Source organism: Schistocerca piceifrons, chromosome 9 (assembly GCF_021461385.2).
Source record: "Schistocerca piceifrons isolate TAMUIC-IGC-003096 chromosome 9, iqSchPice1.1, whole genome shotgun sequence".
Lineage (NCBI taxonomy): Eukaryota > Metazoa > Arthropoda > Insecta > Orthoptera > Acrididae > Schistocerca > Schistocerca piceifrons.
In genome coordinates this window covers 95,160,502-95,448,859 of record NC_060146.1, presented here as the reverse complement: position 1 = coordinate 95,448,859, position 288,358 = coordinate 95,160,502, and the positions used below count along the sequence as shown (strand labels likewise).

At 42.7% G+C, this 288,358-nt stretch overlaps 1 protein-coding gene and 2 non-coding genes across 3 annotated transcripts; all 3 read left to right on the top strand.

Moving 5' to 3' along the window:
• Positions 1 to 33,677: 33,677 nt before the first annotated feature.
• On the top strand, positions 33,678 to 33,751 carry Trnat-ugu. Its single transcript has one exon. It is a non-coding gene; the product is annotated as a tRNA-Thr (tRNA).
• A 65,958-nt stretch (positions 33,752 to 99,709) lies between these two features.
• LOC124716956 (BTB/POZ domain-containing protein 9) lies at positions 99,710 to 225,306 on the top strand. The gene is made up of 10 exons (XM_047243550.1): positions 99,710 to 99,859; positions 132,529 to 132,738; positions 142,513 to 142,642; positions 157,010 to 157,240; positions 160,747 to 161,020; positions 172,910 to 173,132; positions 190,621 to 190,850; positions 198,049 to 198,238; positions 208,552 to 208,738; positions 219,168 to 225,306. The coding sequence occupies exons 2-10, from the start codon at positions 132,554 to 132,556 to the stop codon at positions 219,735 to 219,737; spliced, it is 2,220 nt and encodes a 739-aa protein (XP_047099506.1). The 5' UTR covers positions 99,710 to 99,859; positions 132,529 to 132,553; the 3' UTR covers positions 219,738 to 225,306.
• On the top strand, positions 104,075 to 104,149 carry Trnas-cga. The gene has a single exon. It is a non-coding gene; the product is annotated as a tRNA-Ser (tRNA).
• Positions 225,307 to 288,358: the final 63,052 nt, after the last annotated feature.

Here is a 288,358-nt window from a genome sequence, read left to right as displayed (position 1 = left end):
GATAGAATACAGTAAGCTGTAGTAGGTATGGAGAGATGAAGAGGCTTGGCTCGACAGAAGAGCCTAGAGAGTTGCATGTCACCGATCTGGCAATTGAAAGCCTCAGCAAGAATAACAGGTCAAAGCCCAGTATTGTTTCTTCATCACAATACATCACACTGGCCACTCCAGAAAGAACAAACCAAATAATGCGTGGTATATGCACAAGTTATTCTCAACAAAAGCATTAAGATAAATGTTTTATACCATTGGTGTAGCCGCCTACTAAATTTCTTGTGCTGCAACGTACTTCACTTAGGGCTAATATCAAAATATATGTGTACAGAATACCATATTGCACCTGTGGTCTAGGGGTAGCGTCTTTGATTCATAACATCTTTGGTCCTGGGTTCCAATCCCACCCCTCCCTAAATTTTCATTAATAATCAGCAGTGGCAGCGGAGGACTTCTGGCATTAGAAGTCAACCTCATTCTGCGAACGGCCTTGTCAAAGAGGGTGGAGGAGTGGACAGAGGTTCAGGGAATTCTCCTGTCTGAGGGGTTGGAAACTGCCCCTAAAGGTTGAAGAAGCAGCAATGATCAACGGCATGAGGATGCAGGAGGCAATGGAAACCACTACATTAAAGACACATAATGTGTATCCACAGGACATGTGGCCCGTAATTGAAGAAGTGTCATGATGATCTCTCCATTGGCAAAAGATTCAAGAATGGTCCCCCATTCGGATCTCCGGCAGGTGACTGCCAAGGGAGAGGTTACCATGAGAAAAAGATTGAATAATCAACGAAAGGATAACGTTTTACAAGTTGGGGCGTGGAATATCAGAACTCTGAACGTGGACACTAGAAAATCTGAAAAGGAAAATGCAAAGGGTCAACTTAGTTATAGTAGGGGTCAGTGAAGTGAAGTGGAAAGAAGACGAGCATTTCTGGTCAGATGAGTATAGGGTAATATCAACAGCAGCAGAAAATGGTATAACGGGAGTAGGATACGTTATGATTAGGAAGGTAGGGCAGAGGGTGTGTTACTGTGAACAGTTCAGTGACAGTGTTGTTCTTATCAGAATCTACAGCAAATCAACACCAACAACGATATTTCAGGTATACATGCCGACGTCGTAAGCTGTAGATGAAGAGAGAGAGGAAGTGTATGAGGTTATTGAAAGGGTAATACAGTATGTAAAAGGGGATGAAAATCTAATAGTCATGGGGGACTGGAGTGCAGTTGTAGGGAAAGGAGTAGAAGAAAAGGTTACAGGAGAACATGGGCTTGGGACAAGGAATGAGAGAGAAGAAAGACTAATTGAGTTCTGTAAGAAGTTTCAGCTAGAATACTCTGTCCAAGAATCACAAGAGGAGGAGGTATACTTGAAAAAGGCTGGGTGAAACGGGAAGATTTCAGTTAGATTACATCATGGTCAGACAAAGATTCCGATATCAGATACTGGATTATAAGGTACACCCAGAAGCAGATATAGACTCAGATCACAATATAGTAGTTATGAAGAGTAGGCTGAAAATTAAGACATTAGTCAGGAGGAGTCAGTACGCAAAGAAGTGGGATAAGGAAGTGCTAAGGAATCACGAGATATGCTTGAAGTTCTCTGAGGCTATAGATACCGCAATAAAGAATAGCTCAGTAGACAGTACAGTTGAAGAGGAATGGACATCTCTAAAAAGAAGTTAGGAAGGAAAACATAGGTACAAAGAAGGTAACTGCGAAGAAACCATGAGTAACAGAAGAATACTTCAATTGTTTGATGAAAGGAGGAAGCACAAAAATGTTCTGGGAATCTCAGGAATAAAGGAATACAAGTCACTGAGGAATTATACAAATAGGAAGTGCAGGGAAGCTAAGACGAAATTACTACAGGAAAAAATGTGAAGACACTGAAAAAGAAATGATTGTCGGAAGGACAGACTCAGCATACAGCAATGTCAAAACAACCTTCGGTGACATTAATAGCAAGGGTGATAACATTAAGAGTGCAACGGGAATTCCACTGTAAAGTACAGAGGAGAGAGCAGATAGGTGGAAAGAATACATTGGAAGCCTCTATGAGAGGGAAGATTTGTCTGACGTGATAGAAGAAGAAACAGGAGGCGATTTAGATAGGGGATCCAGTATTAGAATCAGAATTTAAAAGAGCTTTGAAGGACTTAAGATCAATTAAGGCGGAAGGGATAGATAACATTCCAGCAGAATTTCTAAAATTATTTGGGGAAGTGGCAACAAAACCATTATTCACGTAGGTTTTTAGAATTTATGAGTCTGGCGACATGCCATCTGACTTTCGGAAAAGCATGATCCACACAATTCTGAAGACAGTTAGAGCTAACAGGTGCGAGAATTATCGTACAATCAGCTTAACAGTTCATGCATCAAAGTTGCTTACAAGAATAATATACAGTAGAATGGAAAAGAAAATTGAGGATACGCTATACGACGATCAGTTTGGCTTCAGCGAAGGTAAAGGCACGAGAGAGGCAATTCTGACGTTGCAGTAGATAATGGAAGCAAAACTGAAGGAAAATCAAGACACGTTCATCGGATATGTCATCCTGGGAAAAGCTTTAGAAATTGTAAAATGGTGCAAGATGTTCAAAATTCTGAGAAACGTAGGAGTAAGTTATAGGGAGAGATGGGTCATATCCAATATGAACATCATCCAAGAGGGAATAATAAGATTGGACGAACAAGAACGAAGTGCTCGTATTAAAAACGGTGTAAGACAAGGCTGTAGCCTCTTGCCACTGCTGTTCAATCTGTACATAGAGGAAGCAATGATGGAAATAAAAGAAATGTTCAGGAGTGGAATTAATATTCAAACTGAAAGGGTATCAGTGATATTCGCTGATGACATCGTTATCTGGAGTGAAAGTGAAGAATAATTATATGATCTGCTGAATGGAATGAACAGTGTAATGAGTACACGGTATGGACTGTTAGTAAATCGAAGGAAGATGAAGGTAATTAGAAGTAGCAGAAACGAGAACAGCGAGAAACTTAACATCAGGGTTGGTAGTCATGAAGTAGATGAAGTTAAGGACTTCTACTACCTAGGCAGTAAAACAAGCAATGACGGACGGAGCACGAAGGACATCAAAAGCAGACTATCAATGACTAAAAGAGCCTTCCTGGCCAAGAGAAGTCTACTAATGTGGCGTTCCAGTGTTTCTCTTCTCTAAGCGGCCACGTGTGTTGTGCGTCGGCCAGCGGAGTGGCGCGGCGCGGCGGGGCAAGGCCAGTGTCCTGGACTCGAACAACGGACTCCCGCTTGCTAGTCTTCGGCTGTCAGATCTTCATCCCCGCTGACAGGTGACTGCTGATCTGAGGACGTCTCCTTCCCGTCCTCACGAGTCACCCGGGTACATAAAAATCAGACTTCGAATACCTTTTAACTTCTGTCTTCTCGCGCCGAGACTGCTGCTTGCTATTCCATTACAGCGGCGGACTTGGTGCGTCTGTGTGTGATGTAGTCTCTTCTTGCATGACGGTCTTCAGCACCGAAACTGACTGAAAACTACTGCTACTCTTCTTGTTGGGCCCACTGCATCTCGCGTATCTATTCACTTCAGTTCACTGGAGGTGAACGACTTCATGGTCATTGCCTCTTCTGTCACGTTGAAAAGCTTCTCGAAGAATCTTCTTAACGTCGGTCATTGGCTCTTGGAATGTAGGCGAGGGCCTTTGATCACATATGACAACTGAGAAACACGTGAGCCGGTCATTGCCTCTTCTGTCACATTGAAAAGCTTCTTGAAGAGTCTTCTTAACGTCGGCCATTGGCTCTTTGAATGTAGGTGAGGGCCTTTGCTCACATGTGTCAACTGAGAAACACGTGAGCTGGTCGGGCGATGCCCTGACGGCTGAATCGGCAGTGTCCGCTTATGTGGAACTTGCTGACTTCACGGTCATTGTCTCTTCTGCTCTGCCTGCTGTTTGCCAGTATGTAACTCTCTAAACGAAACCAAGTTTTCATTTATTTTTTAATTTCTACTTCAGTTTGATTTCACTAATTTATTTACATATCTTAAGTACCACTCAACATTCCTCCACTCTTTGGAGGAATTCGCCCTTGAATTTACCACTCAACATTCCTCCACTCTTCACACGGCAAAAGCACTAACACAAGCAATGAAAATTCTCGACTTAGGCAATTACATATGCTTCACATTAAGTGTGTTGAAAATACTTTATCACTTTACTTAAGCACTGTATGCTCATGAATCACATAGTTCACACGTAAATGGTTATAATAAGTGTAACAAATCTTGATGACAATGAATAATCAAAAATAGATTTTTCACTTAGAAAATGACATAGCAACAACTGTTTAAGCTACCCTATATTAATGCAAGAAAACTATTCTACATTATTGTTTATTTTAACATGAGACTGTTTAGTAAAGACTGAAGTAGAATAAACAAAATTAATACACTAATGCTCAAAAGTAACCACTGAAGTACACCAGTTAAGAGTGTGGTATCCAGTTAAGAGGGATTTGATAAAATGGTATATTATTATTTGGCTTATTTTTTCGTCTTAAATAAAACAAAACTGTACAAAGCAGAAACACCAACACAAAGGTTCCAGATATACCCGTTCCTAGCATTATAATTTTAGTTTTGTGTTCACTTTTTAATTTTAAGACATGTTGCAGCATAACATTGGCATCAATTTTGCCTTGCTGTGAGTTTATGGAGATATCTAATGACTTCAGAAGGGAACTGTCAAGGGAGTCATTGAGGTGGGATAGGTTTAAGTAAGAAATGCTTCCATGGCGCTTTCTGAAAAAAAGCAAACAACATCGTTATGGACCTACCAACCTAGTAAAAACAAAAACAAAGAAAAGAAGGAATACATTGTTAACTACAAGATCTACATGTTTCTACGTTCAAATTTTTTTCGTAAAAATAAACCATTATCATTTATTAATTATTTACATTTGTATATTATCCACAGTCTACTATGATTCAGCTAGGACATTCGCACACTTGGTCACAGACTGTATGGTGCCATGTCTGTATGTTGTACTGGCGTGGCCACTCTTTTTCCTCTTCGGGAACTTCCTCCACCCTTCGGAAAAGCAGACACTATTGTTGAAGGAATTACATCTGGAGTGCCCTTAAAAGGTTTCAAACGACTTGCACGGACAATAGTAGTTCGGGTGGGCAGTTGCAGCTTAACGTTGACTGGTGATGTGATGTCAATAATTTGATAGGGAGCTCTGTAGTTTGTTACAAATTTATTCGTTTTTCCTTTCGCAATGTATGGGGTTGATAGCATCACCCATTGACCGATTTTGTAATTTGGATATTTAGCTTGTGCATTACCTAATCTTTCCTGTCGTTCCAAAGCCTTTGTATTACATTTTTGAACCTTTTTCCATACATCCTTCATCACTCTACAGAAATATTTTACTGTTTCTCCGACTTTTCCGTTTTTCTGCCTAATTACATGAAATGGGGACGGCATTTTTCTCCCATAGACCACTGTATAAGGTGACATGCCAGTTGCTTCATGTGTTTTGGCGTTGTATACTGACACGATTATTGGTAAATACGTATACCAATTAGAATGTTGTTCGTTAATATAATAACTAAGCATCTTGCCAATTGTCCGATGAACTCTTTCTGTGCGTCCGTTGCACTGAGGGTGTAACGGAGTTGTGCGTAATTTACGTATTTTTAGTAAGTGGCATAGTTGTTTCATTAATTCAGACATAAAATTAGATCCCTGATCTGTGATAATAGCTTCAGGTACGCCAAATTAAAGTATCCAGTTGTTAACTAAAGCTTGGCCAACTGTATTTCCTTGGTGATCTGGGAGACTCACCATAGCTAGATAGTGTGAAAAGTGATCTATAATCGTAAGAACATATTTATTACCAGCAGGTGTTTTATGAAATGGCCCGTATAGGTCCATTCCACAGATTTGAAATGGACATGAAGCCTCGGGGAGCGTCTGTAAGGGTTTTTTTAAACGAGAAAGTTCAGCTCGTTATGCGCACGCAATACAATTACGAATATACTGCGCAACATCCTGCTTTCTGGTTTGCCACCAAAATCGCTCAGCTACGCGTCTTTCGGTTGTCCGCTGTCCACCGTGTCCTGCAAGGATATGATCGTAGGCCTCTGCCATTATTTCTTGTCTAAGGTGTTGGGGAACAACAATTCGCGGTCCAAGTTTTGTTTTACGGCATAATACACCATCTTCAAAGCAAAATTGTTTTTGAGTTGTGTATTTTTTCCATTCTGTATCCTCATCTTGTGCCTTTCTCCAGTCCTCAGTATCTCGGCCTGTTGCTTCCAAAAGTGCTATTTTCCGACTTAGGCAATCTGCATTCGTGTGTTTTTTGCCTGGTTTATGGATAACTTCGAAATCCATTTCGGAAAGACATAGGGCCCTACGGGTAAGACGTCTAGATGGATCCTTTAACCCAAGCAACCATTTTAAAGCTGCGTGGTCTGTAATAACCTTGAATTTCCTACCATACAAGTAGCATTTAAAGTAATTGACGCCATAAACAACACTTAACAATTCTTTCTCCATTGTGGAATAATTTCTTTCTGTCGTTGTTAGTTGTCTCGAAGTGTAGGCTATGGGGTGTTCCACGTCATTAATATGCTGAATCAAAACAACTCCTACTGAATGACCACTTGCGTCACAGGATAAAATAAATTCTTTGTTATAATCTGGGTAGGCTAATATTGGACTGTGTGTTAACTTATCTTTAAGGGTTTGAAATGCTGATTCACAATCTTCAGACAAATGAAATTTTGCACCCTTTTTCAATAATTGGGTTAAGGGTCGGGCAATTTCAGCAACATTTTGAACATAATTTCGGTAATACGATGCAAGACCAATTAAACTTTGTACTTCCTTAACGCGTTGTGGTGTTGGGAAGTCCTTAACTGCCGAAATTAATCGAGGATCTGTTTTAATTCCTTTTTCACTAATGACATGCCCTAGGTATGTAACCTCTGTCAATGCAAAACTACATTTTTCCATATTTAATGTTAATTTAGCTTTTCTAAGTCTCTGAAAAACATTATGCAGACGCACAGCATGTTCATTAATGTCTTTGGAGAATACAATAATATCGTCTAGATATACACAACACTGCTGAGTTTTGAGTCCTCGCAATACTCCATCGAGTAGTCTTTGAAAAGTTGCTGGTGCATTTTTCAAACCGAAAGGCATTCTTTTAAATTGCCAGTGGCCTCCAGGGGTAGAAAATGCTGTTTTATGCCTATCTTCAGGTGCAACTTCCAATTGATGATATCCGCTACGTAAATCGATTGTTGAAAAGTATTTACAGTTACCCAAACTTTCAATAATATCTGTAATGTTTGGAAGAGGATAAATATCTGAGATAGTTTGTTTGTTAAGGTGTCTGTGGTCACAAGAAAATCTATATCGTTTCGTACCGTCGGGAGACTTCTTTGGAATAATTACAATATTTGAATTATAAGGCGAATCAGAATATTCTATAATTCCATCTTTTAGATGCTGTTCTAAAAATTCATCCAGTACTGGCTGTAAGTGATGCAGAACTCTATAAGGCTTCCTGTAAACTGGGGGGGGCTATTTCCTGTTGGGATCCTATGCTGTGTAATATCTGTTGCTGGCAGTGGACCTTCTGCATTAAGTAAATCTTGGAACTCAACTAAAACTGCTTCTATCGTGTCTCTATCATTTCCTTTCAAATGCTCAATCTTCTGGCGTAATGCGGTTTTATAGGCGTCTGGTTTCTGACCATCAGCAATATCTGACCAAATGAAATCTTCCTCTTCAAAAGTACTGACTGTAGCTACTAATATTCCCTTATGCAGCTCTTTGTCCTCCACTCCGAAATTGTCAATATGTACCGGTACTTTTCTTTCTCCCTCAACGTCTTGAACCCGTACAACACTTCTACGTACAAAACAATGTGATACATCTAATTCCTCATTTTCCTCTAGTGGCTCTATTAGACATATTGTATCTGTAGGTACCTCGGGGTCAACGGTCCAGAAAAGTTTTCCTGAGCCAAATGGTATCTTATCCCACGAGTCAACCTACAAGGACGTTGCACGTAGTGTAGTTGATTTCGCCTTCGGGTTGGGGAAATCTTGCGGCAGTGGGCCCTTCGCAGCGGTGTCACCTAGCTGAAACACTATTCCGCTAAGTTCTACAGTTTGCTGTCTGAGGTCGATTTTAGCGTGATGTTTATTCAGGAAATCCAGTCCTGGGATCGCGTCGTACCCGTCAGTTATCTTTGTTACCACTTCTACATCTTCCTGAAATTGTACACCGTGAGTATAGAAAATCAGTGATGTACATCCTAATGACTTCACTGTACCTCCTCCTACTCCACTCAATCTATACCTTGGAGGGTCATATTTCTTTTCTCCAATACATTTATTACTTACTATTGATACGTTTGCGCCTGTATCCACTAGTATACTTGCCTCTTTATCCTGCATGATAGCAGATAACCAGCATTCCGCCTTCACATTCACCTTAATGGCATGAAATTTTATTGGGAACGCTTGGCAGCGGCTCCGACATTTCCGTTTGAGTTTAACTGATTTCTATTTCCAAAAACTTTCTTAGAACTGCATTCCTTGAATATGTGACCTATTCTTTGACAATTAGTGTATTGAGGTTGTTTGCAGCTTTTTGCTATATGTCCCTGTCGATCGCACCTAAAACATCGTACTCCTGCTGAAATACATTTCGTATCTCCTTGTATCTGGTGGCAATGTCTATTTCTTCGAAAGCCGTCGCCACGGATACAGCTTCCGCTAAATTTTTAGGAAGCTCTACCCTGACACGACAGGACGTTTCAGGAGATAACCCACGTAAAAATTTATCCAGAGCTCTATCTTCTGCCTCTTGTAAAATAACTTTATTTGCTTCATCACTAGTTGTCAACTGATAGGTGTTAATATTAACTTTTCTAATCCTATCTACAAAGTTTCCTAACGACTCGTTTTGCCTCTGAGTGATAGTGTTTCATTTTTCCCTATAAAATCTACAGCAGTTCTGTTTATGAAAACGTTTAAGTAATCCTTTCTTCAATTCCTCAAATGTTGGAGCATTCCGTAATTCTTCATGGTATAATACGTGTGCTTTAGCCTCTCCTAGCAATCTTAACTTTGTCATTTGTAAGAGCTGTTCATTTGACCATTATCCTAACTTTGCAGCTGCTACTAAATCATCAAAAAAGGCTGTTATATCTTCGCCAGGTTTACCCGGAAAAGGAGTTACTAAGGCTGCTGCTGAGGAATCTAGGGTGGGAGGGATTGAACTGGTTTGCCTAACCTCACTTAACTGTTTAAATAATGCATTATTATCATTTTTAAGCTGTGCTATTTGATTATCTAAGCTCTGAATAGCTTCCTCAGTAGAAACCGCTTGTGGTGCTGACTCTAACTTTATACGATTTCGTGTCATCATTTTACAAACTATTAGTTACACAATCTTGAATGAAAAAGATGTTTAAATATTTTCGACAAACTCTTAAAATTATGAGGGAAAATACACTTCTAAATAAAGAAAATATTACGACTGATATGAAAACCTCTATCACTTCACACATTAAACAATACTAACTGTGGACCTTTAGTGACTGTCATTCACACCAGTCAGTGACTGTCATTGAACCAAGGGTTTTTCCTCTGACACCAAATGTAACACTTCTGATACCAAATGTAACTGGATTTTCTCTTTTGATGCTAGTCAATTGTCAGGATGAGCATTACTGCAAAGGGCATTTGATTCTAAAGCATTATGTCAGGGTGAAAATACTAAATAAATTAATTTTTCTCTCTTAACAACATGTGGGCAGGGTGGGTTCTTCCTTGGCTTGGGAATGAGGTAGAATGAAACAGCATTTTTACATAAGATAACATTTATTGGAAGTTTTGTACAACTGTTTGCGTACTGGATGTTCTGGCTCGAAGAGCGGCAGCTGTGTCGTTTGCGAAGCCTTCTGCTGCGGCAGCGGCGGTGTCTGATTACGCGTGGCTGTGTGTATCTCGTGTCGCCGTCTCGCCCAGTCGACTGGAGACTCGCCTCGTGAGGTGGCCCATTTAATTATTGAGAGCGAAGTCGGGCATCGGATGGTGATACCTTGGATGTGGCGTTCCAGTGTTTCTCTTCTCTAAGCGGCCACGTGTGTTGTGCGTCGGCCAGCGGAGTGGCGCGGCGCGGCGGGGGAAGGCCAGTGTCCTGGACTCGAACAACGGACTCCCGCTTGCTAGTCTTCGGCTGTCAGATCTTCATCCCCGCTGACAGGTGACTGCTGATCTGAGGCCGTCTCCTTCCTGTCCTCACGCGTCACCCGGGTACATAAAAATCAGACTTCGAATACCTTTTAACTTCTGTCTTCTCGCGCCGAGACTGCTGCTTGCTATTCCATTACAGTGGCGGACTTGGTGCGTCTGTGTGTGATGTAGTCTCTTCTTGCATGACGGTCTTCAGCACCGAAACTGACTGAAAACTACTGCTACTCTTCTTGTTGGGCCCACTGCGTCTCGCGTATCTATTCACTTCAGTTCACTGGAGGTGAACGACTTCACGGTCGTTGCCTCTTCTGTCACGTTGAAAAGCTTCTCAAAGAATCTTCTTAACGTCGGTCATTGGCTCTTGGAATGTAGGCGAGGGCCTTTGATCACATATGACAACTGAGAAACACGTGAGCCGGTCATTGCCTCTTCTGTCACATTGAAAAGCTTCTCGAAGAGTCTTCTTAACGTTGGTCATTGGCTCTTGGAATGTAGGCGAGGGCCTTTGCTCACATGTGTCAACTGAGAAACACGTGAGCTGGTCAGGCGATGTCCTGATGGCTGAATCGACAGTGTCCGCTTATGTGGAACGTGCTGACTTCACGGTCATTGTCTCTTCTGCTCTGCCCGCTGTTTGCCAGTATGTAACTCTCTAAACTAAACCAAGTTTTTCATTTATTTTCTAATTTCTACTTCAGTTTGATTTCACGAATTTATTCCCATATCTTAAGTACCACTCAACACTGGAGTACAGCATTGTATGATAGTGAGAAATAGACTGTAGGAAAACCGAAACAGGAGAGAATCAAAGCATTTGAGATGTGGTGCTACAGACGAATATTGAAAATTAGATGGGCTGATAAGGTAAGGAATGAGGAGGTTCTGCACAGAATCGGGGAGGAAAGAAACATGTGGGAAACACTGATAAGGGGAATGGACAGGATGAGAGGACATCTGTTAAGACATGAGGGAATGACGTCCATGGTACTAGAGGGAGCTTTAGAGTGCAAAAGCTATACAGGAAGACAGAGATTGGAATACATCCAGCAAATAATTGAGAACGTAGGTTGCAAGTGCTACTCTGAGATGAAGAGGTTAGCACAGGAGAGGAATTCACCACATCAAACGAATCTGATGACTGATGACCAAAATAAAAAAAAGAAGAAAACAGGATACCAGATGAACTTCATGGTTTGTTTGAAGAATTCCTAGCATATAGAACACTCATGTCCTAAAACGGGAGAAATCTTCATATGACAGTTCATAGGCAATTGGGCTACCAGTATACATGTAGTGTGTGGCTCTATTTTCTATCTACAATAACTGAATTGCAATTGAGTTTTAAGGACACCATTTTTATTTTGCCAGATATAAAATAAAAACCGAGTTTCATTAAAAAAATAAAAAAATTGTCATAAAAATATATATTTTAACAAAATATAAAAATAAATTAAGGATCAGAAAACTTGTATATTTTAACTGAGTATGAAAATGACCAAAAATTGGTTAATTAAAAGATTTTAACTTAACAAAAAAATATCTACACGAAAAAAATTAATTTTCTTGAAGTTAAATTTTAAAAATATAAATATGTTTTGCGTTTTCTTCTTTTTTTGCATTTCAATTTATTTGTCGTTTTTATTTTCTCATTTCAGTTATCTTCATTTTTTCATTTTTGTTTCATTATTTTGATTTATTATTTTTATTTTTTTGCAGCCCCATTGTCTCTGTACAGTATACTAAATTCCAAATCAATTTCAAGCGCACCATTTTTATTTCTCCAGAAGTAAAATAGAAAAAGAATTTCATGAACAAAAGCAAACAAAGCATCATAAAATTATAAATTGTAAGCAAATATAAAAATAATTAGAAACTTAGAAAAATTATAAATTTTAACCGAACAAAAATAATTTAACTGAACTGAAAACTGCACATGTGAAAAATTAATTTTTTTGAAATCAAATTTTAACACATCATATTTATTTGTTCCAATAATTTTCTCTTAATAAGTGGAAGTTTTCGAAATTAAGATTTGTGAAAATTATATGGTTGAGAAATAAACTGATAATTATATTTCCGAAAATAATTCAAAATATTGTTAGAGAACAACTCTGGCCCTTCTTTATGTGAACATTTTAAAAATATATAATAAAACTCAAATTCTTTGTGTAGGTGTAAATATGTTTCTAAATATTATAATAAAGAGCATTTAAAAGGAATTCCAATTGGAAAACATTCAAGACTATTATTACCACTGGAAAACATAAAAAAAATGTAGAGTCTTCTTAAGCTGATCTAAATTCAAAAAATGTAAAAATTGTCAAGAAATCAAAGATTTAAATCGGTTTTATAAGTATCAAACAACTAAAGAAAAATATTCAGATAAATGTAAAAAATGAATTCTAGAGTATAACAAAAAAGGAAAAATGTAATTCTATATAAATGGGCCTAATTAATTTTTTTTGGAAGGTTTAGGAAAATATAATGTAAAATATTTTTAAAAGTAAAATCAAAAAGTTATTTGATAAACGTATGAGAATGTTAATTATCATATACATACTTTATACTAAGAATAATGATAAAAAAGCCTCAAATGTTATTGGTGTTACAAGTTTAAAACAAGATAATGATGCCAGGGAATATAGATTTGGAATGAAAGAAATATAACTGTTTTATTTTTTACTGGAAAACATAAATATATTAGATCTGAATTTTATGAAAAATTAAAAGAGAAAATTCAATATTGTTTAATAAAGTAGTTCAAGAGTGCTCATATGATAATGTACCTGTTTTATTTTCTGAAATATATATTTTCTGGCCGTGAGGACTTTATGATTTTTTATTAATTTCAACAGATTAAGTTTGATGTTTAAAGCTTTGTATTAAATCCATATCTATGTATTATTCTTTACTCTTAAGTAAGCAGGCTTTATAATCTTATAAAAATATTTTATTTTTACAGCACATTTCTTTACTCTCTTGTATTTTTCTTGTCCTGATCATCAGCTTTATAAGCAAACATTTTTGCACTTAAACTACAAATTTTTTTGACATTTTTTTGTTTCCATTCATTTTTAATTTTTCCAAATGCATTCTTACTAAATTCAGGCAAATTATAAGTACCACATTGTGGGTAGTACTAGCATCAAAATAGTCAATCATTCATTTCATATCCTCATAAAAATCTTCAGTGTTTGTATTATAGCTATATCAATCAGTAACTTGATAACAAAGTTCAATTTTTTGTAACATATTGGTTTCATCACATTATAGTGAAAGTCATCCATATTTTTTCGATAAATAAGTAAATACTACTGTATTTTTAAAATTTTTGGCAGTTATTAATTTATATTTTTGACACTCTGAGAGTGATTTTATATCTAAATAGTATCGTTTTTCCAAATACACCATTATTCATCATTTTACAGAAATCATTTTCAAAATCATTTTTCTGCTTTCGTTCTCATTTCTGTGTTTAAATCTATATACATTTTTAACAATCAGATAGTTTAAAATTTGAATCTTTATGATTTGTTTAATATTCGTTTCTAGAGACAGATGCTATTCAAGATTACTCTAATGAACAATGTAATGATAATGATTAACTGTAGTAGTTTCTTTTTTTTCCATTTCCTGTCACTATTTTATTCTTTTGGCTGAAAATAAAGCTTCTTGGAAAGCCTGTAAATTTTTTGGATATTCTAAATCTGCTTCCAAAATACAACCACTTTTAGTACTCTTTGACATTTTCCTTCTTTTTACTGTAATAAAAAGCTTTGGTTCATCCCATTTAAATCCACAATATGTTAAATACTGCCTCATAGCATAACCATATAAATTATTTGCGTATGAACATGATAAATAATTCGATATCATATTTTAATTAATCTTTTTCATATATCAATTATTTGCCTTACCATAGCTTTGCAACATTGGGATGTACTATCTCTCATTTCTTTTTCAGTCATTAAAATCATTTCATAATCATGCAATAATTGAAGTGGTTTTAAGTTATTTTTAACATAGCATCAAAAGAAAAAGTAAATATTTATTGAAGTGTTACTAAAAATTTCGGCGATGTCAACTATTAATAAAATATCATTTTTAAATTATAAATCATATTATTCACCACAGTTTTTGATACAAAATTTTTCCCAAACTAACTGGGCATGTTTATAATCTTTTCCACTAATATCACATTCATTTAACTTAATATAAAATTCGTCTTTTGGTGGAAGTTGTGTTTCCTTAAATTTTTCCCAATTACCCATTTAATTATTAGGATAAACTACTTTTTTCGATACTAACTTTATTCGTTCTTCTGGAAAAAAATTATAATATTCATCAGGTAATTTTTTTTATTATAAGAAAGTATATCAAAGCTAAGAGTCATTTAATCTCATATTCCGACTATTTGTTCATTTTTAAACTAATACATTTAGTTTCATTCATCAGAATGAATTTAGTTCTTTTTCATCACAACGGAGTTCTAAAAATTAAAGCGAATCGTATCCTCATAAATTATGGAAATAAACTGGACCAAAACTAGAGTTTTTTTGTCCTAGATTACAATTATTACCATCATCAAAAAACGTTTTGCATCACTTCTGTTCAGAGAGTTCCAGAACCTATACAGAAAATTGGAATAGCTCAACATAAACATCATTTACACCCTTTTTACTGCTCATGGAAACCACACATTGCATGTTGTAAAACCATAAAGCGAGACCTTCAGAGGTGGTGGTCCAGATTGCTGTACACACTGGTACCCCTGCCCCAGTAGCATATCCTCTTACATTGATGCATGCCTGTATTCAGTTGGCATACTATCCATAGTTTCGTCAAGGCACTGTTTGTCCAAATTGTCCCACTCCTCATTGGCGATTTGGCGCAGATCCTTCAGAGTGGTTGGTGGGTCATGCCGTTCATAAACAGCCCTTTTCAATCTATCTCAGGCATGTTCCGTAGGGTTCATGTCTGGAGTACATGCTGGCCACTCTAGTCGAGCGATGTAGTTATACTGAAGGAAGTCGTTCAGAAGATGTGCACGATGGGGGCGCAAATTGTCATCTATCAGTATGAATGCCTCGCCAATTCACTGCCGATATGGTTACACTATCAGCCGGAGGATGTCAGTCACGTTACGACGCCTTTCATGAGCATCAGTGGCATATGTCGGCCCTACATAATGCAAGTCCAAAACAGCAGGGAATCTTGCTGCACTCGCAGGGAACCTCCACCTTGCTGCACTCGCTGGACAGTGTGTTTAAGGCGTTCAGCCTGACCTGATTGCCTGCAAACACGTCTCCAACGATTGTCTGGTTGAAGGCATATGCTACACTCATCAGCGAAGAGAACGTGATGCCAATCCAGAGTGGTCCATTCGGCATGTTGTTGGGCCATCTGTACCATGCTGCATAGTGTCGTTGTTGCAAAGATGGCACTCATCTTGTACGTCAGGAGTGAAGTTGCACATCATGCAGGCTATTGCACACAGTTTGAGTCGCAACACAACGTCCTGTGTCTGCACGAAAAGTGTTATTCAACATGGTGGTTTGCTGTCAGGGTTCCTCCGAGCCATAAACCGTAGGTAGCGGTCATCCACTGCAGTAGTAGCCCTTGGGCAGCCTGATTGAGGTATGTCATCGACAGTTACTGTCTCTCTGTATCTCCTCCATGTCCGAACAACATCACTTTGGTTCACTCCCAAACGCCTGGACGCTTGCCTTGTTGAGAGCCCTTCCTGGCACAAAGTAACAATGCAGACATGATCGAATCGCGGTAATGACTGTCTAGGCATGGTTGAACTATAGATAACACGAGCTGTGTACCTCCTTCCTGGTAGAATGACTGGAACTGATTGGCTGTCGGACCCCCTCCATGCACTGCTCATGCATGGTTGTTTACATCTTCAGGTGGGTTTAGTGACATCTCTGAACAGTCAAAGGGACTGTATCTGTGATACAATTTCCATAGTCAACATCTATCCTCAGGAGTTCTGGGAACTGGGGTGATGCAAAACTGTTTTTGATGTGTGTGTACAACTTATTTATGGTTTTCAAGTCAAATGATTATGATATCGACCTGATCCATTTTTTTTGTAATGTTTTTTCAAATAAAGAACAAATTGTAGATTTATTATGTCTAGAAAGGAAAGACCACAGGAACGAAGGAAAGGCAAAGAACACTAAAAGGAAAAAAAGAGGACAACAGAACACAGAGAGAGGCAAGAAACAGAAGAGAGTAAAACAAGGAAGCAGATTACAGTGGCTGGCTGACCACAAAAATAAAAAGGAAAAGCCAGCTACCCTGCAACACATTAAAACCTTCAACCAAAAGCACTGGGGTGGAGGACACAGGGGGACAAAGGATAGGTGCTAAAACTCAGATTGATTGATAAAACCTACCCTCACAGACGAAATGTAAAACAAAATCAACTGATGAGGTGTTGTCTGCTAAAATCAATGATAAGGAGTCTGGCAACCGAAGATGAAGTCGCAGGGCAGCCAAAGAAGGGCATAGCAGAAGAATATGGGCCACTGTCAACCGGGCGCCACACCGACGCTGAGGTGGGTGTTCACGGTGCAGGAGGTAGCTGTGGGTTGCCCATGCATGGCCAATGTGGAGCCTGCAGAGAACTGCAGAGTCCCTGCGAGACGCCCTCATTGAAGACTTCCACACATTCGCTGTCCCCTTAATGGCTTGCAGTTCGTTGTGCGTACTGAGATTTTGCCATTCTGTCTCTCAAAGCTGAAAAACCTTGTGGCGTAATAACAAATGCAGGTCAGTTGTGGGGATGCCAATCTCCAGAAGTGGTTTCCACGTAGCCTGTTTGGCTAGCCTGTCAGCAAGTTCATTTCCTAGGATTCTGACATGACCAGGGGTCCAGACGAACACCGCTGAACAACTGGACCACTCCAGGGCATAGATGGACTCCTGGATGGGTGCTACCAAAGAATGGCAAGGGTAGCACTGGTCGATAGTTTTCAGGCTGCTCAAGGATTCAGTACATTTAAAAAAAAAGAAAAGAAAAAAGAGAAGACCCCAGGGCATGAACGAAGATACTGAAGTGCATTAGAGATGGCCACCAGCTCAGCAGTGAATACACTGCGCCCATCGGGTAAGGAATGCTGTTCAATATGGTCACTGTGCATGTAGGCAAAGCCGACGCGACCATCAGCCATCGAACCGTTGGTGTAAGCCATCGAACCGTTGGTGTAAACTACTTCATAGCCTCAGAACACATCAAGAATCGAGAGGAAGTGACAGCAGAGAGCCGCAGGGTTAACGGAGTCCTTAGGGCCATGTGAAAGGTCCAGACGAAGCTGTGGCTGAGGCGTACACCATGGAGATCTACGTGAACGGACCGCAAGTAGAGGTGGTAAAAGAAGGACTCCAGTTCGGAGAGAAGAGACCACATGCAAACCACAATTGTTAGCCCTGAACTGGGCCACCGATGCGGGAGATGGACCACCGTGAGTGGGAAAAGAAGATGGTAATTCGGATGCTCAGGGGAACTAACTACAAATGTGTGCAACATAACTGGTGAGCAGTTGCGCACGTCTGATCTGCAATGGAGGGACCCCAGCCTGCCTGGACGCTGGTCACGGGACTCATCCTAAAAGCTCCTGTCGCTAGTCTAACCCCACAGTGTTGCACAGGTCGAGTAAATTCAATGCTGAAGGCACTGCCGAACCATAAACCACACTCCCATAGTCAATTCGGGATTATACAAGGGCTCTGTAGGGCTGCAGCAGCTTAGAGTGTTCTGCACCCCACTTGGTGTTGCTCAGGCAGTCGAAGGCATTGAGGTGCTGCCAGCACCTCTGCTTAAGCTGATGAAGATGAGGTACCCAAGTCAATCGAGCATTGAAAACCAGTCCTAGGAATCGATATGTCTCCACCACAGTGAGTGGATCGTTATTAAGGTAAAGTGCTGGTTCCAGATGAATGGTACGACACCAACAGAAGTGCATGCATGACACACGACTTTGCGGCTGAAAACTTGAAGCTGTGGGCAGAGCCCATGACTCTGCCTTGTGGATAGCTCCCTGTAGGCGCCGCTCAGCAACACCAGTACTGGAGCAGCAGTATGAAATGCAGAAGTCGTCTGCATACAGAGAAGGTGAGACGGAGGGCCCGACAGCTGCTGCTAGACCGTTAATGGCCACTAAAAATAGAGACACACTTAATACAAAGCCCTGCATGACTTCGTTCTCCTGGATGTGGATAGAACTATGGGGGCCACCAACTTGGACATGGAGACTAAGGAGCAAAAGGAAGTTTTGGATAAAAATCGGAAGCAGGCCCATGGAGATCCCACTCATACAATGTGGCAAGGAACGATGTTGCCAGGTTGTGTTGTATGCTTTACATAAGTCAAAAAAGACAGCAACTAGGTGCAGGCATCTGGAAAAGGCTGTTCAGATGGCAGACTCAATGGACACAAGATTATCAGTGATAGAGTGATCCTGGTGGAAGCCGCCCTGACATGGAGCCAGCAGGCCACGTGACTTCAGGACCTAACCCAACTTCCGACATACCATACATTCCTACAGCTTACAAAGAACGTTAGTGAGGCTGATGGGTCGATAGCTATCCACATCAAGCGGGTTTTTACCGGGTTTGAGCACCAGAATGATGGTGCTCTCCCACCATTGCGATGGAAGGATGCCAGATCCGGTTGAAGATGACGAGGAGGTGACGCTTGTAGTCAGATGAGATCTGGCTGTCGGGTTCCCGGGTTCGATTCCCGGCGGGGTCAGGGATTTTCTCTGCCTCGTGATGGCTGGGTGTTGTGTGATGTTCTTAGGTTAGTTAGGTTTAAGTAGTTCTAAGTTCTAGGGGACTGATGACCATAGATGTTAAGTCCCATAGTGCTCAGAGCCATTTGAACATTAGATCTGGCTGTGGATCCGATCAGGTGCAGGAGCTGTGTCGGGGCAATGTGCAAGGGCACTGAGGAGCTCCCACTCTGTAAATGGGGCATTATAGGATTCACTGCGGCATGTAGTGAGTGAGAGAATGTCCCCTTCCAGCTGCTGTTTCAGAGTGCAAAAGGCTGGGGGGTAATTCTCCGATGCAGAGACTCGGGCAAAGTGCTCAAGCAAAGTGCTCGAGCAAAGTGCTCGTTTGATCTTTGTCCAGACTTAGGAAGGTGACGTATGGCACCCAATGGTCAAGACATCTCTCTCCTAACACTCCTGCTTCCATCATTTGATAAGGTAGCGAACATGGGCACACAGCCTTTTAAAGGCTATGAGGTGCTGCTTATGCCGCTGTAGAGCTCTCCGATGCTCCGTAATTGTTTCAGTGACTTCCGCCACCCACCAAGTGACTGCCTTACACCTTGGGCACACTAAAGAGCGAGGGATCGTGTTTTCTGCCGCAGAAACAATTGTTGTAGTCACCTGCTCAACCATCACATCGATTTTACCATGTAGGGGAGATTCAATGGTGGCAGCAGAAGTGAAAGTTTCCCAGTCTGCCTTGTTTAAAGCCCACCTGGGCAGGTGTCCGTGGGCCTGTCGCTGGGGCAGTGACAGGAAGATGGGGAAGTGGTCACTACCACACAAGTCGTCATGTGCTTTCCAGTGGGTAGAGGGGAGAAGTCCTGGGCTACAGATTGATAGATCAATGGCCGAGAAACTACCATGAGCCACACTGACATGTGTGGCGACCCCAGTGTTCAAAAGGCAGAGATCGAAATGTGACAGTAAAGTTTCGACATCTCTACCTCAGCCAGTAAGCACGGTAACACCCCAAAAGGGGTTATGGGCATTAAAATCTCCCAAAAGTAGGAAAGGTTTATGGAGTTGACCAATCAGTGCAGCTAATACATTCAGGGGTACTGCACCAACTGGAGGAAGATATACATTGCAGACAGTTATTTCCTGTATCGTGCTTATTCTGACAGCCACAGCTTCAAGTGGAGTTTGAAGGGGCACATTTCACTACAGACTGAGTTTAGGACATATACGCAAACTCCTCCTGACACTCGATTATAGTCACTACGGTTCCTTTAATATCCCTTATAGCGACAGAGGGCAGGGACTGCATTGCCAGAAACCAGGTTTCCTGGAGGGTAATGCAGATAGCAGGTGTAAAGCTTAATAGTAGCTGTAACTCAGCCAGGCAGTGGATAAAACTGCCACAATTCCACTGGAGGATGACTGGGAAGGCGTGGAACATTCAATGAGGCAGTTTATGCCTGTGTCCCCTGCTGCCACCGACTTTTTGCCTGAGCAGTCTATATCCATTTCGTCTGAGGGGCTGGCGAGATCTAGGTCCTCAGTGGATGCCAAAATCTCCACCCCATCCTCAGACGCAAAGCTTGTAGGTAGCGGTGATATGGGTGCCACAGCAATTTCCTTGGTCTTAAGGGTTTTCTTTCTGGGTTTCTCTTGCTGCTCCTTGGGTTTCCCTGGCTGGGGAGGACTTCACTAGCTCATTCTCTGGGACTGAGGATGAGCGTTTATCCCTACGACCAGCTGCTTTTGGGCTCTTCAGCCACTGGTGGGTGTCATGTTTCCCACTAGCAGAAACATGGGAAGGGAGTGACGCAAGGGACCCCTTCCTAGAGAGAGAAGCTGAAGAAGACTTATGCTTCTCTGGCTTAGAAGTGGGGAGGGTTGTCCCCGATGACTGAGGAAGGGGGGGGGCGGGGGGGCGGAGGGGGGAGGGTGTTGCTCCCAAAGTAGGTGGTGCAGGAAGAAGAGGGAGGGAAATGCCCCCCACCATCAAGGGGGCAAGTGTAGTCTTCCGGCTCTGAGAGGTGACTTGGGTTGCCAAACTGGTGGTGCCAAAACTGTTGTAGTGGCGGTGTAAGACGATGTCATTTGCACAGGATGCAGGCGTTCAAATTTTCTCTTAGCCTCAGTGTAGGTCAGTCAGTCCAGGGTCTTACTCCATGATTTTCCTTTCTTTCTGGAGAATCCTGCACTCTGGCTAGCACAAAGAATGGTGCTCTCCTCAGTAATTCAGATTTTACGTAACATTCACATAATTTGATATTATTAATAATATAGACATCAATCAGTTCTACTATGAAACTCATTAATGCAGTAGAAGAGTTGGTCACACATAAATCGTTTAGGCTCCTCTTAAATATAACTTAATTAGTCATTATTTTTATGGCTACTGGCAAACTTACTGAAAATGTGTGTCCTAAATCATAGATACCTTTCTTGACCCAATTGAATGGCTTTAATTATGTATAAAAATTATTCTTATTTCTAGTATTGATTCATGAGGCAAGCTGTTTGTTTCAAAAAGAGATTTATTCAACACAAATTTCATTAATAAATAATTATATTGGGAAGCAGTAATTAGTATCCACAGTTCATTGAAGAGGCCTCTGTAAGTTGTTCTTGAGATCACATGACAAATAATTCATATTATCCACTTTTTGTCCCTGAAAAATTTAGTTTCACTCACTTGTGCGACCAGTTCTAGAATATTCCTCAAGTGTGTGGGACCTGTACCAAATTGGATTAACAGGGTGTATAGAATGTATACAGAGAAGGGCAGCACAAATGGTAACAGGTTTGTTTAATACAGTGGATAGTGTAAGAGAGATACTGAAGGAACTGAACTGGAAGACTCTTGGAGATGGACATAAACTGTCCCGAGAAAGTCTATTAACAAGGTTTCAAGAACTGCCTTTAAATGAGGACTCTAGAAATATACAATAACCCCTATTATTGCTCATATTAGGATTGTGATCATAAGATTAGTAGTGCCTGGATTTTAATGACAAGTCATATTTTTTTCTGAACTATAGGGTGAATTTTAGAACAATTTATATACAAATCTAGGCATTTTAGTGTCAAAAAATGTATTTTGATTGTGCATATAAAGTCATGTTTTAACAAATTTTAGTAATAGGTCATATTTCCATCAACTTTTGCCAAAAATATATATACTGTTTTTCTCGTATCTTACGGGACACACGAAAAAGAAAATGAATATGTTGCTCATGAGACAATATTTAACGTGCTATTATGAAAGATAAACAGATAAATTAGTACACAGCTTTATTTCTCAGGACCGTAGCAGAAAATTGGTGTACCACAACAGTCATTTCGTGAACATAAAACAGAATGAATATAAAGCAGAGTCGACAATACGCTCTCAGAGCCAACAAAGGCAGCTTCTGCCGTAATAATCAATGCAGTTGCACAGGTGTTCCCAGTAACCAGTTTGAATACAGCCTTTGCCTTGTTCAACATGCCTAAATCAAAGTGCTCCAACAGCATGAAGTTGCGAGGATATGTTCAAGAATTTGGAGAGAAGTTCTTTAGTACTGAAGGGAAAATATTATTTTGTAAACTGTGTGAAGTTAAAGTTAGTACAGACAAGTGCTATAATGTGCAACAACACTGTAATACCACTAAACACAGCAGCTGTGTGAAACGAAGTGCTGAAAATAACAGCAGGCAAATGCTGTTATTTGAACAGACTGGTCAATCATTAACCATGCAATCATTCTGCAAGGATTTGTGAGAGATGGTGTCCTGCAACATCTCATTGGAAAAGCTGAAGAATCCATGCTTCAGACGGTCCTTGGAGAAGTACACAGCACATCCAGTTCCAAATGAATCTATACTGAGAAAGAACTATTTATCTGTATGCTACAATGATGTGCTCAACAAAATACAAATTACTATTGCTGAGAAAAAGATCTGGCTGTTGATAGATGAAGCTACAGATAATAATGGGCAATATATTGTAAATGTCGTTGTTGGTGTTCCAAAAGCTGATGGCCCTGGAGATATGTTTCTAGTAACGTGTGAAGCTCTTGAGTGTGTGGTTTGAGGTTTTTGGGCGCTAAACACTGTGAAGCTCTTGATAGAGTAAACAATTTGACGATTGCTATTTTGTTTGACGACTCTCTGAAGCTACTGTGGCCAGGTGGTGTGAAAAGAGACAACATTTTGCTGCTTGTAACAGATGGTGCTTCATATATGGCTGAAGCAGCCAAAGGGCTTCAGATTCTCTACCCCAGTATGGTGCACACCACTTGTCTTGCACATGCGTTGCACAGAGTTGACGAAGAGGTGCAATCAAATTACCCTGACGTGGACAAATTAATTTCCTGTGGCAAGAAAATCTATATGAAGGCTCCGCTACGGGTGCAGAAATTCAAGGAACAAGCACCTCCACGGCCGTTCCCACCTAAACCTATTCTTAGACGATGGGGTTCTTGGCTTAATGCTGCTGAGTGTTACTGCACCAACTACACCCAAATAAAGATACTCTTCTGTGAGCTTTATAGCAATGAATCAATTGCTATAAAAAATGTGAAAGAAGTTTTTACTGATATATTGTCTCGAAACTTGGTATACATCAACGCCAATTTTTCAGTGAGATCAAAAGCCATCAAACGACTGGAAGCTGTTGGCACTCAGCTATGTGAGGCCCTGAGTATTGTGCAACATGTGCAGAGTGAGTTGGGTCGAGCAAGTGGTCATGTGGCTGACAAAGTGAAAACCAAATTGCAAAGCATTCTCCAATGGAATCCTGAATTTTCTACACTGTGCAAAATTAGTGACAGTATTTCAGGGAATGCCACAACATTTGAAGATACTGAAACAAAGCTGAACTCCAGTGACCTGGCTGCCTTCAAATAAGCTCCAGTGATGTCTTGTGAAGTGGAGAGGAGCTTTTCCAGGTCCAAAACTATCCTCAGCAACAACGGTAGATCTTTGACAATGGAAAACCTTAAAATGCACCTTGTGATCCATTGCAACTTTGCAGATACTGAAGATTGACGTATGGTATTAAATAAGGTGAAACGCATTAAATACTATGTAGAAATAAAAACATTGTTTTACTGTTTCAATAGATGACCTTTTCACTGTACTTTGTGTTTAGAAAATAAAACATTCAGACATTCAAAAAATAGGTGCGAATTAGCCACAAACCCTACAGTAAGAAAGAACTATACTTACAATATTTTGAGAAGTGAATTTTGTTTTACTCTATGGTGAATAAAAAATTAAATAACAAACAAGAATGCTTTAAATAAACTTCTATTAAATCATATTTTATTTTTTAAGGTCATATTTATGTAAGTTTTAGGTCATAAATGCTTGCGTATTTCACTGTTTTTAGGTAATTAAAATCTGGGCTCTAAAGATTAGAATAATTATAGCATGCACAGAGGTATTCAAACATTCATTCTTCCTATGCTCCATATGTGAATGGAACAAGAAGAAATGCTAATAACTGGTAGGACAATGTGATCCAATATGTCAGGGATAATACAATCTTCTGGTCACGGTAATGATTAGGCAAACTGTAATTCAATGAAAGATGGAAACTATGAGCAGACCGTCTTAACATTGGAGTCATCTGGCTGCAGTTGTTGGTCCAAAGAGAATCTGGCAAAAGGTGCACCAGAGTTTGTTGACTTCAGAGTGTCCACTCTGTAATGAGCTTCTGACCTCAGAAAAATAGGCCCAGTGTCAACATCTGGGAGGAGTAGTGGCCAAGTACTGCCTGCTGTAACTTGGTGGACATAACTTTTTGTTGAGAAAGGTTTCACATTTTGCCAAGACTCCAACCGCCATAACATTGTTGTTTATCACTTTGACTCCTTGAGGAAGAAAGAAGCTGTTGGAATTATCTGAATTTAATGGTTGCTACTGTATTGAACAAATAATTAAATTCTCTCAAAACAATTGCTTCTGAAAACAGAAACCAGTCTACTCTTTCTCAGGAGGTCAGGAACATGTTGGGCCTGGAATCTGGAATATTTATTCTGGAATAATTCTTTGGGATCTCTTTCTTACAAGGAGAGGTGCCCAATGGTGGGACTGACATCTTGAAACCATTTATACAGTGATGTAGGTTAAGGTATAAGGTTCACACCCTACAGCTATTCACGGTGGTGGGCCATAATTTCCGAGCAATCGATGGAAAAAAATTTCAAAATGCAACTCATCCTCTTCTCTGGGTCATCAGTCACATTGATCTCTAAAAGCTTCTTCTTCAAAGACTATAGCGGGTTACAGGAATTTATTGAGCTACCTCTCTATTCTTGAAATAATTTGTGTACTTGTGGAACACTTCCAAATCATTCATGGTATATTTTCAACTCTCAACACAAAGCAACATTTATGCTTTTTCACATAAGTATGTAAACTTGTCAAGCCAACTGGTGTCTTTAAATGTCAGACTCGATAAAACACAAGTTCAATATCATAGGTCTTAACAATCCAATAATTTATGGACACTACATGCCCACTGCCTCAAGCAGAGCTAAGACATGAAGTAAGTTAAAAGTATATAGTCAGTGTTTTCTTCTCTTTTTCTACAATAATCACTTTCACTAATGCATCAAAGAATACTACATAATTATTCCTTGAGTTTTCATCACATCTTCTGTGGCACTGGTGGCAAACACTTGTTGTCATCAGTGACTCGCCCCTCTCACAGTCTTCTAATAACAAATTTTTGACCTGCACACAGAAACAGGTAGATCGGTAGAGACGTTCTCACTCTCCCGCACTAATACCTAAAATATCGGGTGTTTGAGACAGAGGAAGGCCGAGTGTTTCTAGAACTTACACTGAAATTCTTGAGGCACTACATATCCCTCCCCTTGGCTCGAACACGCGATATTGTATACATATTCATGTTGTTGTTGTGGTCTTCAGTCCTGAGACTAGTTTGATGCAGCTCTCCATGCTACTCTATCCTGTGCAAGCTTCTTCATCTCCCAGTACTTACTGCAACCTACATCCTTCTGAATCTGCTTAATGTATTCATCTCTTGGTCTCCCTCTACGATTTTTACCCTTCACGCTGCCCTCCAATGCTAAATTTGTGATCCCTTGATGCCTCAAAACATGTCCTACCAACCGGTCCTTTCTTTTAGTCAAGTTGTGCCACAAACTCCTCTTCTCCCCAATTCTATTCAATACCTCCTCATTAGTTATGTGATCTACCCATCTAATCTTCAGCATTCTTCTGTAGCACCACATTTGGAAAGCTTCTATTCTCTTCTTGTCCAAACTATTTATCGTCCATGTTTCACTTCCATACATGGCTACACTCCATACAAATACTTTCAGAAATGACTTCCTAACACTTAAATCTATACTCGATGTTAACTAATTTCTCTTCTTCAGAAACGATTTCCTTGCCATTACCAGTCTACATTTTATATCCTCTCTACTTCGACCATCATCAGTTATTTCACTCCCTAAATAGCAAAACTCTTTTACTACTTTAAGTGTCTCATTTCCTAATCTAATTCCCTCAGCATCACCCGATTTAATTCGACTACATTCCATTATCCTTGTTTTGCTTTTGTTGATGTTCATCTTATATCCTCCTTTCAAGACACTGTCCATTCCGTTCAACTGCTCTTCCAAGTCCTTTGCTGTCTCTGACAGAATTACAATGTTATCGGCGAACCTCAGAGTTTTTATTTCTTCCCCATGAATTTTAATACCTACTCTGATTTTTTCTTTTGTTTCCTTTACTGCTTGCTCAATATACAGATTGAATAACATCGGGGAGAGGCTACAACCCTGTCTCACTCCCTTCCCAACCACTGCTTCCCTTTCATGCCCCTCGACTCTTATAACTGCCATCTGCTTTCTGTACAAATTGTAAATAGCCTTACGCTCCCTGTATTTTACCCCTGCCACCTTCAGAATTTGAAAGAGAGTATTCCAGTCAACATTGTCAAAAGCTTTCTCTAAGTCTACAAATGCTAGAAACATAGGTTTGCCTTTTCTTAATCTTTCTTCTACTTTAAGTCGTAAGGTAAGTATTGTCTCACGTGTTCCAACATTTCTACGGAATCCAAACTGATCTTCCCCGAGGTCCACTTCTACCAGTTTTTCCATTTGTCTGTAAAGAATTCGCATTAGTATTTTGCAGCTGTGACTTATTAAACTGATAGTTCGGTAATTTTCACATCTGTCAACACCTGCTTTCTTTGGGATTGGAATTATTATATTCTTCTTGAAGTCTGAGGGTATTTCACCTGTCTCATACATCTCACTCACCAGATGGTAGAGTTTTGTTATGACTGGCTCTCCCAAGGCCGTCAGTTCTAATGGAATGTTGTCTACTCCCAGCGTCTTGTTTCGACTCAGGTCTTTCAGTGCTCTGTCAAACTCTTCACACAGTATCTTATCTCCCATTTTGTCTTCATCTACATCCTCTTCCATTTCCATAATATTGTCCTCAAGTACATCGCCCTTGTATAAACCCACTATATACTCCTTCCACCTCTCCGTCTTCCCTTCTTTGCTTAGAACTGGGTTTCCATCTGAGCTCTTGATATTCATACAAGTGGTTCTCTTCTGTCCAAAGGTCTCTCTGATTTTCCTGTAGGCAGTATCTATCTTACCCCTAGTGAGATAAGCCTCTACATCCTTACATTTGTCCTCTAGCCATCCCTGCTTAGCCGTTTTGCACTTCCTGTCGATCTCATTTTTGAGACGTTTGTATTCCTTTTTGCCTGCTTCATTTACTGCATTTTTATATTTTCTCCTTTCATCGATTAAATTCAACATTTCTTCTGTTACCCAAGGATTTCTATTAGCCCTCGTCTTTTTACCTACTTGATCGTCTGCTGCCTTCACTACTTCATCCCTCAGAGCTACCCATTCTTCTTCTACTGTATTTCTTTCCCCCATTCTTGTCAATCGTTCCCTAATGCTCTCCCTGAAGCTCTCTACAACCTCTGGTTCTTTCAGTTTATCCAGGTCCCATCTCCTTAAATTAGCACCTTTTTGTAGTTTCTTCAGTTTTAATCTACAGTTCACAACCAATAGATTGTGGTCAGAGTCCACATCTGCCCCTGGAAATGTCTTACAATTTAAAACCTGATTCCTAAATCTCTGTCTAACCATTATATAATCTATCTGATACCTTTTGGTATCTCCAGGATTCTTCCATGTATACAACCGTCTTTTATGATTCTTGAACCAAGTATTAGCTATGATTAAGTTATGCTCTGTGCAAAATTCTACCAGACGGCTTCCTCTTTCATTTCTTCCCCCCAATCCATATTCGCCTACTACGCTTCCTTCTCTCCCTTTTCCTACTGACGAATTCCAGTCACCCATGACTATTAAATTTTCGTCTCCCTTCACTACCTGAATAATTTCTTTTATCTCATCATACATTTCATCAATTTCTTCATCATCTGCAGAGCTAGTTGGCATATAATCTTGTACTACTGTAGTAGGCGTGGGCTTCGTGTCTATCTTGGCCACATTAATGCATTCACTATGCTGTTTGTAGTAGCTCACCCGCACTCCTATTTTTTTATTCATTATTAAAACTACTCCTGCATTACCCCTATTTGATTTTGTATTTATAACCCTGTATTCACCTGACCAAAAGTCTTGTTCCTCCTGCCACCGAACTTCACTAATTCCCACTATATCTAACTTTAACCTATCCATTTCCCTTTTTAAATTTTCTAACCTACCTGCCCGATTAAGGGAGCTGACATTCCACGCTCCGATCTGTAGAACACCAGTTTTCTTTCTCCTGATAACGACGTCCTCTTGAGTAGTCCCCGCCCGGAGATCCGAATGGGGGACTATTTTACCTCCGGAATATTTTACCCAAGAGGACGCCATCATCATTTAATCATACAGTAAAGCTGCATGCCCTCAGGAAAAATTACAGCTGTAGTTTCCCCTTGCTTTCAGCCGTTCGCAGTACCAGCACAGCAAGGCCGTTTTGGTTAATGTTACAAGGCCAGATCAGTCAATCATCCAGACTGTTGCCCCTGCAACTACTGAAAAGGCTGCTGCCCCTCTTCAGGAACCACATGTTTGTCTGGCCTCTCAACAGATACCCTTTCATTGTGGTTGCACCTACGGTACGGCCATCTGTATCGCTGAGGCATGCAAGCCTCCCCATCAATGGCAAGGTCCATGGTTCATGGGGGGGGGGACGTATTCATTATGTATAATAATATCACATTAGATCATTCTTTATCTTTTAAGAGAACATCTCTTTCTACTAATAACCATGCATATTTTACTACAATTATAAAACGTGAACCTTTCAATCCATGTTGGAGTTAGCTCTTTTCAATCTCCAATAATTCGTGAGGACCAAAATTTTTGTTTTCTATTCCTCTTCCAATTGTAAATTCCAGGGGATCCTGAGTCATAAGTAATCTATTGTTTGTTCCTATTTTTTGTACTACCTCTTCTAAGTAAGTACTTATTCATCACATATTGTAATTTGGAGAAACTCTGGGTAAAATAAAAGTGTTATCTTCTTGGACATGTGTAACCTGAAATGTAATAAGGCTATTGATGCATAGAATTCAAACTTACCAGACTATTTCCTTTAAATGTGTGACTTCTATCACGATACTACCCTTTTTACCTTTAGGAACAGTACCTGTATCTTACATGGGTTGATCCTAGGAGTACACTTTCCCCTTCCGTTTTGGTAGGTATACCCCTTTCTTTTTTCCATCCTCCTATGGTAGAGTTCAATCCCCTTCTTGGTGCCCCTGTCTGCACAGTACAGGTCAGCCTTTCATAGGTCTGCCTATCTGCCTTTTATATCCCATAAAAGCTGGTTGCGCTCCCCCACATCCTTCCCGAGTAGGCCTCATGGTTCACTGCCCTAGTATAGTTCTTTACGTACACTATGATTAAATAGTCCCTGGTAAAATAACAAATCTACTTTACACCTCAATTCTACTTTCTAATACTTCATCTAATACCCTAGAGTCCTCTTTCACTCCTCACTTCTACCATATAAGCAGATATTATGCCTACACAAATTGATCAAGTCTCACTACTCTATAACTTGTAGTCCCGTTTTTTCAAAAATGACTATCATGATTAACTCAAATTTAGCTTATCACTGTTTTATAATTATTATACCCTTTCTCCAGCTCCTGTCTCTCTATTTATTTATTTATTTCATGTTCCATAGATCCAGTTAGTGAGTCAATCACAATGATATGGAACGTGTCAAATTGTAAGGGTTTCAATTTAAACTTACTATAAATACAAGGGCAATTCAATGCCAAATTGTACATAGTTTAAGTAAGATATACTATAAATACAGTAATAGACATAATGTCAGCTAGATAACATAACAACCATTTAACAGAAAAAGGAGTTTCAAATAAAGGTTATAAATAAGAGCACAAAGTTAAATCAGATATTAGGCCTTCAAGAGTAAATACTGGTACAGCCAATCTGTTGTTACAAAAAGTGTGATAATGCTCAAATGCTCAATAAAATCAATTGAACTAATTCTAGACACAATAAGTTTAGTGATGGTGTAGATTTTCTTTCAAATATTCATCCACAGTGTAAAAAGATTTCTCTGTCAGGTAATCTTTTAGAACTTGTTTAAATTTTGGCAGTTCTGTGTGGACACATTTTATATATAGTGGGAGAGCATTGAACAGCTTAATGCTGGAGTAGTAAACTCCTCTTTGTACCAAAGTGAGACGTTTCATTTCAACACGTAGATTGTTTTTGTTTCTGGTGTTATAGCAATGGAATTTACTGTTGTCTTGGTAGATAGAAAAATTTTTGCACACAAAGGTCAGCAAGGAAAAAATATGCTATGAGGCAGTTGTTAGGATTCCTGTCTTTCGAAACAAGTGCCTGCAAGAGTGTCTTTGATGGACCCCACAAATTATTCTGATTGCTTTTTTTTTTGGATGGTGAAAACTTTTTTTGCAAGTGGTTGGTTCCACCAGAATATGATAGCATACGACATCAATGAGTGGAAGCAGCCAAAGTAGGCAACCTTAATGGTGTCAACTTCAGACACTGAAGAAATTACCCATAATGCAAATGTTGCCAAGCTAAGTTTTTTACATAAATGAAGAATGTGAACTGACCAATTACATTTGCTGTCTATATAAGCACCCAGGAATTTTGTATCTTCAACTTTCTGTATTGGTTGATCTCTACATTTTATGTTAATTTCATTGAGATTACTTTGTGATGTATGGAACCTTATATAATGAGTTTTATTTGCATTGAGCGAGAGACCATTTGAGGAGAACCAATTTAAGATGTCATTAAAAACAGTATTTGTAGTTTAATCGAGATTGTGATCTATCAAATCGTCAGTTAGAATTGTGGTATCATCAGCAAACGGGGTAAATTTGCTGTTTGTCCCAGAACAAAGAGGAAGATCATTAATGAAGATTGGAATAGCAGTGGGCCCAAAACGGAGCCTTGAGGCACACAGCACATTATCATGCCTCACTCAGACGAGGCAGGTTCTCCAGAGGAGCCATTTAGTATTACAGTCTGCTTCTGATCCTTTGATATGATTGTAGCCACACGCCAACAGTACCACCTAAACCATAGTTTTCTGCCGTTTTCAAAAGAATTTGGTGGTTTACACAGTCAAAGGCTTTCGTAAGATCACAAAAAATACCCACTGGAGACTTTTTTGTTAATGGCTCCCAAAACTTGGTTCCTGAAAGAGAATATTGCCTGTTCAGTACAAAGACCAGCACGAAAACCAAACTGATTTTGCTTCAGATACTGTGGAAGTTGAGATGATCTACAATCCTCCTGTGCATGAGTTTTTCAAGAATTTACGAGAAGGTAGTTAATAGTGATACTGGGAGATAGTTTGTAACACTGATTTTATCGCCTTTTTTAAAGAGAGGAATAACTACAGCCAATTTTAGTCTGTCAGGGACAATCCTTTCTTTTAGGGGTGTATTGTATATGTTGCATTAGACGGGACTAACAAATTTATAACAGTGTTTCAGTATTTTACTAGAAATATTGTCCACACCAGCAGAATTTTTATTTTTTAATGATCTATTTACTCTTATGACTTTGCTTACAGTAACTGGAGGTAAAGATAGCTGTGGGATTCTGTTGCTAATAGCTCTCTGTAGGAGGGACTATGATTCTTCCATAGAATCATTATAGCCTGTCTTCTCTGCTGCTCTCAAAAAGTGGTTATCAAATATTTCTGTAACCAACTCAGGTTTCTTTATGATACTGTCCCCTGTTTTAATCTCTGCCTGAGACATTTTCCCTGTTTTCTTACCAGTTTCCCTCTTTATTACATTCCACACCATTTTAATTTTATTTTCTGAGCTTTCAATTTCCTATTTTATGCAGGGGTAAAATACAGGGAGCAAAAGGCTATTTACAATTTGTACTGAAACCAGATGGAAGCTATAAGAGTTGAGGGACATGAAAGGGAAGCAGTGGTTGGGAAGGGAGTGGGACAGGGTTGTAGCCTCTCCCCAATGTTATTCAATCTGTATATTGAGCAAGCAGTGAAGGAAACAAAAGAAAAATTCGGAGTAGGTATTAAAATCCATGGAGAAGAAATAAAAACTTTGAGTGAAATGATAATTAAATGGACACCCTAGCTGCAAACAGGCGTTGATGTACTTCATTGGGGACATGTTGAAAATGTGTGCCCCGACCGGGACTCGAACCCGGGATCTCCTGCTTACATGGCAGACGCTCTGTCCATCTGATCCACCGCGGGCACAGAGGATAGTGCGTCTGCAGGGACTTATCCCTTGCACGCTCCCCGTAAGATACACATTCCCAACATGTCCACATCACTACATTCGTAGTGCGCCTAATAGATGTTTGCCCATCATGCTCATTACTCATGGCAGATTAATCTACCAAGTCCCGTATGAGTTCGGGCATACCGGGTGCGTTCGCACAAGAAGGTCAATGGCCGGGAAGCCATATTTTAACTATATATGACGGTAGTATCTGTTCCCGAAAGAACAGTTACCGCAGATGACCATGCAGCTTTGCTAGAAATGAAATGATAATTAAATGGACACCCTAGCTGCAAACAGGCGTTGATGTACTTCATTGGGGACATGTTGAAAATGTGTGCCCCGATCGGGACTCGAACCCGGGATCTCCTACTTACATGGCGGACGCTCTATCCATCTGAGCCACCACGGGCACAGAGGATAGTGCATCTGCAGGGACTTATCCCTTGCACGCTCCCTGTAAGATACACATTCCCAACATGTCCACACCACTACATTCGTAGTGCGCCTAATAGATGTTTTCAACATGTCCCCAATGAAGTACATCAATGCCTGTTTGCAGCTAGGGTGTCCATTTAATTATCATTTCATTTCTAGCAAAGCTGCATGGTCATCCACGGTAACTGTTATTTCGGGAACAGATACTACCGTCATATATAGTTAAAATATGGCTTCCCGGCCATTGACCTTCTTGTGCGAACGCACATGCTATGCCTGAACTTGTACGGGACTTGGTAGATTAATCTGCCATGAGTAATGAGTATGATGGGCAAACATCTATTAGGCGCACTACGAATGTAGTGGTGTGGACATGTTGGGAATGTGGATCTCACAGGGAGCATGCAAGGGATAAGTCCCTGCAGACGCACTGTCCTCTGTGCCGCGGTGGCTCAGATGGATAGAGCGTCTGCCATGTAAGCAGGAGATCCCGGGTTCGAGTCCCGGTCGGGGCACACATTTTCAACATGTCCCCAATGAAGTACATCAACGCCTGTTTGCAGCTAGGGTGTCCATTTAATTATCATTTCATTTCTAGCAAAGCTGCATGGTCCTCCACGGTAACTGTTCTTTCGGGAACAGATACTACCTTCATATATAGTTAAAAACTTTGAGGTTCGCCAATGACATTGTAATACTGTCAGAAACAGCAAAGGATTTGGAAAAGCAGTTCAACGGAATGGATAATGTCTTGAAAGGAGGATATAAGATGAGCATTGACAAAAGCAAAACAAGGATAATGGAATGTAGTCGAATTAAGTCAGGTGATGCTGAGGGAATCAGATTAGGAAATGAGACAATTAAAGTAGTAAAAGAGTTTTGCTATTTGGGGAGCAAAGTAACTGATGATGGTCGAAGTAGAGAGGATATAAAATGTAGACTGGTAATGGCAAGGAAAGCGTTTCTGAAGAAGAGAAATATTTTAACATCGAGTATAAATTTAAGTGTCAGGAAGTCTTTTCTGAAAGTATTTGTATGGAGTGTAGCCATGTATAGAAGTGAAACATGGACGATAAATAGTTTGGACAAGAAGAGAATAGAAGCTTTCCAAATGTGGTGCTACAGAAGAATGCTGAAGATTAGATGGGTAGATCACATAACTAATGAGAAGATATTGAATACAACTGAGGAGAAGAGGAGTTTGTGGCACAACTTGACAAGAAGAAGGGACCGGTTAGTAGGACATAATTCTGAGCCATCAAGGAATCACAAATTTAGCATTGGAGGGCAGCGTGGAGGGTAAAAATTGTAGAGGGAGACCAAGAGGTGCGTACACTAAGCAGATTCAGAAGGATGTAGGTTGCAGTAGGTACTGGGAGATGAAGAAACTTGCACAGGATAGAGTAGCACAGAGAGCTGCATCAAACCAGTCTCAGGACTGAAGACCACAACAACAACAACAACAACTTTTATATTTATTTATAACCTTCTTGAGAATGCTACAGTAAAGTTTGTAGTGCTGTCGTTTCTTTGGTCCATTACAAGTCCTGAGAGAACTGTATAACATCCTCTTTGTTCTATAAGATGTTATTATCCCTGTAGTGATCCAAGACTTCTTGACGTTGCTTATAAGACTATTTCTAACTACTTTTTTGGGAACTCAAACAAAGACATGAATTCATTTATAAATGAATTGTACTTTTTGTTTACATCTGTTTCCCTATAAACTCGGCTCCAAAATGCATGAGTTGATTGTTACCCTTCTGTCTTTATATACATGTATGTACATATAAGAAGTGCCGAAGAAAAAAAAAATTGAACAATGTAGAACAGTCACATATCAAATCATATAATGTGTGACTCTACCCAGATGTACATATATCCTTATTCCCCTACATCCCTTGGCAGTTCTGACATCAATTCAGGTTTCTAATTCGTAATTCTCCTGTTTGTGTTTAAGTATATCTTTGTGTGTATGTAGATGTATGTTAGCATATCCTGATTCTTTAGCCTACTTATGTGAAATAAGTTGAAGGTTCTTTGTTACCATGGAAAAAGAGGACTTCTATGATAGAAGCATATGAACATGGAAAGAAAAGAAAGGTAAGTACTCAGATGAGAAGTAAAAAAGGAAAAAGTAGAACTGGTTGCTAACATCAAAGAAGTGAAAGAAGATAGCCCCAATGACAGGAAAACACTTCCCACCCCCCTTCCCTAGGATCCCTACATCAGCAGTACTTGAGTTAGAAGCTGGAGGAGGTATTGTGTTAAATGTCTCCTACAGAATGGACATTCTCACCTTCACCTTACTATAGCATATTGGCTGTTTAGTTAACCACATTAGTATCTTTTGCACACATACAATACTCTATTCAGTTTATGTCATCTCAATATCACTCTGTTTAATTAGTACCCGCATATTATACTTTCCACCAATATAATATTCTATTTGTTTCATTTCTTTTCTAGAGATCACTGTTTATCTGTGATCCTCTTTAGCCAGTATATCTTTTAGTCATATTCTGGTTTCATATACACTAAACCTATAGGATAGTTTAAGAATTCAAGAATAGATTACAGAATAGTTCAAGATTTGAAGGGAATTTGGTACAGGAAAAATAGTACAGAAGAAATACTGAAAACAACTAGAGATCTGACAGTCATCACTCCTCCCATTAACACAGAATGTTAACATCCCTGGGAGACAAATATGACTCCACCCAGATCCCATGGATCTGACATTAGCCTCACTTGAGCAAATGCAGACCAGTACTTCATATTAAATTTTGTGTGAAGGTCTCCCCACAGCAAAACAATTACCACTTTACTAGGAAGCACAACATTAAGTAAAGTTATTTTATTTTCTACTTTGTCATGGACAAGTTTGAATTCTTCGCACAAGTCATCCATAACCTTGCTAGCATCATTAAGTTCAGAAAAAGCAACCATCAAAATGTTTCTGGAGATTATACTCTCAGTAACTCCTCGATCTTTAATTAGTTCAAATGGTTCCGCCAAACTACTTACATTTATAATGCCAAAGTTGTCTATTTCTCCTTTAAAACTTTGTCCTATATTATCTACTCGCAAACTAACAACGCGTGTAGTAACACCTGGGATTTTTGATTGAATAATCAACAGTACTTCCTTAGGTCGATCTGTGCTTTCTTTCAAAGTATTTATTTCCTGTCTTACATAATTAAGTTTAACATTACATACATTTTCACAAAATTTTAATTTTTCACTAAATTCAGATTCTACATTATTACATTTATCTTCAATATCGATTCTAGTTTTTTAGCTAAATTCTGAAATTGCTCATCCTGTCTCTGGTTAAATTCAGTAAATAGTTGATTAACATGAGTATTCGAAGAACTAGACTCAAATTCAGTTTTTAATAAAACTATATTTGCTGCTTGACTGTTCAAGGTTTCCTTTTGATTACTTAGAATTTCACTCTGAGCATCTAATCTTTCACCTAGAGTGGCTGAATCAGCCTTCTGGTCATCCAACTTAGCACTTTGGTCATCTAATCTAGCATTTAGTTCTTGTCTTAAAGTGGTTGAATTTGCACTCTGTGCATCTAATTTTTCACTTAAAGTTGCAATTTGGGCATTTTGAGCTTCGATTAAATTCACTACTTCAGACCAATCTGACATTTCCCAAGTCACTTTAATGGCCATAGTTGGTTCTGAAGTTTGTTGCTGTTCTTGATCCATAATTTTATTGATCTTAGACCTAATAATCATCTAGAAGAAAATTCACCACTGAGCACAGTAAATACACTAACAGTTTATCATTCAACCGTCTCCTCAACTTTACCAAATAATTACTGGTTTTTGCTCACCCATCGTAGAGTTCTAGCTGCGTTGGTGAGCAGATGTGTAATCAGCACCAGTGAACAGCAGTGGCATCAGCAGCATCAAATGTTGCTTTCAGCATCGGCGGCGGCGAGCGGACACGGAGTCAGCATTGGTGAGCAGCAACTGGTGCAGTGGCTGGTTACTGCATCGGCGTCGGCGCAATGTACGTGTGTGAAAACTGCTTACTCTCCACACCCAACCTTCTTAGTCGAAAAGTTGACGTCTTCTCTTCTGTCACTTTGGATGCCACAATCTAATGTTTTTTGTGACGGAAAATAATATATTCTTATTTCTGTAAACTATTGATCACATATATGAACTTTAGTGTCAACGTACTCATTGATTAACGATGTACTAGAATTGCTATGCAGAACAAAATTCTCTTCTTAGAGATATAAATATCTTCATTGCCTAACTCGTATCTCAAGGTTTAGAAATATTTAAGTACATTGAGACATAATAGTTGGTTCGAAAACCATATGAAATTATGAACATGGATCTTGACTTCTTCGAGTCCAAGACATGAAGTGAGTTAAAAGTATATAGTCAATTGTTTTCTTATCTTTTTCTACAATAATCACTTTCACTAACACATCAAAGAATATTCCATAATTATTCCTTGAGTTCTCATCATGTCTTCTGTGGCAATGGCAGCAAACACTTGTCATCATCAGTGACTCGCCCCTCTTACAGTCTTCTAATAACAAACTTCTGACCTGCACATAGAAACAGGTGGATCAGTAGAAATGTTCTCTCTCTCTCTCACTTGTACCTAAAATATCGGGTGTTTGAGACGGTGGAAGGCCGAGTGTTTCTAGAATTTATACCGAAATTCTTGAGGCACTACACATTATTGTGAGATCCTTGCAAATGAGAGATTTTGAGTTTGAATCTTGTCATGTGCTTTGAATTTTTGTATGTTTTTAATCTATATTGAAATGACTGACCATTATTTTTATTCAGTTAACTGGTTTACATGTAATTTTTTTATTTATAGTCCTTTGTTATATCATTTTAATCAGTATATTAACTGTTTCAATTGCTGTCGTTTCTTCTTCCTATCATTCCTTTTCCAATTGGAACCTCTGTGAATGTGATTTTAATAATCATTATTTAATGATTTCAATTTATTTCTTTCTCTTTTATCATATTCTATTTCTGTTCATGTTATTGCATCCATTATGTTTATTCCTCATTTTATGAATCTTGTTTTACATAGGCTATGATCCCTTCTTTTGTTTTAATCTTCATCTGCATTACTTGTTTATGTGACAATTTTCATTAAAAATAATGGACAGCTAGTAATGAGAAAAACATTTTTGGCACCACTGCACAGTCCATACAATAGATTCATCTTTTGTTTTTAACCAATAAATCAGCAGTTTTAAATGTGTAAATTTTATGACAGATAAATAAAAATAATGAAATTTACATGCAGAAGGATTCCAAGTGGAAAAAGAATGATAGGAAGAAGAAATGAGAGCAACTGACACAGTTAACATGTTGATTAAAATGATGTGACAAAGGAATAGAAGCAAAAAAACTGCATTTAAACCAGTTAATTGAATAAAAATAATGCTTAAAGAAATTTCAAAAAAGATTTAAATACAAGAGATTTCAATGAAGCTGGTAAGATTTGAACCCACAACCTTTTTCATACGACATCCTCATGATAATCACTATACTATGAAAATACTTTGATTAACGTAACAATTTTTAAAGTCGTAGAACATCACACCAAATTCCAAAATATTTTTTTGTCCATTTCTTGCAAACAAGAGACTGCGGGCTGTGATACTTTGAACCTTAATCTACATCACTGCATAGACTGTTTCAAGAAGTCAAACCCTCTCCTCATTAGGCATAATTATACATAATGACACATGGAGTGCCTGAATAATAGGATCATCATGTTACAGAGGAACGTGACTCACCTCCCCATCATCATTGCTCCCTGTGTGCCCCTCATTGTCCTCATACTCTGTTTTGACAATATTGAATGTACTGGACATAAGATGGTCTTCTGAAGATGGACATCCCTGAAACAGTTACAAGAAAATAACCTTTAAGGTGAGGCATGGAGAGCAACAAAATTTCAAGCAAAATCACAGAGAAATGATCAATCCACTTCCCTGGATTTCCATGCCTAACAAATGCCTCTGAATGAAATGATTAGAGTTATGAAGGTGGCACTATACAGGCATCAGGTAGCAAATTTATACTGTACTGGCAACTAATCTTCAGGGATGTAGTTCATATATGTCAGAGTCCTGCGTATTTGGAGAAAATCCATGCTGTAAAATATATAACTATTGCAACACAATCATAAATGCCCAATTAATGCATTAGGTTACTGTAATAATAAATGTAACTTAAGTAAATGTAACTCATGTAAAACAGCAATCCAACAAAGGAATACCACCTTTAAAGATGTTGCATTTATATGCACTATACTTCAGAAACAAACTCTACATATTGCAAATATTCATAAAGGAACAGTAACCACAATTTTTAGTATTAACTCAGATGAAAGTCCAGGGAAATAATATATTACCAATTAGAAGGCTACTTATTAGCAAATAGTTCTTGCAGCCAATGCCATGAAAGCAATGGTGTGACAGTTTATGCCAAAAAACATGTAGCAGTTAAAAAAAATTCTCCTCTTTAACACAATGCCACAGAGGCAGGATTTGAAATAAGTGTTGTGCTCCACAGTGATGACCTTAAGTTAATGAAGCATAAAGTGTCCGAGGCATATCACCCACCAAATGATGACGTCATGTGGTTTATGGATACATTTACCAGTGTAGCTGGTCTGACTGGCCTTAATAATTTTACTACATTTGATGATTTTAGTACAGATGCAAGTTCACAACCTTTCAGATATAGTAAGCTCAGACACTACATGAACAGACACACTACAAACTGTAGTTTACATTATCTCTAATGTTTTTGCTGATTGTAGCATAATCTATTTTAGTGTTTGTGTTCATGTTGTGTCTGAGCTTACTATATTTAAAAGGTTTTGAACTTACATCTGTATTAAAATCATCAAATTTAGTAAAATTATTAAGGCCATTCAGACCAACTGCACTGGTAAATGTATCAATAAACCACATGACATCATCATTTGGTGGGTGATATGCCTCAGACACTTTATGCTTCACTAACTTAGATTTTCATTATTCTGGTCACTTTTGTCAGGCGATAGAGCATCTCAATTCACCTGTGCCAGAATTAACAAAAGTTGTAATGCAAAATAGAATGCTCAAACATTATCCTTAAATACAAACTAGCAGAGAAGAAATGTAATTCTTTATACAAGGTGAAAAGGTCTGATGACAAATGGAATGAGTTCTACTCGTCTTTGCTAAAGCATGGTTCTGCTGCTGCCCTGTTAGAAATGTAGTAGGTAGTTAAACATTGCCAAAATTGAAGTAATTCTCAACAAACTCCTACCACATCAAATTAGGCACATGTAGAGTGTACATGACCTACACTGGTTTATAAAACTACTACTCTGTAGGTTTTAAAGAAAAATACAAGAAGTCTATCATTTTAATGGATCCATGCAATGAAACTGGAAGTAATAAATAAATTACTGTCAGTCCAGAAAATCCAGCACATAATGTTGCTATCAGTGGTTTGACACTGATTCACATGGATGTCAACATAATGCCAGGTCACAGCATATGGTGGTTGTTCACACCAGATCACATTGCTCAGACACAAAGGATAAATGGATACAGCAGTGGAAGACACAGCCATGGTGTGCTGACAGATTTATTTGGTGTGCGTGGATGACGACGAAGAATGCTGTGGATCACTGGTCGCCACCCCCCCCCCCCCCCCCCTGCTGCTTCAGAAGGCCTCTCACAGTCAATATCAGTGTCAGTCACAAGACTTTTCAGAATTGAAGGTTTTTTTCCTTCTCACTGGAAGTTTCCAACTTCCTTTGATTGGACAGGAAGTGCAAGAAGTCAAAATACATGCACTGCCTTCCATTTTAAACAGAAGTTTTTCATACATTTCAATACAAATATCTTAAGATCTTTTTGTTTTTTTAGTATCAACATGTAACCAACTATGACTTTTATTAGTATATTATATGGGTATACTTTTAATGAAGAAGGAAATAAATTTGTATATTTTGATATTACAAATTTTCATTTCAGAGTATTGACTGAGTACACAATTAACACTTTTGGTTGAAAATTTAAATATGTTGTTTCATCTTGAATTTATTGACATTTGTATTCTTGTTCAACAAAACTGCAGCACCTGTTCAGTACTCCTTTATTAGTACAACTGGCTTTGCAACACTAGTGTCAGGTACAACTGAATAGCAAAAAATAAAAAACAGATTGTAGTAAAAATTAAAACTTTTTACAAGAGTTCCAGTGAAACCAATGAGTAACTTCAATGATAGTTAGATATGAAATACCCGAAATAGATAGTCCTCATGAGAATCTGATAGGCAGTACACAGAATACTCAAATTCAAATCATTACCAGCGAAACCTAGAGTATTATGTATGTAAATATTGACTGCTATATGAAAAATTCTGTAGTACACAGCTGTGAAACTAGAAACCACTACAATCTGCATCTAAAGAGGAAAAATAAAGTTAAAACTCAGCAGAGCTTGTTGTACAATTCCATTAAATTATATAATAAATTACCCCAAAATATAAAAAAAATATTGACACAATTGGACAGTTCAAAACAAAACTAAAAAAATTTTGATTAAATAAAAGTTATTACACAGTAATGGACTATCTGAATTAAAACATGTAGTGTAATTAAAATAGCCTGCATTGTAATACATGAAGAAATAATCATAATATGAAATCCAGAATTGCACAGTACTATAAGAAAATTACATAAGGATATAAAACTCTACCATCTGGTGAGCAAGATGTATGAGACAGGTGAAATACCCTCAGACTTCAAGAAGAATATAATAATTCCAATCCCAAAGAAAGCAGGTGTTGACAGATGTGAAAATTACCGAACTATCAGTTTAATAAGTCACAGCTGCAAAATACTGGCGTTAATTCTTTACAGACAAATGGAAAAACTAGTAGAAGCCGACCTCAGGGAAGATCAGTTTGGATTCCGTAGAAATATCAGAACATGTGAGGCAATACTGACCCTACGACTTATCTTAGAAGCTAGATTAAGGAAAGGCAAACCTACGTTTCTAGCATTTGTAGACTTAGAGAAAGCTTTTGACAATGTTGAGTGGAATACTCTCTTTCAAATTCTGAACATGGCAGGGGTAAAATACAGGGAGTAAAAGGCTATTTACAATTTGTATAGAAACCAAATGGCAGTTATAAGAGTTGAGGGGCATGAAAGGGAAGCAGTGGTTGGGAAGGGAGTGAGACAGGGTTGTAGCCTCTCCCCGATGTTATTCAATCTCTATATTGAGCAAGCAGTGACGGAAACAAAAGAAAAATTCAGAGTAGGTATTAAAATCCATGGAGAAGAGATAAAAACTTTGAGGTTCACCAATGACATTGTAATTCTGTCAGAGACAGCAAAGGACTTGGAAGAGCAGTTGAACGGAATGAACAGTGTCTTGAAAGGAGGATATAAGATGAACATCAACAAAAGCAAAACAAGGATAATGGAATGTAGTCAAATTAAATCGGGTGATGCTGAGGGAATTAGATTAGGAAATGAGGCACTTAAAGTAGTAAAGGAGTTTTGCTATTTGGGGAGCAAAAAACTGATGATGGTCGAAGTATAGAGGATATAAAATGTAGACTGGCAATGGCAAGGAAATCGTTTCTGAAGAGAAATTTGTTAACATCGAGTATAGATTTAAGTTTCAGGAAGTCGTTTCTGAAAATATTTGTATGGAGTGTAGCCATGTATGGAAGTGAAACATGAATGATAAATAGTTTAGTCAAGAAGAGATAGAAGCTTTCAAAATGTGCTACAGAAGAATGCTGAAGATTAGATCAGTAGATCACATAACTAATGAGGAGGTATTGAATAGGATTGGGGAGAAGAGAAGTTTGTGGCACAACTTGACTAGAAAAAGGGATCGATTGGTAGGACATGTTTTGAGGCATCAAGGGATCACCAATTTAGTATTAGAGGGCAGCGTGGAGGGTAAAAATCGTAGAGGGAGACCAAGAGATGAATATACTAAGCAGATTCAGAAGGATGTAGGTTGCAGTAAGTACTGGGAGATGAAGAAGCTTGCACAGGATAGAGTAGCATGGAGAGCTGCATCAAACCAGTCTCAGGACTGAAGACCACAACAACAACAACATAAAACTAATGTAAGATACCTCAAAAATGTGTGTAAATACTAATTTTATGTGTATAAATTGTAGGTATGTTGTATTGTATATGATTTTGCTGACGAAATCCACACAATGTAAATTGTTACATGGATTAATAAAGAAATCAATCAATCAAATAATTTGACATCTCCACCACCATCATGTTGCATTAAAACATCTTTGAACGGAACAGTAGTCAAAATAGGAATGACATAACAAAAGAGATGGCCATGGTAAATGCCTCAAGTTCTAAAAAGGAACATGGACAATAATAAAATAAAAATGTATCAACCAGATCAACGACTGGACAAAACTCAAGAAAATCTATTGTATCATGCTTACCCAGAGGACAGTAACCATACTATCATGTGGGCCTTTGAAATGTACAAAACAAAGAAGTTCTAAAATCATATAAACTGTAATTAAATACTGAAACCCATACTGAAAATAAGATGGGAGGAAGTCAAAATGAGTGGCTAGAGAAACAAATAGAATGATAAAAGTCCTGGGTCTTATTGAAGCACCCAACATATCACAGTAAGAGCCAGCACAGGTTATGATATGTCAGGCACATACGGTTACCCTACCCCTCATTTGTTTCCCCTTGTGACTCATTTTGTCTTCCGTCCATCTTATTTTCATCATGGGTTCCAGTATTTCAGTGCAGTTTATATGATTTTAGAACTTTTAGAACTTAGTACCATGCATTTCAAGGCCCTGATTGATGATATGGTTATTGTCCTATGGTTATTGTCTTTAGTTTTATCCGGTCCTTGATCCAGTTGATACATTTTATTTTATGTTTTTCTGTGTTCATTTTTAGAGCTGACACATTTACCACAGCCATCTCCTTCATTCTGCCACCCTTATTTCAACTACAGTTCCTTTCAGGACATTTTAATACAACATGGCAGAGTGATGGGGGTGTCAAATAATCTCTATGTTTCAATGTTAACGACTTGAATGTAAGTATTCTGCTAACTGCCTACTCAATTCTCATGAGGGTTATTGTTCATTTTGAGTTTTTCGTCTCTAATCATCATTGAAGTTTTATATTTATTTCGCTGGACCTCTTGTCAAAAAGTTTTCAAGTTTTCCTCCAGTCTCTGTTATTTTCTATTCAGATAGACCTGATAATGCAACTTAAGTGCTGCAAAACTGGTTGTACAAATAAAGGATTATTCAACAGCTGCTGCAGTTGTGTTTAACAATAATGCATTCTTACAGGTGTGGTTGCCTACAATACAAAGTGTGTTGCTATTCAAATTTGTGTAACTTACATTCCATAATAATAAGTAATGGGTGATGGGTACTTCACTGTTTTTATGCACTGTTTTGTGTTGTTTAAAACAGGTCAGTTGTTATTAAACAGAGCTTGGATAATTTTATGTAATGTATACTGGTAATAACTGTATACAGGAGAGCAATTAACAAACCATGATAGAAGTTCACTTGCCTGCTAATTTATTTATTTACCTATGTTTATTCATCAGAATGTTATCTCACAATGATATACAATTTTCCCAGGTAATACAATGCCAAGCAATAAGATATAATACACAGCATACCTGTAACAGGCTTTAACAGGATTGGACAGGTGCCATACAGGGATACAACTGGTATTCAGCCATGGCCTACATTAAGGAACCATTACTGCATATGCCTTAGTGATACAGGAAAACCCACATCAGGATGGCCAGACAGAGCAGCTCCATCCTCCCGAATACAAGGTCAGTGTTCTAACAGCTGCACTGCCTCACTCGGTAATTCTCTATTGTGTAATGTTCCTTCATTTACACACACATTGTTTCAGGTAACCTGCGATATAAAACAGTTTCCTCTTTCAGAGCTCACACACTGAGTACACACACTGATGACTCCTTCACCGACACTCTTGGTCGCTATAATCTTGTACTATCCATTCTATTCAACTGTTCTTCTAAGTCTTTTGGATCTCTGGCTGAATTACAATGTCATCAGTAAACCTCAAACTTTTTGATTCTTCTTCCTGACCTTAAATTCCCTTCAAACATTTCTCCCTGGTTTCCTTCACTGCTTGCTCAATGTACAGATTAACTAATATCTGGTATGGGCTACAATCCTGCCTTCTGTTTTTCTTTTATGTCCTTCCACTATTCTGTCTGCAATCTGGTTTCTGTATAAGTTGTAAATAACCTTCCACTCCCTGTATTTTACCTCTGCTACTTCAAAATTTCACAGAAAATGTAAAAATCTTTCTCCAAATCTACAAATGTTATAAAAAATTGTTTGCATTTCTTTATCCTGTCTTCTAAGATCAGTCATAGTATGGGTACTGTCTCGACTGCTCCTATATTTCTCCAACACATGAACTGATCTTCTCCGATGTTGGCTTCTACCAGTTTTTCACAGTTTTTCCATTATTCTGTAAATAATTTTCGACAGTATTTTTCAAGCATGATTTGATAAACTGATAGTGTGATAATATTCACACTTGTCAGCATCTGCCTTTTTGGAAATTGGAATTGATGCCTTCTTCCTGAAATCTCAAAGTATTTCACGCATCTCATATCTCTCATACCTGGTGGAATACTTTCTCAAGGATCTCAGAAATTCTAAGCAAATGTTGTTTACTCCAGGGGCCTTTTTTCTACTTGCATCTTTTAATACCATATCAAATTGTTCTTACAATATCATATCTACATCTACATCATGTCTTCCAGCTCATCTTTGTTTACTTCCTCTTCCCTTTGTATAATATTCCCTTTCGTGTTCATTTCCCTTGTATAGCCCTCTTTGTACTGTTCCCACCTTACAGTTTTCCGTTCATTGCTTAGTACTGGTTTGCCATCTGACTTCTTTGTCTTCATACAGCTGTTCCTCTTTTTCCAAAAGTTTTCCTTAATTTTCTTGTAGGTGTCATCTACCTTTCCCCTAGCCATGCATTATAAATAAAACACTATTTTCAAAGAAAATGCTCCTCTATGCGAAATGTTAAGTATACCATGAGATACAATGAAACTCTATTTCACTTTTTCATCAAACAAGTGTGATCATTTTTACTTTTGGCAATTTTATTTTGCTGACAGATTCGACAAATTTCTGAAATTTGCTCAGTACCTTTCAATTTATCAGCTTTATAGTTAGGATGTAGATTATTACAAAGGCACTGCATGTAAGGGTAAAATTCTGGACCAATCATTTGCTCATCCACAGTTAAATTGTACCTTCAACTATTTAACTATCCAACATAAAATGAATAATAATCTTTTTTCTTCTTCTCCTTCTCCCCATGTCCCATGTCAGCACAGGGTCGACATTGTCATGAATGGATTTGGCATGGTTAGCTTAAGAGGTGCCAGATATCCTCCCAATCACTACTCTGTTACCCGTTGGGAAAGAATGTATGTACCCCAACTATTTGTGTGTGAAGTTATTCACATAAAAGACATTGAAAGTTATCTAAATTTTTGTGAATCATCTACATGAGGCCAGTCTTGTGTACCAGCCTAGTATTAACCTGGTGTGATTTGGAAAACTACTTAGAAACTGCATCCAGGCTGGCCAGTGCACTGAACTGCATTGTTAATCCGAGGCCAGTGCACCTCCCCATCCCGAAAGTGGCACATTAACACACACAGTTATCTGGGTGATAACCATGACACAACTGCCTTCTTAGCTCTTTGTTAATAAGCTACCTGTGTCTTTTGAACATTGGTTTGATCTCTTGCATCAAACATTAAGTTAACTAGTTTATGCAATGAGAAAAATGTCACATATTTTAAAGTAATCAAAATCCACTATATGGTGAAGTAGCAACTACCCTTTTCATGACATTGTTGCATTCCATCCTGGATTTTCCATTGTTTAATTTTGCCTGACGGCTTTTCTTCCATTCTGTAATTCAGTGCTGTTTTCTTTTGTTACTACTTGCTAAAGCATCACTACAGTCAGTGTTCATCCTTCTTTCTCTTCTTTCCTTTGTTTCATTTTTATCCTTAAAAACTCCAATGAATGCTCTACTTAGAAGCCACACTGTATCAACCATCTTGGTTGTGCACAACAGATGGCTACAAGACCACACTGATTGTTGGTGCAGCACCTCATGTCCCACATTACCCCCACCAATATCATTGATCCTATACCTTCAAATTGATCATTCTCCGTGCATCACTGTCATGTATTCTCATGTGATTATTTCCCGCATCTTTCCTCTGCCACACAAACTCTTACCTAATTCTCCCAACCCCTCCCCACCCCACCCCCACTCCTCCTCCTCCTCTACTCCAGTTCGCACTTGTAGTGTTGGCAGAAGAGCCAACACTGTTTTTCTAGAGGAGGCCGAAATGCACACGTTTAATTACATGCTGACTGGCGTGAGGTCTGGAACAGGACAATATCTTGAGAATTGCAAATAAAGTAAGTAGTTGATATAATACTTCACTTTAATCCACAATTGTAGAACATCGCTCTTGATGATACATGCTTCACATAATAAATATCAATTGAATACGGCGCCTTGCTAGGTCGTAGCAAATGGAGCTGAAGGCTATGCTAACTATCGTCTCGGCAAATGAGAGCGTATTTGTCAGTGAACCATTGCTATGAACGTCGGCTGTACAACTGGGGCGAGTGCCAGGACGTCTCTCTAGACCTGCCGTGTGGTGGCGCTCGGTCTGCAATTACTGACAGTGGCGACACGCGGGTCCGGCGTATACTAATGGGCCGCGGCCGATTTAAAGGCTACCACCTAGCAAGTGTGGTGTCTGGCGGTGACACCACATTCCTCCCCTGCAAATCGGCGTACGGTTGTGTTATAAGGCTTCCGCCCGCCATGGGGAGGACCCCATGTTGACGTATGCGACGAGGTGGGGAGCCTAACAACAGGCGAGGCTGTGCCACCCGCACCCTGCCATTCGGTCTGAGGGGAGCTAGGAAACGCCTGAAAACCTAGTCCAGGGTGCACGCCAACATGTGGTGTATGCGCCCGTAAAGAGACAGGAGGGGCCAAAGATTCGACCTCCATCGCGTCGGGGTACCCGACGGGCGAAGACAACATCTGGTCCGGAGCGGGCAAGAGTTCCATGCCGGAGGACAGCTGGTCATGGGAAGCGATCGGCGGCGCGTGACCCAGGGAGGCTTTTGGCGGCTGCAGCGAAGTGTCCATTACGGGCGTCACCGGCGGGAGAACAGGCGGCGGCGGCGGCGGCGGCGACGCGTCGCCACGGGGCAAAATGGAAGGCAGCGTCGGTAACACCTGGGGATGAGGCGAGCCAGTAGATGGGTCCCCAGGGCACTGACCGGACGGCACCGTCGCTGAAAGCAGACGGGGAGTGGCAGAACCCGTGTGATGACAGAGGCGCAGCTGATTGAGATGCCGACGCACCGCACCAGTGACCCCCAAAACCAGATACATAGCGCAGCCGAGGCAGCGAAGAATGCGCCCTGCGAGCCAACGCCGTGAACCTCGATAGTGGCGATAGTATACAACATCGCCTGGAACAAAAGCAGGTGTCTGCCGCTGCACAGGAACCTGATGCGGCGGATGCAGCAAAGACATCAAGGTTCGATGAGGACGACCGTGGAGCAACTCAGCCAGCGAGCGACCATCTCGGGGCTGAGAGCGATACGAGGACAAAAAGAGCAATAACGCGTCCTCCCGAGAATGCGACTCTTTCAACTTCAACATCTGTGACTTGAAAGTCCGGACCAAACGTTGAGTGGCACCGTTTGACTGAGGCGAAAACGGCGCGGATGTCAGATGTTGAATACCATTGGCCTGGCAGAATGACTGAAATTCTGCGGACATGAATTGTGGGCCATTGTCGGAAACAATAGTCTGTGGAAGACCTTCAATGCAAAAGATAGCGGATAACGCTTGGATGGTGGCTGATGACGTCGTGGAAGACATCCTGACAACAAAAGGAAAATTACTGAATGAATCGACAACAACCAACAATCGAGCATTCCAGAATGGACCAGCAAAATCGATGTGTAAGCGTTGTCAAGGGGAAGTGGCTTTCGGCCATGCAAAGAATTTCCCCGGTGGTGCGGATTGTTGTTCAGCACACACCATGCAAGAAGAGCACATTTTCGTAATCGCAGCATCGATTCCGAACCAAGTACAGTGCTGACGAGCAAGTTGTTTCGTGCGCACTATACCCCAATGTCCTTGGTGGATAAGCCGTAAGTCAGAGGACTGTAACGAACGTGGGACCACGACCCTAGACTGATCATTATCAGAACGCAACAGCAAAACACCACGTCGAACAAAAAGTCTCTCCTTGTGAGCAAAAAATTGGCGAACCAACGGATCCTGGATCCGTGATTTCGACAAGGGCCATTGTGTAGCAACAAAACGCAAAACGGTAGCAAGGACAGGGTCAGCAGCTGTGGCTGTAGCTACACGACGAAAATCAATCGTAAACAATTCGACCACGTCATCGGTTTCCGCATCAATGAACATGCAAGCAAGTTCGGAAGAATCGAATGCTCTATCCTCAGCAACAGGCAAACGGGACAACGTATCGGCGTTTCCATGCTTAGCAGTGGACCGATACAAGATATCGTAGTGGTACTGCGAGAGGAAAATATACCAGCGAATGAATTTCTGCGCTGTACGTGGAGGTACAGGCTTGTTTGGATGAAAAAGCGACGTCAAAGGTTTGTGGTCGGTGATGATGGTAAAGTGACGACCATACAAGAAATCATGGAACTTAGTAACACCAAATACGAGAGCCAAAGCTTCTTTCTCTATCTGTGAATAATTTCTTTGTGCAGACGAGAGCAATTTGGACGCAAAGGCAATAGGGCGATCATGCGAACCATCTTTGTGCGCAAGCACAGTACCGATCCCGAAATCCGATGCATCTACCATCAACAAAAGGGGTTTCTGGGGATCGAATGGCGTCAGGCAAGTACTAGAAAGCAACGCCGATTTCAACTGGCGAAAGGCGCGTTCGCATTCCGTCGTCCAGATGAACGGAACATCTTTACGGCGTAAGCGATGAAGCGGAGCTGAAATGGAAGAGGCATTGCGCACATAGCGATGATAGTAATTTATTTTACCCAGCACACTCTGTAGCTGCTTCAAATTCTGCGGCGAAGGCAAGTCTTATATGCCACGGAGGTGCTCTGGACTAGGATGTATGCCTTGGGCATTGATTACATGTCCCAGATATGGTAAATCACGAGCAAAAAACACACATTTGTCTTTCCGCAAGCGAAGACCATTTTGTCGCAAGACCTGAAATAATTTCCTGAGATTAGCTAAATGTTCTTCTTCCGTCTTTCCGGAGATCACAATATCGTCCAGATAGTTTGCTGCAGTAGGGACCGAGGCACAAACAGTTTGCAGATATTGCTGAAACAATGCAGGGGCGGATGCACACCCGAATGGCAGTCTTTTGAATCAATACAAACCAAGATGCGTGTTAACCACCAAAACTCGCTGGGATTCTTCGTCCACCGGTATTTGCAATTACGCATCTGCTAGGTCCAACTTTGAAAAATATTTACCCGGGCACAGTTTGTCAAAAAGATCTTCCGGGCGGGGTAAAGGAAAAGTTGCAATCACTAGTTGTGGATTCACCGTAGTCTTGAAGTCCACACACAGTCTCAATTTTCCGGAAGGTTTCGGCAAAATTACTAAGGGTGATGCCCAGAGAGAAGCCTGCACACGTTCAATCACACCTTGTGATTCCAAATCGTGTAATGTTCTTGCGACCTCATCACGCAATGCGTGGGGAACATTGTGCGCTCTGAAAAATTTCGCTTGCGCGTTTACTTTCAGTTCCAAATGTGCTTTGCACGCGTGGGTTCGAATCCCATCCTCGTCGCCAATTTGTAGTGTTGGCAGAAGAGCCAACACTGTTTTTCTAGAGGAGGCCGAAATGCACGCGTTTAATTACACGCTGACTGGCGTGAGGTCTGGAACAGGACAATATCTTGAGAACTGCAAATAAAGTAAGTAGTTGATATAATACTTCACTTTAATCCACAATTGTAGAACATCGCTCTTGATGATACATGCTTCACATAATAAATATCAATTGAATACGGCGCCTTGCTAGGTCGTAGTAAATGTAGCTGAAGGCTATGCTAACTATCGTCTCGGCAAATGAGAGCGTATTTGTCAGTGAACCATTGCTATGAACGTCGGCTGTACAACCTGCCATGTGGTGGCGCTCGGTCTGCAATTACTGACAGTGGCGACACGCGGGTCCGGCGTATACTAATGGACTGCGGCCGATTTAAAGGCTACCACCTAGCAAGTGTGGTGTCTGGCGGTGACACCACAGCACCTACTAACTTCACCTAATCTGGTCATATCTGCCGTATCCCTTCTTCACACTTATGCACCTACAGACCACTAATCCACATTACAATCCATTTATTTTTTTTCTTTGATCTCATTGTGAAACAGTTGGTTTTCACCTCTACTGTCAGCGTAGTCCCCCAAATTTAATCTTATTTCCCGTTATTTCATCCATTTCATCCTTTTTGTGATTTTTACCATGTGTTTGGGTGTATTTTGCAAATTTTTTTGGCATAATTCCACATTATTTATGTATTTTTATGTGTTTTTCCCATCACCATGGATCCTTTCTCCTTCCGTCTGTGTCAGTACAGATAAGCTTTCTTATCCCTAGACAGAATACAGTCCCGTACACTGTTCTTGGGTTGTTGCTTTGCTCATGGAATCCCCCAAAATGACCTTACCATCAAATTACCCATCTCTAGTTGCTACCCTTCCTTCCACAATGACCTCCATCTGTTCAGATTCTGCCAATCCTTACCTCTCACCAACACAGTCCGGCAAAACCATATCAATCAGGCCCAAATATCCTTGCAGTACCTCCTCTCCATCCACAAAATTCTCCTGCTATGCAATCCCAAACTACTGGATTGCATAACACACATCTAAAGTCTTGCCCTATAGGAACTAGAGCAACATGCACAACACCACCTCAAAAAACCCTCAAACCTGTTCATTTCCGACTCCTGCCTTGGACTACCACTATCCACCACCTATACAACAACCTACAACCATCCCACATATCCCCTCAGAGCTGACAAATCCTGCAGATGTATCAGTCCCTTCCAAAGGCCTCACCTTTTGCCCTAATTCCAAATACAATCATGCACAACTTGTTACAGACCTACTCTCCTTCTCCCAGTCCCTACAGTGGAAAAACTTTTTCAACACCAACACTACCAATCAGTCTCAACTAAATACCAACATTGAACCCTGCCTGACTCAGTTCACTCCTCCATACAACCATGATCCACCCCACTGCACTCAAATCACTTCCTGTAAAATTTCCAAAATATCTTAACCTCGAACCTTGCTTTGCCATCATTCCCCAAATCCATCAACATGCACACTAACCTTACATCTGCACAAAAAACCACACTCCAGCACCTATAAAATGATCCCAACTTTATAATCCTACCTACTGATAAGAGTTCCATCAATGTTGTCTCAAACTGCAAGGATTACCTGGATGAAGGACTCCACCAGCTGTCAGATTCATCCCCCTGCCAACCCTGCCAGTGACCCCATTCCAGAAATCCAGCAGGATTTCCAGTCTCTCCTCAAATCCTTAGGCCCATCCCAGAACCTCTCCGCAGAGTCGATCTCTCCCCTCACCCCTGCCACTCCCTGCACTCTTACCTTCGACATGCTTCCTAAAGTCCATAAACCCAATCGCCCAGGATGCCCTATTGTGGATGGTTACTATGCCCCCGCTGAGAGAATCTCTGTTCTCTTAGACCAACACCAGCCTATTACTCACATCCTACCCTCCTATGCAAAAGATACCAACCATTTCCTTCACTGACTCTCCGCAGTTCCTGTTCCTTTACCACATGGTGCCCAGCTTGTCACTGCTGCATCTTTACACTAACATCCCTAATGCCTATAGCCTTCCCGCTGGTGAACACAACCCTTCCCAATGCCCGACAGATTCCAAACCGACAAGCCCCTTCCTAGTCGCCTTGGCCAACTATATTCTCACCCACAATTACTTCTCCTTTGAAGGCATTACCTACAAACAAATCTAGGGTAGAGCTATGGGCAACCATATGATACCATCCTATGCCAACCTATTCATTGGCCATCCTTCCTAAACACCCAGAATTCCAAACCCTTCACCTGGTCCAGATTCACCAATGACATCTTCGTGATCTAGATCAAGGATGAGGACCTCCTATCCACATTCCTCCAGAAGCTCAACACCTTCTCCCCATTCACTCCACCGGGTCCTACTCTACCTCAAAGATGGCTACATAACTACCTTTGTTCATATCAAACCTATCAACCACCAGCAACACCTCCACTGTGACACCTGCCACCCATTCCATGTTAGGAATTATCTTCCACACAACCTAGCCACCCATGGCTGTCACATCTGTAGTGACAAGCAGTTCCTTTCAAAATATACCGAGGATCTTTTTGAGGCCTTTACAGACTGTAATTACCCTCCAAACATTGTACAAAAACAGATCTTCCGTGCCTTCCCTATCTAGTCACCCACCACCACCACCACCACCACCAAAGTCCCACCACCCAGCCACAGAGGAGCATTCCCCTTGTTACTCAGTACCACCTAGGAATACTACTTATCATTGTATCCTGAAATGATGAATGTCCTTCCCACTATCCTTCCCAACCCTCCTACAGTGGTATTCTGCTGCCCACCAAACCTACACAATATCCTCGTCCTTCCCTACACAACCCCTCCTGGCAACCCTTGCCTCATAGGTCATATCCCTGTAATAGACATACATACAAGACATGTCCCATACATTCACCATCACCTGCTCCAGTTAGGTCATGAACATCACCTATCCCATCAAAGGCAGGGCTACGTGTGAAATCAGTCATATGGTCTACAAGTTAAGCTGCAACCACTGTGTTGGGTTCTATGAAGGCAAGACAACCGACAAGCTTTCCGACCATGTGAATGGCCACCGACACACTGTGGCCGAGAAACAACTGGATAACTCAGTTGCTGAGCATGCTTCCCAACATATTCTTCATTTCAATGACTGTTTCACAGCCATCTGGATCCTTCTCACCAACACCAGCTTTTCTGAACTGCACAGGTGGGTCTCCCTGCAAGATATCCTAAGTGCCCATAACCCTCCTGTCCTCACCCTTCATTATTCACTGTCCTTATCCATCTAGCCCCTTCTTTATTCCCATTTCAGCACTCGACAGCCCTCTGTTCTATCAATGCACCCAGTCTTCTTACTTCTCCTTTTCCACTGCCCCTGCTGTCTCAGCACCCCAACCCTCCCTCCCCCCTCTGTCTAACCTCCTGACTACAGCTAGCTGCCCTACGCTCTCTCAACCTCATAACCTCATAACCTCATCTCTGCACGCTCCCACTAGCAGCACTTTACCACCCCCCACCCCTACCCTGCTATCCCCCCCTCCCCCTTCCCACCCTTCTTATCATGATCCGGTTACCCCTGCTGCTTGCAGTCTCACTTTAAGCTACCAGAGACTATGGTCATATCTGTAACATCACAAAATGTGCTTATCACCTGGCATGGCACCACAAAAAAGATGCAGACATCAGTCCCTATATGACACAGGGATCAAACTTCTTAGCATACTTTGAAACAATCTAAAAGGAAGATGCTTTGAGGGAGCAACTTACTAATAAGTAAGCTTTATCTTTGCTCCATATTATCTGTAGAGAACTGAGATAGACTGTATTTTTGCGATTATTTCCAGCAAGTTATGACAAGATTTGCAACATAAGTTCAAAATCCTAAGCATACCATTCACTTTTCTGTGAAGTATAGATAAATTATCATTCCATCCCATGCAGTGTTAATATTCCCAATAACACAAGATGAATACAAAGATGCACTCACCTCTTTATCGACGCTTAGTGGATCCTGTGCATCATTCCGATCGTCGGGCACCTCCCACTCCTGAACATCCTGAAATGGAGTGTACTGAGTTACTATTGTGCAAGTTACAATGTGCATTAAGTGATGTTAAGATCATGACCCAACTTTATGTTCTTTCAACATTATGTAGCAAATGATATATGAAGCATCTGCTTTATGTAATTTGATGCCAATTGCAATTAATAATTTTTTTGGGTACGTATGGGGGCTACCATTTGTAAGTTTTTGTGTTAGGGTCCCAAATGAACACAAAGAAAATAAAAAGCAGGCACTGCAGCATAAAAAGGGAAAAGGTTGTTGCATTAAGCACAGACCTATGATTATGTGATAAAGTATTTAGAGATGATTATCAGTTAACATGGAATTACATACAGATACTGGCAAGAGGAATGCCTTCAGCATTTCATGTTCTTAGGGTTCTATAATGTCCAGCCACACTGATGTTATCAGCTGTAAAAAGTACAGACCAATATGAGACATGCAGAAAGACTGCCAATCACATTCTGGAAGCCACCAATAGAGGTGTGAAGCCATACGGACTCCAATTCCATGGCTAGCTGTGATGGGTTTCTCGGTTGAGAATCCACAGCACAAACAGCCCGAATGAGGTAGTTCCACAGATTCTCGACTGGGTTTAAGTCTGGGGAGTTTATAGAGACAACAGGAGTACTGTCTTCAAACCACACATGTACACTGTAATCTGTGTGACACAATACACTATCCTGCCGGTAGGTGCCATTGTGACGAGAAAATCTAATTGCGTGTATGTATGGATACGGTTCCCCAAGGTAGGTGCGTACGTGTGTCGATCCACTGTGGTTTCCAGAAAGATGAGATCACACAGAGAATGTCACAAAAACATTCCCTGGGCCACAATGCTCCCTTCTCCTCCCTGGACCCTTCCAATGATTGTTGCAGGGTGTTTGTTCTCAGACTTTTCACACCATAAGTGCCAACAACTGACAATCCAATGGAGTATAAAATGTGATTCATCTGAAAAGGTCACCTTTCAACACTCTGTAGACATCCAGCTTAGGTACTGGCACATAAATTTCAGCCTTCGTCGCCAATGAACGGCAGTTGGCACGGGTTCATGAACTATGCACTTGCTGCAGAGGCCCTTATGCGATAACGTTTGTTGGATGGTCATTGAGGAGATGCTCTTAATAGTCCTTTGGTTCATCTGGGTAGTCTGTTACTCAATAGTTGCACATCTATTTGCCAGTACACATCTCAACAGCTCGCATTCATCAGTCATCTATGGTGCACAGTGCATCATAGCTGCCTTGGCACTGGGTTTGGACATTTATCATGCATGAAGTACTTTAACATTTCACTCTTCATAGAGGGATGCTGGATTGTGTTTTCCGTATGAACTAAAGGGAGAATATGGAGAGATTCAGGGGGGCACATTAGGATGTGTACGAACCTCTGATTAGTTTCCAGAGAGATTCGAAGGATGTATTGACCATTAACTGACTGACACTGACGGATTGATTGATTAGGGTTATGACACTAAATGGTGAGACCAGCAATCTCACGATTCCAAAGTTAATTGCAGAAGCGGGGGGGCCTACTAAAAGCACACAGATCCAGTCAGAGGAGCCAAACTATAAAATGAGGAAATTAAAACACACCATAGAAGGCATAAAAGGGTGGGCCAGATCTAAAAACTGTAAAAACAGAGGGATAAAAGAGCAGTATTTGCACAGGGGAGTGGTCGTCAGTCCCAGACCAAGAAAAGGAGGGAGACACCGACTGCAGCCACCTTGCTACAGGGGTAAAGTAAAACCTTATACCTGAAAATAAAAACCACTTTCACATAGGAAACTGAGGACCAATTCGGCCATCCATGAATTGTCTGCTAATATGAAAAACAAGGAATCCAGAAGGCTAAACTTAGTATGAAGGGCCAAAAAATGGGGACATTACACAAAGATATGGGATACTGTCAGTTTGGCTCCACAGACACATTGTGGGGTGGCTCATTATGCAAGAGAAAACAATGGGCGAGCCTGGTATGAGCCACACACAGACAGCACAGGACAGTGGACTCCTTTCGAGAGGAGTGGAAGGAAGGACATCAAACTGCTGTAGTCTCCTCGATTGTGCAGAGTTTATAGCTGAGAGCAGTACTGCACCAGATATTTCACTTTTGGGCAGAGAGAGATTCGATGTGCATCAATGTATCTGCACCAGGAAGCATGAAGGGGAATTGTGGTACATATCTGACTCCTTAGGCAAATGGTCAGCCAGTTCATTCCTTGGAATGCTGACATGACTTGGAACCAAGAGAAAGATAACTGAGCAGGCAGGATGGCAGGTCATGGATAGCAGGGACCAAAAGATGATGAGAGTAGCATATGTCTGTGAGCTGCTCATTGAGTCGGTGCATACTAAAACACTGTGGAAGGACACCTGAGCAACAAAATGCAGGACCCTGTTAATGGTCAGCATCCCTGCTGTGAACACAATACATGATCCCAGCAGTAAATAGTATTCCACGCCAGTGTGAGACATGCAAGCATATCCCACCTTATCTATTGTCTTAAGACCATCAGTGTAGAAGATGGTAGCATGCTGGAACTCTGCAAGGATGGAGTTTACAAGGTGCCAGAAGACCATAGGGCTGACAGAGCTTAGGACCCTGGAACAGACCGGTCCTAATCTGTGGACTAGGCACCATCCAAGGGGAGGCGGTGTGGAAGGAGTGGAGATTGAAATCCTGACATGAGGAAGTGAGATGCATTCCAACTGGCAAAGCCACTGTTTTAAAAGAGGACAGGGAACACAGTTTGGACAAGGAATCGATGAATGGTGATTGCATGAGTAACCAGGAGTTGGCTCCATCATATTTGTAGAGACAGAAACCCCACTTCTGCGAGGAGAATATCAACACGACTAGTGCGAATGGCACCAATAGCCACAGACGCATCCCACAATGATGAACAGGGTCAAGTAGTTTCAGAGTGGAAAGAGCCACTGAGCTATAAAACTGACTACCATAATCTAGTCTAGACAAAATCAGAGCATGGTGGAGAAAAGTAGAACGGTCTGCATCCCACAACGTTTGAGCTAGGAGGTGGAGATCATTTTTCTGCATGCATGTAGCCTTCTGGTGGTGAAAATGTGGCAGCCATGTCAGTTTATCAAAATAAGGCCAAGAAATGGGACCGTGCCTCAAAATCTGATGGTGCCCTGCATCACGATTATGATGATGTCGGTTTGTGGAGGCACTCAACATCGAGGTCATCAGCACCCATACAATTTTGCAATCTTTCCTGTTCCAACTTGCCTCTTCCTGAATTATGATGAAGACAAAACGAACACCCAGTCCCCGGGTGGAGAAAATCCCCAATCTGGCCAGTAATCAAATCCAGGACCCTGTGATCCAGAAGTAAAAATGCTAGCAACAAGACCACAAGCTGCAGGTGGTGCCCTGGAGCCAGCGAGATGATACCAAGTGGTTGCTGCACCAGATGCAAATATCATGAGCATACAATGCCGGAGTAACCAGAGGCCCAACAGAGATTAAAAGCCCACTGATGGCTATGAGAAAGAGTGTGACAACACAGAGGATACCATTCTCCTGAACCTGAGGGGTACTGGGTGAAGTCCCAACTCTAACCCGGAAGAGTTGACTGGTGGAATAAAAACTCGTGGATAAAAATTGGAGCAGGGCCATGAAAGCCCCAGTCATGGAGGATAATTAAAATGTGATGGCACCAAGCTGTGCCGTATGCCTTATGTAGGCCAAAGAAGACTGTAACAAGGTATCGGTGGTTAGTAAAAGCCTGTCAGATTGCTGTTTCCAATCTGAGTAAATGGTCAGTTGTAAATCATCCTTCACAAAAGCCAGTATGATACAGGAATGAAATACCCTGAGATTCAAGCACTCACCATAATCAGAAGCTAACCATCCTTTCTAGCACTTTATGAAGTACTTTCATCAGGCTAATCTGGCGGTAGCTGTCAATAGACATTGGGTTTTTTCTGGGCTTAAGGATGGGGATAACTTTACTGTCTTGCTATTGTGAGGGGAAGACACTTGTGAGCCAAATACAGTTGAAGACCCTGAATGGATGTTGCCTCTTGGTAACATCCAAGAGTTGGATCATCTGGTTGTGGATGAATGCAGGCCTGAGGCTGTGGCATGTGAAGAGGTAACAGCCTGCAAAAATTCCCATTCAGTGAAGGGTTCATTATAGGGTTCAGCTTGGTGGAGGTGGAAAATAAGAGGATGCAGCTGCTGTCACGAGGTATTTTGCAAGGACCAATGGACCAGTCCGCAGAGCACCCTGGGCAGTTGATTGTCACTGCAGCCCAGAAGGCTACAGAGCTCGGACCAAATCTGCAATGAAGAGGAATACGTTCACAGGGAGGAAACGTAGCACTCCCAACATTCCATTTTACTCTGCTTAATAAGGTAGCATGGAGACGCTTAAAAGTGATAAGGTTGGTCTGTGAAGGATATCATTTAAATCGCTGCACTACCCATCGGTGGTCCCAGATAGTGACTGCTATGTCTTTGGTCCATCACAGCATCAGTCAACAATGAGAGGGACCTGTGGATACAGGGATAGAAGTGCCAGCAGCATGAAGAATACTGAAGGGAGTCCAAGGGGCATGGAGCAAGTTCATAGTTCTGGAGTTACCAATGGGTGTCTATAGTGTGAATAGTGATGCAGGGGAAAACTGTGTTTCATAGTATAATTCCACCTAGTGCAAACTGCGGTGATCAAAGTAGCACTGTATGACAGAGATCAAATGAATGAGGCAGTATAGTTGTAAGGCACTGACATATATGCAAGGATGTATTCTGCTCTATCTGGTCATACTGATTTAGATTGTCTCAGGTTTTCCTAAATCATTTCAAGCAACAGGCCTTGGCCAACAACCTGCCCTATTCTCAAACAACATACTTACATATTCTGTCTGTCTATATTCAAGCTCTGTTTTCATTGCATTATGATGACAAATACTATAGCATTGCGAGATGATTTCAGGATGACTAAATAAATGAAGGTAAAATAATCATCTGTGCTCTAACTGAATGCCAAACTGCAGCTGTCTGAGCATGCTCACCAAAGATACTTTTACTTTGTGACCACTACACTGTTGTTAGGCAACAAAGGGTCACACAAATGCAAAATAAAACACTTTCTAATTCTGCAGCTACATGTACCTACTACATTAGATGTTACTGTTATATGGAGATGAGCAAAACTGAATGTTTTCAAAAAACAGTGATAGTTCAGTTGCATCATTTGAAAACTACATTATGACTCTGATATTAACAGGCTGAACACCAAAATGATTCTACTTCATTTTCACTTGTGCTTTACTCATTCACTCCATTTTCATGTAACATTAGAGTGAGAAGCAGCAAAAATCAATAAATTTGGTGCATTTGCCAAATTTTGAAGTGTGTAATTTGCAAAGCCAAGTGCTCCAAACAAAGTAGATGCCTCATGAATAAAGATAAAATTGGTAGCTCAGACGTGCCAGTACCGATGATGAAATTAAAAAATCGAGAGTACCAATGGGTGTGAGTGGAGTGTCAATGGTAGGGCTAGGCACCTTGTACGGGAGGAGACAAGGATTAACAGAAGAGTTTGAGGTGCTGTCTTCCACTGAAATTGAACACAAGCTAGAGAGATTTACTGCCCCTCGGGGAACCTGCTGTGAAGAAGTAAAGAGGAAGGAAATGCAAAATGGCATGGGACTATAAATCTTCCTGAGTTCAAACATATGGCAAATAATGACATCCTTTAGAGAAATGGCAGCAATGAGGCCTCATTCAACATGCTAAGCAGACTATTCTGGCAGCCATCGAGGGGATGGGATGCAAACAACTGCAGACTATGGCAGACATTATAAAAAAATTGTCTGCACTCCAAAGTCAAACTTTGATCTTGTGTGACAGTCAGAGAAGGTTGACAAGACCATCCCTGCACATACAATTTTAATGAACGTCATAATCTGCACATCTCACAATTTGCAGCAATGGCCCCAGGACTGATTGTTGCCCTTGGTTCTGCTAGCTGAAAGGTATGCTTCAAAAGAAGCTTTCAAGATTCTGTGACAAGTTAGGCTTCAACTTCCAAGACTTGCACCATAGGGTTGATAATTGTAGGGCCCTCCTTATTAATCAGGGGTGCATTGTATGAGGGTCATCCACAAAGTATGTTCCATTTCTATACCTGTCCGTGGCAGTGCTACGATCGCAGTTCTGAGCATGCACGGCAGTTACTCTGACTCAAAGAGAAGACATGTACACCATTTTAAGATCACTGCCACCGACGTGTTCTTTGTAGTGCTTCTTTGTAATGTCAACCGTAATTGGAAATGCCGCCATGTGTGAAATCAGATCTGTGATTCGTTTTCTAACTGCAAAGAAAGTTAAACCAAAGGAAATTCATCAGCGAATCTGCAAGGTTTACGGACAAAATGCTATGAGTGTTTCAATGGTTAGAAGATGGGTCAGACTGGTCAATGAAGGATGCGATCAAGTGCATGGCAAAGAACGAAGTGGTTCCAGATGAACTCGAGGCAAGTTTGGTTATCCTCCGTACAGCCCAGACCTCACTCCCAGCAACTTTCATCTCTTGTTACATCTGAAATCTGTCATCGGTGGTCAACACTTCAATGATGATGACAAGCTGAAAGTACTCATTACCACACAGTTGAATACACAGGCGGCAGCCTTCTATGAAGAAGGCATATAAAACCTGTGCCAAGCTATGACAAGTGCCTACAAAATTTCTGAAGCTATGTAGAAAAGTAATTTAACAGTTGTAGATATTTGTACAATAAATACTTTTTCTGTATCTGTACACATTTGTTTTATATAGCCAAACGGGACTTACTTTGTGGACATACCTCATAATGGAGTCTGCTAGCCACGTAGCTGACTGTGGGGTGAACACAAGTGTTTTTCAGATTAGACAACTCTCCAAGTATAGATAACAATATCAGTATGAGACCCAGAAGTATCGGTGTAAGGCCAACGGACATGTCACCTACAGGCAAGAGTATTAAAATCCTAGTGATTAATTGTTGAGGCAACAAAGTTCCACAGTTTGAAGTGCTTCTGAAAAATAGTGCAGATCACATAATATTAGGTGCAGGAAGCTGGTTAAAACTCAAAACTGATAGCAATGAGATATTTGGGGAAAATTTAAGTGCGTATCGTAAGGATAGACTAGAGAGAAATGAAGGTGGTGTATTTGTCTCAGAAGGCAAGAAATTCAAATCCACCATGATAGACACTGAAGCTACAGGTGAGATCATTTGGGCAAGACTGAATATCAACCGTCAGATGCACCCTGAGATGTAATTGAAAACATCTGATAATACTCCACTTCACAGTACATATGTCCCCTAACCATGCTGTTAGTACCAGAGAAGACTATTTACTCAGCAATAAATTGGAGCAATTACAGTTTTGTGAGAGGCAGATGCAATAATTTGTCCTGCAAAACATTATTAAATGCCTTCTCTGCAAACTATGTGGACCTAGAACAGATAGTGCAGAAGACCACTTGTGATGAGGATATATTGGATCTATCAGCAACAAACAGACCTGGCCTCTTTGATGATGGCCACATAGAAACTTGTGTCACTAACCACTAAGCAGTTGTACCAGGTAATACAAGTACCAGAAAGAATTTGTGTTCAGCACGCTAGATAAAGCATCCCTGATGACCTATCGGGGAATTAGAAATATTAGATGTTGACTGGAGAATGCAGAACAACTGTGGCTCAAGTTTGAAATAATAGTTGACCATGGACTGGGTAGATGATATGCACTGAGTAGAATAGTTCATAATCCAAGGGACCCGCCATACCATACAGCTGCTGTAAAGCAACTTCTACAGAAACAGACTTCTGCATAATATGTGTAATACACAATGTAAGGCTATAGATAGAGAGATGTTGAATTAAATGAGTTTAGCTGTCAATATATTAATGTGTGAAGTCTTCAGTGAGTATTGGGGCAGAATGGTATTGACAGATCCCAGAAAAAAAAAAAAAAAAAAAAAAAAAAAAAAAAAAAAAAAAAAAAAAAAAAAAAATCCAGATCCTACGTAAAGGTTGTCGGTTGTAAAACAGTGTCCACACACATGTACAAACATGAACTAAAATTGAGGGTAAAAATAAACGCAGAAATATTGGACTCCATTTTCAAATGTTTCTTTACAAACTCAGGTTGTCAATGTAAGAGTGCACCGTAGCATGTAACCACAAGAATACATTTTCATGGTAATTATTGAATGATCATTTCACTATTTACTACAATAGAAAATATTTTGTAGTCAGTTATTTTAGTCCATAAAATGAAGTCAGTGTACAAAGCATGTTTCAAAAATGGATACATATTTTTGAAGAAATCTTGCATCTAAAATCATTAAAAAATCACCTAAGAGCATTGGCAGAGAAAGAAAAATTTTCCTTCCTCCAGAAAAAAATTCAGGATTAACAACACTCTGGGGTCCTATCACATTCCATACTGAATTTGCAGCTGAGATATACCATAGATACCTTAAACCAACAGTGGTGAGTGTTTGGAAAAAAGTACAGATCACAACACATCAACAAGAAGGATAGTAGAAATGATCAGAAAACCACAGTCCAGTATCATTGTCATTCATTTGGTGTAGAACCTTAGAATATATTCCAAGCTCAAACTTAATGAGATATCTTGAACAGAATGACCACCTCATTTCCAACCAGGGTAATGTTGAAAACTTAGATCACGTGAAACTCAACATGTTTCTCACACATGACAGCCTGACAGTCATGCATCAAAGTAGTCCATAGATGGTAGTAATGTCACACTTTCTGCAGATGATGCCGTTATCTATAACAAATCAGTGTCTGAAATAAGCTGCACAAATATTCCGTCAGATCTTGATATGATTTCAAAGTAGTGTAAAGGTTCACAACTTGCTGAAATGTTCAGAAATATAAAATTGTGCTCATCACAAAATGGAAACATGTAGTATCCCACAACTACAACATAAATGAATCCAGTCATGGATACATATGGGGGTGTGCTGGGCACGCGTTCCCCCCTTGCAGGGCCACCCGCATTGCGCCTGCGCCACCCCCACCAGTCAGCACGCACGCTATTCATTCATTTCTTTCATTAGTCAACTCAACTGAACAGAGTTATCAAGTAGTTTTACTTTCCTATGTAGCACGCGCATCCACATCATCATTATTTCATACGTTTCTGTCTAGTACATATATTCTGTTGTGTAAGCATTGTCTGTTTGTCCTAGATCTTGCTATCCTACTTTGCACAAACTGTTCAAAATATTTGCTTGTCTACCTGGATCTATTGCTACAGTAGAAAGAAGTTTTTCAACATTGCAGCATCCAAAGACATCGCCGAGGTCGACAATGAAGGAGGATCGACTTATGGCTTAGCTCTGTTGAACACTTACTCTGACACTGATTGTCCTATTGACGATGTAATTAACCAATTTGCAAGGAAGACTAGGTGCATAGAATTCATCATTTAAGGAAGAGAACCACAATTTTAACTTTTTTATATCAAAAGCTGGCATTGTCTTCTATATGTGTACAATCAGTTTAAATGAAACTTTCTTAAACTTTGCATGTGACTTTATTATTTTTTTATTATGGTAAAAGTAAAGGTAGCTCAAGATATCTTCAGTGCCCCCTCTTTGAGGTTTATCTGTATCCACCATTGAATGAGTCACAGTTGGAGTGGGTCATTGATTACAAATACCTGGGTGTCACAATGTAGGGATATGAAATGGAATGATCACACAGGTTCAGTCTTAAGTAAAATAGGTGCCAGACTGTGATCCAATGCTAGAATACTAGAAGAATGCAGTAAGTCTACAAAGGATATTGCACAAAAAACATTTGTGTGCCACATCCTAGAACATTGTTCAAGTGTGTGGGACCCATACCAAATAGGACTATCAGAGGATATTGACAGTATACAAGTAGAGCAAATGGTCACAGATCTGTTTAACCAGTGAGAGAGTGTCATGGAAATGCTGAAAGAAATGAACTGGCATACGCCTGAAAATAGGTGCAAATTATCCAATGAAAGCCTACATATAATTCTAGTACTTACCGGAGATTCTTGCTTAACGCATACATACTCGATCTCTTGCTTCACAGATACAAGTGGATCAGTCTCCACCTGAATGAAAGGAAATGAGTTATTAGAAATGCAATGCAGAATAAACAAATCACAAATAAAGACCAGTCCACAGAATACAAATAATTACTTCACGGCAACTGAAAGTCTGTGCCAGATCGCGACTCAGACCTGTGATTCCTGCTTGTCACAAGGACCAAGATACACACAGATATAGGGAGAGACACAAAATGAATCAATTGTACTGAACTTAAGTAAACTATTTGATGGGGATATAATCAGTGCATAACATTGCAGGTTTGGCAATATCTCTCTACCATTTTCACTGGTATTAGCTCATCTCTTCATCACTGCAACCTGCCACATTTTTTGAATGAATAATTTATTTCTCTGTAACTAGAGACTGTGATGAACAAAAAGCATATAACAAAAAAAATTAATCCAAATACACATCAAAGTGAACATCAAGAACAACAATATTGCTGCACAGCAAACAAAGGACAAAATGTGGAATTTGTGCAATAAAGTCTCACTGGCATACAACGATGGGCCCAGGCATTAAAGCAGTTACAGAAAAATAAATCATTCATTCAACAACTGTGGCAAGTTGCAGTTTTTTCTTCAGTGATATTTATAAAAACAGTCCGGGTGTTCTCAAACCATAAAGGCTAAAATAATGTTATTTCACATCATTGCACCTTCATGGAGTTCGTCCTCATTCTTCCATTCATTTCTGTGTATTTAATTGATTACACCTAAGGAACATACATACAACTCCTGCAATATGAGAAATGTGCAGTAGTTGATTTAGTCAGTGTCATCTTGGCAAGCTGCTGGTTGATGACCTGGACTTAAATCACATGCAGTGTGCAGGAAAAGTCAGATTACAGAGATACAGCACAGCTGTACAAAAACGTAGGACTGGGGCACTCATGTAGGGGCACCACTGGAATTTTTGTCTCCTGTTCCACCACATTGTACTGTGATTGGAGGAATACTTGTGCCTGATCTGAACTCAATTGCAGTGTTCCCTCTCTTGCAGTCCTCTGGACATAACAACAAGCATCAACTTTTGACATGCTTTTCTGAAACTGTGTGTAAGTTCTCTTACATCCCCTACTGAGTTGGCACTCTGAGGAGAAATATCGTATTGGAGAGGAATTAATCAAGAATTTGATACTGCTTTCCCAACTCGCAGCCATCATCTTTCAACCTACCTTACACCAGAGCAGTATGTCACTGTATCTGCATATCAGCTTGCATCATCAAATCTCAACTGAACTGTCACATTTGATCCTAAGATAGATCTCAGGTTACACAACTGACCAGTCTGTCACCAGAACACACATTCTGAAAACTAATAAAGACAAATAAGGAATGTTGTCAGTGTTCTGTTGCATTATGTAATGGGATGAAGCCGACTCCCAGTACTGGTAGAATCAGCTGATCCATTCCACATTGTCTTTTGATACCTAAAAGAATTTTTCACCTTTGGGCAGTGTTATACTTGTGTGCAAATAATAAGGTAGGTGATGAGTTGATACACGGTGGCAAGCAGTAGTGAACCATGTGCCACTCCAGCCAGTACCATACACCAGGGTGATAACTGTCATGGGATACCTGCTATCATGTTGGGCCTCCTTTTGCCCAGCGTAGTGCAACAACAAGATATGGCATGGACTCAACTAGTCACTGGAAGAGCCCTACAGAAATACTGAGTCATGCTGCCTCCATAGGTGTCCATAATACTGAAAGTGTTGCTAGCACAGGAAGTCCATGAATGGCTGAAAATGGTCTCCAAGTAGCCAAACATTACGATTTCCAGTCAATGATCAGTTCAGTTGGACCAGAGGACTCAATCCTTCCACGTAAACACAGCCTGCACCTTTATGGAGCCACCACCAGCTTGCACAGTGTCTTGTTGACAAACTGGGTCCATGGCTTTGTGGGGTCTGTGCCACACTCAGTCCATACCGTCAGCTCAAACTAACTGAAATCAGGACTCATCTGACCATATCACAGTTTTCCAGTTGTCAATGGTCCAAGTGATGTGGTCACGAGCCCAAGAGAGGTACTGCAGATGATGTCGTGCAGTAAGCAACGCCACTTGTGTCAGTCATCTGCTGCCTTAGCCAATTATTGCTAAATTTCGCAACACTGGCCTAATGGATACATTCGTCACATGTCCCACATCAATATCTGCGATTGTTTCAAGCAGTGTTACTTGTCTGTTAGCACTGAGTGCACTACACAAACGCCACTGCTCTAGGTTATTAATTGAAGGCCGTTTGTCACTGCATAGTCTGTGATAAGAGGTAATGCCTGAAATTTGGTATTCATGGCACTCTGGTTGTGACGGACCTCAGAATATTGAAATCCCTAAGAATTTCCAAAATGGAATGTCCTACGCCTCTAGCTGCAACTACCATTCTGCATTCGTAGTCTGTTAATTTTAGTCGTGTAGCCAAAATCAAGTTGGAAACCTTTTTACATGAATCACCTGAGAACAAATGATAGCTCTGCCAATGCACTGCCCTTTTATACCTTGTGTACATAATACTACAACCATCTGTATATGTGCACATCACTATTCCGTGACTTTCGGCACCTCAATGTAATTCTACCAAGTCCCCCTCTAGGGGACACACAAAACATTTAGTGCAGATTTTTGTGTTAGTTTAAGGTGAAGGTGCTTCATTATGGGTGGCATTGAGCAAACAAACCCAGTTCTAAGCATAGAAGGGAAAGCAGAAAGGTGGAAGGAGTATATAGAGGGTCTATACAAGGGCAATGTAGTTGAGGACAATATTATGGAAATGGAAGAGGAGGTAGATGAAGATGAAATGGGAGATACAATACTGCATGAAGAGTTTGACAGAGCACTGAAAGACCTGAGTCGAAACAAGGCCCCGGGAGTAGACAACATTCCATTGGAACTACTGACAGCCTTGGGAGAGCCAGTCCTGACAAAACTCTACCATCTGGTGAGCAAGATGTATGAGACAGGCGAAATACCCTCAGACTTCAAGAAGAATATAATAATTCCAATCCCAAAAAAAGCAGGTGTTGACGGATGTGAAAATTACTGAACTATCAGTTTAATAAGTCACAGCTGCAAAATACTAACGCAAATTCTTTACAGATGAATGGAAAAACTGGTAGAAGCCGACCTCGGCGAAGATCAGTTTGGATTCCACAGAAATATTGGAACACGTGAGGCAATACGGAACCTATGACTTATCTTAGAAAATAGATTAAGGAAAGGCCAACCTATGTTTCCAGCATTTGTAGACTTAGAGAAAGGTTTTGACAATGTTGACTGGAATACTCTCTTCCAAATTCTAAAGATGGCAGGGGTAAAATACAGGGAGCAAAAGGCTACTTACAATTTGTACAGAAACCAGATGGCAGTTATAAGAGTCAAGGGGCATGAAAGGGAAGCAGCGGTTGGGAAGGGAGTGAGACAGGGTTGTAGCCTCTCCCCGATGTTATTCAATCTGTATATTGAGCAAGCAGTAAAGGAAACAAAAGAAAAATTTGGAGTAGGTATTAAAGTCCATGGAGAAGAAATAAAAACGTTGAGGCTCACCAATGACATTGTAATTCTGTCAGAGACAGCAAAGGACTTGGAAGAGCAGTTGAACGGAATGGACAGTGTCTTGAAAGGAGGATATAAGATGAACATCAACAAAAGCAAAATGAGGATAATGAAATGTAGTCGAATTAAGTCGGGTGATGCTGAGGGAATTAGATTAGGAAATGAGACACTTAAAGTAGTAAAGGAGTTTTGCTATTTGTGGAGCAAAATAACTGATGATGTTTGAAGTAGAGAGGATATAAAATGTAGACTGGCAATGGCAAGGAAAGCGTTTCTGAAGAAGAGAAATTTGTTAACATCGAGTATAGATTTAAGTGTCAGGAAGTCGTTTCTGAAAGTATTTGTATGGAGTGTAGCCATGTATGGAAGTGAAACATGGACGATAAATAGTTTGGAAAAGAAGAGAATAGAAGCTTTCGAAATGTGGCGCTACAGAAGAATGCTGAAGATCAGATGGGTAGATCACATAACTAATGAGGAGGTATTGAATAGGATTCGGGAGAAGAGAAGTTTGTGGCACAACTTGACTAGAAGAAGGTATCGGTTGGTAGGACATGTTCTGAGGCATCAAGGGATCACAAATTTAGCATTGGAGGGCAGAGTGGACGGTAAAAATCGTAGAGGGAGACCAAGAGATGAATATACTAAGCAGATTCAGCAGGATGTAGGTTGCAGTAAGTACTGGGAGATGAAGAAGCTTGCATAGGATAGAGTAGCATGGAGAGCTGCATCAAACCAGTCTCAAGACTGAATACAACAACAACAAGAAAACAAGACAACAAGAACAGCTTTCTAAGCATATATATTTTCCTAGGGAGAGTCAGAAGCAGGAACATGGCACAGACATTGGTGATGCTGCAAAGTTTTATCCCTCTTTTTCTACATAGAGTGTACAGGATGACAATTATTGATCCATATGAAAAAATAAAAATAAAATAGTTGCAACCTACAGTTTGCACACACTTTATTCAACACATAAATGTCACTACAGATATTCAGATTTTGGTTATGACATGTTTGATATGCCTGCCATCATTGGCGATGATGTGGCACAGATGAATAGCGACATTTTGCATGGTCCACTGACGTGTCGGAACATCGATGCTGTCGATGACCTCCTGAATGGCTGTTTTCAGCTCAGCAATGGTTTTTGAATAATTGCCATACACTTGTCTTTAATATAGCCCCACAAAAATGAGTCACATGTGTCCAGGTCTGGAGAATATGGCAGCCAATTGAGGCCCATGCCAGTGGGCTCTGGGTGCCCAGCGCTGGAATGCGGTCCCCGAAGTGCTCCTCCAGAACGTCAAACACACTCCTCCTTCGATGGCGTCGAGCTCCGTCTTGCCTGAACCACACCTTGTTAAAATCAGGATTACTTTGGATAATGGGGATGAAATCATCTTCCAAAACCTTCACATACTGTTCGGTGTTCACCGTGCCGTCAAGGACTATCGCACAGATTATTCCACGACTGCACATTGCACACCACACAGTCACTCGTTGAGGGTGAAAGACTTCTCTATCGTGAAATATGAATTCTCAGTCCCCCAAATGCGCCAATTTTGTTTATTGATGAACCCATCCAAATGAAAGTGGCTGACAACAACAAGGCACATAGTACTTCCTGTCATGCAGGCAACAGTCCAGTTTGAACGTTCTAATACAAACCGTTCAGAAGTTATGGCAATTTTATTTCATGTAGTTCAATAACTGTCACCCTGTATTACACAACTGCATTCTCCATCTCTCCCTACAAAGACAGCATAATGCAGCTGCCTTTTTACTTGCACACCACTCTAGTACTGAAACATATGCCATCACTATGACTGAAAATTTACAGCATCACTACAGGTAGCTCTTCACACCCATTTTGTAACAGTCATATGAGTCCACACACAACAGTATTTTACATCAAAATTATACTATTTTTAAACCCCACTTACACTTATGGTAGATAACAACAATTATCTGGAAAAGTTGAAAATATTCAAACCAGTAATACCAATCTTTTATTATCCATGATCAACTTCAAATAAGTCAACATTATCTTCGTGAAACTATACACACTATGGATGCAACAGAGCTAAATTAGGAGGTAACAATCACACAATTAAAGTTTCTGGAAAAAAGAAGACTTGCACAAATTATCTGTTTATAACTTTTAAAAAATGTTTTATCAGAAATTAATCATATGATTAATGATTACAAGATACAATGCAAATACACATACTGAAAACAACAAGAAATGGTGCCCATTTCTACTCTACATCGATACTCTGTAAGTGACTGTATGGTGCACGGCAGAGGGCACTGTGTGCCGCTACTAGTCATTCCCTCCCCTCTTCCACTCACAAATAGAGCGAAGGAGGAACAATAGTCTATACACCTCCATATGAACCATAATTTCTCGTATTTTCTTGGTCCTTACATACAATGTGTGTCAGCAGTAGGATCATTTGGCAGTCAGTTTCAAATGCCAGTTCTCTAAATTGTCTCAGCAGTGTTCCTCAAAGAGAACATCACCTTCCCTCCAGGAATTCCCATTTTAGCTCCCGAAGTATCTCCGTATCACTTAGGAGTTGTTCGAATCTACCGGTAACAAACCTAGCAGCCCGCCTCTGAATTGCTTCAATGTCCTCCTTCAATCCGACCTCATACGGATCCCAAACACTGGAGCAGTACTCAAGAACAGGTTGCACCAGCATCCTATATGTTGTTTCCTTCACAGATGAACCACTTTCATAAAATTCTCCCAATAAACTGCCTTCCCTACCACAGTTCTCCTGTGCTCATTCCATTTCATATTGCTTTGCAACTTTATGCCCAGATATTTAAATGACTTGACTGTGTCAAGCATGACACTACAAACATTACATGTTTGTTCTCCCTACTCATACTCAGTAATCAACATTTTCCACATTTGGAGACAACTGCCATTCAACACACTAACTAGACATTTTGTCTAAGTCATCTTATATCTTCCTACAGTCACTCAACTTAGACACCTTATTATATACCACAGCAACACCAGCAAACAACCGCAGATTGCTACTCACCCTGTCCATCAAATCATTTATGTATATAGAGATCAACAGCAGTCCCATCACACTTCCCTTGGGTCCTCCTAATGATACCCTCATCTCTGATGAACACTTGCCATCAAGGACAATGCACTGGGTTCTATTACTCAAAAGGTCTTCAAGCCACTCACATATCTGAACTCACTATGTATGCTCATAGCTTCGTTGACAGCCTGCAATGGAGCGCTAAGGTAAATGCTTTCTGAAAATCTAGAAATATGGACTCGACCTGTTGCTCTTCATCCTTAGTCCTCAGTATATTATGTGAGAAAAGGACAAGCTGAGTTTTGCAGGAGTGATGCTTTCTAAAACCACACAAACCATAGACGTAAGGTTCTCAGTCTCAAGAATGTTTATAATGATCAAACTGAAAATATGTTCAAGGATTCTGCGGCAACCAGAAGTTAGGGATATTGGTCTTTAATTTTGCAGTTCTGTTCTTCTACCATTCTTATACACTGGAGTTACTCGCACTTTTCTCCAATCGCTTGGGACTTCATGCTGGGCAAGATATTCATGATAAATGCTTACTAGGTAAGGGGATAATGCCTTAGAGTACTCTTTGCGAAACCGAAATGGAATTCCATTTGGACCTCATGATTTATTTACTTTCAAATCTTTCAGTTGTTTCTGTATACCAGGAATGCTTATTACTATGTCATCCACACAGAAGTCTATCTGATGGTCAAATGACGCTATGTTTGTGAGATTCTCCTGTGTGAAGGATTTCTTGAATATGAAAATTAAAACTTTGGCTTTCATTTTGCTATCTTCAACTACCACACCATACTGGTCAACGAGGGACTGAATGGAAGCCTTAAACTCGCTTAACAATTTTACACACAAGCAGAATTTTCTCAGGTTCTCTGCCAGATTTCTTGCTACGGTACGATGGTGACAGTAGTTGTATACTTCGCGCGTAGATCTATTCACAGATGCACAGAGCTCTACTGACCTTTACTTGTCATTATTTGTGCATTCTCTTTTGAACCAGGAGCACAAGAGCCTCTGTTTCCTCAGCATCTTCTGAATTTCGTTATTAAACCATGATGGGCCATTTTCATCTTTTATCCACTTCTTAGGCACATATATCTCCAGACCACAATTTACAATCTGCTTAAACGTTGCTCTTAATTCCACTACATCGATCTTGCTGGAACCAAGTCATGTCAATTCACAGTCTACATGAGATGCTAACAATTGCTTATCTGCTCTATCTAGCAGAAACACACTCCTAGCCTGATTTATTAGCTTTCATAACCACATTTACTGCAATGGCGTCATGATCACTAATATCCGTTTCTGTAATGATACTGACTGTAAGGTACAGCCTATTTGTAGCTACAAGGTCTAAGATATTTCCATTGCATGAGGTCTGCTCAAAGCAATCTTCAGACAACTGTGTTCCACAGTATTTCATATGACTGTCTGTCTGCTCCCCCCTACCCAGCAATCTCCAACTAGTATTGCATGATCTGAGTATTTACATGATACTCACCATCACCACAGACTACCTTTGAATGACGAACTGTCACGGCAGAGTCAGGTGGCTGGTAAAAACATCCAACAATTAACTTGGTTTCACATACACCTGTTATACATGACCAGATAACATTATTGTCACAGTCAACTTCTACCTCAATAGGAACAATATTGTCGCAGAAGAAGCCGAGTCATGGAGTAGTATAGGGGTTATGTTATTGGATTGTTGCATATTTCTATATTCTGTTTGAGTACATTCTAGAAATATCCACAAACGGCAAGAATCATTGTACTGGAATGTTCTGTAGCTATATATATACCATATGTGTACTGGCCGGAGGCAGTTCGCTCCGCGCTCTTGTATGTGCAAGTGCTGAATAAACCTTCATTAAGTGAAGTCAGTGTTTGTCATTCATCTATTTACACCTTCCTCTATGTGACATTATTCTGGTGGAGGAGGAAGATAAGGCTGCACATCTCATGAAGGGTATTGCTGAGGACATGTATCAAGCCCCACTCCTGAAGGAGGTTTCGACAGCAGATGACGTCATAAAATGGTGTCAGTATATAAAGTCAATGCATCAAAAAAGAATTACATGCAAGAAATTTGAATGTCTTCCAAACAATGTCTGTGATGGAGGAAGAAACTTATTTCACAAGTGTTCTTCGTCAGATAGCGAGAGAGGAAGTTCAGAAGGCACTTGGACTGCACAGCGAGCAAAAAACCGAGACGCTTCAAGAGGTCATAAGGAAGGAAGTGCAACAGATGTTGAACCCAATCTCTCATCCTTCATTTCCCTTTAAGATGGTTAAAAAGTCGAGACCCCAGCAAAGCTACGTTCCTACAATGCCACATGAGGAACCTGTATGGGCACCAAGGAAGGCTAACATCTGGAGGACCCAGGATAACCAACCAGTATGTTTCCACTGTGGATGACCAGGACATGTGGTGCACTATTGTCGAGAAAGGTGGCTGATATTTGATGACGCTCACGCCAGAAAACATAGACCAATCTTAAACGACGCCAACTCCGGGACAATGAAGATGAACAAGAAGATGTGGGTGCAGGACGAAGTAGGTCACCATCGCCGCAAGTGAGCCACTGTAGAGGACACTCCCCAACATGCCAATCAAGATCTCCATCGCTGTTTACAAGCTCCAGCCAATCACCTAGCCGCTGCAACCTGGAAAACTAATGGGTCCGACCTTCCTTGGTGGGGAGGCCGCCGAAGAGAAAAATCCTCTGCCATCGATCACTACAAAAATGATAGGAAACTACATCGATATCTCCATGGATGGCCAACCAGCCCAAGCTGTTGTGGACTCTGGAGCATCATATTCAGTCATTTCAGAGAAGTACCGGTGCCACTTGCAGAAAACCATATTTGTTGACAATAAATCATCTCTGCTGAAGGTGGCTAATGGGATGTGTCATTCATGTGAGTACAAGTGGCTATACACAGCCCTTAGAATTCATCATCTTACAAGGGTGTAGTCATGACGTCATTCTCGAATGGGACTTTTTGAAAGCTTCTCGAGCAGTTATAGATTGTGGTCACTCGAAGATTATGCTAGATGAGATGAGATACTGTGGACGGGAAGATGCGCATCCGAGTGTGTGGAGGCTGTGTGTGCTGGATGAAGTGATCGTTCCTGCAGTCAACACTAGAAAGGTAGCTGTCATGTGTCGGATCTCGTAGTGGAATGTAAGAGAAGCATACCACTGACAAATAACTTGGTCATCCCAGCCTATGTTGTCTCGTTTTGGAACAGATTTGGTAAATTATAATAATAATAATAATATATTTATTCAACATCAAATGGTACACTGCACATGTACAAAGAAACAGTAATGATTAAAGTTATTTGTACAATACACAAGACACATTCTTCTGAATACGTCAATAATTTGCAACAAAATTAAAATAAGATGTTTACTGATTTCTATTCACATAATTTCACAAATCATTTGTTGTTCTTCATATAAGTATGGTACTCTTCTAATGTGTAGAAAGGGTGTATTACTAAAAATTTCTTAAGCTGATGTTTCAGTTTAATTGTAGGAAGAGCCATGACTGCACTAGGCAGTGCATTGGCTAATTTTATACCTGCGTACTGAGGCCCCTTTACGTAAAGTGCTGTTCTGTGGCTGCCAATGTAAAACCTTTCTTTATTTCTAGTATTGTAGTGGTGGAAATCTGAATAAGTGTTTGGCTGCAGTCTTTTCACAAGCAATATGGCTTTTAGAATGTATGTGTTTATAACAGTTAACACCTCTATTTTTGGAAACAAGTTGCGACAAGATTCCCTATATTTTGCTCCACAGATTATTCTCACGCCCCTTTTTGAAGAATGAGTAGCTTATCTAGATTAGCTTTGGTTGTTGCCACCCAAATTTCAATACTGTAGCTCAGGTGGGAGGAGAAATGATCATGGTATGCAGTCTTTAGGACTACAGTGTCTCTACAAAACTTGCTAATAGTACTGATTGCAAATATATTTTTTGACAACTTAGTTGCTAGGGAGTCAAAATGTGTGTCACATTTCAGGTTGCTTTGGATTGTTATGCCAAGGAATTTTACACTAGACTCTTTCTTTACCAATTTGTTGCCAATGTATAATTTTATTTCATTATTCAAACTACTTTTGTTAAACTCCATCAAACATGTTTTACTGGTGCTTACATTTAAGTGGCTTTCATTAAAAAACTGAACAATTTCTTTTGAGACATTATTACACTCGGCCTCTAGTTCATTACATGATTCCTTTTTACACACAATGGACGTGTCATCAGCATACAGAACAATTTTGGACTTTATAGTACAGTATTGAATATCATTTACATAGATCAAGAGCAGAAGGGGGCCCAACACGGAGCCCTGGGGCACGCCATATTTTATGCAAGTGATCTCTGATTTGTAGACACCACTTTCCGTTTCAAGTAGAACAAACTGTTTTCTTTTGATCACATAACACTTTATTAGGTCATAAGCAGCGCCTCTAATGCTCATGTTCCATAGCTTGTCTAATAGGATGTCAACAATCACACAATCAAAGGCTTTTTCCAGGTCTAGGTATACACCTGCCACATGTTCCTTGCTTTCGATAATTGTGGATAGTTAACTGTCGCCGAGAACTGCAGATCCTTCTAAGACGCATGTGCATGGCAAACGCTGAGCCGTTAATTGCAGAACGGCTGATCATCATAGAAACCTCCCATGCCAAGTCTGTGGGCGAAATCAACGCTAGCACTACGAGTCGAGATCTTCTAGCTCAACTACCACCAGATCTCACTAAGCAACAACAGACAAAGCTACTTGCCATTCTTCAAGAGTTCTCTGAATGCTTCAATCCACAGGTGAAGAGCAAATTAGACAAATCGATGGTGAAGCACTGGATTAGCACTGGAGACCATAAACCAATAAGCCAGAGAGCATACCGTGTGTCAGCAACAGAACGTCGAATAAATCGTGATGCGGTAGAGAAAATGATGAAGAAAGACATCATTCAGCCTTCACAGAGCCCATGGTCGTCACCAGTGGTTCTCTTCAGGAAGCTTTTGTGTTGATTACTGGAAGCTTAACAAGATAACTAAAAAGGACGTTTACCCTCTTCCACGAACTGACGATACACTAGATTATCTGAAGGGGGACAAGTTTTTCTCAACCATGGACATGTACTCGGGATACTGGCAAATTGAAGTAGATGAGGCTGATCGTGAGAAAACTGCATTCATCACCCCTGAGGGCCTGTATAAGGCAATGTCGTTTGATTTGTGTAATGCACCAGCAACTTTTGAATGGATGATGGATAATCTTCTAAGTCATCTGAAGTGGACGATGTGTCTTTGTTATTTAGATGACATTATAGTGTTCTCAGAGACATTTGATGAACACACAAAAAGACTGAGGGCCGTTCTTAAGTGTCTCCAACAAGCCCAACTGAAACTTAATCCAAGAAAGTGTCTCTTTGGAGCAAAAGAAATCAGAATACTTGGGCACCTTGTGTCAAATGAAGGTGCGCAGCCAGACCCAGAAAAGGTGACAGCTATAACGGAATTTCATATTCCTAAAAGTATTGGAGATATGAGAAGCTTCCTCGGATTGTGTTCTTATTGCCTTCGTTGTTTCAAAGACTTTTTTTTTATCAAAGCCAGGCCACTCCAAGAGTTGTTAAAAGCCAATGCTACATTTATTTGGGGTGCGAAAAGCTCTGATGACTGACCATGTACTTGGTCCGATGATGAGAGAGCACCTATAGAACTACACACAGATGCCAGTGGGTATGGGGTCAGTGATGTTCTGGTGCAGATTTCGGATGGAAAGCAGAAGGTTATAGCCTATGCTTCTAGGACACTTACAAAAGACAAGAGAAACAGAAAGAGAATGTCTTGCTGTGATCTGGGCCATGTGCAGATTTTGACAGTATCTCTATGGAAGGCCATTCACAGTTGTTACAGACCATCATTCACTTTGTTGGTTGACAGGTCTTAAAGATCCAACAGGACGACTTGCCAGGTGAGCACTATGCCTTCAAGGATATGACATTACCGCAGTGTACAAAAGTGGAAGAAAACACCAAGATGCCAACTGTCTCTCAAGAAACCCTGTGTAAGACCATCAAGACTTTCATGAAGATAGTGACCGTCACTCTGCACTCCAGGATCTCTCTGCTGAGCAGAAGAAGGACGCCAATATATCTCAAGTTATGCTTGCCTTAAATCAGTCAGAGGGTGTGAAAGGGCAATTTAAGGTAGTTAATGGATTACTTTGCAAGAAAAACTTTGATGAATTTGGAAAGAGGTGGCTACCAGTGATACCTAAACACATGCGCCTAGATGTTCTACAGAAATTCCACGACACACCTGAGGCCTGACATTTAAGATTTATTAAGACACATGATAGGATCCACAAGAGATTTTTCTGGCCAGGTTTATTTAGGAGCGTCCGTCACTATGTGTCGCACTGTCGAGAGTGCCAGAGGAGAAAGGCAGTTCCTGAGAAACCACCTGGCCGACACTTACCAATTCCACCAGCCGAAACGCCTTTCCAGCGTGTTGAGATTGACCTCATCAGGCGATTTCCAATGTCTGCTAGTGGAAATAGATGGATTATTGTTTGCACTGATTATCTGACGCGCTATGCCATTACAAAAGCCGTGAAACCAGCTGAAGCATTCGAAGTAGCCAAATTCATTATGTTTTCTATATTACCTTTCTTAAGCAAAGGTACAACTCTTGCCTATTTAACTGCTCTGGAAATGTCCCTGATGTCAAGGATTCATTTATTTATATTTGTTTAAGGGGCCTTGTATAATCCCTATGCATTGTTTCAGTACACACATTGGTGCTTCATCTAAGCATACTGACTTTTTATTTTTTTAGTTTTTGAACAGTTTTATTGACTTCATTCTCTGTGGTTGGAAGTAACGTCATTGTATTTAGTTCAACATTATTTACAGGTGTTATATTTGTTTGGAGGACTTTTTTGCTGTAACCTCTGTGCAATACTTGAAAATGCTCGTTTACATAGTTTGCTAAGTGTTGTGGATCGTTTATTACCTTATCCCCCTCCCTCAGCAGTATGTTAGTCCGTGTTTGTTTGCCTCTCCACATTTCCTTTTTATAACATCCCAGACTTCTTTGCTTTTATTCTCTGCATTATATATTATTTTGTCATTAAATGACTTTTTTGCAGCAATCAGCACCTTCCTATAGATCTTTTTGTATCTATGGTAGAAATTTAAGAATTCTGGATCATTGCGAATCTTTTTCATGGAACTGAGGTGTTTGTGAAATGACATTGGCGCTCACCTATATCAGTTTGTACCTGGTATGTCCGAAATATATCCATACCGATTAAACAATCAACTACTAATTTCTCTACTAACAAAAAATTGCACGTACAGAAAACTGTCCTAATTGGATGGAATTTAAGGCTTGTATTTTGACTCCTTTAGCTACTCGACCGAATAGTAGCGGCTCCGGTCAAAGAAAACCATCACAACGACCAGGAGAGCAGTGTGCTGACCACACGCCCCTCCTATCCGCAACCTCAGCTGAGGATGACACGGCGGTCGGATGGTACCGGTGGGCCACTTGTGGCCTGAAGACGGAGTGCATTTTGACTCCTTTTGATTTCTGACCAGTGGCAGTTTGTACCTTGCAATTTCGCACTGGCAGTGTGGGTATACGCCCACGTTACTTCAGTTCTTGAAAGAATCCCTGTGACATCAAATTAGTCATAGCACCTGTGTCAAGCGCAATGGATACATCAAGGTCAAATATTTTGGCTTTAATAGTAGCTTGTACCTTGTCCTCTGTCAAGTTTTTCTGTGTATCCTCATTACTTTGGTATACCATTTTTCACATCACTACCTTGACCGTATCTCATAAAGCAAGTGTCGATCAAGCTCGTGCCCTCACTCTCCTCCCAGGTCACACAACGGGGGCCTACCATGACCGGTTCAAGTTTTGTGGCGTCGCGATGTCATCGGTCTCTGAGTTAGGCATAACATCCACTATGTGGACTGATAATACAGTAGAGTGTCGATTATCCGAATGTCAGTCAACCGAACGACCGCTTAACCGAACTGTGTACTCGCTCGCACCTGTTACTCTCCCACCCTACCGTCCATCATCCCCCTCACTCCCAAACCAAGCAATAGATTGCCACGAATGTGATGAAGAAGACGTTCATGAATGGATGAATATCGATGATGCAGATCCAGGACACCAAATCATGCAGGACAGCGAGATTGTAAACGTCGTCACTGATAAAGATGACGCCGCCAGCATCTCATCAATCAGTGCTCCAGAAACTGAAGATGATATACCGACAGCTTCTGAGGCGTTCACTTGTTTAGATACTGTCTTGCGATGGTTTGAAGCCCAAGATGAAAGTGACCAGTTTCAGATATCTGTAATGAAAAAAGTACGTGACTTAGCTGCTCGTAAGCGTGTAGGCTTGCTTAGACAGACCAAAATAAAGGATTTTTTACGCGTTAATTTTGTATACTGTGTGTATTGTTCATTCAAAATGCGTATGTAATATGTATATATTTTGTTTAATAAACTGTGCCACATACTGTATATTCCTACTAAAGTTGCCTTTGTATGTTACTTTGTAATACTAAAAGAGATGCCTGTTTTTATGAATAAATTTACTGTACAGTACTTCTTTTTGCCAAATAAACCAGTTTTCCGAACACCCATGTCCCCCAATTACTGTAATAATGTTAATGAGCCTATGGCATTGGTGGCCGGGAGACCCCTCGCGGGGTGATTACGCCAATTAATATCTTGTGAGGCTCTCGACTGAAATTCTCTTCGCCTTTGCGCGTTATTTGGCATATGTGCGTTACTTTGCTGGCCGAATTCCGCTGTCTATGGATTATTCGGCTCTCTGGTATTTTTTTGTGTTTATCAAGCGATCGGCTGGTTATTGCCGGTAGCCTGTGTCTGTACATATTGTACTTGCTGGCCATACGCTAATTGCCCGTTGTAGTTGTTTTTGTTAAATTTTGGCCCATTTCTGTTATATCCGCCCTTGAATTTACGGCGTTCTCCAGTGCCGTTGTGAATACCGCTACCGTTACCATAGGTCTGTGTGAGGTAAGGTTGCCATCGGTGTTGTACTACTAATCCGTTTTCACTTGTTGGTCCGTAAATTTCTGTGGCAGTATCTGCGTATTAACAGGCTTGGGTTGTACTGGTCTGTCTTCAGATATCAAATCTACTGAGTCCAGTACAGATAGAAAGTATTCTGTGTCGTATTCCGAAACGTTAATGAGTTTTTCCCTAAAGTGGGAAGGATGGCGGCTCTTTGCAATTTTCAGCACGTCTACTTGAGATGCCGAGCTCGTCCTGTATCTGGTTTTATTAAAATATTTTTCAAAATAGCCCCTTAAGCTTCCATGTCTGGTATCTAATGGGGCTGGGTTGAATACTTTACGTCTGAGCTTCTCTTGTGCGGCCTCAGACCAATGTTTACCCAGAAAAGCTCTCAAACTGTTCATACGAGTGGCAACGTTCCGCTATGTCCGTAGCCCATAACAGAACGTCACACAGTGTGTGTTTCCAAGAACGAATCTAATTTTCTGGGCTTTGGTCCAGGTACGAGGTAAAACATTTCGAAATGCTCTGATAAAAACAACGGGGTTTATTCTTTTCCCCTCGGAGGTAAATACCGGAAACTGTCGATGCCTTAGTAATCCTTCATCTCCAAGTAATGTTGAGAAACTCGCCGCGCTGTCAGTGACAGGGGTGTTTATGTCCGTTTATGGTGTAGCGCATGGAAACTGCGCGTGCTCGACACTTAGAGCTGCCGCAAGTGTTGCTGCATTCTGCAACATTCGCTATTTTCCTTCGACGGGGAACCCACGTATTGTGGGTAACCAGTGAAAGTATCTAACCTCTCTAAAAGCATGGGTTTGTTTTCTGTCAAATGTTTTGGAATGTCAGTAGTTTTCGCTGTAATGCCTCGTAACCTTTCCTCTGCTTCCTTTAAACCTGAATCTATTTTAACTGGAAATTGACTTTCTTTCTCTTTTAGACCTTCTTCTACAGTATCTACATAAATTTTGCTCTCTGACACTACCTTTTCAGCAAGGGTGCTGCCCTTACCCAGTATCCCAGCTTCAGCTTTCTCAGTTATTTCCTTTACATCTGCACATATCTTATGTGGTGTCACCGCCAGACACCACACTTGCTAGGTGGTAGCCTTTAAATCGGCCGCGGTCCATTAGTATACGTCGGACCCGCGTGTCGCCACTGTCAGTGATCGCAGACCGAGCGCCACCACACGGCAAGTCTAGAGAGACTTCCTAGCACTCGCCCCAGTTGTACAGCCGACTTTGCTAGGAAAGGTTCACTCACACCTACGCTCTCATTTGCCGAGACGACAGTTAGCATAGCCTTCAGCTACGTCATTTGCTACGACCTAGCAAGGCGCCGTATTCAATTGATATTTATTATGTGAAGCATGTATCATCAAGAGAGATGTTCCACAATTGTGGATTAAAGTTAAGTATTACATCATCTACGTACTTTATTTGCAATTCTCAAGATCTTGTCCTGTTTCAGACCTCACGCCAGTCAGCGTGTAATTAAACGCGTGCATTTCGGCCTCCTCTAGAAACACAGTGTTGGCTCTTCTGCCAACACTACAATTTTAGCTAGAAATTGACTTTCTTTCTCTTTTAGACCTTCTTCTACAGTATCTACATAAATTTTGCAGTCTGACCCTACCTTTTCAGCAAGGGTGCTGCCCTTATCCAGCATCCCAGCTTCAGCTTTTTCAGTTATTTCCTTTACATCATCACATATCTTATCTCTCTGTTTTTGCCAAATTTTGATTCTAAAGTTGACTGGCCTGTTCTCAGACTTAACTTCTGTACTTTTGTAGTTAAATTTTGGCACACGTTTTGCAGCTCGCTGACTGCGTCCATCACAATTTTTTTCGACCCATCCACTTGGGACTGCGTCTCCTGAATTTGAGACTGTGCTTCACTAAGATTTTCTAACTCTCCTGCAAGTTATTCCTGCTTATTGTCCAAGGATGATACTTTTTCAATATCATGAAAAGGAAAGTTGCTACTCACCATATAGTTCGTCAGATAATTCAGAGTGTATAGCTTTGCTTACCTCACTTAACTGTTGACTAATACTATTCTTCAAATCGCTAAATGAATAATTTTGCTGTGTAAGCTATTGTCCTATATTTTCCTGGTGTGTCATGTCCTTAAGTTATTGTGTTACACTTTCCTGAAATACCTGTTGTTTTGTGAACTGTTGTGTTATTTGTTGCATGAATTGTATCAAATTGTGTGTCTCAATAGTATTTACAGTGTTTTCACGAACTATTTCCTGTTCTTACGTTTGCTACGTCGTGAACATTTGTTCACATCGTTTAACAATATTCTGCTACAGTAGTCACAAAGGCGTCATGCATTGCTCCCTTGACAAGTGAACTTTTTTTTCACCATCTTCCTATCTATAGGCCTATGTTTTGTTTTACACCTATTATGCAGTAATCCCTGTTTTTTTACAGTGACTGTATGCGATGGTGGTTCCCTCAGATTATGAACTGTTCTACTGGGTACATATCTACCCAGTGCATGGTCAACTATTCTTTTAAATTGGAGCTAGAGTTCCTCTAAATGCTCCTGATCTATGCCGGAAGTTTCGTGATGAGGTATGACATCACTGAGTTTTTATCTAGATTACTGAAGATATACATGTTTGTGCTTGCTTTAGTTGCCCTTTGTACTTTTGTAATCATTGTTGCCACAGCCACATCATGGTCACTGATACCAGTTTCGATGTACACACCCTCAGAGAAGTCATATTTCCATCATGAGTTGGGTTTCTAACTATCTGTTCTAGGTAGTTTTCAGAGAAAGCATTTAGTAAAGTTTCACAGGATGTCTTATCACACCCACCACTATCAAAAGGGTCAAGCCATATGAACTGATCCCATGAGGGTTACTTGACCATTTTTAAATATTTAAATTTTTTATATGTGATTACCACATAACTAAGAAGTTTAAAACAGTTTTTAAATAAAATTTGCCTTACACCCTTCCTGAATGGCAGCCACATTTATTTGTAAGCACACGACGGTTATTCAATTTGGAGACAATTGTGTTAATTTGAATATCTCTGCACTGGGTTAAGTTACAACTGACATGACCGTTTTTAGAAAAGCCTCTTGTACAACATAGTTTATTACCCAAAATACCCTAAATTCAAAAATAACCAGTCAAAATGACCTCCAAAGTTTGGTACTGAAAATTTAGAAAACCTGCTTTTCAGACCCAAAAATACTAACCAAGGAGTGATTAATCAAAGTGTATTTTTTCCTCTAGTTAGATATCATAAATTACTAGCCTTATATAGAGTTAGAACATGGACAAATATTTCCTTAATTTGTTACAAATTTTTGAAATTTGAAAAATCTAAATTTTTTGTAAAGTTTGGTGCTAGTTATGGTGTTGCTGAATATAAAAATTCCATTTTTGCACATTTTCTACACCTATATGACAGCAAAGTACTGGAAAAATTTCAACATTGATATTTAGCTGTGAACAAAAAGATATGAGTTTTTGAAAATAACGAAGTAACTCACATTACACTGCAATTGATCTTATGGTTATTGCCTATTGGATTGGTTTATTGTTTCACAGTAATAAAATTTAGCTGTAACCTATATTTAGTTAATACTACAACCCTATATTTAGCTAGTAATATTTATCTTAATAATAAAATAATAAACAATAGGAACTTACACTTAATGATATGTTAAAAATTGACCTTTACATCTTGGCTTATTCTCAGTTAAGTAGCACTTTATTACAAGTTACAAACGATAAAAGTAAAATAAAAAGCATGTGAAGTATCTCTACTGTTGAGAAGGCTACAGTTTTTGCAGGAGTCCAGTCCTCAAGACAGGTGTGTACAGGAGATCAGTGGACAGAGTAACAAATCCCAGAGTCAGTGACAAGTCTGTACATGGACTGTGTATCCCCATTACATTTGCTGGTTGTGGTATATACTGAAGTACAATCACATTTTTGGAAAAAATGCTCTAATCTGCTCAAAGTTCTAAAGTGCATTCACAGTTTTGAAAAAAAAAATGCTCTGATCCACTCAAAATTCAAAAGAAGCCAGTTATTAAAGGTTTGAGGGAAATAAAACTAGAACATTTGTCCTTGTTAAGTGCGAGTGAATTAGGTTCCCAAGTGAATTTACTGACGTTCCTGGAAATTCCATGTGCTCAAACTGTTACTCAAAAATATTTATCATGAATCTTGGACCAGAATTATGTAGCCTTGTTAATGACATTTATACTCCTCATGAGGAAGCTATTAACAAATTAGATTTTGCTTGTTCTAATTTAGAGATATCTCTTGCTTTGAAAGTAAGAAAACTGAGTAGCAGAAAAAGAAAAGCAGGTGTCAAAAGCAAGAGTCAACGAATTTCAGACAAAATTAGTAAACACATAGAATCATGCTTTAATAATGCAGACACCAGCAGTATTTCTAAAAAGGAAGAAAACCTATCTGCCGAATCATCTGACGCTGAATATTTGAGCTTAATCGAGAAATTAAAATGTAAGTGTTCAGTGATACCTAAAGAAGAAAAGTTAAAATTTTAAGTTTGCTCTCAAGAGAAAAAATAGTTCATGAGTTCAATGTTTCTGGTTCTTTGATTGGACTAACTCAAAAATTAGTGAAAGAGCAAGGCATTCTACCCGTTTTAGGAAAGAGGAAAGGAGCAGGTATAAAAGAAACAACTGAAAAGATCCAGCAGTTTTTGAAGACGGTGAAAACAGTAGAATGTGCCCAGGTAGCAAAGACAGCCAAGAGTTGTTGTAAAAGGAGTCAAAGTAACAAAGCAGAAATGGGCTAGTGCTGTCAAATTTAAACGAAATTCATGTAGCTTTCAAACACGCTCATCCTGAATGCAAAAATGGAAGGTCAAAATCTTGCGACCTTCACCCTAGGTGGTGTATTTTGGCCAGCTCCTCAGGAACACACTCCATGTGTATTTAGTTATGTCATCAAAATGTCGAGCTGATGACTGTGCATGCAAGACTCAATGACGTTAACTTCTAAGAGTTACTAGATATAATGGCCTGTGACGCTAACAATTAATACTGCATGATGAGTTTGTGTGATAAATGCTCTGGTAAAGAAACCACTCCTGAATTGCTTAACGAATCTGAGGAGGAAATGCCTGACAGTATTACCTTCAGACAGTGTGTCACAACCGACAGAGCTGAAATGATAGCAGTGGTTAAATCTTAGGAAGAGTTCGTTAAATCTTTAGCTGATAACTTAGAAACTCTCAAAAGTCACCACTATGTCTCTAAAATCCAAAGCAAGGTTTTGAAGGACAAAAAAAGCACAATTTTATGAAACTGAACGCATAATCCTAGCTGATTTTGCAGGAAATGTTACCATTGGTTAATGACCAGGCAGCAGTGCATTAATTTGTTCTGTAGTTCAAAAATGAGAAAGATGAAGTTTGCAGTTCTTCAATCTGCATTCTACGTGACTACTTGGAGCACAACACTTCGGTTGTCCAGGTATTTCAAAGTATGTAACTGATTACATAAAGAAAAATTGCTCAAGGTTGAGAAGCTCATATACTTTTCAGATGGAACTCATAGTCAATATAAGAATTTTTCAAATCTTTGCAACCCTCTTGCCGTGGTAAAAATGCATGCAATGGAGTAGGAGGTATGACAAAATGGGAAGAGACTGAAGGCAGCCTACAATGAATGATCACAGACCAATTTCTTACAACAGAGGGAGAATGCCTTTTGCAAGGATAATATTAAAGGCATCACCTACCTTCTCATCAAGAAAGAAGAGGCAGATCTCAGCCTTCATAGCACAACAACACTTCAAACCACATATGAAAACTGTATAGCAACAAAACGAACAAGTAATCCCACAAATTCTTGGCACTGCAGAAGACTTAGTTTGATGCTATATAACATCAGAAATCGATATCTACTAGGATCACTGAGTCAGTAAAATTGTACACTGAAGTGCCAAAGAAACCAGTATAGGCATGCATATACATATACATATACATAAACAGGCAGAATACAGCGTTGTGGTCGGCAACGCCTATAAAAGACAACAAGTATCTGGCAAAGTTGTTAGAATGGTTACTGCTACTACAATGGCAGGTTATCAAGATTTAAGTCAGTCTGAACATGGTGTTATAGTCGGTAACGAGCGATGGGACAAAGTATCTCCGATGTAGCGATGAAGTGGGCATTTTACCGTACTACCATTTCACGAGTATACCGTGAATATCAGGACTCTGGTAAAACATAAAATCCCGACATCGCTGCGGCCGGAAAAAGATCCTGCAAGAACGGGACCAACGACAACTGAAGAGAATCGTTCAACATGATAAAAGTGCAACCCTTCTGAAAATTGCTGCGGGTTTCAATGCTGGGCCATCAACAAGTGTCAGCGTGCAAACCATGCAAAGAAACATCATCGATGTGGGCTTTAGAATCCGAAGGCCCACCCGTGTACCCTTCATGACTGCACAACAAAGCTTTACACCTCACCTGAGCCCGTCAACACCGATATTGGACTGTTGATGACTGGAAACATGTTGCCTGGCCGGACGAGTCTCGTTTCAAATTGAATTGAGTAGATGGACATGTACCAATATCGAGACAACCTTATGAATCGAGGGACCCTGCATGTCAGCAGAGGACTGTTCAAGCTGGTAGAGGTTCTGTAATGGTGTCAGGCGTGTGCAGTTGGAATGATATGGGACCCCAATACGTCTAGATGCGACTCTGATGGGTAACAGCAACCATACTATTTGATCATCTGCATCCATTCAATGCCCATTGTGCATTCCGACGGGCTTGGGCAATTCCAGCAGGACAATGCGTCAACCCGCACATCCAGAATTGCTACACAGTGGTTCCAGGAACACTCTTCTGAGTTTAAACACTTCCACTGCCCACTGAACTCCCCAGACATGAATATTATTGAGCATATCTGGGATGCCTTACAACATGCTGTTCAGAAGATATCTCCACTCCCTCATACTCTTACGAATTTATGGTCAGCGCTGCAGGATCCATGGTGTCAGTTCCTTCCAGCACTATTTCAGTCCATGCCACGTCGTGTTGCGCCACTTCTGCGTGCTTGCAGGCAGGTATACCAGTTTGGTTCTACAGTGTCTCTCTGTCTTTAATAACATTGAATGACATAGTGGCATATGTGTATGATGGACAATGGTGGCTGGTTCATTTGCAAGAATAAGTTTGGAAAACAATGATGTTTTTATGCATTTTTATAGCCCTGCTGGCCCAAGAATGTCATTCGAGAAATCTACTATTGACAAAGTCTAGATACCAATGAAAAACATATTAAGGAAGCTTTCAGTGCTTGAACTTACCGCAGCAACTGGGAGACCTTATTCTATATCACAGAAGCTGTCTGAAGACATAAGTGCTCTTAACAATCACCACTAGGAGGTAGGAAGCATCACGTCTTGAAAGTATGTTAACTGAAAATTCAAGCTAATATAAATGTTTAGTTCAGTAATTTTTCGAGTTTCTGCATATAATTCCGTACCTTAACTTCAATAATAATTGATTACAACCTGCCACACATGAATTAGACAACAGCAGTAAGATCAACTGTAGTGTAATGTGAATACTTCCTTATTTTCAAAAATTCAAGATCTTTATTTACATTCAAACATCAAAGTTGAAATGTGTACACTATATTGCTACCATACAGGTTTACAAAATGTGCAAAAATTAAATTTGTATATTCAGTCCCACCAGAGACAACTAGCCCCAAACTTTACAAAAACTAAAATTTTTAAAATTTCAAAATTTTTTAAAATATTAAGGAAACATTTGTCAGTGTTCTTGCTCTATATAAGGCTAGTAGTTTGTGAAATATAATCAGAGAAAAACAGCAAACTCTTACAAATCACTCCTTGGTTGTTATTTTTGGGTCTAAAAAGTGGATTTTCTAAATTTTCAGTACCATGCTTTGGAGATCATTTCAGCCGGTTATTTTTGAATTTAGGATATTTTGGGTAATAAACAATGTTGCAGAGGAGAGTTTCCTGAAAAATAATCATTGTCAATTGCAGTGTTGTAACTTAACACAGTGCAGAAATGTTCAGATGAACGCTAATGTCTCCAAATTGAAAAACCATCGTACACTTTCTCTGAAGTATTCGGTTACATCGGGAGATGAGGCTGGTGGGCAATAGAAGGACCGAACTATCATTTAACGCCCACCCCTGATACTGAGTCTTTTCCAAACAATCTCATACGCAGCTTCAATTTCTATCTCAGTGGATTCGAGTTTTTTGTCTACTGCAACAAATACACCACTTTCATTTCCTATTTGTCTGTCCTTAAGATATACACCTAAATTTTCCCAAAAAATCTCACTGTATCAATTTCAGGGTTCAACCAGAATTCTGTACCTATTATTACGTGAGCTTCACTGCTTTTCATGAGCGCTTCAAACTCTGGTACTTTGTTGTGAATGCTTCGGCAGCATACTATTAGGATTTTAATACTCTCTCCTGTGGGAGGCATTTATTTTGATCTCACATTGAAACTTAGTTGTTTCCTACAGCTATCGTTATCTGGAGTGGCTGGAGAAACACCAAATCTAAAAAAACTCTTGTGTGCACCCCGCACACAGTCAGCTACCTGAGTAGCGGCCTCTGATGTGTAGTGCACACCTGACCTATTTAGGTATATCGTACAGTTCTCAACACTGTTCGAAGTCTCTGGTTTAGTACTTCCACTGGACTCAGAACAAACGGGTCACAATCAGTTCTGGGAACAATGCTACAAATTGTGAGCTTCCTCGGAACCCCACAAGCAAGGCTGATCTTCTCAATCTCCTCTGCCAGTCGCTAGAATGATCCTAGAATGACTTCAGAGCCCAGACAACAGGCTTCATTTGTTCCAACGTGCGCCACAGTCTGCAGTTGATTACAACGTGTTTCCACAATGGCTGCCGCAATAGCCTCTTCAGCATGTTGAATGAGGCCCCCAGGCATACGCAATGATGCATCTGGTGTCCTTTCCTGTCCCTTGCTACCATTTCCAGTATGTATGAACTGCCAACGATTACCAGAATGAGATTTTCACTCTGCAGCGGAGTGTGCGCTGATATGAAACTTCCTGGCAGATTAAAACTATGTGCCCGACCGAGACTCGAACTCGGGACTTTGCCTTACGCGGGCAAGTGCTCTACCAACTGAGCTACCGAAGCACGACTCACGCCCTGTACTCACAGCCTTACTTCTACCAGTACCTCGTCTCCTACCTTCCAAACTTTACAGAAGCTCTCCTGCGAAACTTGCAGAACTAGCACTCCTGAAAGAAAGGATATTGCGGAGACATGGCTTAGCCACAGCCTGGGGGATGTTTCCAGAATGAGATTTTTCACTCTGCAGCGGAGTGTGCGCTGATATGAAACTTCCTGGCAGATTAAAACTGTGTGGCCGACCGAGACTCGAACTCGGGACCTTTGCCTTCCGCGGGCAAGTGCTCTACCAACTGAGCTACCGAAGCACGACTCACACCCGGTACTCACAGCCTTACTTCTACCAGTACCTCGTCTCCCGAGTTCGAGTCTCGGTCGGGCACACAGTTTTAATCTGCCAGGAAGTTTCAGGTTGCCAACGATTAGTTGAAGCCTACTTTTTGCATTTGCCGCCTCCTGATACAGAGCAAAACAGGTTTCCTGCCCCGTTAGCTGAGTGGTCAGCATGACGGAATGCCACGCCAAGGGGCCTGGTTCGATTCCTGGCTAGGGCAGGAGATTTTCTCCGCTCAGAGACTGGGTGTTGTGTTCTCTTCATCATCATTTCATTCCCATCTCCGACGCGCAAGCCGCCCAATGTGGCGTCGAATGCAATAAGTACTTGTCCTCGGCTGCCGAACTTCCCCGAATGGGGGACTCCTGGCCCACAGTGCCGTACGTTCATTTCCATTTCCACAGGTTTCCTCACAGCAGGTGAAGTGAGTCCCTGTGGGTCAGTTTCAGTAAAAGACAGCACCTCAAACTTGTTGATTAGGGGTATCAGTAGAGCACCCCGAGTCCTTCCTAATCCCTGTGCACCACGTACAGGACGCTTAGATCTACCACTGACGCGCCACTCGTAGTCAAGCGTAATGTCAAGTGTAATGTATTACAATGCAGTGAACAAAGGACTTTAAATCAAACCTGCTGATTATCTATCAATCTGTAGAGCTAAAAAGTTGCCAATTCCTTATGTGATTGAAGCAGAAACACAAAACCAGATTTCTGTAAAGACAACACAAAAAACTGTTATAAAATTTAGTAGCTTCCTAGAACGTTTGGCGTTAATTGTAGCTGTTAGCAAACTCGAAAACATAATTTAAAATAAATGCAGATAATATGTAGAACTACTCCTCTTAAGCGAAAACTAGATGTTAGAAAATCTGCTGGAGTAACTAAATCACACACACCGATTTCTTACAAATTGCTCTCAGATTATATAAAGGACAATGGTAGCTTCCGAAAATTTTCAAAAACGCGCGTTTATTTGCGTTGATATACAATGATACTCAGGGACGATGCATACTTTAGCTGAATTATGAACCACAAACGCTGATTTGCTACAAATTTACAGTACGTATTCAAAACACACGTATCACTAACTTACGAAAATTAGGTTTCTAAGCGTCAGAAAGTTCTGAAACTACCCTATTTCTCACGTAATTGTACAATGAAATTAGTGATAGATTGTTTTGAACGAGAATAGGTCTACTGTCTTTAAAAATTTTAAAAGAACACAATTTAGTTTACGTCTACAATTGACAATAACAGTTAATAACAATTCGTGGGGCTCGCGATTGTTCGAAATTTCACGATGTATCACATTTCATAGGGGTATTGCTACACTCAATGAAAGATTACGCAGAAGAAGCTACGCGAACAGTAAAATATGCGAATATAGAACTTTAAATCGACAGACGATCTTGTACAAGCGGTCTTACACAAGGGAAAACTCCTAAGCTGGCTGTCATTTATAAACAAACGTGCGTACAGCACGGATTTTTCACTTAGCTAATTCTGTGCACACTTCTACACTGGCGGGCCGAAGGCGAACACTACAGCGTAAGTTTATCTCGACCAGAAATCGCTAAAATGTGCAGCACCAACAAAGTACATCTTCTGCCTGTTGCAGTAACAACGCAATTTCCACGTAGTAACAATGTCGGAAGTTCGACATATCCACAAAAGGAGCAGAGTGAGACACAAAAATCCCACACACTATCAGTCCAATCCAGTTTTTTTCCTAAAATAATTGTGTAAATAGTTTGTAATTAATTAGGAAAGTATAACAAAACTAATAACAATATTCTGAATAATCATTATGGATTTAGAAAGGGGCGGAGATTTGTACACACTATTAACAAAATCATCACAGAAATAAGCAAATGCTTTTATAATCGCTGTGTATAGCCAGTATCTTTTGTGGTCTCCCTGAAGCATTTGGTACAGTGAACCACAAGCTAATGCTCCACAAAAAAACTATTTATGATTTCGAAGTAAAATCTTTGAGGTGGTACTCATCCTATCACAAAAACACAAAACAGATGGTTGCTTTGCAACAAAAAGATGAGAGAGCCTGTTATGGTTGGAAGGATATTGTATTAGGCATATTCCCGGAATCCATACTACGTCCGTTAGTGTTTCTGATACACCATATGTCATTGAAGATAATCTCAGCCAGTTCTGACAGACTCCACAGTTTCAGTTTGCTTTAAAAACAACGAATAACTACCCCGGAATACAAAACAAACTCTCCAAATACTTGTCATTATCCTGCTATTTACTAATATAATTATATCCCATTAATTTGAAAGAAATCAGCAAATATTGCACAAGAAAGCAGCGTCGTTGCAAAAACAATGAATTGTGTCAAGCACTAAAGGGGCTACTAGACTGTCAATAATACTGCTCAGTATTTAAGGATGAGCAATAACATTGAACGGTATGTGGGTTAGAGACATTGTTGCCGACACAGAAAAAATTATTCCGCTAAACTGAAGTTAAAATTCCACTAAATACTGATTATTGTTATTTACCCCCCCCCCCCCCTAAAAATGAAATTTGACTGCGTTGATAACTTACAAGGAAATTCTTTGTCATCGTCATGGCATATTATTATTATTATTACTACTAAAAGGAAGTTTACTAAGTTCATATTCCACTCAGCAGATTAATGTAGTTGAAGCCACAGTATTTCATTTTCCTCCTCGTCCTGCAGTAGGTTGTCTGCTGAAGTACTGAGACCGAGGTGAAGGTATTTCTGGGGCATTAGCTGTCATGGTGCCGATTTCTTGGAGAACATTCTCCGGCGGGTCGTAATCGTGACAGCGCTTACCAACACAAATAAGACCAGCTCTTATTGTAATTATGACATTCACCATAATACGTAGTTACTCTGTTCTGGAGAGACGTTATTATCAAATTTAGTTTGCTAAAGGTCCTTTCCACCTCTGCATTGGGCCACGCTAAAACCAAAAGCATAACAGCCAGATCTGAGAGTTATCGGGAAGGATTTAAGCCGCTGGCATCTCCGTATGACTCAATTTCATTCCAGGACGCTGCAGTATTGTTGATTTGTTTCCATTGGACTGTAGTCAGTTTGTACAACTGAAAATCAATTTTAGTTACTGTACTGTCTAACAAGCCTATTTTCTTAGCCAGTGATACTATTGGTTCTTTTATTACTCTCAAGTATTCTCTAGGAGCGGTTAACATTCTTTTTGCAACACTTTTGCATTTTGAGGCAAGAAGCGTTGCAGTTCTCTGCAAAAGAAACAAGAAAATGTTCACATCTTTTCCTTATGGCATTCTCAACCTCAGATGAAATTTCGTTGCAAGTATTCATATCCTGCAGTAAGATGTCGACTTCATGACCTTCCGGTAAGTATATTATCGGCGACTTATATTTGCGAACATCTGCTGTTAAAAGATCGCGTCTATACCCTGGTACAACAATTCTCCTTACGAGGCCACTGAATAGTAAAACAACATCGTTTAGGAGTCGTAATTGGCCTGCGGAATTTGACTGAAATTTCTTATTTACCAGCTGACATTCTTCCAAATATGGTTTCAGAAACGTAGGATAAGTTTTGTTTACATCACCACTGTACATATTACGGAGGACTTGGGCAGTATAGCACTTCTCACGCAACACTACTATCTCAGAGTGTGTTTTTAGTTCAAGCCACTGAGACAAAGCACGAGAAAGAGCCTCTAAAATAGACATCCAACGTGTACTGCACTTCTGAACTATTTTCAATGGATTAGCTCCGTCATTTACTGCACTGAATAACATTCTAAAATTAATTTGCGGATGAAGACTTGGAAAATCAAGAATACGTTTCTGACAACTAAAATTCCAAACTCTGGGCAAAGTTTCAGCTGCGGCAGAAGATACCGCTAGCTGCACGGAATGGCAGGCACGAGGAATTAAGACAAGATGAGGAACTTCTCTTTTCAAATTCTGATACACAATTACACACCATTTTTGATGCCTACCATAACTGCTGCATTGTCAGTACCCAAACCGCGCATTAAATGAATGTGCAAGCCGAACTCATTCAGCAAAGATTTCAAACCATTGGTTACTGCCACTGCGTTGCCTTACTCTACCGTTCCCAAGAATGTGGAAACAATGCGACCTTGAGCCTGGGGAAAGTATATCACCACGCAGTTAACAATGTACTGGCACTAATGTCTGTAGATTTACCCAGAAGTACACTGAAACATCCGTCTCCTATGTCCTTTCTCAGACTGGCCTTGAAATGTGGGTAAACATTGTTTCTAATCACACCACTCTACTTGCTTCTGTGCAAATGCATCTGAGAGCCATGGTGAGTTCCTATAAAACACCGTTTTGAAAGGCTGCAGAGGTGATCCACAGATCTTACTGCGGGATGGTCAGCCACAAATAAACATAACGCAGCTTCTGGTGTGTTGGCAAATGTGCCAACACCTTGTAGATAGAGGAGGCCGAAATCTAACGCAGACAGGCGTGAATTCTGGAACAGGATAAGTAGTGAATTCTAATAAGAAAAGTATGCAGCTCCTCGAATACTTAACTTTATTCTATCCTTGTGGTACATCGCTCTTGATAATACAAATAAGACTATCTTCAGATACGGTTAATGGCGCCTTGCTAGGTCGTAGCCATGGACTTAGCTGAAGGCTATTCTAACTGTCTCTCGGCAAATGAGAGAAGGCTTCGTCAGTGTAGTCGGTAGCAAAGTCGTCGTACAACTGGGGAGAGTGCTATTCCGTATCTCGAGACCTGCCTTGTGGTGGCGCTCGGTCTGCGATCACACAGTGGCGACACGCGGGTCCGACATGTACTAAATGGACCGCGGCCGATTTAAGCTACCACCTAGCAAGTGTGGTGTCTGGCGGTGACACCACATTCCTCCCCCGCAAATCGGCGAACGGTCGTGTTATAAGGCTTCCGCCCGCCGTGGGGAGGACCCCATGTTGACGTATGCGATGAGGTGGGGAGCCTAACAATAGGCGAGGCTGTGCCACCCGCACCCGGCCATTCGGTCCGAGGGGAGCTAGGAAACGCCTGAAAACCTAGTCCAGGGTGCACGTCAACATGCGGTGTATGCGCCCGTAATGAGACAGGAGGGGCCGTAGGGTCGACCTCCATTGCGTCGGGGTACCCGACGCGCGATGACGTCATGTGGTCCGGAGCGGGCAAGAGTTCCATGGCGGAGGACAGCTGGGCACGGGAAGCGATCGGCGGCGCGTGACCCAGGGAGGCGCTTGGCGGCTGCAGCGAAGCGTCGAATGCGGGCGGCGCCGGCGGGAGAACAGGCGGCGGCGGCGGCTGCGGCGGCGCGTCGCCATGGGGCAAAATGGAAGGCATCGTCGGTAACACCTGGGGATGAGGCGAGCCAGTAGGTGGGTCCCCAGGGCGCTGACCGGACGGCACCGTCGCTGAAAGCAGACGGGGAGCGGCAGAACCCGTGCGACGACAGAGGCGCAGCTGATTGAGATGCCGACGCACCTCACCAGAGGTCCCCAAAACCAAATACATCGCGCGGCCGAGGCAGCGAAGAATGCGCCCTGCGAGCCAACGCCGTGATCCTCAATAATTGCGATAAAATACAACGTCGCCTGGAGCAAAAGCAGGAGTCTGCCGCTGCACAGGAACCTGATGCGGCGGGTGCAGCAAAGACATCAAGGTTCGATGAGGACGACCATGGAGCAACTCAGCCGGCGAGCGACCATCTCGGGGCTGAGAGCGATACGATGACAAAAAGAGCAACAACGCGTCCTCCCGAGAATGCGACTCTTTCAACTTCAACATCTGTGACTTGAAAGTCCGGACCAATCGTTCAGCGGCACCGTTTGACTGAGGCGAAAACGGCGCGGATGGCAGATGTTGAATAGCATTGGCCTGGCAGAATGACTGAAATTCTGCTGACATGAATTGTGGGCCATTGTCGGAAACAATAGTCTGCGAAAGACCTTCAATGCAAAAGATAGCAGACAACGCTTGGATGGTGGCAGAGGACGTCGTGGAAGACATCCGGACAACAAAAGGAAAATTACTGAAGGCATCTACCAGAACCAACCATCGAGCATTCCAGAATGGACCAGCAAAATCGATGTGCAAGCGTTGCCAAGGGGAAGTGGCTTTTGGCCATGCAAAGACTTTCCGCGGTGGTGCGGATTGTTGTTCGGCACACGCCATGCAAGAAGAACACATATTCGTAATCGCAGCATCGATTCCAAACCAAGTACAGTGCTGCCGAGCAAGTTGTTTCGTTCGCACTATACCCCAATGTCCTTGGTGAAGAAGCCGTAAGACAGAGGACTGTAACGAACGTGGGACCACGACTCTGGACTGATCATTATCAGAACGCAACAACAAAACACCACGTCGTACAAAAAGTCTCTCCTTATGAGCAAAAAATCGGCGAACCAACGGATCCTCGATCCGAGACTTTGACAACGGCCATTGCATAGCAACAAAACGCATAACGGTAGCAAGGACCGGGTCAGCAGCTGTGGCTGTAGCTACATGAATGTCCATGGGCGAAGGTCTACGAGCCTGAGTGTCCTTGGTTCGATTCCGGCGCGAAACAAAGGGCCTGGAATGATTAAGAGTGTCTGATCTGAGCTTTTTCTGGCAAACACTTTGAACATGTCCTTTCTTATTACAGAAAAAGAAAATCGCTTGGCGTGACGGGCAATGTTCACGCGAATGTCTAGTAGCACACTGCGGGCATGATTTCACTGCATTTGTGTGCTGGCGCGGCACACCTGGTTTAGAGCGTGGTGGCAGCTGTGTGGACGTGTGTGAGGGCATTTTACCGGGCTGCGCAGCGCGCCCGGTAGGCCGGTTAACGTTACACACGGCCGGCGAAGTTGCAAATGAGTCCTGAGCAAAGTCAAGTGTGTCTTGTCTATCCAATATGTCTATCACTTGTTGAAGGGAGGGATTAACTAGTTTCAAAATCTGTTCCCGTATGCGAACATCAGAAACGTTCTGCGCAATTGCATCGCGTACCATTGTATCTGAATAAGGAAGGCCACAGTCACATTCAAACGCACAATCCCTAGTAAGGCCTTGCAAAGTTGCAACCCACTACCTATTAGTTTGACCGGCCGTACGTTTTGTACGAAAGAAAGTATACCTTTTTGCAACGACATTGACTGTTTCTTTGAAATAGGCGTCCAATGCCGACAAAATTTCTTCGTAGGACAGAGTTGCTACGTCGCATCGGGGAAACAATTTCACTATCACACGGTACGTTTGAACCCCTACACACGACAATAAATGAGGCTGCCGCTCGTTACCTTGAATTCTGTAGGCGGCGAGATGAAATCCAAACTGGCATGACCACTCAGTCCAGGTCTCTTGCACTGGATCGTAATGCCTAAAGGGCGGTGCAACTGCATGTTGTGGCTGCGGTGGCGGTGAAGCGGCGGCTGCCACATCGGTTTGAATGGCACGTTGACCCTGGACGTGCTGTCCAAGGGCAACCAATAACGCCTGCGTCTGCTGATTCTGCAAGCGATAAAATTCGGACAGTACATCTGGAGATTGTGGCGAAGCCATGACACAAGTAAATGTAAGCAATTAGAAAGAACACGTTTCCCTCGTTGCCAATGATGTGTTGGCAAATGTGCCAACACCTTGTAGATAGAGGAGGCCGAAATCTAATGCAGATGGGCGTGAATTCTGGAACAGGATAAGTAGTGAATTCTAATAAGAAAAGTATGCAGCTCCTCGAATACTTAACTTTATTCTATCCTTGTGGTACATCGCTCTTGATAATACAAATAAGACTATCTTCAGATACGGTTAATGGCGCCTTGCTAGGTCGTAGCCATGGACTTAGCTGAAGGCTATTCAAACTGTCTCTCGGCAAATGAGAGAAGGCTTCGTCAGTGTAGTCGCTAGCAAAGTCGTTGTACAACTGGGGCGAGTGCTATTCCGTATCTCGAGACCTGCCTTGTGGTGGCGCTCGGTCTGCGATCACACAGTGGCGACACGCGGGTCCGACATGTACTAAATGGACCTCGGCCGATTTAAGCTACCACCTAGCAAGTGTGGTGTCTGGCGGTGACACCACAGCTTCTGCAACAGAAACTTCATTGGACTGGCTAACTACCTGTGCATCTAGTTTCGACTGTCCCTGTGGAGAAACGGGTGCCGCGGCTTTTACAGGCTTTTTGAATGATTCAATAAATCCGACAGACGCGAATTTAAATTGCACTGGCAAAATCGACAACGCACGCTAGAAGGATCGGCGGGTATCTCAAGAAGCCAGTCTTTGAATTGTTTGTTGCTAAGCCACTCTTTTCTAAACTTTTGGGTGTATTTTTTGTCCTTTTGCTTCGACATTTTGGCGAGACAACCAATAAAAAAGTAAAAAAAAGTCACTGATTACAACGCGATTAACTGCACCATAAACATTAACTATTCAACACTATGCACTGCACCAACTTCGTTCCACGGTAACTTATAACTGCAATGCTAAAAGCAAATAACTAAGATTGGAAAGGATTGTTCTGTTGTGTTGAGGCAGGGGAAACACTAAATCGAAATTTGATTATTAAGAGTTAGCTGAAGCCATATTGTTGCCAGTTTATGATTTTTCACGGTAAATATAATTACAAATTGTATTATGGAAAGGCTGAATTAAACTGAAAAATATTGTTGCAGTCATCAATCCACAAATCTGTTAAAAAATCCGTTGACCGCTAAATGCAAAATTTCACCCATGGACAGTGCAAAATCTGTCAAATTTAGCGGAAATTTCGATAACTTGGCAACCCTGGTTAAAGAAGTTGTTTGTCGCTACAGAAGCTGAGAACTACATTCCAGAGGAATAAAAAACTGCGGTTATAAGCCACTTTCAGATCAATTATTACAAAATGTCAAAAAAGTATGCTACTAAAATTTGCTTAAGCGAAATGAATGCCTGTAACGAGTTTGAAGTTCCCGCCTCGCTGCAGAACTGCGCAACGGGTCGTTACGTTTCGAGAGCGAACAGTGGAACGCAGTAAACATGTCGGCAGTTGTTATGTGCAGCTTTTCGCCGAAGTGTTCCTAAATAAACTTAGTGTGTGAGTTCCAGTTGTTTTACATGCTGATGGGACTGTTTGCCGTTTATCATATTGAAATTACAGGTAAAATTTTACTTGAGCTGCCTATCGAGCATGTTTTCTTCCACAGCAGCCTTGAAATGCTTGGGTATTTAAGTATTAAATGGACGGTTTGGAATATTATTTGTTTTATATTGAGACGTCGATCTTGTGGAACAGAAAATACACGTGAAATGCGTATTTATAATAAGGGGTGATCGGCAGATAAATATTCTTGTAGCATAACCTATAAGACGCTATAATCCGTTCGTGTGTCTGTTTAACTGTCAGTACCTTGTGTTTTGCTTACGTAACGAGTATTTTTGGCATTTGTATGTAATAGTTTTTTTACAGTCGTAAATTTGAGTGTTATTACCACTCTCGACTTTGACACAAATCGGGAAGTGTGAGTACACGGAAATGACTAGAAGTAATTGGTAGACGTTATGAAAGCTTCCGATGTATGCTGTGTGTACAACGGGTCGGAATCAGTCGTGCTGTGCATAAAATAACATTTCTGTTGAAATAACTTCGTATTAATTACTGGATTTTACGAAGAAGAGAGTGACCCAGTGTTCTTTAACTAATCATTTGGTGGCGCGATTAGTTTTTTATGCATTACGACGTTTAGTGCCTGCCTTAATTCCATCGTATAGTGCCGGCATGTGTGCCTACAGGATTAAAAACTTTAAAACTACTTCAATTTATTATAGTACGTGTTCTTAACTGTTAAGAACAGGTAAGTTTGTAATTAGTTATGGCTCATATGTACCATACAGAGGATCAAGTTGTCATTTTGTACTAATATGCACAAACGAAGACCCGACTTGCCAGAACACCAGTTAGTAATTGCGAGAACACCCATTAGTAATAAATAACAAGCCGGCGTGGATTTAATGAGCACCATTTGCCATTACTATTATTATTATTATTATTATTTATTTTATGGCCTTCATTGGACCATTCTAGTCAAAAATACAAAGTTGTAAACAACTTCTTACACGGGGATACAATTTGGCTCAACAATAACATAATATGATATTTAGGTAATATTATTATTAGAGTCTATTCTTATATGAAAGGTGTTTTGCTCTTGTCTGCCCAATATTTCTTCAGTCTTTCAGATATTTTCTTTCTTTCTTCATCTGAGACCACTCTTCCTGTACTCCTTTTGTTGATTTTCATTTGTAGTCTGGTTTGCGGGTCTTGCAGTATTCTGGTTTTCTCTGTCTTGTTTTTTAGGTCATCTACTGTAAATTGGAGTTCTTTTATATCTTCCTTAATTTCTGTGATCCATTTGATGTCACTCTTGCTATTCCACAATTTTTGGATTATTTTTTTTTACTAATCCTGCTTTCTGGAGTTCTCATCAGATTTCCAAAGAATGAGATGCATTTCTTCCTGATCGTGCTCATGACTGATTCTATTTTCTTATATACTGTTTCATTTGATGCTAGTTTCAGCTGCATACGTTATTTCTGGTTGTGTAACTGTTTTATAGTGTTTCAATTTTGCATCTATGGATAGGCTTTTTTTGTTGTATGTAGTTTTGGTAATGTAATTTGCGTAATTCAGTTTTTTTATTACATTCTGCCATGATGGCTTCTCATTTAGATTGTATGTTATTATTTTGCCTAAATATTTAAATTTATCAACACTTTTGATTTCCTGTTCTCCTATTGTACTTTTGTTTGCAAGTGGTGGATCAGTTAGCATAATCTCCGTTTTTTTCAAATGATATTCTAAGGCCTATTTTCTCTGCTATTTCTTGTAGTTATTTCACTTGTTGCCTGGCTTCTTGAACGGTGTTGGCTAGGAGAGCAAGATCATCAGCGATTAATCCCAAGCAGTTTAAGCTAATATCATCTTTTGCACTTCCAATTCTTTCTCTCATTATGTTTTCCAGTGCACAGTTGAACAGTAATGGTGCTAGGTAGTCACCTTGTCTTCAGCCTGTTTTTGTGGGGAATGGTTCTGAAATTTCTCCTCTAAACTTCACTTTTGATTTGGTGTTGGTTAGAGTGAGTTGTATTATTTTAATTAGTTTTGGATGGAGTCCTAGAGTTCTTAAAATTTTTAATACTGAAGGTCTGTGGAGACACTAATATGCCTTCTCAAAATCTACAAATGTTATTCCCAGGGGTTTGTTCCGTTTCTTGTAGTATGCCATAATCAATTTTAAACTAATTATCTGCTCTGCATAGCTTCTCCATGATTTGAAACCTCCCTGATATTCCCCTAACTCTTGTTCTAATTGCTCCTCGATTCTTTCATATAGGATCTTGGCAAGAATTTTGTATGTGCAATCTAGGAGAGAGATTCCTCTGTACTTGTCTGGGTTGCTCTTACTCCCTTTTTGTGTAGTGGCTGGATGATAGCTTTGGTCCAATGTTCGGGGAATCGATCTGTTACCCAAATTTTTGTTAGAGCCATGTGTAAAGTGGTCTTGACTGTGTCACTTGCATATTTTCACATTTCAACAAAAATCTGATCTTCTCCACATGCCTTATAATTTTTTTGTTCTTGAAGAATTTTTTCTACTTCTTGGAAAGTTGGAGGGTCTAGTTTGTTAGGTTTGGTTTTTATTGGGGTATTTAAGTTGATTTGTAGTGGTTCTTTGAGTTCCTCGCAATTCAGAAATTTGTTAAATGCTTTTGCCATGATTTCTGCATTTTCCTTGTTACCGTGTGTCATTCTTCCATCTTCGTCTTTCAGTATTAGTGTAGGGGCCCCATATTGTTGTAGTTTCCCAAAGATTTTATAGTAGTTCCTGGAGTTGGTTTTATGATAATTATCTTCTAGAGAGTTTATAATATCTTTATGGAATCCTCTCTTGATTCTTCTAATATTTTATGTGAAATTTTTTCTTTCATTTTTTAGGTTAATGGCATTATCTTCAGTTTTGTGTGTTTGAAACTTTAACCTTGCTTGGTGTCTATCTTCATGGAATTTGTCACATTCTGATGTCCACCATGCATTTTTCCTTCGGGGGTTCAAGGGAGCTAGATTCTCCGCTTCTTTTTTAAGATTAGGCACTAGTTGTTCCAGATCATCTGTTAATTTGATGGTTTGTGTTATTTGTTGGTATTTATTATTTTTAATTAGCTGATGTGGGTCAAACCTCCTTTTTATTTTATTAGTTTTTCTGGTCCTCTTCTTTAACGGAGTGAATTAGATTTTAATTTTAACTATATAATGGTCTGAGCTTGTGTCTACTCCTCTCAGTACTTTAACATTGTGGATCTCCTTGTGAAAATTTTTGTCCGTACAGACATGGTCTAGCTGCTACTCCCCCTTCCTCCAGTCTGGATGTTTTCATGTTTTAAGTTTACTTGGCTTCCTTTTAAAGTATGTCGATTTAGATAAGGTTGTGTTCTCTGCAGAGTTCTACAAGTGTTTGACCGTTTTTGTTTGTAAATTTATGTGAATTCCATTTTCCAATTATATCTTTATATTTCCTTTCTTTTCCCAACTGAGCATTGAAATCTCCCAATAAGATTTTTACATTTTTTTTATTTAATCTGTTCACAGTTTGTTCTAGAAGGTCCCAAAATTTATCTACCTCTTCCTTTGTTTTTGTTAGACAATTTTTTTCATTTGTTGGGGCATGAGCATTCATTATTGTATAGATTTTATTCATTGTTTTAAAGCTTAGAGTCGCAATTCTTGGTGATACTGCTTGGAAATCCGTTACTGAATCTATTATTTTTATGTTTACTAAAAACCCTGTTCCAAACTGGGGACATTGTTTCATTGCCCTTGGTCCTGGTTTCCCATTATAAATTCTGCATCCTTGTGATTCGAATGGTTCCTCTGTGGTGTTTCTCATTTCTTGGATCCCTGTTATTAAATTTTTTTTGTTCATTTAGTTCATCTGTGAGCTCCTTGAGTTTTCCGGTCTGAAGTAGTGAGTTTATGTTGTAAGTTGCTATATAATTTATTTGCTCATGTTTAATCTGCTTTTTGTGTTTTAGTGTGCTTTTTGATGGTTGCAGACGCTCTGATTCATTGCTGTCTTCTAGTTGACTACCCACCGAATCCGATGTAGCCTTTTCCCGCCTTTTTGAGCAGGATGGTGGAATTTTTCCCTAAAAGACCTTTCCATTTTTGACTTTTGAAGGTTATCAACCTTAGTTGGAGGAAGCTCCGATTTACAACTACGATTGTTAACCGCAGAGGGTGTGTATGGTCCTCGAGAGCTATTTTATTTCAGAATGAGGTACTGGCAGATGTAAAGCTGTGAGTACCGGGCGTGAGTCGTGCTTCGGTAGCTCAGTTGGTAGAGCACTTGCCCGCGAAAGGCAAAGGTCCCGAGTTCGAGTCTCGGTCGGGCACACAGTTTTAATCTGCCAGGAAGTTTCTTATTTTATTTCACTCAAGTCCGCCGGTAAACCGGTGAGGACCTCTCTATCTGCCACCTGGGACGCGCCACATGGGAGTATCACCTCTCCTCCTATTATGTCAGCATTGATTAAGCCTATCTGGAAAATGCTCTCAGCTTAATAATTTTATGTTTTGAAATTCGTAGAGCCTGTACACAAGGAACATACATAAACTAACAGCACCATCTGCAACATGGTTTAGGTTCTAGGGCAGTGTTTGCAAGAGCCATTTTCTTCAGAATATTGCAAAACTTCTCAAATTCAGCAATACTTTGTCACGGTGTCACAATTTATGCACAGAACACATAAATAACAAAGGTAAATTACAAACAGAAATAAGTAGTCATGACACGATCTCTCTTCGCACTGGATGAAAAATTTTCATATCGTGTTTCCCCCATTTCCATACAAGAATTGGTTAGATAGTGAGTAAAAGACACTGGAAACTTGTAACAATATTCACTCCATTGTTTGATTTTTATCTTACATTCTATCCTGGATTTTCCATTGTTTGATGTTGCACGGGAAACATGATCATTTGCCAGTGCATTGTCTGTGTGCATGCCAGAAAATTAATAAATTATTAACTTTCTTACATATGTATTCACTATGTTACCAGCCTCTGAATTTATTAAAAGTAGCAAAAATTAGTAAATCCCCCCCTCCTCCCCCCCCCTTCAGCCTCCACCACACACACACACACACACACACACACACACACACACACTCACTCACTCACTATGTATCCTAGCTCTGACTTAATAATTGTTAACGCCACCCAGAAGAATATCCTACATTTAAGTTTATCTGAAACACTTAAGTTTGTCCTCATTTCAGTGAAGGAGCAAATTGCTCAGTAGCATGTACTTCAGCTTTTGAACCTTTATTCTGCCTACTGAAGAGAAAGCACAGTTGGTGCTGGTGGTTGTTTCCCTGGACAAAATCTGTAATGTATTGTCCTGTGTCATCCGAAAGCTTCTTTCCTTCTTTCCATGCTTTAACTTTTGGTTAAGTCAGTATCCCTTCATCCTTCAATTCATTGCTGCTTTTGAATTTCTTTCTGAAACATATAATTCTTTCATAGTTGTTTTTAATGTATCAGCTCTGAGGAATTGATGCCAGAATGCGTATTTCTTATTGATGATTGGATATATTTAACTTTTCCATCATTTCTCTGATCAGCTTCTTGTAATCTGATCAGCTTCTTGTAATCTGATCAGCTTCTTGTAATCTGATCAGCTTCTTGTAATCTGATCAGTTCATTGTTTTATTACTGTATGTTGTTCCAGTTCACTAGGGTAAAGTCCACCAATTGTTGCAGTTTTTTTAAGATCATCATCTTCTGCTTTGAATAGCCTTTTTTGTTTTTAACCAATTCATTGAAATTTTGGTGGTGATACTGTAACAGCTGATGAGGTTGCATTTACATCTTTGGAAATAAGAAATTTTGGGAGCTTGTTGTAATTTTGTTGTTTTTTTTCTTATTATAAGGATAAAAAGTACCAGTCTAAATTTAATTTCTTTCTATTGGCGATGACCAGTTTCTATAGTAATAACCATAATCACATCAGTTAATTTACTCAGATTAAAATTAATTTACACATACCACATAGAAGCCACTGCTCTGAGCCAGTATGTACTTGCTTGTCAGGGTAAATTTGTTGTGGTTTGATAATGGTTATAATTGAAATTGGTCTCTCCCAGCAGAAAGAGATATTTTAAAAACTAGTACTTCATTAAATTTATCTGAGTCAAAAGTATTGGTCTCTTCAGCTTTATGTTGTTGATATGGAATTAATTTATGTATAGTTTTCTATGTGGGATAGTCTTTCCTGCATGAAGAACACAGTTTTTGAGATTTTATATCGGACTTCATCTCAGTTTAGCTGATAAGCCATTATTAGGTAAGTCTGTAGATCAAGACCAGCACCAGTGACAGAGGTGTTTCTTTACAGCTCATAGGTTGGTAACATGTCAGTTTTGCATAGCTGGTGGGATGATATGTTACATAACCAATGAAGGGCAAGAAAATGAATTTCTAGTGCCGAAATAGAAATAGTGTCAGTTTCTCAGTTTTTTTACAAAATAGCAAAAAATTCTCTTCTTGACTGCTTTTTTGAGAAAATGTTATGAAGCATGAAGTTGTGGTTAGGTTGGGAGCTAATAGTGTAGCTTCAATTGCTGCAAGTGAAATGAGACACAAGAATTAAGAGATTGTGATTATGTTAGTGTGACAGTTTGGTTGTAAGTTGGCAGAGTCAACAAATGTTAAAGCTAAGAAACCTGGTTGTACCAAAATGATATGTAGCTTAGCCCGAGGCCTAGGTTACATTGAAATGACAGTTTTACTCACAATTAAATTAATAGTATTTGTAGTCTCATGTATTTGTTTCTTCTGAATATTTCACAGATTATGAGGCTGTTGCTTGGTTGAAAACTGATAGCATGTTGTAAGTTGCGGTAATAGGCTAATCTTTGTTGTCAAAATGTTTGCTTGTTTCTTCCGAATGTGTTAGAATTAGGGAGATGTGATATATAGGCATGAGAATGTGACAGTATCCCTTTGAAATGCCTTGCTTGCCCTCAGTTTTCTTATTGGTTGAGTAGTCCCAGTAACACACAAGCCTTCTTTCCTCCCCATTGTACCTTACGGCGAGTGACCACCACACTACTGCATGAAACGTGTAAATATGCCACTGGCCCTCATCCTGCCTTTTACCATAATTTCCAAATCAATTGAGGCTGGATGTTATATTGTGGGATTCATTTTGGCTGGGTTCGGTAAGTATCACCAATTTATTTCTACAAGGATCATTTTAAAATGATAAAGGATGAATTAGCTTATTGTGATATTCAGTCCAAAGACTGGTTTCATGCAACTCGCCACACACTATCCTGTGCAATCTGCTTCATCCCTGAATAATTACTGCAACCTACAGCCCTTTGGACCTGCGTTCTTTATTCGTGCCTATCCCTCCATAATTTTTTTACCTCCTATACATTTCTCTCCATCACTAAATTAATTCCTTGATGCCTTGGGATGTGTCCCATCAACCAATCCTTTCTTTAAACAAAATTGTGCAATACATTTCATTTTTCCTTAATTTGATTACATACGTCATTAATTATTTGATCTACCCATCAAGTCTTCAGTATTGTTTAGTAGTACGTATCAAAAGCTCCCATTTCTTTTTTTCTGAATTGTGTGTCGTCCATGTTTACGTTCTGTACAAGATTAAACTGCGTACAAATACCTTCAGAAAAGACTTTCAAATATGTTTACAAATTCCTTCTTTTCATGAATTCTTTTCTTCTGTTGTCAGTCTGCATTTTATGGTCTTACTACTTTGGCTGTATTTTATCCCTTCTACCTTCATAATTTCATTGTGTGTTTAATTCGGTGTAGTAAAATGCATTCTCTAAATTTGTGGGTCCTATGAACAAAGGTATGCCTTATAAGAATGCAGAGCGTCATGGGCGGTAATGTTGACTAAAAAGTTCTTGGATTCCCAGTCTCGTTAAGCAATTAGAATTGCATGAGCTTTCGGCCAAATACTCCTTGGCCATTGTTAAGTGGTACGACTGCAACTGGGCTGCTGGTAAGGCCCTTACACTAGCTGCCGGCTGTGACAACACTAGTGCCTCTCGCATCGCCATACACGGATATATGTTGACTCTGCATTCTATGGGCCAGCTTTAACTGCACGATTGCTGGATCCCACGCCGTGCTGAGCTGCAGGCCATTGTCTGTATGTGGGGTGTTATTGGTGACTTTATTTCAATAGCTTCTTTAATTATTCTATCCAAGAAGCCAGTTGTCCAAGCTTTAATGGAAGTTTTGGCAGATTTTATCTGATCACCGTTTTCTAAAGCGTGCTCAACTAAAGCAGATTTCTCAGGGTAGCGTAGGTGGTAAAACCTGTCGTGCTTCTTCCTCTGTTTTTCCACAGTGCGTACTGTCTTTCTGACATAAGACTGGCCACACTCGCAAGGTGCATTTTAGGCCCCAGGTGTTCAGAGACCTGCTGCATCTTTAACTGTGTGAGTAATTGACGAATTTTCGTCAGAGGCCTGAAGATTAATCTAATTTTGTGTCATTTCAGCAGCTGGATTACCTTGCCTGGAACAGATCCACAGAATGGCAAGAAAGCAAGTTTCTTTTCCTGCCCCTCATCAGTGGTCTTGTTGTGAGTCGCTTTATTTATTTGACAGACGTTACAGCCATTGTTCCTGAAGACCTTGTCCTCCTGCAGGTCCGGGGGTAAGAATAGGCATGCAGTATTCCTGCCTGTCATAAGAGGCGACTAAAAGGAGTCTCACCCCCCTGCGGGTCCGGGGATTAGAATAGGCCCGAGGTATTCCTGCCTGTCGTAAGAGGCGACTAAAAGGAGTCCCTCCCCCTCAAGGGGGTAGTTAGCGCCTGCGTCCGGAGATGGACGGTTCCACGACCTCTATTTGCGGTCATTTTGCTTTTTCCCTTCTCGTTTCTTCCTTCCTTTGGTTGGTTCCTTTCTTTGCTCTTCTCCACCTCACTGTCTTTCCCTTGTCTTCTTCTCCTTGCCTTCTCATTGCCTTCTTCTCCTTGCCTTCTCATTGCCTTCTTCTCCTTGCCTTCTCTGGTCTCCGCCTCGGCGTTTGAGACAGTCTGTCCTCTCTCTCCCTCTCTCTCTTCTTTTTCCTCTTCTTCCTTCCTCCCTGTGCGCGCCTGAAGGCCGTCCCACGCGTTCGCACGCGTAGCCGATGATGGGGTAACGCGTAATTCCCCGCCCTGGGTAGACATGTAAGGCACGCACGTACCCCCTGGTAAAGGCCAGGCCCAGGGAGGGGTGATTGCCTGAGCTGATACCTTCTGACCATGCCGATTGGTCCCTCCGTCTGTTACTCGGGAGGTGTGACCTGAGGTGTAAACATTCACCTAAGGCGGGAGTGCCCTCTGAGAGGGTCCCCACAAGGAAGGAGCGCGCCATCGGAGACGCTGGCAATCATGGGGGATTCCTCCGCAATGGATTTCACTCCATCTCTCTCGACTTCTGCCAAAAAACGGAAACTTGACCAGCCACCAGTGACAAAAGTGCTACCGCCTGCCCCACAGTTCCTCGTCGTTTCTCGATCTGACGACGGAAAGGATTTTTCCTCTGTCAACCCTTTCGTTATCCAGAAGGATGTAGATGCCATAGCCGGATCTGTCAAATCTTGTACCAGGTTGCGTAACGGTACCTTATTACTAGAAACTGAGAGCGCCTTTCAGGCACAAAAACTGCTTCGGGCCACACTCCTGTACACGTTCCCTGTCCGGGTGGAGGCTCACCGAACTTTGAATTTGTTTCGTGGTGTGGTCTATGCTAGATCCCTCGACGGATTGACTGACAAGGAGATTCAATCTTTCCTCGCTGAGCAGGGCGTGACGGCTGTCCATAGGGTCATGAAAAAGGTCAACAATGACCTTGTACCGACCCGGACACTTTTCTTGACCTTTGATAGTGTTAAGCTGCCATCGCGCATCAAGGCGGGCTACGAGGTTATTTCTGTTCGCCCCTATGTCCCGACACCTATGCGTTGCTACCAGTGTCAGCGTTTCAATCACACTCGACAGTCTTGTTCCAATGCGGCTAAATATGTCACTTGTGGCAGGGATGCCCATGAGGGTGACTGTCCACCTCCGTCTCCTCGTTGTGTGAACTGTCAGGGTGACCATGCCACATCCTCCCGCGACTGTCCTGTCTATAAGGAAGAACGCTGTATCCAAGAAATTCGGGTCAAAGAGAAAGTGTCCACCTCGGCTGCTCGCGAGCTATTGGCTAGTAGGAAGCCCACGCTGCTCCCAGCGGGGAAATACAGTACTGTCCTTGCCTCTCCTCGGACTACCAGGGAGGTGGCTACCCAGACATGCGATCTGACCTTCAGCACCACGGTCGTCCGTTCGGCCAGTGCTAAGATCGCGCGGTCGACGTCTCCTCTTCCTCCCATCACCCCACAGACACCAGCCCCTTCATCAGCTTCTGCTAAGACGAAGACCCAGAAGTCAGATGCACGGGCCTTCAAGAAGGAACCGTCCCGTGCAGACTTCCTACGTGCCTCGACCTCCCATCCTTCGACCGGTACTTCCACCAAACGACCTTCCAAGAAGGCTCATAAGAAGCACAGTTCTCCTTCTCCGCCACGGCGCATTTCTTCTCCTGCGCCACCCAGCGGTTGCCGCCCCAGGCCGTCATCCGTTTCGCCTGGCCGCACCGCTGGTAGCCGAACATCTGGCCGTTCACCGGCGGAGGAAGCTCCCCCTCCCAGCCATCTTACCAAGATGGCCAATGAACCTATAGACCCAATGGACGATGACTGTCCGCCTACTGATAACGGTGGCAGTGCTCGCTCGAAGCCAGGCCCTCAGCGGCCTTCGAGGTGACCCCTTCTTTCATCTTCCTTCTCTTCTTACGATGGCACTTATTCACTGGAATATTCGCAGCATTCGCTCCAACCGAGAGGACTTGAAGTTGCTGCTCCACTTGCACCGTCCGCTCGTCGTAGCCCTCCAGGAAACGAAGCTACGCCCATGCGATCAAATTGCCTTGGCACACTACACCTCTGTGCGTTTTGACCTACCGCCTGTGGTAGGTATTCCGGCTCATGGAGGGGTTATGTTGCTGGTCCGGGATGATATTTACTATGATCCCATCACATTGCACACCGGCCTGCAGGCAGTTGCCATCCGCATTACTCTCCCCACTTTTACATTTTCCATTTGTACCGTCTACACTCCATCGTCATCTGCCGTTACCAGGGCAGACATGATGCAGCTTATTGCTCAGCTACCTGCCCCATTTTTGTTATCTGGAGACTTAAATGCCCACCATCCCCTTTGGGGCTCTCCGGCATCCTGCCTGAGGGGCTCCCTGTTAGCAGACCTTTTCAACCAGCTCAATCTTGTCTGCCTCAATACTGGCGCCCCTACTTTTCTTTCGGACACATCTCACACCTATTCCCATTTAGACCTTTCTATATGTACTACCCAACTTGCACGCCGGTTTGAGTGGTATGCACTTTCTGATACATATTCGAGCGACCACTTCCCGTGTGTTATCCATCTCCTGCAGCATACCCCCTCCCCGTGCTCATCTAGTTGGAACATCTCCAAAGCAGACTGGGGGCTCTTCTCTTCCAGGGCGACCTTTCAGGATCAAACCATCACAAGCTGCGATCGTCAGGTCGCACGCCTCACGGAAGTCATTCTCACTGCTGCTGAATATTCCATCCCTCACCCTACTTCTCCACGTCGCGTACCGGTCCCCTGGTGGACCGCAGCATGTAGAGACGCTTTACGTGCTCGTCAACGTGCTTTACGCACCTTTAAACGCCACCCTACAGTGGCGAATTGTATCACTTATAAACGATTACGTGCACAGTGTCGTCGTATTATTAAAGAAAGCCAGCTGGGCTGCTTTCACAAGCACTTTCAACAGTTTTACTCCTTCTTCTGTTGTCTGGGGTAGCCTGCGCCGGCTATCTGGCACTAAGGTCCACTCACCAGTTTCTGGCTTGATGGTCGCGAATGACGTCCTTGTGGCCCCGGAGGATGTCTCCAATGCCTTCGGCCGCTTTTTTGCAGAGGTTTCGAGCTCTGCTCATTACCACCCTGCCTTCCTCCCCCGCATACAGGTAGAGGAGGCTAGGCCACCTAACTTCCGCTCCTTGAATCGTGAAAGTTATAATGCCCCAATCACCATGCGGGAACTCGAAAACGCACTTGCCCGGTCACGGTCCTCCGCTCCAGGGCCTGATTCTATTCACATTCAGATGCTGAAGAACCTTTCTCCTGCGGGTAAAGGTTTTCTTCTTCGTACCTACAATCGCATCTGGACTGAGGGACATGTTCCCGCATGCTGGCGCGAGTCTATTGTTGTCCCGATTCCTAAACCGGGGAAGGACAAGCACTTGCCTTCCAGTTATCGACCCATCTCGCTTACCAGCTGTGTCTGTAAAGTGATGGAGCGAATGGTTAACTCTCGTTTGGTTTGGCTGCTCGAGTCTCGACGCCTACTTACCAATGTACAATGTGGATTTCGTAGGCGCCGCTCTGCTGTTGACCATCTGGTTACCTTGTCGACCTTCATTATGAATAACTTCTTGCGGAAGCGCCTGACCGCGGCTGTGTTCTTCGATTTGGAGAAGGCTTACAACACCTGTTGGAGGGCGGGCATTCTCCGCACCATGCATACATGGGGTCTTCGCGGTCGCCTCCCTCTTTTTATTCGTTCCTTTTTAATGGATCGACAGTTCAGGGTTCGTGTGGGTTCTGTCCTGTCAGACACCTTTCACCAGGAGAATGGAGTGCCACAGGGCTCAGTTTTGAGCGTCGCTCTCTTCGCCATAGCGATCAATCCAATAATGGATTGCCTCCCAGCTGATGTATCAGGCTCCCTTTTCGTGGACGATTTTACCATCTATTGCAGCACGCAGAGTACACGTGTCCTGGAGCGCTGTCTTCAGTGTTCTCTTGACCGTCTTTACTCCTGGAGTGTCGCCAATGGCTTCAGTTTTTCTGCCGAGAAGACGGTCTGTATTAACTTCTGGCTCTACAAAGAGTTTCTCCCACCGTCCTTACGACTCGGTCCCGTTGCTCTCCCATTCGTGGAGACGACAAAATTTTTAGGTCTTACATTTGACAGGAAACTTAGCTGGTCTCCACATGTGTCATATTTGGCTGCCCGTTGTACCCGTTCTTTAAATGTCCTCTGTGTTCTCAGTGGTATGTCGTGGGGAGCGGATCGAACCGTCCTCTTCGTCTATATCGGTCGATCGTCCGCTCCAAGCTGGATTATGGGAGCTTCGTATACTCCTCTGCACGGCCATCCATCTTACGCCGCCTCAACTCCATACAACATCGGGGTTTACGACTTGCGATCGGAGTGTTTTATACTAGTCCCGTAGAGAGTCTTCATGCTGACGCTGGCGCATTGCCACTCACCTACCGGCGCGATATACTGCTTTGTCGATATGCCTGTCGGCTACTGTCAATGCCCGACCACCCGTCTTATCGTTCCTTTTTTGACGAGTCTCTCGACCGTCAATACGGGTTGTATGTCTCTGCCCTGCTACCCCCTGGAGTTCGCTTTCGTCGCCTCCTTCAACACCTTAATTTTTCACTCCCTGCAACCTTTCGAGTGGGCGAGAGCCACACCCCACCTTGGCCCCAGGCTCAGGTTCGCGTTCACCTTGACCTCAGCTCGCTCCCAAAAGAGGTTACCCCCGGGTCGGTCTACCACTCCCGTTTTGTCGAACTTCGTTCGAAGTTCATTAATGTGACCTTCATTTATACAGATGGCTCAAAGACCAATGACGGGGTCGGGTGTTCCTTTATTGTCGGGGCACAAAGTTTCAAATACCGGCTCCATGGCCATTGTTCGGCCTTCACAGCTGAGCTCTTTGCCCTCTACCAGGCTGTTCTTTACATCTGCCGCCACCGACATTCTGCTTATGTCATCTGCTCCGATTCCCTGAGCGCCATCCAGAGCTCAGTGATCCGTATCCAGTTCACCCTTTCGTGCACCAGATCCAACGCTCTCTTCAGCAGCTGGTGGACGTCGGTTCTCCGGTTAGCTTTATGTGGGTTCCTGGCCATGTCGGTATCCCTGGGAACAAAGCTGCAGATGCCGCGGCCAAGGCTGTGGTCCTCCAGCCTCGGACAGCTTCTTGTTGTGTCCCTTCGTCGGATTGTAGCAGGGTAATTTGTCAGCGCATTTTATCGCTGTGGCATGCCGATTGGGCTGCACTTACGGACAACAAGCTTCGGGCCTTGAAACCTCTTCCCGTGGCTTGGACGTCCTCCTCCCACCCTTCTCGGCAGGAGGAGGTCGTTTTGGCCCGGTTACGCATTGGACACTGCCGGTTCAGCCATCGCCATCTGCTGACGGCTCCGCCGGCGCCGTTCTGCCCATGTGGGCAATTGCTGATGGTCCGCCACATTTTAACGTCCTGTCCGGATTTTAACACGCTGCGTCTTGATCTTGGCCTGCCATGTACTCTAGATGCCATTTTAGCGGATGACCCACGAGCAGCTGCTCGCGTTCTTCGTTTTATCAATTTGACAAACCTCTCTAAGGACATTTGATTATGCTGTTTTTTTAATCCTATGCCTGTCAGTCTGTCTTTTATCGTGTTTTCCCTTTTAGTTGTTGTTTTAAACTTGTGCCTCGTGGTGCATTCTTAACGTAGTCTGGGCGCTAATGACCATTGAAATTGTGCGCCCTAAAACCACAAAAAAAAAAAAAGTATCAAACGTTTCGGCCTTTATGTGATGGTCCCTTGTTGGGTTTGACCTCCATCTTTCCAAATTCTTCCGCAGAGCAAGCCAATTGGGGAAGGGCGCCTTACATGGTGCATTTTGTCCGTCGGGCATTAAGACCTCTAGCCAGCTTTCTCATCATCGCATTGCCGTCCCACTCGTTCTCCATCTCTTGGGCGAGGATGTGTTCCTTGGTGCAATTTTCACGATGCATTGTAGTGTTGCATTTTGCGGAGACCACGACGGTAGCCAGTCCGTTGTGGTAGAGCTGCCATGTACCTGTTGGTTGTAGCCCCCTGACAACACAGGGATCGCTCTACTGATGCCTGCGCTGTTAACTCCCCACGAATGCCAAGGAGTAGATGCCCATCTCCCTGGGGCATCAGGACTCCGGGCAATGGCCATCCTGCCAGGTAGCCTTTGCTGTGGCTGGGTGGCACCGGTGGGGAAGGCCCTTGGTCGGAGTAGGTGGCATCAGGGTGGATGAAACGCAATGAAGCGTGGCACATCTTCTCTTGCTGGTGGCCAGACACCATCAGTCTCTAAGCGTTCAAAAGCTCACTTTAAGGCTAATGTGTATGACCCCAAATCATTCCCCTCCCTGGCCACACCGTGGGAGGAACGACGGGCTATGAATGACTGTGAAAGGTCCAGAATGAGATTTTTACTCTGCAGCGGAGTGTGCGCTGATATGAAACTTCCTGGCAGATTAAAACTGTGTGCCGGACTGAGATTCGAACTCGGGACCTTTGCCTTTCACGGGCAAGTGCTCTACCGACTGAGCTACCCAAGCACGACTCACGCCCCATCCTCACAGCTTTACTTCTGCCAGTATCTCGTCTCCTTCCTTCTGCAAGGTTCGCAGGAGAGCTTCTGTAAAGTTTGGAAGGAAGGAGACAAGATACTGACAGAAGTAAAGCTGTGAGGACGGGGCGTGAGTCGTGCTTGAGTAGCTCAGTTGGTTGCCCGTGAAAGGCAAAGGTCCCGAGTTCGAGTCTCGGTCTGGCACGCAGTTTTAATCTGCCAGGAAGTTTCACTGGTACCTCGTCTGTACCAGAGCTGACGGGGACTCCTTTGTGTCCGTGAAGCCTCAGTTCTTTGTAGAACATTTAGAGGACAAGTTCAGGGAGATGGAGGGCTTGTCCAAAATGCGGTCAGGGTCAGTCTTAATCAAAACAGCATACTCTGCCCAGTCACGAGCCTTGCTCGCTTGTATGAAGCTGGGGGATGTTTCTGTTACTGTCACCCTGCATAAAAGCTTAGATATGGTCCAGGGCATTATTTTTCACAGAGATCTTCTTTTACAGTCTGATGACGAGCTGCGCGCCACCTTAGAGGGACAAGGTGTCCATTTCGTGCAGCACGTCCACCGGGGTCCGAGGGGTCATCAGGTTGGCACCGATGCCTTCATCTTGGCCTTTGAGGGTGACACATTACCTGAGAAGGTCAAGGTGATGGTGTACCGTTGTGATGTAAACCCATATTTCCCTCCCCTGATGCGGTGCTTCAAGTGTTGGAAGTTCGGCCATATGTCTTCTCGCTGTGCTTCCAGCCTCATATGTCGTGATTGTGGTCGACCATCCCATCCTGATACTCCATGTGCCCCGCCTCCCATATATGTCAACTGCAGAGAGCACCATTCCCCTTGCTCGCCGGACTAAGATCCTACAGAAGGAACGGAAAATAATGGAATACAAGACCCTGGATAGACTGACCTACACTGCGGCTAAGCGGAAATTTGGACGGCTTCATCCCGTGCGCATGATGTCATCTTATGCTGCCACTGTCACTCCTGCTCCAGCTCCATCAGCTGCACCACATACAGTCAGCTCTCAGAACCGAAGGACCACACCTGCCCCCTTGATGGTGGTGGCCACTGTTGCTCCCACATCACCTACCTCGGGAGCAGCACCCCCTCAATCACCGGGGCCACCAGTCCCCACTTCTAAGCCGGAGAAGCATAAGTCTTCTTCGGCTTCTCTCGGTCGGAAGGGATCCCTTGGGTCACTCCCTTCCCAGGTTCCTACCAGCGGCACAGCAGACACACACCAGTGGCTGAAGAAGCCACAGGTCGCTGGACGTCGAGCTTCGCGATCGTCTTTGGTCCCGGAGACTGACTCCAATAAGCTCTCCCAGCAACGGCAACCAAAGGAACAGCAAGAGAAAACGACATTGAAGACCCGTAAGACCAAGGAACCTGCGGTGGCACCTACAAGCTCTGCATCTGAGGGTGTGGTGGAGATTCTTGCGTCCGCTGAGGACCTCGATCTCTCCGGTCTCTCAGACACAATGGATAGCACTTGCACAGGTGCTCCATTGGAGGCAGCAGGTGACCCAGTGGCGTAATCTGCCTCTCCAGTCCCTTCATGCCTTTCTCAGCCATGGAAAATACCATCCTCCAGTGGAACTGCAGCGGTTTCTTCCACCATCTCGCTGAGCTCCGACAACTTATCAGCCTTAAACCTTTCTTCTGCATTGCTCTTCAGGAAACTTGGTTTCCAGAGATGCGAACCCCCACCCTCCGTGGCTATCAGGGTTATTATAAGAACCGGGCAGCTTATGAAAGGGTATTTGGTGGCGTCTGCATCTATGTCCTTCACTCTCTTCACAGCGAGTCTGTCCCTCTACAAACACCGTTAGAGGCTGTCGCTGTTCAGGTGTGGACGCCACAGGCTGTTACTGTCTGCAGTCTGTATGTTCCACCGGATGGTGATGTCCCACAGCATGTCCTCGCTGCGCTGATAGCCCAATTGCTGCCACCTTTCTTGTTACTGGGCGACTTCAACACACATAACCCTCTGTGGGGTGGGTAGGTGGCAACAGGTCGAGGCGCCACCGTTGAGAATGTATTGACACAGCTCGACCTTTTCATTTTAAATGATGGTGCCTTCACACATTTCAGCGAGACACACGGCACGTACTCCGCCATCGACCTTTCGATCTGCAGCCCTAGCCTCTTACCTTCTGTCCAATGGAGTGTGCATGACGACCTGTGTGGTAGTGACCACTTTCCGGTCTTTCTGTCACTGCCACAGCGTCACTCTTCTGGCGCCCTTGCAGATAGGCTATGAATAAGGCTGACTGGGACTTGTTCTCCTCCATGGCCACTATTGCGCCTCTTTCTAATGAAGCCGTTGATGCGGTGGTTGACTCAATCACCACCGGCATCGTTACTGCCCCAGAATCTGCCATTCCCCATTCTTCTGGGTCCCCTTGACGGAGGACTGTGCCTTAGTGGTCGCCTGAGATCGCTGGGAAGATCGCCGGTGGGCGCTCCAGCATCACAAGCTACATCCCTCCATAGAACACCTCATCGTCTTCAAATGGCTGCGTGCGCGGGTCCACCGCCTTATCCTCCAACACAAGCAGGAGTGCTGGGAACGGTATGTTTCCACCATTGGCCTCCATGTCTCTCCATCGCAGGTCTGGGCAAAGATTAGATGCCTCTATGGCTATCGGACCCCTGTCAGCGTCCCTGTGCTCTCACTGAATGGGGCAATTTGTACTGACTTCAACATAATTGCCAACCGCTTAGCAGACCATTTTGCTCTCAGTTCCGCATCTCTGAATTACCCACTGGCTTTCCACTCCATTAAAGAGCGGTTGGAACATCACAGCTTTTCATTTTGCACCCACAATCCTGAATCCTACAATGTTCCATTCAGTGAGTGGGTATTTCACAGTGTCCTAGCTGCTTGCCCTGATACAGCTCCTGGGCCAGATCACATCCACTGTCAGATGCTGAAGCACCTTTTAGTGGACTGCCAGCGACGCCTCCTCGACCTAAAAAACAGTCTGTGGGTCGAGGGGCAGTTTCCATCGCAATGGTGGGAAAGCATTGTTATTCCCATTTTGAAACCTGCCAAGAACCCTTTGGAGGTGGACAGCTACCGCCCCATTAGCCTCACCAATGTTCTTTGCAAGTTGCTCGAATGGTGAGCTGGCGGTTGAGTTGGGTCCTCGAGTCTCCGGACCTTCTAGCTCCATCTCAGGGTGGGTTCCGTAAAGGCTGCTCTGCCACCGACAATCTGGTAAGTCTGGAGTCAGCCATCCATACGGCCTTTGCCCGCCGTCAGCACCTCGTCACTGTCTTTTTCGATATGCGGAAGGTGTACGATACAACATGGCGCCATCACATCCTCTCTACGCTTCATGGTTGGGGTCTTCGGGGTCCATTGCCGATTTTCATCCGAAATTTTCTGTCGCATCGAACCTTCCACGTGCAGGTCGCGGCCTCCCTTAGTTCCTCGCGAGTTCAGGAGAATGGGGTGCCACAGGGATCTGTTTTAAGTGTCTGCCTGTTTTTAATTGTGATTAACGGGCTCGCTGCGGTGGTGGGAATGTCTGTCTCAGCGTCCTTGAATACTAGCGACTTCTGCCTCTACTACAGCTCCATTGGCATTGCAGCTGCTGAACGTCAGCTGCAGGGTGCTATCTGTAAATCGCAGTCTTAGACTGTCGCGCATGGCTTCCAGTTTTTGGCTGCCAAGACCTGTGTTATGCATTTCTGCTGGCGACGAACAGTTCACCCTCAGCCGCAGCTTTATCTTGCTGTGAAAGTTCTTGCTGTGGTGGAGACACATCGCTTTTTGGGTGTGGTTTTTGATGCCCGGTTGACTTGGCTCCCGCATATTCGGCAGCTTAAGCAGATGTGTTGGCGGCATCTTAATGCTCTGGGCTGCTTGAGCCACACCAGGTGGGGTGCCGACCGCTCTACCCTCTTATGGCCCTACCAGGCATTAATCCAGTCCCGCCTGGATTATGGGAGCCTGGCTTATGGTTCAGCATCCCCATCTGTGTTGCGGGTGCTGGACCCAATTCTTCACAGCGCGATCCGACTTGCCACTGGTGCTTTCCGGACCAGCCCTGTGGACAGCATACTTGTGGAGACTGGTGTCCCTCCACTGCGGTTACGGCACCAACGTTTACTGGCCGCTTATGCTAGGCATGTTTGTAGCTTGCCCGGGCATCCTAACTGTCGTCTTCTGTTCCCACAATTGGTCATACATCTCCCAGAACGTCGGCCCTGGTCGGGTTGTATGATCGTGGTCCGCGTCAGAGAGCTTCTCTCGGGGCTTGGGGTTTTCCGTCTTCCACCTTTCCGGTCCCCTCTGCATACACCCCTGTGGTGTGTGCCCCGCCCTTGCCTTCGGCTCGAATTGGCACAGGGCCCGAAGGACTCAGTCCCTCCGGAGGCCTTCCGGCGCCGCTTTTATTCCATCCTAGCCACGTAGGCGTGTTTTACACTGACGGTTTGATGGTTGCTGGTCGTGTGTGTTATGCTCTAACTCGAGGGGACCATTATGAACAACGATCCTTGCTGGCTGGCTGCAGCGTTTTTCACTGCTGAGCTGGTCGCCATCTTTCATGCCCTAGAGTATATCCGTTCCTGCTCGGGTGAGTCCTTCATTATCTGTAGCGACTCCCTGAGCAGTTTACGAGCTATCGACCCGTGTTTCCCGCACCCTAGTCTAGTGATGGCTGTCCAGGAGTCCCTCCATGCTCTTGCCCTTTGCGGCCGGTCTGTGGTCTTTGTGTGGACCCCAGGCCATGTTGGGATACCCGGCAATGAAAATGTTGACCGCCTGGCGAAAGAGGCCACCAGTAAACCATCTCTGGACGTTGGCCTCCCAGAGACAGATTTGTGAGCCTTCTTACGCCGCAAAGTTTTTGTGCTATGGGACGCTGAATGGCGCAATCTGATCACACCCAATAAACTCCATGCTATCAAGGAGACGACGACTGTGTGGCGGTCATCCATGCGATCCAATCGCAGAGAATCAGTTGTCCTTTGTTGGCTCCGCATTGGCCACACCCGACTGACACACAGTTATTTACTGGGTCGGGAGGACCCTCCTCTATGTCGCTGCAGGGCGGCTTTGACAGTGGCTCACATTTTGTTGGCCTGTTCCCTTTTAGCTGTGGTCAGGCAGACATTTGCGCTGCCTGATACGCTCCCTGCCCCTTTTCACAGATGACACTGCCTTGACAGGCTTAGTTTTGCGTTTTATTTGGGCAGGCGGCTTTTATCACTTAATCTAAGTGTTTGTCCTTTTTTGTATTGAGTCTGGCATTTAGCCTACGGTTTTAGACTGAGTTTTTAATGTGTTTCTCGGTGGTTGCCTTTTCCTTTTTTTGTCTCTATGGTCGGCCAACCACTGTCACACTCTGTGTGAGTTTTACTTCCTTTTGTCTGGTCTCTGTCTCCGTCTTCTTGTTCTATTTTGTCTGTCATCTTTGTCATTGTTCCTTTTTATTCTGTGTGGGTGTTTGAAATTTTGGAACAAGGGACCGATGACCGTAGCAGTCTGGTCCCTTTAATCCCCCAAACCAACCAACCAACCAACCATCCATCCTGAAGACCTTGTGTATGTGGCCGAACTCATGGCGCAGGTTATCAGCATCTGATATCATTCTTGCACAATGCACCAAACTTTGTAAATCAGTGTGCTGCTGTGCCAAGGGTGTGAAAGTACAGATCGGTGTGGGTGGCTTTTTTATAGATGCTGTGGTCGAGGCATCCAGTTCGTAAGCGGCAGACGAGAATGTTGAGGAAGGGCAATGGAGCGTCAGTTTCTACGTCTTTGGTAAACTTCGTTACTGTTGAGTTGCTCTAAGAACTTGTGAAGTTTATCACGTCTGTGGGGCCAAATGAGAAATATGTCGCCAACATAGTGAAATAAAGAGCCAAGCTTTAATGGCGTTATGTCTCGGGAAGTAGTCTCAAAATTATCCAAGAAGAGGTCTGGAACAGCTGGAGCTAATGGGCTACCCATTGTAAACTCGCAGTAAACAGTGCTACCATAATGTTGTCTTCACTGTGTTGACGACTGTTGATTCTGTTGACAAAATCTCCTGAGTTTTTAACATGATGCTTGCCGATCTCCTCGCTCCACATTTGGGAAATTGCGCATCAAGTGATGGCTCGATGCATGTCCATATATGGCGTTGACGCAGGCATTCAGTGACATCAGTCATCAGCTAGTGTATATAAGGGGCGTACAAACAGTCCACCGGCAGTCATGCCACTTGACAATGGTCAGAAGCTCTTGCAATTTTAATTGTTTGACACGATTGGAAACTCAAGAACTATTTTATTTGTAGGTGCGCCTGTCTTCAATTTAATGTCTGGTCATAAGTTGTCGTCTACCAATTTTTCATGTCTTCAGCAAATAATTTGTGTCAATATTTTGCAACTATAACTTGCTATACTGATGGTTTGGTGTTATTCACACCTATATGGTATAGAGGCTATCCAAAAAATTGTCATATTCTTAAAGGAGATAATACCAGTCAAAGCTAGAGAAACATTATATTAATTTATGAAACTTCCTGGCAAATTAAAAATGTGTGATGGAGTGAGACATGAGATCAGGACCTTTGCCTTTCGCAGGCAAGTGCTTATTGACTGAGCTACCCAAGTATGACTCATGAACAATCCTCACAGCTTTACTTCTGTGAGTACCTCGTCTCCTATCTTCCAAACTTCACAGTTGTAATCTCCCAAGATGTTTCAGATCAGCACACACACTGCTGCAGAGTGAAAATTTTGTTCTGGACGCATTCTCCAGATTGTGGCTAAGCTATGTCTCACAGTATCCTTTCTTCCAGGAGTGGTAGTTTTGCAAGTATCACCGGAAAACTTTTGTTAAGTTTGGAAGGTAGGAGATGAGGTACTGGCAAAATTAAAGTGTGAGAATGGGTCATGAGCCGTGCTTGGATAACTCAGTCGATAGAGCATTCACCTCTGAAAGGCAAAGGCTCAAGTCTCGGTCCGGCACACAGTTTTAATCTGCTTTGAAGTTTCATATCAGGGCACACTGTGCTGCCATTAACTTCCGTCTGGCATACTTTAGATGTGGAGAATTTTACCCGTGTCAAGAACTATCAGCATTTGCTAATGATTTCCTATTGATTCTATTTGTCTGTGTTGCTAGTCCACTGATGATAATGCTTTGGCAGGCACAGCAGATGGGCTCCTGCAAAAGTCGTTTCATATGTATAAAATGGAGTCCTATTATACCTACACTGAGAGTGGCAGATACGATATTCTGCTACAATTTAAACTGCGGTGTTAATTGACAGGTACATTGCCACATTGCCAATTGACTTTTTCATAGTTGTATTCCATTGGGGGGGGGGGGGGGGCAGTTATTTCAGTGGCTTATCCCAGTAATTTGCAGGCATGACTTTGCTCATTTGCACGAGAATAAGGGATTCTAGTAGACCTCTCACAGTTCACACAACGTATGTGGATGGCCATGAAGCAAGGAATAAATCATGATAATTAAATTGAAGTACAAAGAGTTGGTGCTGCTGAAGGCATAAACCTTACAACAATAGTGTGACTAGTTGTGCATAGGCAATTTACTTCATCCACATAATGTACAGCATGTGCAGACTAGACTTCTATACGTGCACATTTACTCTGACAGTATGTCTCTTAAAATTCGCCACATGTCCCTAAATCTAATTAATTTTTATTTGTTTGAATCCAGTGATTACTCTTTGACTATCATCCATGAACAGAACTGTGCTGCAATGATAACACCACACAACACAAGTTCTAATTGTAATACTATGTTACCTTGGTGTGTCCATTAAAGATGATTTACACAGTGGCTGTAATTTCTCTTCTTTTGTAGCAAAATAGTTTAAAATCAATGGAAAGCCCAGGATGAAATAATGATAATATTATGAAAATAACAGATTATTACTCGCTGTGTAGAGGAGAGGTTGTCACAGACAGGCACAGTGAAAAGAAATGCTTTTTGCCAATCGTGTTCTGAAGTAGCAGACACGCAGAACTTGACACAAGTATGAATCATGCACACGAGTACTGTCTCAGGCCGTTGTGATCAGGAAAATGTGGTACTTGTTAAGACGACAGACTGACCTGTAGCATAGCCCGAGGTTTAGCATAGCCACACGTTTATGCCCACGCCGTGTTTAACTGTGCTTCGCCATATTTAATGAACTTTTCATCGTAAACACTAAAACTGCAAGGTAATTTTAGAAAACTTGTATTACATAATGGGAAAGTGTCAGAAGAGTATTTTGATGCATTTTTTGTATATATATTACACATGAAGTATGAAAACCATATTGGGGGGAAGGGAAGGGGAGGGGGGGGGGGGTCCAATACGTAATTTTTACCGTAAGTGAACTTTCCTTGGGTTAGTAACACAACTGATAGACAGTTTTAAACATGGCTGTGTCTCAGCAACTATATGTAAGTTTCAATATAGGAATCGTACAGCCAGCCGGTTGCAAATAACCGTTAGGTACACTGTTCTAGGTTTTGACACTTCTAAGGATTTCTTCATCAGAACGAAATTTTAAGAAACCCTGTAAAGTAATACATAGAAAATTAAATTTGACAAAAACATTCATGAAGATGGCAATTGTCATGACGTACCGAGGTTACTTACAGGTCATTCCATGTCAGTCAACACAATTTTGGATTTTCAGAATTGATGTCTCAGGTTTTCATGATTTTTGATATGCAGCAATATATCATAGACTTATGAAAAAATACCAGATTTCAGTTATACAGTGCAATTATTTTTGAAGTTATTGATTTTTAAAGATTTAAATTTTTTGGAAAGAAAATTGATATTTTGGCACCTTTAGATGCCCATAGGCTGGCAACCAGTGATGATATAAACCCGGGAGTTGTCTCATTTTAAAGCTGTTGAGTGGGGCTTTAATATGATACGCCACACGGTAGGCATTACAATTTTGAAACAATTGAAAATCTTAAAAATTTAAATTTCTCAAAGTGGCTATTTTAAAAATTCCAAAAAATTATCAAATATAGTTTGTAATGTCTTAATACATATAGCAGTATTCTGTCGTGGGGTCTCAATGGGATCAGGAGGTACAGGGCGTCACAAATACACGTTTTGTAAATAATGTACCAAATTAGTAAAATTTTACTTTTGAATTACTAATTTTGCTTTGCAGTGTGCATGACACTATTAAATTAATGAAACACAATGATTACTTTATAGTGTAACATGATTCGAAACCTCTCTTTAAAAGAATACTGAAGCTGATTGGCCTACAAATGGAGGGAAATCCCATTTTACTCAGATTAAAAGGGGATTTCCCTCATGTAATTCAAATGTTGATTAAGAAATATTGACATGATTTTCAATTCTCTAATCAAAATAATGTTTTCATTTTTAATTACTAATCTCGTGAAAAGTGAACCTTCCCAATAAATTAAATATTTTTAGTTATATAGTAGGGTTATTCCATGTCAATTCAACCAATTTGAGAAAATGTTCCAGCTGATAGTCTCAGATGTGGCTGAAATTTAGCACACCAATGCTACCCTGTGTGCAACACATGTCCAAAGTGTTCGCTTCCCCTGCCAATTAGTTCCAGAATTATGGCTTGTGAAAGAAGGTGGCGTGACCCAGAAATTGCAACCCGCATCTGGCAATCTATCTTCAGACCCAACTTCAGGTCTTAATAACTTTGGAACTATTCCGCACAGTCCAGTGAAATTTTTACAACCCAATAACATCCACTTACAGAACACACTCTGTGAATAAAAACACCAACAACATATTTCTGAGGGAAAATAAAAAATTCCAAAATGTGATTAAAAAAATGTAATACGTTGAAAGGTACATATTGTAAGTGCCCTCTATGCCAAATATAATTCACTCAAAAAGGGTATAAATTTTTTTGTGGTAAGCTTAATGTGGCCTAAACACAAACAGAACTCATCATGCCCATATCAGTCACAAAAACTGAGTTACATGCATACGAAAATGCAAAAATTTGAAAAATTACCTGAAAAGCATGGATTTTATAAGTGTAGTAGCACAAAAGGGACAAGTGATATCCAAGCCAAATTTCGTACACTACATAAGTAGACTATAATTATATATATCTCAAAATTTCAGCATGTTATTCCAAGACATTTGTGTACAATGGAAGTTGACAGATGTATTTGGTGATGTCACCATTGTTCCACAACACAATTTTGTAAAAACATATCGTAAACTGTTCTGCCTCTTCTTTTCCTCTCCCACAACTGTTTAATCACTAAGCAACAGCATATAGACAGATTAACACAACCTATCATTAATGTTTACTGCACCTTAACTGCTAAAAACCAGTCGATTGTGCTTCGAACAGAAGTTCTCCCACACTTTAGCTACTGTACTCTGTACATTGAGTGGCAAATTGTACTGTCTTCCTGACACTGTGGTAGGAACTGTAACTGTCTTAAGAATATGTTCAAAAGGAATGAAACACTTGTCCTTCCTGCTTTCCCTTCTTTGCGTAGAACTGGTTTTCCATCAAAGCTCTTGATATTCATGCAAGTGGTTCTCCTTTCTCTAAAGGTCTCTTTAATTTTCTTATAGGCAGTATCTATCTTACCCCTAGTGAGATAAGCCTCTACATCCTTAAATTTGTCCTCTAGCCATCCCTGCTTAGCCATTTTACACTTCCTGTTGATCTCATAATCTCAATAATAATAATAAAAAATGAAAACGTTATTTTGATTAAAAAATTGTGGTTCGTGTCAATATTTGTTAAATGATGTTTCAATATGATAACAGATATTGACTTCAGATAAAAGTTAGAAAAAAATCGGAAGGAACCATCATCAATCTCATGAACGTGGGCATGTCAGTGAAGTAGAGCAAAATGGTTTGCTCTTCACAGCACTCTGGTATCTTCTAACTTTGAGCTTTTTTTTAAAAAAACTGAATAGAGTTGTGCTCCTTTAGGAAATTGGTGTTGTCGCTGTGACGTTTAAGGACATCGAAAAGTGGCAGTTTATAAGACCCCCTTGTAATAGAAATACAAGCACTCCGTGATGACTACCTGTGTAAAATGAGGTAGTTTTGTCTTCTATGTCATATGGGCATCAATAAGGTTAAGACAACTTTTGATAAAATACATCTCAGCAGGTTTTAAGTAAGTCCACATGAGATGATAAAACAGTAATTATTATTATGTTGTTACCAACCTTTGGTACAGAGCTGAGTGGATAATCTGAATCAAAGGCGCAGATGGTTCTGTGATTGTGCAGGCTGCAGATTCCTTGACATGAGCCAGAGGATGGTGAGTTTTCAGGTTCCGCCTTATAGGTCAGGGCTGTACTAACACAAGATGTGATTACATGAATAGCAAGGGCTATGTGGAGGGAACTAGGCAGACTTTTAGGTTAGAAGGCCTCTGGAAATTACAGCAGGTGAACCACTCAAAATGGATGCAGTGTTAACACAGGACGAGGTTATACCTAGCAACAAGCGGTATTGTACTCTTTGGCCACGATACATTGATGATTGGTGCGGTAGCTGTTGGGAACAGCTGTGCCTCCGAATTAGGGCTGTGGAAGGGAGAGACGCGGTGAGGGGAATGCGTTTTGTGCTTAACACAAATTAGGCAACACTCATGTATATATTGCCCGGTGAAGTGACACTTCCGTCGGATCCGAAATCATCTAATTTGTTGACATATTCTTGCTTGGGGGTTTTACCTATTACTTACGTATTATTTATTTATCGAAAATAATAAAAAAATGAAAATAGATGAATGTACAATTTACGACACTGTGAACTGAAAGTTAAAAACTGATTTTTGCAATCTATTTGCACATTGTATTTATTATATACTAAGTGCCTGAAAGAAGTGTCAAATTGATGTTCCCTAAAAATCACTGTCCTTTGTGTTTGCTTAGAGATCACCACTTGAGGGTGTGGTATTGATGATAGCTTCATTGGTGGCTATTTCGTTCTTGCATCTCATGTTCAATACTCTCCTTCTAGCTGCTGAACTTTCCTGCAGTAACCTTGATAGTGTTATACAGTAACTGAAAGGAAACAAGCATTAACAAGATTCTACAGTCTTTTCTTCAACATGTCATCAGCAACATTATTATCCACGAAATTTTGTTTTATTTTCGGCCATGCAAACACTATCAGAATTAGATCGCAATTGTAGGGCGTTAAACAGACTATGTTGTGGCCTCTGCTCTCAGAAAGTTTATCCACAACTGGTTTGTTTTCTTTTATTTTAGATAACATTTCAGCTTTCTCATTGAGTCATTGTAGTTTATTTGCCTGTGTTGCACCCACTCTAAATTGGCAATCCTGAAATCATATTTATTAGGCATCAATCAATTTTTCACCAGGAGGGAAAGTAGATTGGCAGTACAGATGTCATTAAATTTTATCGTGTTTTTTTATGTGACTGTAAATAGAAATGCATTACATTTTTATATAAGTAATAAATACTGCTCGCAAAAGTCGAAGAGTAATTAAAAGACAGTCTCTTGATGAGATACCACACCCTACTTTTGTTTCCTGTTATCAAATACTTCATTGTACAATAGGCAAGAGATGTTTGAATTTTGCATATGAAATCGTTAGTGTTTTTAATGTAAGTGAAGTCCTCTAACTTTACTTAATTGAATATCATTTGTTGGTAACATAAATGTGTACTCCTCTAACATCTTTTCCTACTTTTTCATTATTGTGTTTAGTCATGATTGTCATTCATTAGTAATAGTGCAACAACAATGGCGACTGCTTTGGTTTTTAAGAATAACTGCACTTCTGCAACAAGTACTTGCAACTACTTCCTGAAATAAACTTTCGACAGTGACTTGAAGTATCTTGAGTAAGTTTTTGTTCTACTGTTAACACCTCAGCAAGTGCTTACAGAAGCCAATTGATAGTGGACACAAGCTTTCGTAATACTTCTTGTATGGGGGGGGCAGTTTGATGTTGGCTACTCTCTGAGACAAATGAATATCTTTAAAGTAGTCCCAATTTTTTCTGCTTCTAGCAGCACTAGTGAAATCAAGCTGTTATGGTCAAACAGCAGTTGTAAATTGTGATAGCTTTGTTGGGGGAAAACCAGACATCCAAGTGCCAATAGAGAGTACTGAATCTCAAATTGTTCCAAGTAATGAAAGCTGGCTGAAGCTGGAGAAAAGTTAGCTGAAATTTTTGCAAATGACCTAATGGTATTCAGAAAGGATATATTAAATACATTTGGTGGTGGAGCATTTATTCCTGTTAGAAGTAGTTTAGTAGTGAAACTGAAACAGTTCCTTTTAGTTAGTATGGATAGAGGTTATACTTGATAGCCAGAGCAAATTAATGATTGGTTCCTTTTACTGAACCTCATCTCTGATAAAACAGTTGCTGAACATTTCAGGGAGTTTGTGACTTCAGTCTACCTCGATAAGCTGGCAAAAATACTTGTTTAAAGGTAGTGCAAGGCATAAACATAGTCCAAAAAATTGTACTAAATGCTTTCTCAGAAAATTATCTCGAACAGTTAGTTCAGAAGCTCACTCAAAGTGTGAATGGCTGCAAATAATCCTTTTCAAATAGGGAGCATGATGACTGATAAAGGGATTAGTAACCAAAAGGTTATCCTCGCAAGACTGAACACCATAACCATAATCCATGAAAAATAAAAGCAAAATTCATCTATTTAGAAAAGTAGCTAAAAATTTGCTTGACGCCTTCCTAATAGTGAGTCTCTGCGCCTTCCAAATTGACTATGTAAGCGTATGCCAGGTGTGGCTTGGATCCAGAGAAATATTAATTGATGGCAATTTGAAGATACATACCAAATAAATGAATAATAGATGGTACTGATGCCCCAAGGTATACAAAAAAGGTTAGGACACAGTTGCAGAGGCAACAAAGAAAAGAAAAATACCAAATTTAAAAGAACAATATTTTACAGAAGCTTGAAACTTAGTATGGACTTCAATGCAAGGTGCTTTTAATAGTTTCCACAATGAAACTCTTCTCCTGAAATGTGGGAAAAAAATCCAGAGAGATATTGGTCTATGTAAAGCACATCAGTGACAAGACACAATAACTTCACTGTGCGATAGCAATGGTAATCTTGCTGATGACGTGCCACTAAAATGGAGTTTCTAAACAAGATGTTTCAGTATTTGAAAGAAGAACAGCAGTCAACATGAGTAATGTAAAAGTAGACATCCTCATTGCAGTGAAGCAGCTGAAATTGCTTAATGAATGCAAGGCTTTCAGCCCAGTTTGCATAACAGTTAGGTTCCTTTCAGAGTATGCTGATACCACAGTTAACAATCACAATCAACCACTCACTAATCTATAGGCTGGAAAGTTCCACAGGTCACACTAATACTCAAGAAAGGAAATAGTAATGCACTAAATTACAGACCCGTATTACTAATATCGATTTGCCAAAAACTATTTATTGACAATCTTTACTTTATGGTGGCCAGGAATTCTTTTGAAAGAAATTTGTGCCATTTGACTGTTAATTGTTCATTTATTTTGCACAATCATGACTTCAGCCTTGTAGCCATTTTCAAGTACATTTTGAAATGTTAAAATATGTCTTCAAAAAATTTGTGGTGCTACAGACACAACTGATCTAGAAGGCCATAGATGTTTATTCAACGATGACATGTCATAGATGGGTCAGACATTTCAACAAGCCTATGGAGTACCATCTCAGTTCTGCGACTGAATTCGTGATTTCATGTCAGAAAGGTCACTGTTTATAGTAACTGATCGAAAGTCTTCGAGTAAGACAGAAGTGATATCTGGTGTTTCCCGAGGAAGTATTATAGGTCCTCAGCTGGTCCCGATGTACATAAACAATTTGAGACAATATGAGCTACCCTCTTAGATTGTTCACAGATGATGCTATCATTTACTATATAGTAAAGTCGTCAGATCAAAACTAATTGCAAAATGATTTAGATAAGGTATGTGTATCATGGAAAAAGTGGCAATTGACTCTAAATGAAGTCATCCACATGGGTAATAAAACGAAACTGCTAAATTTTGTTTACACCATAAATTGCACTTTATAAAGCCTTCAACTTCAGCTAAATTCTTAGGGATAAAAATTATGAATAATTTAAACTTAAATCTAAATTTGACCAATGACATAGATAATGTTGTGGAGAAACTGAACCGGGATTGTCACTTATTGGGAGATAACTAGGAAAAAGCAACAAGTCTACTCAAGAGACTGCCTGCAATACGTTTATCTGTCTCCTTCTGGAGTATTGCTCCATGATGTGGGATCTGCTGAAGATCGGATTGATAGTACAAAAGAGGGTCAAAGAAGGGGCAGCAGTATTATCCTGAAATGGGGAAGAAGAGAGTGCCACGGATATGATCCATGAGTTGGAGCAGCAAACATTAAAACACTTATTTTTTTGGCAGTATCTTTTCACAAAATTCCTATCACCAACTTTGTATCTGCTATGTACCTATTTACACGAATACTCTGCAAATCACATTTAAGTGCTTGGCAGAGAGTTTATCAAACCAGCTTCACAGTTCCCTATTATTCCAATCTCGTATAGAGCGCAGAAAGAACACACACATATATCTCCCTGTACGATTTCTGATTTCCCTTATTTTATCATAGTGGTCATTTCTCCCTATCTAGGTCGGTGTCGGCAAAGTATTTTTGCAATCGGAGGAGAAAGTTGGTGATTGGAATTTCGTGAGAAGATTCCGTTGCAACAAAAAACACATTTCTTTTGATGATGTCCAGCCCAAATACTGTATCATTTCAGTATCACTCTCTCTCGCATTTTGCGATAATACAAAACGTGCTGCCCTTCTATGAACTTTTTCGATGTACTCCGTCAGTCCTATCTGGTAAGGATCCCACACCGTGCAGCAGTATTCTAAAAGAGGACGGACAACCATAGTGTAGGCAATCTCCTTAGTAGATCTGTTACATTTTGTGTGTGTCCTGCCAATAAAATGCAGTCTTTGGTTAGTTTTCCCCACAACATTTTCTGTGTGTTCCTTTCAATTTAAGTTGTTTGTAATTGTAATTCCTAGGTATTTAGTTGAATTTACGGCCTTTAGATTAGACTGATTTATTGTGTAACTGAAGTTTAACGAATTCCTTTCAGCACTCATGTGGATGACCACTTTTCATTATTTAGGGTCAGCTGCCAGTTTTCTCCTCCGAATGTGAAAATATTTTGTTGGATTTCACCTATATAGGGAGAAATGATCCTTGTAATAAAATAAGGGTAATCAGAGCTCGCACAGAAAGATTTAACTGTTTGTATCTCCCACTTGCTGTTGGGGAATGGAATGGTAGGGAAAAAGCTTGAAGATAGCTTGATGAACCCTCTGCCAGACACCTAATTGTGAATTACACATTAGTCATGTAGATGTAGATAGCTGCAGAGAGAAATCGCAGCATAATTGTGGGTAAATGTGTATCATAACAGCAATAACGAAATGAAGTAATCTGATTGTATTGCCAGTTAAAAGGTAAGTGATCATCGGTTGGAGCATGTTACATAGTTTAAAAATATAAAATAATACTGAGAAGTGTTGCAGTAGGGGTCAGACATGCAAAGGCTGCAGTAGTGAATGCAAATAGAAGCGTTCGGTTTGCCAGAAGGATTCTGCGTAAGTACAGTGCATCTGCAAAGAGAATTGCTTAAGAGATGCTTGTGCAATCAATTCTGCAGTATCCCTCTGGCGTTTGAAGTCTCAGTGAAGTAGGGTTGAACAAATTCGGAGATCGTAACAGTTCTACATAGCCCATGTGAAAGTTCAACAGACACACTCGGCGGAATGTAGGTGAGACTGTGTGAAAGAAAGGCAAGATTGTCCTCAGTGAGTGCTGTTCAGTAAATTTAAAGAACTGGTGTTCAGTGGAGACTGTCATGTTTTGCTACTAGAGTCTTATATCTTGAGTATGGGTCATGGGAATAAGACAGATTGAGGCATATAACACACACATATAGATAATTTTTTTTTCCTCATCAGTGCACAAATGGAATAGGGCAAAAAAAAAAAAAAAAATGCTAATATTGATAAAAAGGCCATGCACTGTATAGTGGCTTGGGAAATCTATTTCTTGGAATTTTTAATAAATTTGTGTTGTGTTTGTTTTATGGGTATGACTGGTTTTTATTTACTTTTATTGTAATGGTGTTTTATTTAACCAATAATTAATGCTGATAACTTCGTTGTGTGACTAATGATAATTTACTAAATCATGTGATGTCAACTGATTTGTTTCAGGCAAGAAAATTTGCAGTTGTGTGCAATGAGTAGTCACCACCACTTGGGGCCCAATGCCCCAACTGGAGAGATCGAACACATGAACTTCTTATCCGAGCATATCGGGGCCTTGTACCTGAATGATGAGTACAGCGACGTCGTCCTCTCTGTTGATGGGCACAAGTTCCACGGGCATAAGGTTATTCTTGCAGCGAGAAGTGATTACTTCAGGTACAGCAGATATTTAACTACTGTACTGTGAAATATGGTTACTGTTGCTAATTTAGATATGTGTTACGAAAAATTGATGGAAAGTATCCTCTTGGTACTATAAAAATTCTTATGTATTTGTTTCTTTGTTTTTGAAGCTTGTCTTCCACATTTGCAGTTTTACAATTGACTTGGGGGCTATTATGCCTTTTGTGACTGTATGAAATCGTTTGGACCAGATGGGTTTCACTGTGTTCAAAGCATTAACAGTTGTGGTTTTGTTTACAAATCGTAATATTTTCTCATTTTGTGTAATTGGACCTGTTTCATTTCGGTCAGTTCTCAATTGGACATCAATCTTCATTCGTGGTTATTCTTTCAGAATATTATGTGGTTTTATTATGAATGTTTTTGATGCTATGCACACATCTTGGCTACCTGTAGGCCTGTATACAGTTTCCACCAGTTTCCTGTCATCATGAGAGAATTATTTTACAGTTTTTTTTGTAATATTTAAAATAAGGTCTTATTTTACAAAGTATATGCAGGCAGCTGAAATCAAGGGGATGACATTAGCTGCTCAGTTGGCCATTCCAATCGCGTCACCAGGTATCGACTTCCCAGTCGGTTTACACTTTTCAGTGCTGAACTATGTGTGGTTCTGAAGGTACTGGAGCAGATATGGCTTCATTGGACGAAATCATTTTCCATCTGCTGTGGTTTCCTTAGTGTGCTGCATGAATTGCAGCAAATGTATCAAGTAGAGAAAATGATTGAAGTGATACAGGAAATCTGCTATTTTTCAACAGCTGTGGAAGCAGGTAGCAGTCTGCTGGGTACTAGAGCAAGTGAGGTTTTTGGGGAAACAAGCTAGCCACTGTAGCTGGGGAATCTATGTACCACAACCCTCCAGGCTCTCATGTCATGAAAAATTCATGCAACTGTGAGGGAGGAGGATTGGCAAGACAGGAGGAGGAAAAATAAACTGTGATTGGTTGAGCCAACAATCTGGCAGTGGTGTACCTCATACTGATAACTGCAGTGAGATGAAGTTATCACTGTCCAGCTCTGAATAGGACACACAGCATTAACGCACTGCTTCGTGCTTCCGCTGACATCTTCGTCATATGATTGACAGTAAGTCATGTTTTAATACATTTTATATTGAGCCAAGAAGACAGTGGCTATTTTAACTAACAATGGGATGAAAGTTGGGCTCCAACCTAAGTTCCTGGATTGTAGCCTTTAGTGTGTTACTTAGTTCCTGGCTCACCTTCTCTTTTGTCTAGTGATCGGCCAGTCAGATACATACCTGAGAGTCTCTTAATCACTTCTTTGTTGGTTCTGTCTTTTGTTTTAAACAAAAGAACTAATATAAGAACAAAAGAAATACAAGTAAACTATTTCATTTTTATTTCAGTGTAGTTTTACTTAATTTTAAGCAATTTTAACCAGACTCGTCTCATCATATTTTAGTACGGTCACTAAAGACCTGGAGCTTGTATGACAAAACAACCTCATAGTCCATTAGAATTTGAACATGGCACTGCAGAAACCCTATTGCCTCAGACTGGGCAGTCTTTCGGGTCACTTGGAAGATGGCTGAAAGGTATACAGCAGAAATATCAGATGGAGAAAAGGGGTTTCTGTGGTTGCTGACCTGAAGTGTAAAGGATGATTCATTGCACTGTGAAAATGTGAAGACGCTCATAATCATCATCATCATCATCTTCTTCTTCTTCTTCTTCTTCTTCTTCTTCTTCTTCTTTGATAACAATCTGAAGAGTTTTTCACGTGGAGGAAGTGATGGAAACCACTTAATGTAAAGTAATGGCTGTAATGCATATCCTTCCCACCCAAATGGCTTGACAAATTTTCAGCTTTTAGTTGTATATGACTGAGTATTTTTGTCTTTATGCGTCAACAGTGAATAAACTCCAACCATTTAATGGCTATTCTGTCAATCAATCGATCAATCATTTTAGCAGATCTCTCACGATATACAGGAAGGTGTGCAAGTTCCACCTTTTAACCAGTTTATTCAGAAAAGAATGTTTTATTGGTTTTAGACAGTGACTGGGTATATCATTCTTCTTGAACATTTTAAAAGCTCACAGTAATTCATGGAAACAATCCGACTTGGTACGCAATTACTACCCCCCCCCCCCCCCCCTTCCGTCCCTGTGGGTACGGGGGTTAGAGTAGGCCCGAGGTATTCCTGACTAAAAGGAGTTTCACTTTGTGTGATGGCCCCCTGTAGGGTTTGACCTCCATTCTTCAAAATTTTCCCAAAGAGCGAGCCAATTGGGGAAGGGCGCCTTAAAAGATGCATCATGTCCATCATGCATTGAGACTTTCTCGTTGTCACATTGCAGTCCTGCCCATTCTCCATCTCTTGGGCGAGGACACTTTCCTGGGTGCATTTTCCACCATGCACTATGCAGTGACTATTTCTGCGTTGGCGATGACCATGGACTACTTTCCACCTGATATCCAACATGGTAGCCAGTCTGTTGTGGTGGGGCCGCCATGTACCTTGTTGGTTGTAGCCTCTGCTGATGCCTGCGACGTTAACTCCCTATGTATGCCAAGGGGTAGATGCCCATCCCCCTGGGGCATCAGGGCTCCAGGCAATGGCCATCCTGCCAGGTAGCCTTTGATGCGGCTGGATGGCAGCCCGTGGGGAGGGCCCCTGGTCAGAGTGGGTCAGGGAGGATGACACGCGATGAAGCATAGTCCATCATCTCTTGCTGGTGGTGAAACACCAGCAGTCTCTAAGCGATCATCAGCTCGATCCAGTGCACAGAAGTACAAACCCAAATCGTTCCCCTCCCTGGCCACACAATGGGAGGAATGTCAGGCTAAGGATGGCAGTGGATCTTATTCGCCCCAGTACCTTGTATGTTCGAGAGCTGATGGGAAATCTTACATGACGATGAGGCTTCAGTTTTTTGTTGAGCATTTAGAGGACAAGTTCGGGGAGTTGGAGGGCATGTCCAAAATCAGATCTGGGTCAGTCTTCATCAAAACAGCATCCTCTGCCCAGTATGGGAGTTACTCGCTTGTGACAAGCTGGGGGATGTTCCTGTAACCGTCACGCCCCATAAGACCTTAAATATGGTCCAGGGTATCATATTTCACAGAGACCTTTTGCAGTCAGACGATGAGTTGCGCTCCAATTTAGAGTGGTGAGGTGTACATTTCGTCCGGTGTGTCCACCGGTGTCCAAAGGACAATCAGGTTGCCACCGGTGCCTTCATCTCTGCCTTTGAGGGTGATACGTTGCTCGAGAAGGTGAAGGTGATGTGACGTAAAACCCTATATCCTTCACCTGATGCGGTGCTTTTAAGTGCTGGAAGTTGGCCGTATATCTTCCCACTGTACTTCCAGCGTCACACGCCGAGATTATGGACGCCCATCACATCCCAATACTCCATGTACCCCGTCTCCCATCTGTGTCAACTGCGGAGAGCACCATTCGTCTTGCTCGCCTCACTGCTTGATTCTCCAGAAGGAAAGGAAAATCATGGAGTACAAGACGCTGGACAAACTGACCTACACTGAGTTGAACGCCTGCATCCTCTGCATATGAGATCGTCTTACGCCATTGCTACAACAGTTCTGGCACCATCAGCTCCGCCGTCTCGGGTCACCTCTCAGAGCCGGAAGACTACACCTGCCCCCTTGATGGCGGGGACCATTTCCCTCCCTGTTGCTCCTGCACCACCTACTTTGGGATCAACACCCCCCACCCTCTCCTAACCATGGGGGCGTCAGTCCACACTTCTAAGCCGGAGCAGCATAAGTCTTCTTTGGCTTCTCTCGCTAGGAACGGGTCCATTGGGAACCTTCCCATGTTTCTTCTAGTGGGAAAGACAATCACCGCCAGTGGCTGAAGAGCCCAAAAGCAGCTGGTCATAGGGCTTCACACTCATCCTCAGTCCCAGAGACTGAGCCAGTGAAGTCCTCCCAGCCAGGGAAACTCACAGAGCCTTGTCCAAAAAAGAAATCAAAAAGAAAACCGCTAAGACCAAGGAAATTGCAGTGGCACCCACACCACCACTACCTACAAGCTCTGCGGCTGAGAATGGGGTGCAGATTTTGGTGTCTGCTGAGAACCTAGATCTCGCCAGGCCCTCAGGCACAATGGATATAGACTGCTCAGGCAATAAATCGGTGGCTGCAGGTGACTGTGAGGTGTAAACTGCCTCATTGAATGTTCCATGCCTTCCCAGTCTCACGATGTCATCCTCCAGTAAAATTGCGGCGGTTTTTTCCACCGCCTGGCTGAGCTACGGCAACTGTTGAGCTTTACACCTGCTATCCGCATTGCCCTCCAGCAAACCTGGTTCCCAGCAATGCGGACCCCTGCCCTCCGTGGCTACAAGGGATATTACAGGAACCGTAGCGACTATAATAAAAGTGTCATGTGGAGTTTGTGTTTATGGCCTAAACTCTGTCTGTAGTGAACATGTGCCCCTTCAAACCCCTCTTGAAGCTGTGGCTGTCAGAATAAGGACACTGCAGGAAATAACTGTCTGCAATGTATATCTTCCTCCAGATGGTGCCGTACCCCTGAATGTATTAGCTCACTGATTGATCAACTCCCTAAACCTTTCCTACTTATGGGAGATTTTAATGCCCATAACCCTTTGTGGGGTGGTATCTTGCTAACTGGCTGAGGCAGAAATGTCGAAACTTTACTGTCGCAATTCTACCTCTGCCTCTCAAATACTGGGACCGCCACACATTTCAGTGTGGCTCATGGTAGTTACTCGGCCACTGATTTATCAATTTTCACACCAGGACTTCTCCCATCTATCCACTGGAGAGCACATGACGACCTGTGTGGTAGTGATCACTTCCCCATCTTCCTGTCACTGTCCCAAGGTCAGGCACACGGACGCCTGTCCAGATAGGCTTTGAACAAGGCGGACTGGGGAACTTTCACCTCTACTGTCACCGCTGAATCTCCCCCACATGGTAACATCGCTGTGATGGTTGAGCAGGTGACTAGCACAATTGTTTCTGCGGCAGAAAACATAATCCCTTGCTCTTTAGGGTGCCTGAGGCGTAAGGCAGTCCCTTGGTAGTCACCGGAGGTGAAGCAATTAAGGAGTGTCGGCGAGCATTACAGCGGCGTAAGGAGCACCCTCCCCTGCAGCACCTCACAGCCTTTAAATGGCTCCGTGCCCGTGTTCACTACCTTATCAAACAACGGAAGGAGGAGTGTTGGGAGAGGTACATCTCCACCACTGGGTGCCACACGTCACCTTCCCAAGTCTGGGCAAAGATCAAATGTCTTTTCGGGTACCAGACTCCAACAGCTGTCCCCGGTGTTACCATAAATGGCCAGTTATGTACTGATGCAAATGCGATTGCCGAGCGCTTTGAGAACTTTGCTCGAGCCTCTGCATCGGAGAATTACCCCCCAACCTTTCGCAGACTCAAATGGCGGCTGGAAGGGAACGTCCTCACATTGACTACACGCTGCAGTGAATCCTATAACGCCGCATTTACAGAGTGGGAGCTCCTTAGTGTCCTTGCACATTGCCCCGACGCAGCTCCTGGGCCTGATCGCATCCACAGCCAGATGATTAAACATCTCTCATCTGACTGCAAGCGACATCGTCTCATCTTCAGCCGGATCTGGTGCGATGGCGTCTTTCCATTGCAGTGGCAGGAGAACACCATCATTCCGGTGCTGCTCAAACCCAGTAAAAACCTGCTTGATGTGGATAGCTATCGGCCCATCAGCCTCACCAACATTATTTGTAAGCTGCTGGGACGTATAGTATGTCGGCAGTTGGATTGGGTCCTGGAGTCACGTGGCTTAGTGGCTCCATGACAGGGTGGCTTCCGCCAGGGTCGCTCTACTACTGATAATCTTGTATCCATCAAGTCTGCCATCCAAATAGCCTTTTCCAGGTGGCAACACTTGATTGCTGTCTTTTTTTACTTATGTAAAGCATACTACACGACTTGGTGACATCATATTCTTGCCACATTGTATGAGTGGGGTCTCTGGGGACCACTCCCGATTTTTATCCAAAACTTCCTGTCGCTCCGTACTTTCGTGTCCAAGTTGATGACTCCCATACTTCTATCTATATCCAGGAGAATGGAGTCCTGCAGGGCTCTGTATTGAGTGTGTCTCTATTTTTAGTGGCCATTAACGGTCTAGCAGCAGCTGTTGGGCCCTCTGTCTCACCTTCTCTGTATGCAGACAACTTCTGCATTTCGTACTGTCGCTCCAGTGCTGTGGCGCCTCCAGGGAGCCATCCACGAGGCGCAGTCATGGGAGTCATCAACTTGGACACGAAAGTACGGAGCGACAGGAAGTTTTGGATAAAAATCGGGAGTGGTCCTCAGAGACCCCACTCATACGATGTGGCAAGAATATGATGTCACCAAGTCGTGTCGTATGCATTGCATAAGTAAAAAAAGACGGCAATCAAGTGTTGCCACCTGGAAAAGGCTATTTGGATGGCAGACTTGATGGATACAAGATTATCAGTAGTAGAGCGACCCTGGCGGAAGCCACCCTGTCATGGAGCCACTAAGCCACGTGACTCCAGGACCCAATCCAACTGCCGACATACTATACGTCCCAGCAGCTTACAAATAATGTTGGTGAGGCTGATGGGCTGATAGCTATCCACATCAAGCAGGTTTTTACTGGGTTTGAGCAGCACCGGAATGATGGTGTTCTCCTGCCACTGCAATGGAAAGACGCCATCGCACCAGATCCGGCTGAAGATGAGACGATGTCGCTTGCAGTCAGATGAGAGATGTTTAATCATCTGGCTGTGGATGCGATCAGGCCCAGGAGCTGTGTCAGGGCAATGTGCAAGGACACTAAGGAGCTCCCACTCTGTAAATGCGGTGTTATAGTGGAGACATATCAATTCCTGGACCGGTTTTCGATGCTCGATTGACTTGGCTCCCTCATCTTCGTCAGCTTAAGCAGAAGTGCTATCAGCACGTCAATGCCCTCCACTGCCTGGGCAACACCAGTTGGGATGCAGATCGCTGTACACTGCTACAGCTCTACGGAACCCTTGTCCAATCCTGAATTGACTATGGGAGTGTGGTTTATGGTTAGACAGCGCCTTCAGTATTGCATTTACTCGACCCTGTGCACCACTGTGGGGTTCGATTAGCGACTGGAGCTTTTAGGACGAGTCTGGTGACCAGTGTACTGGTGGAGGCTGGTTTCCCTCCACTGCAGACCAGACGTGTGCAACTGCTCGCCAGTTACGCAGCACACATTCATAGTTCCCCTGAGCATCCGAATTACCATCTCCCACGGCAGTCCATCTCCTGCGTTGACAGCCCAAAATGGGGGCTAACGATTGTGGTTTGCGTGCAGTTCCTTCTCTCTGAACTGGAGTCCTTCCCTATACCACCTCTACTTGCAGTCCGTTCACGTACACCTCCATGGTGTTCGCCTCGGCCGCAGCTTCATCTGGACCTTTTGCATGGGCCTAAGGACTCCGTTAACCCTGCCGCTGTAACTTCCTCTCGATTCTTGACCTTTTCTGGGGGTCTGAAGTGGTTTACACTGACGGCTCAATGGCTGATGGTCACATAGGCTTTGCACATGTTCATGGAGGACGTATTGAGCAGCACTCCTTGCCAGTTGGCTGCAGTGCTTTCACTACAGAGCTGGTGGCCATATCTCGTGCTCTTGAGTACATCTGCTCATGCCCTGGCGAGTCATTTATCCTGTGTTCTGACTCACTGAGCAGCTTACAAGCTGTCAACCAGTGCTACTTTCGCCACCCTCTGGTAGTGTCCGTTCAGGAGTCCATCTATGCTCGGTAACAGTCCTGCTGTTCCGTGGTGTGTGTGTGGACCCCAGGGCATGCCAGAATCATCAGAAACGAACTTGCCGACAGGCTGGCCAAACAGGTGATGCAGAAACTGCTTCTGGAGATAGGCATCTCCGAAGCTGACCTGTGTTCTATCTTACACCGCAGGGTTTTCCGGCTTTGGGAGACGGAATGGCATAACAGCACGCACAACAAACTGTGTGTCGTTAAGGAGACTGTGTATGTGTGGAAGTCTTCCATGCAGGCCTCTCGCAGGGAATCAGTTGTCCTCTGCCGGCTCTGCGTTGGTGATACATGGCTAACGCATGGTTACCTACTCCATTACGAGGACCCATCTCAGTGTCGCTGTGGCTCCCAAATGACAGTCGTCCACCTCTTGCTCGACTGCCCACTTTTAGCCGCTGTGCGGCAGACTTTTAACTTCCCAGCACCCTGCCTTTGGTGGTGGGCGAAAACGCCTCCACAGCACCTTTAGTTTTACGTTTTATCTGTGGGAGTGGGTTTTATACTTCTGTGTAGTTTTTAGTGCATGTCCTTTGTCCATATGTCTTCTCCATCCTAGTGCTTTTAGGGTGGAGGTTTTAATGTGCTGCAGAGTGGCTGGCTTGCCCTTTTTATTCTCGTGGTTGGCCAACCACTGTAATCTGCCTTCGTGTTTTACTCTCTTCTGTTTCTAGCGTCTCTGTTGTTTTCTTGTTCTCTTTTGTTCCTTTTAGTGTTTGTTGCCTTCCCTTCATTCTTATGGCTTTTCCTTTCTTTCCGTTTTGTGTTATATGTTTTGTCCATTTTATTCTCACACTTGTGGCATTGTTTTATTAGGAACTAGGGACTGATGACCTCGTAGTTTGGTCCCTTCTCCTGCCTTTAAACCAACCAACTATGATTGCTAGTGGCTTGCCATTAGATGAAGAAGACGTGTGACTCTCACAAAATTGCCACAATCACGATATTTGTAAACAGTTCTTGCTTTCATTTTACAACTTGTCCGTGTTGCTGATAATGCATTAAGCAGTCTGATAAAGTAGTAGTGGCAGGTGGCATTGTGGCATGGTTATTTCTTTGCAGGTCTTCAGAAACTTGAATCATAGTTTTTGTACTGCTAAATGTTTAAGACAAAGCTTTTTTGGTGCCAAGAAATTATAAGCTCGCCATGTTTTTGGCAAGAAACAGAAGTTGCTAGAGATTTCGGATAAGTGGTATCATTGATCATCAAAGTGAAAATGGGATTGGAATTTTCAGTTTTCTGTGTCAGAATATCACCATCTACTTAGTGTGTGAAGAACGGACCACTGTAAACTTATTACCCATTGTTATTGACTCTTGGAAAAGTGGTCAGTAGCATTTAAGTGTGCAGCTTTTCAATAGTTGGGGCAGCGTGGTTCATTGGTACGGGGAGACAGGATGAGGGGGAAAATGTCACACTCTATAGAATTAGTCAGTGTAAAGATGTTATAGTAGAGCATCAATTATGTGAATGTTGATTAGCTGAACTGTTATTTGCTCTATGATAATGATGGAAGCTGACGAAATGATTTAAAATTTGTGCTGTTGCTTGGGCTTGAAACTGAGTCTTCTTGCTTTCTAGGCAGGTATGTTAGTCGTGACACCACCACAGCTAACATAGCTGCATGGACTACCTTAGTCACAAAGTTATTCAAGTCTTCAGCTTACTTTCCCCTTCTTAGATTGTCACTAGTTTAATTAATTTCTTCAGTTTCCATCATTGTTGTAGATAAATATGACTCTGTTGTGTGGAACAAAATGTAATTATGTTGTTTGCCGATTCGTGCTGCCCTCCCTCTGCTACGGTATTGCCAATGCCCCCATAAGCACAATTGACGAGCTGTGGACAATAGTAAACATTCACACTCTACTATGATCACTTGTGTCACCTTTGCTGTTAATGATACTTTTCTCTATAGTACCTTGATAAAGTAATAGGTGTTTTTTCTAATTGCAGAGCTATGCTTTTTGGTGGACTTCGAGAATCACAGCAATCAGAAATTGAGCTTAAGGGAACCTCATTAAGTGCTTTTAAGAGCCTCCTCAAGTACATCTACACTGGTCATATGTCCCTGGCAAACCAAAAGGTATGATAAAACTTTTGTAGCATTTGTTTGTGCTTTGCTTTTTACCATGAAGTTTGTGAATCTTTCCTTCTAGTCTTTTCTCATTCCTTACCCTGGTCCTGGCATGCGCATACACACATGCCCCCCCCCCCATACCAAACCTCCCACTACCCACTCCCTAACCCTAGATATTTTCATAAAACTTTTTACTGTATGTTCTACTTAAATTATCCGTAGAGTATTCTGCAGAAAGTGGTACGCCTTTATCTTGTTCTTTAAGTTACAGACTGTCTCTGTAATTATGCATTTGATGAGCTATTAATTATAGAAAACTGTTAATTTAATAACTGCCTCCAACTCATGCATACAGTTGTATGCCATCACTGCTGAGTAATTTTGTTTGTGCGCTTGAAGGGAGCGTACAATTTGATCTATAGGAGAACCTCGTTCAATCTCTTAGAGGATTTTCAGGTCTCATGACAGAACTTAAAAGTGGAAGATGCGAATGGTGGAACTATGAGTGAGATGTGTGTGTGCATTTTGAATGGACTGCAGAGTATTTGCAAGGCAGTATGCGAAGGTCATTCCGTAAATCGTAGCAACTATGGTATGTTGTGAATGTACGGTCTCACCATTATCGCAGTACTTTCGAAAGCACGCAGCCAACTTTACTGAAATCATCTGACAGATTGCAACCTCGTGTGAGTCTGGCTCAGTACCGGCACCTGAAACATTCAATAGGAGGTTGGCCGTGCTACAACATGTATCCTCTTTCACCCAGCCTACTCACCAGACCTCAGTCCATGAAAACTTCGACCTCATTCCACAACTGATGAAACCGTTGTGTGGGAGATGATTTGGAAACAGGTCAGATATCCTCATGGGATTTTGGCGACAGGTGGCACACACAGATGGCGATGCCAGTGGCATTCGGTGCCTTCCCCATTGTTCACAACACTGTGTGTATGCTCTGGCACACTATTTGGAAGTGCAGTAGTTGATTTTGATTAATTTTTATTCATTTTGTACTTGTGCACAATAAATTTGCACCGAGTTCCAACTATTGTGCGGTGTGTGTTGGAGGGTACTTTGTGTACTGCTGTCAGTTCTCCATTTTCTGTTAGTCACAAATGGTTCATGGGAAGAAAGATCGCTGGTAAGCCTCTGTGGGGCCTCATCTCTCCCTATTTTATCTTCATGATCTTTTCATGAGATATGCGTAGGAGGAAGCAATATGCTTGTTGACTCTTCTAGGAAAGTATGATCTCAGAACTTTTACTGTAAACCATACCTTTATGCAGAGTGCCTCTCTTGCAGCATCTACCACTCGCTTTTGTGGTTATTAAATGAACCTGGAAAACTGGTACAGATTCCATACTGACGAGCGTTATTCAAGTATTGGTCCCACAAAAATTGTGAGCTACTTCCTTTCTTGGCGGGCTGTATTTCCTGAGGATTTTTTCCAGCGAATCTGTCTGGCATCTGCCTTCCCTGCGATTAGTTTTATCCGATCGTTCTACTTTTCATTGCTCCGTATGCATACTCTTAGATGGATCGTAGAAGTAACTGCTTCCAATGATCATTCTGCAATTGTGTAATTGTACAATGGTTGGTCTCCATCTGGGTATATACAATACATCACATTTGTTTGCGTTAAGTGTCAGTTGCCACTCCCTGCACAAACCACTGGTCGTCTACAGGTCTTTCTGCATTTTGCTACAATTTTCTAGCATTGCAACTTCTCTGTATATAAAAGCATCATCCACAGAAAGCTTCACAGGGATTCCAGTGTTGTCCACCATGTAATTTATATATATTGTGAAGAGTCATGGGCCTATACCACTCCTTTGTGATACGCCCAAAGTTAAGTTTATATCTGAAGACTTCTCTCCATTGAGAATAATATGATGATCTTTGTGCTATAAACTCTTCCATCAATCACACAGCTGGTCTGGTATTCCATACTCCAGTATTTTGTCCATTATGCGGCAGTGGAGAAGTCACCAGTGTAATCAGATATTTGAAAATCAGAGAGTCCTACAGCTTCTTTTATATTTTTCACTTATGTCTTAAAGTGAACATTTTTTCATGTTTAAATGCATGGGTTGTGAAAACTGTTGATGTACACATAAGAAATAAAAAGAAACTTGCAACTAACACACTTTATCGTGCAAATGCCATTAGTCAGTGAGGAAATGGTTAGGAATTGAAACTAGCAACACATTTGGTGGCATCTGATTTTATCTTTAATAGATAAGAGGTTATTGTTATAAAAATAAGTGTTTTTTACACTGTAAATAAGTGATTGAGACAATAGTTTAACATTGGTTTTGTGAAAGCCTTATTTAATGTAATCACAAAGTTCTTACTAAGTGATGACACTTGTTACCATATTCTGGTGCACTCCAGCAAGATATTTACATACTTTGCATGCCTTTACTGCGGTGGATAGAATTTACAGTATTACTGGCAAGCATCAAGGACTCATCAAAGTACAATATAGACACACAGAAACAGGGATTTGAGCATGAAGTCTCAACCATTCTGTAGATTCTCTTTTATTATAAGCAAAAGAATAAGAAAATCAGAACGACTCCTCCAGGCTCATCTTACTGAGCCTAATGGAAGTTCAGAAGAGATGTATTTGGTAGAAGCAACACCTCTAAACTTCAGCTGTAGCACTGTAACTAGCATTTCTTGGCTCATCCTTAAGGCACCTAAGATAGTGTCCAATCACTTGTGGGTGGCACAGGAACTGAATTTGGGGGAGCAAAGCAAAAGTAGAAATGTTGAAGTTGGTTTCCAGAATGTTGCTTTACTTTGCAAGATACATCTGTAGTGCCTTAGGTTACTGCTTGGACCACTGCATAGATGAGTGATACAGGTATTATTACCAGTGGCATTGTGAAACAGTTAAAATTTTTTAAAATAATCAATACTCTAGGACCCAGTAGAATCCCTCTCAGATGCTCTACAGAATTTGCAGCTAAGTAAGCTGCTGTGTTAATCATTATATTTACAAGGGTGGTTAGATAAGTCTGATAAATTTCCATCAGAGAGAACAACGGTTTTATTGTGCCGTCATGATTGGTAAGCTTGTTTATTCCAAGGATCACATAAAGTATTTCACTATGTAAAGTGTACAGTTTATTGTTGACAGCTGTCTGAATTGGTTAGTGCCAACTGCAGCTCAAAATGGGGAAACAGTTTGCTGCAGTTATTAAACATTTTCATCTTAAGGGTTGGACTGCCACACAGATGGAAAGAGAATTGGATGAAATTCATGTGGACTTTGCACCATCATTGAAGACCATTTACTTTTGGAGTAATGAATTTAAATGTGATCAGACAAGCACGATCCGGCTGTCCAATTGAAAGTCACCACGAAGTCGTGGACAAAATGTTGTGGTAATGTAAGACCTCCGAATTATTGAGATAGCTGAGATCAATTGATCGATTGCATAATATCCTATGCAGAGAATTGGCTGTGAAGAAGTTGTGTGTACGAGGCGGATGCTGTAATCGTTCACAGTAGACAAAAAGCACAAATGTCACAACATTTCATTACAAATGTCTGGCGATGTTTAACTGCAATCTGCAAGACTTTTTTGCCAATTTGTGACTCGTGATGAAACCTCGATCCATCATTAAATGCCAGTCAAAACAATAGAGGAAGTCTGATGAAAGTGCACTGAAGACAGCAAGAACTGTTTTGTCAGCTGATAAGGTGATGGCCACTGCTTTTTGGGATTCCCAAGGAATAATTCTCATAGACTACTTGGAAAAAAGGCAGAAATATAACTTGACCCTATTACATTTCTTTGTTGGATTGTTTGGTACTTGGGTTGACTGAAAAAAAGATCAAGGTTGGCACGCAAAAAAGTTCTTTCACCAGGATAATGCACCATCCCACACATCAGTGATAACAGTGGGGAAAGTACGTCAATTTGGCTTTGAATTGGTTCCTCGTCCATCCTATTCACTAGACATAGCCCCAAGTGACTTCTTCCTGAAACTGTTGTTTGCTGGGAAGAAAGTTTCGTCAAATGATGAAGTGGCAGTAAGTTAACAAGTATTTTGCTGGGTTTGACAGAATCTATTTTTCTGATGGGGTGAAATAGTTGGAAAATCCCTGGAACAAGTGTATATCCCTCAAAGAAGACTGTAGAGAAGTAAGGTGAGTTGTTTACAAAACAAACATTTTTTTCTTGCTTTTTTAACCAGACTTATCAAACAAGCCTCATAGTAGATAGATCCCTTAATAACTGTGCTCAGAGTTTGGGAAATGCTCAGGTCTCTCCGGTCTACTAGAAGAGCGGCAGAAGTGGTCACAAAACTGCTGTCCAATCTTATCAGTGTCCATCTGTTGTAGGGTCCTAGACTATATTCTATGTTCAAACGTAATGAGCTATTCACAATAGACTGACCTGCTCCAAGCCAACCAGCACGGATTCTGAAAATGTCAACCGTGTGGAACTCGACTTGGACTTTTCTCACATACGTTCCTGAAAGCCATGGAGTCAGGCAATGAGATGAATGCAGTATTTCTTGACCACGTTGTTTTTTGACAAAAGTATGCTTATTGGAGTATCAAATAAAATTTATGATGTGGTGGAGGATTTCCTGGTAGGCAGAATGCAGCATGTTATCTTGGATGTAGAGACAGCAACATAAGCAGAAGTAACTTCAGGCATTCCTCAATAAAGTGTGTTGGGACACTTGCAGGTCGTGTTGTGTATTAATGACATGACAGTAAATAGTAATAGTAGTCTCACAGTTTTTGCATGTAGTATTATTATATATAATGAAGTATTTACAGAAGAAAGTTGCAGAAATATTCAGGTGGATCTTGATCAGATTTAAAAGTGGTGCAATGATTCACAACTTGCTTTAAATATGTAGAAATGTGAAATTATGCACTTCACAAGAAGAAATTGTTTTCTGTGACTACAATATTCTCTACTGGAATCAATCAACTAGTAGAAATAATGGGTGTAACTACTTGCAGGGATATAAAATGCAATGGTACATAGGCTCAGTCAAAGATTCATTGGTGGAGAACTGGAGAAATGCAATCATCCTGTAGAGGACATGGCTCATAAATAACTTGTGCATCCGAATTTACAATATTGCTCAAGTGTTTGGGACCCATACCAAGTATGACTGATAAGGGATATTGAACATATGCATAGTAGGGCAACTTTGCAATTTTGCTTATGAAACAGGAAGGCGTGTTAGAGTAGCTGACATTATTTCACGTACAATAGCTTCTTACTGACCATCTCTCATTGCAACAAAACTACTGATACTTGAAGGCAATTGTGGATAACAGCTAGTTTCTTTTTATACTTATGATACGGGAAGCTCGAAACACAGTTTCAGTTGCCCAAAGCAGTTTGATGCAACCCCAAAAATTACCAAGAAAATTGAATCTGATTTCTGGCCATCTTTATCTTGCTAAAACCAGAACGATTTTTTTAAAGGCCACACGGCTCTGTGGTAGAATGCTTGCTGCCGTGTGGGCTATCCAGGTTTGATTTCCGGCCGATGATGTTCCACAAAACAGTAGTTTTTATTAATGAGAAACATCGTATAGTAAATGACATTACATGCAGACGTATAAAGACATCTTTTAAAGCTCAAAATAATTAGTTATAAAATTTTGAAGAGCACCAATAATAAAATCCTGAGTATACTCTTGCACTGGACTTAGACTAAAATCCAAAAACCCAGTCATTTTTTAGTTTTGGTGGAGCCACGAAGTTTAACTACGTATTTCACAACAGTTTTCTGTGAACATAAATCTCGGAGTAGCTGGGCGGAGCACAGTGGGTGCATTCATGTCCTACTACTGTTCAGCACTTTTCAGTCAGCTGATGAACTGTTATCACTTTGTCTCTAAGGAAGTAACATCACATTCTTCTTCACTTTCTGAGCCACTGAATTCAGTGTGAAACTCGGAGCATTACAGCCATCGTTTTCTTTGAAAGCGTTGCCAAGCAACAATAGAGAGAGTCTGAAAGTTTCTGTTTTGTTGTTGACTATCCAAAGCTGCACACAGTAAAGGCAATATCTAGTGCCAACTACCTCAACAGCCAGGCTACATATGTGGCACTGGTTCCTCTTTAGTGGACAGACACTTTACTATTGGCATGAAATAGATGTAAGTGCGGTTTTGTTTTTTTTGAAGGTCTGTTCCTAGGTTGCCCGAGTATACTTGGGATTTTAAGTTTCTGTCAAATATTAAGTAACTTAACTTCGGGTTTTATGTTGAGGGGTTAAACAAAGTTGCATGTTTTACGAACATTTTCATAAAGTGTAAAATGCGTAGAGATGAGAAAGAAAAAGAAAGAAAGAAAAGAATTGGTAGCTCTCAGGATAAGGAATATATGTTTATAGTCTCGTTTCTGTCCTTACTTTTTTCTGTTCCTGTTGAATACCTTTCACTGTGTTCTTCAGTCCAGAGACTGGTTTGATGCAGCTTTCCATGCTACACGATCCTGCACAAGTTTCTTTGTCTCCAAGTACCTACTGCAACCTACATCCTTCTGAATCTGCTTAGTGTATTCATGTCTTGGCCTCCCTCTACGTTTTTTACCCTACACGCTGTCCTCCAGTACTAAATTGGTGATCCCTTGATGCCTCAGAACATGTGCTGCCAACCTATCCTGTCTTCTAGTCAAGTTATGCCACAAATTCCTTTTCTCCCCAATTCTATTCAGTACCTACTCATCTAAACTTCAGCATTCTTCTGTAGCACGGCATTTTGAAAGCTTTTATTCTCTTCTTGTCTAAATTAGTTATCGTCCATGTTTCTCTTCCATACATGGCTACACTCTATACGAATACTTTCAGAAAAGACTTCCTGACACTTAAATCTATACTTGATGTTAACAAATTTCTTGTCTTCAGACACGCTTTCCTTGCCATTGCCAGTCTACATTTTATATCTTCTCTACATTGACCATCATCAGTTATTTTGCCCCCCAAATAGCAAAACTCATCTACTATTTTAAGTGTCTCATTTCGTAATCTAATTCTTCGAGCATCACCTTATATAATTCGACTACATTCCATTATCCTCATTTCGCTTTTGTTGATGTTCATCTTATATCCTTTCAAGATACTGTCCATTCTGTTAAACTGCTCTTCCAGGTCCTTTGCTGTCTCCCACAGAATTAAAATATGGGCAACCTCAAAGTTTTTATTTCTTCTCGTATTTCTTTTCTTCTTTTAATTCCTACTCCAAATGTTTCTTTTGTTTCCTTTACTCCTTGCTCAGTATACAGATTGAATGACAGCGATGATAGGCTACAACCCTGTCTCACTCCCTTCCCAACCGTTGCTTCCCTAATGCCCCTCAACTCTTAGACCTGCCATCTGGTTTCTGTTCAAATTGTAAATAGTCTTTCGCTCCCTGCATTTGACCTGCCACCTTCAGAATTTGAAAGAGAATATTCCAGTCAACATTCTCAGAAGCCTTGTCGAAGTCTACAAACGCTAGAAACGTACATTTGTCTTTCTTTAAGGGGAGTACGTACGTCCTATACCTACAGTGTTAAATTTGCGATATTGATGATCCATTATCTCAGAACCTTTGAGAGATAGAGATCTGAAATTTTAGGAAGTATAGTTTCACTCCTTTTCTGATTACTGAACCGGGATCAGAATATGCAGACAAATAAACAGTTATGATTTTTCAAAAATTGTGTTCAATTTTTTAAAAAAGTCCACTGTTCCTTCTCTAAGTAAAAACCATTACAAGGAGATATGTTTTGGTGGTTCAGCAGGTGCAGTATATTAAGAGGTGACGTAGTGTAAAATAAGACATATGTATCTGTAATAGTTCCTATGATAATGGATCAAATATTTTAAAAAATGTCATTTCTGGGAAATCAAGTTTAAACATTCCGTTTGATATTAACTCACATATGGAGTAATGCCAGCTCCTAGGCCCATAATCAGCATTATCTGGATCGTGCACCCTGCAAATCTAGAAGCTTCCTTCTTTTCCTGCCTCTTGCTTCTTAGTCATTTCCTCTACTGCATGCTGTGCTTTCACGATCCTGAGTCAATCCATTCGCTGGAAGTCTTGCAGTGTGCTGGGTCCTGGAGTGATACCAAGTCACTCTAGTACCCTTATTGCCATCATTAAATGTTGTCACAGCATCAAAAACTCCCAAGCATAGAGTTTCCATGCATACAAAGACATTTTTTGGTATGCGGGTCCAAATGACATTATCGAAAGACTCATTCGGGTTTTCTGTTCGACCACGGAAACATTTGGAAAGATCAGGATGAGCTAACGTTCTATATATTGGCTTAATTACCTCTATCATTGCAGATGTTATGCTGTTTTTGTGCCTAAATTTTTCCTCTATACCTGCTGCCTGAGCTTTGCGGGTAGAGACCATATATAGGTGTATCATCAGTGGATGATTTGTGGAAGAATGTCGCCCACACTGCTCTTTTCATTCCTTGTAGATCATGTGTGTTGTTCCTTATTGCCATTCCATAATATTGCTGGAATTCATCAATGTTTTTGTCTGTAACTCTTCCTTTCCCATTTAGAGTCCTTACATCTGATAACTTCTTTTTTCCTTTTGTCTGATTCAATTCTTGAAGACGTGTTCCCATTTGTATTTGAACATGGCCCACACATTCAATCTTCAAAATATCTTTTTCGCCATAGGGTTGCTTTACCATGACTGATTTTAAGGCCTTTGAATCACAATCCCCCTAGTACTTAGTATAGCACACACCTCTTTCCTGCTGTGCTGTGAGCGTTTGAACATAGAAACAACTGCAGCAGCCTCCATACCCCCGCTAGTTCCCTTGTAATTCTAAGCACAATTTGTTTTGTGTCTTTCACTTCTTTCATTGTCTACTGATTTACACTGATGGCAGTATTTTGTTAGCTCTTTGATGTCTAAAATTTTACCTGTGTCTATACTAGTGACAGTTGCAACTGGGGGGGCTGAATGCCTATGTCATTTAGATATAAAATTTACTAAATATACGCTAATTAAAACATATATAACTGTAATTTTTATGAAAAATGCACGTCTTCTTATTTCTAATTCCACATCGTGCAACAAAATTCCTATTCTTGTTGCAAATATAACTGCTTAGTCACTGATCTTTCATAAAAGATTAATAAAAATGGTTTAAAATAAAAAGTATAATTGTTCCATCTGTGTGTATTTTAAGCACCACAGAAATGGTTGTAGAACATTCACCTTTGATTAAAAATTTTCAGTGCCAGGAATCGAACCCAGACTACCCACATGTCATGTAAGAAGTTGTAACCTCCCCCCTCACTTATCGACCTTAATGACAGTGAAAAATTAAACCGCGTGTACCTAATGGAAATTTGGGAAAAGCAATCGTCTCTGAAGTTAATCTATCGGTAAAGAGGGAGGAAAGGGTTACATCTAAATGAAAGAAAAAATGCAAATGAAACTGGTGGAAATTAATTTTGAAAAGGGGTAAAGTTAATAAAGAAAGTAAATGTGCGGCCGTTACGTTAACAATTAACTAGCGGTAATTAGATATTTGAGATTTGGGGGAAATCACGGTCGCCAGTCCTAAGGACAATTACTATAGTAACTGAAAAAGAAATGTTATTACACATATAATTAACACTAGAAGCGTGGCAACTGAAGGTTGACACGTGTAGTGTGAAAACTGAAAGTTTGTCAGAAGTAATAAATTTCGCTACACTCTGACTTAATTTAGCAAAAGAATTAATAAAACCGGAAAATCGAAAGTTAATTTAGTGACTGAGGTTAATAGTGAGCTTTCTTTCTGAAGCACATCGAAATCCAGTAAAATACGGTTAGTCTTGGACTACCTCAACAATCATTTCAAAAGCAACTTGACTCTACGCAATTTAGAAACAAGAGATTTTACTTTGAACTTGAATTAAATGATTCTGAACTATTAACAATAGTAAAATTTAGTACGTACCAAGCTGAGCTGCAGTCACAGGTAAGCTAAAATATGCTAACAAAACTCGCACTCTAAATTTGTGCTCGTGTAACCTAAATATTGTAGCCAGCTACTGAACTTTGAAATTAAAGCAGTGAAATCTAATTATATTATTTTAATGCTGGCGTTTGAATTTCAACGACACTCGGGTTCATTTCGGAAAAGGAAGGGACCCTGCTTGGCAATGCAATTGGGACAATGAGCAACAAAGGTTCATGCTAAGTTGCTGTAATTTTGCGAGGCAAATGGAACAATTTGAAAAGCTGAGGTCTGCCATACAGTTCTGAAACTTTACGTGCTTTTAGTCTTCCTTGTTGGTTGATTGAAGGTTTGAAGCCGTCGATCGAGGAGGTGGCGACAGTCACTCATTGTCGGCCGTCGCTGTTGCAGAAGCTGGATGTTGGCGCGCCTTCTTCTCGACACGGTCACCAGGCGAAACGGGCTCTTGATGTGCGCCAGCTAATGCTTCCCGTCCGCAACACCATGTCAGAAACTATCATCGCGAGTCGAGCGCAATTACATGCTGCCAAACCCCGAAAGCGCGGCAACTCGCGGGAGCGTCACACAACACCTGCTCCACTCGCTACTCCCGCCAGACTCTCCCTGCCCCGCCCGCGCTTCACGCGGCAGAGTTAACACTACCAAAGACCCTACACACTTTGAGTCTTCACACGACCTATCGATGTAATCGTTCGATAGCAGTTTTCCCTAGGCAAGACCCAGCGTAAAAATACAAATGATATTTTCGAAACAAACCAATTATACATCGACATAAATGCATAAATATATATATACAAACAGTAAAACAATTACAATATATAAAGAGACAGAAATGTCATATCTTGAGGTAACAAAACAAGGAAAAAAAAAATAATAGTACAATAGATGAAAATAGGAGGATATGCATTTCCGGCGTTACAAAGTCTACCACAGAACAGTGTAGTCCATAGAAAGACAACAAAGAGTAGTGAATTAAGGATGCTCTGGTGGACCACTTGTCACCCCTGCTCTGTACGTGGATGATTTCTGCATTTGTGCTAGCTCACAGTTACCATATTTACTCGAATCTAAGCTGCACTTTTTTTCCAGTTTTTGTAATCCAAAACACCACCCGCGGCTTAGAATCGAGTGCAAAGTAAGCGGAAGTTATGAAAAATGTTGGTAGGTGCCGCCCCAATTAACTTCTGCTGTCGAATATATGTAGCGCCACACAGGCATGCTTCGCAGGCACAAAGATAAATACTGGCACCAAAACCTCTGCGTCAGTAACTAAATTAAAAGAAGAGGTAGAAGAATGTAAACATTATGCCATGTATTCTTTTGTCTTTGCTGCTATCTCATTTAAATCATGTGTGCCAAATAAACTACGAAACTAGAGTGAGACAATAGCAAACATGGAAGAATATACATATCATGTCATGTTTATATTCGTATTATTCTTATGCTGAATAGTGATACAGTCAGAAATGAAGCATGGCAACTGACTAGATTTTTAAATCTAAGATGACTATAATTTCTGTGCAGAATATAATGTACTAAAGAGGAATCTGCAAAGATTTTCAAACGGAGAAAAATTTTCGCTAGACTCTCGTTCAGAACATCTTCTATCATACGCAGTCTATTGTATGGTTCGTGTTGATCATTATCAAAGAAAGCAGCAGTGTAAGTAACAACAGATAACATTCTCTTGCCATTGTTTCGCTTATGAGACAGTTCCTCTCTTTTTTTTATTGTAAGCTGTGGTAGCGCGCACAAAAGCAAGCCATACCGTGAGCAGTGACAGGTTGTAAACACTCATTATCAGAATGTGACAAACAATGCATGACACAGTACAATAATGAGTTTTCAGCTTAGAGTGACGTAAACACCTATAACAAAGAGAACGGTACTTACCAGATCAAAGCAAAATAAGCAGTCGATTCAAACCAGACGAAGCATGTGAAAAAGGAAGGGTAACCATATAAATACGAACAGGGCGCCTGGCACATAGCAATGGCTACTTGGTAAAGCTTAACTGTTAAGCTTACGACTTGAACCAAACTACTGTACCTGTACCTCCAGGGTGCCATTCGATCTAAATTGTGTCACATATACAATGGACCAACTTTGTTTAGATTTGGAATGCGGTCTAAAACTTTTGTCTCCCCTTGAATGTAGTCTGAAATTTCAGGTGCAGCTTAGATTCGGGAATTTTTTTTTTTTCCTTGATTTCAAGTATCAGTTTTCAGGTGCAGTGTAGATTCGAGTAAATACGGTAGTGGCCTCTGCGGAATGACAGCTCCAGGGTGCCATCTGGCACACTTCCATATGGATACTTAAACAGTTTTCAGTTCTCCCCCCTTAAGTAGAGGGTGGTGCATTTCTGTCACTGTAATACGGTCCATCTTGATCTGGAGCTCTAGCTTGATGCCCAACACCTGACTGGGGTCCCCTGCTTCCGTTTCTTGGGTCTTGTTTATGACAAAAAGCTTAGTTGGTTGCCCCCATATCCATAATCTGAATGTTGGCTGTTGTAAATTCAGTGTCCTTTGCATCCTTGCCCACACCTCTTGGGTGTGCAGATCATTCATCCCTTCCCCGCCTTTACTGGGCATCAGTTCTGTCTTGTCTGAACTGTGACTGTCAAGTTTATAGACCAGCTGATCCTTCCTCTTGGTCATGGCTCACTATCCTGGTATCCGTTTAGCCACTGGTGCCTTTTGCACTAGCTTTGTCAACAACTTCTGGTTGACATTGGGATTCCTCCTCTTTAGATTTGGTGGTCCTGGTTCCCTACGCCGTCAGTATCCACTCTTCCCTGCTCACCTCTTCTGACCGAGCGAGGTGGCGCAGCGGTTAGCACACTGGACTCACATTTGGGAGGGCGGCGGTTTAATCCCGCGTCCGGCCATCCTGATTTAGGTTTCCCGTGATTTCCTTAAATCGCTCCAGATAAATGTCGGGATGGTTCCTCTGAAAGGGCATGGCTGACTTTCTTCCCTGTCCTTCCCTAATCTGATGAGACCGATGACCTTGCTGTTTCGTCTCTCCCCTCAAACAACCCAGCCCCAATCCCACCTTTCCTGGTACATTCTTTTTGCGGCTTACTGCTGCCCACCCTTGGGTTGATTGACCAGTTGGGCTTCGTCTGTCTTCTCTCCGCTCTGATTTTCATCTCCCCTCTTTGTCCTCTTCCTCATGTTTTCTCCTGACCCCATCCCCTTTCCTCCCGTTGTTTAGACCCTTGGTCCCGGATTTGAATGGATCTCTTCTAGGGTTCAAAAGTGTCCATCACTCCAGTCGTGTTCTGTTGTCTGTTCCAAATGTCCTTGTGGGAGTTTCAGGATGCCATTGTTTTTTTAGACCGATGGCTCTAAATCCACTGATTGTAGGGTATGGAGTCACATCTTCTGTTGGCATGGAACACCATCTCTTGCCTGCCACGTGTGGGGTGTTTACTGCAGAATTGATGGCCATCTGTGGAGCCCTCTGCTTCATTAAATTGCCCTCACTTGCCTAAGTTGTGTTATGTACGTACTCAGTGAGTGGCCTTCAGGCTATCACCAGAAGTTTTCCAGCCACCCTCTGGTATCTGCCGTCCACGTTCTTCTTGCTGGACTTGTTGGTGCTACGTGTTCGATTGATATCCTTTGGATCCCTGACTACGTAGGTATCCCGGGTAATGAACTTGCTGACCGTCTGGGTGGGAGGGTATTCGCCGGGCACCTATGCCCCATTCTCCCTGTCTCGTCCAGAGATGGGTTTGTGCTGACTATTGGTCTGTCACCTTCATTATGGCCATTCTAGATTGACCCAGGGTTTTTTTACTCTGCAAGGAGCAAACCCCTCCCCCCATCCCCATTCTAGTTGTGAGGCTTCCCTCAGTGTGATTTGTATTTTGCTGGACTATCCCCGCCTTTTGGCCCTTCACACTAAATATGCCCTCCCTCCTTCCTCTGGAATTTGAGTGTCTCAGTTATCGTAGGCATTGATTATGATGGCCTTGACCTTGTCTCCACACTGGTCGGGTTCTCCCCATCTTTTCCCTCCATTTTGTTTGGTCTGTTTTGTTTCCCCACCATGTGTAGTGTTTCTGGGGTGCCCTGCTCTCCCTGTTTCCACCCACTCCACTCCTCCTCTTTCCTTTTTCTATTACCCTGACATGCATTTTCTGTCCTTGTTTGCCCATTATCCCTTCCCCTTGACTGGACTGTGCTATTTGTGCTGTTCCTCCATTGATTACTTAGAACATGGGACTGATGACCGTGCTCGTCCCCCCCCCCCCCTCCTTCCCCCATGAAAAAGGAAAAAAATCAACCAGCTATGAGGTGAAATTTATACACTTAAATGTTTTCAGAGTAGAATAATGTCAGACTTTCTACTATGTTGCAGTTAATATTGTGTACAATTGCTTCGCAGGAAGATGTGGTGTTGGACATTCTAGGCCTAGCCCACCAGTACGGTTTTGTGGACCTGGAGGCGAGTATTTCAGACTACTTGAGGGAGGCCTTGCAGGTGCGGAATGCCTGCATTGTGTTTGATGCTGCGCGGCTTTACGGTCTCACCCATCTGCAAGCGGTATGTGCCGCCTACATGGAGAGGCATGCTGCCGAGATGCTCAGGCACCAGACTTTCTTGCAGCTGTCACCGGTGAGTGCTACCAGTGGCCACTGTCATTGTCAGTGTGTTCTGCCCAGTATTTATGAGGTACAGTGAACTGGATAATATCTTGAACAAAGTTAAAAGATGAACATCAACAAAAGTAAAACAGTGGTGATTAATTGTAGTTGAGTGTCTGTGGGATGATACAGGGTATCTTGTACAGAATTTCTTTGGTGTAATGAATGGCAGCTTACTCTAAATGTAGAGAACATGTAGGTTAATGCAGGTAAGTAAGAAAAACAGTCCTGTAATGTTAGAATACTGTATTAGTGGCCACTGCTTGACATAGTAATGTTGATTAAATATAAAGCCTTAAATGTTGCAGAGCAATATGAAATTGAGTGAGTGCTTATGGTCGGTAATAGGGACAGATAGTTGACTTTGGTTTATTAGGAGTATTCTAGGAAGAGGTAACTTATCTACAAAGGAGGCAGTAAATATAACTCTAGTGCAACCCATTCCTGAGTACTCGATTGTTTGTATCCCCACCGTGTTGGATTAAAGAAATATATCAAAGCAGTTCAGTTTCTTGCAGCTAGATTTGTACTGGTAAGTTCGATCAATGTCAAGTACTACAGAAGTACTTCATGAAGATACATATGGGAATTTCTTGATGGAAGATGACATGGTTTTTGTGAAACACTAATGACAAAATTTTGAGAACCTGCATTTGAGACTGACGGCAGAAAAATTCTACAGTTGCCAACTTAGATTTCACAAAAGGGCTACGAAGACCATGATGTGACACAGTAATAGTAGTAGATGAGGTTTGTTATTTGGGCAACAAAGTACCTGATAATGGCAGAAATATAGAAAGTCTTTCCTGGATGTATTTGTCTGGAATGTAGCATTGTGCAGAAGTGAAATGTGGACAATAAACTGTCCAGATAAGAAATTTGGTGCTACAGAAGTATGCTGAACATTATATTGGGTAACTAATGAAGAGGTTCTTACTCAAATTGGTGAGGAAAGATGTCACAGGATGTGACTAAAACATCAGATTGATTGATAGGTCACATACTGATTCATGGGTCAGTTTGCAAATGGAGGGTAGAGCGGGGGGAAGAGGAGATAAAAAATTGTAGAGAAACCAATCCAGTGGTCGAGGTGGTGTAAAAAGGTCTCCGAGACAGCACACTGTGCTTTTGCCAGCTTTCATTTATGGTTTATGGCTGCATGTGGGAACAATAGCTGTCTGTGGAACAATAGCCGTCTACAGAGCTGTGACAACATTGAGATGTTGCAGTACAGATTTCTTGTTAGCATGGAAACAACTGAATTAGTTCGTCTGTTGGTAGTGTTACTGAGTGCTGTGCGGAACACTTAATGAACTTTCAAAATCCAGAACTTGTGAAATCAGCAGTTGCTGAACATAGTCTCACAAATAAACAGAAATAACATGAATAAGCTAAAATCATATCCTTTCCTTCTACACACCAGGATTCTGTATTAAAGAATCAGTAATCAGGATGCCTTTAATGTGGACAGTGGTTTTAATCTTAGCAGTGTTTGGAAGCAAGCTCTTGATACTGAGAAGACATTCAAAAATGCACTGAATTATCTACGTTCCTACGAGATTACTGGCTCTCTCAATGCAGACATAGACAAAGCCTCTGGCAGCACGACGTAATGACAATGTACACCAACCGATTGCTAGGGATCTGAAAATGTAGCATGTATTTTCGGCAAAATTCGAGACTATTTTTGGCAAAATTTGCATATATAATATGTTAATAAATGATTAGGCCTTTACTTTTACAGGGTTGTCACACCTCATGCTTGAAAATAAGCCTTAGTGCTTTGAAATTGACTAAAAAAAGACTGTTTCTGTTGAGAAGCAGTGCCATTTTCATGCCTCTGATTTAAGGCCATTCTCAACATTATTTTTCTTTTCCCATCCTGTTTGATAATTAAAAGATCTGTAGGGTAGCAATTTTGATGTTTTTCATGGGAATTCGTAGCTGTTCGACCCATAATTTACAATGCTACAGATAGAACCTACAAGGTAGATGACTTGGAAGCAGAACCAAAAATATGTCTATTCACATGTTAGGAGAAGATTAATTGAAGTCAAAATATATTAACGGATTTTGTTTTCCGGTTTTTTCCGGTTGCCTTACAGTGCAGAGTACGGACACTGTAAATCGGCACTTGGCCATGAGTGTAAAACAGACTATAATGGGAGAGAAGCAGGGTGGGAAACAAGCCCTCTCACAGGGCACCCAGCCTGCATCTTTTGTGTTTCTGCAGTAGCACAATCTTTTGCCTGGCCATAGGGATTGCCAGTCCCATTTGGTTTTGATGATCATTATCAAACTCCATAGTGGACCAGGATTAGTTTCTTCACTCATTTCAAAATAAGAAAAACAGCCTGCAGCACAGAATGCAAAGTGTTTAGTGTGGGCTAGTGTGCAGTCACTTGCTGATGCTGGCTGTGCCATAAATGAGGTGGTTCAGACCCAACGCCTGACAGTATTTGACGCAATCACAATTCAGAACACCTGCCACCTAGAACTGCCATCTTAAGGTGTCAGCTTTATAGCAGCTTTTGAACTTCAGCTAGTAGGCAAACTTATGTGTGTGTTTGTTCTAAGCTGCTAGGACCCACGATTGAGTCCTAATATGATTGTCCCTTTACATGGACCATTAAACTTCCCACAATTAGTGTGGCAGCAGAGAATCAAGTGCAGTGATATGTCATTGCATTCATGCAATTTTTGCTTTGAAAACACATTCTTATGCACATCATTTTTAGAAATCTTTCTCCACTAGATCTGCAATACCAATAACCGAAAACTGAGTTCATTTTCAGTGTTTGTATAAAGAACGTAAAGCCATTTCAAAATACACCTGATAAAATAGTTCATAGGAGTACAGTTCACTGTGAAATAGCATTTGTTGTGTAATTTCACATTTTTGTGTTTAGAGTCAGATATCACAACTGTATTCATATTTAACACCAATTGCGAATTTTGCAGAGTCCCTACCAATAGCAAGCCATGTGTGAGCGGTAAATGTTCAGCACAACAGCAGTTAAGTTGGTCAGTTATTCCTGGCAAAGAGAATTCAGGATTTCATTGAAATCTTGAGATTTTACCCAGATTTGACGTGACGAATAAACTGAGAATGTTTTGTACAGTTATGAAAGGGTACTCAGTCAAATTGGGGAGGAAAGAAATTTATGATGCAATCTTAATAAAAGAAGGGATCTGTTGATACAACACGTTCTGAATCGGCAGTTTGGTAAAGGAGGCAGGAGGAAAATTGGAGGGGGAGACAATGGCTTTAATACCATTAGGAACTGCAAAAACTGCAGGTTGCAGTAGTCAGGCAGAGATGAAGAAGATTGCACGGGGTAGACTAGTATGGAGGACTGCTTCAAACCAGTCTTCAGTTGAAAATTACCACCACCACCACCATCTCCTCCTCCTCCTCTTGTACCCACAGAAAACAGGAAAATGTCAGTAGTAACCATTTTGTATGGCATGTTGCAGGAAGCCCTCACAGAGCTGCTGTCACGCGACTCCTTCTATGCCCCCGAGGTTGACATCTTTCGTGCTGTGTGCCAGTGGGCTGCAGCCAACCCTGAGTGTTGTGAGCGGGCATTGGGGGAAGTGGTGTCAACAGTGCGGCTGCCCCTCATGTCCCTCTCAGAGCTGCTCGGCGTTGTCAGGCCTGCCGGCCTGGTCTCCGCAGATGCGATCCTCGACGCCATCCAGGCTCGGACCCAGGCCCGGAACTCGGATCTCCATTACAGGGGCATGCTGTGTAAGTTCACCCTTTGCTACATTTTTAGTGAGTAAAGTGAAATTTTACATTTGTAAACAGTGCTGTTTTTAAAACGTGAGTGTACAACCTGTCGCTCTTTGTGTTTGGAGGAATAAAAGCAAGGAACGTTCCAGGAAACAAATGCAAAAGTGAGAATTCTTGATGTTACTTCCTCTGGTGTCCAGCTGCCTTGCTATCCATATTTAAGATTCAAATACTACAAAAATTTATAATTTCCTTCTTGTTTTATTATTATTAACCCTTTCGTGGCTGCTAGCGCCAAGCTTCCTGCCTGCTTGGCCGGCTAATGGGGCGAATGTTTTGTGCGCCTGGCCAGTGGACTGTGGACGTGGCCCTAGGACTGCTGAAGGCTGCAGCCACTGTAGGCCACTTGCACATAGAACCCCTTTTCAATATTACTCTTTTTAAAATCATCATCTCACTGTACCGTCATATTGGTTGCAGTTTACGGTCACCATGAAAGAGAGCTTCAAAACTAATCTGACCTTTCTTCTATAAGTTTATTCTGGGTTACAAAAAAATTATTTTAGAGAAATGAGTGTTCTTATTTGTGACTGAAGAATTCTGTAACTTGAGATTTACATTATATACTGCACAAGTACGTTTCCAGATCCATAGTTTTGAAAGGAGCCATTCATAGACGCTCGGAACTTGGACAGTCTTCTGCTCGATGCAGCAATGAGTGTTGCTCAGAAACTGTATATATATTTTGCTGCCCTGTTTGCCTTTTGCGGCATCTTATACATCAGTTAATTACCGCTTCAGCTTACGTATGTATGCATCTTTCCTTTTGTGTAGGTTAGGAAATCAAATTGCATCTAGCAGATCAACTCGTAAGCTGAAATGAACCAGGAGCAGGTGAAAACTGTAATGCTTTCTGACAAGAAAAGCAGATATTGACGGTATTGGCAGCATTGTTGAAACACAGACAACAGTTAGTTGCCATTCTATATTATCCATTTACCTCCTCCTGCACCCGGGTGTACATAATGCTTTTAGCCTCAGGCCTTCCTACCTGTTGGTCATAGATGCATTGCTGTAGCCCCGAAAGAGTTAATCTCCTTTATTCAGTTTTTTTCTTGGTGAGGTGTCAAAAATGTGTGTGTTAATAATGTTAAAACCTACAGAGGCAACAGTGTGAATACATCGACCCAGAGCCCCCCCCCCCCCTCCCCCCTCCCCCCCCACCCGGGGGCTTGTCATGGCCAGTTGGCTATCACGGGGTGCAGCATCTTTTCCCTACTGGGCTGCATGTCTATCCTCTTGTTATTATTCTTTTTCCCCTCCCTTCGGGAACATGTTTGGGGTGTTAGTGGGAATGTACTGTTCTGTCACTGACGTAAGAACAGTCTCACCACTATTTTTTGTTCCCTTTTCCTTTATTTATTTACTTTCTCCACTTTGGCATTTCAGGTTCTTCTTTTTCTTCTTCCTCCCTGTGCAACTCCTCAAGGCTGGCTCAGGCGTCTGATGTATAACAGGTGACTGGGTAATGCATTATTGCCCGCCCTGGGTTGACGGGTAGGGTTCGCACGTACCCCCTGGTACAGGCGAGGCCCAGGGAGCGGTGATAGCCTAAGCTGCTACCTTCCCAAATTGCCAGCTGGTCCCTCTGTCAGGTGTGACCTGAGGTGTGAACAACGACTGAAGTCAGGTGTGCCCCCTTGTGTAGGGGCCCCCCAGTTGCCCCCTTACTTCATGAAGGACATGGCCATTTAGACATGCGACCTCAGATTCAGCTCTGAGGTTGTGAAATTGCCCATTGACAAGGTAGAATCGCCATCCCCTCATCCAGCTGTGCAACAAGCCATCAAACACTTGCCTCAAGGGACAAAGTCACCAGTTATACAACCTGGCAGGCTGGAAAGGACAGGAGTACTCCCGTGAAGACTTCCTACATCCCTCCAGCCAACCAACACCTGAGTCTTCCTCTGCTAACTGGACAGGCTCGAAGAAGTCCAACAAAGGCAAACGGTCTTCTCCTTCGCCGACTCTTAGATTCTCTTCGACGGTGTCACCTCATGATAACTTTGCCCAGCTGGCCTGCATGTCGCTGGTGTGCATGACCAACCGTTCTTCTGCGTTGGACTCTGCAGACCAACAGCACGAGAATGATGATGCTTCTGTGGACCTCAAGGAGCAGGATCCTCCTGCCTCTATGCCCTGTGTAGCAGCGAATCTTCGCAGGCTGGCACTCGGCAGTCGCCAGGGCGACATACCTTAATTTTTTGCTCATCATGACTCTCCTACAATGGGACATTGGCAGCCTTTGATCCAACAAAGAGGATTTACGGCTGCTTTTAGAATCGCAGCATCCCCTTGTACTCTGCCTTCCGGAAACAAAATTGCATCCACATGACTGCTTTGAGCTTTCACATTTCTTCCCAGTCAGTTTTGATCTTCTCCCTGACAACCCGTCTTGAAGCTGTTGCAGTTCGCCTTTTCCTTCCTCTCTTGACATTTTCTCTTTGTACCATTTATATCCCTCCGTCATTTGATGTCAGCAGGGCAGACTTCCTCCAGCTTATTGAGTAGCTACTTCACCCATTTCTGTTGCTCAGCGACTTTAATGCGCACCATCCCCTTTGGGGTTCTCCCAGAACCTACCAGAGAGGTGCTCTCTTGGCTGATCTTCTCAGTCAAAGTAATCTGCCTTAACACAGGAGCACCCATGTTTGTTTCTGACTCCTCTACACACCTATTCTCGTTTGGACCTATCCTTCTGCACTGCCCAAGCTTGCCCATGGTCTTGAGTTGTCTGTTCTTTGTGACACTTACTGAAGCGATTATTTTTCGTATGCTATCCATTTGCTGACTCCTATCCTACCTGCGTGCACACCCAAATGGCAGCTTACTAAGGCTGACTGGCAGCATTGCTCCTCCCTGACAACCTTCAGTGAACACGATTCCCCCAGTTGTGATGACCAGGTGAACTATCTTACAAACGTTATCCTTACTGCTGAAGAACGTTCCATTTCCTGCACTTCCTCTGTACCAAGCTGTTTCCCAGTCCCTTGGTGGACTGAGACATGCTGTGATGCAGTTTGCACGCAGAGACGTGCTCTATGTTTTTAACTGTCATCCTATGATGGCAAATTGCATTCATTATGAGCTGATGCATACACAGTGTTGTTGCATTATTTGGGATAGCAAGAAAGCTAGCTGGATTCCATTCACTAGTTCTTTTAACAGTTCCACTCCCTCCTCTGTCGTGTGGGCCAACCTCAGATGGCTCTCTGGGACGAAGATCCATTCCCCAATTTCATGCCTTGTTAGTAGCGGAAGATGTCAAAGTGCACCTTATTGCTATTCCCAAAACCTTGGGCCAGCATTTTGTGGAAATTTTGAACTCTTCCCACTATCACCCTTCCTTTCCTTTATCGGAAACGAGTGGAGGAGGCTCGGGCGATATCCTTTTCTTCTCAGAATCGTGAGTGCTACAATTCAGCCTTTACTATGAGGGAGCTAGATCATGCTCTCACTTCATCCCGATCCTCCGCCCCAGGGCCAGACGCTGTTCACATTCAGATGTTGCAGCATGTTTCACTTGGTGGCAAGCACTTTCTGCTTAATACGTACAACCACATCTGGGCAGAGGACACGTTTCTGCGACACCGGCAAGAAGCCACTATCATACACAAACCTAAGTCCAGTAAGAACAAACACCTTCCTTCTAGCTACCTCCCCATCTCTCTCACCAGCTGTGTTTGTAAGGTGATGGAACATATGATTGTGTTTGCAAGGTGATGGAACTTATGATTCATGCCCAACTGGTAGGGTGGCTCGAGTCTCACAATTTTCTAACCACTGCACAGTGTGGATTTAGAGCGAGACATTCTGCAGTTGACCATCTCGTCACTTTGTCCACCCATGTCATGAATGGTTTTCTGCAGAAATCCCAGACTGTGGCCACGTTTTTCGATTTGGCGAAAGCTTAAGACACTTGCTGGAGGACTGGTATCCTCCATATTCTCTACACGTGGGGCTCACTGGCCGCCTGCTCCATTTCCTGGAGGAATTTGTAACAGATTGAGTTTTCAAGGTCTGTGTGGGTCCTGCCTTGTCGGCACCTTTATCCAGAAATATGGTGTGCCTCATGGTTCCGTCCTGAGTGTCGTTCTCTTTGCTATCACCATTAACCCTGTAATGGCCCCTCTAGTGCCGGGCATCTCCGGCTCCCTTTTTGTTGACAATTTTGCCATATATTACAGTTCTTCACAGACCTGTCTCATTGAGCAACATCTTCAGAGATGCCTCAATCATCCTTACTCGTGAAGCATCGACAGTGGCATTTGTTTTTCCAGTGCCAAAACCGTTGTATGAATTTCTGGGCTTGCAGTTGGTTTCTCCCACTGTCTGTACGTCTTAGGCCTATTGCTCTTCCATTCATTGAAACTGCGAAATTCCTTGGACTCGTGCTCGATAGGAAACTCCAAAGTGTCTTAGCTGGCAGCTCGCTGAACACGGTCCTTCAATGTCATACATGTCCTGAATGATACTTCCTGGGGTGCAGATCGAACCACCCTCCTGTTTGTACAGGCCCCTTGTCCTGTTGAAACTGGATAACAGGTGTTTTGTTTATGCATCTGCACATTTGCCCCTCTTACACTGTCTCAATACTATCCACCATCGTGAGAATCTGGCCTTTTACACTAGCCAGGTTGAGAGTCTGTATGCAGAAGCTGCTGAGCTACCACTGTTCTACTGCCGTGACTTTCTCCTCAGCAGGTACGCACGCAGTTTGTCTGCCAAGGCTGCCCATTCTATGCTGCCTTCTTTAATGACACCTTTGATCGCCAGTATGGGATGCGTCCCTCTTCTCTGTTACCTCCTGGAGTTCGCTTTCGGCTCTTGCTCCAGCAGCTTAACTTCTTGCTCTCTGCAACTTTCCCTGTGGGGTGTGAACCCTTCACCACTGTGGCTTCACGCATCGGCCTATGTTGACCTTGGTCTTCATTCACATCCTAAGGACACTGCTCCATCCTCACTCAATCGCCTTCAGATTCAGAACCTTCGCATGGAACTTTGCAACTGTACCTATGTGTACACTGATGGCTCTCGGACTGACCGTGGTGTCAGGTGTGCCTTCGTCATTGGTGCCGATGTTCTTTGGTCTCTGCTCCTGGCACACTGCTCAGTATTTACAGCATAGCTCTTCACCCTGTATCAGGCCACAGAGTACATCCAGTGACACAGGCTTTTCAATAGTGTCATCTGCTCAGACTCTCTCAGCGCCCTTCAAAGCTTGTATGTGCTGTACACTGCCCATCTGTTAGTGCAACGTGTCCAGGAAAACTGTCACTTGCTCACTTTTGATAGAGCCATTGTGATGTTTATGTGGATTGCTGGTCTTTGCGGTCTGACAGGAAATGAGGCTGCTGACACTGCTGCCAAGGCTGCAGTCCTCATACCTCAGCCCATTAGTTCTTATATTCCTTCTGATGAGCTCTGTGTTGCCACCTGTCGGGAGGTGTCATCACTTTGGCATTGCCACTGGTCCTTGCTTCATGGAAATAAGCTCCGGCTTATTAAGTCTTTCCCAGCTGCTTGAACAACCTCTCGGCCCTCCTGCTGTGATATGGTCATTTCAACTAGGTTGCGTATTGGGCACTGTCTTTTTAGCTTTTTATCATTTGTTAAGGGGCACTATCCCACCGCTTCGTACAAATTGCGCCCAAGTTTTAACTGTCCACCATTTCCCTCTGTAATGCCCATTTTTAACTGTTTACATTTCTGCTTGGGTTTGGCGTCTGAGTCATCGGCAGTTTTAGTAAACGATATGCGGGCTGTTCATCACATTTTACTTTTTGTCTGTAGTAGCAATATGGCAAACCATTTAAATTTTATTTCTGGACCTCCATTTCATTATGGTGTATTTTATAGACCTTTCTCGATGTTCCTGTTTCTAGCTGTCTCCTCTTTGCTGTCTCCACTTACCTCCCTGTTGCTCCCGCACCACTTACTTCGGGCTTCAGGAGCAACATCCCTGCAACCATCGGGGATATCAGTCCCCAGTTCTGAGCTGGAGAAGCGTAAGTCGTCTTCCGTTCCTATCACTAGGAAGGGGTCCGTTGGGTCACTCCCTCCCCATTTCTGCTGGTGGGAAAGATGACACATGCCAGTGGCGGAAGAGCCCAAAAGCAGCTGGTCGTAGGGCTTCACGTTCACCCTTAGTCCTGGAGACTGATACAGTAAAGTCCTCCCAGCCAGGGAAACCAGGAAACCAAAGTAGTAGCGAGAGAAATGCAAAAAGAAGGTCCTCAAGACCAAGGGAATTGCAGTGGCACCCACACCACCGCTACCTATAAGCTCAGCGTCTGCGGATGAGGTGGAGATTCTGGCATCTGCTGAGGACCTAGATCCCGTCAGAACCTCACACACAATGGGTGTAGACTGCTCAGGCAAAAAGTCAGTGGCAGCAGCTGACTCAGAGGTGTAAACTGACTTGTTGAATTTTCCATGCCTTCCCAGTCTCACGATGACGACATCCTCCAGTGGAATTTCGGCAGTTTTTTCCACTGCCTGGCTGAACTACGGCAATTGTTAAGATTTACACCTGCTTTCTGCGTTGCCCTCCAGGAAAGCTGGTTCCCAGCAATGCGGACTCCTACCATCCGCGGCTGTAAGGGATACTACAGGAACCATAGTGACTATAATAGTGTGTCAGGTGGCATTTGTATTTATGTCATAAACTCAGTCTGTAATGAATGTGTGCCCCTTCAAACTCCTCTTGAAGCTGTGGCTGCCAGGATAAGGACAACACAAGAAGTAACTGTCTGCAATGTAGATCTTTCTCCAGATGGTGCAGTATCCCTGAATGTATTAACTGCACTGATGATCAACTCCCTGATAAACCTTTCCTACTTTTGTGAGATTGTAATGCTCGTAACGCCTTGTGGGGTAGCACCACGCTTACTGGCCATGGCAGAAATGTCAAAAATTTACTGTCCCAACTCGACCTGTGCCTTTTAAATTTCATCATGGCTCATGGCAATTACTCGGCCATTGATTTATCAATTTGCAGCCCAGGCCTTCTCCCATATGTCCACTGGAGAGCATATGACGACCTGTGTGGTAGTGACCACTTTTCCATCTTCCTGTCACTGCCCCCGTGTAAAGCCCCCAGATGCCTGACTAGACGGGCTTTAAACAAGGCGGACTGGGAAACTTTCACTTCTGGTGCCATCGTTGAATCTTCCCCCACACGGGAATATTGATGTGATGGTTGAGCAGGTGACTACAACAATCGTTTCTGTGGCAGAAAACACGATCTCTCACTCTTTAGGGCACCCTGGCAAAAACGTTGGTGGCCACGGGAAGTCGCAAGTAAGGAGCATCTGGGGCTCTACAGCAGCATAAGCGGCACCTTCCCTGGAGGACCTCATAGCCTTTCAACTGCTCCGTGCCTGCGTTGCCAACTTATCAAATGACGGAAGCAGGGGTGTTGGGAGAGATATGTCTCGACCCTTGGGTGCCACACATCACCTTCCCAAGTCTGGGCAAAGATCAAATGTATTTTCAGATATCAGACCCCAACAGGTGTTCCCCATGTTAACATGGCATGTTATCTACCGACGCAAACACGATTGCCGAGTACTTTACTGAGCACTATGCTGGAGCCTCTGCGTCGTAGAATTACCCCCAACCTTTCGCACTCCCAAATGGCGGCTGGAAGTGAAAATCCTCTTGTTCACTATGCGCCACAATGAATCCTATAATGCCCCTTTTACTGAGTGGGAGCTCCTCAGTGCCCTTGCACATTGCCCCGACACTGTTTTTGGACGAGATCGGATCCACAGTCAGATGATCAAACATCTCTTATCTGACTACAAGCAACATCTCCTCGTCATCTTCAACCGGATCTGGTGCGATGGTGTCTTTCCATCACAATGGCGGGAGAGCGCCATCATACTGGTGCTCAAACCTGATAAAAACCTGCTGGATGTGGGTAGCTATTGGCCCATCAGCCTCAACAACATTCTTTGTAAGCTGCTGGAGCATATGGTGTGCCAGTGGTTGGGATGGGTCCTGTAGTCATGTGGCCTACTGGCTCCATGTCAGGGCGGCTTCCGCCAGGTTCACTCTACCACTGATAATCTTGTGTCCCTCGAGTCTGCCATCCGAACAGCCTTTTCCAGATGGCAACACCTGGTCGCCATCTTTTCTGATTTACAGAAAGTGTATGACACCACCTGACGTCGTCATATCCTTGCCACATTATACAAGTGGAGTCTCGGAGGCCTGCTGCAGATTTTTATCCAAAAATTTCCTGTTGCTTCGTATTTTCCATGTCCAAGTTGGTGTCTCCCATGCCCCCTCCCCCCCTCCATATGTAGGAGAATGGGGTCCCGCAGGTCTCTGTATTGAGTGTGTGTCTATTTTTTGTTGCCATAATGGTCTAGCATCAGCTGTAGGGCCGTCCATCTCACCCTCTCTGTATGCAGATAACTTCTGCATTTTGTACTGCTCCACCAGTACTGGTCTCGCTGATCGGCACCTACAGGGAGTCATCCACAAAGCACAGTCATGGGCTCTAGCCCACGGTTTCTAGTTTTTGGCCACAAAGTCTTGTGTTATGCACTTCTGTTGGCATCGTACCGTTCATCCAAAACCAGAACTTTACCTTAATGATGATCCACTCATTGTAGTGGAGATATATCGATTGTTAGGACTGGTTTTCAGTGTCCGATTGACTTTGCTTCCTCACCTTCGTTAGCTTGAGCGGAAGTGCTGGCAGCATGTCAATGCCCTCCACTGCCTGAGCAACACAAACTGGGCTGCAGATCGCTCTACACTGCTGCAGCTCTACAGAGTCCTTGTTCAATCCCGCCTTGACTATGGGAGTGTGGTTTATGGTTCAGCGGCATCCTCAGCATTGAATTTACTCGACCCAGTACACCACTGTGGCGTTTGCCTAGAGACAGGAGCTTTTAGGACACTTCTAGTGACCAGTCTCCTTGTGGAGGTCAGAGTCCCTCCATTGCAGGTCAGGCATGCACAACTGCTGACTAGTTATGTTGCACACGTTCCTGCGCATCGTAATCACCATCTCCTTTTCCCACCCACAGCGGTTCATCTCCTGCATCAGCGGCCCAGGTCAGGGTTTCCAATTGCAGCTCGTGTCCATTTCTGACATGGAGTTCTTTCCTTTACCACCTATTCTTGAAGTCCATTCACGTACACCTCCATGGTGTACACCTAGGCCGTGGCTTTGCCTGTACCTTTCATATGGCCCTAAGGCCTCAGTTAATCCCGTGGCTCTCCGCTGCCACTTCCTCTCGATTCTTGAGATTTACTGAGGCCAAAATGTGGTTTACAGTGATGGCTCGATGGCTGATAGTCAAGCCAGCTTCGGGTATGTCTGTGGAGGACATATTGAACAGCATTCCTTGCCTGATGACTGCTGTGTTTTCACTGCCGAGGTGGTAACTATCTTTCATGTTATTGAGCACATCCGTTCATGCCCTGGGGAGTCGTTTCTTCTGTGTACTGACTCCTTGAGCCGCCTACAAGGTATCGAACAGTGCTACCCTCATCATCCTTTGGTAGTGTCCATCCAGGAGTCCATCTATGCCCTGGAACGGTACGGTCATTCAGTGGTGTTTGTTTGGACTTCAGGTCACATTGGAAGCCCAGGCAACATACTTGCAGACAGGCTGTGTGGAAACCTCTATGGAGATCGGCTTCTCTGCAACTGATCTGCGTGTAGTAGTATGCCACGAGGTTTATGTGGCTTTGGGAGGTGAAATGGCATAACTTCAGCACGCACAACAAACTGCGTGCCATTAAGGAGACTATGAATGTGTGGCAGTCCTCCATGTGGTCCTCTCACAGGGACTTTGTTGTTCTCTGTCGGCTACACATTGGTCACGCTTGGGTGACACAAGACTACCTCCTGCACTGTGATGACCCACCTCAGTGTCGGTGCGGAGCTCGGCTGACCTTTTTTGGTGAGTTTTCCTTCTTTGGCTGCCCTGCGACGGGCTCTTCAGTTACCGGACTCGTTGCCATTAATTTTAGCTGATGCTGCCTCATCGGCTAATTTAGTTTAACGTTATGTATGTGATGGTGGGTTTTATCATTCTATATAAGTTTTAGTGCATATCCTTTGTCCCTTGGTGTTCTCCACTATAATGCTTTTAGGGTGGATGTTTTAATGTGTCACAGAGTGGCTGGCTTTTCCTTTTTATATTCTCATGGTCGACCAGCCATGGTTATCTGCTCTCTTGTTTTTACCCCTTCCCTTCTACTCGTTTCTTGCTTCTCTCTGTGGTTTTCTTTTCCTGTTTTGTCCATAGTAGTCCTGGTTGTCCTTCTGTCGTTCTTAGGCAGGATGAGGGTTATTATAGAGCTGGGGTCTAGTGAAGATTGATATCAGGAGGATTTTAGGGACAACTGGTGCGTTGCAAGGAAAACTTCCATCTGTGTGGCTCAGAGAAACTGCTTGAAGATCCAGTAGCTTGAGTTGTGAAGCTGCCATTGAAATTTAACATGTTGTTGCCAGCAGTGCATTGTGCTAGCTCTGCTCTCGGCCAGTTTGGCGATAGCCTTATATTTGGGAAGGCTGTTGGTGATCATGCCTGCATCAAATGGTGTGCAGAATTTTAAACAATTTAAACTCCACATAGGAATATCAACAGTATAGGGAAGATAGATTGTTACTTACCGTAAAGAAGACATGTTAAGTTGCAGACAGGCACAGTTAAGTATACATAGTTTTCGGCCATAGCCTTCATCAGCAAAAGAGAAGCAAAGAAACACACACTATTCATACACACAAGCAAGCATACCTCACACACAGACGACCACCAGCTCTGGTTGCTCAGGCCAATGGCCTTCTGGCCTGAGCTGCCGGAGTTGGTGGTCATGCGTGTATGAACGTGTGTGTGTGTGTGTGTGTGTGTGTGTGTGTGTGTGTGTGTGTGTGTGTGTGTGTCTCTTTCTCTCTTGCTGCTGAAGGCTGTGGTGTGGCCAGAAGCTTTATGTAAGTTTTAGTTGTGCTGTGTTCAACTAAATGTCTTCTTTATGATAAGTAGCAATCTATCTTTCCTACTGTGCTGTGCAGAAATTTCAGTAGAGATGAGGTATGACTTGAGGATAAGCCTGAGGTGTTACTGAGTGGGGTCTCTGATAGGACCCATATTCCAAGTGCTTGGGAGCGGGTATGTCATAAGGATGAAGTAAGTATAGTGTAGATTAGGTGGGTGGTGGAATAACACATTAGGAGGAATGTGAAGGATTTTGGGTAGGATGTCCCTCATTTCTGGGCATGATGATAAGTAGGCAACAGCCTGGTGGAGGGCAGGTAAAGTGACAGCAAAAATGCTGCAAGTGAGCGTACCTGGGTGCAAATCATGGACGAAGCAACTCATTGGCAGGAGGAAGAGGAGCGGGATTTTGGACGCACCTCTGTCACTGGCTGTGGACCGTGGACAGGGCGGCAGGTCAAAGGGAGGGGAGCGGAAGAGAGAAGAGCACTACACCAGTCCATCAGTCCAGCTGATGATGGAAATGGTGGTTTGTTTTGCCAGTTAGACACTGACATTCAGCCATCCACCCGTGAGCAGTTGCGTCATGAATTGCGCTGGGAGAAGGTGAAGAATCACATAAAAAAATCTGATTTAATTCAATTTTGCAGCTGAAGCTTTTTAAACATTACTTCCTTCCAACCAATCGTTTTGTTCATTGTAGAAAAATAATATAAGTATGTGGATGAATTAATGAAAAGCCTGTATGTTCGTCTGTTGTTTGTTAGATAATGATTTTTATGTGAAATTTGATGGCTTCAACTTTCTACTTTTATAGTTCCAGTCCATTTTTGTTATTTCCGTGTACTTGTACTGCCAAATGTTGGGGGTGTTTTTGCAGTGCCAGAGGAGAACATGGCCCACCCACGGCACGGCACACAGGTTCTGCAGGGAGAGATGAGGGCTGCACTGCTGGACGGTGACTCCAACAACTACGACATGGAGCGCGGGTACACACGCCACGCCATCTCAGAGTCTGCCAGTGACCACGGCATTGTCATAAAGCTGGGCACCCAGGCCCTCCTCAACAGCATTCGCATGCTTCTTTGGGACCGTGACCTCAGGTATGGATTTTTGTAGCCCAAGTTCAAAATCTGAGACAAATTGTATGAAATATAGTGTGTTTTGAAAAGATACCTCCAGTTTCAGAATATTGTATCTTCTACGCGAATGAAACTGTCTGGAGATTAAAAGTATGTGCCTTGAACTTCGAACCTTTGCTCGAGCCATCAGAGTACAACTCTCAACTCGCTGTCACAGCTTTACTTCCATCAGCACCTCTTCTCCTACCTTCTGAGCTTCAGAGAAGTTTCCTTGCATACATTGGTGGAAATTACTCTCTTGGAAGGTAGAAGGAGAGGTACCACTGGAAGTAATGCTGTGAGGAAGGGTTGTGAATTGAGCTCAGGTAGGTCTGTTGATAGAACACTTGCCCACAAAAGGCAAAGGCCGCAGATTCAAGTCTTGGTCTAGCATTAATTTGCGGGGAAGTTTCAAATCTGCACACACTTCACTGCAGAGTGGGAATTTATCTGGAAATGTGTGTCTAAACATTGAAATTTTACCTTACATACCAGACTACAAGCCAGTAGCTGTCTCCCTGTTGCAGCTTGTCTGTGCATTACCGAAGTGTGTTGAATTGAAGTGGCAGTAGCAAAGAAACAGGAGGTATTTTACAGTATCTGTTTAACATACACAATGTAGTTAATTACTGTACAACTTTTACAAATGTGCAGCATGATTTTTGTTGAGTATGGGATTGCATCTGCTAGAGCGGAAGAGTTATACGAATTACACATTGTACCATTTCACCTCCGAGATCACCCAATCTCACAGTTTTGACCCTCTTTTACTTTTTTTTTTTTTTGGGGGGGGGGGGGGAGGACTTTGCACTTGTACTGTGAATGACTCTGCCTATGTGCCTTCTCTTCCAACAACTTTATGTGAACTATGGTGCTGCATACCAACAGTGGTTAATGCAGTAACTCCAGACATATTCCCAAAACTAGGGGGTGAGTTTGACTCCTCATCCTCCTCTCCCGAAAGATTTCTTATTACGCAGGTCTTCACAGAGCATCTTCCAATCTTCTCATTTTTCCTACATGCTGTTGTTCAGCATTTCTTTCCAGTGTAGTCCTCTTTGGTTCAAACTGTTTTTCATATGTTCTCAGCCTGATGTTCGTGGTCTGCCAGTTGGTCGAGTTCTGTTGTTCGCTCCAAAGCTCTTCCTGGTAATGTTTCTGTTAATGTGGCCAAACCATTTCAGCCTATTACCCTCCCTAGTTTCTTTTATGGGAGTGATATGATGAGTGTAATATTTTTTCGTTTCTTATCTCGTCCATTCTTGACCTGTCAATGATAGCTCATAGAAACCTTATCTGTGTTGCTTGTATTTTGATCCATATGCCAAAATTTGTACATCATATGATTTGTATGTTGTGGTCTAAGTTGTGCCAGGTATTTTCCAATTCCTATTTCTGTCAGAGTTACTAATAAAATTTTGAGCAGTTTTCTATTTTCTCAGAAATTCCTTACTTTGATAGCTTAATTTACGATGTTGTGTATGATGTAATTGAAGAGCATAGGTGAGAGCACAGTTCCTTCTGGAGGCCCCCTATCTGTTCTAAATTGTTCCACTTTTTTGCCCAGTATTACCACACTGTTCAGCCATTTTTTTATACATTTCTTCTTCAGAGTTGTATTCCTCAGCACAGTTCCATTTTAGTCAGACATTGCCATATTTCTCCCCTTCTTACAGTCTCGTAAATCTTTTTTATATTTATAAACACAACTATGATGATTCCAAAGTCACATTTCTTTTCTGCTACCTATCTTCCTGTAAATATAGCATCTGCAGTTTATCTTCAGGCCGAAATCCTTTTTGTTCTTGCCTTTGTTGTTGCTTGTCCCTCAGTTCATGTAGAATTGCCTTTTTTTAAATACTTGTGCAAAGAGACGGTTATGGTATTCCTCTGTAGTACTCACCATCTCTTTTTACCTGTCTTGACTGCACATGGGATTAAGGCTCCTAAAAAGACTGCCTGCCATGCGTATTTCAATGTACATTTGAGGAATTCCTAATTTGAGGAAATTCTGCAGCATTTCTGGGGTGCTTCAAAATCAAAGAGAGGCATTAAAGGTTAGTACAGCGAGTGGAGCTGGTCAATCGTGTAAACCATTCTTCAACAGTTTCACTGCTGCAGACGTAAATATATGCTAATTATTTCAGTGCTCCAGATGTATATATACTATTTGCTATAAAAAAAATACTTACAGCAGTTCCCTGCCACAGTCGTATAGTTACGTATAACGCTGACAATCGGGCTAGCAAGTCGGATGTAATTGTTGCGCAAGTATGCAGTTTAATTGTTGGAATACTGGGAAATACCTGAACGACTATTGAATGCTGAATTCTCTTTCTGCTGAGTTCATTCGTATCGCTATATTATCTAGTTTGTGTGCGACTGTTTCCGCATTACCGAATAAAATGATGTGACGTTACCGTCCATTTAGAGATGTTGAGGTGCTGAGTATTCTAAACCAAAGTGACAATGAGGACATCATTATGCCCAATCCAGTTGTTATGGGTAAACAGATAATGACGATGACGAGCTGGTAGATAAATCTGTCACCACAAATATAAAAAAATATTTGTGGACCAACATACGTTGAACCAGTAAATGCAGATCCAGATTTTGATGTTATCGTCAATTCTTTCTCCGATTCCAAAGAAGAGCCTGAGCGTATGCCTGAAAAATCTCCTAAGATACACAAAACAGTTGATTTTAGAGGGAAAGACTCTGATTTGGACCGTAAAGTGTATAATTTCGAAAACAATGGTTCCAGTTGCAAAATCGTCAAATTAGATTATTTATGTACTGTATACGACTACTTCCAAGTTTTTTTTTAGCCAAGAAATTGTTAGCTACATAGCTGAGCAATGTAATTTATATTATGAACACCTTTGCAATGATGCCAGTGAAAAATCAATACTGCGACGTTGCAAAGACAAACAGTGATGAAGTTTACTGTTTCCTTGCTGTAAATTTTCTGATGGCTCAAGTGAGAAAAAATGAAATAAACAGTTATTGGACCAATGATCAGTTACTGTCTACTCCATTGTTTGCAGAAATCATGCCGAGAGATAAATATCTTCTGTTACTTAGAATGTTACATTTTGCTAATAATAGTAAGGACCCTGGAGATGACAAAATCTGGAAATTATATCGAATTGTGGATCACTTAAGAAAAGTATTTCCAGGTGCTTTCTATCCTTTTAAAAATTTGTGCATTGACGAAAGTTTAGTTCTCTTCAAAGGTCGTGTCTTCTTCAAGCAGTACATTCCTTCCAAACGCCACAGATTTGGTGTAAAATTTTTTGTGTTATGTGATTGTGAAACAGGTTATATTCTTGAGTTTATTATTTATGTGGGTGCAGCAACAGACGTAAAAAAAGAAACTGACTTTGGTGTAAATGTTGGAATACCTGGAAGCGTTGTCCTCACTTTGCTTGAACGTTACCTTGGTAAAGGTCACACATTGTGTGTTGACAATTGGTACACTAGCCCAACGTTATTTTCTTATTTGCATGACAGAGTGATTAATGCCTGTGGAGCTGTGAGAACAAACCACAAAGGCTAAACTTAGAAAAGGCGAGATCGAGTTTGTCAACAGGTAAACTTCTTGCTCTGAATTGGCAGGACAAGCGGGAAGTGAGGATGCTTTCAACTCGTCATACAAGCTAAATTACAGTGACTGACAAAATTGACAGAACCACGAATGAACCAGAAACAAAACCAGCTTGCTTCGTAAGCTACACTGAAAATATGGGGGCCGTCGACAGGAGCGACATGATGCTAAGTTCAGTAGAATGTGTACGAAAAACTGTGAAATGGTATAAAAAAAGTATTTTTTCATTTGGTGGATCTGTCTCTGCTCAATACGTGTGCATTATATAAAACTCAAACAGGTCGAAATATTTCAGTATCTGATTTTCAACAGAAACTTATCAAGGAGATCCTAGAGATTCACCACCAACTGCAAACAGAGGGACATCGTGGAAGGATATCGGCTGATGGTGACAATCCCTTATGCCTAACCGAGCACCACTTTATCTCTCTAATCCTGGGAACTTCAAAGAAGAAGGCCGCCCAGAGAAGGTGTATTGTATGTGCAAAACATGATAAACGAAGTGACACAAGATACTTTTGTTTAAGATGTAATGTGCCTTTATGTTTGAATTTTTGTTTAGAGAGATATCACACTTTGAAGTATTACTAATGTAATATGTTTTGTATTTGTACCTTTTTTGAACAAAATAACTTTCTGAACAAAGATTTAAAAAAAAAAAAAAAAAAAAGGAAACAATTTACACGGACAATACTGGATTTTGTGTCTCATTTTTATCTCAATAATACCGGTAGACTGCTACAGTCACATATATATACGCACCGGGTGAAAATAACGCGCACAGGGCAGGAGCCGCTGAGAATAAATGCGCAGTGAAAGGGTTAAAACATGGAGACCATTAACTTGCACGTGGACACACTAACCTCTGTATAAAAATGTAATTGACAATGGTAGTATGAGGAATGATTGTAGCATACACAATTACAAGAAATTAAAGAGACGCTTGCCCAGTTCATGGGCAGAATTATTGTCCTGGAGAGCCACAGCAACTGTTAATGATGTATAACTGATTATTTACACTGCAGCACCAAAGAAACTGGTATGGGTAGGCGTATTCAAATACAGAGATATGTAAACAGGCAGAAGATGGCGCTGCGGTTGGCAACGCCTGTATAAGACAACAAGGTGACTGGCACAGTTGTTAGATTGGTTACTGCTGCTACAATGGCAGGTGTTATCAAGATTTAAGTGAGTTTGAACGCGGTGTTATAGTCGAAGTCCGAGCAATGGGACACAGCATCTCGGAGGTAGCGATGAACTGGGGATTTTTCCATAAGACTATTCCACGACTGCACTGTGAATGTCAGGAATCTGGTAAAACATCAAACCTCAGACATTGCTGCAGCCAGAAAAAGATCCTGCAAGAATGGGACCAACGACGACTGAATAGTCGTTCAACATGACAGAATTGCAACCTTCTCGGAAATTGCTGTGGGTTTCAATACTGGGCCATCAATAAGGGCCAGCGTGTGAACTGTTCAATGAGACATCATTAGTATGGGCTTTTGGAGCTGAAGGCCCACTCGTGTACCTTTGATGACTGCACGACACGAAGCTTTACGGCTCGCCTGGGCGTGTCAACGCCGACACTAAACTGTTGATGACTGAAAACATGTTGCCTGGTCAGATGAATCTCATTTCAAATTGTATCGAGCTGATGGACGTGTATGGGTATGGAGACAACCGCATGAATCCATGGATCCTGCGTGTCAGCAGGGGCCTGTTCCAGCTAGTGGAGGTTCTTAATGGTGTGGGGCGTGTGCAGTTGGAGTGATATGGGACCCCTGATACGTGTAGATACGACTGACAGGTGTCAAGTACATTAACATCCTGTCTGATCGCCTGCATCCATTCATGTCCGTTGTGCATTCTGACGGACTTGGGCAATTTCAGCAGGACTATGCAGCACTCAACACGTCCAGAATTGTTAGAGTGGCTCCAGGAACACTCTTCTGAGTTTAGACACTTCCGCTGGCCACCAAACTCCCTAGACATGAACATTATTGTGCATATCTCGGATGCCTGTTCAGAAGAGATCTCCACCCCCTTGTACTTTCACGTATTTATGGACAGCCCTGCAGGATTCGTGATGTCAATTCCCTCCAACACTACTTCAGACATTAGTTGAGTCAATGCCATACATATTGTGGCATGTTTGAATTGTTGCGGGAGCCAGCATCATACAAGGCAGGTGTACCAGTATCTTTGGCTCTTCATTATATTACAGCCACAGCCTCTAAATGCCATCTCCAGATCTTCACCGGTTTATTACACTATTGAAGGTATTTTAAATCTGTCTTTCCAACCACAAGAAAATTCTTGTCACAAAATGCATTTCATTTTATTGAAATAAAACACCATTGATAGTGGCATTCTGTGCTTGGTTTGGTGACATTTTATGCCTTTCTTTCGCTCACATCAGGAAATGCCGTCTGCTCACATGTTTTTGAAGTAGCCCTTTGATTGGTGATGTTGATTCTGGCCTAATTCCTCATTGCTTTGCAGAACTATGCATTTTATGAGGTGAAGCACAACAGAATGTTGCACCTATACTGTTTTACAAGGCACAAAGTAGTTTCATTTTGTATGTCTGTCTCAATTTTGCAACGTCCTTCATCCAGTTTTTCGCATACTGTTTTGCTTCAGTCATCTGTGTCATACAGATCTTCTTCTGTTTGCCTGGGGTAAATCCAGGTAGACAAATAGTATTAATTATGTAAATGAAAGTTCTGTACAGGGTAGGAGAAAGCAGGGTCATTTCATATCAATTGAACCAGTTTGAGAATATGTTCCAGCTCATAGTCTTGGATCTGGCTGATATTTAGCACACCAATGCTACCATGGGTGGAAACCTCATATATGAAGTATTAGATTCCCCTAAGAATTAGTTCCAGACTTGCAGCTTGCGAAAGAAGGTGGTGTGACTTTGCAAACCCAATACACATTTGGCAGTCAATCTCCAGAGCCAACTTTAGGGCTTAATAACTTTGGAACTATTCCTCAGAGTCCAGTGAAATTTTTACCACTAAGTGACAACTATTTAGGGCACACACACAATATGTGAAAGCACCAACAACATGTTTCTGAGGGAAAATAAAAAATGTCAATGTGATTAAAAATGTGACTTGTGAAAAAATACATATTGTAGGTGCCCACCATGACAAATATAATCCGCTCGGGTAGAGGATAATACTTTTTCTAGTACGCCTGATATTTCAGTGTTGTAGCATGAAAGGGACAAGTGATATTAAAGGCCAAATTTCATACGCTGCATGAGTAGACCACAATGCAACGTCACAACATTTTGACATGTTATTCCAAGGCATTCATGTACAATGAAAACTGACAGATGTATGTGGTGGTTTCATTTCTTTTAATATGATTTAGCAATTCAGAGAGATGATACCGACAGCTATGGTCTCCCTTATCTGATGAGATTCAGTTCATGTTTCACTCATAGCTGCAGCAAGTGTTGGAAATCATTTGGCAACTGAAAGTTAAACAATGTATGTGTTCAGGAGCAAGATGAACCGTTGCCTGGCAGGAAGAAGAAAGGAGACAAGTGAGCGTCACAGGTTGCTCATGCTTTCAAGGTTCTAGTTCAGGCTGGTCACACTGAGGGCACGAGAAGTACAGTTTCGTGAAACGCCGGTGTTTATCATCATATGGAAGTCTTTCTGGATAAGTTTTCTTTCCTACAAGGAAGTTGTTTTGACCAATTTTGGATCGATAAGAAGACAGTGAGGTGTAGCCTTTGAGAAGTTGATATAAAATCAGTATTGAAAGTGAATCAGTGCACAGGACTTACTGTGAAACCCTGCACAGGATTTAATATGAAATGAGGACAAAAAAATGTGTGTGACACTGCTAAAAAGTGAAGGATATTCTGTTAATGTACATGTTAGTGATGACGAGTATCAGCCACCTTCAGCCACAGTGGCTGAGCAGTTAATTCTTCAGTGACTGCTCTCGGTATGTCTTCCATGAAGACATAGAGAATTGGGAAAAGGAAACTCAAAATGACACACTAATGGTGGAAGAGGAAGAACTATCTGTTCCAAAGGAACAAAAATCATACCAGAAATGCTACAATCTGGACAAAATGTTGCACAATTTGAAAGAAAAATGTGTGGTATCCACACACCAGAGAAAAGTAGCTATTCTTGCTCTTGTACCGTTCATTCTATTGAGCATACTGCAAAGGAATTCAGTGTTTCTATGTATATAGTAAAGCAAACCAGGAAAGTCAAAGCAACCCAAGGAGTCCTTCCAGAACTTTGACTGGCTCAGGGTAAACAATTGAGTTGAAAAATAAAGGTGCTAATATCAAAGTTTTACAAAAATGGTGACTACAGCAGAATAATGCCTGGCAAGAATGAATATGTTATGGTAAAAATGGGAAAGGTATGTGTGCAGATGTGAAATGAGGCTGTTGCTATGTAACATTTCTTAAATATGTGTAGAATTTGAGCAAAAGTATCCTAATGCCAAAGTGAGTTTATCATCTTTTTTCAGTCTTCAGCCAAAATGGTAAGTGCAAGGAGCACACACAATATCTGTTTATGTGGAGCCCATCAAAATGCTAAGTTGATGTTTACTGCTATAAAGGATTCTGGTCTGGATTACGAAGATGAAAAGAAACCACTAGTTGTGGCATTACTTCCTGCCCATGTATGATGCACAGGTGTGAAAAGTGTGCAGATGAGGCAAAGTAACACATGAATAATAAACTGTGTGATGAGTTCATTATGGGTGATTTTAAATTTACTAATTATAAACAATGAACACAAACGGAATGCACAGCTCTTGGAACAAAGCTCAGTACAGTGGAGGAGTTTGTTGTACTGTGTTGTGAAAAAACAAACTGACCACAGCAACAGTGCAATCTGCATGTCTCCAATTCCGTAAGGATCATTTGAAATAAGAAGAAATTTTAGTAATACTGGACTTCCCTGAAAATTATGCATCAATAGTGCAAGATGCTAATCAAGGATGCCATTGGGACAACAGCCTAGTAACTCTTCAACAACTTGCAATTTGTGCTCACTGTAATGGCATATGTTAAAAGCAAGCATACGTGCTGCAAAATACTTCAGTGATGGGGCAGCTAGTTAGTACAAAAATTGTAAAAATATCAAAAATTTAGGATACGTTACATGATTTTCAGATTTATGCAGTATGGAATTTTTTCACAAGAAGTCATGGCAAAAACATGTGCGACAGGATTGGCGCTACCATTAAGCGCAGGGCATTACAAGCTAGTCTGCAGCACCCTACAGAAGACCGCATCCTGACACCTCTTCATTTAATTACCTGGGGACAGAAAAATACTTGTGGCATACGATCATTTTATGTTTTGAAAGATGAGGTGACATCTGTTGAAGATAGTCTAAAAGGCAGACTGAACATGTTAAAATTATTGCAGGCACCAGGAGCCAACATCAATTTTATCTGGTGGACTCTGACAATGTGCAGATGAACAACCAGGTTGCTATGTTGTTGTTTATGACGACAAATGTTACTTACGATGTGTCGCAGAGTGCTGCGATGCTGAAGGTGATGTGTTAATGAACTTCATGGCACCAGCAAGATCATTTCACTGGGCCACATTTGAGAGATGTTTTGGATTCCTTTAGACCATACTCTTACGACAGTTAAAGTTTCTACAATTGTGTCGGGAGGATGGTACAATTTGCCACTCGATGTGCATGAGTACAGTAGATACAGCATAGGAAAACTTCTGCTCCAAGCACAAGCAACTGGTTTCTGGCAGTTAATATGCATTAAATGTTAGTGAGAGGTTGTGTTAATCTATCTATAAGTTGTTGCTTAGTAATTAAACAGTGGGGGAGGAGAGAAGAGGAGGCAGAAGAGTTTAAGATCAGTGGTCACATCACTAAATAAAGCTATCAGATTTTGTTGTACACAAATGCCGTGCAATAACATGATGAAACTTTCAGACATTTTACATTACAGTCTATTTATGCAGTGTGTGAAAGTTGGTGTGGATATCACTTGTCCCTTTTGTGCTGCAACACTTTGAAAATACACATTTTCCACTGATTTTTAAATTTTTTGTGTTTTCCTGTGCGTGTAACTCAGTATGTGTGAAAGAGCTGGACATGATTTGTTGTGTGTGTGTTTAGCCCACATAAGGGTTACTATGAGGGTTGTCCAGAAAGTAGTGTACCACATTTTTTTCTCAGCCAGCAGCAATGCTGTGAATGTGAAACATTACGTATGTATTACTTGAATTTTCCTGAGTGAGTGCGCCAAGTTTCCATCATGTGAATTTCTCACTGCAGAGAAAGGAACTATGGGGAATATCCACAAACACTTCTGCAAAGTCTATGGAGCAACTGCTGATGACAGAAGTACAATTAGTCGCTGGGCACAGAGGGTGAGGTCATCAGAAGGCACTTCGGCAGAGCTCCATGAATTTCAGTGTTTGGGGAGACCATCCACGGCTGTCACACATGACATGTTGCAGCGAGCTGCTGATGTCATTTGTCATTAAAGGATGCTATTTGCGGAAGACATTTTGAGGATGAGGTGATACACACAGTGAAACACTGGCTCCGTCACCAGACAAGAATTGGTATTAATACAGCATACACGCCCTTGTTTGGTACTGGACGAAAGCCAGTGAATGGGATGGAGATTACATAGGAAAATAGGGTGTGTAGTTTTCATTATGCGCTTTACCATTACACAGAAAAAAGTAACTCTGGCAATGACTATTATGCAAATCTGTTACTATAGTTTAATTTTTTTTCCACACGTTTAAAACCAAGTTTGGTTTAACCTACAGTGCACTCTGGAGGTGGTACTTAAAAGTGGAGTGTGTGCGCGCGCGCGCACACACACACACACACACACACACACACACACACACACACACACACAAAAGTTAAATTTTTAATGACATTTTTATTTTTCATTATGAAAATGATGGTGTTCTGAGACTCTGAGTGTTCCCTAAGTGGAGGGCAACTAGGTGTTAAAAATTCGAGTGGACTGTGAGGAACAGTTCCTAAATCATAAAGCCCTGAGGCTGGCTGTGAAGATTTGATTGCCAAATGTGTATTTAATTTTACAGATTGCAACACCTAGCAAGCTATAATTCTGGAACTAATTCTCAGGTGAATCTAATACTTCGTAAATAAGAGTTCCATACATTGTAGCATTGGTGTGCTACATTTCAGCCAAATCTGAGACACTGAGCTGGAGCCCCTGGTTAAATTGACGTGGAATGAACTAGCGAATTGCGTATTTGAATTTGGTACCCTGAAGTAATGGTTGTTTCTGTATATGATTTGTGGTACATACAGCTAATTAAAATAAACTAGTGTTATTTGCTGCACTAACATAAAAAAAAGTTCGACTACACAAACAGCGAGACAGAATTAAGTTGTTGTACAAATACCTAGGTGTAAGTGGATCACACAGAATCCACTTCGTGTGATGGGTCTGTTTAATTGAGTTCTGAATGATCTGGTCCTCTTCTGCAACTGCCTACATGTTTTTCCTGTTTCTATCTTCTGATGAAAATACCTGTTAATCTTCAAACGCCCCCCAGGGGGTCCACAACTCTTTTGTGGATACATGCGTAGCGAGCACGGGACCCCGAGCTAATGTGGCCTTCCTTCCTTTCCGGGCTGCATACCTTCCCTTTCCGCATCCTTCCCCATCCCCCATATTCGCCCCCCCCCCCCCCCCCCCACCTCCGCCTGTTTCCTTCCCTTTCTCCCCCTCTGGGAGTATGTTTTGTGCCTATGTCCAGAGACGGACACTCGAAACTGTAACAAATTCTTTGCTTTCTCCGGTTGCAAGTCTTCGTCCTTCCCTTGTTCTTCTCTTTTCCTTACCTCTTCTCTTTGCCCTTTTCTCCGCTGCGGCGTTTGAGACCTCTCTCCTTTCCTTACCCTTCCTCTTTTTTCCTCCCTGTGCATGTCTGAAGGCCGACCCACGCATTTACATGCATAGCCGGTGACGGGGTAACGCGTAATTCCCCGCCCCGGGTAGACAGATAGGATACATACGTACCCCCTGGTAATGGCCAGGCCCAGGGAGGGGTGATTACCTGAGCTGATACCTTCCAAAAGTGCCGATTGGTCCCTCCGTCCGTTTGTCGGGAGGTGTGAACTGAGGTGTGAACAATCACCTAAGGTGGGAGTGCCCTCACAGAGGGCCCCAACAAGGAAGGAGCGCGCCATCAGAGACGCTGGTAATCATGGGGGATACTTTCGCAATGGTTTCCTCATCTTCTACTATGTCAGCTCACAAGCGTAAGTTCAATGAGTCTCAGCCACAGATAGTCCTTCCATCGTTGCCACAGTTCCTTGTTGTTTCTCGGTCTGACGAAGGTCACGACTTCTCCACGGTCAACCCTTTCATTTTCAGGAAGGTGTTGACGCAATTGCAGGTCCTGTAAAGTCTTGTTCCAGATTACAAAATGGCACCTTGTTGTTAGAAGCAGTCAGTGCCCTCCAGGCACAAAAATTGCTGCGTCCTTCACTGCTACACACCTTCCCTGTCCGGGTGGAACCACACCATACTTTAAATTCATCACGTGGGGTCGTTTATACACGCTCCCTCGATGGATTGTCCAATGAGGAAATCGAACACTACCTGTCTGACCAGGGCGTAACGGCTGTTCATAGTCAAGAAAAGGGTTGACACGAACATCATTCCAACCCGTACTGTCTTCTTGACATTTGACAAAGTTCAACTCCCATCGAAAATCAAAGCAGGCTATGAGATAATTTCCGTTCGCCCTTACATCCCAAACCCTATGCGCTGCTATCGGTGTCAGCGGTTCAATCACACCAGCCAGTCCTGTTCCAATCCGGCCAAATGTGTTAAGTGTGGCAAGGATGCCCATGAGGGTGCTTGTCCACCTCCATCCCCTCGTTGCATCAACTGTATGGGTGACCACGCTGCTTCTTCTCGAGATTGCCCCATTTTTAAAGATGAAAAGCTTATTCAGGAAATCAGAGTGAAGGAATAGGTGTCGACCTTTGCTGCTCGAAAATTATTCACCAGTCGACAGCCCACCGTGCCTCAGACAAGAAAATACAGCACTGTCCTTGCCTCTCCTCGGCCAACAAAGGAGGCGACCACGCAGACTTGTGACCTTACCTTTAGTTCCACGGTCGTCAGATCGGCCAGCGCAAAGATCGCCCGTTCAACCTCCCCACTTTCGCCTGCCCACTCTATGGCTCACCCTTCAGCGGGTTCTGCTAAATCTCGAGCCCAAAAGTCAGACACCAAGACTTCGAAAAAAGAGCATACTCGTGAAGATTTTTTACGTACCCCATCTTCACAACCATCGGTTCCTCCTTCATCTAAACATCATGTTTCCAAGAAGGCTAGTAAGAAACCCAGTTCATCTCCTTCTCCGCCAAGGCGTGTCTCATCTATAGCACCACTTGGCGGTAATCGCCCTCGGCCGTCTTCTGTGTCGCCGAGGCGCACTGCTGGCGGCCGATCAACCGGCCGATTGCTGGTGGCAGGAGCTGCTCCTGACCAACCTATGGATCAGGATCTTCTGCCTTCGGCTGAATGCCATTCCATGCTGTCGGTCGCAAGCTCTGAGCAGTCATTGAGTTGACAGCGACCTTGGTCACATTCCTCCATTTTCTGTTCACCCTATGTCCATTGTCCACTGGAATATCTGTGGCCTTCGAGCCAATTGGGATGAATTGTCAATCCTCTTACGATCCTACTCGCCGGTCATCTTCTGTCATGACCGCTTTGTTCTCCCCCATTTTCAGTCCGTCCGATTTGATCTCCCCTCTGTTGAAGGCACTCCAGCACATGGAAGACCCATGATTCTTCTCCATGATACTCTCCATTATCACCCAATCCCCTTAAACACTTCCTTCCAAGCTGTCGCTGTCCGTCTTTCCCTTTCTGTATATACCTTTTCTCTTTGTACTGTATACATTCCATCGTCCATACCAATGGCACGAGCTGATCTCCTTCATCTTTGTCAGCTTCCACCCCCCTATTTGCTGGTTGGGGACTTCAATACCCACCACCCACTTTGGGGATCTCCACATCCTTGCCTGCGTGGCTCACTATTGCTAGACGTCTTCCACCAAGCGGATCTAGTTTGCCTCAACACTGGGGCCCTACATTCTTGTCTGCCTCCACGACACATTTCTCTCATTTGGACCTTTCGGTCGGTACTGTTCCGCTAGCTCGGCGCTTCGAATGGTTCGCCCTTGATGATACACACTCAAGTGACCACTTTCCATGTGTCCTTAGACTGCAGCCTCAACAGCCATATATGCGCCCACGACACTGGAAGTTTGGCGAAGCCGATTGGACACTTTTTTCGTCTCTAGCGACATTCGATGACCGTCACTTTCCTAGCGTCGACGATGAGGTCACACATATTACAGACGTTATTCTTACAGCTGTGGACCGTTCAATACCACGCACCTTCGCATTGCCCCGGCGCCCCCACAGTTCCTTGGTGGAATGCGGCGTGCCGTGACGCAATACGTGAGCAGTGACGTGCTCTTCGCGTTTTCCGCCACCATCCTACTTCGGACAACTGTATCCGCTATAAGCAGTTCTGAGCGCGATGCCGTCACGTCATCCGCGATAGCAAGAAGGAAAGCTGGAAATTCTTTAATAGCTCATTTAACACCTTCACTCCCTCCTCGGGAAGTTTGGAGTCGGGTTCGACGGTTCTCAGGCGCGCCCAGTTTCTCCCCAGTCTCTGGGCTCACTGTCGCGGATGATACATTAGTGGACCCCGTCGCAATTTCAAACTCATTGGGTCAACACTTTGCTGAGATTTCAAGCTCTTCAAATTACCCGCCAGCGTTTCTCCCGAAGAAACATGCAGCGGAAGTGCGACCTCTTGCTTTCTCCTCTCAAAATCGCGAAAGCTACAATTCTGTTTTCTCCATGCAGGAACTCCAACATGCACTCTCTTCTTCTCGCTCCTCCGCCCCAGGACCAGATGGTATCCACATCCCAATGTTGTTGCATTTATCATACCATAGTCTGCGTTACCTCCTTCGCCTTTATAATCGAATTTGGACCGATAGTACTTTTCCCAGACGATGGCGGGAAGCTATCGTCGTTCCTGTTCCGAAACCTGGAAAGGAAAAACATCTCCCCTCTAGCTATCGCCCCATTTCTCTCACGAGTAGTGTACGTAAGGTTTTGGAGCGTATGGTGAATTGCCGTTTAGATTGGTGGCTGGAGTCCTGCAGTCTTTTAACACCTGCCCAATGCGGTTTCCGAAAGCATCGTTCTGCAGTTGACCATCTTGTTGCTCTCTCCACTTATATCGTGAACAATTTTCTTCAGAAACGCCAAACAGTAGCAATATTTTTTGATCTGGAGAGAGCATACCATACCTGTTGGAGGACAGGCATCCTCCGCACACTGTTCTCTTGGGGCTTTCGAGGTCGGCTGCCCCTTTTTCTTCACGAATTTATGGCAGAGCGCACATTTAGAGTGCGGGTGAACACCACTCTCTCCCGTACTTTCTCCTAAGAAAACGGGGTACCCCAGGGCTCCGTGCTGAGTGTTGTACTGTTTGCCATTGCCATAAATCCGATTATGGATTGTCTCCTTCCTGATGTCTCGGGCTCCCTCTTTGTGAACGATTTTGCGATCTACTACAGCTCTCAACGGACCAGCCTTCTTGAACGACGTCTTCAAGGCTGTCTCGATCGCCTCCACTCTTGGAGCATCGAAACCGGCTTCCGTTCTTCTCCCAGAAAGACCGTTTGTGTTAATTTTTGGCGACGTAAGGAGTTTCTTCCACCCTCCTTACATCTAGGACCTGTCAACCTTCCGTTTTCGGACATCGCTAAATTCTAGGGTCTTATGTTTGACAGAAAACTGTGCTGGTCCTCTTACATTTCCTATCTTTCGGCTCGCTGTCTACGATCCCTCAACACCCTCCGTGTCCTGAATGGTACCTCCTGGGGAGCGGACCAAGTGGTCCTTCTCCGCCTCTATCGCACCTTAGTGCGCTCGAAATTGGACTATGGAAGCATAGTTTACTCCTCTGCTCGGCCGTCTATTCTTCGGCGTCTCTACTCTATCCACCACTGTGGATTACGTTTAGTGTCTGGAGCTTTTTACACCAACCCTGTGGAAAGCCTCTATGCTGAGACTGCTGAACCTCCGCTGTCCAATCGGCGAGCTGTCCTTCTGAGTCGTTATGCTAGCCATCTGTCTTCCATGCCTGCTAATCCAGCCCATTACATTTTTTTCGACGCCTCCTTGGATGTAGGGAATGCCGGCCGCCCTTCCTCCCTACTACCACCGGGAGTCCGCTTCCGTCAACTGCGCCATTCTCTTTCCTTCCGCTTTCCTAAAACCTTCTTGACAACTTGGGGCACAGCACTGCCTTGGCTCAGTCCCCGGATCTGCCTGCTCCGTGACCTTTGTCATTTCCCCAATGATGGTACCCCTTCACTTGTTTATCGTTGAGCATTTGCTGCTCTATGTGCACAAATGAAGGAAGCCACATTTATTTACACTGATGGCTCGAAAACATCGTTAGGTGTAGGGAGTGCCTATACTGTTGGCGACACCCCAAATCGATTTCGGCTTCCCGACCAGTGTTCGGTTTATACTGCGGAGCTTTACGCTGTTCTCCAGGCTGTCCACTACATCCGCCGCCATCAGCGGATACAGTATGTTATCTGTTCAGATTCTCTCAGCTCTCTCCTCAGTCTCCAAGCTCTGTACCCTATCCACCCTCTGGTCCACCGGATTCAGGACTGCCTGCACTTGCTCCATTTGGGGGGCGTCTCTGTGGCGTTCCTCTGGCTCACAGGACACGTTGGTATCTGTGGCAATGAGGCGGCCGATATAGCGGCCAAGGCTGCAGTCTCTCTTCTTCGGCCAGCTATTCGATCGATTCTCTTCGGCGATCTACGGAGCATTTTATGTCGTCGTGTTGTTCTTTTATGGCACGCGCATTGGTCGACACTTCCCCATAATAAATTGCGGGACGTGAAAGCTCTTCCCTGTGCTTGGACCTCTTCCTCCTGAACGCGTCGTCAGGAGGAGGTAATTTTAACTAGACTCCGGATAGGGCACTGTCTTTTTAGCCATCGACATCTTTTAAGCGGCGATCCTCCCCCACTCTGTCCCCACTGCTCTCAGCTGTGGACAGTAAGACACCTTTTAATTGAGTGCCCCTATTGTACTCCGTTGCGCGCCCGTCTACAGCTGTCGCCTGATATATCGTCCATTTTAGCAGATGACACGCGCTCGGCCGATCGCGTTCTCGAGTTCATTAGTGCCAGTGAGATGACGTCAGTCATTTGAAGCTCTTTTTGGGGACAACCAACCCCTTTCTGTAGTGGATTTTTAAGCTTTCCTCCTGTTTTTAGTTTCTCCAATTTTTTGAGTTTCGTTCCCATTGCTGCTGCCTTCCATTTTCGTTTTTTACCGTTTCCTAAGTCACAGACCGGGCACTAATGACCATAGCAGTTTTGTGCCCTAAAAAACCAAAATAAACAAAAAAAACAAAAAAAATCTTCAAACGTGTGTGTGTGTGTGTGTGTGTGTGTGTGTGTGTGTGTGTGTGAATTTTGTTATACTAGTAGTTTCTGTGGCACATCATAACTTTAGTTTCTGCTATTGCGTTAACAACATTGTTCACACTTCACTTTTAAGTACTACCTCCAGAGTGCACTGTAGGTTAAGCCAAACTTGGTATTGCTTTTTAAACTTGTGGAAAAAAAATAAACTATAGTAACAGATTTGCATAATAGTCATTGCCAGAATTACTTTTTTCTGTGTAATGGTAAGTAAAATTTTGTGCTTGAGTTGTAGAAATTATTGTCCCTAATGTAACCATTCTGCCTATTGCAGGTCCTACTCGTACTACATTGAAGTATCCATGGATCAGCTGGACTGGGTCCGTGTAATTGACCACACCCGCTACTACTGCCGCTCCTGGCAATGGCTGTACTTCGAGCCGCGAGTGGTGCGATACATCAGGGTCGTGGGAACCAACAATACCGTCAACAAGGTGTTCCACGTAGTGAGCTTTGAGGCAATGTATACCGCATCCATGCCACCACTTCTGGATGGACTTGTTGGTGAGTTGAACAGATACGTGCTGCAGTGCTTTGATCATATGGCAATCGTCCTAAGCAGTGGTGATTGTGTTATTACAATTTACTTTAATAAGTCTGTGAACAGTTAGTGTTTGTATCTTTTTATTGTTGTTGCATTACTGCAATCTACATCTGAATGTGCTTACTGTATTTGTCGCTTTCTCCCTCTGCATTTTTTACCCCCTGCACTTCCTTCCATTACAAAAGTACTATTCCTTGGCAGCTCAGGATGTATTCTATCAATCTAGCCCATCCTTTAGTCCTTTTCTGCAATCTCTCTTCTCTCATCTGTTAGAGTCACTGCCTTGACGACCAAGTTTCACTTTGATGAAAGGTTGTATGCCAAAATCCTCCAATTCTTTCACTGCGCTCTGCTGTGTACAGATTGAATAGAATGTGGATTTGCTACAGTACTATTCCACTCCTTTCTCAACGATTGCCCCCTGTGTGACACAACTGCAGTCTGGTTCCTGTACGAGCGCCGGCCGGAGTGGCCGTGCGGTTCTAGGCGCTACAGTCTGGAGCTGAGCGACCGCTACAGTCGCAGGTTCGAATCCTGCCTCGGGCATGGATATGTGTGATGTCTTTAGGTTAGTTAGGTTTAATTAGTTCTAAGTTCTAGGCGACTGATGACCTCAGAAGTTAAGTTGCATAGTGCTCAGAGCCATTTGAACTTGTACAAGCTGCAGATAACTTTCACTCTCCGTGTTTTATTCCTAATAACCTCAGAATTAGTAATAGTGTAGTCAAGTCAGTATTGTCAAATGTTTTAGAGAAAACTACGAATGCTACGTTGGTTTGTGCTTCTGCAACCTGTCTTTTAAGGTAAGGTATGGGGACAATTGATATAGCGCATGTTCTTACATTTCTCTGGAACCCCATACTGATCACTCCCCAGGTTGGCTCCTACCAGTTATTCCATTCTTCTGTAGATAATTTGTGTTGAAATTTCTGTCTCTGTTGTGTTAAGCTGATGGTGAAAAATACACCCATCAGCACTTACCTTTTTTGGTATTGGAATTATTATTTTCTTCTTGAAATCTAAGGTGACATATACGAGGGTTGGAACTTAAATAGTGGCAACAATTTATTTACAGCTTGTATAAAGTAGATACGTGTTTCAAAGTTTTACTGACCTTCAAAGTAGTTACCAGCATTATGTATAACCCGTTGCCAACGATGTGGAAGTTGTAGGATACTCTTAGCAGTGCCAGTGGTGTTGACAGTTCAGGTGGCATGGTCTATCGCCTGACGAATTTGTAGCAGTTCTGAAGCGAATGTTGTGAAGTGTTTCCTTCAGTTTATGAGTAGAGTTGAACTTAAGAGGGCTTAAGTCAGGGGAGTGCAGTAGATAGTATAGCACTTAGCTGCCCCATCGGTCAAACAAATCAGTAACAGCTTGCACTGTATGTGCTTGAGCATTGTCCTGCAAAATGATGGTCAGGTCCTGCAGAAAGTGTCATCACTTCTGTCTCTATGCTGTTCAGTTTAGGAACACAACCTATGACCAGCTTGGAGACACACGTTTATCTACAATATCCAAATAAATGGTGATCAGTCGTACACTTGTGGGGAGGGGGAGGGGGGGAGGGTGTTTGACTATCATAGGTGCAAATAAAAGGGGTAAATAGAGGATAATGAGACAAGGAAATAATCCTATTAAATATAGGTCCAGAAACCAATGGTTTCCCCAATACGATACTCACAAGTACAGTCATGCCAGTGTTTATTTCAAAACAATACGAGCGAGGTGTAAATTACAGAGTGATAAGTCAGCTTCGTTTGATTTTTTTGTGATTATGGATACCTAAGTACTAGTACATAACATTTCAACCTTAGGAGTATGTCATGACTCATCAGTATTGTAGCCTCCCAGGTCCTCCATCTTGAATCCATTGGATATTAAAAGCTTTGGTTATATTTCATCCCTGTTGTCAATGAACTGAGAGAACACATTGCGATCATTGTCAGTGCCTCTGGGATTTTTGAACATGTAAGGTCATTGATGAGGAGGTGTGCTGAATCCTGCCTTCATGTAAATGGTAACCATGTGGAATACCTGTTTAATGTGTTTGTTCTCTAGTACATATCTGTAATTCTGGATCCTCTCAGACTTTCTTCATGTACGGAGGCATAATATGTCGTGTTGGGGAAACCATCCGTATTTGTACCCTTGATTATTAGGATTATTTGCTTGTTTAATTATCCCCTTACATGTCCCTTTCGTTTGCATCTATAGTTGATAAAAACCCTGTATAATGACCTTTCTTGTAATGCAACAGGTCAGTAGGTGACCTAGACTTCAATGAATGAAACATAATTTAAAAAGTGGCAATAATACAGTGTTTTTACTCTGTGAATGTTCAGTTGTAGATTGCTATTAAGGAAATTACTCATTGCGTAACACAGTGACTATATAAGCCCATGACTCTGTGGCAACTATCTAAATGCATGTTTCTCGGTAATTCCTCGTCGTTGACTGACTAAAATAGTGACTGCACTCTTTGAATGCTGGAGGCAGACTGACTCTGGCATTGGCTACAACACCTATTTAAAGACATGTAATAACATTTTTACAAATTGCCTTAATACAAACTTATCACATTTTAAATATTGGCATAAAAGGAGGATTGACCCTTACGTGTGTGTGTGTGTGTGTGTGTGTGTGTGTGTGTGTGTGTGTGTGTGTGTGTGTGTGTGTGTTTTAGAGAATGAAGATTTTTGCAGAGTGACGTTATTGGGCTGTATGAAAAAAAGTAAATTAGTTACAAACTATGGCACGCAGACACTTCATTAAACATGTAAATGTCACTATAGATACTCAGTTTAAGTTACGGCATGTTCAATATGCCTACCATCATTGGCGATGATGTGGCGCAAATGAATAGCAGAAATTCTGCATGACCGGCTGAAGTGTCGGAGCAGCGATGTTGTCAATGACATCCTGAATGGCTTTTTTCAGCTTGGCAATTGTTTTTGGAGTTATTCCTGTACATCTTAATTTATTCCCACAAAAAGAAGACACCTGTTCAGAATCGGAGAATATGGTGGCCAATTGAGGACATTGCACACCAGTCAGTCACTCATTGAGGGTGAAGAGGCTTTTCTATCACGAAATGCGTAATATCATTCCCCCAAATGCACCAATTTTGCATATTGACAAACCCATCCAGAGGGAAGTGGGCTTCATCACTAAACCAAACCGTGCATGCGGATACTGATGCTCATAATGCCCCGTGGCCAGCTGTGCAGTTTGAAGGTCCTATCACAAACCATACAGAACGTATGATTATTTTATTTCACGTAGTTGTCATCCTGTATTACATGTAGCTTAATTTTGGGCGTTCGCTTTCATCACTGGGGTTTATCAAAGTTCAGCAAGAATTTTGTGTAAACTCAATTACTAATTGAATTGTTTCTTTAACTTGTTGAAATCATACATTTCTGGTAGAAAAAAGAACCAGGGTTCCAATACAAGGACACTGGATTTTCGAAAGGATTGCATTTTGAGAATTCAACAGTATAAAATTCTTAAGGTGGTTTTAAATACTGATAACTTCTGAAATGCAGCTTCCAGAAAAGATCTTTGTTGCAAAGAAGAAACCAAAGGCTTTCAAATAACATACGTCAGTCTTAAAGCAAATGCTTATTAATGAATTTGAATTTTTAAGTGCATGTGGTTTTCAGGAATTCTCAATTTTTAATATTTCTGTAATTAAACTCTTCATGCTGTTATGTGCAGCCTGCAAACCATACGAATCCCTTACTAATATTACAAATGTGAAAGTAACTGTGTCTGCTATGTCTTGAGAACTAAACCATTGAACCCTTTTTGATGAAATTTGGTGTGGAGATAACTTGAATCCTCATAAAGAATATAGGTTAAATTTAAAAAATCATTGAACATAAGCCATGTTACAAAACATTAAGTTTGTTGCATGATGTACATGTTGGGCATTGTTTAGCTACTTCAGTAGTGTGGCGCATAGATGCACACTCGTGCTATTTTATTCTGCATGCACTGCTCAGCAGCAGTGCTGCATTGTGCTGCGTATGCTGCATTGTGTGTTGGGGCAGTTGAGGAGCTGAGCTTATCCTTACAGGCAGACACATGAAGGCAGCTGATGTTTTTCTGCCTACAGATATTATAAAAATTGTGCTGCACTGACCTGCAAATTATTATTTTTTTCTTTATACGTGTAGCACTATTTAATAATTTTATGAGGTGCGCATACTGCTTTAGTGCCAAACTAGATTCCTTGAAACAGACATCAATTTTGTGTTAGGTAGTAGATATTTTGTGATTTTCAGTCTTATACAGTGTGTTTCAAAAAGGACTTCACAACTTTAAAAATTCATATAAATTTATTGAAAGGAGATATAGAGCTGGATTTAGTGTTATTTTGTAGGGAAGCACACAGTTTTTTTTTTGTTTTGTTTTAAGTTTTTTTTTATCTTAAACTAAAGATGTTGTATGCGGCTTAGGTTGGTTATCCTGCACACATCCCATCAAAAGTCAGTTTCTTCCCAAACTCACTGTAGCATTGCAGGTGTAACTTGCTCAGTGGTGGCATAAATTCTTGCTCTTAAGTTCAGGTAGGTAAGCTGGCACAGGAGGTGCAAACACGATGTCCTTGATGAATCCAAAAAAAAAAAAAAAAAAAAAAAAAAAAAAAAAAAAAAAAAAAAAAATGGTGTCAGGTCTGGGGAACATGGGGACCATGCGATTGGTGTATCATGGCCAATCTATTGACCTGGAAAGTGGTCTCTGAGAAAATCCCAGATGTCAGCCGGTAGTGGAGTGGTGCACCATCTTGCATGAAGTAAGCATTTTGTTCTTTGGCATCCTCGTCTACCTGTTGTATCAAAAATTGTTGTAACACATCCAGATACACTATCCCGTTAATGGTTCTCTCACTGAAAAAAAGGGCTGTACACTTTGTTCGTTGTCAGTGTACAAAAAGGTCAGTTTAGGGATATCAGGAACATGTTGCAATGTTTGATGTGGATTTTCACTGCCCCAAATCCTACAGTTACGTATGTTAACCTTGCCACTTAAGTGAAAAGTCGACTTGTCAGAAAAGATGATTTTGTCCAAGAAATGTTCCTCATGTAATCAATTTAACATGCCCGTGCAGAAATCCTTGTGAGCAATTTTATTGGTGTCTTTTATTGCTTGTACAATTGTCAATCCATATGGTGTCAAATGCAAACTGTTTCTCAACACATGCCAAACAGTCGTATGTTGGGTTTGCAGGTCATGAGATGCACACCGGGTCGATTTTGCAGGGCTGTTGACAAAACTTGCTAGACGACGATGTCACATGTGCTTTGACGACCTGATAGTTTCTCACTGAGCACCCCATTTTTACAAAACATTTATGCCACTCGTAAATTGTAGGCCTACTAGGAAGTTTTTTAGGATACTCGGTACGGAAATTACAGTGAACTGTTGTTACTGACTTTGATTCTTCAGACGAAAACGCACAGCTAACATGCTCCGGTCCAGTGAAAACAGCCATCTTTAACACAACTGCCGCTAGTGCTCCTTACGGTGCGATTTGGCACTAGCGAGCTACACGAGACAGAACTTGATGTATTTCCCAACAAATTGATACTACAATCACATCTGTAGGTACTATGATTTATATTAATTTTCAAAGTTGTAAAAGTCCTTTTTCAAACACTCTGTGTTTTAGTTTTTGTAATAGGCATAAAAATGGAGCAGGTCTTTATTTATTTTAAAACTGTCATTAATAAGTAAGAGAAGTTTTCTGTATAATTTTACAAAAGTCCTGTTTGATTGCGCATACAGTAATATAATACACACATTCATTATATATCAGTACATTGGCCATATATCTGTACATTGACCCCTATATACCCAAATATTTACAAGTTACTAGCTTGCTTACTGATGACCGCTCATAACAAAACTACTGCTATGTGAGTACAGCCATGGGTAACAGCCAGCACTGGATAATAAGACTCTGGAAAAATGCAGCTTGAAGAAGCAGAATATTTCATTTATGTGTTGTATATTTATTACGTATGTAAAAGAGAGTAGAAAGAGAGAAACGTTTTATGTTAAGATTGCTATTATAGCAAGTGGAGTTATTCTTCCTGGCTGTGTTCCAATGGGAGGAAAACAAGTCAGGTGAGTGGGATAGGGACGTGACAGTAGTGAGCTTGTTATGACTGCAGGCATTGGAAGTTTTGTGCAGCACACAATGCACAATGACATGGAGGAGTAGATAGAGAGGGGGGCATGGAATGGAGGAGTAGTGTGAGTATGAGTATGGGGAGGAGTGTACATAGATGGAGGAGGAGTAACATTATGGTTACAGGGCAGGGGTGTTGAGATCAGTGTGGGCAGGGGGCTAGTGGAGATTGAGGCCAGGAAGATTACGGGATCAGAGGATGTGTTGCAAGGACAACTCCCATCTTTGTACTTCAGAGAAACTGCTATTGGAGAGGGAAGGATCCAGATGGCACGGGGTGTGAAGCAGGCACTGAAACAGGACATGCTGTGCTTAGCAGCACGTTCTGTCACTGAGTGGTCAACTCTGCTTTCAGCAGCGCCATGGCAGTAGCCATTCATTCAGGTGGACAGGTGGTTGGTGGTCATGCCCACATAATACGCTGTACAGGAATTGCTGAAGAACTGGTATACGATGAGACGGCATCCCACCTCTACTAGCGTAGGATAAGCACGTGACAGGACTGGGGTAAGATGTGTTGTATGGGACAGGTCTTGCACTTGGGTCTGCTACAGGTGTGTGACCCATGTGGAAAGGGGTTGAGAGTAGAGGTGGTTCTTCGTAAAAGTGCATGCAATTGAACTCTACTTTTCCAGTGCAGTTAGCTGGCTAACCACCATCTCAGAAATCATGACATTGTGAAAAAACAATGAAATATTTGGGGCAACCAAGATTTTAAGAAACCTAACCAGAACCACCTAAATCTTGACATGGGGAGGGGGAGGCCAAATATGTGTGGCAACCAAGTTTATAAGTTCAGGAGATTGTCATTGGCAAACTTGTAGCGTCACCTGATTGTCTATCTCTTACACTACCTGTGTGTGTGTGTGTGTGTGTGTGTGTGTGTGTGTGTGTGTGTGTGTGTTTTCTTCCAGCAAGCTCTTATTGTTATTCAGATCTTTTACTTCTCTTCTTTGCAGCTCCAAAAGAGAATGTGGCAACCATAGAAAAGAGCGCATCGGTAATCGAAGGTGTGAGTCGGAGTCGCAATGCCCTCCTGAACGGGGACACGAGGACATATGACTGGGACTCAGGCTACACCTGTCACCAGCTGGGCAGCGGTGCCATAGTTGTCCAACTCGGTCAGCCCTACATGATTTCGTCTATGAGGTTCGTGTCTTGTGTAATTCGTGCATTTTGAAAAGCAAAACATGATTGGTAGTAATCTGAATAGAACAGCAAACTTCTGAATAATCGCTATGCATTTCTGCAGCTTCAGTTCATAGAACGGTATCACTACTGGTTTTGGCTTTTTACGAAGTCATCCTCATATGATCCATTTAAAAAGGAAAGAAAAAGGGAGAGAGTATAATATTACGCAACTAAATCAGAAATGAAATGAACTGTTACTTACAATTACGTATAAATGAATATGTTACATTGTCACTTGTCACCTGAACAGGCCTGGAGAGGTGCTCATAGTTGTAAACATGACTGTGGTCTGATTCTTTGAACTGGAGGCTACTGTTCACTATGTAATAGTGTAATGGATCTGGGAGATGTTATTTTTTTACCGTATTTGTCGATACTGAATTGTAAATGTTTTCTTATATTTTTGTCAGAATTTATTATAATTTGTCTTATTATATGTTAATTTACTTCTGTTTTTGAGAGTAAAAGCATATTGATTACTATTAGAAAATGTATCAAAGAATAGCAAAGAGACTGATTACAAGTGGAAACTTGTGAATTGTGTAAAATATCTTTGACGTTGGAGTCGTCTTTGACTATAGTCAGTCGGCAGCTAACTCTTGGTGTGTGTTGACGGAAGAACAATGTGAAGGTCGCCGTCATAAATAATTTTGAATTATGTTACTATTATTTTTGTATTAACTAAAAAGAAGAAACTACATTTGAAGAAACTGTATTTGAAACACCAAAATGAGAGAAACACGCTGAACCACGTCTTTTCTGCAGCCGACAACGATGCATTGTGGAATCATACTTAGACAACTGAAGCCAAGACTAATATCGCCTTGCAAACGTCTAACGGAAAAGGTACTGTCACGAAATATGGCAAATTTAAGTAAATAAAAAATAGTGACCATATTTTCAACTTGTGTCTTAGCCGGGAAACCATATTTCAATAGTATAAAATAAGTGACTCCTCCATCACAAATGTAAGGATGTCACCACAAAGTAATGTCTTGCTTCCCCCCCCCCCCCCCCCCTCCCCCCCCTGTCCCGACCAACAACAGTGTTGCAAATGGTGAAACGTGAGGTATGAATTCTTTGAAGCTTCTTGAGTACATGTGCAAAATTTGCTTCCTCCAACGCACAGTGTAGTTACATGTTTCAAAATGCTAAGGGATGTGTGTTATAAGCAGCATGTTGCCATTGAGTTTCTCAGTGCCGAGAAAGAAATGATGGCAAATATTCTCAAATATTTGTGTAAGTCAGTGGAATTTGTATAGTTGACAAGAACACAGAGGGAAGGCCATCAGAAGAGTGTTCAGCAGAGCTCCACAATTTGCAGCAGGCGGGAAGACTGCCCACAGCGTCCCTTACATGTTGTAGTTTATTGATGTTCTCATTCATAAGCATCAACACACCGAAGCAACTTTGGTGTCATAACGATCTGGGGGATGTTTCAGTTCACCATGATAATGCTTGGCTTGTTAAAAGTTTGAGGACTTCAGAACGCATCATCAAACAGGTTTGGACAATGTTACGTCATTCACACTACAGTGCTGACCTAATCCCCAAGCTTCCACTTGTTTTGACCCTTAAGGGATAGTATTCATGGCAGACATTTTGAGGACGACCAGGAGATGACATATTATGAAGACATTGTTTTGTGACTAGGACAAGTACCAACAGGGCATACATGCACTCGTGTCTAGCTGGAGGAAGACTGTAGAACTGGAAGGTGATTATATGGAAAAAATAGGGCATGCAGATAAAACATTCGTAAACAGTGGAAAATCCAGGATGGTATAACAGGGTGTATACGAGCCAGGACAACTGGGAGATCTGGGAAAACCTGGAAATTTTTTAAATTCTGGGAATTTTTAATTGTTTTTGTTTTCAGTTAAATTTTTGTAATTGTGACTGGTAAGAGCCAGTACCGTAACAAAGTATATTACTGTATCTCACTACTGCAGAATAATACTGCAGCAATAAAACATGAATCTTCTCAGTCTATTCAAGAAAATTTGTACAATCCCCAGCTAGAAGCCTCTTAAGTTCTGTCCTGGAAGAAGTGTGGAAAACGCATTGTACGAACATGTAACAACGCCTAAATAGAGAATAATTGTGGGACAACGAAACCGGTGATTCTGGCAGGGTTAGTGAAGGTAGCTGGCGAATAAGTTATGAAAACGGCAGGAATAGTTACAGACTTAGTGATGAGAAGATTGTTTGTTAGAACAAGGAGGGAGAAGAAATAGGGACATCACACAAATCATGGAAGAATGACAATTCCAAATTTATATAAAAATTTCGTACTACTACTACTACTACTACTACTATTACTACTACTACTTTTCGATCTTGTGCTTGAGAAACTGGAGCGAATGAATGAAATGTGAAACTATTTCCTGAATAGGCATTTGATATTAGTACTTTGTGAATTATATTTTGTTGTGTTTTAAAAATGACCAATTGTACCAAAACAATCTCATTTATTTGGTGTGTGAGATACATTTTTTGCATTATTAGAAGGGCCTATTTTGTTTTATCTAATGGACAGGGACAAAATAGACGTTATTAGCTCAAGAAACCATACTAGCCTTCGGTACTATTTGTGTTAACCGCTTTTTCAGTATTAGACAGCATAATTTAGATTTTCCATGTAGCAAAAGTTTGACGAACTTCGAAGAGGTAGTAGATCCTTTCACACAAAGGAAAGCACAGCATGTAAAGCTGTAGCAATATTAGAGAGAGAAAAAATGCTAAGCGCTAAGGATTGAAGAAATGTGTACTGTCTTGCTTGTCTGTTGTCTTTACTCGTTTTATGTATCCAATATTTAATTATATGTCACACAAAACAGCAAGTTATTAGCTAGTAGGCAATAAACAATGCAAATTTTCTGAAGCACTCTTGTTCTCCCAATTACAAATAATACCATCCAGTATTACTTGCAAGTTTTTTTAAAGAGGAACAGGATGTCAAATCGGCCGACTGGGAGCAGGAGAGGTAGCACAGGACATTTTAATTTCCACTGCCCTGAATACAGTGTGATAGCATCCATTACAAAATATTGCACGTTTGAATTCCACAGAGTGAAATATAGTGATGTGTGATAGAATAATGCTGTGTGAAGAGGCATGGCACTGCATTTTGGCACATTTAGGACCAAATAACATGTCTTACATTTCCTCGAACACATGTTTTATGTATCAGACTCTTCGGAGAGATGTGCACTACAAAATGAACATATTTTTGAAAATTCAATTTTTTAAAGTTTTGACATCCAGTCTAACACGCTCGAGGAAGAGGGGGGGTGGCGTCACTATCTAGTATTGCCCCAGTTCAGAAGTATCGGTAGATCCGGGGCTGATGCGCAGAGCAGTCTTGAGTTATTGTGGGGAAGGGGGTAGTCTTCATGTGACCCGTGTTCACATTTAGTGATTTTGCTGTTTACTCTTTGTTTACTGCTCTCACATCAAATGAAAACAAAACGGTTTTCTGTGGCTGAGAGCTATCAAGTGAATTAAAATACATTAACATAATTATAGAAGTCTAAAATATGTTAATAGTTTCAGATTTTGTTTTATTTCCACCTTTCTGACAGTCAAACATTAATTGCCTTGCAGAACACTGAAGTCATTTTTATCAGTTTGCTAAAGAAATTTGGCTTTTATTAATCTTTTCCACTGAGGCACTCAATGTATTTGAAACGAAGTGTTTAAATTCCACACTATTGGCTAGCTTCAACTATTCGCTGCATTTCAAGTGCACGTTTTCGTCTTCCAACATGTGTGGCATTATGCCATAATAAAAAACCAAACATGAGATAATACAGTACTGGTACTACCTAGAAAATTTACATTCCGAAAACCACACTGAAAAGCTTAATATCAGTTTGAGGCCTACTTCATTGGGAATCTGGACATACTAATGTGCACTTTAAGCACACACTTTAAATGTGCACATTTTAGTATGGATCACGAAATTCCAATGCTCTTGGAGTATCCATTGATGTCTTGTTTCTTTTATGACATAATGCAAGATCTTTTAATGTTTTACACGTATGGACATATGGGCCTCCTACGTCGTCATAGCTGCGCAGGCACGGTTGCGCCTGTTAGCTGGTGCTTTCTGGCAACTGGTGAAACAGACCAATTTCTAACAGTTCACGGGAAAATATTATAAATGGTGGTTTGTAAAGCGTTGCTTTCAAAGTAAGCTTCCTTTTATGCAAGTTGAACTATGTGCGAGAATGTACTATCAATTTCTTAAATCGCAGTGTGTTTGACTATCATTTGAGAATCATCTCTTTGATGACGAGCCATTTAGAAGAATTTTGAGCCCAGGAGATTAGACATTTATGCCATTATTTAAAATTTTACTGGCACATTTGTGTGATGTATCTTAAAAGTGTAATACTTTCAAAAAAGATCAATATTATATGTGAATGCTGAGTTTTTCTTGTAGCTTATTAACCTTATAGGCCAGTATCAATGTGAAAGCTTGATTTTCTTGTAGCAATGCTATGTATATTAATTTAAACCATTAACTTTTCCTATTGGTGTGTTCGCACTACTTAACAGTGATGTTGCCATTGGCTGAAGATTGTAATAGATTAATTATTCCTTGCTACTGTAGTGTTATCTTGAAGCTGTGAGAAAGGAGGACAGGCATTCCAAGGCGTGGAAACAGACAATGCTGAGGGCAGACGAAACTAGGAGAGATATTGTTACATGAAGTAAACAGTAAGGGGAGAGCCTTGCGAAAATGCAGACGCATTCCCAGGGCATTAGTTATACTCTTCAAGGAATTAACATGTAACGTCATATGTCGTCTAGACGTAGTAGTAGGTTGTCACCGTAGAACTTTGTAACCAACAGGCACGTACTAGTGTAGAAAGCCAGCTTGATACCAGCCCTGAGAACAGCAATGTCAGTATACTCACAAGGGTTAAAAAGATTGCAAAAATGCCAAAAACTGTTGACCCTGCAGTCCCTACTCCGGGGAGCCCGAGGGGCAGGGCTGAATGACTTATAATAATAATGTTGCAAGGCTTATTTGGCAAAGCAGTTACGTTATCTTTCAGCTCAACAGTGTTGATACCAAACTGCATTAACATCCCCGCCTTAGGAGCAGTAGTGGGGACCTAACTAAACCATGATTGTCAGGCACCTGCAAGAGACCTACGGGATTGGCTGGATGGCTTTAAGTGGGGAGAAACAGTGCCCCCACGTGACTCTTTAAAACCCCTAGATTTCGCATTTTGGCAGAGTTCTCAGTCAGATGATCTGGGCGCTGAATCCACATCCGTCGACTCAAGCCTCGGTTCAGCTCTGCATAAGTCTGCTCTCTCTCACTTGGAGTGCCTCAGTGATCAGTGTCACATTCATTATGTATTGTTTTGCAATTAAGTTGTTGCCTTAAGATACTGTTAGTGTTTGGTACTTTGGTTAGCATCCACTCCTGGGACTTCTGCACTGGCTTCTGTTGTAACAATGTTACTCATGCTTTTTCTAACCCTAGAGCTAGCCTCCAGTGTATTAGCTAGTCTCGTCTGGAATAAACAACTATTTAAAAACCCTGTTTGTCCGAGAGTCTCCACGAGTTCCCTACCGAGTCTCACTATCTGCATTTCTAGTAAATGCCTGTACTAGTGTTGGCTCAGATAGAAGAAAACAATCAGATGCCTTCACTGTGAATTGTACTTCTGCTCTGTACCGCTCCAGAGCGTAGACTGACCAGCAACCCCTTTTTCCCTCTCCCACCTATGTCAGGACACGACACTATATCATGTGTCCTATGCTCTGAATATCCGCTGTCATTGGCTGGCGAGATCACGTGACATGAGCTATGACTGGCTTACAAAAGCGCATCGCAGTCTCTGGAAAGTAACATGCGGTGTTTGGTGGAAATCGAATTTATACTTTCGTAATATGAAAATATGCAGCGTACAAGTTGCTGCACATCAAAGATCTTTCCAAAACGTGTTTTTTTTCCTGTGTTTCCTTTTCTAAAGTGCCAGGAAATTCTATGCCCGTGCATAAAACCATAACCATTCAAAGGATTGACAAGTTTTACGGTTCTGAGGGAAAATATACTGTCATTTAACATGGAAAAAGTGTGTTTACACCTGGAAAAAAGCAAATTTTAAATCGGGAAATCCGAGAATTTTTTTTTCCTTGTCCACGTATACACCCTGCATTATGATATTATGGAAAGGGTAGATTTGTACTACACACTCACTCACTCATTCACGTAAATGTAACTGTCACACATGACAACTGTCTCTGGCTGTGAAGACAGAGGTTATATGTGAGACAGTTGCATGCCAAACACTTACTTGTTTAGCAGTCTTTTTGTTGTGCCTGTCTGCAACGGAACATTCGGGAGTATTGGGCATGGGGCTGCAAACTAATGCAGCACCTACTTCCTTTTTTGTGTTGCAGTGCCTCTCCTCCAACCATCCTTCCTTATCTTCCTTATGTTCTCATGATGGCAGCCTTTTATGTTGACCTAGCTATCCCCTAGGTTTACCTTTCTTGACATATTCATTCATTTACATTACATCACCTTTCAGTTGGAGTAATTTTTGTGTTTGATCTAAATTCTCAATTTTTTTTTCTGTAGTGTGGCCTGACAGGGGAAGAATACCTTAAATTGCTCCTACTGAATGCAATGTTACAGATCATGTGTGCACTAAAACTGTGTAGTCTCATATATGCACATAAAAGCCAGTGTGGTAGCCAGTCCTATGTGGGGGTCATTATCTGCCTTATTGGTAGAGCCTCCTGACAACTCAAGGATCACATTGCTGATGCACAAGCTACTAACTCCTCAGGCATGTGAAGGAGTCTACTTGGGGCATTTGACTCCCGGCAATGACTGTCATGCCAGATGAATTGGTTGCAGCTGGCTGGCTTCTGTGGTGGGAATCCTGGATTGGAATGGGTGACATCAAGGGGATGTTTTGCATATGAAACATATCAAGTTAAACCTAAACAATGGATGCTCTAATCTGTCAGGTCATCAGACGGGTCTAGAAATTTCAATAAAGATGGTGCTAATCTTCCTCCTTTCCCAAACTTGCTATACTGTGGGAAGAGGGACAGGCCAGATGATTGGGAGCAAAACATTTCATCTGACACCTGCTATCTTTTCAAACAGATGGAGGACGAAACCATTATTTTTTTGAGGGGCACATTGGAGATAAATTTAGAGAAGTTCAGTCACTGTGGAAAAATGCACAGTGGATCGTTACTGAATAAAGCCTCCTCTGCTGCACACACTACTGGTCTCCAGACATGTGAATGACTGAGTGACGTATCAGTGACCATTGCACCACAGAAAATTTTTAATATAGTCCAAGAAGTCTCCTTCCACAGATACCTAACACTCCTGGCAGATGAAGCACTATGGGCTCATTTCAAACAGTGCGGCACGCATACAAAAAGCCCCGAGTATAATCTGACAGATACAGGCACTTTCATTTTAGCCTTTGAAGAAAAATTTTTCCTGGGGAAAATTAGTAATGGCACATAGGTACAATGTGAAACATCACATCCCGCCACCGATGGTTTCTGATGCACATGTTTCAGTCTTACGTCGTCCCACCACAGGGTGGACACGAAGTGTGGAAGCTGCATATGATCACTCCACACAGGTAGTTATTGTGGACAAACGTGCTCTGTGTGTCAATTGTTGGGAACATTTGCCCCAATGTTCACCAGTTTGTAGCCCACTTTTTAAGAAAGAAAACAGGATATAAGAATATAACTGTGTAACACACACACACACACACACACACACACACACACACACACCCTATTAACATGCTGACCAATTATGTGGAAGTTGCAGACATCCACCACCATAGAGTGTCAGATTATTTAGGTAGCAGCGAGTACAGCAGCGGTCTAGCTCACTTCCCTGGGACACTCCTGACTATAGCCTTGAATCTGATGAACACTCGCTGTCCAGAGTAATATGCTGGGTGCTGTTACTAAACAAGCATTTGAGACACTCACATCTGAGAACCTATCAATGTGATCATACCTTCATTGAGTTTGTTGTGGGGCATTGTTTCAAGTGGGTGTCACAGTCTGTAATCTGCTGCAAACTTAGGCTTTGCTTTCCTAGCTTGTTTGTAATCTGATTAATTCATTTCTTCCTTTATCTTTCTCTTACCCAAGAATTCATTCCCAAACTGCACTTTAGCTGTTGTGTTTATTGAGATGTCAGCACCAATTCTGACTGGCTTTCAATATATATCTTTTAAGATGTTGTTTTCATTTTGTTCCTCGTCATCCTCGGAATTGTTGTTCTTATGAAATTTAAGTCTACCGCTTACAGTCAGTAAATATTTATGTTGCTTTGGATGCATGTTTCGAAACTGGTTGTGGTAACTGATACATGGAAGTTGTGGTTCAAATCATTAGTATCAGATTAGATCAAGAACTGGCAGCCTATGCTTGTGAATTCTGCTATCAGAAAAGTCACTTATAATTGTTATAAGAGGGTTGGAACTTATGTAGTGGCATCTATTTATTCACAACTGATACAAAAGAGTTACATGTTTGCACCTGTTACTGTCTTTCGAAGTAGTCACCAGTGTTGTGGAGAACCCGTTGCCAGCGATGTGGAAGGGGCAGTGTACCATTAGCAGAACCTGTTCTGTTGATGGTGCGAATGGAGTGGTCTAAAGTTATGATGGTTCTCGTGTGCGACTGTGATGGTGTTATGCTAACGCATTATGTTCCTCCACAGCAGGCCGTCAGTGCACAGCTTTACTGTTCGTGTTTGGAGCATCACCTGCAACCAGCTTTGCGAAAGAAGCGGCGATGCTTTCTGTGCGACCCACCCATCATTTTGTATGAGAATGTGCGGGCCCATACTGTTCAAGCTGTGGGTGCTCTGTTCAGTCGATGGGACTGAGAAGTACTGTACCATCCACCACATTCCCCAGACTTAAGTCCTCGTGACTTTGATTTGATTCCGAAGATGAAGGAACCACTTTGTGGCATTTGCCTCAGAACTGTTCAGGAGATTCGACAGGCAGTAGACCACTCCATTCACACCATCAACAGAACAGGCTCTACTAACGGTATACTACGCCTTCCCCATCACTGGCAATGGGCTCTGCAAAATGCTGGTGACTACTTTGAAGAACAGTAACAGGTGCAAACATGTAACTCTTTTGTATCAGTTTTGAATAAATAGTTGCCAGCATTTAAGTTCCAACCCTCGTACTATATCCTCACTGGGAAGGTTAAATATTTTCAGAAAAAACTTAATCCTTTATTATTGCACTTATCAGGCAAAAGAAAACGGATGATATCTTCTGAAATTAATATTAGTTTTGTGAAAGATTCAGGTGAAAGAAAACAATTTGGAAATGTTACTTAACACATACATTTTTTTATTCTCTGTTTTTTCTCTGCTCTTATTTCTTGTATTTAAAAAAGAAATGAATTATGTAGATGCACCTGCAATTTTTGTTGTGAATGAAGCCATATAGACTGCTTAATATGTTTGTTTGTTTATGGCATTTTGAATGCTACTATTATTAGTTCGATCTTTTAAAAGAACAGAAGAATGAGATATGTTAACTAAATGTTACCGGGTGACAAAAACTAAAAATTATTCCAAAAATAATACCTTTATATATGTGTTCTCTTGCTGCTCATAAAAAGTGATTTAAGTGAATACATTTTCACAATCATAAAATTAACATTTAGGATGACAGAATTAGTAAATGTGGAGTGTACAAAATTGTAACAAGAAAGGAAACCATGTGTGTACAACTTGAAAAACAAACGCAACATATTTACTACTGGTGCCATCGTTCGGCTTTATCACTTACATTTCTATTTAGACTTTTGAGCTGAGTTTGGCAGTTGATAGCACTCTAGGGCATAGGTTTCATCACAATCGACACTGAACTTTGTTTACAAGCTTTAGGTTGTGGTGAATGAATCTTCAGTTCTTTACTTTCGTAGCTTTTGTTGTCTGGCATGGTATAATTAACACTGCTCATTCTTATGTTTCTCTAGTCTTAAATACAGATCTGATGGTGGCATGAGTAAAATAAATAAATAAATAAACATATCAAATGATCTAGGTGGTTTTATTTGTAAAAATTTTATGGACTTCTATGGTACTTTTTATTTTATTTCAGAGTAAAGAACACATTTCAGATTCTGTCGCTGGATTGCAGAAATTGACTCGTATGTGGATGGTGCTCAGACTTTAGCCCTGAAATATTTCATCACCATTGATGTTCTCTGTTTGACAGGTTGTTGCTGTGGGACTGTGACAGCCGCAGCTACAGCTACTACGTGGAGGTGTCGGTGAACACTTGGGACTGGGAGGTGGTTGCCGACAAGACGAGAGAGGCATGCAGGTCCTGGCAAACCCTTACCTTCAAGCCCCGGCCCGTCGTCTTCATCCGCATTGTTGGGACACACAACACTGCTAATGAGGTCAGTCACTGTGGAAAGCTGCTTGGTGACTGTGGAGATGGGCTAATGTCAGGACGGACGCGCGCGTGCGCCCACACACACACACACACACACACACACACACACACACACACACACACACACACACACACTCTCTTCTTTTTTACATAAAATATAGCTGTGTTCACCCGAATAACACATTTTTAGCTTGTACAAAATTTGAGGCATCCCTGGGTCTTACATTTAAAGGGAAGCTTACATGTCTTGTACATTTGAAATACTATCACGAAAAATTCCAGAAATCACTTCACTCAATACGGTCCTACTTTTACATTCCCAGAATTACATTTTTCACGATGTTTTTATCAGTCCCTTGAAATTCTCTGTGTTCAGGACATTTATTCCAACTTGCTTTTGCATTGTCATGATTACAAATTTCCTGCTATTAACGGCTGATGAAACTTTAATGAGGAGAAACAGATACTCTGTTCTCCCTATTTATGACTCGGTGGAAGTCATTAAAGTTGGAGGAATTCGTGCTGTTAGTGCTTTGTCTCTTAACACTGCAAACCTAACAATAACTATACCAGACGTAGTGCTGTTTATAGTTTATCGAAGTGTCGGGTAGAGCTAAAACTTTAGTATTAGACTGAAAAGATGGAAAGTTTGCAGCGATAAGCTCTCTAGGGTAATATACAAAGATAATATACAAACTATGTTCGAACTGTCGCAGATATAGAGCCTCTTGTGAAAAAAGTGTGAACTCTGTGGGAACTGTTGGCATATTATTTTGTGGAAAAAAAGGTGGGGTGATGGTAGCGATTTTCAAAGCATTTGTAAAGTTCTGAACTAATAGGAAAGCCTTAACAATTTAATACGATAATATTTGTTACATACTTTTGGCACTTACCTTGGAATATGTTGTGATTTCTGAGGTGTTGGTTAGGATGGTACCCAACAGCAAAGGTAAAATTTTACTGCACCATTTCTGCACTAAAGTCCAGGTTTTGTAACCTGCTTCAGATTTCTGCTAGCTGTCTGATGCAGACACCAAAACTTTTAAATATATTTCTCAACTAGGGGGGAAAAAAAGCCATAAGAAATTGAAACAAACTGTATAATTATGGGTTTTTAGTTAAAAAAGCATGAATGACCAGTATGCTTGTGGAATGAAAAACCAATATATTTTCTTAAAAATTTCCCTCAATTTTGCATTTTTCTCAAATTTACTCTGTGAAAAGTGTAAAAGAGGGATTCCACTGTATTAAAAAGTATAATTGTTAAAACTTCTTTCGAGGGGACTGCACATACTTATCATCAGTTTCATCCACATTTATGGTGTGTGCAGGGCATGGTTAGAAACGAAAGTGACGGAAGTGAGAGCTCCGTAAGGCCAAGCAATTACAATAGCAGTTTTGGTGGGGGTCAAGCAAGGCCTGAGTGACTTGTGTTATCGTGTTTTCCAGTCAGCGGTTGGTGCAGCGGAAAAAAGTGCGAAATGACACTCTGAGGGTTGTGGGGTTGAATCCTTGTGCAGAATATATTTTCTTTTTTTAATTTTTACGTTATTTACACTGCAAATAAACCTAAACAATCCTCAATATATTTTCATAAAAGGTACAAAATAGATTGAAAATATAGCCGTAATTCAAGGATCAAATTTCTTCTGTTAATTTCTCCACAGGGGGCCCACAGTCCTTGTGTGGGTATGTGTGTGGTGTGCACGGGGCCCTGAGCTATTGCAGTCTCCTTTCCTTTCCGGGCTGCATTACCATCCCTGTTCCTCTCCCTCCCTATCCTTACTCCTTTGTCCCTGTCCCTCCTTTTTCTTCTTAGTGGACTTCTTTATGTCGGCCTGGCTATCCTCCTGGATTCGTTTTGGTCTGTACTATTGTTTAGTTTGCTCTTTCCATCTCCTTTTCGGAATTTTTGGTCCCCTTGGGATTTGACCTCCATTTCCAAGGTTTTCTGTTCAGTGTGAGCCATTTGGGGATGAACTCCATACCTAGCTTCCACGGTGCAGGTTCCTGTCCCCCTCCCATCCCGTTTCCCTTTGCACCCTGGCTCCCCCCCTGCTAGGTCACCAGCACAGTAGCCAGTTTGTGTGGTGGTGCTGTTAAGTACCCACTTGGCTGAGCCCCCTGAAACCACAGGGATCACACTGCTAGTACCTGAGCTGTTAACGCCTCGTGTATACCCAGTAGTCGATGCTCATCACTTTGGGGTGCCAGAACTCCTGGCAATGGCCGCCGTGCCAGATGGCCCTTGCTGTGGCTGGTTGGCGCCCACGGGGCGAGCCCCTGGCCGGAGTGGGTGATACTAGGGCGGGCGCCTTGAGCATGAAGCGACAAAAGCTTCACCATCGTGGCCATTCTGTGGCCATCTCATAAGTGGTAGCAGGCGTGACACTCCTTCCGTTCCTTCGGCCCTCCCCTCCCAGGCAACCCCCTGGGAGGAGGATCAAGCTCGCCGGCTTGGGTTGAAACCTTTCCCTCGGTACCTGGTTTGTACCAGGACGGATGGCGGAAGTTTTGCCACGACAAAGCCTTTGTTTTTCGTGGAGACAATTGAAGATAAGTATGGCAAAGTGGGATCGATGAGTAAAATGCGGTCCAGTACTTTGCTCATAAAGACATCTTCTGCTGCCCAATCTGACTCTCTGCGCGCTTGTGACCGTCTCGGTGACGTCCCAGTCTCTGTCATGCCCCACCAATCTTTGAACTTGGTGCAGGGCATTCATTTCCACTGACACCTTCTTCTCCAAACTGACAAGGAGCTCCGTGCTAACCTCGAGCGGCAAGGGGTTCGTTTTATCCACCGTGTGCTGTGCGGCCCTCCGAACAATTGCACCGCTACGGGCACATTTATCCTGGCCTTCGAGGGGGATGTCCTCCCAGAGAAGGTCAAGGTAATGGCGTATCGGTGTGATGTAATATCTTATATTCCACTACCAATGATATACTTTAAATGCTTACGATTTGGACACACGTCTTCTGCTGCACCACTGATCCTCTCTGCGGTGACTGTGGACGCTCCCTCTGTGAGGGGAGTGCCTGTGCTCCCCCTCTAGTGTGTGTAAATTGTCTTGGACAGCATTCTCCACGCTCGCCTGTATGCCCGGTGTTTGTGAAAGAAAGGAGCATTCAAGAGTACAAAACCTTAGATCGGCTCACCTACACTGAGGCTCATCAAAAGTATGACCAGCTCCAGCCCATGTCTATGTCTTCTACTTTTGCTTCCGTTACATCCTTTCCCACTTCTATCCCCTCCTCTTCCCAGCCCCACCCCATTCGCCCCATGCTTTCAGCCTCCTCCTCCCTCTCCCACTCCCCCTCCCTGTCAGTACCCATACCAGCCCTTTCGGGTGCAGTAGCCTCATAATATAAAGCCAACAGAACTCGTCAGAACGTGACCTACAGGCCTGCAAGTACTGATAAGATGCTGTGTTGACTTAGCTGCTGCTAGAGCTCGCAGGATCGCGCTATAGTTTTAACTTAGCGCGATCTGCTGGAAAGGGTCTGCTTCCAGCCGCCATTGCTGTTTTTCTGCGCGCTACTTCCTGCCACGCCCAGCGAACTTCCTGCCGCGCCTTGGCTACTGCTAATTATCTGCAGGATGTGTGACGTATGGTGCAGCTCTTATCAGTACTTGCAGGCCTGTACGTCACGTTCTGACGAGTTCTGTTTGCTTTATATTACGAGGCTACTGCATTTAATTTAACATGAGGCAACTGCATTTAATTTAACACGAGGCAACTGCATGTTTTACACAGCCATGCATCGTTGTTTTTGGTTTTGTTGATTATATTAATTGATTGATTGATTATGCAGCAGTTCCGACTGCTGGGGAGGTGGGTGGGTTGTTTAATATTAATTTATAATTTCTACACATTGATCTTGCCAAAAGCCGAGAAGCGATTTTTCTTAGTGTTGTAGCCCACTGGGGCACTCTGGGATGCTCTCTGGGTTACTGGGTTTAATATTAATTTATAATTTGTACACATTGATCTTGCCAAAAGCCGAGAAGCGATTCTTCTTAGTGTGGTTATTCTGGGATCAAATATATTCTTTATTGTTTAATCTTTATTTATTGACCAGTATGTAGTTGTGAAGCATCCTTATCTATCTCTCCCACCAGAGAAGTGCTCACCTACTTTGGTGGCCGCTGGTACTGGAGCTTCCTCCCCGGACTCCTTTTCCTGGCACCCCTATGAAAGGATATCTACTGCTCCACATCGGCAGCATGATCCGTGGCCAGTGGACGCCAAGATTGCCTGGTGTAATTCTGTGCCCACTCTCACTGAAGTCTGCCCTTCTCTTCCTTCCCAAGAGAAGAAGCAGAAACACAGGGTCAAGGGAAAGGCCCGTCTGGTACCCCCTGAGGTGCAGCCTCCCCATCCTCCAGTCAGTGAACCAACAGAGTCTGACCCCACCTGTATGGATATTACCCCATCCTTTTCGGCGACAAATGGCGACTCAGCTTTGTGACTGACTCCGGCCCTTTCACTTCCCATTTGGACTTCGGCTTGAGAATTCTCCAGTGGAATTGTAATGGATATTTGCATCACCTTCCAGAGTTGCGGCCCCTTCTTTCCTTCTACTCTGCCGTTTATATTGTGCTCCAGGAGACCCATTTTGTCAATTCTTACTCACCCGCCCTTCATGGGTTCCACGCTTTGTCGGAACCGAATTGGCCTCTTGCGGGCTTCTGGTGGTGTTTGCACCTTGGTCCGCAAGGACATTGTTAGTAAATGGGTTCCCTTCCATACCAGTCTGGAAGCCATTGCTGTCAGGGTCCATCTGGCCACTCCAGTCACAATCTGTATCCTCTGCCTCCCACCTGACATGCTGCCCACATCCCACCCATGCCCTCACCACCCTTCAATAACTCCTTTCTCCCTTCCTGCTATTAGGGGAGCAACGCCCACAACCCTCTTTGGGTAGTCATACGACTGCTGCCCTGGGCAGGACATTTGAAGCTGTTCAGTCAGGGCTTGACCTCTGTTTACTAAACACAGGTGCTCCCACACACTTTAGCGTGGTGCACAGCACTTTCTATACGATTGACCTCTCCATCTGCAGTCCCGGCCTTCTTCCCTCCATTCAGTGGGGAGTCCACGATGATTTACATAACAGAGACCATTCCCCAATTGTTTTGACCTTCCTTCAGTGTATCTCACTCCATCACCCTCCCAGGTGGGCATATCTAAGGCTGATTGGGGTGCCTTCTCCTCTGCTCCCATCCCCCCTGTATTGCCACAGGACAGTGTTGATGAATCTACTCAGACTTTAACTGCTGCCATCCTTTCAGCAGCTGTTTCAGCAATACCTTCTTCCTGAGTTTCCCCACACCCGAAGATGGTCCCTTTGATGGACTCCGGAAATTGCTGCAGCCATAAAAGACCGCTGCTGTGCTCTTCAACACTTCAAGCGGCACCCTTCTACTGATCCGTGCCCGGATCCGCTACCTAATCAAATTTCAGAAACTGATTTGCTGGGAACGATATGTAGCTGCCATAGGACCACACATCCCGTCTTCCAAGTCTGGGCGAAACTCGGGCGAATTTTTGGCCACCGTCGCCCCACTGGGGTTGCAGGAATTTCTGTGCAAGGTGTTGTCCTTACCAATCCGGACTTTGTAGCAGAAAATTTCGCTCAACACTTTGCTCAAGCTTCGACATCGGCTCAGTATCCGCCCAAGTTCCTTTTCGTGAAAGAGCGCTCGTTTATCACTGCTTGGTGCCATATGAGGCTCCATTCAGCGAGTGGGAATTTGCCAGCACCCTCGCCCTTTGTCCTGACACAGCTCCTGGACCAGATCGGATACATAACCAAATGCTCCAACACTTATCGATGGCTGGCGACCATCATGTACTGATCCTCTTCAACTGTCTGTGGAGTGAGGGAGTCTTTCCTACCCAGTGGCAGGAAAGCATTGTTGTTCCAGTGTTGAAGCCAGTTGGGTAGCTACCTTAGCTAGCCTTACGAACACCCTCTGCAAGCTCCTTGAATGCATGGTGAGTCGGCGGCTGTTTTGGATTCTTGAATCCCGCGACCTTTTGTCATCGACTCAAAGTGAGTTTCGCTGTGGCCGCTCTACGGTGGATAACTTGGTGCACTCGAAGTATGCTATCTGGTTGGCTTTTGCCCATCGGCAACACCTCCTTGCAGTCTTCTTTGATCTGCATAAAGCCTATGACACCACCTGGTGCCACCACGTCCTCACCATTCTTCACGAATGGGGCCTTCGTGGGGCTCTGCCCATTTTTATCCGTAACTTCCTTTTGTCGCTCTTTTTGGGTCCAAGTTGGCTGCTCCTACAGCACTCTCCATCGGCAAGAAAATGGGGGATTCTGTGCTGAGCGTTCCTCTCTTTCTCATAACCATTAATGGCCTGGTAACAGCTGTTGGGCTGACAGTGTCACCTCTTTGTATGCTGACGATTTTTGTATCTACTTCGCTTCCTCCATAATGTGTGCTGCCAAACACTGTCTACAGGGGCAATCTATCGGGCGCACTCATGGGCGTTCTCCCATGTCTTTCAGTTTTTGGTGGCCAAGACGTGTGTCGTGCATTTCTGCTGTTGCCGTACAGTCCATCCCCATCCGGAACTGTTCTTCAATGGTCAGCCCCTCGAGGTAGTGGACACCCATCGCTTCTTGAATCTGATCTTCGATGACCGGCTGACATGGCTCCCTGGTCTTCGCCAGCGGAAGAGGATGTGCTGTCCCATCTCAATGTTCTTAGGTCTCTGTGCAATGCCGCTTGGGGTGCAGACCACTCTGTTCTCCTGCGATTGTATCAAGTGTTGGTCCAGTCTCATTTAGACTATGGAAGTCCTGTCTACGGTTCTGCATTAACTTCGACGCTGCAGATCCTAGACCTCATCCACCACCGTGGGGTCCGACTTGCGGCTGGTGCCTTCCGGACTAGCCCCGTACTTAGCCTTTTCGCAGAGGCAGGGACTCCACCACTGCGAGTTTTGCGCCAACAGCAGCTGATATCTTGTGCGCTCTGCATTCGCTGCACCTCAAAGCACCCCAATTATAGTCTCCTTTATCCAGACACGGAGATCACCCTGCCGCAGCGGCGACTACGATGTGGGCTTACTATGGCTGTCCGCATTCAGTCGCTCTTTTCTGAACTTTCACACGCATACCCCTCCTTGGTGCGTCTCTCGGCCACAGATCTGTCTTGATCTCTCAATCGATTCAAAGGATTTTGTCCCTCCGATGGATCTTCACCACCAGTTCTACTGTCTCCTCAGTTCATTCCAGGGTTCAGAAGGGATTTATACTGATGGCTCCATGGTTGCTGGCCACACTGGTTTTGCTTGCACCTAAGACGTGACGCACAGAACTTCGTTCCTTGCCAGATGGCTGTAGTATGGTTACTGCAGAATTGGTAGCCATCTTGTGCGCTCTGGACTGTATCCGCCCGTGCTCGGGACTATACTTCACTATCTGTAGTGACTCATTGAGCGGTTTGCACGCTATTGGCCAGTGCTTCCTTTGCCACCCATTGGTCATCGGTATCCAGGACTCCCTTTCTCTCCTTGCTCAACATGGATGCTCGGTGGTTTTCATTTGGACCACATGCCATGTTGGGATTCCTGGCAATGAACTTGCCGATCGACTGGCTAAGTTAGCTACTACCAGGCCGTCTCTTGCTATTGGCATTCTGGAAATAGACCTTCGCTCGGCATTACATCATCAGGTTTTCGCCTTTGGTATGCAAAATGGCACACTCTTTCTTCACCGAACGAGCTCAGGGTGATTGACGATTCTACAACTCCATGGCAGTCCTCCTCCTGGGCCTCTTGTAAGGCATCTTGTTGTCCTCTGCCGGCTCCGCGTTGGCCGTACTTGGCTGACTCACGGTTATCTCCTCCGTCGTGAGGATCCCCCTCTCTCCGTTGTGGATCGATGTTGACTATGGCTCAAATCTTATTGGACTACCCCAGCTTAACCACCCTGCAACGGACTTTCAGCTTTCCAGACTCGCTACTGATGGTGTTGGCTGACAGTGCCTCAATGGCGGATCTTGTTTTACGTAGTATTCGTGATGGGGGGTTTTTATCGCTTTATTTAAGGGAGGGACCTTCCATCTTATTGGTGAGTGGGGGGTATGGCAGGCCCTCTTGCTCACCCCTTTGCCCCAACTGGAGTGACTTCAACTGGGCTTGGTGGTTCACCCCGGCCCTCTGCCTTCCCACTCCTTTCCTTATGGGGTCTGTTATGTCTTGAGCATCTCTCTTGTCTCCTGTGCTTCTTCCTTCACGCTCCTGCCATTAGTCACTTTCTTTCCCTCACCTCTTCCATCCTTTTCCTTCCTTCTCTGTCAATAGTTTTATCATTTTATGGATATTGTAGTTCCCTCTTTTAACGTGGGATTTTATCAGTTTTAGTTAATCTAAGGTCGGAGGGACTGATAACTGCATAGTTTGGTCCCTTCTCCAACCAACCAACCAATCAATCAATCTTCTGTTAATTTACTCATGGGGGAAGACAGACAAATTCACAACTATAGAGCAAGATTTCTCAAGATGGTGAAAGATTGTCATCGTGCATTGTCAAAGTGTTTTTTCCCAAATGCACTCTGCAACTGCAACCTTGTGATGTCTATATTTTTTGCCTGGTTAAGAACTTAACTGAAAATCCTCCAAACTGCTGTTCTCTCATTCAGAGAGAAAAAGGAATCTTATTCCATGTAGACTGCATGAAAATACATTCTGCTGTAAAGCACCAGCTATCTTCGCCAATATTTGGTAAAATGATGCGTTATGCATGGTTTGCTGCCAAAGTGTGCAATGATAGATGAACTTTATTGGCTGTAAACCAAGCTTGTTTTTCTGCACTTTAGAAATTCTAAACCAATCATGTAATTGTCAAAATGTAACATTTATAATGTGTGCAAGATGCCAGGATAATTACGGCTTCCTGCCAGTTCACCGTGAATTTCATCTCCAGCATGTGTGTATCATCAACTGCAAAATAATAAAAGTACCTAACTTTATATATAAAGTTCTCAAAAACATTTAATTTTATATACAAAGTCCTCATGTGTGCCGTAAAATTCCTTTCTGAAAATTTATTTGCAATCCCAGATTTTCCATCACCTTTTCTTTTCGTGCCTCTTATAAAAGTATTAATAAGTAAAATATATTGAGCATTATTTGGATTTATTAGCAATGTGTGTAACAAAAATTGAAGATGAAAATAAAAGGAAAACAGGAAGTTTCTCCAAAGGGACTCGACCCCATGATTCTTGGGTTATTATTGTTCTGCACTCCTTCTGCTGAGTCGACCGCTGCCTGGAAACTAAGCTAGTATAAATGGCTCATGCCTTGCCCGAACAGTGCCAAAAATGCTAAACAGTTTGCCAGTGGGAATTCCCAGTTCTGTCATTTTCATTGATGCCCAAGCATATACCAATAAATTGGTCAGTGTTAATGAGTGAGTGCAGTCTCCTTGTTACACACTTCGATCATTTCCACATCAACTCTCTCTGCAGTGTGTGTGTGTGGATCAGTGTGAGCTTCAGCTTGAAGATATTGAATACAGTTGACAGTGATGATATTTGCTTGTACATTAGGTGTTTAGGGCAAGCCCCATACACAGCCTTTTGCCAAGGATTGTGATCTTCCAAGATCCATCTGGGAGGAACTCCATGTGATGCTACACGTAGATGTGCTCTCCCGTCATAAACATTTGAATGGGTTGCCTGTCTGCTGTCAGATCAGATATACAAAACTGGTCTGAAATGTCCTTGGCTTCATAGTGAAAATGAATATTCATGTTTTCAGAAATCTTATTTGCCTTAACATTAATACACCTCATCCTGTGATATTCCAGTGACATTCAATCCCTGTAGTGTTCCCCCGGAAATGCAGCAAAATATTCACCTACAGTTGCAATCACTTTTCAGTTGGGCAAAGTATGCTGACTGCCAAGGCAGACATTGACTTTTGGGAAGAGGTGAAAGTCTGAGGGAACTAAATCTGGGCAACTGGGCTGAAGTTCTAACACTTTGTAGTGCAAGTCTGTCAATTTTTCCCAATGTTCAGACACTTTTTTGGGTAGGTGCGTTGTCCAGATGACAGTTCATTTCTTTCTTTTTCAAATCGTGTCTCAAATTTTAGCATCCAGATCTTTTAGAAGATTAAAACAATTTTCCTCAGTTATTATGTGATTCTTCAGTTTCTCCCGGCATATTTCTTGCTCGAACAGTCCACGGGTTTACTGCCAGAAATATTGTGCCCGTCAGACACTGTGGACCAGCGGTACACTCGTCGACTGTTCCTCAGTTCCTTTCACATCCCAAAACTCTGATGCTGTGCTGGCGAATGATATTATCTTCGTATTCTTTGGTGGTGAAGAACTGGCTTCCGTCCACTGTATAGATTGTTATTTTGATTCTCCAACGAATTGGACACGAACACTCTTTTCCAGGTATTCCACTGTGTGCACCTGGAGTGCCCTGCGCAGATTTCTGAAGACTCGCCTCCTCCCTCCACTGGCAACAGCTTGGGCCACAGCCCACCATCCGCACCGAAGGTCCTGCCCACTCCACCGACTCCTGCTAGTGGCAGCACCAGTGGTGGCAACAGCAGTAAACTCCAGGCGCAGAGGCAGCAGGATGACGACGACGATCGGCAAGAGGAGCAGCGGCAGCAGCAGTGGGAGGACCGTGAGCAGCAGCAGCGCCAGCAGCAGCAACAGCAGCAGGAACTGGAAAAGGACCTGCAGCGCCTGCACGACAACCCCAGCCACCAGTGTCAGCAGAGAGGTTCGCGTGAGGAGCACGTTCGTCGCCGTCTCTGCTACCTGGCAGTGGGACCCGGTCCTTCTGCTGCACCTGCCTCGGAGAGCTTCCCTGCTGCCAGTCCGCCCCCACCCCCATCGCTGTCACCAGCCGCGTCGTCCTCTCTGCCAGATGTTGCTGATGGCACGAGGGCTGAAGGGGAAGGAGAGGAAGTTGAAGAGGCGCGGCTGCCCCTAGAAGGTGGTGGATCGCCGTGATCTCCCCCTCCACCTTCCTGCTGCAGCTACTGTGGTGCCCTTGTGTTCCTGTGGGCGCCCTCGTAGCCCACCGGCGGGGAGTTCATCCGAGTCATTATCCTGCGTGTTTGTGATGTCACATCACCTAACTGCTGCACAAATAGTGTTTTGCCTGAGTTATGTTTGTGTCATGCTGTTGTGTGTACTTTCTGTTGCCTTTTGATAATTGTTTTCATTCCACAATCCTTTTTTTTGCTCTGCTACTTGGAAAAGATTGTTGACATGTTAAAGATGTTATTTTGCAAGTACACCTTACTGAACATATATTTCACATTGTACTTAATCATCCAAGCATATGCATATGGTCTCTCTCTCTCTCTCTCTCTCTAGTAAAGTTGAGGAAAGACTGCATTTTACTGGTGCCTCAGATACACCTCTTGTATTTATTACTTCCTGTAAAATTTTGAGACAGAAATGCTGTCCTGTTATGCACATTCAGGGGGTGAAAAACCAGTACTGCTAACAGGCACATGTAAAAATATGCAACACTAACCCAGTTTTCAGAACTAATAGTTGATTCCTTTGTGAGGAGAGAGCGTAGTTCAAGGAATGCTAAAAAGGAAGGGCAGATATCTCAGACTCCAAAATGACAGGGGTGCACTTGTGTTGAGGACATCTCCTGTATTTCCTGTTTTGCTTTTCATCTTCATTCTCTCTCTCCTCTTTCTCTTTTCTTACACACACACACACACACACACACACACACACACACACACACACACACACACACACACACACCGAAATATATGTCACAAATCGAAACATACTGTGTTCCAATTTATCAAAAGATGTTTTAATGTTAGTGACTGGAATGTAATGAGAAACTGCACTTGTACATCCTGCAGTGCTCAATGGTTAAGACACTGAACTTTCATTCAGGGCACTAGTAGTTCAACTTCGGACTTTGAGGTTTCACTAAAGCAAATGGCTACTTCGATAAAAAGTCAGGCCTCAAGAAGACAGTTAAGTGAAGAAAATTTAAGAGGAGCAATGAGAAGAGCTTGTCAATCATAGTGTTAGGTAAACAAGTAAAAAGTAAATTGCCAAAATAAAAATGAGACTGCAATAAAGAAAAAGTGGGTAGATTGATTTCATCTGGTCACAGGTAGTGATGCCTTTGTGCAATAATTACGGTACATTGAAGAGAGAGTGTGTGGGATTGTCTTAGTACTGTTCAGTAATTGTGACTGTCTTGAGAAGAAACAGAGAAAAGGCAATCATAGAAATGATTGAATCTTGTGTACCTGGGATTTATGAGCTGAGTAATGAGCAAACGTGAGAAACAAAACAGAGACCAAAATCATTATTATTTTTCCTTTCTTTTTCTTCTTTCAACTCTCCATCTAAATGTGTATGGAAATTTTCTATTTCATTGTCTGCTTTGCGTTTGCTTCTATTTTATCCTTCTAAGCCAGTATCTGTGGCTGTCTTCACTGTACACACAAACAGCATCAGCAAATGGCTGCTATTGATAGAAAGTGCCCATTTCATACCCTTCTTTTGATACCAGCTATGGAGTGCATTTGATGAAGTTACGTATGCATATTTATTTATATTGCTAATATTTTATTCATTAACATATAAATTGCAACCCACTTTTACCAGAATAATGAAATACAGAGCTAACTTTTAAATTGTTGATAATGAAGATGATAGAAAATGTTACCTTCTCTTCAGAAAAGCTGTGTTGAGCCCTGTGACTTGACATTTCTGGCTTTTCCATGATGTGTAGCCAAAAACACAGAGAAACAAATGGAGAATGCTTTGATGGGGAGTTTCTATTAAGGTTGGCCATTGATAGATCACCTTGTTTGTTGCCAGTTTTTCCTCCTGCTTTGTTGTAACTTTCCATCATTGATCTCTTGCAAAATAAATATGAACCTTAGCTATTGATAGTTTTGTCTTGTGATATGTGGATAAAGCAGCCTCTGTGACTTTAATATTTAGTTGGGGTTTTTGTCCATTAGATGAAGATTGTGTCTACTGAGTGTGTTTGTACCATTGGAGTGGAAATTTTCCCACATTCGTGGGTTTCCATTTTGTTTAGATTTTTACATGACCGTTGGTTGTTCATATATATATATAAATTTTGGAGAAGTTGTTGTTTATTTAGATTTTAATTGCTTGTGAATAGTTTTAACTTACTGCCATTAGGGGGTTTCATTGTTGGAAACAAGTACAAGTTTTATATTGTATACCACCCGAGCATGAAGAAGATATTTAAGCAAGTATTGGAGATTATAATTTATTAAGATACAAGGATATATAATTTTTGAGAAAATATAAATTCAGTGCTCACATATATATACATATTGAAAATAAGTAAATGTATAAATTGGTATTTAAATTTTAAAAAGACGGTAAATAAAAACTTGATAAGATATATTGAATAATTCGCATTAAAAGATAAAAAAAAAAACATTAGATGTCACTTCTTTGTTTATAAATTGATAGTGCTCCATAAAATATGGTGCTTTTGGCTATAATATAAAGTTACCACAATGAATAAGTTTATTAATTGACTATGTACGTAATACGAAAAAAATAAATTTTAATGTTGTTACATACAAAGATATAAGTAAAGTGCATACACTGCTCAATATTAGCTGTGCAGATATGCTATTTGGTAGCTTTCTTGCCTGTGTATTTGTATGGTCGAACACAACATGGAAAAAAAAAAACAGTTTTCGTGTTTGTTGCAATGTAGTGTAATGTACTGTTCATGAATAGTCTGAGAGCCTCTCTTTTAAGAGCCTCAAGGTAATTTAGTGTGGGAGTTGAAATGTTGAGATTCATTGTATAGATCTTCTTAACTTTCTTGGTTGTCCTTTATTTGCAAACAGTGTGGCAGAATTTAAGTATGAAGAACTTCCTTGTGTAACTTCACAATGAAATCATATTTATTATATTGAGAATCATTTCCTCATGTTTCCTTGTGCCTGTGGTCCGTCTGACCGTTGTGAATCGTCAGTGAATGCTTTGAGGTTTGTCTCCATCCACTCACAGTTTGTGAATACATACTTATTAATATACCTGTGAAATGACTAGGAGAATTGTCGGTAATTGATTAAAGTGTGATTCATCTAGGATATGAAATACACAGAATTAAAAGATTCTAGAAAGTTAATGTATGTTTTATGTCACTGGGTGATTTCTTCAAACTACAGGCAATCAGTACCATCCCAAAAAAACTTCCAGAGATGTTAACCTTGTTATTGAGGGAACACTTGGAAAATGGCAATGTCTTTCCTGCAGATGATGTGATACGGGTATAACTACAAATAAATTTTTTGGAATAAAATTTTTCTGTCTGTTGTAAGCCTAATACAATTACATAGAAACCACATCTTGATGTGTTAGTGAGAGCAATATTCCAGTAGTCTGGTGTTTGCTGTGGAGTTGTTTGCAAAGTTATGCACTGTACAAAAATGATTTTGTAAGTATACAACTTAAAATGGTTGTTGATTGCAATTGGATCAATTTTACTTGCAGTTAAGTCAGTGTGTTTAGTGTGTAAGTTTAATGGATTATATTTAGTGTTGAGCATGTGTAACCTCAGATACTTTCTGGCTTGTGGTGTAGTCAATAAAATGTGGTCATGTTCCTTTGAGAGGTAGTTGAGGGATTATTTGGTGATAGGCTGTGACGGTTAATGAAGGATGTTTGAAGGTACTGACTTTCGTAGAGAATAGAGGGTATATCCTTCGTTGTTTCATTTATGAGTTCTGGTGTTTATAGAATTTTTTTTCTTTCTTCCTAAATATGCAGCAACTGAAGAATGGAGTAGTTTCTGGATTTTAATAATGTATACTAGCAGAATGTAATTTTGTCTGCAGGAATACTGTAACTTTAGGCTCTATGACTTTTGAAAGAAGTCAAAGTGTATATTCAGTGTCTTACTGAAAACTGCTCAGAAGCTTTTAGACAAAACAGTTTTTTACATTCAGTCAAATTTTCCATAGACAGTTCATAATGCGAAGTATCCTATGTGTTGATTTATAAAGAAAATTTGAATTGTACCTATTTACTTTTCTCTGTAAGTAGAGAATTGTAAAGTGCAGGAGATGAAAATTTGTATGTTGCGTGATGTTCAGTGAGGTATGTACATGCCTCTATGCACACGGCAGACATAACCTAGGGAGCAATTTGGCTACTTATGGTAAAAGTACAATGAACTCTTTTGGGCATTAAAAAGTGCCACAATGTTCCTGCCTCTAATTAGATCATCTTCACCTCATAATATCGATCTTAAAGTCAGCTTAGCCTTGTAGGACAGTTGTGCTATAATAATTAGACAGTCTTGGAATAAGCATTTGCAGAGTAATTGCTTTTCAAAATTGACATTATATGTTGTGTCAAATTCATTTCTGTTGTAGGTGCAGTAGGAGGTAGTATCTTAGTTCATAGCAGAATGGATCACTAGGGCTCTGCAGAATCTTCTATAATGCTCTAACACAAGATTTAACTAGATTTTTTGAAAGTTTCTCAGAACAATTTGTAGTGTACTTGGATGCATATATTAAAATGGTCATTCATGGTGAAATGTCTGGATTAGTATTGTGAAACCACCTAGCTTACCTAAATATCATGAAAATAGACTTGTTTCATGTGTGTGAAAACGTGTAATTGTGAAGTTCTACATTGTAATCCAGAAAACTGTTTTGCTAAGCACTGTGCTGAGGAAAAACTTCCAGTTAAGTATTGTGCACTATCATATAAAGATTTCTCTTTGGCACATTTTTCTTGTCTTTGTATTTTGTTCATTTCCCTTCAATACAAATAACGAAGCACCGTGGAGTGGGCAATATGCACTCGTTAATAAGATTACTTCAGTTTATCAATGGAAATCTCCATCTTGACTAACTTTTTACAAAATTAACGTGCATGATGATATTTCTAGTCTCCTTTTTCTTGATTTCCTATGGTCACCAATAATGGTTATCTGTCCACACAAAAAAAGGTAGTTTCCAGACTATTTTGGTAGTTAACTATTGACGGATATTCCAGTTCCACTGGTGTTCCCAGTATCAAATGCTTTAATGGAAGTCCATGAAGTCATCACTGGATTTCTGGGTTTGATTAGCAAATGACCAAAAATATACTTTTGGGGTTCAGTTATTTTCCTGATCACCATATCGGAACTGAAACCAGACACTACTACATTCACAACTGTATCCAGGACTTGTACTCGTGTGATGGAACAAAAGTGTTAACACCCAGTTACACGAGTCTTGTTTCAGTGAATTTCAAGGGTAATTTATTGCAAAAAGTTCATAAAATTCTTAGTTTTGCTGACTACTGTTGCTACTATCTTGTCTAGACTTAGAACAGAAATACAGTAGACATTTTGATGGCATTCTTTATAATCATAGAACATTCTATTGATGTAAGCCATACAATTATATAATAAAAATTTAATCAAAATAGCAGTTTGGTTAATATAATCTGCAATAACAATTTCACTTTTTTTGCAATGCGCTATTTTGGTTTCATGTAACATATATATTACAGCTTTAATATTGTAAATAATTATTTTGTATCATCACATAAATAAAATATCTTACATTTACATGTTGCAGTTGTGTGGTTATTCTCTCTCTGTCCTTCTCCCACCACTCTCCCACCACTCCCCCCCCACTCTCCCCCCCCACTCTCCCCCCCCACTCTCACCCCCACACTCACCCCCACTCTCCCCCCCACTCTCTCCCCCCCACTCTCCCCCCCACTCTCCCCCCCACCCTCTCCTCCCACACTCCCCCCACTCTCTCCCCCACACTCTCTCCCCCACACTCTCTCCCCCCACTCTCCCCCCCCACTCTCTCCCCCCACTCTCTCCCCCCACTCTCTCCCCCCCCGCCGCTCTCCCCCCCCCCGCCGCTCTCCCCCCCCGCCGCTCTCCCCCCCCGCCGCTCTCCCCCCCCCGCCGCTCTCCCCCCCCCGCCGCTCTCCCCCCCCCCGCCGCTCTCCCCCCCCCCCCCCCCCGCCGCTCTCCCCCCCCCCGCCGCTCTCCCCCCCCCCCCCCCGCCGCTCTCCCCCCTGCCGCTCTCCCCCCCCCTGCCGCTCTCCCCCCCCTGCCGCTCTCCCCCCCTGCCGCTCTCCCCCCCCTGCCGCTCTCCCCCCCCTGCCGCTCTCCCCCCTGCCGCTCTCCCCCCCACTCTCCCCCCCACCGCCGCTCTCCCCCCCACCGCCGCTCTCCCCCCCACCGCCGCTCTCCCCCCCCCCCACCGCCGCTCTCCCCCCCCCACCGCCGCTCTCCCCCCCACCGCCGCTCTCCCCCCCACCGCCGCCCCCCCGCCGCTCTCCCCCGCCCCCCCCCCGCCGCTCTCCCCCGCCGCTCTCCCCCTCTACTCTCCCTCCGCCGCTCTCTCCCCCCGCCGCTCTCTCCCCCCCGCCGCTCTCTCCCCCCCGCCGCTCTCTCCCCCCCGCCGCTCTCTCCCCCCCCGCAGCTCTCTCCCCCCCCCGCCGCTCTCCCCCCCCCCCGCCGCTCTCCTCCCCCCCCGCCGCTCTCCTCCCCCCCGCCGCTCTCTCCCCCCCGCCGCTCTCTCCCCCCCGCCGCTCTCTCCCCCCCGCCGCTCTCTCCCCCCCGCCGCTCTCTCCCCCCCGCCGCTCTCTCCCCCCGCCGCTCTCTCCCCCCCACTGCTCTCTTTTCCCCCCCCCTGCCGCTCTCCCCCGCCGCCGCTCTCGCCCGCCGCCGCCCTAACCCCCCCCTCGCCGCTCCCTCACCCCCCCCCCCCGCCGCTCCCTCACCCCCCCCGGCGCTCTACCCCCCCCCCCACCCACCGCCGCTCTACCCCCCCCCCCCGCCGCTCTACCCCCGCCGCCCCCCCCCGCCGTTCTACCCCGCCCCCTCCCCGCTGCTCTACCCCCTCTTCCCCCCCTGCCGCTCTACCCCCCCCTCCCCCCCGCCGCTCTCCCCCCCGCCGCTCTCCCCCCCCTGCCGCGCTCCCCCCTGCCGCGCTCCCCCCCGCCGCGCTCCCCCCCGCCGCTCTCCCCCCTGCCGCTCTCCCCCCACCGCCCTCCCCCCACCGCCCTCCGCCCCCACTCTCCCCCCCACCGCCGCTCTCCCCCCCCACCGCCGCTCTCCCCCCCACCGCCGCTCTCCCCCCTCCGCCGCTCTCCCCCCTCCGCCGCTCTCCCCCCCTCCGCCGCTCTCCCCCCTCCGCCGCTCTCCCCCCCTCCGCCGCTCTCCCCCCCTCCGCCGCTCTCCCCCCCTCCGCCGCTCTCCCCCCCTCCGCCGCTCTCCCCCCCCTCCGCCGCTCCCCCCCCCTCCGCCGCTCCCCCCCCCTCCGCCGCTCCCCCCCGCCCTCCGCCGCCCCCCCCACCGCCGCTCTCCCCCCCACCGCCGCTCTCCCCCCCACCGGCGCTCTCCCCCCCCCCCCGCCGCTCTCCCCCCCACCGGCGCTCCCCCCCCCCACCGGCGCTCCCCCCCCCCCCCGCCGCTCTCCCCCGCCCCCCCCGCCGCTCTCTCCCCCCCTCTACTCTCCCTCCGCCGCTCTCTCCCCCCCGCCGCTCTCTCCCCCCCGCCGCTCTCTCCCCCCCGCCGCTCTCCCCCCCGCCGCTCTCTCCCCCCCGCCGCTCTCTCCCCCCCCGTTGCTCTCGCCCCCCCCGCTCTCTCCCCCCCGCCGCTCTCGCCCCCCCCGCCGCTCTCGCCCCCCCCGCCGCTCTCGCCCCCCCCCCGCCGCTCTCGCCCCCCCCCCGCCGCTCTCGCCCCCCCCGCCGCTCTCGCCCCCCCCCCCCCCGCCGCTCTCGCCCCCCCGCCGCTCTCGCCCCCCCCGCCGCTCTCCTCCCCCCCGCCACTCTCGCCCCCCCCCCCGCCGCTCTCCCCCCCGCCGCTCTCCCCCCCGCCGCTCTCCCCCCCGCCGCTCTCCCCCCCCGCCGCTCTCCCCCCCCCGCCGCTCTCGCCCCCGCCGCTCTCCCCCCCGCCGCTCTCCCCCCCCCGCCGCTCTCCCCCCCCCGCCGCTCTCCCCCCCCGCCGCTCTCCCCCCCCCCACGCCGCTCTCCCCCGCCCCCCGCTCTGTGCCTCTCTCACTCTCTTCACTCTCCCCCCCACTCTCTTTCTTCCCCCCCCCCCACTCTCTTTCTTTCCCCCCCCCCCCCACCATGTTGGAGTCTTAAGTTCCGTGTTCTTCGAAATTAGCGTTCCCTTCCAGGGCTCCCAGTTGTTAGCGCCATGAATTGTGAAGGAGCCAGTTCGTCGACCTTTGCATGTTGCTAGATACTACTTTACTTGTAACTGCACGCATATGTAGTAAAACATGACTGAGGGTGTGCAGTATCCATCCTGAAATACATCACTTGGAGCCTGTTTATCACCTGGAGCATATTAAATTAAGTTTGGTAACCTTCCTGGAATACTGCTCTGGCTAACAGAGGGCCTGGCGATACTTGCAAATGCTAGTAATCGTATGCGGAAGACAATTTCCTTGTCGGTACATTACACACTGTGCGTGTTGGTGCATTGGTTGTGATTGGTCATTCAGGGTGGGAGGAGTTCAGATAGCAACAAATTCATCTGAATCGCAGCTCTCTGCACATATTGGTGAATACAAGATAATACTCATAACTAATGGAAAGAATCAAATACTGACCAATTAAGATCAGTGACAATATTCTGGATCCTCTCATAATTTTAAATTCTGTGGAAAATACTTCAAAGCAGAGCAGAATGATACAAACACTTGATATTAGCTGTTGAAAGGCTACGATTGTTAGGGTTCTGGGAAATTGTGATACATGTAAGAGAACTGTATGTAAGACACCCTTTTTAGAAATTGCTTCAGAATTTGGTGTCCTTGTTTGAGTACATACAATACCAGACTATGAACAAATTCAGATATGTGTAGATACAATCATATTGGCATAGTGCAGCCCACTTTAGAGATGCTCAGAGAATTTATATGCAAATCTATGGACAAAAGATGGCGACATTGTTGCCGGAAAACCCTGTTCAATAAATTTTGAGAACAGGTGTTTCAGAAAGACAATTCAAATATCTCTACGTCATATCTCAAAGAGGGATCATTGATGTATGGTAAGAGATTAGGCCAATTAACAAGCCATACAAATTGGTAATTTTCCATCTCTATATATGTGAATGGGGTGCAGAAACTGACTACAATTATGCTTTGCAGAGAATTACTGTAATTATAGATCTATGTTTTCTGTGGGACTACCTAAGGTCAAAACGGTTATTTTGAAAACTGTTGAGTCGAAATTCTCTCTGATGACCTCATTAACGGGATGTTAGATATTAATTCTCTTTCCTTCCTTCCAAAATTCACTCCATAAGAATGAACTGTGTTAAAGTTTTCTGCTGTGGCAGAACTATGGGACTATGTGATGTAAATAACAGGAATATTTTGGTTCCGTGTATTTCGTTTGTTGCTGAAAGTAAAATCGGTCATCCTTAATAGGATATTATTGAAACAATCCTCCGACTTCTGGTAGTAATGTAGTTATACAGGGTGTTTCCAATATGTATTGAAAATTGAGAGGTGTACATTTACTGCTTCAAGGAATCAAAAGGTTGTGTACCATTTTTCACGCAAATCAGTATTTGCAAAACAACTGCTGCTTCTCGTAGCTGAGAAATGGTATATTAGTAGACTAAGAAGCTAAATAATACAGAAAAGACCACAGTATAAAGATTTTTTGGTTCCCTTCTGTAAACAAAGCACATTGGTTGCAAAATGGACGAAAAGTTACTACTGTACCACACCAAGCAATAGAATACTTTGGAAATAACATATTTCTTTCATTACGGTCGCAGGCAGTTTCTGTTGATTGTTCTGGACAAACAAAAACATTGAGTTTTTGTCTGTACTTTCTGTGGACTTTCTTCACACTTGTGGGAAATTTATACTGTATATACTTTATACAGTGTAAATGGAAGCCATTCATGTGGATTATCGTCTTGCAAACCGTATGTGAACTCCGATATGATTACCCAGGATCAGACATTACAAAACTGCAAAGAGCGTGCCCTCACCAACACTGTGTGAGAAATAATACGGAACATTACCATAGTGCGATGTCGGTCAGTTATGTATGGGCCTCGAACTTACTGATCTGGGGAACCCTGCGGCCAGGTTTATCCACCACTTGTTGTTGTGGTCTTCAGTCCTGAGACTGGTTTGATGCAGCTCTCCATGCTACTCTATCCTGTGCAAGCTTCTTCATCTGCCAGTACCTACTGCAACCTACATCCTTCTGAATCACTAACAGTCACAAATTGGTTATTGTTTAAGCTGAGAGCCGTAGTTGATATCTACAGTTTTGCTCTTCTGTTGTGAAACAAATTGTCCTTGTAATGTGTTACTACTTTTGTCATCATTCATGCCTGCTACAGCAAGCCACACACTATGCTTTTACTGAAAGGATGGGCATTCATTAGAGATCCTCTTGTGTTTTGTTTTGCTTCAGAATCATCAGAAGATGTACCTGTTATAGTAAACTCAAAAAACCCAGCCCATCAACAAATCAAATACATTGCCAACGAAAATAGCGAAACACCCAGAACACGTGGTTAAATACCAACATAACTATGGTTATGCATACATCATTGGGAGATCAATAAACGATTGGAGTTGCAATTCTGTGCAACAGGGAGAACAGGCACTAGATTGCATTAGTGGTGGTTATTTTTAGTGTCAGCACTGGGCCTGGTAGGTTACACAAAGGTGCTTTGGTAAATTTGGTAGAAATGTTTCTTTGATAAACAACTCGCCTTACTTCTCATCACAGTTTCCTATGAGGGGTATACACTTGGTCTAGCAATTCTCCAGCTTTTTCATCCCATTGGAAAAATAGGTTGTGTCAAAATTTGCAAAATACTCGTTACGACAACTGTCACTTCTTTACTTGATTTTCCCGGCAAGACTAAGGGTGGATCAGGAACCAATTCAACGCCTAGTTAATGCACATCTGCTATTGTTATCACTGATGTGTGGAACAGTGAATTATCCTAGCGAAAGAGCGCCGTCTTTCAGTAAAAGCATAGTGTGTGGCTTGCTGTAGAAGGCATGAATGATGACAGAAGTAGTAACACATTACAAGGACAATTTGTTTTACAACAGAAGAGCAAAACTCTGGATATCAATTACGGCTCTCTCATCTTATACAATAACCAATAGCCAACACAAGTTTCAAATTATCCAAAAATACAGCATAATGGGTTCCAGTTGTAGTTTTGCTTTTTTCCAAGTAATCTAGGAGGAGCATTCCTTAGGAAGTGACCATCACCTTACCAGCAGACAAAATCGTCTTTTCCTTCTTTGGTTCACATTCACCAGCCCTTGTCCATTTTTTGGGATGCCATTTTGACTCTGATATGAAACGATGCATCCAAGTTCTATCAACAGTAACAAATTGGCATAAAGTCTTGAAGATTGCGATTAAACATTGCCAGATATTGTGTCAAATTGTACGGGTTGTGTTATTGGCTGACTGACCATTCACAGCCCCCCCTCCCCCCCCCCCCCCCTTGCATACAGCTTCATAATCAATTCCCGTGCAGGATATTATGCACCCACTCGTTCAAAATGCCTACAGACTCGGCAATCTCACGAATTTTTATTCAGTGTTTTGCATCCCCACATAACAGATTTTGTGAACGATTTCTGTGTGTTGACTCAATTTGACAGTTGGAGTGTGCTTCATCTTCAGTGCTTGTCTGACCACATTTAGATTCATTGTTTTCAATGATGGTGCAGAGTCCACAAGAATTTCATCCATTTCTGTTTTGATTTGTGCAGTAGCCCAAATCTTCAAATGAAAATATTTACTATCGTTGCTCTCGGCAACCTGACCAATTCAGACGACGGCAAATTGTTGAAATTCCTTATGCAGCCCTCGGAACAATCGAGAGAAAATTCCTCCGAACAGCATTATATCGTCGGAGAAGAAGTTAGGGAGATTGACTCAGCCAGCTGTACTGAGAAGATCGGCAAAGCACCTCCAAGTAAGTCCAATGATGAAGGGGACATATGAGTCTCGCACACCAGCACCACACGGCTTCCTATAGTAGCCAGAAACTGCCAGAACTGGGCGACCATGACAGGACTCGAAAAGGAGGAATTTTTGAAGTAAATTGAGACAAGAAGACATTGGGAGCTGCCATAGCAACCAATAGTAACAAGACTGAGAAATTGTTCCGTAGAATTGGGTGAATGATTTAATAAATAATACACAAAAGAAGGCGAAGCAAATACTTTGGGTGTGAGGAGGAAGAAATTCTCTCATGCGCAGTAACCAGCCACCGACGCAGTAAGAAGCCGCTGACGCAGTAATCCACCACCATTGCTGACTGCAATGGCTGCTGTTCACCATTGCTTACTTCGTGTCCGCTTGCAACCAACATTCGACGCTGCTGGCGCCTGTGCTATTCACTGGTGCCAATTCTACACCTGCTCGCCGACGCAGCATAAAACTCCACGCCTGGTGAGCAAACAACAATAATTGTTCGAGCAGAAATTAAAACACAAGAAAAGAAGAAACTGTCAAAGACTATAGAACTGTAGCTAGTACATTTAGAGGGGAAGTTGTTTTAGATGTTCACTAGGTCGAAAAACAATAGTGATATGGATAGCATTCAAAAAGAGGGGAAACTTCAGAACCAGCAATGGCTATGAGAGGCACCAGACTGGTCTGAGGTAGTGAATTTCCTTAAAGCCCTGAGAGCAGATTCAGTGGCTTTAAGAGAAGAACTAAATGCTAAATTAGATGCTCAAAGAGCAGATTTAAACACTCAAAATGCTGCTTTAAGAAAAGAACTAAGTGATCAAAGTGCTTTTATAAGACAAGAACTAAGTGATCAAAGTCTTAAGAGAGATTCACTAAATACACAACTGAACACCAAGTTAGATGCTCAGAGTGAAATTTTAAGTAACCAAAGCGAAACCTTGAACAATCAAGCAGCTAATATTGTTTGTTGTAGTTGTAAGACTTTAAATAATAAGGTAGAAAATTTGAAATTAAATTTAAAGAGTGAACTCACCAGTTCTAGGAATACTCACACAGAACAACCATTTACAGAGTTCAACCAAAGACAAGAAGAGCATTTTCAGGATTTAACGAAAAATTAGAATTTGACATTGAAGATAAATGTAATACTGTAGAAATGGGACTTGTCAAAAAATTTGGATCATTTTAAAATGTATGCAATGTTACATTTGATGCAGTAAAGCAAAGGTTGCATGACTTAAAAGATAGCATAGAAAGACGGGATAAGACGATCCCTATTGTTTAACTGGAAATTGCAGGCGTCAGTACTCGAGTTGACGACACAGAAATTTTAAGGAAAAACTGGCAACTTCCAACACCCTAAATATAAGTGGCTGGAGGAACAGATAGAGGAAATAATAGACAGAAAAGTTGCCATGAGGGTAACCACCGACAACTTGTCTACAACTCTCTCTTATGAACTCAATGACACTAAGAAAAATGTTGATGAGTTATATAAAGAATTCAGGTTTGTGCAGGATAAAGTAACAGGGTGACTTCTCCTAACGTCGTATTAACTTGTGAAGTCATGACAGATTTGCAATGGGGAGTGAAGAAAGAAACACAATTTTTTCGGAAGAATGATGGACCTTTCCGAGTACAAACAATAATTCATCCTAAGACACTATTTTTAGGAGAGCCTGTAACTGGATCAGAAAAGGGAAAATACAATGTAAAAGACCTAAAGTTGTATATACCCCAGGGATGTTAACGTTCTGAGTTAATGGGCAGAGTGACGACCATTGGATCCCGAGTTGTGTTTGGTGTTACTTCCATATTCGTTTTCCTGCACCAAATTCTCTTCAAATCTTATACTATCCTGTATTCTATTCTCAAATTCTTATACTGCCGTATAGTTTAGTTACTATTGCATACTCGTCTTGATGTGGTGGACAAGCAAGATCTGCAGCAAATCAGTTATCTCACCATTATACAAAGTCTTGCTTGTTTTACAGACACTGTGATTCCCCGTTATATAATCATCTTAATGGATTTTGTTGTTATACCGAATCAGGACTGAAGCATATGGTAATGTCTCATAATATGTAAGTCACCGCACGCTCTGCTCTGGTCAACAGTGTAATGTTAAATAAAAGGTATTTCGGTGTATCTAAGCAATAAAATATTCCGCTCTAGTCAGTGATAGTCTTAAACACTGCCTGCAGTGGATTGTCGATTAGGTATATCCGCATTTACATCCGTAGCACTTAATACCCGATGTGGATGTGAGTTGACAGCACACTCCGCTCTAGTCATCAAGGATCTCGAATCAAATAATAATGAGGTTTTAATTTTGTCTCTGGGTGTTACTAAGAAATATTAGTTTAACAAGAGGTAGAAATTTAGAGGAAACATAACATAACACATAATATAATATAAACACCAGCCACGTATATTTAGGTTTTATTTTTGCCTAAATTAGTCTTTGTACGTAATGTCTTCACCAGTTTTCCATACAAACCTGTGTGTAGGGGTGTTGGTGAATGGCAACAGATAAGAAGTTAACAAAAAACAGTGGAGAATTGGACCAGCTAAGTATCTGAAAGTATTTAAATCATCTTCATTGGTTAGATGATAGGGAGTTGTGCCCACTAGGACATTTTATGACGTCGTCCTTGGTTATTCCAGGGGCGCCCTTTCCGGTCTTTGTGCACATTGTTAGTTACAGTGACTGTTCCACATTGCATATAGGCATGTACAGGGATATGCTTATATATGTAAGAACTATGAGGATTCATGTTTATTGTGACGGTATTACATTGGTATGTGTACATTGGAGATGGAGGTACACATTGTGGTTCCTTATGAACATGCTACATCATATACCTAAGTGTACAGAAATATATTTGCGTAAAAAAAACAGAGGATGATTTTGTGTAAAATATATATTAAGTACGATAGAATATGCATCACGTACAACTAAGAAGGAAGCGTGAGTAATTAAGTAGAGGAAGCCAGAAGAGTATACATTCTGATAATCATTCAAGGAATGTCAGTCTAACAACTATTCTGACAAATTTTAGGATAGTGGGACAAGTACAGCACAAGTAAGAATATTATATATTTAAATCTTCATAGATATGTGCGGTGTCCATTGGAAGTGTAGGAATGGAAACGTAATGGAGGACTGTAGGATATGAAGCGAAATATTAAGAAGCACGAGTGGAGAATGAGGTGGATTTTAATATTTCCAAGTAGCTTTGAGTTATAGTATACGTAAAGAGGTATACTGGGGCAATGAACTATGAAGCCTACTCAGGAAGGAGGTGCATCCTGCAATTATTGGATGGAAAAGGGCAGGTAGGCAGACCCAAGAAGGGCTGACCTATACTGTGTGGGTAGGGGCACCAAGAAGGGGATTGACCTGTACCATAGTAGAATAAGAATTTAAAGAGGCATACCTACGGCAATGGAAGGAGGAAGTGCATTTATAGGGTCAACCCGTAGGTGAGGTATAGGTACTGTGCCTAAAGGAAAAAGGACAGTATCATGACTGAAGTCACACATTTTGTAGAGATTGTTCTGGTAAGTTTGGATTCTCTATTCCACTCACATTGTTATGTTTTATGTGAATTTAAAAGTGTTGAAAAGAACATATTCATTTGCCCAGAGTTCCTCCAGACTACAAGCTACTGTAGGGAATGAAACCATTAGGAACTAAAGAAAAAATACTCCAGGGAGTTATACTAAAGAATGGTGTAATCAAAAGTGTATGACATCTGGAGTTTGTTATTGGAAATCAGAAATGCTGTCCACATGATCCCTAGATGTAAAAGTACGAACTTCAACATTAGGTGAGATGCTCAGATAATATCAAAACTAAAAAAGAAGAGCTATGTATTAAATACACAATTGCTAGAAAAAACGTTATATAAACTGATTGAAATGCAAATTAGTGTTACGTGAATATGATATTGATGTACATAAATGAATGTGTATAAAATATTGCGAGTTCGAGCTTAGGGGAGAGATATGTAGTGCATCGAGAATTTCGACTCCGGTTCTTTCCACCGTCTCGAACACCCAATATTTTACATACGTGATTGAGAGATGGGAGAGTGTCTACCTCATGCCGGTTTTCTGTGTGCGCAGGGTGGACGTGTATCGAGAGACTGCTGACCGGTTGATCGACGCGGGCAAGTGGTTGCCGCACTCGCCACAGAAGCTACATGCCCAGCACTAGGAGCAAGCGCACCTTACTCCATGACGAAGATTGCAGGTTCGAGTCCTGTCACGGTCGCCACATTCTGGTGGTTTCCGGTGACTATAGGAAGCTGTATGGTGCTGGTGTGCAGGTCTCACACATCCTCTTCACTCGGAGGTGCTTTGCCAATCTTTTCAGGATAGCCAACTGCGTCGATCTCTCCAACTTCTTCTCCGAAGATATAATGCTGTTTGGGGGAATTTTCTCTACTCTCAAAATGATTCCGTGCATTCAAAATACTTTTAAATCAATCCCACTATATTTTCACATCCACAAACAGAACACCACATAATAGTTTTCACATAAATAAACAATATTTCATAAGCCCAATGACTCAGAGCTATTAAGTACTTTTACAATAAATTCAGTTCCAGAAATCTCTCAAAGCTCTCGTAAGCCCACCATCAGACCCTCAAGAGAGTAAGTAAGTAAGTGTCTTTTTCTTTTCTTATAACATAATTCAACTGTTCACTATAATGACTGACGTAGCATCATCATGGAGTAAAGTGCGCTTGCTCCTTCTGCTGGGCGTGTAGCTTCTGTGGAGAGTGCGGCAACCACTTGCCCGCGTCGATCAACCATCCATATTATAACAGTCTCTTGATACACGTCCACCCTGCACACACAGAAAACTGGCATGAGGTAGACAGTCTCCCATCTCTCGCTCTCATATGTAAAATATTGGATGTTCGAGACAGTGGAAAGCTGAGGGTCTCTAGAACTGGCGTTGACATTCTCGAGGCACTATAACAGGGTATGCCTTCAGCCCATGGTCAGCAGTGATTGAGGGTACTTTTGTGACACAGTAGTATGAGGGTTGCCCAGAAAATAATGCACCACTTTTTTTTTGATGACGTAATGAGAATTACACACACGAAAGAATGATGTTTCATCTACACACCCTATTTTTCCATGTAATCTCCATCCAGTGCTACGTCCTTCCTACGGCGCGAAACGAGGGTGTGTGTACCCTGTTGGTACTGATCCTTGTCCTGGTGGTGAAGCCAGTGCTTCTCTGTGTGAATTACCTCCTGATCATCCTCAAAATGTCTTCCTCAAATGGCATCCTTTAATGGTGAATGATGACATCAGCTCCCTGAAACACGTCAGGTGTGACAGCCACTGCAAATCATGGAGCTCCGCCGAAGTGCCTTCTGATGATCTCACCCTCCCGGCGACTAACTGTACTTCTGTCGACAGCAGTGCTCCGCAGACTTTGCACGAGCCTTTGTGTATATTCCCCACATCTTCTTTGTGTGCAGTGAGAAATTCAATGACGGCACGTTGCTTGTAATGTACGTCAACGTGGACTGCATTCTGAAACTGTCCTGCCGCTCTGCTATCTGTGACGGAAACGGCACACTGACTTAGGAGACTTCAAATAGTATGTACGTAATGTTTTGCATTCGTAGCATTGTTTTGGCTGAGAAAAAAATGTGATGCATTTCTCTCTGAGAAACTCTTGTACATTGCAGATGTGCTACGTCCTCGTGTATTACCTCTCACATTACAACAGTGTGGTGTCACTTTCCAACAGCACAATGCTCGTCCACACATGGCACATTTTTATGAACTGTCTGTGTGAAGATGAGGTACTTCTGTGGCCACAACCGCCAGATTTGTCCCTGATAGACAAAGTTCTTGGTGGAATGTGCACGGAGTGAGCTTGGATGTCAGAACTCTGTCCTTGTGTCAATATGAGTTACAGCAACTGTGGGACAGAGTGTCTCAGGAGAGGATGCACTGGCTTTATGACACCCCTCCCACTGAATTGCCATGCCAAAGGGGTGCAAAATCACGCTGATGAGTGACCTCATACTGCCAAGTTCTTTGTACATGTGACTCAGTTTTATAGTTGCTGAAATAAGATCACATACCATCTCAACCCTTGAAGTTTCATCTCATTTTCTGCTCACCTTCTGTGTGGTTTACTTTCTTCATAAGGCACTTGCATTCATAACATTGTTGTCATCTGAGAAAAAAAATGTGATGCATTTCTTTCTGATCAACTCTCGTACATTGCAGACATCATCATCATCATCATCATCATCATCTTCTTCTTCTTCTTCTTCTTCTTCTCCGCTTCACAGTATAGACAAAATGCCAATTCAGCCTTACCATGAGGTTGTAAGAAATTTGTGCAGTAATGTTTTATCTTAATGTGAGGTGTATAAAGTGTTAGTTCTACATGTGTTGCATACACTCAGTGTAGTGGTTTTCCATGTTGGTTTTACAAGTGCTTGACAGTGACAAGTAGTCAAAAAGTCGTCCAGTGTCTGTTCATGCTAGAAGTCCATACATCTTTTATTAGTATTGAAATTATAATATAATTGGATTCATAAAGAATTAGTCAACACATGGGGTGAGTAGATTTTTTATTTATCCGATTATATTTTATTAGACTTGGGTGTTTTTAATCTTGTCCATTCTTTTGATATGACCTTTCAATTTTTTTTAATGAATTTCCTTCTGTTTTTGTTCCAGTTTAACCCTCCTAGTATCAATGGGATCAATATGATCCCACAATCATCTTTGAAATGTATCTCTCCCTTGTTTTGAAAATAAATGACTTTCTCCCTCTGGGTCAGTTGTATCATCCAGTGATTTTTTTTTTCCATGTTTATAACACACTGAAATCTATTTCTTTTTTTCACTGAATACCACTGGAGTCAATATGACCCCAATCTAAATTTATTTTTGTTTCTTGAATGTAAGTTAAGAAAATGTAATGATGACTGTTGAATGATTATAATGTATATTTTTATGTCAGTTCATTAAAATATTGCCAGTATGTCATGTCTAACTTACTTGGGGTCTTTATGGTGCCATTGGTACTCAGTGAAACAAAAAATCCTAGTAGTATGAGGTTTAAATAACATTTAATTTTGTCCTTGTCTCCTGATTGCTTATTCTATTCAATTTAGAGCACCCTACAACTTTTCTTTGTTGTCATCTTCATTATGAAGACTGGTTTGCTGCAGCTCTCCACACTTATGTATCCTGTGCGAGCTTCGTCATCTCCATATAACCACTAAAACCTACATCCCTTTACTACATTCAAGACTTGGTCTCTCTAGATGGAAAGCTACAATTTTTACACTCCATACTCCTCCTTCCAACCCCAACCCCTTTTCCCATTTTCAAAAATAACAACCTTTGATGCTTCAGAATGTGTACTGTCAACTCATCCTGTCTGGAAGTCATGTTATGCCATAAATTTCTTTTCTCCTGAATTTGATTCAGCACCTCTTCATTAGTTATTTGATCTACCTACCTAATCTTCATCATTCATTTGTAGCACCACATTTCAAAAGCTTCTATTCTTTTCCTATCTGAACTGGTTATCGTGCACATTTCACATCTGTTCAAGACTACACTCCAGACAAATACCTTCAGAAAAAGAGTTCATAACAATTAAATTTGTATACAATGTTAACACATTTTACTTGTGCATGAAAGTTTTTCTTGTTACTAACACTCTGCATCCTTTCCACTTTGGCCATCATCAGTTACTTTGCTGTCCAAACAGCAAAACTCATCTAAGAACTTCTAGTGTCTCATCTCATAATCTAATTCCCTCAAGCATCATCTGACTTGATTTAACTACATTTCATTCGATTACACTCCAGACTGTTATCAGAAATCTCTTTTCTGCTCTTTGAGTGTAGTTCAGGTCCCCGTGTAAGGGGCCCACATCTCTGTACCACATGCTAAAATTGATACCACTGTAATTTTATAAATTTTGGTTGTACTATCTTTACTCATCTTGTTATGGTCCCATCTATAAGCTTGAAGCATTGTCCTTTCAATTTATATATCTTTGTCCTCATCATTATGTATGTCAATCATTAAATAGTAAAAGTGTAACTTTAGTTCAGTAGAGTGTTTCCGGTAACTAACGTTGATTTGACAGGTTGGAAGTGACTGAATTAATACCTCAGAAAGCCAACACGATGAATTTTTGTACCTGACATTTCTTCTCCTCCTCCTTCTTCATCATCATCTTGTAGCTTACTTCTTTTTGCAGTCTGTTCTAATACTTACAGATACAGCTGGAGGTCATCTTCAGATTTTAGTATAAAAGGAATATTTTCTCTGAATAGATGGGATGTTTATTATGGTGTGATCATTTAGTTTTATTCCTGGGTTTCTTTCTTACAAGTTTTACAATACAGGATGCATATGTGAGGGCTATTTTTTCCATCCTCCAATTGGTCATGAAATGGAAAACACAGGGAAAATTAGAAGTATTTTATATGCAAATTTAGCTACATCTTCCAACTACTTGTCTACACAGTCACCACTCCTACTTAGGCATTTGTTGTAGCATGATATCAACTTTCCATCATAGAAGGCAACTGCCCTTGATTTCTGCTTAGTCCGCATGCTGTTGTTGTAACATCACTTTGTGCAATCTGTGTAAAGCCATTACTTCATTGAGAGAGAAAAGAGGACTGAACTTTCCACATTAATTCTTGAATATCTCTCTCTCTCTCTCTCTCTCTCTCTCTCTCTCTCTCTCTCTCTCTCTCTCCCTCCCCGAGTTCTTTATTGTATTTAATTTTCAGAGGAAATTTTGACGTGAATGGTTTGCCAATAGTCATCGTGAAGGGCTGCAGTTAGAGATGTGTGATGACCCAGGAACCAGCATCAGAGTGCAGGACAACCCAGGAAAAGTTTTGAGAATCTGTGGATGGGTTACCTTCTGGAGTCCGCTCAGGACACGATACAAGGAGGTTGTGAAGACATCCACATTTGGTGGATTACATGAAAATACACATATACCACTATTAGAACAGTTGCACACACTAAATAAGTGTGTTGTGAAAGACAAGTTCATGTTGGTATAAAACTGATTAGTTCTTCTGATTGATACTCTCAATGTTATTTTACATTGCAGTTCATCAGGAATTCTTTTGAGTTTTAACATGAGGAAGTAATTTTTTCTACAACAGTGACAATATAATTTCAACATAAATTACTTATGAGGGATCTGTGGCTAGTTTTAAAATTATAGATAGTAGTTTTATACCTGTCCAGACCTCACTCAATTGTGTTTTAATTACCAGTTAATCAGAAATTCACATAGCATTTTTGCATCTGAGATTAGTTAGTCACAGGCACCGCGTACCATGTCTGTATGTGTCATTTTGCCAAGTCCTACACAACCTTCATGTACACAAATTTAGGTATAATTAATTTTGTTTGTGTGTGTGTGGGGGGGGGGGGGGGGAAGGGGAGGGGGAGTAGGAGGGAGGGGTTTTCTGTGATTATTCAACTTTGGGTGTAATTCTTAAATTAAATTTTCCCTGAGACATTTATGTCTCTAATTTATCTATGATGATGTTGGAAGATGAAGAAGTGAATTAAAATTTGTGCTGCAGCCCGGACTCGAACCCAGGTCTTCGTGCTTACTGGGCAGATATGCTGACCATTACCAGCACAGCATTTTGGTCAACATAGCTGCATGAACTACCCAAGTCAAATCCCCCCCCCCCCCCCAACACAAACTCCAATTCACGTCCAATGCTGGGGTGCTATTCCAATGTTGGAGATCTCTGGTAATAGTGAAAATATAAGGAGAAATGTGAATTGGAGTTTGTGTTGGGGAGGGTATTTGACTTGGGTAGTTCGTGCAGCTATGTTGACCATAATGCTGTGGTGGTGTAATGGGCAGCATACCTGCCTAGTAAGCATTATATATATAAAAATTGAATTGAATAAAGTATTACGTATTGTTAAAAAAAAAAAATGTTCAAGTCCTGGCCGCAGCACAAATTTTAATTCACTTCTTCAGCTTCCAGCGTTAGATGTAATTGATAGGAAGAAGCGAAGATCTTCAATGAATTCACTGTCTGTATCCATAACACTCTCAGCACTGGTGATAGAAACATATTTTCATTTTCCACTAGGATTTTTGGTGGGAAACATGTATATTTAATCACTACCTACCATTGTCTCACATTATATTCACTTTCTCTAAGTGTCTTGAATGTGCACAGCATTAGTTAAGTGTATGCTTCCCTCGTCTTACTTACAGAGTACTTTATCCCTGTCCAGGCCTCACTCAATTGTGTTTTAATTACCAGTTAATCGGAAATTCACGTAGCATTTTTGCATCAGACTAATCAGAAAGTAATATTTCATGTTCTTGGATACTAAAATGTGATCATTTTCCAACATACTTCGTTTCCTCGTTAGATGTATAAAGTAAGGTAACGCCTCTCATTCATTGGCTGATTGTCAGTTTAATTGCTTTCAGTACATGAAACAACATAATAATAGCAACAATTTGTGCAGATACTTGTTTCATGAAATGTCTGGGAGAAATCTGTTTGAGACCAACATTTGTAATCCCACTGTATCCCTTGTTTGAGTATTCATCTATTGGACATACGTAAAAATCACAAGTGAAAAAAGAATTCTAACTACTTCATTAATTTTTACATTGTTCCTCAATCTTTTAAATCAATAACATTAAGACCTCATTTGTCGTGCAAGTTTCGGATAATTCCAGCTAGCTTGTTGTCCTCTGGTCATTAAAAATAATGCTGATTTTGGTAATTAAACAAATGAACTAAAACCCTTACTAGCTACTATTTACAGCCTGACGTGTTACATCAGTCAATGGATGAGGTCACTATTTTTACCAAATTGTTATAAAATTAATATTTTCATTAATATCCATCATTTCATGTTTCTGTTACTATTCTGCAGTTCCACTCTACTGAGTAGGAGGTGATCTGTTTCCATCAGCTACAAAGATCAATGTTCATAGCACATTTCTTGTGACACTTCTTTAATTAATAGTCATGTTGTACTAACTCAGTTGGGCACAGTATTGACAGTTGAGTTACAAAATAGAAGAATGATTGATTCTAATTATAAGTACCCCCACAGTTTATGTTTTTATATGTGAGATAGTCACCTCTATACCAAAAGAAATTACCAGTGATTCAGCAGGCTGCAATTCAATAGTTAGATCATTTCCCTAATATGGAGTTTATTGTTTCAGGATTTTGAGATGGGAAGATTACTTTACTTCACATCACACTAGAGGAACACTTTTAAGGTCTCTCTCTTAATCCATCATGGACAGTGGACATCAGCTGATAAAGTAATTATCAATGAAATTCGCCAGCAGCCGTGCAATTGGGCTGTTATTTTATTTTATTTTATTTTATTTTATTTTATTTTGACTACCAGTTTTGGCATCCACTGTGCCATCTTCAGGCCCCATATGCATATCTAAAAAATAAACAATAGTGTCATACAGTGCCATATATTGCTGGATGTCATGAATCAACAGCCATATGCCACATGCTTCATCCGAAGATTTGATTGCAATCAAATCTTCAAATATGGGGCCTGAAGATGGAATAGTGGAATGCCGAAACTGGTAGTAAAAAAAAAAAAAAATAAAATAAAATAAAATAAAATAAAATAACATCTCAATTACATGGCTGTTGGCAAATTTCATCAATAATCTTTTATGGTATGGCCATAAATGTACAGTATCTTAAAGTGCTACACTCAAGGCTACAAACCAAAGCACATATACTTGTTCAAATGTGTGTGAATTCCTAAGGGACAAAACTACTGAGGTCATCGCTCCCTGGAGTTACACAAAATTTCAACTAACTTCCATGCCCGAGAGAGGACTCGAACCTCGGACGGGAGGGTCCGTGCGGCACACGTATACTTATTTCAGTACTTAGTGCATTTAAGCTTCCACTACCATGAGTATTCATTACAACATTGTTTACCATATCAAATTTCTGTGGATGCTAATACTTGCTTTGAGTGAAGGTGAATAACTCGTCTGTCATTAAATTATCGTGCCTTACAGAGAAGGTCAACTTATTTATTCCTTCCTTGTTCCCGTTACCACAACCAGGCTGCAGTTAACAACTTGTTATGGCTGTGTCAACTGACTCTGATCCCCTTAAGTAAATTTAGCTTAATACTGCAGTGGTCATAACACATCCCTTCACTTACCATAACTAGTACATTTCTATTTATGCATAGCAACTAGTTTGAAATGTATCCAATAAATAATAACACTCACAAAAAAACTATAGCATCTAATATATAAGGCAGGATATCGTTTAATCTATGTAAGCCAAGTAATGTTCATGTGCATTTACTGTACTGCACACATTACATTAAGATGCTCTGCGGTAACAAGTTATACGGGTAATCATCAGTATACCCCTCAAAGAATTATTGTTAATGAGACTTGTGTCCTCTTCCTATGTCCATTAATCAGTCATATATGCCAGTGAAAATATTTTTTAATATCTCTGTGGGACTACAATTCTCTGATTTTCTTTCTTGACTGATATGCTAAAAGATAACTATTTCATGCAGAACTCTTACTGTTTGGAAGGAACCAGTGCTCGTTTAACTGCTACTTCTTGTTTTTCTTTATCAGTAGTGACAGTATTATGTCCATTGTTTTACCAATGGAATAATTTTGTGTTCTTCCTAACTTTCTCTCATAGGATGCTTTTTTCAAATTTGCATTCCCTGTAATTGAGGTTAAGACATGTTGGATTTAAACTGCCTGCACTCCACTCCATGGCCATCATTTTCTTCAGAAAATGTGCACCCCGACTAGACAAATGTTTTGTTTTCCAGCCAAATTATCTATCTGTTTTGACATGTTTTGTTGTTCATTTGCCAAACTACCCATCACGGCTTCTAATCTTTGGAGTATTTGTATAATCGGATCTGGTGTCATAGCAACAAACTTTGTAATAGTTTCACCCACTCCAGGTGACGTTACTTTCCTTGCTGAAGTAGGAAGATATCTTCAATAAGTAATCTGACGCATTTTTTTCTCGGCCAGTTTTGGTTGAAATAATGTGGAATTTGTTGTGGGGCATCACAAAATATTCCCGTTTCAGCCCCTACAGTTTCACGAAGTTCTGCTAGGTGGTGGCGCTATATGACATCTGTAGCAGAGGTGCGCTCCAAGTGGAGAGCCATCACTGAGTTTCTTCTGATGGAAAACCAGAGCATAGCAGATATTCGTAGGCACATGCAGAAAATCTACAGAGAACTGGCAGTGAACAGAAACACGGCAAGTTCTTCACTGAGGCGTCTGCCATCATTGCAACGAGGCTACGCAAACCTGTTCGATCTCCCATATGCCAGTCTGCTGCACACAGTGGTGGAACATTAGGACAGTTTCGTTTCAAATGATCAACGGATCACAATCGAACACGTCGCTGCTCAACTGGATGTCTCTGCGGGTAATGCTGGCATACTTGTCCGCAATTTGGGGTACTCAGACGTTCCTGCCTCGTTCCTCACCACCTAATGGAAGATCATAAAAGACAACATAATTGATTGCGTGTTACGAGGCAGGTCGTAAGAATTTTTTTGTCGAACATCGTAACAGCTGATGAAATGTAGGTTCGTCTCTTTGAACTGCAAACAAAACGGCGGCAATGCGTGTAGTAGCGCCACACCACCTCTCCTCCACAGAAAAGGTTTAAAGCCACACCCTCACACAGTAAAGTAATAGCGACAGTCTTGTGGTACTCTGAAGGGGTTATTCTGTTTGATGTTTTCCCTCACGGTGCAACGATCAACTCTGAAGTGTATTGTGGTACCCTCAGAAAACTGAAGAAACGACTTCAGCGTGTTCATAACCACAAAATGCGAACGAATTTCTCCTCCTTCGTGACAACGCAAGGCCACACAAGTCTGCGCACCCGATAGGCGTTCACAAAACTTCACCAAACTGTTCTTCAAAAATGTATGTGAAACCTTATGGGACTTAACTGCTAAGGTCATCAGTTCCTGGATTGTACTTCTTCGTTTACCGTACAGCCCAGTTCTCGCACCTCCTGACTTCCATCCATTTGGCACAAAGAAGGATGCACTCTGCGGGAAGCAGTAGAGGCTGTCGGTGCAGCTCTGACGTCGACCAGTAGATGATGATGTTGGTTTGTGGGGCACTCAACAGCGTGATCATCAGTGCTTGTACAAGTTTCCAATTTCGCCACTTCCCAGATGATGAGATGATGACGACAAGACGAACACCCAGCCCCCAGGCAGAGACAATCCCCGACCCACCTGGGACTCCAGCCCGGGATCCCATGATCTGGAGCTAGCCAGTAGATTAGGAACTACAGACTCGACCCGTAGAGTGATACCGTGCAGGCATATAGGCCCGCCAAAGATGTGGGGAATTATATGGTGTATTGGAATCCTGCACAGAACCAGCCTATTTGCCGAAAAAAAAGCGTTGAATTCTGTATTGAATGTCCCTTCTTACATTTTCACTGAATCTTGTGGTACTGATACAGTCTCCGTATTTGATGCCTCCGTCAGGCAATCTGGCATCTAGTTTTTACCTTATTAATGGGTAAATCAATTTGTTAAAGCTGCTGCTGTTCGCACTGCACTTAACATGTAAAGTAGTCACTAATGGTATTAGCGTGCAACACAACGGTATTGACTAAAAATATTTCGTTGTAAAGAAAAGCACATCGTTGTTAGATAATATGTGCACTCACCAAGAATAGCCCCACCTTGTGACTTGTAAACGAAATTAGTATAATTAAAAAAAGATTTCGATTTTGTCTAAATAGCAAATTTTCTACACAATGTGGGATTCAAGTAAACAGACCTCACCGCTACGTAATTCCACACTACAGCTCACTAGTTAATGAGAGTAACAGTATCCTGTCTTATGCGCTACTGTAGATGACACCGAAATTTTATGATTTTTCTTGATTTTTAATTTTTGCTAGTTTTATTTAAACTTCCTTATTTAGTTTTATTCTTTGTAAAGGTAATTTGTGTTAAAAAATGGTTCAAATGGCACTGAGCACTATGGGACTTAACTTCTGAGGTCATCAGTCCCCTAGAACTTAGAACTACTTAAACCTAACTAACCTAAGGACAGCACACACATCCATGCCCGAGGAAGGATTCGAACCTGCGACCGTAGTGGTCGCGCGGTTCCAGACTATCGCCTAGAACCGCTCGGCCACACCGGCCGGCATTTGTGTTCACTCTTACAGCTATTTCCCATTCATTTACATGTATCTTCAATACATGTGCGTATCGCACGTTCACATACAAAAGAAACGAACAATTATTTAATAAACAATTCCGAATAAGATTTCATATACTACATAATGAATTATTCTACAATTACGGTCGTGTCCTCAGTCGCCATTGTAACGTTGCTTACATGCGATCTGATTAAGGGGGGTTAGGACGTCAAACGGGCCGACTTGGAGCAGGAGAGTCACCACAGGACATTTTATTTTCTACTGTCTATACTTTTACAAATAAATTCATAAAACTTTGTCACCATGACCAGGAAGGATTGAGGACTCACACTTATCGCAGTGGAAGTTCAAAAACGTAGCAAAATACCTTTTTTTACATGTGAAATTTCATCATTTTTTCACTTATTACTGGCTGCGTTTGTTGCTGTAGGTACACTTTTCTTCCTAAGTAAGAGAGATTCTTCGATGAATTTTTCATAGCATGTAAACAGTAGTTACAGGTATATTTTCCAAATCTCTTAAAAAACTGTGGAAAAAATTGAGATAATTAACTATAAAACTTGAGTTTTTTCTAAACATGAAGTTTAAAATGTAACAGTTCATTCATTTTTTTCATAAATTAAATAACTTCTAGAGTTTCATAGACCTGTAACTATGGTTTGTATGCTGTGCAAAAGTCATCGAAGAATCTCTCTTATTTAGGAAGAAAAGTGTACCTATAGCAACAAATGCAGCCAGTAGTAAGTGAAAAAGTGATGAAATTTCACATGTAAAAAAATGTGTTTTGTTACGTTTTTGAGCTTCCACTGCTATGAGTATGAATCCTGAATCCTTCCTGGTTATGCTGTTAAAGTTTTATGAATTTATTTGTAAAAGTATAGACAGTGGAAAGTAAACTGCCCTGTGGTGCCTCTCCTGCTCCAAGTCGGCCAGTTTGACGTCCTACCCCCCTCAAAGAAGGAATGACAATTTTTTTTAGCTTAAACATTGTCCAATTTCGGACTGATTCAACAGCGAATTGTGGTTTCAGATCACATAAAAACGGCAGTTACATCGACGAGGGGGAAACAGGACTGAGTTTTCCACAATAATACTACTGTTATTGAATCTCTCTCTCTCTGTCTACCGATGTCATCCACAAGTGTGTACAGGAAGTCCTGCTATGAAATGAAACGCCCCCCCCCCTCCCCTCCCCCTAGGCCATCATTCCTGGCTGTAGGGCCATATGGCAGGGGACAGTCTGGGGCGTCTGCAGACACGTCTTTGCTGGTCATTTGGTCTCAGTCCGAAGTGGGACACATCGCTGAAGATAATTATACTCCAGTGAGTGAGATTCCAGGCCGAAGACAACAGTGGGATACCGACCTGACCGTCGCCTGCCACACGGCTCGACGTCCGCGGTTGCCATTTCTTTCCAGAGCAGGACACCCTTCGTTGTCATCGGTGGCACCCTTAACAGCAAAGCGGTGCGTCGACGATATTCACGGGAAACCATCCTGGGCTTACATTTCAGCGAGATAATGCCCGCCTGCACACGAAGAGAGTTTCTGCTGCTTTCTTTGTGATTGCCAAACGCTGCCTTGGCCAGCAAAGTCGCCGGATCGTTCCCCAACTGAGGATATCTGAAGCACTGCGGGCAGGGGCTCTCCAACCATCTCAGGATTCTGACCATCTAACGCTCCAATTGGACAGAATGTGGCACGATATCCCTGAAAAGGACATCGGACAACTCTGTCTATCATTGCCAAGCCGAATAATTCGTTGCTTGAATGCCAGAGGTGGACGAACGTGTTATTGACTTGCTCAATTTGTGACACTCTTTCTCTTGAATAAATCATCCAATGTTTCTGAAACTGTAATCGTTTGTTTGTTTGTACTTGTACGTGGCATCTGCCGGTTTCCGTCCCATTCGGGTAATACCTTCGTGGGCTTCAATTTTCCTTTTTTTTCATTTTTTTTTATTTTAACTTTAAATGCAGTCACGTCACCTCAGTGTTTGGCAAGCTGTCAATAGTGGTCTGTACTGTATTCTTACAAAAATTGGTATTGTGAAGTGTCGCTGGGTTCACTAGTTACTTACAACCTGATCCCTGTAAGATTTCAAAATAGTGCAAAAGTGGCAACTTACTTTAAATGCTCGGAAATGTTGAAAAAGTGTTCAAATCCGTGTGAATTTCTAACGGACAAAACTTCTGAGGTCATCGGTCCCTAGACTTACAGACTACTTAAGCTAACTTATGCTAAGAAACAAACACACACACACACACACACACACACACACACACACACACACACACACACACACACACACACACGAGGGAGGACTCGAATCTCCGGCGGGAAGGGCCGCGCAATCCGTCCCATGGCGCCTCAAACCTCGCGGCCAGTCCGCGCGGCTCGCAAATTTAAAATTGTGAACGTTATAACACGCAAAAATGTTGTCTCCTATGACTGCAATATAAATAAGTAGTCTCAAATGGAATCAGTTAACTGTCACGAATGCTTGAATGTAACAGTGGGAATATAAACCGGAATCATCTCATAGCCTTGGTCGTAGGTAGCAGATGACAGACCTCTATTCGTTGGTAGGATACTCGAAAAATGGAGTGAGTAAACAAAGAGATTGCCAAAAAAACACTGCTGTGACCCAGCCTAGAATATTACTCGTGTGTGTGTGTGTGGGGGGGGGGGGGGGGGGGGGCATGCCAAGTAGGACTAACCAGGAAAGTACTTGGGCTCGAACAAACACAAATAAGACCAAAATCGTGTGAGAAATAATGTAAAGATCTCTTATTGCACTAGTGATACTTCCGCATCTGCAAAACTCTGCAGTCGTCCGTGAGAGGCCTCTGCGTATGGCATGCCGCATTGCACACTGACCAGCCGGTACGCCAGTCAGGACCAGTAGGGACGGTGCAGTGTGCCTCTGAAGTTGCGTTTTGTGACATTATTTGTGTATTGAAGCGTCAGATGGGTCGGCGATTGCTAATCAATCCTGCTAATGTATTGCGATTGGCTGAGATGAAGTTATGAAGAAACCTTCTTCGTGAAGATGGTATTGGTGTAGAAGACGAATCATTCGCATGTTTTCTGGTATCTATTATAGTGCAGAAATATGAACATAAGTTAGAAACAGATACTGTTGTAACACTAACACGTAATGATGATGATAGGGATGATAATGACGAATACTCATTGCAAACGGTAGTGCTACGGCAAGTGCGGGAAGAGGCGACGGAAGCAGTGACAGTGAATACCAACCGTCTCCCAAGACGATGGTTAAAGTTGCAAGTATCGTTACGGCGTTTGATGACAACACACTGGAGAACATGTACGATGATTATTACGTAAGAGGTTTCGGCACATACGACAAGCTTCTGGAAAGATACGCTAAACTCAAGTCTAAAAGCAATATTAAAAACATACTGGACTACGTGGCAAAGAAAAGAGAAGGAGATACAGTTTTCAAAGGAAATCGTACACTGCTGTCCAAATGTCGTCGTCGATGCAAGTGTGAGATGGGAAGATGACGCAACAACATCTGAAGACGTTTTTTCTGTCAGTTTTGAACCCACATTTGTCGAGAAAGTCATTAGTACTTTGTGACTCCTGGTCTGGACATAAGGATGAACGAGTACTACTGGAAGCATCTGGCGGAAAACATGTAGATTTAAAAATCATTCCGCCTAAAATTACAAAATATGCACAACCTCTGGATGTGTATATAAATATATAAAATATATGCCAAGAGAATAACAGATGTCATTAAACTACGTTCCAGTAATATGCAGCTGAAATTGCACGACCGATCCTTTATCATGAATATGCATTCTGTCATTTACAATCAGTTATCTGCGGGAGTATACAGACCAATGCTTCGTTACGCGTGGCAGAACGCTGGCTACGATATTGGTGAACCAGTGAACAACTTCAAAAGTGTCACTGACGTGGCGTTCAACACTGATATTATAGAATGTGCAAATACGTCATGCGGTCAACTTGCATTTCTTCACAGTGCAGTCATTCGTATTGCTCGGAGCATTTTATTGACATTCCGCATTTACATTTATAGTTAAGATTGCTGCATTGCGTATGGCGTCTACAATTACATCTACAGTGATATCTAGAGCATGACTGCAGAGTTTTGCAGAAAAACGACACCCACCAGCACATTCAGAGGTACATTATGGTCCTGTAACCAAACGTTCATACAGATCTCTTTGTTCGAGCCCAAGTACTTTCCTGGTAAGAGAGGATATTGGATGTGTACAAAGTGGGGCAGCATAAGCAGCCACAGGTCTGTTTCATTCACAGGAGGGCACCGTAGAAATTCTGAAGAACCTGAACTGGCAGATGCTTGAATGTAAACACCAGCTATCCTAGAGACACCATTTTGATCGTACAGCTACTATGGATTAAGACACATATAAATTAAAGACATTTGACGCCAGAGGGCAGGGAAAGATGAAAATCTGTGCCACACCGGGATTCGAACCCGGATCTCCTGCTTACTATACATACGCGTTGACCACTACGCTATTCAGACACAGTAGTCACCACCCCCGCACTGACTAGCATGATATGCCTCCTGCCAGACCCAAAGCCTCAATTTATACCACATACGACACACTACTGTAGCAGTGGCCTTGTTAATTTGCCTCATTACTCACTGCATCTCGCCAATCTCATAAGAGTTCAAACGTGGTATTCATCTGCACTGAAAGAATCACTGGCCGTCGTCGCCTTAATTGCATAAATGTGGTATTTGTTCTTTTGGATATGTTGTGGTGACCACTGTGTCCGGATGGTGTAGTGGTCAGCTTATCTGCCTGGTAAATAGGAGATCCGGGTTTGAGTCCTTGTCCGGCACAAATTTTCATCGTGCCTTGTACACTGCCAGGTGTCCATAGACACTCTGTACATATGCATATCTGCTGTGATGCTGTGGTTTTCCGCCAAAAGGAACTCAATGACAACTTTGACGCCATTTTGAAGGCCACATGAACGCCGCCACGTATCGGAACTTCATGAAATTATAGGGACTAAAGCAGGAATATTCCACGATGTCCCACAGTAAATTCCGCATGTTTCAACCGATACTGTCCGAGAAAAAAAAAATGTTCCACTACGTATTGAGCAACCTTCGTATATGTACAGGGTTATTACAAATGGTTGAAGCGATTTCACAGCTCTACAATAACTTTATTATTTGAGATATTTTCACAATTTGCATACACATACAAAAACTCAAAAGGTTTTTTTAGGCATTCACAAATGTTCGATATGTGCCCCTTTAGTGATTCGGCAGACATCAAGCCGATAATCAAGTTCCTCCCACATTCGGCGCAGCATGTCCCCATCAATGAGTTCGAAAGCATTGTTGATGCGAGCTCGCAGTTCTGGCACGTTTCTTGGTAGAGGAGGTTTAAACACTGAATCTTTCACATCACTATGCGTGAAACTTGCCCGCACGCATTCAACCGTTTCTTCGCTCACTGCAGGCCGACCCGTTGATTTCCCCTTACAGAGGCATCCACAAGCTTTAAACTGCGCATACCATCGCCGAATGGAGTTAGCAGTTGGTGGATCTTTGTTGAACTTCGTCCTGAAGTGTCGTTGCACTGTTATGACTGACTGATGTGAGTGTATTTCAAGCACGACATACGCTTTCTCGGCTCCTGTCGCCATTTTGTCTCACTGCGCTCTCGAGCACTCTGGCGGCAGAAACCTGAAGTGCGGCTTCAGCCGAACAAAACTTTATGAGTTTTTCTACGTATCTGTAGTGTGTCGTGACCATATGTCAATGAATGGAGCTACAGTGAATTTATGAAATCGCTTCAATCATTTGTAATAGCCCTGTACATATGGCGACGTTGATACAGCAAGCCATATTGTACTACAGTGTCCAACGTACGAAGAAGAACGGACTCAAATAACTGACACTGATAGAGGCAAAGAGCATCTGGCGAACGCGGTAGCAAATGAAATATCTGAGAGGGAAGGATTGGAAACCGACCAAACAAGTACAATATGCTTTCAGCCTTTTTCGTCAGCCCGTATTAAGGAAAATGTTGGATCAGGAAAGCAGACTTGTCACATTACACAATTTCCTTTTTTAAATAGCAAAGTTACATTGACGAGGCCGAACAAAAATTAAGAACAAGAAGCAATCGTAAACAGTGGTCTGCTAAAGTTTTGGAGCATCTAACATGTAGACACCAGCTTCAGAGCAACGTGGAGGATAAATCTGTAGCACAATCTCCCATAATTACAGCATACCTCCATGAGGATACTTCTATAGAGCGTTTACTTTGCTTTCCAAGTTACACTCCTGGAAATGGAAAAAAGAACACATTGACACCGGTGTGTCAGACCCACCATACTTGCTCCGGACACTGCGAGAGGGCTGTACAAGCAATGATCACACGCACGGCACAGCGGACACACCAGGAACAGCGGTGTTGGCCGTCGAATGGCGCTAGCTGCGCAGCATTTGTGCACCGCCGCCGTCAGTGTCAGCCAGTTTGCAGTGGCATACGGAGCTCCATCGCAGTCTTTAACACTGGTAGCATGCCGCGACAGCGTGGACGTGAACCGTATGTGCAGTTGACGGACTTTGAGCGAGGGCGTATAGTGGGCATGCGGGAGGCCGGGTGGACGTACCACCAAATTGCTCAACACGTGGGGCATGAGGTCTCCACAGTACATCGATGTTGTCGCCAGTGGTCGGCGGAAGGTGCATGTGCCCGTCGACCTGGGACCGGACCGCAGCGACGCACGGATGCACGCCAAGACCGTAGGATCCTACGCAGTGCCGTAGGGGACCGCACCGCCACTTCCCAGCAAATTAGTGACACTGTTGCTCCTGGGGTATCGGCGAGGACCATTCGCAACCGCCTCCATGAAGCTGGGCTACGGTCCCACACACCGTTAGGCCGTCTTCCGCTCACGCCCCAACATCGTGCAGCCCGCCTCCAGTGGTGTCGCGACAGGCGTGAATGGAGGGACGAATGGAGACGTGTCGTCTTCAGCGATGAGAGTCGCTTCTGCCTTGGTGCCAATGATGGTCGTATGCGTGTTTGGCGCCGTGCAGGTGAGCGCCACAATCAGGACTGCATACGACCGAGGCACACGGGGCCAACACCCGGCATCATGGTGTGGGGAGCGATCTCCTACACTGGCCGTACACCACTGGTGATCGTCGAGGGGACACTGAATAGTGCACGGTACATCCAAACCGTCATCGAACCCATCGTTCTACCATTCCTAGACCGGCAAGGGAACTTGCTGTTCCAACAGGACAATGCACGTCCGCATGTATCCCGTGCCACCCAACGTGCTCTAGAAGGTGTAAGTCAACTACCCTGGCCAGCAAGATCTCCGGATCTGTCCCCCATTGTGCATGTTTGGGACTGGATGAAGCGTCGTCTCACGCGGTCTGCACGTCCAGCTCGAACGCTGGTCCAACTGAGACGCCAGGTGGAAATGGCATGGCAAGCCGTTCCACAGGACTACATCCAGCATCTCTACGATCGTCTCCATGGGAGAATAGCAGCCTGCATTGCTGCGAAAGGTGGATATACACTGTACTAGTGCCGACATTGTGCATGCTCTGTTGCCTGTGTCTATGTGCCTGTGGTTCTGTCAGTGTGATCATGTGATGTATCTGACCCCAGGAATGTGTCAATAAAGTTTCCCCTTCCTGGGACAATGAATTCACGGTGTTCTTATTTCAATTTCCAGGAGTGTATCTTAGAACAGCATTAGAGAGGGTTTTGGTTCTGGATTGCTGTTTTACCACGGGCTTCTCCTGACTGTATTTACCCATTACTTTTTTCGTTCTTCCGATGCAAATTAGTTTATCATTTGTGTTACTTGATGTGCGGAATTTCAGTCTTCTGTCTTCGCTCTGAGTGTCTAACGTCCATAGAAAAATAACGTATTTGTGGTGTTTTAGCTTCCACTGAAATAACGAAATAAAGTTGCAAGTCTTCTGGTGCTAGAATGTTACTGCTACGTCTTCTAAATTGTCAAACTAATTTTGAAAAAAGATCAAGAACATGTCGAACTGAAACATTAAAAAACAGTATTGTCTGTTTTTGCGGCTTTCTCGCAAAGTACATGTTCGAAATGACCATTTTCTAAGTAGGCTCCGTGGAAAGTTTTAACGAGTAAGCAAGATGTACACACATCAAAAAATATTTTGCATCACCCCATTTCCCAGAATTCCTGAAGATAGAAGTTAACTGTGGATATTGTATCACAGACACAGTCCCTTTGACTGTTCATATGTGTCACTAAATCCGCTCAAAGATGTAAACAACCATGGATGAGCAGGGGGGTCCAAGAGCCAATCAGTTCCAGTCATTCCACCAGGAAGGAGGTACACAGCTCTTGTTGCCTGTAGTTCAACCATGCCTAGACGATCAATACCGCGGTTCGATCGCGTCTGCATTGTTACTTCCCGCCAGGAAGAACTCTCAACAAGGGTATTGTCCAGGCGTCTCGGAGTGAACCAAAGCGATGTTGTTCCGACATGGAGGAGATACAGAGAGACAGGAACTGTCGATGACAAGCCTCGGTCAGGCCGCCCAAGGGCTACTGCTGCAGTGGAAGACCGCTGCCAACGGACTATGGTTTGGAGGAACCCTGAAAGCAACGCTACCATATTGAATAATATTTTTCGTGCAGCCACAGGACGTCGTACTATGACTCAAACTGTGCGCAATTGGCTGCATAATGCACAACTTCTGTCCCGACGTCCATTTGCAACCACGACACCATGCACTCGGTACAAATGGGCCCAACAACATGCCGAATGGACCACTCAGGGCTGACATCAAGTTCTCTTCACCGATGAGTGTCACATATGCCTTCAACCAGACAATCGTCCGGGACGTGTTTGGAGTCAACCCAGTCAGGTTGAACGCCTTAGACAAACTGTCCAGCGAGTGCAGCAAGGCATTATGTGGGGCCCATGTACGCTGCTCGTGGTCATGGAAGGCGCCGTAATGGCTGCCCGATATGTGAATGCCATCCTCCGACCGTTAGTGCAAACATATCGGCAGCGCATTGGCGAGACATTCGTCTTCATGGACGACAATTCGCGCGCCGCCATCGTGCACATCTTGTGAATGACTTCCTTCAGGATTACGACATAGCTCGACTAGAGTGGCCAGCGTGTTCTCCAGAGATGAACCCTATCGAACATGTCTGGAATGGATTGAAAAGGGCTGTTTATTGACGATGTGACCCACCAACCACTCTGAGGGATCTACGCCGAATCGCCGTTGAGGAGTGGCACAATCTGGACCAACAGTGCCTTGATGAACTTGTGGACAGTATGCCACGATGAATACAGGCATGCATCAATGCAAGAGGATGTGCTGCTGGGAATCAGAGGTACTGGTGTGTACAGCAATCTGGACCACCACCTCTGAAGGTCTCACTGTATCGTGGTACAACATGCTGGTAGAGTTTATGGGGCATGCCACGTGGATTGAGATACGAATGGGTATTTGGGCAGAGGAGGGAGGCATGCTAGGGTAGTGCGTGCAGTTGTGCAAATCCACTGTACCAGTTTGGCACAGTGGTTAGGACATCTGTGTAGTGAGCGGCAGAGCTGGGTTCTAACCCTGGCCGTTGTTCATATTTTCATTTGTCGCTTCAGTCTGCATATATACATCATATACTCGTGAATCTTGAAAAGGTCTCTAGAGCAACTTAGATAGATTCACTTTTAAACTGCATATTTAATACTCATCTGATACATATTTTTTTGGAAGGGGTCCGCCTTTAGCAAAACACTATTTTGATTTTTTATCCCAAACATGTATCACTGTAGTTGCAGCATCATCAATGCGCTTTTATTTTATGGCTGTTAAACATTAAAAATGTTTTTACTGTTTGTACACATCTAGATATTGGTTTTTAACATCGTAATTACGAATTTTTGAAGAACACACAAAATTATGTGTTCTTACCTTTTTACCACATGGTGTGGCTTGTGTTTTTATAGTGCCTGTTTTCTTTTACAGTGTGTCGTGTGCGGCGATATAGAACTTAACGCAGACAAATTATTTAAGCAAATATTACGATGTGGAAACTGTTATGGCTATGATGAGATCAACGAAATTTAGCATTTTGTTGTTTCCTTGACCTCACTAACTTACTGACTAACCTACTGACTGGCTGCCGCTGTCTATAATTACCTGATGACAATAATAATTTTTCGTTAAATTGTTGATTTTACAAAACAAATAAATTTACTATTACTTTACATAATCTCATGTTAATTAATTCTATGTGGAAGGTTGTGTGTGTGTGTGTGTGTGTGTGTGTGTGTGTGTGTGAGTGAGTGAGCTGCGGTCACTGTTTCGCTGTTTACCAGCTATAAAAACAAGCTGAAGGTGTACAAACAAGATGGCTGACAGTGTAACAGTTGAAGGTGTTCCTGGTGTTTGTTTCGAATCTTTCAGAAGTGTATGTGCCATTTTGTGTGTGTGTGTGTGTGTGTGTGTGTGTGTGTGTGTGTGTGTGTGAGTGAGTGAGCTGCAGTCACTGTTTCGCTGTTTACCAGCTATAAAAACAAGCTGAAGGTGTACAAATAAGATGGCTGACAGTGGAGCAGTTGAAGGTGTTCCTGGTGTTTGTTTCGAATCTTTCAGAAGTGTATGTGCCATTTTGTGTGTGTGTGTGTGTGTGTGTGTGTGTGTGTGTGTGTGTGTGTGTGAGCTGCAGTCACTGTTTCGCTGTTTACCAGCTATAAAAACAAGCTGAAGGTGTACAAATAAGATGGCTGACAGTGGAGCAGTTGAAGGTGTTCCTGGTGTTTGTTTTGAATCTTTCAGAAGTGTATGTGCCATTTTGTGTGTGTGTGAAACAGAGAGAGAGAGAGAGAGAGAGAGAGAGAGAGTGTGTGTGTGTGTGTGTGTGTGTGTGTGTGTGTGTGTGTGTGAAGGGTAATAGGGGTAGCAGGGTCCTATAGGTTGGTGTTATCCAATAATTCTTTGAGGGCAGAGAACAGAGTTCCATCACAGAGAACTTTGTATTCGTTTATTACTTGTTTTCCTTCAACTATGGCTTTTTGTATTTGATAGTTTTCTTCAATTATTAGCTTTTGTGGGGGGCTGTTGCTACATTTGAGAATTTTCAAGTCAGTATTGATGTCTGTGGGTCTACGTTTCTTGTCCATAAGGTGTTCAGCAAATGTGGAATGACAGCTGCTACTTTTTAATGCTGTTCTGTTTTCTGTGTATTTGGTATTAAAGTTTCTGCTTGTCTGCCCTATATAAACTGATCTGCAGTCCTGACATGTTAGTTGTAAATAGCTGCTGTGTCGTGTTTGTCTTTGCTTATGTTGGTTGTCCTTAGTTTTCTCTGTGTTGAGTTGTCTGTCCTGTAGGCTATTTTTAGCCCTTGTTTTTTGAGTATGTTGCCTATTCTGTGGACTGCTTTGTTGTTGTAGGTGAGAGTGAATCACCTGTTTGTTGTTGTGGATGTTTCTTGTTCATGTGTGCTGATATATGTGTTCTGTGTGTTTGCAGGTTGGTGAGAAGGCTTTTGTTTTTGTGTGTTTGGTGTCCTTTTTAATTCTGTTTTAATTTTGTGGTTCAATTTATCCATGGTGATTGTATGATATCCATTCTTTCCACCTATTGGTCTGATTCTCTGCAATTCATTGTCAAAGTAGTTTTCAGTGAGTGGAGTTTTGTCCAGTCTGTGCAGCATATATTGGAAACTGGTTAGTTGGTGTGCAATCGGATGATTAGAATCCTTGTGAATGGCTGTGCTGGTGGTGGGCACCTTCCTGAATATGGGGAACTGGTGGTGGTTGTTGTGTCTGCGTGTTGTGAGGTCAAGGAAATTTAACATTTTGTTGTTTCCTTGATCTCACTAACTTACTGACTGACTTACTAACCGACTGCAGACGTCTAGAATTACCTGACGACAATAATAATTTTTCGTTAAATTATTGATTTTACAAAAGAAATAAATTTACAATTACTTTACATAATCTCATGTTTGTCAGTTTGTCACAAACATATCTGCAATGCTATCCATACGCTCCCCCCCCCCCCCCCCCCCCCATGAACCATAGACCTTGCCGTTGGTGGAGAGGCTTGCGTGCCTCAGCGATACAGATAGCCGTACCGTAGGTGCAACCACAACGGAGGGGTATCTGTTGAGAGGCCAGACAAACGTGTGGTTCCTGAAGAAGGGCAGCAGCCTTTTCAGTAGTTGCAGGGGCAACAGTCTGGATAATTGAACGATCTGGCCTTGTAACACTAACCAAAACGGCCTTGCTGTGCTGGTACTGCGAATGGTTGAAAGCAAGGGGAAACTACAGCCGTAATTTTTCCCGAGGGCATGCAGCTCTACTGTATGGTTAATGCTGATGGCGTCCTCTCGGGTAAAATATTCCGGAGGTAAAATAGTCCCCCATTCGGAAATTCGGGCGGGGACTACTCAAGAGGACATTGTTATCAGGAGAAAGAAAACTGGCGTTCTACGGATCGGAGCGTGGAATGTCAGATCCCTTAATCGGACAGGTAGGTTAGAAAATTTAAAAAGGTAAATGGATAGGTTAAACTTAGATAAAGTGGGAATTAGTGAAATTCGGTGGCAGGAGGAACAAGACTTTTGGTCCGGCGAATCAGGGTTATAAATACAAAATCAAATAGGAGTAATGCAGGAGTAGGTTTAATAATGAATAAAAAAATAGGAGTGCGGGTTAGCTACTAGAAACAGCATAGTGAACGCATTATTGTGGCCAAGATAGACTCGAAGCCCACGCCTACTACAGTAGTACAAGTTTATATGCCAACTAGCTCTGCATATGACGAAGAAATTGAAGAAATGTATGATGAAATAAAAGAAATTATTCAGATAGTGAAGGGAGACGAAAATTTAATAGTCATGGGTGACTGGAATTCGGTAGTAGGAAAAGGGAGAGAAGGAAACGTAGTAGGTGAATATGGATTGGGGGTAAGAAATGAAAGAGGAGTAGAAGAAGAATGGGTAGCTTTGAGGGATGAAGTAGTGAAGGCAGCAGAGGATCAAGTAGGTAAAAAGACAAGGGCTAGTATGAATCCTTGGGTAACAGAAGAAATACTGAATTTAATTGACGAAAGGAGAAAATATAAAAATGCAGTAAATGAAGCAGGCAAAAAGGAATACAAACGTCACAAAAATGAGATCGACAGGAAGTGCAAAATGGCTAAGCAGGGATGGCTAGAGGACAAATGTAAGGATATAGAGGCTTATCTCACTAGGGGTCAGATAGATACTGCCTACAGGAAAATTAAAGAGATCTTTGGAGAAAAGAGAACCACTTGTATGAATATCAAGAGCTCAGATGGAAACCCAGTTCTAAGCAAAGAAGGGAAAGCAGAACGGTGGAAGGAGTATATAGAGGGTCTATACAAGGGCGATGTATTTGAGGACAATATTATGGAAATGGATAGGATATAGATGAAGATGAAATGGGAGATACGATACTGCGTGAAGAGTTTGACAGAGCACTGAAAGACCTGAGTCGAAACAAGGCCCTGGGAGTAGACAACATTTCATTAGAACTACTGACAGCCTTGGGAGAGCCAGTCCTGACAAAACTCTACCATCTGGCGAGCAAAATGTATGAGACAGGCGAAATACCCTCAGACTTCAAGAAGAATATAATAATTCCAATCCCAAAGAAAGCAGGTGTTGACAGATGTGAAAACTACCGAACTATCAGTTTAATAAGTCACGGTTGCAAAATACTAACGCGAATTCTTTACAGACGAATGGAAAAACTAGTAGAAGCCGACCTCAGGGAAGATCAGTTTGGATTCCGTAGAAATATTGGAACACGTGAGGCAATACTGACCCTACGACTTATCTTGGAAGCTAGATTAAGGAAAGGCAAACCTACGTTTCTAGCATTTGTAGACTTAGAGAAAGCTTTTGACAATGTTGACTGGAATACTCTCTTTCAGATTCTGAAGGTGGCAGGGGTAAAATGCAGGGAACGAAAGGCTATTTACAATTTGTACAGAAACCAAATGGCAGTTATAAGATCGAGGGACATGAAAGGGAAACAGTGGTTGGGAAGGGAGTGAGACAGGGTTGTAGCCTCTCCCCGATGTTATTTAATCTGTATATTGAGTAAGCAATAAAGGAAACAAAAGAAATGTTCGGAGTAGGAATTAAAATCCATGGAGAAGAAATAAAAACTTTGAGGTTCGCCGATGACATTATAATTCTGTCAGAGACAGCAAAGGACTTGGAAGAGCAGTTGAACGGATTGGACAGTGTCTTGAAAGGAGGATATAAGATGAACATCAACAAAAGTAAAACGAGGATAATGGAATGTAGTCAAATTAAGTCAAGTGAAGCTAAGGGAATTAGATTAGGAAATGAGACACTTAAAGTAGTAAAGGAGTTTTGCTATTTGGGGAGCAAAATAACTGATGATGGTCGAAGTAGAGAGGATATAAAATGTAGACTGGCAATGGCAAGGAAAGCGTTTCTGAAGAAGAGAAATTTGTTAACATCGAGTATTGATTTAAGTGTCAGGAAGTCATTTCTGAAAATATTTGTATGGAGTGTAGCCATGTATGGAAGTGAAACATGAACGATAAATAGTTTGGACAAGAAGAGAATAGAAGCTTTCGAAATGTGGTGCTGCAGAAGAATGCTGAAGATTAGATGGGTAGATCACGTAACTAATGAGGAGGTATTGAATAGGATTGGGGAGAAGAGAAGTTTGTGGCACAACTTGACTAGAAGAAGGGATCGATTGGTAGGACATGTTCTGAGGCATCAAGGGATCACTAATTTAGCATTGGAGGGCAGCGTGGAGGGTAAAAATCGTAGAGGGAGACCAAGAGATGAATACACCAAGCAGATTCAGAAGGATGTAGGTTGCAGTAGGTACTGGGAGATGAAGAAGCTTGTACAGGATAGAGTAGCATGGAGAGCTGCATCAAACCAGTCTCAGGACTGAAGACCACAACAACAACATCCATACGCTCGTTTTCGGGTTAAAAAAAACTTTTCATATATAAAATTGCCTTTTACTTCATGCCGAACACTGTATGTACGTATGGTATCATACCGTCGGAGTTGGCGGTGCCACACCGAAGTCAGCAGCGCGAATCGATACCTGAGGCATGAGCGAGGGCTCGCCACAATCCACAACAACCAGAAGGAGGCGCTGCTGTAGACTCCACCTCCCCTCTCTTGTACTGAGGTCAATGTAGTGTAGAGCATGTCAGAGATCAGTCCGAGTTCGTGACCTCATCTGAATGATTCAACGTCACAGAACAGAACCAACGACTAGTTAACGTTTCCGACGAAAGTGTAACTTTAGTGAATGTTGATCGTTGTTCCTCACGAGAACAGTTTGTCAATTGGTGCACCAAGCGATACTTCCATAGTCAATGACAGTTGTAAATTGTAGAAAAATTCTGTGACAAAGAAATGTGTGGGTTAAGTAAATCTTTTATTCATTTATGTAATAAAGAGCAATCAAGGAACCCACAGTTGTGGCTGCAAGAAAGTAGTTTCGTCTGGTCACAAAACTATGCTACAAAACTTTATTAATTCTTACATTTAATTTCTATCAGTAATACGACTTCCTGTTACACGGTATATCCAAAGTGTGTATCTGGTTTTTATCAAATGAAATCATGACCAATGAACACAGCAATGTTTATACTTTCTTTGTAATGCTTCTTTAGAGCTCAGGCTTACAGACTGTATTTTCTACTGAAATTTGTTGTTGTTATTGGCATCATATTGAATGTTGAAGTCTGCAAAAGGTAATCATTAAGTGATGATTCACAATCAGGTATCAAATGGTTCAAATGGCTCTGAGCACTATGGGACTCAACTTCTAAGGTCATTAGTCCCCTAGAACTTAGAACTCCTTAAACCTAACTAACCTAAGGACATCACACACATCCATGCCCGAAGCAGGATTAGAATCTGCGACCGTAGCGGTCGCGCGGTTCCAGACTGTAGCGCCTAGAACCGCTCGGCCACCACGGCCGGCCAAAATCAGGTATCACTCCATCTACTAGAAAGTGGTATCACAAGCCTAGTCGGCCATTTTATAAAGTTTTATTTCACTTATTTTGAACCATCAGTCTTCTGACTGGTTCGATGCAGCTCTCTAAAAATTCCTCTCTCTCGGCGACCTCTTCATCTCAGAGTGTCACTTGCACTCTCTGTCCTCAGTTGTTTGCTGGAGGTATTCAAATCTCTGTGTTCCGTTGCTGCTTTTATCCTCTACACCTCCTCCTATTATCATGAAAGGTATTGCCTGATGTCTTAACATACATCCAAGCTTCCTGTCGCTTCTTCTTGTCACTGTTCTCCACATGTTCCTTCCTTTGCCGATTTTGCAGAAAACTCTTCATCCCCTTATGTTATCCGTCCAACTCATTTTCAACTCCCTCCTGCAACACCACAAATGCGTTTTAGACAGGTACGTGCCGAGTAAAACTGTGAGGGACGGGAAAAACCCACCGTGGTACAACAACAAAGTTAGGAAACTACTGCGAAAGCAAAGAGAGCTCCACACCAAGTTTAAACGCAGCCAAAACCTCTCAGACAAACAGAAGCTAAACGATGTCAAAGTTAACGTAAGGAGGGCTATGCGTGAAGCGTTCAGTGAATTTGAAAGTAAAATTCTATGTACCGACTTGACGGAAAATCCTAGGAAGTTCTGGTCTTACGTAAAATCAGTAAGTGGCTCGAAACAGCATATCCAGACACTACGGGATGATGATGGCATTGAAACAGAGGATGACACGCGTAAAGCTGAAATACTAAACACCTTTTTCCAAAGCTGTTTCACAGAGGAAGACCGCACTGCAGTTCCTTCTCTAAATCCTCGCACAAACGAAAAAATGGCTGACATCGAAATAAGTGTCCAAGGAATAGAAAAGCAACTGGAATCACTCAATAGAGGAAAGTCCACTGGACCTGACGGGATACCAATTCGATTCTACACAGAGTACGCGAAAGAACTTGTCCCCCTTCTAACAGCCGTGTACCGCAAGTCTCTAGAGGAACGGACGGTTCCAAATGATTGGAAAAGAGCACAGATAGTCCCAGTCTTCAAGAAGGGTCGTCGAGCAGATGCGCAAAACTATAGACCTATATCTCTGACGTCGATCTGTTGTAGAATTTTAGAACATGTTTTTTGCTCGAGTGTCATGTCGTTTTTGGAAACCCAGAATCTACTATGTAGGAATCAACATGGATTCCGAAAACAGCGATCGTGTGAGACCCAACTCGCTTTATTTGTTCATGAGACCCAGAAAATATTAGATACAGGCTCCCAGGTAGATGCTATTTTTCTTGACTTCCGGAAGACGTTCGATACAGTTCCGCACTGTCGCCTGATAAACAAAGTAAGAGCCTACGGAATATCAGACCAGCTGTGTGGCTGGATTGAAGAGTTTTTAGCAAACAGAACACAGCATGTTGTTATCAATGGAGAGACGTCTACAGACGTTAAAGTAACCTCTGGCGTGCCACAGGGGAATGTTATGGGACCATTGCTTTTCACAATATATATAAATGACCTAGTAGATAGTGTCGGAAGTTCCATGCGGCTTTTCGCGGATGATGCTGTAGTATACAGAGAAGTTGCAGCATTAGAAAATTGTAGCGAAATGCAGGAAGATCTGCAGCGGATAGGCACTTGGTGCAGGGAGTGGCAACTGACCCTTAACATAGACAAATGTAATGTATTGCGAATACATAGAAAGAAGGATCCTTTATTGTATGATTATATGATAGCGGAACAAACACTGGTAGCAGTTACTTCTGTAAAATATCTGAGAGTATGCATGCGGAACGATTTGAAGTGGAATGATCATATAAAATTAATTGTTGGTAAGGCGGGCACCAGGTTGAGATTCATTGGGAGAGTGCTAAGAAAATGTAGTCCATCAACTAAGGAGGTGGCTTACAAAACACTCGTTCGACCTATACTTGAGTATTGCTCATCAGTGTGGGATCCGTACCAGATCGGTTTGACGGAGGAGATAGAGAAGATCCAAAGAAGAGCGGCGCGTTTCGTCACAGGGTTATTTGGTAACCGTGATAGCGTTACGGAGATGTTTAGCAAACTCAAGTGGCAGACTCTGCAAGAGAGGCGCTCTGTATCGCGGTGTAGCTTGCTCGCCAGGTTTCGAGAGGGTGCGTTTCGAATATATTGGTTCCCCCTACTTATACCTCCCGAGGAGGTCACGAATGTAAAATTAGAGAGATTAGAGCGCGCACGGAGGCTTTCAGACAGTCGTTCTTCCCGCGAACCATACGCGACTGGAACAGGAAAGGGAGGTAATGACAGTGGCACGCAAAGTGCCCTCCGCCACACACCGTTGGGTGGCTTGCGGAGTATAAATGTAGATGTAGATGTAGATGTAAATACTTCGAATCTCTTCTTTTGCGGTTGTTCCACGATCGATCATTCAGTATCATACAACATGGTGGTCAAAGCATACATTATCAGAAGTTTCTTCCTCAGATTGAGGCCAATGTTTGATAATAGCTGACTTCTCTTGGCCAGGAATGCCCTCTTGGCCTGTGCTAGTTTGCTTTTTATGTTCTCCTTGCTTCGACCATCATCTCTTATTTTGCTTAACTTCATCTACTTCGTCACCACCAATTTTGATGTTAAGTTTCTCGCTAGTCTCGTTTCTGCTATTTCTCATTGCTTTCATCTGCCTTCGGTTTGCTCTTAATCCATATTCTGTGCTCACTAGAGTGTTCTTTCCATTCAACAGATCCCATAATTCTTACTCTTCACTTTCACTGAAGTTGGGAATGTCGCCAGTGAATCTCCTCATTGATATCTCTTCACCTTGAATTTTAATCCCATCCTTGAATCTTTTTTTAAATTTCCGTTCTATGTCCCTGTGTCACATGCTTTGCAATCCGAGCACTGTTCTTATTATCCATTCTTATTGTTTCCTCTCGGTTCTTGTCAAAACATAATAGCTCCTTTCTGTTGTTATAACAACTCTCCAAAGCGTCCCATGTTACTGGGCTGATTCCACACAACCTATTGTAACACGCAGCACTTCACTGCCATACCCAACGTCACTGTTGCAGAATGATATCACCACCTAATATCAGTTTTACAGCGCCCCAAAGCGACCAGACAGTTCTTTTAGGAATGTGGCTAGGATTTTGAGTGATGAGCTTACGTGGCTCCAATCTAACATAGGGCAAGAACTTATCATATTCCCATCGTACTTTATAGAAATCAGGAACCCAGTGAGTACATTGTAACCTGTCTGGGTACATAGTTAATAGGATAACTAGACAAGTGACCTGCACACGGCAGGGACTGGGGCATATTCTGAGGGTCTCGACCCAAGCGCCAGAAATCCGCGCAGTAGCGCGAATCTGCCATGTTGTGGGGCTGTGTACTTATGCATGCAGGTCGGCGCCGCTGTGGCGAAAGTTTTCCCGTTTACGGCGTCCTCAGCACTGCTTAATCACGGTTACCGCCGTTTGGGGGCGGGTAGGGACTGCGGCGCCTGAATAATAACCCGCTATGGCGTCCCTAGCGCGCACTTTCCATTAGAGGAATCAAATATTCATTTATTAGCCGGCTCGCAACCACCACCGCGTCCTGGACAGCCACGTGTTCTGCTGCCGGTGCTGGTCCCTGGCGGGAATCTCAGGTACTACTGCTGTGGTGACACCTCAGAGCCTTACTTATTTCGAAACTAAATTTTCTTCCTTTTTTTTTACCATCTATTTCGTCAAGATGCGTGAGGCCGTCTGAGGCAGTTTACTCGGTCATGAAATACGTCACTAAATTCGAACTCCCAGAATGATCCTCTTGTAAAATAAGCTGTTTGACAGAGAAAAGTGAAGCAACCAGAAGACATGTGTCTGACGGAAATGTAACTTCGTGCAAATACACACCATCTACATCTACATCCATACTCCGCAAGCCACCTGACGGTTGGTGGTGGAGGGTACCTTGAGTACCTCTATCGGTTCTCCCTTCTATTCCAGTCTCGTATTGGTCGTGGAAAGAAGGATTGTCGGTATGCCTCTGTGTGGGCTCTAATCTCTCTCATTTTATCCTCATGGTCTCTTCGCGAGATATACGTAGGAGGGAGCAATATACTGCTTGAGTCCTCGGTGAAGGTATGTTCTAGAAACTTCATCAAAAGTCCGTACCGAGCTACTGAGCGTCTCTCCTGCAGTCTTCCACTGGAGTTTATCCATCATCTCCGTAACGTATTCGCGATTACTAAATGATCCTGTAACGAAGCGCGCTGCTCTCCGTTGGATCTTCTCTATCTCTTCTCTCAACCCTATCTGTTACGGATCCCACACCTAAGCAGTATTCAAGCAGTGGGCGAACAAGTGTACTGTAACATACTTCCCTTGTTTTCGGACTGCATTTCCTTAGGATTCTTCCGATGAATCTCAGTCTGGCACCTGCTTTACCGACGATTAATTTTATATGGTCATTCCACTTTAAGTCACTTCCTAATGCCTACTCCCAGATAATTTATGGAATTAACTGCTTCCAGTTGTTGACCTGCTATATTGTAGCTAAATGATAAGGGATTTTTCTTTCTATGTAGTCGCAGCACATTACACTTGTCTACATTGAGATTCAATTGCCATTCGCTGCACCATGCGTCAATTCGCTGCAGATCCTCCTGCATTTCAGTACAATTTTCCATTGTTACAACCTCCGATATACCACAGCATCATCCGCAAAAAGCCTCAGTGAACTTCCGATGTCATCCACAAGGCGATTTATGTATATTGTGAATAGCAACGGTCCTACGACACTCCCCTGCGGCACACCTGAAATCACTCTTACTTCGGAAGACTTATCTCCATTGAGAATGACGTGCTGTGTTCTGTTATCTAGGAACTCTTCAATCCAATCACACAATTGGTCTGATAGTCCATATGCTCTTACTTTGTTCACTAAACGACTGTGGGGAACTTTATCGAACGCCTTGCGGAAGTCAAGAGACACGGCCTCTACCTTGGAACCCGTATCTATGGCCCTCTGAGTCTCGTGGACGAATAGCGCGAGCTGGGTTTCACTCGATCGTCATTTCGAAACCCATACATTGGTACACTGAGGTGATGCGACAGCGATATCCACACATAGAGATGTCAACAGTATCGCGTACAGAAGGTATAAAAGGGCAGTGCACTGGCGTAGCTGTCATTTGCACTCAGCTGATTCATGTGAAAAGGTTTCCGACGAGTTTATGGTGGTACGACGTGAACTAAGAGGCGTCGAACGCGGAATAGTAGTTGGAGCTAGATGCATAGGGCATTCCATTTCGCAAGTTGTTAGAAAATTCAATATTCCAAAATCCACAGTGTCACGACTGTGCCGAGAATATCAAATTTCGGGCATTGCCTCTCACCACGAACAATTCACTGGCCGGTCGCCTTCACTTAACGACCGAGAGCAGCGATGCTTGCGTGGAGGTGTTAGTGCTAACAGATAAGCAACACTCGGTCAAGTAACAGCAAAAGTCAATGAGGGACCTACGACCAAAGGCAGTGCCTTCGCTAACAGCACGACATCGCCTGCAGCGTGCCTCCTGGGCTGTTGGCCATGTTAGTGGGACCCTAGACGACTGGTGTGGTGTGCATACTGTACGACCTTCAGTACACACACTATCAGATTATTTGACTTGTCGCTCTAACGAAGTAGGCGAGTGTCAGCAATATGTCTCATGGTCTTATCGTGGTGTGTTTATCTTCTGCCGTTAGGTCACTTGCACGCATAGAGTAGCATATTGACGGTGACCAACTTTAAACAGAACTTGATTAATTTTCACACACATTTATTAAAATAATAAAAAGCATAGACCTTACGTAACTTGATTCTGGATGCTGTTTACAATTGACAATCTGAAGTTCCTTTGGTCTTGGTACGTTAATCTTATTCTCACATATCTCTGATACTAGACAAAGTGTCTATTCATTTATCTTCATGGCTATGTACAGGGATATGATAATCTTATTAGGCGCAGACTGAAACTTGACTATAGACTGGTACAGACAAATGCAGACTAATGCAGACTGACTAATCGGAGGTCTGTACACTCGTTATAATACCTCACGTGTTGATGTATCACTGCGCGAGTATGATCCGCAAGGAGAAAAGGTTCTATGTTAGCAGCAATCTCATTGGCTACATTACATATTAATACGCGGATCGGCGGAAGCAGAATTTGGTCCTTTTCTAAGGCAGCGCCGTCTCATAGTGTGGAGACGGACGAGCGTTGCGCCTGCACTGTTGTGCTTAGCGGGGCGCGCTCTAGTGGGAAAGTTGTGTACGCGCTGACTACGCGGAACTATGGACACAACAACTGGAAAACAGTGGCCTGGTCAGATGAATCCTGATTTCAGTTGGTAAGAGCTGATGGTGCGCTTCGAGCATGGCGCAAACCCCATGGAACCGTGAGGCCAAATTGTCAACAAGACGCTATGTAAACTGGTGGTGGCTCCATAATGGTATGGACTGTGTTTACATGGAATGGTTGAAACGGCTCTGACCACTAGGGAACTGAACTGCTGAGGTCATCAGTCCCCTAGAACTTAGAACTACTTAAACCTAACTAACCTAAGGACATCACACACATCCATGCCCGAGGCAGGATTCGAACCTGCGACCATAGCGGTCGCGTGGTTCCAGACTGTAGCGCCTAGAACATTGAGTGGAGTGACGAATCACGGTACACAATGTGACGATCCGATGGCAGGGTGTAGATATGTCGAATGCCCGGTGAACATCATCTGCCAGCGTGTGTAGTGCCAACAGTAAAATTCGGAGGCGGTGGTGTTATGGTAAGGTCGTGTTTTTCATGGACGGGGCTTCCACCCTTTGTTGTTTTGCGTGGCTTTATCACAGCACAGGCCTACATTGATGTCTTAAGCAACTTCTTGCTTCCCACTGTTGAAGAGCAATTGGGGGACGGCGACTGCATCTTTCAACACGATCGAGCACCTGTTCATAATGCACGGCCTGTGACAGAGTGGTTTCACGACAATAATATCCCTGCAATGGACTGGCCTGCACAGAGTCCTGACATGGATCCTATAGAACATCTTTGGGATGTTTTCGAACGCCGACTTCGTGCCAGGCCTCACCGACCGACATCGATACTTCTCATTGCAGCACTCCGTGAAGAATGGCTTGCCATGCCCTAAGAAACCTTCCAGCACTTGAACGAACGTATGCCTGCGAGAGTTGAAAATGTCATTAAGGCTAAGGGTTGACCAACACCATGCTGAATTCCAGTATTACCGATGGAGGGCGCCACGAACTTTTCAGCCAGGTATCTGGATACTTTTGATCACATAGTGTATGTAAACAGGCAGAACACGGCGCTGCGGTCGGCAACACCTATATAAGACGACAATTGTCTGATGTCAAAAAATAAAAACACCTACATCCGTCCTTATGATTGTATTTTATTTTGTCCCAGAGACGTCACGCTAAAAGGATGGACATACAAAAGATTGTCTGGTGCAGTTGTTAAATCGGTTACTGCTGCTTCAATGGCAGGTTATCAACATTTAAGTGAGTTTCAACGTGGTTTTATAGTCGGCGCACGACTGACAGACACAGCATCCCCGAGATAGCGATGAAGTGGGGACGTACGACCGTTTCACGAGTGTAACGTGAATATCAGGAAACCGGTAAAACATAAAATCTCCGATATTGCTGAGGCCGGCAAACGATCCTGCAAGAACGGGAACAACGACAACTGAAGAAAATCGATCAATGTGACAGAATTGCAACCATTCCGCAAGTTGCTGCAGATTTCAATGCTTGGCCATCAACAAGTATCTGTGTGCGAACCATTCAACGGAACATCATCGATATTGGGTTTGGGAGCCGAAGGTCCACTCGTGTAGCCTTGATGACTGCAGGACCCAGAGATTTACGCCTCGCCTGGGCTCCTCTACACCGACATTGGACTGTTGACGACTGGAAACATGTTTCCTTGTCGGACGAGTTTGTTTCAAATTGTATCGAGTGGTTGCACGTGTACGGGTATGGAGATAACCTCATGAATCCATGGACCCTGCACGTCAGCAGGCGACTGTTCAAGCTGGTGGAGGCTCTATAATGGTGTGGGGCGTGTGCAGTTGGAGTGATATGGGGCTGTTGAGAAGTCTAGATACGACTGTGACGTGTGCGATGTATGTAAGCATCCTGTCTTATCACCTGCATCCATTCATGTCCATTGTGCATTCCGACGGACTTGGGAAATTCCAGCAGGACAATGCGACACTCCACATGTCCAGAATTGCTACAGAGCGGCTCCAGGGTCACTCTTATGAGTTTAAACACTTCCGATGGTCACCAAACTCCCCACACACGATTATTATTGAGCATATCTGGGATGCCTTGCAACGTGCTATTCAGAAGAGATCTCCACCCCCTCGTACTCTTTAAGGATTTATGTGCAGCCCTGCAGGATTCATGGTGTCAGTTCCCTCCAGGAGTACTTCAGACGTTAGTCGAGTCGATGCCACGTCGTGTAGCGGCCATTCTGCGTGCTCGCGAGGGTGGTGCACGATATTAAACATGTGTATTAGTTTCTCTGGCTCTTCATTGTATATTCCCCTTGAACTGAGGGTTGGACTCACAACCCGTTTGCTCGTATAGACAGTGAGGATGATGAAGCACAGCTCACTTATATATATATATATATATATATATATATATATATATATATATATGCACCTCCTCAGTTTATTGCTATAACAAGCGGAATATATTACTTTATGTTATCTTCATATGCAAATTGTGTTACAGAGGTATGTGAATAAACTTTTCCTAACTTTTTAGAAAAGTTTTTTATTATTGAGACCTCAAAAATTTGTTCCAAGCGTTAGACGCGAGGTCCGCTTAGGTCGCCCCTATTTCAGCACGGCCACATGCACGAACAACTGTCCAACAGTTACCGACCATGCTGTCGGAGAAACGGAACGCCCCAAAACAAGAAGTCCTTATCAACCTTGCAGCCGGTATGGGAACACGTTGCAGAGCATGCACTGCGGAGGACCGTGTCCTGCGGAGGACCACCATAAGGCCTGCCACACACTACACGCAGCAGAGGCAGAGCAGAGGCGCAGCAGAGCAACAGAGGTTTTGCCGGTCAGCGCACACTGCACGCAGCAGAGGCACGGCAGAGCTGAGTGGTGGCCCAGCGCTCGCGAAACACAGAACGCCCAGCAATGTCCACCGCGAGTCTGTCTATGCAGTTAGACTTAGATTCCGATTCTGATTCGGAACTCAGGAGTGTTATTTTATTGTACAGTGCATACAAGAACAGAGAAAGATCTCTATATGGAAAAGTAAGTAAATGCAAAAGCGAAGAACACATGGCGAATACGTGTTGTCTACGGAAGTTCCTAATCACGTATTCAGGGAAAGCTTCCGACTGAACAGACAGCAGTTTGAAGAGGTTCATACATTGATAGAGCAAGACATAAGAGGAAACCAAGTCACACGCGGGAGCCCATACCCACAGAAGCAAAATTAACTGTATGTTTAGGGTATGCAATTGAAATAAAGTATTTTTTCTCTCAATATTTATTAAAGTTCAGAGAAACAATTCCCATCTATAAATTTGTTAAAATAATGGTTCAAATGGCTCTGAGCACTATGCGACTTAACTTCTAAGGTCATCAGTCGCCTAGAACTTAGAACTACTTAAACTTAACTAACCTAAGGACACCACACTCATCCATGCCAGAGGCAGGATTGGAACCTGCGACCGTAGCGGTCGCTCGGTTCCAGACTGTAGCGCCTAGAACCCTAAATGCAGAGTTACTGGTAATGACAAAAATAAAGTTTATAATTACAGACTGTCTCGTGCTCGTTAAACGGTAGTGTCCGCATTTGGTATCTTCAATTCCCGATTTCGTGTGTTTAAACGGCCTTTTGAGTGTAAACTAGAGACTGGGGACCACTGAGTACCAACCAGCTTCTGTCGCCTGCTCCTAGTAGGTGCAGAAACACGAGTGAAGCTTTTATTATGAGAGAAAAATTTAATGAGTGTTTTAAGTCACCAGAAGGTTCTGTTCAGTGGCAGTATGCAGCTATAAAAAGAGGCCAGTACTAAAGAGAACAACTCATGTCATTAATGTTACATGTATATTGTGAAAATGCATATAAAATAAATAAATAAATTAATAAATAATACTTACAATTGATGTGATGTACTTCTTCTGCAACCTTCTTCCATATTTCGTCCTTCAGTTTATTCCGCATGTAGTCCGGATGACTGGTGTCGTACAGCACTGGGTTGTCCTGAACTAACTGAATGAGGTGTTCCATAACTAAAAGACGTCGTACACGAACGAAAGTGAGGTACTGTCACAGACGCACACACTGCTGCTGGAAAGTCACTACTGGCCGAGCGCAGCGCGGTGCCACAGACAAAAATTCCTCTGTGGTGGTGCGAACCGCTGACAGAGATGGGACTTGAGATAAGGGGCCCCTCGGGCCGCAGGCAGAGGAAAACTGTGCGGCACGGACAGAGGGACAGAGGACTGACCCAGCTAATCCTCCCCTGCGCCTCGGCTGCGAGCAGTATGCCCCGGTGGAAAGCGTGCTCCACAAAAGCGGCTCTGCCTCTACTCCGTGCAGTGTGCGCCGGGACTAAACAGCGGTGACTTCAGTGTACTTATTGTCTTTGAAAAAAAGTGGCTTTTCTGTTCCCCTCACTGCGCATTTCTCTCGTTTGCCTTGTATGCTATACTGTAGAGTGTCTTTCTATGTATGGAGCAAGTTACTCGCCAGTGACACGTCATGTGGAAGCTAGTTTCGTCCTTATGTTTCGCTCACCACTGTACTGCCGTTAGGGCGTCACATGTTTACGATGCCACCACGCGGCATTCTGTCCCGCAGTTGGCAGTGGTGGCCGTAATGATCCCAAACGCTTCGATTACTTCTTTTCCGGTTTTCCGCTGTCCATCGTTCACTTCAGTTGTTCCTGCAAACGTACATCTCAGGAATTTCATTTGCAATTTAAGGTATGTGCTTGACACTACATTGTTTAGTCAAAAGCCTGAATAACCAGCCTTTGCAACACGAGCCGCTGCGAGGCGTGGAGGAGGAAAGTCAGTGAGGTTCTGGAAGGTGCAGACAGGGTTGTGGAGCCCTGCCGACTTTTGTGTTAGCAGAAGAGCCAACACCGTGTTACGAGTGGAGGCCGAAATGCACGCGTTTTAGCTCACGCAGGCTGGCGTGAGGAGGAAAGAACTATACTGACGTGAGGTCTGGAACATGGCAAGGAATGAGAATTCAGAAAGCCGACGTAATTAGTTTGATACTTAACTTTAATCCATTAATGATGAACGTTGTTGCTCTTGACGGTACATGAGTCACAATATTATCTGTTCAGAAGACATTCTTGAAGATATGACTTATAGTAACTGAATACGGCGCCTTGCTAGGTCTTAGCAAATGACGTAGCTGAAGGCTATTCTAAACTTTCGTCGCTGCAAATGAGAGCGTATGTAGGCAGTGAACCATCGCTAGCAAAGTCGGCTGTACAACTGGGGCGCGTGCTAGGGAGTCTCTCTAGACTAGACCTGCGGTGTGGTGGCGCTCGGTCTGCAATCACTTATAGTGGCGACACGCGGGTCCGACGTATACTAACGGACCGCGGCCGATTTAAAGGCTACCACCTAGCAAGTGTAGCGTCTGGCGGTGACACCGCACCGACTCCAGTGTCCCGGCCAGCTGCGCTAGATTTCTCGGCTGAGGATCCGTGGTGCAAACAGCCCAATCCAGGTGGTCCCACGGATTCTCGACTGCGTTTAAATCCGGGGAGTTTGGTGGCCAGCGGAGTACGGGAAATTGACCCCGGTGCTCGTCGTGCTGTGTAACATGTTGCACTGTCCTGCTGGTAGATGGCATTGTGGCGAGCGGAAACAAACTGTATGTAGCGGCGGAGAGGTCCCCATTTGTGCTGATCCATTGTGCTCTCCAGAACTACAATATCAACCGAGGAATGCCACTAAAACATTCCCTAAGCTACAATGCTTTCTACTCAAGCCTGAGCCCCGTCGACGCTTGCCATAGGCTATCGCTTTCGGACGTTTCACGCTGTAACGCCAATGGCCATATGTCCAGTGGAGCATAATACGTGAGTCATCTTAAAAGACTACCAGTCGCCACTCAGCAGACGGCCAGTTTCGGGGTGGCCGAGCGGTTCTACCCGCTACAGTCTGGAACCGCGCGACCGCTTCGGTCGCAGGTTCGAATCCTGCCTCGGGCATGGATGTGTGTGATGTCCTTAGTTAGGTTGAAGTAGGTCTAAGTTCTAGTGGACTGATGACCTCAGAAGTTAAGTCCCATAGTGCTCAGAGCCGAGGCAGTTTCAGTTCTGGCGGGCAGATCCCAGCCCTCGTCGCCGGTAAACAGTAGTCAGCGTGGGTGCAGGAACCAGGTGCCTCCGGCGTACTCCCACAAGCAACAACGTTCGCTGAACGATCGTCGAGGAGACAGTGTTGATAGCCCTTTGGTTCATCTTGGCAGTCAGTTGGCCCACGTACGTGTTTCCTCAGCCCTCGCTAGCCTCTGTCACCCATGGCCCGTGGAGAACTGCAGTTGCCCTGGCACCTGTGACACACACAGTGGTAACGGTTACTACAAGCCACATCACAAGTTGGGACACGGGGCCAAATTTCTAGTAGTTTACTGTCGAGTTCAGATTTTCACAAATGTTTTATTCATATCTTATAGAAACTAGCAGTACGGCATTAAACAGCCTTTTAAAAATGCGGCTAACAGCAATCAAGTAATTTATAGCAATACAAAAATTAAAATTTAAAAAAAAAAACATAGAAGCTAGCAGTATAGGAATAAAGAAACTTTTAAAACACGCTGCTAACGGCAATCAAGTACTTTATAGCAATACAACAGCTTTAAAAAAATTAAACAAAAACACAGAAGCTAGCAGTATGGCAATAAACAAACTTTCAAAACACGCCGCTAACGGCAATCAAGTACAAGCTAGCAGTATGGCAATAAACAAACTTTTAAAACACGCCGCTAATGGCAATCAAGTACTTTATAGCAATACAACAGCTTTAAAAAAATTAAACAAAAACACAGAAGCTAGCAGTATGGCAATAAACAAACTTTCAAAACACGCCGCTAACGGCAATCAAGTACAAGCTAGCAGTATGGCAATAAACAAACTTTTAAAACACGCCGCTAATGGCAATCAAGTACTTTATAGCAATACAACAGCTTTAAAAAAATATAAAAAACAGAAGCTAGCAGTATGGCAATAAACAAACTTTTAAAACACGCCACTGACGGCAATCAAGTACTTTATAGCAATACAACAGCTTTAAAAATATAAAAAAAAACACAGAAGCTAGCAGTATGGCAATAAACAAACTTTTAAAACACGCCGCTAATGGCAATCAAGTACTTTAAAGCAATATAACAGCTTTAAAAAAATTAAAAGAAACACAGAAGCTAGCAGTATGGCAATAAACCAACTTTTAAAACACGCCGCTAACGGCAATCAAGTACTTTATAGCAATACAACAGCTTTAAAAAAATTAAAAGAAACACAGAAGCTAGCAGTATGGCAATAAACAAACTTTTAAAACATGCCGCTAACGGCAATCAAGTACTTTATAGCAATACAACAGCTTTAAAAAAATTAAAAAAAAAACACAGAAGCTAGCAGTACGGCAATAAACCAACTTTTAAAACACGCCGCTAATGGCAATCAAGTACTTTATAGCAATACAACAGCTTTAAAAAAATAAAAAAAACAGAAGCTAGCAGTACGGCAATAAACAAACTTTTAAAACACGCCACTGACGGCAATCAAGTACTTTATAGCAATACAACAGCTTTAAAAAAATAAAAAAAAACCACAGAAGCTAGCAGTATGGCAATAAACAAACTTTTAAAACACACCGCTAATGGCAATCAAGTACTTTAAAGCAATATAACAGCTTTAAAAAAATTAAAAGAAACACAGAAGCTAGCAGTATGGCAATAAACCAACTTTTAAAACACGCCGCTAACGGCAATCAAGTACTTTATAGCAATACAACAGCTTTAAAAAAATTAAAAGAAACACAGAAGCTAGCAGTATGGCAATAAACAAACTTTTAAAACATGCCGCTAACGGCAATCAAGTACTTTATAGCAATGCAACAGCTTTAAAAAAAGTAAAAAAAAAAACACAGAAGCTAGCAGTACGGCAATAAACCAACTTTTAAAACACGCCGCTAATGGCAATCAAGTACATTATAGCAATACAACGGCTTTAAAAAAATAAATAAAACAGAAGCTAGCAGTACGGCAATAAACAAACTTTTAAAACACGCCACTGACGGCAATCAAGTACTTTATAGCAATACAACAGCTTTAAAAAAATAAAAAAAAACCACAGAAGCTAGCAGTATGGCAATAAACAAACTTTTAAAACACGACGCTAATGGCAATCAAGTACTTTAAAGCAATATAACAGCTTTAAAAAAATTAAAAGAAACACAGAAGCTAGCAGTATGGCAATAAACCAACTTTTAAAACACGCCGCTAATGGCAATCAAGTACATTATAGCAATACAACGGCTTTAAAAAAATAAATAAAACAGAAGCTAGCAGTACGGCAATAAACAAACTTTTAAAACACGCCACTGACGGCAATCAAGTACTTTATAGCAATGCAACAGCTTTAAAAAAAGTAAAAAAAAAAACACAGAAGCTAGCAGTACGGCAATAAACCAACTTTTAAAACACGCCGCTAATGGCAATCAAGTACATTATAGCAATACAACGGCTTTAAAAAAATAAATAAAACAGAAGCTAGCAGTACGGCAATAAACAAACTTTTAAAACACGCCACTGATGGCAATCAAGTACTTTATAGCAATACAACAGCTTTAAAAAAATTAAAAAAAAAACACAGAAGCTAGCAGTACGGCAATAAACAAACTTTCGAAACACGCCGCTAACAGCAATCAAGTACTTTATAGCAATACAACAGCTTTAAAAAAATTAAACAAAAACACAGAAGCTAGCAGTACGACAATAAACAAACTTTTAAAACACGCCGCTAATGTCAATCAAGTACTTTATAGCAATACAACAGTTTAAAAAAATTTTAAAAATGACACAGCAGCTAGCAGTACGGCAATAAACTACCTTTTAAAACACGCCCCTAACGCCAATCAAAGTAATTTATAGCAATACAACAACTTTAAAAAAATTAAAGAACATTAGTAAACAGGCTACTAAAGTAAATACAGAACTTTATTAATAAAGTATGGTGAGGTAGTGAAGCTACCAACAACGCCATTAAAAAAAAATAAACAGGTCTCAGCAAACACACGATTAATGGGAATAAAAGGAATTTACAAACTTGGAGGAATTTAAAAAAAAATTTGAAACAAAAATATCATTAGAACATAACAGATATGACGGACCCGTATAAGGCGGCCAAAAATCACCCACTCAGGGATGCTCAGGCTAGACAGAATACTGACCAATTTAAATATGCCCGTAAACACAATTACCACTCTCAGGCTGGTCACTGCACCGACTTTTAGCGAGCGAAAACTTGTTATAAGATGGCTTAACTTGCTGACAGAATTAGAGCTAACCTCGTGCAAGGAAACATTACACCACACAGTCCTGAATGAGCGACCACACGATCAACCAAAAAGAAGCATGAATTTACTCATAACCCACGACAGAATAGCAAATTAATTAAACTGCCAAAACTACAACTCCCGTCGGACAGTAACGAGAGGAGGAGGAAAGATCACTGTCTTCAATTACACCAGTGCCAGGGACAGGAAACCCGGTCGCAGGAGGCCACAAGGCAGAAGAGACGCTGGTTACACAAAATTATTACTTAATGATTACACCTTCCGCGAACTTAACTTTTAATAATGCTCGAACAGGCAGTACACGACCTGCGATGGGAAGGATCCACACATCCGACCGCGCACGCATCGCCAGTGTACCCAACACGCCACGGTCACGCGACAACACGCTCTGTCAACGGAGTTCACGTCTTCTCTGCAACGTTGACGGGTAGTGACCGCTCCTTCATTTTTTTTTCTTTATTGTTATTTTGAAACCTGTATTACAGGCAGGCCTGCAGCAGCATACGACGCCGCTCTTTGGCCACAGAGAAACACAAATATACAAATGAAGACATTTAAAGAAAAAAACATGGTGGACATATAAACGGAGACGAACACTTTTTAAAATACAAGGTGCCGTTCACGGGCGTAGAGTCCAAGATAAAATGTGTTCAGACACTTGGACACAGACAGAGACGAAAAGTGTCACACGTGAACGTAGGTGCACAAAATGAATAACACTGAATCACTTAAGCACAAAATGACGGCACACACAGAACACGAGGCGTTGATCGCCGGCACGCGAATGTTCACTATCCGTGTACGAGTCCGGGGACCTGCCAAGAGAGGAGGAAGGGGGGGAGGGGTGGGAGAGGGAGAGGGGAGAGCAGATGCCATGGTCAGGGGAGATAGGGGGAAGGGAGGAAGGGGGAGGGGAAGCCCGGGGGAAGAGGGAAGGAGGAAGGGGATGGGGAAAAAGGAAAGAGAAGGGAGGGAGGGTGCCTAAAGGAAAGGACACAGGATGTGGGGGGGAGGATCAAAGTTGATAGGAGGGGTAGATGGAGGGGAGGAGGACATCATCAGGGAGGGGGAGCTGGCGGAAGTCACCTTGGGAGAGGGTGAGGAGGGTGGAGAGATGGAGACCGGGTGGGATGTGGGAATACAGGCGCGGCAGTGGGCGGGGGTGGAAGAGGATGGGTGAGGCAAGCAGATGAGGAGGATCAAGTTTGCGAAAGGTGTACAGGATCTGTAGCCTTTCAAGGAAAAGGAGGAGGTGGGGGAAGGGGATGAGATCATACAGGATCCGCATGGGGGAGGGGAAACGGATATGATAGGTGAAGCGGAGAGCATGGCGTTCAAGGATTTGGAGGGATTTATAAAAGGTAGGGGGGGCGGAGATCCAGGCCGGATGGGTGTAACAAAGGATAGGGCGGATGAGGGATTTATAGGTGTGGAGGATGGTGGAGGGGTCCAGACCCCACGTACGGCCGGAAAGGAACTTGAGGAGACGGAGTCGGGAGCGTGCCTTGGCTTGGATTGTCCGGAGATGGGGAGATCAGGAGAGGCGACGGTCGAGGGTGACGCCAAGGTACTTAAGGGTGGGAGTGAGGGCGATAGGACGGCCATAGATGGTGAGATAGAAATCAAGGAGGCGGAAGGAAGGGGTGGTTTTGCCTACAATGATCGCCTGGGTTTTGGAGGGATTGACCTAGAGCAACCACTGGTTGCACCAAGTGGTGAACTGGTCAAGATGGGATTGGAGAAGGTGTTGGGAGCGCTGCAGGGTGGGGGCAAGGGCAAGGAAAGCGGTGTCATCGGCAAACTGGAGAAAGTGGACACGGGGTGACGGCGGCGGCATGTCCGCTGTGTACAAAAGGTACAGAAAGGGGGAGAGGACGGAGCCTTGGGGCACACCGCGGAGGGGAAAAAGGTGTAGGAATCTGTGTTATGGATGGTGACATAGGAAGGACGGCGGGAGAGAAAGGAGCCGATCAGATGGACGTAGTTAATGGGAAGGGCGAAGGTTTGGATCTTGAAGAGGAGACCGGAATGCCATATGCGGTCATAAGCTCGTTCGAGGTCCAGAGAGATGAAGATTGCGGAGCGACGGGAATTAAGCTGGTCAGAAAGGAGATGAGTGAAGTGAAAGAGAAGATTGTCAGAAGAGAATGACGGCCGAAAGCCACACTGGGTAACGGGAAGGAGGCGGTGCTGGTGGAGATGCTGGTGGATGCGGTGGGTGAGGATAGATTCCAGGACCTTGCTGAAGACTGAGGCAAGGCTGATGGGACGGTAGGAGGAGATGGCGGACGGCGGTTTGCCAGGTTTAAGGAACATCAGGATATGGGAGGTTTTCCACAGGTCGGGGTAGCAACCGGTGGACAGGACTACATTGTAGAGCCTGGCCACTGTGGAGAGGAAAGAGACAGGAGCGGTGTTGCATTTCGTGTGGAGTGTAGCAATGAGATCCTGTGTAGTGATAGGGGTATTAAGTTCCATGTGTGCAATGTTGTCCAAGTACTGGAAACCAGGAGCGAGGGGAGGGACAGAGGTGTCAGTTCGTCCGCGGACATCCGGGAAGAGGGAGTAATCGAACTGGGGATCATCGGGGATGGAAAAGACATCAGAGAGCTAAGAGGCAAAGTGATTGACCTTACTAAGGGAGTCAGGGAAGTGGTGATCATCATGGAGAAGAGGATAGTAGGGGGAGGGTTTAGTTCCGGTAAGGCGACAGAAGGCTGACCAGAACTTGGATGAGTTGGTAGGTAGGGTAGCATTTAAACGTGTGCATGTCTGTCGCCAGTCCCGGCGTTTCTTAGCCGCGAGCAAATTATGAATGTGATGCTGGAGTTGCCGGTGGCGTCGTAGTGTGTCCGGGTCATGCGTGCGGAGGAAGGCACGGTAGAGACGGCGGGATTCACGGAGGAGGAGGACGGCCTGTGGGGGTAAGGTAGGACGGTGGGGGTGGACAGCGACAGTAGGGACGTGGGCCTCCACGGCCTCAGACAAGGTCTTCTGGAGAAAGGAGGTGGCATGGGTTGCATCGTCAGGGTGGTGGTAGGTGAAGGGGTGGCTATTGACCTGGGTGGAAAGGGTATCCCGGTAGGCATTCCAGTTGGCACGGGAATAGTCATGGATGTACTTAGGGGGAGGGTCATGACGAGGGTCAGGTCGGGGGCGACGATGTCTGAATTGGTAAGGAGGACAGGGAGATGGTCGCTACCAATAGGCTCCAGGACATCCACCATTATGCGACCAAGGAGGTTGGGGGAGGAAAGGATAACATCGGGAGTGGAGTTGGATTCAGGACGGGTGTGCTGGGGGATGGGGATGAGGTCGCCTTGAAGGGAGGAGAGGAACCGATGCCACCGCTGTAACTGGGTGGCGGAACGACTATGGATGTTGAGGTCGGCGGCGATCACGTAGGAGGAGAAGGTACGGTCAATGTGGGAGAGGAAGTCGAAGGGAATAGGGGCGTTAGGGCGGACATAGATGGTGGTGCAGGTAACGGTAAGGCTGGGGAAGAAGAGACTAAGGATCAGGTGTTCAGTGGGGTCGGGAAGAAGAGGTTGGAGCCGAACGGGGATCTGGCAGTGGTGCCCAATGGCAACTCCATCACACGCAATCGGGAGGGGATTATCGGAGCGGTGGAGGAGGTAGGGCGAAGTGTGGACGGTGTGGTGGGGTTGGAGAAAGGTTTCATTGAGGAGGAAGGCATCCACACGGTGGGTGGCAAGGGTGTGCAGGAAGAGGTTCTTGTTGGTGGGAAGGGAGCGAATGTTGTTGAAAAGGATACGGTGCTGTCGCACCATGACAGGGATTTAAACGAGGGTGTCAAGACGGGAGAAGGTGAAATGGGCCTGGTTGTTGGAGTGGGTGGTGTACATTTTGAGTTGGAAAACAGAACGGGCAGTGAGGGAGATCTGTTGGAGGGTGTGTGGGCGCTGAAAAGGATGAACATTCTGAAGGACGACAGTGAGGAATCTGATGATGTCCTCAGTGGTAGGTGGTGGGCGAAGGGAGTTGCCAGGAGGGGTGGGGGCGTCCAGAGGGCAGACAGGAATGGTGAGTTCAGGAGTGGTAGGAGGGGGTCGGGCCTTACACTTCTGGGAGTAGGTAGGATGAAGGAGGTTACAGGTATTACAGGAGGGGGGGGGACTGGAGATTGGGGCACTGCCGTAAAAAGTGGGATTGCCTACAGTGCGGGCAGGTGGGGGCCTCACGGCACTCAGATGTCGGGTGTGCATTATACCGCAAGCACCTTTGGCAGTGGAGGGATTGAGGAGGGGAATGGGAGGGGTCAACTTTATAACGTTGATTAAAAAGGAGGGCACCCTCCTTCAGGAGACGGTCTATGGAGGGGGCGTGCTCGGAAAAGACGCGCATAAGACGGGTGGGGCCGGCAGCGTTGTGGATGCGATGAACCGCACGCACCTCCAGATGGGGATGGGCCTGAAGCTCCACCAACACCTCCTCCTCTGTGATCGTTGGACTAAGCCAAGTGATCACGGCGGCTAGGGTCGGCGGGCGACGCGGGGTTTGGGGTTGGCGGGAGGGAGGCGGGGAAGGAGCAGGGGTGAGGGAGGCATGAGGGCCAAAGCAGGTGACAGGGATGCGGGAAAGGAGGTCTGTGTGGAGGGTAGGGCTGGGGGAGGAGATGAGCACCGAATCCCGGCGAGGAGTGAGGAGGGAGATGGGGGCACCAGGAAAATTCTGGCGAAGGGAGAGGGTGAGGTTCCGGGCTTCAAGAAGGGAGGGATCAGGACAGGAGAGGAGGTAGCGGTAGGAGGAGGGGGTAGAGGAAGAGGAGGAGGGGGCAGGGACGGAGCTGGGAGACATCCATGGCATCAGGGGTGGGGGAAGGTGGACGAGGTGGAGCCTTTTCGGGAGTAGAGGAGGCAGGGGTGCCACTGGGGTGCTTGACGGCGGCGGAGGAGGTGTGGGGGATGGGAACAACTGGAATGTGACAGGGAGTGGCAGGTGCCGGTGCTGGAGTCAGCGCTGGAGATGGTGAGGGTGATGGCGAAGGCGATGGTGAAGATGATGACGATCAAGGCGAAGGGGAGAGTGGAGTATGGGCCGTAGCCCGCCGGGCGATCACCCTGGCGGGGGCCGCAGAAACGGAAGGAGCAGTGGGAGGGAGGGAAGGGATCAGAGGAGGTGCGGGAGGGAGGAGCTGGGGATGGGGCGACAAATAGGGAGGGAGATGAGAGAGTGAGGAGTGGGGGGATGGACTGAGGGGGGAGTGAAGCGGCACACCACGTGATAGTGGTGGCAGCAGCGGTGGGGGAGGTGTATATGATGGCAGTGGTGGTGGCTGTAGAAGAGGTGGTGGGGGTTGACATTATGATAAGGGGGAAAAAAACACAGTACTAGACAAAGGAGCAAACGAGAGACGGGCAGGGCGACAAGAGACACAGAGGAGAAAGGGACGGAGAATGACGAAGGAGACTGGGGCCGAAGCCCCACTTTACTGCCGCTGGGGGGGGGGGGGCGGGGGCGACCCGGCTGGCTGGCCGGTGGGGACGCCTCTGGTGCTGCTGCTGCTGCTGCTGGCGGATGGTGGGGGCAGCTAGGACCACTGCTGGCCACTGGCTGCGACCGCTGGTGGCTGCGGCCACTGGTGGCTGCGACCGCTGGTGGCTGCGACCGCTGGCGGGGACCGCTGCTGGCCGCTGGCTGCTGGCGGGGGCCGGTGCTGGCGAGGACTGCGGCGTGCTGGTGACGGGGAAGCTGCTGGCTGCTGGCGTGGACCGCTGCTGGCTGCTGGCGGGGACCGCTGCTGGCTGCTGGCAGGGACTGCTGCTGGCGAGGACTGCTGCTGGCGAGGACTGCTGCTGGCTGCTGGCGGGAACCGCTGCTGGCTGGACGGCTGCACGCCGACGGGCTAGCTGGCTGGCTGGAACCTGCAGTACCTATCGCTTCGATTGGTACCGGAATACCGCAATCGAAGGGCGGTATTCAACTGAATTACCGCCGGAGATGCGCTCCTTCATGTTAGGTGTCTCCTTTTAAACTCGTGTTGAAACGTAGGATTTAAAGAAGCTTGTTAACGTCCCATCAAGGCGAAATGAACAGCAACTACTCGTGGAGCGATTCAGTATACAACCAACACGCGGGGAGCTCTTCCGTCAACTCGACCTTCTCGTTACACACAACCGACATACATCACGTGGCGACTCGGTACAACCAACCACGCCTGCTTCGCGCTGGAGAGCCACACTGCCCTCCCGTGTCCACCACACTCTCTGCGCGCAACGCCCCTAGTTCCGCGCCATCAAACGAGGTTACAACCGTTTTCCGGAAGCAAAAACGCAGATATCGATAGCAGAAGGCAAAGACAACCAAGCAGCCACTTAATGACAGACAACATATCAAACAAACATGTCAGCGAAAGAAAAGGAAAACCAATGCAATCGAAGCACAAGGTGTAGCACGAGTCGATACACGGCTCAAACTGTTTCGGATACCCCCAGATTTCCATGCAAGGCATACTTCAACCACGGCAGCACGCGAACACTTCACACACCTAGCCGTTCCGGAAGTGCTTGTACCCTAGGCCCGAAAGGCAATTATCGTGTCCTTTTGGACGTCAGATAAATCCTTGACTAGCAGAAGGGATCGGTTGGTAGGACATGTTCTGAGACATCGAGGGATCACCAGTTTAGTATTGGAGGGCTGCGTGGAGGGTAAAAATCGCAGAGGGAGACCAAGATATGAATACACTAGGCAGATTCAGAAGGATGTAGGCTGCAGTAGGTACTGGGAGATGAAGAAGCTTGCACAGGATAGAGTAGCGTGGAGAGCTGCAACAAACCAGTCTCAGGACTGAAGACCACAACAACAACAACAACAACGCTCATTTCCATTTTATCGACCTTTCTTTGTCCCTCACGCGTCAGTTACTCTCAGCTCTTAGTGTGTGATCATTACTGTTTATTTCAGTCAACATGTCTTGCAATTCGTATCCACTTTCACTGAGGATACCATTGACACCAGCGAATTTTATCGAAAACTACGTGGATACTCTGCAAAGCACACTTAAGTGCCTGGCTGAGGGAGTATCGAATCACTTTCACAATAATTCTCTAGTATTTCACTCCTGAACAGCACGCGGAAAAAACGAACACCTATCTCTTTCCGTGCGAGCTCTGATTACCCTTATTTTATTATGATGATCGTTTCTCCCTATGTACGTCGGCGCCAACAAAATGTTTTCGCATTCGGAGGAGAAAGTTGGTGATTATAATTTTGTGAGAAGCTTCCGCAGCAGCGAAAAACGCCTTTGTTTTAATGGTGTCCATCCCAAATCCTGTATCATGTCCGTGACACTCTCTCCCCTATTTCGCAGATAATACAAAACTTGCTGCTCTTCTACGATCTTTCTCGATGTAAAGAAAAAGGCTCTGAGCACTATGCACTTAACTGCTGCGGTCATCAGTCCCCTAGAACTTAGAACTACTTGAACCTAACTAACCTAAGGATATCACACACATCCATGCCCGAGGCATGATTCGAACCTGCGACCGTAGTGGTCGCGCGGTTCCAAACTGTAGCGCCTAGAACCGCTCGGCCACTCCGGCCGGCTTCTTGATGTACTTCGTCAATCCTGTCTGGTAAGGATCCCAGACCGCGCAGCAGTACTCCAAAACAAGACGGACAAGCGTAGAGTAGGGAGTCTCCTTAGTAGATCTGTTACATTTCCCAAGTGCTCTGCCAATAAAACGCAGTGTTTGGGTTGCCTTCCCTACAACATTTTTTATGCGTTCTTTCCAGTTTAAATAGTTCGTAATTGTAATTTATAGGTATTTAGTTGAGTTCACGGTCTTTAGATTTCACTGATTTATCACCGAAGTGTAACGGATTCCTTTTAGCACTGATGTGGATGACCTCACACTTTTCATTATTAAGGGTCAACTGCCAATTTTTGCATTGTTCATATGTTTTCTAAATCGTTTTGCAATATGTTTTGATCTTATGATGACTTTACTACTCGATAAACGACAGCATCACCTGCTATCAACCTAAGACGGCCGCTCGGATTGTCTCCTAAGTCGTTTATATAGATAAGGAACAGCAAAGGGCCTATGACACTACCTTGGCGAACGCCAGACATCACTTCTGTTTTACTCGATTGCTTTCCACAATTATTACAAACTGTGACCTCTCTGAGAGAAAATGAAGAGTCCAGTCACATAACTGAGACAATGTTCCATAAGCATGCAATTTCACTACAAGTCGTTTATGTGGTACAGTGTCAAAAGCCTTTTGACAATCTAGAAATACGAAATCAATTTGAAATCCCTTGTCAATAGCACTCAACACTTTGTGTGTGTAAAGAGCTAGTTCTGTTTCACAAGAACGATGTTTTCAAAATCCATGTTGACTGTGTGTCGATAGACCTTCCTCTTCTAGACAATTCGTAATGTTCAAACATAATATATGTTCCAAAATCCTGCTGCATATCCACGTTAATGATATGGGCCTGTAATTTAGTGGATTAAACCTACTGCCTTTCGTGAATATTGGTGTGACCTCTGCAACTTTCCAGCTTTTGGTTACGGATCTTTCGTCGAGTGAGCGGTTGTATATGATAGTTTAAGTATGGAGCTATTGCATAAGCACTTCATTGAACATATGTCTGCAACAGCGGAATCTGTGATCAAGTTTAAGGGTGGGCCAACACCATAATGAATTCCAGCATTACCGATGGAGGGCGCCACGAACTTTCAGCCAGGTGTCCGGATACTTTTGATCACGTAGTATATACACACATAAAAGGCAAAGATATTTACCAGAAATCTCAAACTGTGCCTTTCCGATTTACATCGGATTTTTACACGTTACTGCAATAATCGTTTTGACACGTACGTACTATACACTTTTTAATATACCGGGTGATCAAACAGTCAGTATAAATTTGAAAACTTAATAAACCACGGAATAATGTAGATGAGAGGTAAAAATTGACACACATGCTTGGAATAGTTCACAATATGTCCGACAGATGGCGCTGGACAGCAAAACGTCAGTGACTGCGCATGACAATCGTGTACAAAAGGAGCTTTTAGTGAAGCTGTATTATCAGAATGGGGAATGTGCTAGTTGAGCGTTACGATCCTATCGCCATAGGAAGGGGATTTGAACGCGTAAAGGTCCGTTGACAAATGCAGCTGTGGCGAGAATGGTTCAAATGGCTCTGAGCACTATGGGACTAACTGCTGAGGTCATAAGTCCCCTAGAACTTAGAACTACTTAAACCTAACTAACCCGACCGAGCGAGGTGGCGCAGTGGTTAGCACACTGGACTCGCATTCGGGAGGACGACGGTTCAATCCCGTCTCCGGCCATCCTGATTTAGGTTTTCCGTGATTTCCCTAAATCGTTTCAGGCAAATGCCGGGATGGTTCCTTTGAAAGGGCACGGCCGATTTCCTTCCCAATCCTTCCCTAACCCGAGCTTGCGCTCCGTCTCTAATGACCTCGTTGTCGACGGGACGTTAAACACTAACCACCACCACCACCTAACTAACCTAAGGAAAACACACACATCCATGCCCGAGGCAGGATTCGAACCTGCGACCGTAGCGGTCGCGCGGTTCCAGACTGTAGCGCCAGAACCGCTCGGCCACCAGCGGCCGGGTGTGGCGAGAATGATTTCGAAGTTCGAAGCCACGGGTTGTTTAG

Coding starts and splice junctions, on each gene's coding strand:
- LOC124716956 (XM_047243550.1), top strand. CDS start 132,554: ATGAGTAGTCACCACCACTTGGGGCCCAATGCCCCAACTGGAGAGATC. Junction 132,739..142,512: donor GCGAGAAGTGATTACTTCAG/GTACAGCAGATA, acceptor TTCTAATTGCAG/AGCTATGCTTTTTGGTGGAC. Junction 157,241..160,746: donor CTTTCTTGCAGCTGTCACCG/GTGAGTGCTACC, acceptor GGCATGTTGCAG/GAAGCCCTCACAGAGCTGCT.